This window comes from Salmo trutta, chromosome 40 (genome assembly GCF_901001165.1).
Source record: "Salmo trutta chromosome 40, fSalTru1.1, whole genome shotgun sequence".
Taxonomy (NCBI): Eukaryota; Metazoa; Chordata; class Actinopteri; order Salmoniformes; family Salmonidae; genus Salmo; species Salmo trutta.
Window position 1 is genome coordinate 7,501,490 of NC_042996.1, and position 274,829 is coordinate 7,776,318.

At 43.9% G+C, this 274,829-nt stretch overlaps 11 protein-coding genes, 1 long non-coding RNA gene and 1 pseudogene across 28 annotated transcripts in view; 1 reads left to right on the plus strand and 12 right to left on the minus strand.

Moving 5' to 3' along the window:
- The window catches only part of LOC115180125 (ankyrin repeat and sterile alpha motif domain-containing protein 1B-like), a 112,370-nt gene extending 74,865 nt beyond the window's left edge, over nt 1–37,505 (minus strand). Inside the window, exon 1 of the mRNA XM_029742023.1 lies at nt 36,682–37,505. Coding sequence (XP_029597883.1) covers nt 36,682–36,812 — 131 coding nt within the window. The 5' untranslated portion in view covers nt 36,813–37,505. The remainder of the gene's footprint in view (nt 1–36,681) is intronic.
- A 5,822-nt stretch (nt 37,506–43,327) lies between these two features.
- On the minus strand, nt 43,328–89,002 carry LOC115180395 (UHRF1-binding protein 1-like). Of its 3 annotated transcripts, XM_029742450.1 has the most exons (24): nt 88,315–89,002; nt 79,047–79,209; nt 76,242–76,280; nt 73,383–73,474; nt 72,990–73,179; nt 72,751–72,891; nt 71,499–71,666; nt 65,786–65,972; nt 65,463–65,546; nt 64,541–64,702; nt 63,681–63,790; nt 63,461–63,602; nt 62,537–62,733; nt 61,484–62,236; nt 60,201–60,859; nt 57,959–58,039; nt 57,377–57,531; nt 51,479–51,651; nt 49,439–49,589; nt 49,144–49,200; nt 47,477–47,733; nt 47,305–47,407; nt 44,478–44,632; nt 43,328–43,675 (listed from the first exon to the last, which is right to left on the minus strand). In XM_029742450.1, exons 1-24 carry the CDS (start codon nt 88,356–88,358, stop codon nt 43,547–43,549), a joined length of 4,392 nt encoding a protein of 1,463 aa, XP_029598310.1. In that variant the 5' UTR covers nt 88,359–89,002; the 3' UTR covers nt 43,328–43,546. The 3 variants fall into 3 exon arrangements, with proteins under 3 accessions (XP_029598310.1, XP_029598311.1, XP_029598312.1); XM_029742451.1 differs by lacking the exon at nt 49,144–49,200 and having other exon boundaries at nt 88,315–88,999; XM_029742452.1 differs by lacking the exon at nt 57,959–58,039 and having other exon boundaries at nt 88,315–88,995.
- Nucleotides 89,003–90,915: 1,913 nt separating this feature from the next.
- On the plus strand, nt 90,916–94,619 carry LOC115180396 (cytoskeleton-associated protein 4). The gene is made up of 2 exons (XM_029742453.1): nt 90,916–91,392; nt 93,111–94,619. The coding sequence occupies exons 1-2, from the start codon at nt 91,090–91,092 to the stop codon at nt 94,347–94,349; spliced, it is 1,542 nt and encodes a 513-aa protein (XP_029598313.1). The 5' UTR covers nt 90,916–91,089; the 3' UTR covers nt 94,350–94,619.
- A 6,100-nt stretch (nt 94,620–100,719) lies between these two features.
- LOC115180325 (inhibitor of nuclear factor kappa-B kinase-interacting protein) lies at nt 100,720–105,433 on the minus strand. Of its 2 annotated transcripts, XM_029742333.1 has the most exons (4): nt 104,826–105,433; nt 104,532–104,649; nt 102,222–102,443; nt 100,720–101,847 (listed from the first exon to the last, which is right to left on the minus strand). In XM_029742333.1, the coding sequence occupies exons 1-4, from the start codon at nt 105,044–105,046 to the stop codon at nt 101,227–101,229; spliced, it is 1,182 nt and encodes a 393-aa protein (XP_029598193.1). In that variant the 5' UTR covers nt 105,047–105,433; the 3' UTR covers nt 100,720–101,226. The 2 variants fall into 2 exon arrangements, with proteins under 2 accessions (XP_029598193.1, XP_029598195.1); XM_029742335.1 differs by lacking the exons at nt 100,720–101,847; nt 102,222–102,443 and adding an exon at nt 102,657–104,123 and having other exon boundaries at nt 104,826–105,425.
- A 4,062-nt stretch (nt 105,434–109,495) lies between these two features.
- Nucleotides 109,496–132,500, minus strand: LOC115180570 (ADP-ribosylation factor GTPase-activating protein 3). 2 transcript variants are annotated; one of them, XM_029742750.1, is made up of 16 exons: nt 132,321–132,500; nt 131,322–131,440; nt 131,064–131,136; nt 130,638–130,769; nt 130,384–130,458; nt 130,158–130,275; nt 130,009–130,065; nt 129,813–129,856; nt 129,473–129,627; nt 129,221–129,352; nt 128,294–128,431; nt 122,271–122,435; nt 121,984–122,107; nt 120,119–120,206; nt 112,088–112,212; nt 109,496–111,702 (listed from the first exon to the last, which is right to left on the minus strand). In XM_029742750.1, the coding sequence occupies exons 1-16, from the start codon at nt 132,387–132,389 to the stop codon at nt 111,685–111,687; spliced, it is 1,632 nt and encodes a 543-aa protein (XP_029598610.1). In that variant the 5' UTR covers nt 132,390–132,500; the 3' UTR covers nt 109,496–111,684. The 2 variants fall into 2 exon arrangements, with proteins under 2 accessions (XP_029598610.1, XP_029598609.1); XM_029742749.1 differs by having other exon boundaries at nt 130,378–130,458.
- A 152-nt stretch (nt 132,501–132,652) lies between these two features.
- On the minus strand, nt 132,653–170,913 carry LOC115180571 (protein kinase C and casein kinase substrate in neurons protein 2). 4 transcript variants are annotated; one of them, XM_029742751.1, is made up of 12 exons: nt 170,830–170,913; nt 155,514–155,604; nt 155,174–155,330; nt 154,567–154,802; nt 146,421–146,576; nt 146,021–146,196; nt 145,537–145,657; nt 142,505–142,549; nt 140,749–140,873; nt 137,123–137,284; nt 135,481–135,671; nt 132,653–135,135 (listed from the first exon to the last, which is right to left on the minus strand). In XM_029742751.1, the coding sequence occupies exons 2-12, from the start codon at nt 155,568–155,570 to the stop codon at nt 135,026–135,028; spliced, it is 1,536 nt and encodes a 511-aa protein (XP_029598611.1). In that variant the 5' UTR covers nt 155,571–155,604; nt 170,830–170,913; the 3' UTR covers nt 132,653–135,025. The 4 variants fall into 4 exon arrangements, with proteins under 4 accessions (XP_029598611.1, XP_029598612.1, XP_029598613.1 ...); XM_029742752.1 differs by lacking the exon at nt 142,505–142,549; XM_029742753.1 differs by lacking the exon at nt 137,123–137,284.
- A 296-nt stretch (nt 170,914–171,209) lies between these two features.
- On the minus strand, nt 171,210–182,120 carry LOC115180573 (probable tubulin polyglutamylase TTLL1). 5 transcript variants are annotated; one of them, XM_029742755.1, is made up of 10 exons: nt 181,803–182,119; nt 181,362–181,482; nt 180,708–180,916; nt 180,266–180,446; nt 178,211–178,348; nt 177,006–177,114; nt 176,636–176,779; nt 176,374–176,460; nt 174,582–174,745; nt 171,210–173,041 (listed from the first exon to the last, which is right to left on the minus strand). In XM_029742755.1, exons 1-10 carry the CDS (start codon nt 181,843–181,845, stop codon nt 172,909–172,911), a joined length of 1,329 nt encoding a protein of 442 aa, XP_029598615.1. In that variant the 5' UTR covers nt 181,846–182,119; the 3' UTR covers nt 171,210–172,908. The 5 variants fall into 5 exon arrangements, with proteins under 5 accessions (XP_029598615.1, XP_029598619.1, XP_029598618.1 ...); XM_029742759.1 differs by having other exon boundaries at nt 181,362–181,489; XM_029742758.1 differs by having other exon boundaries at nt 181,362–181,493.
- A 2,951-nt stretch (nt 182,121–185,071) lies between these two features.
- LOC115180574 (malonyl-CoA-acyl carrier protein transacylase, mitochondrial-like) lies at nt 185,072–188,191 on the minus strand. The gene is made up of 5 exons (XM_029742761.1): nt 187,313–188,191; nt 187,003–187,090; nt 186,693–186,910; nt 186,339–186,476; nt 185,072–186,043 (listed from the first exon to the last, which is right to left on the minus strand). The coding sequence occupies exons 1-5, from the start codon at nt 187,805–187,807 to the stop codon at nt 185,771–185,773; spliced, it is 1,212 nt and encodes a 403-aa protein (XP_029598621.1). The 5' UTR covers nt 187,808–188,191; the 3' UTR covers nt 185,072–185,770.
- A 1,241-nt stretch (nt 188,192–189,432) lies between these two features.
- On the minus strand, nt 189,433–190,330 carry LOC115180462 (uncharacterized). The gene is made up of 4 exons (XR_003873080.1): nt 190,206–190,330; nt 190,004–190,122; nt 189,863–189,907; nt 189,433–189,702 (listed from the first exon to the last, which is right to left on the minus strand). It is a non-coding gene; the product is annotated as an uncharacterized LOC115180462 (long non-coding RNA).
- An 8,502-nt stretch (nt 190,331–198,832) lies between these two features.
- On the minus strand, nt 198,833–210,817 carry LOC115180634 (differentially expressed in FDCP 6-like). 5 transcript variants are annotated; one of them, XM_029742880.1, is made up of 12 exons: nt 210,618–210,817; nt 208,622–208,960; nt 208,147–208,335; nt 207,312–207,542; nt 206,992–207,138; nt 202,010–202,118; nt 201,544–201,755; nt 201,307–201,414; nt 200,815–200,981; nt 200,309–200,510; nt 199,899–200,022; nt 198,833–199,796 (listed from the first exon to the last, which is right to left on the minus strand). In XM_029742880.1, exons 1-12 carry the CDS (start codon nt 210,711–210,713, stop codon nt 199,597–199,599), a joined length of 2,124 nt encoding a protein of 707 aa, XP_029598740.1. In that variant the 5' UTR covers nt 210,714–210,817; the 3' UTR covers nt 198,833–199,596. The 5 variants fall into 5 exon arrangements, with proteins under 5 accessions (XP_029598740.1, XP_029598745.1, XP_029598744.1 ...); XM_029742885.1 differs by having other exon boundaries at nt 208,820–208,960; nt 210,618–210,738; XM_029742884.1 differs by having other exon boundaries at nt 208,721–208,960; nt 210,618–210,738.
- A 13,556-nt stretch (nt 210,818–224,373) lies between these two features.
- On the minus strand, nt 224,374–237,626 carry LOC115180126 (ryncolin-4-like; annotated as a pseudogene).
- A 7,527-nt stretch (nt 237,627–245,153) lies between these two features.
- LOC115180635 (angiopoietin-4-like) lies at nt 245,154–247,505 on the minus strand. The gene is made up of 7 exons (XM_029742886.1): nt 247,380–247,505; nt 246,886–246,963; nt 246,765–246,792; nt 246,550–246,641; nt 246,240–246,357; nt 245,827–246,015; nt 245,154–245,588 (listed from the first exon to the last, which is right to left on the minus strand). The coding sequence occupies exons 2-7, from the start codon at nt 246,949–246,951 to the stop codon at nt 245,263–245,265; spliced, it is 819 nt and encodes a 272-aa protein (XP_029598746.1). The 5' UTR covers nt 246,952–246,963; nt 247,380–247,505; the 3' UTR covers nt 245,154–245,262.
- Nucleotides 247,506–264,230, minus strand: LOC115180636 (protein adenylyltransferase SelO-1, mitochondrial-like). Of its 2 annotated transcripts, XR_003873121.1 has the most exons (4): nt 264,011–264,230; nt 255,667–255,848; nt 255,139–255,295; nt 247,506–247,533 (listed from the first exon to the last, which is right to left on the minus strand). XR_003873121.1 is itself a non-coding variant. In XM_029742887.1 (3 exons), exons 1-2 carry the CDS (start codon nt 255,840–255,842, stop codon nt 255,151–255,153), a joined length of 321 nt encoding a protein of 106 aa, XP_029598747.1. In that variant the 5' UTR covers nt 255,843–255,866; the 3' UTR covers nt 247,506–247,533; nt 255,139–255,150. The 2 variants fall into 2 exon arrangements, 1 of the variants encoding a protein (XP_029598747.1); XM_029742887.1 differs by lacking the exon at nt 264,011–264,230 and having other exon boundaries at nt 255,667–255,866.
- Between the last annotated feature and the right edge of the window lie 10,599 nt (nt 264,231–274,829).

The window sequence follows — 274,829 nt, forward strand, 5'->3', positions numbered from 1 at the left end:
CTATTTTCTACATTGTAGAATAATAGTGAAGACATCAACACTATGAAATAACACATATGGAATCATGTACTAACCAAAAAAGTGTTAAACACATTCTTCAAAGTAGCCACCCTTTGCCTTCACAGCTTGTTTGCACACTCTTGGCATTCCCTCAACCAGCTTCATGAGGTAGTCACCTGGAATGGATTTCAACAGGTGTGCCTTGTTAAAAGTTAATTTGTGGAATTTATTTAGTTCTTAATGCGTTTGAGCCAATCAGTTGTGTTGTGACAAGGTAGGGGTGGTATACAGAAGATAGCCCTATTTTGTAAAAGACCAAGTCCATATTGTGGCAAGAACAGTTCAAATAAGCAAAGACAAATGACAGTCCATCATTACTACTAAGACATGAAGGTCAGTCAATCGGGAAAATTTCAAGAACTTTGAAAGTTTCTTCAAGTGCAGTCACAAAAACCATCAAGCGCTATGATGAAACTGGCTCTCATGAGGACCGCCACAGGAAAGGAAGACCCAGAGTTACCTCTGCTGCAGAGGATAAGTTCATTAGAGTTACCAGCCTCAGAAATTGCAGCCCAAATAAATGCTTCACAGAGTTCAAGTAACAGACACATCTCAACATCAACTGTTCAGAGTAGACTGCATGAATCAGGCCTTCATGGTCGAATTGCTGCAAAGAAACCACTACTAAAGGACACCAATAAGAAGAAGAGATTTGCTTGGGCCAAGAAACACGAGCAATGGACATTAGACTGGTGAAAATCTGTCCTTTGGTCTGACGAGGCCAAATTTGAGATTTTTGGTTCCAACCTCAGTGTCTTTGTGAGATGCAGAGTAGGTGAACGGGTGATCTCTGAATGTGTGGTTCCCAATGTGAAGCATGGAGGAGATGTATGGTGTGGGGGTGCTTTGCTGGTGATACTGTCAGTGATTTATGTAGAATTCAAGGCATATATTTTAATTTGTTTAACCCTTTTTGGTTACTACATGATTCCATATGTGTTATTTCACAGTTTTGATGTCTTCATTATTATTATTATTCTACAATGTAAAAAATAAAGAAAAACCCTTGAATGAGTAAGTGTGTCCAAACTATTGACTGGTACTGTATGTGCAGCAGGGGGTGCATGTTTTTGTTCCAGACCAGCACTAACACACCTGATAGATGTAATCGACTGTTCAACAAGCCCTTGGTTAGATAAGTCCGCAGTGTCAGTGCTGGGATGGAGCAAAAAGCCTGCACCACCTGAAGCTCTCAAGGACCAGGAATTAATGCCCTGGTTACAGACAGACAAACCAGACGACCAATAGAGTAAAGATGGATACCTCCCCTGGTTACAGACAGACAAACCAGACGACCAATAGAGTTAAGATGGATACCTCCCCTGGCCAATTGTGTGTATATATATATATATATATATGGGTCAATCTCAGAAACACAGAGCAACAGGCTGTGTTTATATCTAGACTGTCCAGGCACCTCAGTGGGACAGACACATTCCATCGACAACTGCTGTCACTATCTCACACACACACACTGCCTGGCTTACTGGATGTCATTCAATACACCACACACACACACACACACACACACACACACACACACACACACACACACACACACACACACACACACACACACACACACACACACACACACACACACACACACACACACACACACAATGCCTGCCCTGTTGGTCTCTAACGTCTTTTGGCCTTTAACACAGAAGCCATCTTTGACTCCCTCCCTCCCTCCATCTCTCTCCCTCCCTCAATCTCCCTCCCTCAATCTCCCTCTCCCATTCCCTCTTGTTTTCTTTCGCTGGCCTTTCTTTTTGTTAGACTGACTAGTCACAGTGTGTTCTCCCAGACCAGCCTCTTTGGCTTATCTCAGTGGAAAATCTTGACACACACTCACATACATCTACACTGCATCCAGAAATCAGCTTTAAATTAGGGCTCTGAATCAGCCACCAAACATCCCTTGGTCCACACACACAGACACACTACAGAAGTCATATGACTCAGCAGAAACTAGACCTTTGAACTAGACTGAACCTTTGCCCTACCCTAGAGCAGATCCAGAACCACAGACTGATAGCTCAGAGAGGGGACTGATAGCAGATCCAGACTGATAGCTCAGAGAGGGGACTGATAGCAGATCCAGACTGATAGCTCAGAGAGGGGACTGATAGCAGATCCAGACTGATAGCTCAGAGAGGGGACTGATAGCAGATCCAGACTGATAGCTCAGAGAAGGGACTGATAGCAGATCCAGATTGATAGCTCAGAGAGGGGACTGATAGCAGATCCAGACTGATAGCTCTGAGAGGGGACTGATAGCAGATCCAGACTGATAGCTCTGAGAGGGGACTGATAGCAGATCCAGACTGATAGCTCTGAGAGGGGACTGATAGCAGATCCAGACTGATAGCTCTGAGAGGGGACTGATAGCAGATCCAGACTGATAGCTCAGAGAGGGGACTGATAGCAGATCCAGACTGATAGCTCTGAGAGGGGACTGATATCAGATCCAGACTGATAGCCCTGAGAGGGGACTGATAGCAGATCCAGACTGATAGCTCTGAGAGGGGACTGATATCAGATCCAGACTGATAGCTCAGAGAGGGGACTGATAGCAGATCCAGACTGATAGCTCTGAGAGGGGACTGATAGCAGATCCAGACTGATAGCTCTGAGAGGGGACTGATAGCAGATCCAGACTGATAGCTCTGAGAGGGGACTGATAGCAGATCCAGACTGATAGCTCTGAGAGGGGACTGATATCAGATCCAGACTGATAGCTCAGAGAAGGGACTGATATCAGATCCAGACTGATAGCCCTGAGAGGGGACTGATAGCAGATCCAGACTGATAGCTCTGAGAGGGGACTGATATCAGATCCAGACTGATAGCTCAGAGAGGGGACTGATAGCAGATCCAGACTGATAGCTCTGAGAGGGGACTGATATCAGATCCAGACTGATAGCTCTGAGAGGGGACTGATAGCAGATCCAAACTGATAGCTCTGAGAGGGGACTGATAGCAGATCCAGACTGATAGCTCTGAGAGGGGACTGATAGCAGATCCAGACTGATAGCTCAGAGAGGGGACTGATATCAGATCCAGACTGATAGCTCAGAGAGGGGACTGATAGCAGATCCAGACTGATAGCTCTGAGAGGGGACTGATAGCAGATCCAGACTGATAGCTCTGAGAGGGGACTGATAGCAGATCCAGACTGATAGCTCTGAGAGGGGACTGATAGCAGATCCAGACTGATAGCTCTGAGAGGGGACTGATAACTAAACCAGGAGTGGCTACAGTATGTATCAGTTTACATATTACTATAGATCTATGGAAGTATAGTATCTGCTTACATGGCTTACACACTTCCTGCATTTCAGAGTGTGTGTGTGTGTGTGTGTGTGTCCATGCATCTGTCCATGCATCTGTGAAGAAACTGCCTCAAGTATTTCAATCTGGTACCCATGTTCCTGTCCCCTCCTCTACCTGTCCACTTTTCATCTCTCATCCCTCTCTCCTCTTCCATGCTCATTCTGCTGTGAAATTCTGTTCGCTCAACTCGGTGGCAATCAATCGCCCGTCGAGTAGACAAACATTTACCGATCCTGCAATCAGACCAGAGAACACATTTGTAATTTAATTGGGACGGCGGCAGGCAGGCACGGTGTCTGTGATATTTTGCTGCCCTCCCTCATTCTTGTTGACAGGGTTAGCTATTATCACAACCATACAGACACATGTGGAATGGCTAGCAGAGAGAAGGAGTAGAGAGAGGGAGGGGAGACAGAGAGAGAAAGAGAGAGAGGAAAAGAAAGAAAGAAAGTGACTGAGAGGATATTGAAATGTTACCATTGTCCTAAAACACTTGACTGGAACACAATAGCAGGTATGATAAGCCTGTACTACTTTCACCCTTTCTCTACCAGTGTTTATTTATTCCACAATCAGTCTTCCAATGCTTCCAGTGGTACCAAGTAATTAGTAAATGCTAATTAATTCATGGCCATAATTGTTTAATCCGTTCTCCTTAATTGCCTGTTTAAGTCTACAGCGAAGTTAAATATTCCCAGTGTAGAGTTGGAAAATTACAGTTGTAATAAAATAATTTTTCATCTGTTATGACAGTGTGTTAGCTTGCTAATGCTATTACACCAGGTAGACTGACGATTACTCAGAGCTCAACAAATACAGTAGAGGAAGAAAACAACAGAGGCAGTGGGGGTAAAGTGTGTGTGCACACGCATGTACAGTTGAAGTCGGAAGTTTACATACACTTAGGTTGGAGTCATTAAAACTCGTTTTTCAACCACTCCACAAATGTCTAGTTAACAAACTATAGATTTGGCAAGTCGGGTAGGACATCTACTTTGTGCATGACACAAGTCATTTTTCCAACAATTGTTTACAGACAGATTATTTCACTGTATCACAATTTCAGTGGGTCAGAAGTTTACACTAAGTTGACTGTGCCTTTAAACAGCATGGAAAACTCCAGAAAATGATGTCATGGCTTTAGAAGCTTCTGATAGGCTAATTGACATCATTTGAATCAATTTTGAGGTGTACCTGTGGATGTATTTCACGGCCTACCTTCAAACTCAGTGCCTCAATGCTTGACATCATGGGAAAATCAAAAGAAACCAGCCAATTTTTTTTTAGACCTCCACAAGTCTGGTTCATCCTTGGGAGCAATTTCCAAACGCCTGAAGGTACCACGTTCATCTGTACAAACAATAGTACGCACGTATAAACACCATGGGACCACGCAGCCATCATACCGCTCAGGAAGGAGACGCATTCTGTCTTCTAGAGATTAGAGGTCGACCGATTGTGATTTTTTCAATGCCGATACCGATTATTGGAGGGCCAAAAAAAAGCCGGTACCGATTAAATCGGCCGATTTGTATATATTTGTAATAATGACAATTACAACAATACTGAATGAACACTTTTATTTTAACTTAATATAATACATCAATAAAATCAATTTAGTCTCAAATAAATAATGAAACATGTTCAGTTTGGTTTAAATAATGCAAAAACAAAGTGTTGGAGAAGAAAGTTAAAGTGCAATATGTGCCATGTAAAAAAGCTAATGTTGAAGTTCCTTGCTCAGAACATGAGAACATATGAAAGCTGGTGGTTCCTTTTAACATGAGTCTTCAATATTCCCAGGTAATAAGTTTTAGGTTGTAGTTATTATAGGACGATTTCTCTCTATACCATTTGTATTTCATATACTTTTGACTATTGGATGTTCTAATAGGTACTTGACTATTGGATGTTCTAATAGGTATTGACAGCCTAATCTCGGGAGTTGATACGCTTGAAGTCATAAACAGCGCAATGCTTGAAGCATTGCGAAGAGCTGCTGGCAAACTCAGGAAAGTGCTGTTTGAATGAATGCTTACGAGCCTGCTGCTGCCTACCACCGCTCAGTCAGACTGCTCTATCAAATCATAGACTTAATTATAATAGAATATGGTCAAATCCGGAAACTATCATTTCGAAAATAAAATGTTTTCTTTCAGTGAAATACGGAACCGTTCCGTATTTTATCTAACGGGTGGCATCCATAAGTCTAAATATTGCACAACCTTCAATGTTATGTCATAATTACGTAAAATTATGGCAAATTAGTTCGCAACAAGCCAGGCGGCCCAAACTGTTGCATATACCCTGACTCTGCGTGCAATGAACACAAGAGAAGTGACACAATTTCCCTAGTTTAATATTGCCTGCTAACCTGGATTTCTTATAACTAAATATGCAGGTTTAAAAATATATACTTCTGTGTATTGATTTTAAGAAAGGCATTGATGTTTACGGTTAGGTACATTCGTGCAATGATTGTGCTTTTTAGGCAAAAGCACTTTTGTTAAATCATCCCCCGTTTGGCGAAGTTGGCTGTCTTTGTTAGGAAGAAATAGTCTTCACACAGTTCGCAACGAGCCAGGCGGCCCAAACTGCTGCATATACCCTGACTCTGTTGCACAGAACGCAAGAGAAGTGACACAATTTCTATAGTTAAAAGAAATTCATGTTAGCAGGCAATATTAACTAAATATGCAGGTTTAAAAATATATACTTGTGTATTGATTTTAAGAAAGGCGTTGATGTTTATGGTTAGGTACACATTGGTGCAACGACAGTGCTTTTTTCGCGAATGCGCTTGTTAAATCACCCATTTGGCGAAGTAGGCTGTGATTCAATGATAAATTAACAGGCACCGCATCGCTTATATGCAACGCAGGACAAGCTAGATAAACTAGTAATATCATCAGCCATGTGTAGTTAACTAGTGATTATGTTAAGATTGATTGTTTTTTATAAGATAAGTTTAATGCTAGCTAGTACCTTACCTTGGCTCCTTGCTGCACTCGCATAACAGGTAGTCAGCCTGCCACGCAGTCTCCTCGTGGAGTGCAATGTAATCGGCCATGATCGGTGTCCAAAAATGCCGATTTCCGATTGTTATGAAAACTTGAAAATCGGCCCTAATTAAATCGGCCATTCCGATTAATCGGTCGACCTCTACTAGAGATGGTGCGAAAAGTGCAAATCAATCCCACTACAATAGCAAAGCACCTTGTGAAGATGCTGAAGGAAACAGGTACAAAAGTATCTATATCCACAGTAAAACTAGTCCTATATCAACATAACCTGAAAGGCCGCTCAGCAAGGAAGAAGCCACTGCTCCAAAACCACAATAAAAAAGCCATACTACGGTTTGCAACTGCACATGGGGACAAAGATCGTACTTTTTGGAAAATGTCCTCTGGTCTGATGAAACAAAAATAGAACTGTTTGGTCATAATGACCATTGTTATGTTTGGAGGAAAAAGGGGGAGGCTTGCAAGCCGAAAAACACCATCCCAACCGTGAAGTACGGGGGTGGCAGCATCATGATGTGGGTGTGCTTTGCTGCAGGAGGGACTGGTGCACTTCACAAAATAGATGGCATCATGAGGTAGGAAATTTATGTGCATATATTGAAGCAACATCTCAAGACATCAGTCAGGAAATAAAGCTTGGTCGCAAATGGGTCTTCCAAATGGACAATGACCCCAAGCATACTTCCAAAATTGTGGCAAAATGGCTTAAGGACAACAAAGTCAAGGTATTGGAGTGGCATCACAAAGCCCTGACCTCAATCCCATAGGAAACTTGTGGGAAGAACTGAAAAAGTGTGTGCGAGCAAGGACGCCTACAAACCTGACTCAGTTACACCAGCTCTGTCAGGAGGAATGGGCCAGAATTCACCCAACTTATTGTGGGAAGCTTGTGGAAGGCTACCCAAAATGTTTGACCCAAGTTAAACAAATAAAAAGCAATACTACCAAATACTAATTGAGTGTATGTAAACTTCTGACCCACTGGGAATGTGATGAAAGAAATAAAAGCTGAAATAAATAATTCTCTCTACTATTATTCTGACATTTCACATTCTTAAAATAAAGTGGTGATCCTAACTGACCTAAGACAGGGAATTTGTACTAGGATTAAATGTCAGGAATTGTGAAATACTGAGTTCAAATGTATTTGGCTAAGGTGTATGTAAACTTCCGACTTCAACTGTATGCGTGCGTATGAGAGTGCATAAAAATAAAAAAAACTCTACAGTTTCAACTCCACTTTCATCATTTTTTTCCCTTTTAGTCTATTCCCAGCATTGTGGCTCTGACCAGCACCCAGTAGCACCCCTGACTCATAGAATAATGCAATGGTCCTGGGAAACTGGCAGAAGAAAGTTCTCCATTATGGATCGATACAAGACGGGGCTGTTGAGAAGACACTCCCACCTCGCCATCGCCATGGCAGCAGCAGAGCGCAGAGGGGCCCAGAGGGGATTGTGGGTATTCTACTTGTTCTGTAGATCGGCTTACTGTGAGTCAGAGTGGTTTCCCTGAGTCATAAAGACACAGATACTCTCCTGTGCGCGCACACACACACATAAGCTGACATAATATATAGCATAAACAGATATTCACACACACACAGTATACAGCCTGATACAGGAAAAGTGTATCCTATACAAGACCAACCACAGTCACACGATGAACACTCACACCCAGTCTCTATGGCCACACACACACACACACAGCCATACCCTGTGACACAGATAAACTAACACACCCACACAGACTGCATGGTAAAATATGCAAACTCACTGGCCAAGGCAGTACTAGTGACATCACTGACTCTGCATCAGGCAATTAGCTTTCATTAAGAGGTTACGACCTTTGGCTGATGATACTGTACACCTACTGGCTCGCTCTCAGAGATATGCTTCTTAAACACGCAGACAGACAGACAGACAGACAGACAGACAGACAGACAGACAGACAGACAGACAGACAGACAGACAGACAGACAGACAGACAGACAGACAGACAGACAGACAGACAGACAGACAGACAGACAGACAGACAGAGACAGTGCCAGCACTCCAGCACAATGGTTTTTGAGATATTGATGATTCAATAATAATAAAATAGCTTTTAACATTTCAACATTCATTACCTCAAAGTGAGCACCAACACACACACACAACTCAAAGCACTTTGAATTCAACTGATGGTTAAATTACTGGTTGCTTACCGTAAAACAACTCAGCTCTCCGGCCCATGTCCATAATGAATCAGAACTATAGTGCTGACATGTGAATATTCTGCAGGTTGAGTTCTTGGTATTTTTATGATATTTCATGGGAGGGAGAGAGATTGATACTGTGTGTACTGTCCAATCAATAGGACAATACTATTCAAAAGACATAGTTTCAAATGGTTAGTATGACCTATTACACTGATGTGTTTCAGCATCCAGCCTTCCAATGCATATTGTATAATAACCAGCTCTCAGTTTCAAATAGATCTTCCCTCTTCCCATGGCCCTTCTTTATTAGGATGCAGTAAACCATTTTTTAAAGAGACAAAAAACATTTTACACTTAAAATGTTGTTTAGGACGCTGTTACTCACTTTGCTACTGGTAAACCCACCAGGATGCTCTTTTTGTTCCAGCCCGGCACTAAAACACATGACATGGACTAATCTAGGGCAGGTGTGGTTGGTTAGTTGGAGAAAAATAGGTGGACCCCCTGGGAGTCAATCAGGAGTGTATTGAGAAACACTGCTTTAGAGAATCAACTTCTGTTGAAGTGAAAAGTGAGTGTTGCTTAGAATACCGTGTTCCTACACCAATGGGCAGAGACAGAAAGAGGAAGTCTGGGGCCAACCCTCTCCTGCGCCATATTCAGGACCCCGCTGGCAGTGCCAGACGGGGAAGAGGCAGCAGTCGCCCCTGTGTCTCTCTCGCCTGCCACAGGAAGTGACATCGTCAGTAGAGCGTAGGGGTCGGGGCGGCTGCTGCCACCATGCAGAGAGAGTGGCATTCTGACAGGCGGGGTGAGGGAACGTGTCAGCAACCCTGGGGTAAAGGTAGTCCATCATACCAGAGACACATAGAGGGGGGAGAGAGAGAGAGAAAGGGGGGGAGAGAGAAAGAATGGGGGTAGCAGACTGAAACAGTAGAAAAATAGGTGAAGAAAAGTGTGTGTGGTGTGTGTGTGCGCGTGCCTGCCTGCATAAGTATGTGCGTCGGCATATGTACATGTTTGTGCCTGTGTGTGTGTGTGTGTGTTGCAGACTCCCTCTCTTTATCCCTCTCTCTGTAGAACTGCTGTTATGGCCTCTCCTCTCTTCTCCTCCCCTCCCCTCTCCTCTCCTCCCTTCCCCTCTTCTCTTCCACTCACCTCCCTTCCCTCTCCTCCCCTCCCCTCTCCTCCCTTCCCTCTCCTCCCCTCTTCTCTCTGAGGCCTTGTGGCGCTCCATTTACTGACAGATTTATTCCCGCCTCCCAGAGAGAGATTAGGTTTCCTGGGGAAACAGTGCTGTGATTGACAGCTGGACCAAGGCAGGAAGTTGGACACGGTCTGAAAAACAACCCATAACACAGTCCTGGGGATCCAGCTTTTGTTCCAGCCCAGCACTATCACACCTGATTCAGTTTACCAAGGTATTGATGGTTCATAGTGCCGGGCTGAAACAAAACCTGCACAGGAGGGGAGTGCTGAACACGTCGGTACTAGTGGGCGTGTCTGAAAAGATGTTAATATATTAGAATATGGTAATAGCTCCCCCTTGTTCTCTGGTAGTTGGAAAACAAGAAGAACAAACCACTTTACTGTCTTGGACCAGTTTGTGTTAAGAGCTTGGAATGGTTAATGATTTTAGGTTGTGTTGGAAAAGCTGATCCTGGATCAGTATTTGGAGGGTATTTTCTAGTGACCTGGCTACCATTACCTCATCATTGCTGATGATGAGAAATGGGGGGAGATGATTCTAGATGAGAACACGATTATTGATTATTGACAGAACTGAGCACTGTGACTCACACAAACACATGCTCACACAGAGGCACATGGAAAACAAAGTCAGAGCCTCTCTCTCTCTCACACACACACACACACACACACACACACGCGCACGCGAGAAAATGAGGTAATGATTACATTGAAGCCATTTTGTATGCTTCTTAATGCTGTGAGTAAAGGTATATATGATAGTTGATAGACATGGTATAGTATTGATCCTGGTCTCTGAGCCAATTGAAGAGCAGCTCACTAATGGCAGCCCTGGCTAAATCCCTCTCCTGGAGAGAAAAGCATGGACTAAAGAGCACACACACTTACACTTAATAATACAACTCAGAGAAAGACAATGTTATTCTTGGATCTCTATCAAACGTTACTGAGAGATAGCGGAAAATGTAGTGAGACAGACAGACAGACAGACAGACAGACAGACAGACAGACAGACAGACAGACAGACAGACAGACAGACAGACAGACAGACAGACAGACAGACAGAGAAAGAGAGACGTAGAAAGAGAGAAACAGAGAGAGAGAGAGACGGAGAAAGAGAGAAGCAGAGAGATACAGAGAAAGAGAGAGAGAGAGGGAGAGAGAGAGAGAGGGAGAGAGAAAGAGAGAGAGAGAGAGACGGAGAAAGAGAGAAGCAGAGAGATAGAGAGAGAGACAGAGAGAGAGAGAGGGAGAGAGAGGGAGAGAGAGAAAGAGAGAAACAGAGAGAGAGAGAGAGAGAGACAGAGAAAGAGAGAAACAGAGAGAGAGAGACAGAGAGAAAGAGAGAGAGAGAAAGAGAAAGAGAGAAACAGAGAGAGAGAGACAGAGAGACAGAGAAAGAGAGAAAGAGAGAAACAGAGAGAGAGAGAGACGGAGAAAGAGAGAAGCAGAGAGATACAGAGAAAGAGAGAGAGAGAGAGGGAGAGAGAGAGAGAGACGGAGAAAGAGAGAAGCAGAGAGATAGAGAGAGAGACAGAGAGAGAGAGAGGGAGAGAGAGGGAGAGAGAGAAAGAGAGAAAGAGAGAGAGAGAGAGAGAGAGAGACAGAGAAAGAGAAACAGAGAGAGAGAGACAGAGAGACAGAGAAAGAGAGAAAGAGAGAAACAGAGAGAGAGAGAGAAACAGAGACAGAGATGGAGAAAAAGAGCAACACAGAGAGAGAGAGACAGAGATGGCGAGAGAGAATCAGTATAGAGAGCAGCAGGAGAGAGAAAGACAGAGAGTAATGTATTATAATGTAGTTCAGCAGGTCTGTGTGTGAACTGCTGTAGTCTGTAGACTTCCCATGGTTATTTAGAGCTGAGCCAGACACTGGGAGAGGAAGAGGAGGTGAGGAAGAGGTAGGGCTCCCTACAGTTCACAGACTGAATGCTGTATAAATACACACATGCAAAATGTGCGCACAACACACACACACACAGACGCACAACACACACACAGACGCACAACACACACACACACACGCAATGTTAGTATATTATTTCCCCTGCTGGGATAGTGAAATATTGAGGTGGGCGTAGGTACCACCTTGCCTAGCACTTATCTAACCTCTGACCTGAATAACCCCTGACCTGAATAACCCCTGACCTGAATAACCCCTGACCTGAATAACCCCTGACCTGAATAACCCCTGACCTGAATAACCCCTGACCTGAATAACCTCTGACCTGAATAACCTCTGACCTGAATAACCTCTGACCTGAATAACCTCTGACCTGAATAACCCCTGACTTGAATAACCCCTGACCTGAATAACCCCTGACCTGAATAACCCCTGACCTGAATAACCTCTGACCTGAATAACCTCTGACCTGAATAACCCCTGACCTGAATAACCCCTGACCTGAATAACCCCTGACCTGAATAACCCCTGACTTGAATAACCCCTGACTTGAATAACCTCTGACCTGAATAACCTCTGACCTGAATAACCCCTGACCTGAATAACCCCTGACTTGAATAACCCCTGACTTGAATAACCTCTGACCTGAATAACCTCTGACCTGAATAACCTCTGACCGGACACAGACAGACAGCAACACTCCCTTCCTCTCAGGTTGACAGAATGCTCAACACCGTGAAATATCACTGACATTCACGCTACTAAATACACCACATTAGCTTTAATGACTGCCTTCATTGGAGTGTGTTAATGGTCCTGAACGTAGGGACGCGGTAGTAGTGCAGCATGAAGCCAGGGTAGAGCACCAGGGAGCAGTCGGGTCAAGTGACTTTCTCTAAGAACCTTTTACTGACTTCATGAGCCTTTATAACTACCCCTGAGAGAGAGAGGAGAGAGAGAAAACAAATAGATAGTGACTCAGCGACTATAGAGATAAAAGGAGGGAGAAGAGATGGAAAGAGAGACTAGGGAGAAAGGAAGGGAGAATGAGGGTTTAGAGGTAAAGGAGATAATATTGACTGGGCAAGAAGAAGGAGGAGAGGTAAAGAGAGGTGGAAGGAGGAGAGGTAAAGAGGGGTAGAAGGAGGAGAGGTAAAGAGGGGTAGAAGGAGGAGAGGTAAAGAGGGGTGGAAGGAGGAGAGGTAAAGAGAGGTGGAAGGAGGAGAGGTAAAGAGGGGTAGAAGGAGGAGAGGTAAAGAGGGGTGGAAGGAGGAAAGGTAAAGAGGGGTAGAAGGAGGAGAGGTAAAGAGGGGTGGAAGGAGGAGAGGTAAAGAGGGGTGGAAGGAGGAGAGGTAAAGAGGGGTAGAAAGAGGAGAGGTAAAGAGGGGTGGAAGGAGGAGAGGTAAAGAGGGGTAGAAGGAGGAGAGGTAAAGAGGGGTAGAAGGAGGAGAGGTAAAGAGGGGTGGAAGGAGGAGAGGTAAAGAGGGGTAGAAGGAGGAGAGGTAAAGAGGGGTGGAAGGAGGAGAGGTAAAGAGGGGTAGAAGGAGGAGAGGTAAAGAGGGGTGGAAGGAGGAAAGGTAAAGAGGGGTAGAAGGAGGAGAGGTAAAGAGGGGTGGAAGGAGGAGAGGTAAAGAGGGGTGGAAGGAGGAGAGGTAAAGAGAGGTGGAAGGAGGAGAGGTAAAGAGGGGTGGAAGGAGGAGAGGTAAAGAGAGGTGGAAGGAGGAGAGGTAAAGAGAGGTGGAAGGAGGAGAGGTAAAGAGGGGTGGAAGGAGGAGAGGTAAAGAGGTATAAGGAGAAGGGGTGAAGTAGAGGACAGCAAAGAAGAGAGGAAGGAGAGGAGAAGAGAGAGAAAGAGGGAAGACAGTAGAGAAAAGGAGAGAAAGAGGGAGGAGAGGGCAGACAAACACAGAATGTAGAGGGAGATGTAATTAACATTGAGACACACTAATGAAACAGGCAATGAGAAGGGCATCTCACTGGTGCCTCAGAGTCATTGTAAATCACATACACACACTCCAAAAGGGACCTGTCATAAACCATTACAGATATTAGTAGTGACCGCTCACATCCCAATCAGAAACAGTGTTCCTGTCTCTCTCCCTTTCATTTCTCCCCCTCTCCTCCCTCCCTCTGCATTTGAATAGAAAAAAAGTTTATCATTATGGTGGCTTCAGTGGAGTGAAGAATTATACATACTGAAGAGAGAGAGAGCGCACGCGCGTGCGTGCGTGTGAGATAGCATGACCCTGGCTCCAAGCTCTAATGAGGGTCAGTGAGTCTAACAGAGTGAATCCTGACCAACTTCTCTGGCCCCGTTCCAGGGTCACACACACACACACACACACACACACACACACACACACACAGCAAAACAACTTCTGTAACACATACTTCGATATAGTCAATGAGAATTCATTCCCATAGTGACTTTTTGTCACTTCACATAATGTATGAAAAACTCTTCCAAATAATATTGTTAGTATCACTCATCGGTTTGCCAGCTCTCTCTCTTTCTCTCTCACACACACAGTCTGGGTAGGTATTGATGAAACGGTCCCAGTCTGTTCTAACACACATTTCAATATCTCATCTTCTGCAGTTAATCACACTTACTACAGACAGAGAGAGACAGACAGACAGAGAGACAGACAGACAGAGAGACAGACAGACAGACAGACAGACAGACAGACAGACAGACAGACAGACAGACAGAGAGACAGAGAGACAGAGAGACAGACAGACAGACAGACAGACAGACAGACAGACAGACAGACAGAGAGGAGGTCTGGCCCGAGGCCCAGAGTAGAAAATCCATACCCTCCCTGTTATCAGGCTCATAATTGGTTTTCCTCCATCCAGGCCCCTGCCTCCACTATTTCCCTCATCCCTCTCTCCCTCCGTCTCTCTCTCACTCAACCTGAGCAAAGCATTAGCTCCACTGTAGGTAGTACTACACATGAGAGGAATACTGTGGTGACAGACAGACAGACCAGAGAAGAAGGACGGTGCTGGACGGGCAGGCAGACAGGTGGACAGACTGACAGAGACTTCCAGCTGGGTTAGATACTCAACATGCTGTATGACAATGTCTCCTGGACAGAGAACACAGAGAGGGACGGAGAAAAGACAAGTGGGGACAGGGACAGGGATAGGGACGGGGACAGGGAGAGACGGGGATAGGGACAGGGAAGAGAGATCAAAACGCAGCTAGAAGAAAATAGAACATGTTTAGAGAAAGAGAAATGGAGGGAACATGTAAGAGAGAAAAGAGACGGTGAGAGAGGAGAGACCGATCCTCAGGGAGAAAGAGAGAAGGAGAGACCGATCCTCAGGGAGAAAGAGAGATGGAGAGACCGATCCTCAGGGAGAAAGAGAGACCGATCCTCAGGGAGAAAGAGAGAAGGAGAGACCGATCCTCAGGGAGAAAGAGAGGAGAGACCGATCCTCAGGGAGAAAGAGAGACCGATCCTCAGGGAGAAAGAGAGAAGGAGAGACCGATCCTCAGGGAGAAAGAAAGAGAGACCGGTCCTCAGGGAGAAAGAGAGACCGATCCTCAGGGAGAAAGAGAGAAGGAGAGACCGATCCTCAGGGAGAAAGAAAGAGAGAAGGAGAGACCGATCCTCAGAGAGAAAGAAAGAGAGAAGGAGAGACCGATCCTCAGGGAGAAAGAGAGGAGAGACCGATCCTCAGGGAGAAAGAGAGACCGATCCTCAGGGAGAAAGAGAGACCGATCCTCAGGGAGAAAGAAAGAGAGGAGAGACCGATCCTCAGGGAGAAAGAAAGAGAGGAGAGACCGATCCTCAGGGAGAAAGAAAGAGAGACCGATCCTCAGGGAGAAAGAAAGAGAGACCGATCCTCAGGGAGAAAGAAAGAGAGACCGATCCTCAGGGAGAAAGAAAGAGAGACCGATCCTCAGGGAGAAAGAAAGAGACCGATCCTCAGGGAGAAAGAAAGAGAGACCGATCCTCAGGGAGAAAGAAAGAGAGACCGATCCTCAGGGAGAAAGAAAGAGAGACCGATCCTCAGGGAGAAAGAAAGAGAGACCGATCCTCAGGGAGAAAGAGAGGAGAGACCGATCCTCAGGGAGAAAGAGAGACCGATCCTCAGGGAGAAAGAGAGGAGAGACCGATCCTCAGGGAGAAAGAGAGACCGATCCTCAGGGAGAAAGAGAGAAGGAGAGACCGATCCTCAGGGAGAAAGAAAGAGAGACCGGTCCTCAGGGAGAAAGAGAGACCGATCCTCAGGGAGAAAGAGAGAAGGAGAGACCGATCCTCAGGGAGAAAGAAAGAGAGAAGGAGAGACCGATCCTCAGAGAGAAAGAAAGAGAGAAGGAGAGACCGATCCTCAGGGAGAAAGAGAGGAGAGACCGATCCTCAGGGAGAAAGAGAGACCGATCCTCAGGGAGAAAGAGAGACCGATCCTCAGGGAGAAAGAAAGAGAGGAGAGACCGATCCTCAGGGAGAAAGAAAGAGAGGAGAGACCGATCCTCAGGGAGAAAGAAAGAGAGACCGATCCTCAGGGAGAAAGAAAGAGAGACCGATCCTCAGGGAGAAAGAAAGAGAGACCGATCCTCAGGGAGAAAGAAAGAGAGACCGATCCTCAGGGAGAAAGAAAGAGACCGATCCTCAGGGAGAAAGAAAGAGAGACCGATCCTCAGGGAGAAAGAAAGAGAGACCGATCCTCAGGGAGAAAGAAAGAGAGACCGATCCTCAGGGAGAAAGAAAGAGAGACCGATCCTCAGGGAGAAAGAAAGAGAGACCGATCCTCAGGGAGAAAGAAAGAGAGAAGGAGAGACAGATCCTCAGAGAGAAAGAGAACTTCTGTGAGTGTAATGTTTACTGTTCATTTTTATTGTTTATTTCACTTTTGTATATTATCTACCTCACTTGCTTTGGCAATGTTAACATATGTTTCCCATGCCAATAAAGGCCCTTGAATTGAATGGAATCGAGAAGGAGAGAGCGATCCTCAGAGAGAAAGAGATCGAGAAGGAGAGAGCAATCCTCAGAGAGAAAGAGATCGAGAAGGAGAGAGCGATCCTCAGAGAGAAAGAGATCGAGAAGGAGAGAGCGATCCTCAGAGAGAAAGAGATCGAGAAGGAGAGAGCGATCCTCAGAGAGAAAGAGATCGAGAAGGAGAGAGCGATCCTCAGAGAGAAAGAGATCGAGAAGGAGAGAGCGATCCTCAGAGAGAAAGAGATCGAGAGGAGAGAGCGATCCTAGAGAGAAGAGATCGGAAGGAGAGCGATCCTCAGAGAGAAAGAGATCGAGAAGGAGAGAGCGATCCTCAGAGAGAAAGAGATCGAGAAGGAGAGAGCGATCCTCAGAGAGAAAGAGATCGAGAAGGAGAGAGCGATCCTCAGAGAGAAAGAGATCGAGAAGGAGAGAGCGATCCTCAGAGAGAAAGAGATCGAGAAGGGGAGAGCGATCCTCAGAGAGAAAGAGATCGAGAAGGGGAGAGCGATCCTCAGAGAGAAAGAGATCGAGAAGGAGAGAGCGATCCTCAGAGAGAAAGAGATCGAGAAGGAGAGAGCGATCCTCAGAGAGAAAGAGATGGATAAGGAGAGAGCGATCCTCAGAGAGAAAGAGATGGATAAGGAGAGAGCGATCCTCAGAGAGAAAGAGATGGAGAAGGAGAGAGCAATCCTCAGAGAGAAAGAGATGGAGAAGGAGAGAGCAATCCTCAGAGAGAAAGAGATGGAGAAGGAGAGAGCAATCCTCAGAGAGAAAGAGATCGAGGAGAGAGCGATCCTCAGAGAGAAAGAGATCGAGAAGGAGAGAGCGATCCTCAGAGAGAAAGAGATCGAGAAGGAGAGAGCGATCCTCAGAGAGAAAGAGATCGAGAAGGAGAGAGCGATCCTCAGAGAGAAAGAGATCGAGAAGGAGAGAGCGATCCTCAGAGAGAAAGAGATCGAGAAGGAGGAGAGCGATCCTCAAAGAGAAAGAGATCGAGAAGGAGAGAGCGATCCACAGAGAGAAAGAGATCGAGAAGGAGAGAGCGATCCTCAAAGAGAAAGAGATCGAGAAGGAGAGAGCGATCCCAGAGAGGAAAGAGCGATCCTCAGAGAGAAAGAGATCGAGAAGGAGAGAGCGATCCTCAGAGAGAAAGAGATCGAGAAGGAGAGAGCGATCCTCAGAGAAAGAGATCGAGAAGGAGAGAGCGATCCTCAGAGAAGAGATCGAGAAGGAGAGAGCGATCCTCAGAGAAAAGAGATCGAGAAGGAGAGAGCGATCCTCAGAGAGAAAGAGATCGAGAAGGAGAGAGCGATCCTCAGAGAGAAAGAGATCGAGAAGGAGAGAGCGATCCTCAGAGAGAAAGAGATCGAGAAGGAGAGAGCGATCCTCAGAGAGAAAGAGATCGAGAAGGAGAGAGCGATCCTCAGAGAGAAAGAGATCAAGAAGGGGAGAGCGATCCTCAGAGAGAAAGAGATCGAGAAGGAGAGAGCGATCCTCAGAGAGAAAGAGATCGAGAAGGAGAGAGCGATCCTCAGAGAGAAAGAGATCGAGAAGGAGAGAGCGATCCTCAGAGAGAAATAGATCGAGAAGGAGAGAGCGATCCTCAGAGAGAAAGAGATCGAGAAGGAGAGAGCGATCCTCAGAGAGAAAGAGATCGATAAGGAGAGAGCGATCCTCAGAGAGAAAGAGATGGAGAAGGAGAGAGCGATCCTCAGAGAGAAAGAGATCGAGAAGGAGAGAGCGATCCTCAGAGAGAAAGAGATCGAGAAGGAGAGAGCGATCCTCAGAGAGAAAGAGATCGAGAAGGAGAGAGCGATCCTCAGAGAGAAAGAGATCGAGAAGGAGAGAGCGATCCTCAGAGAGAAAGAGATCGAGAAGGAGAGAGCGATCCTCAGAGAGAAAGAGATCGAGAAGGAGAGAGCGATCCTCAGAGAGAAAGAGATCGAGAAGGAGAGAGCGATCCTCAGAGAGAAAGAGATCAAGAAGGGGAGAGCGATCCTCAGAGAGAAAGAGATCGAGAAGGAGAGAGCGATCCTCAGAGAGAAAGAGATCGAGAAGGAGAGAGCGATCCTCAGAGAGAAAGAGATCGAGAAGGAGGAGAGCGATCCTCAGAGAGAAATAGATCGAGAAGGAGAGAGCGATCCTCAGAGAGAAAGAGATCGAGAAGGAGAGAGCGATCCTCAGAGAGAAAGAGATCGATAAGGAGAGAGCGATCCTCAGAGAGAAAGAGATGGAGAAGGAGAGAGCGATCCTCAGAGAGAAAGAGATCGAGAAGGAGAGAGCGATCCTCAGAGAGAAAGAGATGGAGAAGGAGAGAGCAATCCTCAGAGAGAAAGAGATGGAGAAGGAGAGAGCAATCCTCAGAGAGAAAGAGATCGAGGAGAGAGCGATCCTCAGAGAGAAAGAGATCGAGAAGGAGAGAGCGATCCTCAGAGAGAAAGAGATGGAGAAGGAGAGAGCGATCCTCAGAGAGAAAGAGATGGAGAAGGAGAGAGCGATCCTCAGAGAGAAAGAGATGGAGAAGGAGAGAGCGATCCTCAGAGAGAAAGAGATGGAGAAGGAGAGAGCGATCCTCAGAGAGAAAGAGATGGAGAAGGAGAGAGCGATCCTCAGAGAGAAAGAGATGGAGAAGGAGAGAGCGATCCTCAGAGAGAAAGAGATGGAGAAGGAGAGAGCCATCCTCAGAGAGAAAGAGATGGAGAAGGAGAGAGCGATCCTCAGAGAGAAAGAGATGGAGAAGGAGAGAGCGATCCTCAGAGAGAAAGAGATGGAGAAGGAGAGAGCAATCCTCAGAGAGAAAGAGATCGAGGAGAGAGCGATCCTCAGAGAGAAAGAGATCGAGAAGGAGAGAGCGATCCTCAGAGAGAAAGAGATCGAGAAGGAGAGAGCGATCCTCAGAGAGAAAGAGATCGAGAAGGAGAGAGCGATCCTCAGAGAGAAAGAGATCGAGAAGGAGAGAGCGATCCTCAGAGAGAAAGAGATCGAGAAGGAGAGAGCGATCCTCAAAGAGAAAGAGATCGAGAAGGAGAGAGCGATCCACAGAGAGAAAGAGATCGAGAAGGAGAGAGCGATCCTCAGAGAGAAAGAGATCGAGAAGGAGAGAGCGATCCTCAGAGAGAAAGAGATCGAGAAGGAGAGAGCGATCCTCAGAAAGAGATCGAGAAGGAGAGAGCGATCCTCAGAGAGAAAGAGATCGAGAAGGAGAGAGCGATCCTCAGAGAGAAAGAGATCGAGAAGGAGAGAGCGATCCTCAGAGAGAAAGAGATGGAGAAGGAGAGAGCGATCCTCAGAGAGAAAGAGATGGAGAAGGAGAGAGCGATCCTCAGAGAGAAAGAGATCGAGAAGGAGAGAGCGATCCTCAGAGAGAAAGAGATGGAGAAGGAGAGAGCGATCCTCAGAGAGAAAGAGATGGAGAAGGAGAGAGCGATCCTCAGAGAGAAAGAGATCGAGAAGGAGAGAGCGATCCTCAAAGAGAAAGAGATGGAGAAGGAGAGAGCGATCCTCAGAGAGAAATAGGAAGAGGTTGAGTAGACGGTAGTGTTGTAATCTCTCCTTCCTTCAGGGTTGCCAGGTGTGAGATCTTCCCCCTGCCACCGCCTTGGGCAGAGAAACAGTATACCTTCACCTCTGCTACACCTCTAACATCCCTCCTTCTCTCCCTCGGCCTGCTTAGATCCACTACCTCCCACTCCCTACCTCCCTCTCTCCTTCCCTTGCGTTTCCACTCTTTCCCCCTCTCTCTTTTTTTCCACCTCCCCCCTAAGTCAGATGTATTTAAAGTGCATTTCACCTGGGTTTCCATTTCCCTCTTTCTGGATTGTCAACAACCAGAAATTTCACATGGAATATCCAAGCAGGAAAAAGGTTACAATAGCCGATCAGTGATTTTGGATGATTTCCGTAAAGTTTTTTGTTTTTTTTAAAGACAGGCGGCTATTCGGGGTTACATCAATCAGACATAAAACATTTTGCACAAACGCATAAAGTAATAATAAAATAATCCACACAATAACTCATTTCCAATGAGTCCTTTTCCTCCCGAATTCAACCGCTTTTGGTGATCTGAAAAGAAATGACCACTGGACTCACAGAGAACGATATATTCTCTATTTTCACTGCAGTCAGGGAGTGTTGAAAATGTTATATCCGTTTTAAAAAGAACTCATTTGTCATGTTTTCCACCTTGGGTCATACAAGGAAAGGAAAGTTCTGGTCATATTGAGACATACGAGCACTATCCTAACATAGTGGTTTAAACTCCAATGCAGAGTTATGGTGATCGGTAGTGAAGGATTATTTTTGCACATCAGTGTGTGTGTGTGTGTGTGTGTTTCTCATTCTTTATGAATTTCAAAGTGTGTGTGTCAGAGTTTGCGTTTGGGATTTGGAGGACAATCTGTTGCCGTCAGCTCGGCCTGATGGGAAATATGGCCCATTAGGGGCCGTCACTCAGAGTAATTCACTTCCTGGTTTCTCTGCTCGCGCTACGGCTCCCACGGCAACGAGAAATGGGCGAACGGGAAATCAATTACCGTGGGAATTAAGAGTGCATCATAGCACCGGCTGGTTAAACGCTATCCATCACCTCGTGACAGACACACACAAATTCATTCATTTACCAACTCTCCATCACACACACACATTGCAAAGTTGTTTGATGGAATGAAGCTGAATGGCAGCTGAACTCAGTCATAGGAGTAATAGTACTTCAGGACAGGGTTGAGATCAGCTGTCACACACACACACACACACACACTAAGAACTGCTGACCCAATTCCATTGTGTGCATGGAGGCCTGTCTTGAGACTGAAAATGTCATCGGAGCTCCAATCCACCTCTGTCTGCACTGTCACCGCTAAAGCTGTCACGACTGTACACACACACACACACACACACACACACACACACACACACACACAATACATTCAGGCATACTGCAGCTATAAATACATACAGCAGGGATCATCAACTAGATTCAGCCGTTGGACGAGTTTTTCTTGAGTGGATAGCCAGTGGTTCGGAACATAATTACAAATAATTGGTAAGAATGCAAATTGACCACAAGAAGCCCAAACGGATATAATATTTGACTAAAACACAATAATTTTAAACCTTGCTTGCATTTGTGACCCGTTTCAGGAAGCTAGGCACATGTCACACGTCACTACTTCACAGGAGAGGCATTTGAAATCCTTCTTTTTGTGGTGATTTTTTTGGGAAGAAATGCCGTCTGGAACATTCATTCACAACTTTCATTTGTTTTAATAACAAACTTGTATTCCATCTGTAAATATGAATAAAGTTGTTGGTTGAGCCCAGTTGGTTTAGCCCCAGAAAAAGACAGGAGCCTTCCCGCTAGCCGTGATTGGCTGAGATAATGGATGGGCTGGACATGCCGGGAGATGAGTTTGGATTGGTCTGCCATGTAGAATGCTTCTGTCTATAACGTGAGCTGCTCAGTATGTGTTAATAATCGAGAACTACAGAAAATGCGCTCCTTTTCTCAACAACATTGATAACCGGAATTTAGCAGGCGCTATCGACAGATCAGTTGGGCTACTTTCTGCACACGCCACGGTCAGTGTGAACCGGAGTGACTTGACCCGACGCTGGCCAAGCAAGATGGAGGACAAACAAGAGAGTTAAATGGTTCCAGTCTGCTGTGAAGCGTTCATCCGTCTATACAGCTAAGAGTCTAGCTACATTTTCCAATGTTCTACGTTTCTGGCTCGCTAGCTAACGTTACGTGTATGATCTGTGAAGTAATATTATTTCTATCTCAGATAGCCATTTGCATTGATAGTTATAGCATAATGTTATGTAACTCGTTAACATTTAGCTACCTGCAGATTAGCTACCTGCAGATTTAGCTACCTGCAGATTCATGCATGGTAGTAGGAGTTGGGATTATGGTTCATTGTTTAGCTAGCTAGCTACATGTCTAAACAAAATACTCCACTATGCAAGTAACCATTTCACTGTACTGTTTACACCTTCTGTATCCTGTGCATGTGACAAACTTTGATATAGTGCATGTTTACCAGAGACGGTAATGTGAAGAACAACATGACCTGCACCAAAGTCAGATTAGGTGGCCAAATAAAATCCCCCACGGTGCTGCCAGATGGGGAACCATGACATACAGTATAGTCATACATATATTCATATCTATACAGCTGTCCAGCTCAACTAGGAAGGGAGGAGGGAGGGAGGGATAAAGAGAGAGAGAGATCAAGAGAGTGACGGTCATCAACGTTTTCATGCATTTCGTTTTACGAAACCATAAGACCAACCTTATTCAAAACACAAAAGTGGGACCTCCTTGCTAAATATATTCTACCCACCGTCTTGGCACGGTGCGAGTTATCCACCGTCTTGGCACGGTGCGAGTTGTCCACCGTCTTGGCACGGTGCGAGTTGTCCACCGTCTTGGCACGGTGCGAGTTGTCCACCGTCTTGGCACGGTGCGAGTTGTCCACCGTCTTGGCACGGTGCGAGTTATCCACCGTCTTGGCACGGTGCGAGTTATCCACCGTCTTGGCACGGTGCGAGTTATCCACCGTCTTGGCGCGGTGCGAGTTATCCACCGTCTTGGCGCGGTGCGAGTTGTCCACCGTCTTGGCGCGGTGCGAGTTGTCCACCGTCTTGGCGCGGTGCGAGTTGTCCACCGTCTTGGCGCGGTGCGAGTTATCTACCGTCTTGGCGCGGTGCGAGTTATCCACCGTCTTGGCACGGTGCGAGTTATCCACCGTCTTGGCACGGTGCGAGTTATCCACCGTCTTGGCACGGTGCGAGTTATCCACCGTCTTGGCACGGTGCGAGTTATCCACCGTCTTGGCACGGTGCGAGTTGTCCACCGTCTTGGCACGGTGCGAGTTGTCCACCGTCTTGGCACGGTGCGAGTTGTCCACCGTCTTGGCACGGTGCGAGTTGTCCACCGTCTTGGCACGGTGCGAGTTATCCACCGTCTTGGCACGGTGCGAGTTATCCACCGTATTGGCGCGGTGCGAGTTGTCCACCGTCTTGGCACGGTGCGAGTTATCCACCGTCTTTGCACGGTGCGAGTTGTCCACCATCTTGGCACGGTGCGAGTTGTCCACCGTCTTGTTACAGTGCGAGTTATCCACCGTCTTGGCACGGTGCGAGTTATCCACCGTCTTGGCACGGTGCGAGTTATCCACCGTCTTGGCACGGTGCGAGTTGTCCACCGTCTTGGCGCGGTGCGAGTTATACACCGTCTTGGCGCGGTGCGAGTTGTCCACCGTCTTGGCGCGGTGCGAGTTATCCACCGTCTTGGCACGGTGCGAGTTGTCCACCGTCTTGGCGCGGTGCGAGTTATACACCGTCTTGGCACGGTGCGAGTTGTCCACCGTCTTGGCACGGTGCGAGTTATCCACCATCTTGGCACGGTGTAAGTTATCCATCGTCTTGGCACGGTGCGATTTATCCCAGAACAAGTACTAGTATACAAGCCAAAGGAGGCAGGAAGGAATGTGTGTCTGACACTTCCACTGCTATGTACAGGTCAGAACCTCATTAACTACAATGACAGTCTGGCCTCCCATTCATCATCTCCCCTTCCATGGGCTGGGTCCCAATACTCTGGGAACAGCCTTCTTCCCTTGGCCTCTTTCCTTATGTCCTGTGCTGATCTCCTAACAGGAAGTACTTGTCCTTGTTAATTTGGTTTTCCAAACGAGTGTTAAGCGTATATGTAGTCTAATAACCTACAATATGTGCTATGATATGGTTTCTATGGATTTGCGGGAAAGGTGAATGCCATTTTCCATATTGAGACGCAGCCCCAAGTCTACCTTGTGGCTACTGACACAAAACTGATTGAAGAGGGATTTCCAGCGGCACTAATGAATCCAATCTGAAGGTTTTCCTGACCACTGTCATGGACTCAAAGAATTCCCAAAACGCTGCTGTCAACGGAGATGAGTCCGTCAACGTCACCAAAACGCTGCTGTCAACGGAGATGAGTCCGTCAACGTCCCCAAAACGCTGCTGTCAACGGAGATGAGTCCGTCAACGTCCCCAAAACGCTGCTGTCAACGGAGATGAGTCCGTCAACGTCACCACTATAATAAAAAAACACTCCCTCCGTACTGCCCTACCAAGCAAAAAGGCAGTAACTGCTAATTTGGTCGAAAATGAGTTAGTCATTTTTGCTACAGTAAATACATGCCTAATCATGTGGACAAGTATCCTGCCTATATTGTATTGTGTTTTGGAGAAAATGGGGCTCATGTTAGCAGTAACTGCATAAAGTTACTGGTTAACCAAGGTAAATAAAAGCAATTTTTCTCAGTTCCAAGCTATGAGCAGTTACTGCCGTTTTGCTTTTTGGTAGGGCAGCATAGACAAGGAATGAGGTGGTGATGAGGTGTGTGTGTACATGTACCTAAGGAGAGAAAGAAGAGATGGAGGAAAGAAGAGGTAGAACAGGAGGAAGCGACGGAGCCGGAGGAAGAGAGAATGATTGATAGAGTGAGAGAGAGAGACTGGGTCTCTGTCTCTATAGAGGAAGAGAGGGAGGGAGAGAGGATGAGTAAGGAGTGAACGAATGAGTGATGGAGAGAGACTGACAGCAAGACCAAGACGAAGAGCAAGAGAGAAAAGAGAGACAGACATAGAGAAAAAGACAGATCCAAACAGAGATGGACTGAGAAAAAAAACTATCTAGACTTTTGTGTTTCACACACACACACACACACACACACACACACACACACACACACACACACACACACCTTAATCAACTACTGATTATCCCTCCCCCACTCCAGACAGAGCCAGAAGCACACTGACGCCAACACACACAAGAGATTAAAAACAGGGCTATGCATATGCTGTAGACATGCTACAGTGATAATGCTAGCTTCCTTCCTTTAGTCCTTGAACCACTGATCACACACAAATACGCAAACACACTCACAATCAAATCTAATTTAGAATACAACAGGTTTAGACCTTCGTGAAACACTTACTTACAAGCCCCCAACCAACAATGCAGCTTTAAGAAAATACCTAAAAAAAGAGATGAGTAACAAATAATTAAAGAGACGCAATAAATAACAAAGCGAGACTATATACAGGGGGGTACTGGTACAGAGTCAGTGTGTCAGTCAGTATATACAGGGGGGTACTGGTACAGAGTCAGTGTGTCAGTCAGTATATACAGGGGGGTACTGGTACAGAGTCAGTGTGTCAGTCAGTATATACAGGGGGGTACTGGTACAGAGTCAGTGTGTCAGTCAGTATATACAGGGGGGTACTGGTACAGAGTCAGTGTGTCAGTCAGTATATACAGGGGGGTACTGGTACAGAGTCAGTGTGTCAGTCAGTATATACAGGGGGGTACTGGTACAGAGTCAGTGTGTCAGTCAGTATATACAGGGGGGTACTGGTACAGAGTCAGTGTGTCAGTCAGTATATACAGGGGGGTACTGGTACAGAGTCAGTGTGTCAGTCAGTATATACAGGGGGGTACTGGTTCAGAGTCAGTGTGTCAGTCAGTATATACAGGGGGGTACTGGTACAGAGTCAGTGTGCGGGGGCACCGGTGTTGAGGTAATATGTACATGTAGGTAGAGTTATGAAAGGTGACTATGCAAATAGTCTGGGTAGCCATTTGACTAGATGTTCAGGAGTCTTGTGGCTTGGGGGTAGAAGCTGTTCAGAAGCCTCTTGGACCTAGACTTGGTGCTCTGGTACCACTTGCCGTGCAGTAGCAGAGAGAACAGTCTATGACTAGGGTGGCTGAAGTCATTGACAATTTTTAGGGCCTTCCTCTGACACCGCCTGGTATAGAGGTCCTGGATGGCAGGAAGCTTGGCCCCAGTGATGTACTGTGCCATACACACTACCCTCTGTAGTGCCTTGCGGTCGGAGGCAGAGCTTTTGCCATACCAGGTAGTGATGCAACCCATCAGGATGCAGCTGTAATATATTTAAATGAGTGGACTGTGGAATGCTTGTTATCTGTAATGAATGTTTTACAAAGCGTTTTCTTAGCCACACACACACTTGTGATGAAGTGAGCTCTGGAGTGTCCTAACGGTTTGTACTGTTACACAAGGTATATACATTCAACATCTCTCTAATGTTCACAGAACTAAAGGAAACTTAATCAAATCTCAAGAGTTATGTTGAGTGAGGAGTAGGTACGTGAGAGAGAGAGAGAGACCCAGGACAGCAACACAATTAGACCCAACCAAATCATGAGAAAACAAAAAAATATTACTTGACACATTGGAAAGAATTAATAACCAAAAAACAGAGCGAACTAGAATGCTATTTGGCCCTAATCAGAGAGTACACAGTGACAGAATACCTGACCACTGTGACTGACCCAAACTTAAGGAAATCTTTGACTATGTACAGACTCAGTGAGCATAGCCTTGCTATTGAGAAAGGCCGCCGTAGGCAGACCTGGCTCTCAAGAGAAGACAGGCTATGTGCACACTGCCCACAAAATGAGGTAGAAACTGAGCTGCTCTTCCTGAGCTGCACTTCCTGAGCTGCACTTCCTGAGCTGCACTTCCTGAGCTGCACTTCCTGAGCTGCACTTCCTGAGCTGCACTTCCATTTGTATATCTATTGGGGGAAATACCACAGTGTGTCATCACAGCAGCAACATTTGTGACCTGTTGGCACAAAAAAAGGACAACCAGTAAAGAACAAACACAATTGTAAATACAAGCCATATTTATGTTGATTTATTTTCCCTTTTGTACTGTAACTATTTGGACATCGTTACAACACTGTGACATTAGAAATGTCTTTATTCTTTTGGAAGTGTAATGTTTCCTGTTAATGTTTTATTGTTAATTTCACTTTTGTTTATTATCTACTTCACTTGCTTTGGCAATGTTAACATACGTTTCCCATGCCAATAAAGGCCCTTACATTGAATTGAAACTGAATTGAGAGAGAGTGTATGTGTGTGTTCCCACTTACATTCTCCACAGTTAACCCCTAACCCACGTCTACCCCTCCTCCAGACTACTCCTTTACATCTCCCCATCTTCTATCTTTATGGATGGCCTGTTTACACCCCTCCTACACACACACACACACACACACACACACACACACACACACCTGAAGTGGTTTTCCCATATGGTTGGTTTAGTCACACACACGCATCAGAGGTGGTCATCCCAAACTAGGCGGTTTAGGAAACACACACACATATATCTGTGTTGGCCTGCCAAGGCTAGCGGTTCAGTCTAGTGGTCCACTACACCATGAGTGCTGCTGTGGTGAAAAAAAGTGACATTTATTACTGATTCTAAGTGTTATAATAAGACCAATTCTGAGTGTTGTGGTGAGAAACTATTACAGAAAATAAACAGTATTTTGTGTTATTGGTCTGGTCTTCATAGACTGATACATACTGGGAAAATGAGCGAGGCCCAATCACTATCTCTCTATATGTGAAATTGCAGTGTTGAGGGGACTCCGGGATGCTGGCCTTCTAGGCAGAGTTGCAAAGAAAAATCCATATCTCAGACTGGCCAATAATAAGGAAAGATTAAGATGGGCGCAAGAACACAGACACTGGACAGAGGAACTCTGCCGAGAAGGCCAGCATCCCGGAGTCGCCTCTTCACTGTTGACGTTGAGACTAGAGGTCGACCGATTAATCGGAATGGCCGATTTCAAGTTTTCATAACAATCGGAAATCGGTATTTATGGACGGCGATTTAAAAAAAAAATATTTTACACCTTTATTTCACTAGGAAGGTCAGTTAAGAACACATTCTTATTTTCAATGACGGCGTAGGAACGGTGGGTTAACTGCCTTGTTCAGGGTCAGAACGACCGATTTTTACCTTATCAGCTCAGGGATTCAATCCTGCAACCTTACGGTTAACTAGTCCAACGCTCTAACCATCTGCTTTACATTGCACTCCACGAGGAGCCTGCCTGTTACGCGAATGCAGTAAGAAGCCAAGGTAAGTTGCTAGCTAGCATTAAACTTATCTTATAAAAACAATCAATCTTAACATAATCACTAGTTAACTACACATGGTTGATGATATTACTAGTTTATCTAGCCTGTCCTGCGTTGCATATAATCGCTTAGGTACACGTTACTCCAACCATAAACATCAATGCCTTTCTTAAAATCAATACACAAGTATATATTTTTAAAACTGCATATTTAGTTAATATTGCCTGCTAACATGAATTTATTTTAACTAGGGAAAATGTGTCACTTCTCTTGCAACAGAGTCAGGGTATATGCAGCAGTTGGGGCCGCCTGGCTCGTTGCGAACTGTGAAGACTATTTCTTCCTAACAAAGACAGCAGACTTCGCCAAACAGGGGATGATTTAACAAAAGCGCATTTGCGAAAAAAGCACAATCGTTGCACGACTGTACCTAACCATAAACATCAATGCCTTTCTTAAAATCAATACACAGAAGTATACATTTTTAAACCTGCATATTTGGCTAAAAGAAATCCAGGTTAGCAGGCAATATTAACCAGGTGAAATTGTGTCATTTTGCGTTCATTGCACGCAGAGTCAGGGTATTTGCAACAGTTTGGGCCGTCTGGCTCATTGCGAACTAATTTGCCAGAATTTTACATAATTATGACATAACATTGAAGGTTGTGCAATGTAACAGGAATATTTAGACTTATGGATGCCACCCGTTAGATAAAAATACGGGCCGGTTCCGTATTTCACTGAAAGGAAAAACGTTTTGTTTTCGAGATGATAGTTTCCAGATTCGACCATATTAATGACCAAAGGCTCGTATTTCTGTGTGTTATCATAGACTTAATTATGTTAGCGCGCACCCGGCTAGTTAGCCGGGTGCGCGCTAATAGCGTTTCAAACGTCACTCGCTCTGAGACTTGGAGTAGTTGTTCCCCTTGCTCTGCATGGGTAACGCTGCTTCGAGGGTGGCTGTTGTCGATGTGTTCCTGGTTCGAGCCCAGGTAGGAGCGAGGAGAGGGACGGAAGCTATACTGTTACACTGGCAATACTAAAGTGCCTATAAGAACATCCAATAGTCAAAAGTATATGAAATACAAATCGTATAGAGAGAAATAGTCCTATAATAACTACAACCTAAAACTTCTTACCTGGGAATATTGAAGACTCATGTTAAAAGGAACCACCAGCTTTCATATGTTCTCATGTTCTGAGCAAGGAACTTAAACGTTAGCTTTTTTACATGGCACATATTGCACTTTTACTTTCTTCTCCAACACTTTGTTTTTGCATTATTTAAACTAAATTGAACATGTTTCATTATTTATTTGAGGCTAAATAGATTTTATTGATGCATTATATTAAGTTAAAATAAGTGTTCATTCAGTATTATTATAAAGGGATTTTTTTAAATATTAAAATCGGCTGATTAATCGGTACCGGCGGTTTTGGCCCTCCAATAATCGGTATCGGCGTTGAAAAAGCATAATCGGTCGACCTCTAGTTGAGACTGGTGTTTTGCGGGTACTATTTAATGAAGCTGCCATTTGAGGACTTGTGAGGCGTCTGTTTCTCAAAATAGACACTAATGTACTTGTCCTCTTGCTCAGTTGTGCACTGGGGCCTCCCACTCCTCTTTCTATTCTGGTTAGACCCAGCTTACGCTGTTCTGTGAAGGGAGTAGTACACAGCGTTGTACGAGATCTTCAGTTTCTTGGCAATTTCTCGCATGGAATAGCCTTCATTTCTCAGAACAAGAATAGACTGACAAGTTTCAGAAGAAAGGTCTTTGTTTCTGGCCATTTTGAGCCTGTAATCGAACCCACAAATGATGATGCTCCAAATACTCAACTAGTCTAAAGAAGGCCAGTTGTATTGCTTCTTTAAACAGAACAACAGTTGTCAGCTGTGCTAACATAATTGCAAAAGGGTTTTCAAATGATCAGTTAGCCTTTTGTGTGTGTGTATATACACATACATATGTATATACACATATACACATATATATGTGTGTGTGTGTGTGTGTGTGTATATATATATATATATATATATATATATGTGTATGTGTATGTGTTTATTTTTTATTTCACCTTTATTTAACCAGGTAGGCAAGTTGAGAACAAGTTCTCATTTACAATTGCGACCTGGCCAAGATAAAGCAAAGCAGTTCGACACATACAACAACACAGAGTTACACATGGAGTAAAACAAACATACAGTCCAATATACAGTAGAGAAATATGTCTATATACAATGTGAGAAAATGAGGTGAGATAAGGGAGGTAAAGGCAAAAAAAAGGCCATGGTGGCAAAGTAAATACAATATAGCAAGTAAAACACTGGAATGGTAGATTTCTAGTAGAAGAAAGTAGAAATAGAAATAATGGGGTGCAAAGGAGCAAAATAAATAAAATAAATAAATACAGTAGGAAGAGGTAGTTGTTTGGGCTAAATTATAGATGGGCTATGTACAGGTGCAGTGATCTGTGAGCTGCTCTAACAGCTGGTGCTTAAAGCTAGTGAGGGAGATAAGTGTTTCCAGTTTCAGAGATTTTTGTAGTTCGTTCCAGTCATTGGCAGCAGAGAACTGGAAGGAGAGACGGCCAAAAGAGGAATTGGCTTTGGGGTGACCAGAGAGATATACCTGCTGGAGCGCGTGCTACAGGTGGGTGCTGCTATGGTGACCAGTGGGCGGAGATAAGGGGGGACTTTACCTAGCAGGGTCTTGTAGATACACACACATACATACATACATATATACATACACACACACACACACACACACACACACACACACACACATTTATATATACACACACATACATACATATACACACACACCCCATTCTGGGTTAGTGATCTGCTTAAGATTCCAACACAAGCAACAGAACACAGAAAATACACAGACGCGCGCACACACACACACACAGTATCTGTCTCTCCAATCTCTCTGTTTAAATTGGCACAGAGCGACAGAGACAAGCCTCCCTCCCCTGTGTTTCTTTTTTATGTGTTCTGCTGCTTGTGTTGGAGCCTTGAGCAGATCTCTGCTGTGTGTGTGTGTGTGTGTGTGTGTGTGTGTGTGTGTGTGTGTGTGTCCCCTCTGAAAATCACCACCTCTTCTCACATCACTTCAGCACTGTTTGTTTGTGGAACAGGATGACATACTGTACTCTCAGCAACACACTGATCAAAGGGGGTTCTCTCTGTGTCTGTGCAATTGTAGAACCCCTTCAGTGACAGTAGCCACTAGAACAAGGAGTAACGATAGCAAGCACCGACAATAACCAGTACTTGACTCTCCTGTGTAGCTGGAGTGTTCAACATATCTGGCATGTGTTGGCTTTTAAAATGTTCCTTCTTTCACCACACAATCATCCTCATCATTTCCCACATTGTAAAGGACGAGCATTATTGTCATGTGGTAACGCTAGTCATCACTGTAATAACTGATTACATAATAGGCCTACAGTCACAAATCCATCTTCATCATTACTGTGCCTCTACATAAAACCAGGCGCTGATACATGCAGAAGTTAACATAACATAATCAACAACGACCGTGTTCAGCTAGTATACCTGAACTATGACCGTGTACACCTAGTACACCTGAACTATGAACCTGTACAGCTAGTATACCTGAACTATGACCGTGTACACCTAAACTATGAACCTGTACAGCTAGTATACCTGAACTATGACGTGTACACCTAGTACACCTGAACAATGACCGTGTACACTTAGTATACGTGAACTATGACAGTGTACACTTAGTATACGTGAACTATGACCGTGTACAGCTAGTATACGTGAACTATGACCGTGTACAGCTAGTATACGTGAACTATGACAGTGTACACCTAGTACACCTGAACAATGACCGTGTACACTTAGTATACGTGAACTATGACAGTGTACACTTAGTATACGTGAGCTATGACAGTGTACAGCTAGTATACGTGAACTATGACCGTGTACAGCTAGTATACGTGAACTATGACCGTGTACCGCTAGTATACGTGAACTATGACCGTGTACAGCTAGTATACGTGAACTATGACCGTGTACAGCTAGTATACGTGAACTATGACCGTGTACAGCTAGTATACGTGAACTATGACCGTGTACAGCTAGTATACGTGAACTATGACCGTGTACAGCTAGTATACGTGAACTATGACAGTGTACAGCTGGTATGTGTACAGCTAGTATATATCTGAACCATGGCCATGAAATCATCTACTATTGATTTTCCTGTGTGTGTGTGTGTGTGTGTGTGTGTGTGTCCCACTATGTGGTGCTGAGAGGTTCTGGGAAAGGGCCTCACAGCTTTGGAATGTTCTGAATGACTCGAGCCTCAAGATGGGGGAATATGCATCATTGTCTCCCAAAGAAAACTCCACAAACATGACCTACCCTAATAGAACCCTCCACCTTCCGTTTGACACACACACACTTTTATGAGTCAGGGAATAAGCCTGAGGTGGTTTACAAAACCTTGTCCAGATGGACAGTCTATAGACCACCCACTATTTCACAGACTGGACTGCATGGACCATTGCCTTGCCTTGACCCAGTAAAAGCCCAACTTTCAGTGTAAGCCAGTACAACACACACACACGCTACACAACAGTTCCACAGGGACACCATTTTCTGTCACTGCAAGCTTGTGCTAGGAATACATAGCACAGGCCTATCCAAACATTGCATTTGATGCCAGCAGTCTTGTGGGACTGGTACAAAATGAAACTCCCAAAGATTGTGCCACATGGCAGTTGATATGTACATATTGTTGTTTGATTCCTTTTCCTAATTTAACTGTAAGATGTAAAAAAAATAATGTTTTTTATTGTTCCTGGAGGCTGTTGCCATAGTGATGTACAAGCCTACCCTTTAGCTCCATCTCTTTACGCTCAGTTTAAGCACGCGCATGCACAAACACACAGTCCCCATGCTCCCCCTCCCTCTTGCTTCCAATTCTCTCTTCCTTCATAGGCGTACGCCCTTCCCATCTTCAACTGTCTTGTTTCTCCCTCTCTCCCATCAGTGCACCTCAACACGCCTGTAAAAGCAAAGCACTGCTGCACGCCCTGAGGTGATACTCCTCCCGTACGCCCGGTCCTTTGATCTAACTGATCACCTCTCTCAGTCCTCTCTTCTTTACTGATAGAGATAGGAGAGGCCTGGAGGAAAGGGACTATTTTCACAGTCTAAAGTTGTCTTTAGACGAGGCTTAAGGTTCCGTTTTGGCCTGAAAGACAATCCTTTTATGAGGTTACAGCAAAACATACCGCCAGCCATTCAGCAACATATCACAAACACTTGGACTATGTTATGGTCATTTAATAATAGCCTATTTAATTTATCAATGACAGCACACTGGCATAGGTCTACACACCATGAGGCCTTCAACAGGCCCTCAATAGGCACTGAGTGTTTAGGCTACTGCTCAATGCCAAATATTCATGCTGGTTGCTCCGACTAGACGTAACATAGTAGACATATTTCGGGGTACCTCCAAGTCGTATGATACTGTATGTAGGAATTAGAGGTCGACCGATTAATCGGAATGGCCGATTAATTAGGGCCAATTTCAAGTTTTCATAACAATCGGTAATGGGTATTTTATTGAAAACCGAGTTGACGATTTGTTTTTAATACACCTTTATTTAACTAGGCAAGTCAGTTAAGAACAAATTCTTATTTTCAATGACGGCCTAGGAACGGTGGGTTAACTGCCTTGTTCAGGGGCAGAACGACAGATTTTTACCTTGTCAGCTCGGGGATTCGATCCTGCAACCTTTCGGTTACTAGTCCAACGCTCTAACCACCTGCCTTACATTGCACTCCACGAGGAGCCTGCATGGCAGGCTGACTACCTGTTACGCGAGGGCAGCAAGAAGCAAAGGTAAGTTGCTAGCTAGCATTAACCTTATCTTATAAAAAACTATCAATCTTAACATAATCACTAGTTAACTACACATGGTTGATGATATTACTAGTTTATCTAGCTTGTCCTGCGTTCCATATAATCGATGCGGTGCCTGTTAATTTCTCATTGAATCACAGCCTACTTCGACAAACGGGTGATGATTTAACAAGCGCATTTACGAAAAAAGCACTGTCGTTGCACCAATGTACCCAACCATAAACATCAATGCCTTTCTTTAAAATCAATACACAAGTATATATTTTTAAACCTGCATATTTAGTTAATATTGCCTGCTAACATGAATTTCTTATAACTAGGGAAATTGTGTCACTTCTCTTGCGTTCCGTGCAAGCAGTCATATGCAGCAGTTTGGGCTGCCTGGCTCATTGCGAACTGTGTGAAGTCCATTTATTCCTAACAAAGGCCGTAATTAATTTGCCAGAATTGTACATAATTATGACATAACATTGAAGGTTGTACAATGTAACAGCAATATTTAGACTTAGGGATGCCATCCGTTAGATAAAATACGCAACGGTTTCGTATTTCACTGAAAGGAAAAACGTTTTGTTTTCGAAATGATAGTTTCCGGATTCGACCATTTTAATGACCAAAGGCTGGTATTTCTGTGTGTTATTATGTTATAATTAAGTCTATGATTTGATAGAGCAGTCTGTCTGAGCGATGGTAGGCACCAGCAGGCTCGTAAGCATTCATTCAAACAGCACTTTCGTGCGTTTGCCAGCAGCTCTTCGCAATGCTTCAAGCATTGTGCTGTTTATGACTTCAAGCCTATCAACTCCCGAGATTAGGCTGATGTAACCGATGTGAAATGGCTAGCTAGTTAGCGGGGTGCGCGTTAATAGCGTTTCAAACGTCACTCGCTCTGAGACTTGGAGTAGTTGTTCCCCTTGCTCTGCATGGGTAACGCTGCTTCGAGAGTGGCTGTTGTCGATGTGTTCCTGGTTCGAGCCCAGGTAGGAGCGAGGAGAGGGACGGAAGCTATACTGTTACACTGGCAATACTAAAGTGCCTATAAGAACATCCAATAGTCAAAGGTATCTGAAATACAAATGGTATAGAGAGAAATAGTCCTATAATAACTACAACCTAAAACTTCTTACCTGGGAATATTGAAGACTCATGTTAAAAAGGAACCACCAACTTTCATATGTTCTCATGTTCTGAGCAAGGAACTTAAATGTTAGCTTTTTTACATGGCACATATTGCACTTTTACTTTCTTCTCCAACACTTTGTTTTTGCATTATTTAAACCAAATTGAACATGTTTCCTTATTTATTTGAGGCTAAATTGATTTTATTGATGTATTATAAAGTTAACATAAGTGTTCATTCAGTATTGTTGTAATTGTCATTATTACAAATAAATACAAAACAAAAAACAACAAAAAATCTGTATCGTCTTTTTTTTGGTCCTCCAATAATCGGTATTGGTATTGAAAAATCATAATGGTCGACCTCAGGTAACAATGGTCTGGTTACTTAAGACAGAAATGAATGCTATTTGATTTGTAACATATCATACGGATTGGAGAACGTAACATATCCTACTAAATGGAGGGATAGAAAAGAACGTCCCAAACCATACTAATTGCTCTAAGACCAGGTTGAAATGAACAAATATATCTACAAGGTAACATCAACATTTGCAGTTGCAATTGATATGCGTATTAGGCTACAGGTCATTGCTGTCAACACCACCTTCGGACAAAACCATGCATCATTATAATGTTTAGCCAGGGTCAGTGTAAAAGTGCACAACAATTTGACAGCTGTCAAGATTGATGTAGCCAATCTTATGCACAGTTTGTGCGCCAAGTTTATATCTAACGCAAAGCCTCTTCTCGGACACAAAGACTACAACCAGGCTTTAGCAGAGGCTGCCTCGGGCTTTCCTGAATTCTAAATTCACATAAAGTAATTGGTCTCATGACATGTCAGTTTGCGTAAAACTGCTATGCTCCAACTTTGGCGCAACAGCCCATCTTTTTCAACGTAGACCATCAATAGAAGTATGTCAATAGTAGTACCAACTAGGCAATCTTCATATGACATGAACATGTATGTTGATGACTTCGCCTACCTCAGTAGGTTTGGCAGAGGTATGGAGCCCGAGGCTGTCCCCAGGATTCCCCTTTTCCCACTCAGTAATTTCTCCACCAGGACCACATTCCCGGTCCTGGCCGCTTCTAGTAGTTCTTGTTCCTTCCCCATCCGACCGAACTTCTTCTAATCCCGGATTTATAATCCAAAACCGGTATGTAGAAAGAGAATGACGGCGGCGGGGATACCCCTTCACTGTATCGTGTGAAAAAACATCTGTGTGTTCTTTTTACTGCATGTTGCAGTAAGCGTTCCCTCAAATGGGTCGGTTACCGTCCGCGGTGTGCTGCAAGGTTGGCAGGCTCAGTTGCAGAACGAGTCCATTGTCGAACCGAACGCAGGAATGAGGAACCGTAAATAGCGCATTTTGCACGGTACTGCCTGCTGCAGCTGGCTCGACGGAACTACGAACAAGCCGGTTGCCAAACCCAGACCGCCCCTCGCTCTCTTCTATCTCGGTTCGGCTATTTTGTCCTCTTCTCTCTCCGTGTAGCTCAACAAACACGCTGTGTCGTGTCCTCTCGATCGATGTCTGTCTGTTATTGTAGCATCCCAATCGCTTCCAATTTCTTTCTTTCAGTTCTCCACTTTCTTCGAACCGCACTCGCCACGGTGCCTAATGGTATCCTGCCTAATCCAGCGTTGTACAGTATGGGCGTCGATGGCGGGTTACAGCACCAACCGGAGGAAGAGGTTTAAGTTAATTTATTTGCTAATTTAAGAAAGTCACAGGTTATATGAAAAGGCTCCTAAATTTGGATAACAGTCAGCTTTAGGAGGAATATCGATGTGTATATTCCACTATTGAGCGAATAACTGGTGCACATGTCATTATTGTTTTATCAAGATAACCTTCCAAAATACATAAATCAGTGGATGCTGTAAAACAAAAATATATGCTATATAGTGAAAATAATAGCAGCCTTGGTCTATGTCATGTGTTTGTGTGATAAAAACAAACAAGAGACTGATGGTTTTTAATGGTCTGCTCTGTCCATTGACAGGCTTGCACACACCCCCTTTGTCAATCTCTTCATCCCTTGCCAGAAGATTTCTATTTTTTTTTTTTTACCTTTATTTAACCTCTCTTGGGTAGGGGGCAGTATTTTCACATCAGGATGAAAAGCGTGTCCAAAATAAACTGCATGTTACTCAGGCCCAGAAGCTAGGATATGCATATAATTGGTAGATTTGGATAGAAAACACTCGAAAGTTTCTAAAACTGTTAAAATTATGGCTGTGAGTATAACAGAACTGATATGGCAGGTGAAACCCCGAGGACAAACCATCATAAAAAAATGTTTTTCAGCCTACCACTGTTTTCAATGGCTGTCACTTTTATTATAAGGAGAAATCCTCCCAGATTGCAGTTCCTATGGCTTCCACTAGATGTCAACAGTCTTTAGAAAGAGTTTCATGCTGGTTTTTGGAAAAATTAGGCAGAAATTGTAGTTTTTCTAGGTGGCTCCCATTTTGGCTGTATTGTTTCCAAGCGCATGGAAGAGAGTGCGTTCTTTGGTATTTTTCTCCGGTAAAGACAATAACGATTCTCCGTCTTAAATTCGATCGTTTATTTACATATTAGGGTACCTAAGGTTTGATTGTTTGACTTGTTTGGAAAAGTTTATTAGTAATGTTTGGGATTCATTTTGTATGCATTTTGATGGAGGGAAACTGGGTGGATTATTGACTGAAGCGCACCAGCTAAACTGAGTTTTTATGGATATAAAGAAGGACATTATTGAACAAAAGGACCATTTGTGATGTATCTGGGACCTTTTGGAGTGCCAACAGAAGAAGATCATCAGAGGTAAGGCATTTATTATATCGCTATTTCTGACTTTCGTGGCGCACCTGCCTCGTTGAAATGTGTTTTTCATGTGTTTGTATGCGGGGCGCTGTCCTCAGATAATTGCATGGTGTGCTTTTGCCGTAAAGCCTTTTTGAAATCTGACACAGCGGCTGGATTAACAAGAAGTTAAGTTTTACTTTGATGTATTACACTTGTGATTTTATGAAAGTTAAATATTTTTAATTCTGTAGTTTGAATTTCGCCAGATGTTGGCCAGGTGGGATGCTACCATCCCACCTGCCCATAAGAAGTTAACCTTTATTTACCTAGGCAAGTCAGTTAAGAACAAATTCTTATTTACAATGACGGCCTACTCTGGCCAAACCCTCCCCTAAACCGGACATCGCTTGGCCAATTGTGCGCAGCCCTATGGGACTCCCAATCACAGCTGGGTGTGATTCAGCCCGGGATCAAACCAGGGTCTGTAGTGATGCTTCTAGCACTGAGATGCAGTGTCTTAGACCGCCACTCAGTGACCTGCAGATAATACCCAATTATTCACTAGTTCACTATCGGTTAATTAGGAATGTCACTATTTTGGTAACAATGCTGTAAATTAAGGAACACACACAGCTGTGTGATTGTGCCCTGGCTCCTGTCTGCACCTCTGATGTGAGCTCAGTGCATTGCTTCCTGTCATGCTGGGAAGAGAAGAACGTCTTATTGAGAGAGGGAGGGTGATGGAGAAAAACAGAGAGTAGGACGTCATATAGCCTACTAAACGAGAGGGAGGTGAGGAATCTCCTTGCCAGAGAGAGAGAGAAGCAGCTGCAGCCCCATCGAGTGTTGGATAGAGATACTACAATCTGACTGTCGGGGGAGAGCAGTGAAGCTGATGTCATGAGCCAAATCTATTCCATAGCAGAACCACAGACACATACAAGACAGCCCTTGTTTCACTCCATTGTTTAGCTGTCATTTCATTGGTAGATAATGAGAGGAGAAATGTGTGCTTCAAAACAAGTCAAACCTATTAAATGATACATCTATTTTTTCATTTTCTACTCTTCTCCTTTCTGATTTTTAACTGGATTATATGTCAAAACCACAGCAAGGAGCACATTCAGCAAGACGCAACGTTTTGGAACATTCAGATCAAAATATGCTATAAAAAAACGAAGTTTGTCTCTGACACATATGGAGTCACCTTAGCTATTTTCATGGCATTTCTCTCTGCAACATTTGACTATTGAATGTGGCTCTGGGTGACTACAGGAGAACCTACAGTCAATCAAGGACGTTGGCAGCACACACAACAGTGGACAGTAAGGGCTCTGTCTCAATCCATCCATGTCCTCTCCTTGACTACTCGGATCCGAAAGACCTGACCACAATTAACTATAAGCAGTCTAGCACATTAAATATGGCCGACATCACAGAGCCATTATTTTGACCTGCAAACAGTGGTTTCTGTTGCTCCTCGCTCATCAGGGGAAGTCCCCGCTTCATAAGGTGTTTTGGTGCTGTTCACTGCACCTTCTGAAGGGTGCGCCCATCGTGTTGATCTGGCCCGATCTGAGCCAGGTGGCTCGTCCACTGCTCCTCCCACTTAAGCCAGAGCCATTGAGATGCCTTCTCTGGCTCTTTTTCAGTTAATCTTTCCTCAATTCCTTTTCAAAAAACACTGGAGAAGACCTGAGTGGAGGGATCTTGGACCATCCCCTTCAATACGTTTGAGAATGAGGCCAGGCGATACTCTAGAACCCTAAAATTTTAATCTGGACCTCAAAGCCAGTTCCACTGCTTTTTTCTCTAGACCTGGGACACCAGGTGGTGCAATTAACTATCAGGTAGAACAGAAAACCAGCAGCACTCTGGACCACCAGGGTAGGATTTGATTACTCCTGGCCTAGGATGTGAGGAGTCATGAATACGTATTGAGAATGAGCCTTGCCTCCTGTCTATCTATGTGGCAGACCTTTCGCTGTGCTCCCTTTACTCCTCAGTGCAGAATCCTCAGTGCCCTTCACAGCGGTGCCCTCCACTGGTAGACACTTGGTCTTCAATCCCTTGTCAATGTCTGATACTTTCAGCAGCTTTATTTGGTAGGCTTCCTCTATCCACTCCTCCCATGGAAGTGTTTGCTCTGTCCCGTTAGTGGACTGGTGGAAGTTCCCTTGGCCAGGTTTAAACCCCCCACAATTCAGTAGATAGGCAGATGACCTTGGGTGTGCACCATGTTTCATAAGATTTACATTTTGCTCATTTATCTGATACTTTTTTCCCCCAGAGAGACTTAGTGAATTCAACTTAAAAAGGGCAATTCCGCCACTTTTCAACCTCATTTATTATTGCCGTCTACATGTTTGAAAATCACTTTTTAAAATGGATTTATTTATGTCATTGGGCGGAACTTTAAATATATTTTTCTCTACAAAACATAGAAATGCACCATTTTCACATATGTAGACAATGAAAATGAGGTTGGAATTGCTCTTTAAGGTAGATAGGTAAAACAACCACATCAATCATTGTAAGTAAAAGTCCCCTAAATAGAGAAGCTATTAGCATAATCATTGCTAGTAAGAACAGACAAGTGCAAGTGTTAGTGCAAGGAAGAAGAACAGTATGACAACTGAGAAATACATTTTTGATTGGATACCTTTTTATTTTCATCAGTAGCTCAGCAGCTTTGACAGACAAATATTACAAATCCTTTTCTTTTTGTACCAGGCTCTCAGGAGGCAGAGCTCCTGGAAGAGGAGCAAGGCTGAGCAGGTCAAGGGAAGAGCTATTGTAATGAGGGGGCGGGTCCGTTCGGACCAGGAAGTGGATGAGAAAGTTAGAAACTCCAGGGAGGGCAGCCTTTAAAGTACAATCAAGCATTCAAATCCTAACTGCCATTCAAGCCTTGTCAGTGTTGAGCAGGTAAGTGAACCAGCATCGTATCAAGGTAGAGAGAGCTGGGGAGAGGACAGCGCAGCTTGGAAAGACATTCAGCTGGACTGAACTAGGCCTAGGCTGAGCTAGGTCCACAATTTGGATAGTTAAAGACTTTAAAGTAGAAAAATGATCCATTCCCAAACTTCCCTTTTTGAAGGACTAGGGTGGGGTCATTCAAGTGAGCCTGCCAGTGAAAACCAAAGAAAGACCAGTTGCCATCATTGGTGTAAACAGAACTACCTTTACCTTCTTCAGTTTTGGTTTGACAAGAAGGGGGGGAAAAGTCAGGGAGGTTCTCTACTGCACCATTCAACCAATCCAGTACATGTGGAGGAGGAGTTAAGATGGAGCGTTACCTTGTTAATGTCCAAAAGTGGAAGTCGTGTCACAAGCTCTCTTTCCATTTCCCCTTAAAACCGGATAATCCGGTTGTTGGGCTCGGCAGAGGCTAGGCGAGAGTTGTATTCGCAGACCTTTGCAAAAGACGTTGTGCAACGGAAACAATTTACTCTAGGAACTAAACGGAAGCAAACAACGCAAACGGAACCAACGAGGGGGGGGGTGGGTGGGCCTACCCGAATTTGTCCAATTGTTGCAAAACGTTATCCGTTTGGGGTAAATGTTTTTAGTTGCAAAACGTTTTGAACAGAAAATACATTTTGTAAAGGAATCCGAATAATGAATACACCCCAGGCTTTATCCTCATAGGAGAATAGAGATGGTAACTTGCTCTCCATATTAATGTTCTTTCCACTCATTGGATGATCGAGAGATGACAGGATAGTGTTCTTAACTGGATTGGACGATGCTTTCGTACAGGGATCGTATTTACAGTGAATATAGTTCAAAAGTGCTGGACACAACTAGCCATTTACATTCATGTAGAAAAACGGGGGGGGGGGGGGGGGGGGGGAACAGTGCAATGGGACATTATGGGCATTGTAGACATCGACTAGATGGAATGGAAGAAAAGTAAATGAAAATATATAACTGTATATTTTCCTTTTCAATTAAATGAAATGCTCGTTTTAGTTACATGACAAATACATGTTGAAAACACACACTGCACAACCATTCAGAATTCTGTAGAAAACATTGTGTACGCTTTGCCCATCATAATACATTACCATACACACTCCAAGTACAATTGGTTCAGCGCTAGATGAATTTTTTTCATAAGCACCAAATTACATGTTCTGTTTCAGCGCAGTGCAAAATAAGTCTATTTTTAAGACATTCCTCCAAAGATATGACATTCAGTGTCTCACCCCACCCAACCAGGCAAGCCCCTCCCATCAAAGGTCATTACATATAGAATATGCTCCTCAAAAATGTGATGCTTGATAAAGTTGCCCATTTTTGCATTGTTTCTCCTATTTAAGGTAATGAGTCGAGGAGGGCAACTTTTCCCCCATACATAACATTCAAAACTCCCACCACACCTCCCTAGCCCCCCATTCCACTTGAGGGCTGTTTAATTTAGATTTGTCCCCTCCCTCTCCCCTTCTTACGCTCCCATATTTAGGAGGCTGTTCTGGCTTGCAGAGTCAGATTACTGGAGAGACTGAACACTAACTTACTGCATAAAGAGAGAAACTCAAAACAAGCACAACAATCATGTAAAAGTAGCATGTAAAACAAGCATGTGTACTGCAGTCCTAGTCCCAGCCCAGGGATGACACGGCAGCACTGTATCGAGGAGGGGATGAAAGTCTAACACGGTCCACTCTCCAGTTCCTCTACTGGGGGGTAGGGATGAGGGTGGTAGGTAGGCTGAAGTGAAAAAGTAGCCCCCCTCTATGGTTTTCAGGGACTGCGTGTGTGTGTGTGTTAAGGAGTAGACTTCATGGACTGTGTGTGTGTGTGTGTGTGTGTGTGTGTGTGTGTGTGTGTGTGTGTGTGTGTGTGTGTGTGTGTGTGGTCTAGTTCTTAGGTGACCAGCCCTTCATCAGAACAGGATTGAATGACCTGGCTGATGCTTGAATAATACTTGTGTGATGCTAAATCAAGAAGCTCCAGTATCCAGCACCCCCTCTCTCCTCTCTGCTTCCACCCTGTGGTGATATGCAGCACTGCAGATTGGTGGTCACTGGGCCTCTGTTGGACTACCCTAGCTGCTGTTCACTTTGAGACTCTTCATGCGGTGCAACAGGGAGTCCTTCTCCATTTGGGCCTCAGCTAGAGCCATCTTGGCTTTGGAGAGCTCCAGTTTCAAACACTCGTTCTCCTCTATCAGCAGCTAGGGGTAAACAGAAGAGAGGGTGTTGATGGTTAAATTCCTATGAAAGAGTGCAGGGCATAACATTTTATTTTTGGTCCACCAGCCACTCAGATTTTTTACCAGACAAAATATTCCTGCCCCAGCTAAAATGACACAAAAAAAAAGCGCTGTTTGTGATGTATCCAAAACAAATGTATTACTAGAAAAGTGATGTGGTATATTGTTTAATTGAATTTGTGACTTGAGTACACACGTCACAGATGAGACAAACATTTTCACCTGCCCCTTTAAGGGCCGGAGGTTACCATGGTAACACTACTCCAGTCAGAGACTGAGTCTGACTAGTAGAAGCGTTATCTTCGCTTCCCGAGCAGTTGAAACACAAACATAGAAAAACAACCTAGCTTGTGAACAAAACAATGTAAATAGCTGAGAAACACGTCTCACTTCAGACTTTTGATTCAAGTAAATTCAACCAACTTTTATGCCTGTGCGCAGCGCTTCTAAAAATGTATATTTCACTCAGCTCTTCACATGCGCACTGTCCCCAGCGCAAAGTGGAATAGGCTACATAGGATTTGCAGTTCTGACTTTGTGCGATTAATTTACAAGCTATGAAAGAAAATGGTGGAAATATCTTAAACAAATATTGCAGCATTTATTTTTCATGTGATCATACTTGCCTATTTTTATTCACAAATGAGAGTGAAATGCTCGCACTGTGGAGCCCTGACCCCCTGCCAACGTGGCCCTCATTTGGCAGGTGGTGGGTGTTCATTTTAGGCCCTGGACGAGTGGGTGGTGTGTGTGAACTACTCACCTGTTCTTTGTTGGAGGGGGTTGTGCTAGGGCTAGGAGGGCTGGGGGTCTGTGTGGCCTTGGGAGTGCTGCTGACCACACTCTCAGGGACTGGAGACAAACCGCTGTCAATCAATTGGACTTCTTTCTTAGGCCCCGCCTCAGACGCATTTTCCACTGTGACAACAGAGAGGGGGGGAGTCGGTGAAAGGTAGAAATTAATTTGAAAGGCATGTCATTGTATGATGATGAAATGAGACGGTGTTGGGGCGGATGGTGTGGGTGCGTGTGACAGTGTGCATGTGTATGAGTGAATGCGTGAGGCAGTGTGTATGAGTGAATGTGTGAGGCAGTGTGTGTGTGTGTGTGTGTGTGTGTGTGTGTGTGTGTGTGTGTATGTGTGAGGCAGTGTGTGTGTGTGTGTATACAGTTTAAGTCGGAATTTTACATACACTTACCGTAAATTCCCGACTATAAGCCGCAACTTTTTTCCCAGGCTTTGAACCTCGCGGCTTAAACAATGACGCGGCTAATATGGATTTTTCCCGCTTTCAATTTTTTTTTCTTACAAAAAACACATTCTGTGACGTGCTCAGTTTTTTGGCGGCATGAAGCTTTCATTAGACCAATGAAATTGCCGAACGGGTTAAGGTCAAACAACTTTTTGGTTTACTGTTTAGATTAAATCGCGCGCTCTCAAACTTCCCATCATTCTGATTACGGTAGTCATTTTGTCACCCTCATCATGGCAAAGACACGGAGAAATGCATATGATGCAGCTTTCAAGTTGAAGGCAATTGATCTGGCTAGAGCTGCTGCATGGGAGCTTGGTCTTAATGAGCTGCTGCACGGGAGCTTGGTCTTAATAAATAGAGCTGCTGCACGGGAGCTTGGTCTTAATGAGTCGATAAGACGTTGGAAACAGCAGCGTGAGGAATTGACTCAGTGCAAAAAGACAACAAAAGCTTACTGCTAATTTATTATTTTTGTTAGTTACAAGCCGTGTTTCGTTAAAGCCTATTTATTTTTGTTACAAGCCGTGTTTCGTTAAAGCCTATTTATTTTTGTTACAAGCCGTGTTTCGTTAAAGCCTGTGTAAAGTTCATTTGTTTCAATGTACCGGTAGGCACCTGCGGCTTATAGACATGTGCGGCTTATTTATGTTCAAAATAATATATAAATTTTTTAATTCAGTGGGTGCGCTTAATAGTCCGGAAATTACGGTAGGTTGGAGTCATTAAAACTTGTTTTTCAAACACTCCGCAAACTTCTTGTTAACAAACTATAGTTTTGACAAGTCGGTTAGGATATCTACTTTGTGCATGACAAGTCATTTTTCCAACAATTGTTTACAGACAGATTATTTCACTTATAATTCACTGTATCACAATTCCAGTGGGTCAGAAGTTTACATACACTAAGTTGACTCTGCCTTTAAACAGCTTGTAAAATTCCAGAAAATTATGTCATGGCTTTAGAAGCTTCTGATAGGCTAATTGACATCATTTGAGTCAATTGGAGGTGTACCTGTGGATGTATTTCAAGGCCTACCTTCAACCTCAGTGCCTCTTTGGGAAAATCTGAAGAAATCAGCCATGATCTCAGAAAAATAATTGTAGACCTCCACAAGTCTGGTTCATCCTTGGGAGCAATTTCCAAACGCCTGGAGGTACCACGTTCATCTGTACAAACACCATGGGGACCACGCAGCTGTTATACTGCTCAGGAAGGAGACGTGTTCTGTCTCCTAGAGATGAACGTACTTAGGTGCGAAAAGTGCAAATCAATCCCTGAACAACAGCAAAGGACCTTGTGAAGATGCTGGAGGAAACAGGTACAAAAGTATCTATATCCACAGTAAAACGAGTCCTATATCGACATAACCTGAAAGGCCGCTCAGCAAGGAAGAAGCCACTGCTCCAAAACCGCCATAAAAAAGCCAGACTACGGTTTGCAACTGCACATGGGGACAAAGATCATACTTTTTTGAGAAATGTCCTCTGGTCTGATGAAACAAAATTACAACTGTTTGCCATAATGACCATCGTTATGTTTGAAGGAAAAAGGGGGATGCTTGCAAGGTGAAGAACACCATCCGAACCGTGAAGCACGGGGGTGGCAGCATCATGTTGTGGGGTTGCTTTGCTGCAGGAGGGACTGATGCACTTCACAAAATAGATGGCATCATAAAGTAGGAAAATGATGTGGATATATTGAAGCAACATCTCAAGACATCAGTCAGGAAGTTAAAGCTTGGTCGCAAATGGGTCTTCCAAATGGATAATCACCCCAAGCATACTTCCAAAGTTGTGTCAAAATGGCTTAAGGACAATAAAGTCAAGGTATTGGAGTGGCAATCAAAGCCTTGACCTCAATCCTATAGAAAAGTTGTGGGCAGAACTGAAAAGGTGTGTGCAAGCAAGGAGGCCTACAAACCTGACTCGGATACACCCGCTCTGTCAGAAGGAATGGGCCAAAATTCACCCAACTTTTTGTGGGAAGCTTGTGGAAGGCTACCTGAAACATTTGACCCAAGTTAAACAATTTAAAGGCAATGTTACCAAACACTCAATTGGTACATGTAAACTTCTGACCCACTGGGAATGTGATGAAAGAAATACAAGTTGAAAGAAATAATTCTCTACTATTATTCTGACATTTCACATTCTTAAAATAACATGGGGATCCTAACTGACCTTAGACAGGGAATTTTTACTAGGGTTAAATGTCAGGAATTGTGAAAAACTGAGTTTAAATGTATTTGGCTAAGGTGAATGTAAACTTCCGACTTCAACTGTATATGAGTGAATGTGTGAGGCAGTGTGTGTGTGTGTGTGTGTGTGTCTCACCCCCTATAGAGAAGGCTCCATCGTCGGTCCTGTGGATGAGCAGGTTGGAGATGTGCAGGGTGATGGGATTAGGGTCAGACGGGTTGTCACGGGGACCATCATCCTGCAGAGGGGGACAGAGGTTAATGTGTCTGTGGTTAATGTGTCTGTGTGTGTGTGTGTTCATCCCCACCTTCAGGTCGATGTGCGTGTCCCTGACGCTGATCTCCATCGGGAGGACCTGGGGGGCGGAGTCATCCTCCAGGAAGTGAGCCAGGTTCCTTAGCGACGACATGAGGAAGCTGGCCCGGTAGCCGTGGAGACGCAGCTGGAGGAAACCGTTGGTCTCGGCCAGGGGGGAGTGGGCGGCGGCACAGGGCCCGCTCTCCAGCCGAGCCCTGACCTCCGGGAGATGGGTGGTCCCGTCTGAATTGGCCTCCAGACCACCACCTAGCGAGGGAAAGAGGAAGGAGAGAGGGGAGTGGGAGGAGAGAAAATGACAACATCAGTAATCAATCAATTCCCATTAAAAAGAGAAGGCATAGATTGGCTGCAATACAAACAGAATCACTGCAATCACAACTCAAAGAAACGGCTCAGCGATGGCCGCTTGGCAGGCATACAACCAGACATTGCCTTACTGCTGACGCCAGTCTATGAATCCATTTCTAAGGTGTGACTAATTTGGAAAGCAAGGGCCCTTCTGGGGGTGGGGTTACTAATCCCATAAAACTATTAAGGCCAGTAAAGTGCTACAGCAGCTGCACGCACACACACATTTTAATATAACGACAACGCATCGGTCACTGCCTCAGTAAGGAAGGAAGGAGAGATGGAGGGAGGAAATGGCAGACATGAGAGAAGGAAAGAGGTAAAAACAGAAATAGTGAGAAAGTGATAAAGGAGAGCGAGACATACAGAGCAGGGTAGGAAAGAAGAGAGCGCGCGAGAGAGCGGGGTAGTGAAGGAGAGATATGGGGATTACTCTTCTGTGAAATAGGGAGGAGGCGGAGCCAAGTTGAGGGAGATGGGGATTACTCTTCTGTGAAAGAGGGAGGAGGCGGAGTCGAGGGAGATGGGGATTACTCTTCTGTGAAAGAGGAAGGAGGCGGAGCTGAGCGAGCGAGCCTCATCGTACTGGGGGTAAATATGGACCTCACCAACCCCTCTTAAATATTCACACACGTTGGTGACATGCTGGAGACACACATGCACACAACCTGTGGTGCCACAAAAACACATACCGACACTGGGTTTATTGTAGCTGGTAAAGGGAGCAAAACCCCCATTAGTGCTAATGCACCGTCTCACTGCAGCAGTTAGACACACACCCCCCTTGAGACATACACTGCAGTCACACACCCTTGAGACACACATTGCAGTCGCACACCCTTGAGACACACATTGTAGTCACACACATTGCAGTCACATACACTGCAGTCACACTGTGTGTGTGTTTTTACTATCCTTGTGGGAACCAGAAGTCCTCACCAGGATAGTAAAACAAGGAAAATCGGGTGGACATTTTGCCGATCCCCACAAGGAAAAATGATATTTATAGGCTTAGGGGTTAGGTTCAGGGCTACAATTATGGTTAGGTTTAGGGGTTTGTGGTTAGGGAAAATAGGATTTTGAATGGGAATCAATTGTTTGGTCACCACAAGGATAGTAAAACAAATGTGTGTAGCATGCTTGGTGGAGCAAAAATACTAATTACTGTCTGTCATTTCATACCAATGATGAAATCAGAGACACACTAACACAAACAAACAGGTAGTAACACTTGTGTGCAAGCTTGCGTTTGCCTACCCATGCTTAGATTCCACACACACACACACACACACACACACACACACATACCTTCGCTGCCTGGGGCAGGGGGTACAATAGTGCTGCCCTGAGCAGTGGGTACCATACCTGCAAGAGTTATGGAAGGGTAAACCAAGTCAATTGGAAGTGTGTGTGGGGTGTGTGGGAGTGCGTGTGGGGTGGGTGTGTAGCCTTAACCCAGCTATAGATAGTACTCCAAGAGAATGGGGAATAGCAAAACTGCAGTATGACTGCAGTGTGTGTGTGACTGCAATGTGTGGTGTGTGTACTAGCCCACATGTATGCATGTGTACGAGCGTGTACATTTGTGTGTGTGTGTCTTCACCCAGGCTGCGGTTGCTGAGGTATTGTCGGAGGCTGACGTTTCCCAGCTGTGTGGGTCTGACGCAGCCCACCTCCAGAGACACAGCCGTGCTCTCCCCTCGCACTTCCATCCCACCACACACACACCGCACCTTCAGCACCAGCACCGACACCTGGGGGGGGGGGGGAGAGAGAGAGGCATTAAGTTGGATAGGAGTCTGCTAAAATGAATAAAAATGTAAGTTACTTCAATCAATTCAGAAAGTGGGGTAAAATTACAGTTCAGGAAATGAAAAATGTTCATGTGTATGTATGTATGTATGTATGTATGTATGTATGTATGTATGTATGTATGTATGTATGTATGTATGTATGTATGTATGTATGTATGTATGTATGTATGTATCTATCTATCTATCTATCTATCTACACACACACATACACAGTGCTTTTGTAAAGTATTCAGACCCTTTGACTTTTTCCACATTTAGTTACGTTACAGCCTTGTTCTAAAATGTATTAAATAAAACATTTCTTAAATCTACACACAATACCTCATAATGACAAAGAGAAAGGTTTTTAGAAATGTTTGCAAATGTATTAAACATAAAAACCAGAAATACTTTATTTACATAAGTATTCAGACCTTTTGCTATGAGACTCGAAATAGAGCTCAGGTGCATCCTGTTTCAATTGATCATCCTTGAGGTGTTTCTACAACTTGAGTCCACCTGTGGTAAATTCAATTGATTGAACATGATTTGGAAAGGCACACACCTGTCTATATAAGGTCCCACAGTTGACAATGCATGTCAGAGCAAAAACCAAGCCATGAGGTCGAAGGGATTGTCCGTAGAGTTTCGAGACAGAATTCTGTCGAGGCACAGATCTGGGGAAGGCTACCAAAACAGTTCTACAGCATTGACGGTCCCCAAGAAGACAGTGGCCTCCATTCTTAAATGGAAGAAGTTTGGAACAACCAAGACTCTTCCTAGAAATGGCCGCACGGTCAAACTGAGCAATCGGGGGAGAAGGGCCTTGGTCAGGGAGTTCCTCTGTGGATAGGGGAGAACCTTCCAGAAGGACAGCCATCTCTGCAGCACTCCACCAATCAGGCCTTTTTGGTAGAGTGGCCAGACGGAAGCCACTCCTGAGTAAAAGGCACATGACAGCCCGCTTGGAATTGCCAAAAGGCACCTAAAGACTCTCGGACCATAAGAAACAAGATTCTCCGGTCTGATGAAACCAAGATTGAACTCTTTAGCCTGACTGCCAAGCGTCACATCTGGAGGAAACCTGGTGCCATCCCTACGGTGAAGCATGTGTGTGGCAGCATCATGCTGTGGGGATGTTTTTCAGCGGCAGGGACTGGGAGACTTGTCAGGATCAAGGCAAAGATGAACAGAGCAACGTACAAAGAGATCCTTGATGAAAATCTGCTCCAGAGCACTCAGGACCTCAGACTGGAACGAAGGTTCACCTTCCAACAGGACAACGACCTTAAGCACACAGCCAAGAAAACACAGGAGTGGCTTCGGGACAAGTCTCAATGTCCTTGAATGGCCCAGCCAGAGCCCGGACTTGAACCCGATCAAAAATCTATGGACAGACCTAAAAATAGCTGTGTAGTGACACTCCCTGTTCAACCTGACAGAGCTTGAGAGGATTTGCAGAGAAAGTTAGAAACTCCCCAAAGACAGATGTGCCAAACTTGTAGTGTCATACCCAAGAAGACTCGAGGCTGTAATCGCTGCCAAAGGTGCTTCAACAAAGTACTGAGTAAAGGGTCGGAATACTTATGTAAATGTGATATCAGTTTATTTTTAATACATTTGCAAAAAAAAAAAAAAAAAAAACTGTTTTTGCTTTGTCATTATGGGGTATTGTGTGTAGATTGATGACGGAAAAAAACTATTTAATCCATTTTAGAATAAGGCTAATGTAACAAAATGTGGAAAAAGTCAAGGGGTCTGAATACATTGTATAGTGTGCGTGTATGCATGTGTGTACAGCAGGGTGTGTGTTCATGTCAGCATACATTTCCTGTGCATGTGTGTATTACCATGTCTTTGGTGGGTTCGTCGATGCTCTGGGAGGTGGCACTGACAGTATCTGGTGAGCCAGCACAGTCCTGCTCCCCTGTGTCCATGGCCGCTACTGCTGCTGCCTCCTTGGCAATTTCTGTGGCACTCTGCTCCCTCACCACATCCTTAAAGCCTGAGATGGACACGTCGTCTGTGGACACAGAATGAATTAAAATTGGTGGTCTGCTACCAATACATTGATAAATACCAGACACAAACCTAAACTCAGCAAAAAAAGAAACGTCCCTTTTTCAGGACCCTGTCTTTCAAAGATAATTCGTAAAAATCCGAATAACTTCACAGATCTTCATTGTAAAGGGTTTAAACACTGTTTCCCATGCTTGTTTAATGAACCATAAACAATTAATGAACATGCACCTGTGGAACGGTCGTTAAGACACTAACAGCTTAAGGACGGTAGACAATTAAGGTCACAGTTATGAAAACTTAGGACACTAAAGAGGCCTTTCTACTGACTCTGAAAAACACCAAAAGAAAGATGCCCAGGGTTCCTGCTCATCTACGTGAACGTGCCTTTGGCATGCTGCAAGGAGGCAGGAGGACTGCAGATGTGGCCAGGGCAATAAATTGCAATGTCCGTACTGTGAGACGCCTAAGACAGCACTACAGGGAGACAGGACGGACAGCTGATCATCCTCGCAGTTGCAGACCACATGTAACAAACACCTGCACAGTACATCCGAACATCACACCTGCGGGACAGGTACAGGATGGCAACAACAACTGCCCGAGTTACACTAGGAACGTACAATCCCTCCATCAGTGCTCAGACTGTCCGCAATAGGCTGAGAGAGGCTGGACTGAGGGCTTGTAGGCCTGTTGTAAGGCAGGTCCTCACCAGACATCACCGGCAACAACATCGCCTATGGGCACAAACCCACCGTCGCTGGACCAGACAGGACTGGCAAAAAGTGCTCTTCACTGACGAGTCACGGTTTTGTCTCACCAGATGTGATGGTCAGATTCGCGTTTATCGTTGGAGGAATGAGTGTTACACCAAGGCCTGTACTCTGGAGCGGGATCGATTTGGAGGTGGAGGGTCCGTCATGGTCTGGGATGGTGTGTCACAGCATCATCGGACTGAGCTTGTCATTGCAGGCAATCTCAACGCTGTGCGTTACAGGGAAGACATCCTCCTCCCTCATGTGGTACCCTTCCTGCAGGCTCATCCTGACATGACAATGCCACCAGCCATACTGCTCGTTCTGTGCGTGATTTCCTGCAAGACAGGAATGTCAGTGTTCTGCCATGGCCAGCGAAGAGCCCGGACCTCAATACCATTAAGCACATCTGGGAACTGTTGGATCGGAGGGTGAGGGCTAGGGCCATTCCCCCTAGAAATGTCCGGGAAGTTGCAGGTGCCTTGGTGGAAGAGTGGGGTAACATCTTACAGCAAGAACTGGCAAATCTGGTGCAGTCCATGAGGAGGAGATGCACTGCAGTACTTAATGCAGCTGGTGGCCACACCAGATACGGACTGTTACTTTTGATTTTGACCCCCCTTTGTTCAGGGACACATTATTCCATTTCTGTCTGTGGAACTTGTTCAGTTTGTCTCAGTTGTTGAATCTTATGTTCATACAAATATTTACACATGTTAAGTTTGTTGAAAATAAATGCAGTTAACAGTGAGAGGACATTTATTTTTTTGCTGAATTTAGAATTTTTATTCTGGTATAGATCACATCAGCTCACAACTGCCATCTCCTGACAAAGTATGGAATAGAAATAACTCTTCAAAAGCCATTCAATATGTATAGAAACATGGTTTATTCTCAGGACTTTGAAGCACGGGGTGGCAACATCAAGTTGTGGGGTGCTTTGCTGCAAGAGGGACTGGTGCACTTCACAAAATAGATGCCATCATGAGGAAGGGAAATTATGTGGATATATTGAAGCAACATCACAAGATGTTGGGGCAGCAGGGAGCCTAGTGGTTAGAGCATTGGACTCGTAACCAGAAGGTTGCAAGATCGAATCCCCGAGCTGACAAGGTAAAAATCTGTCGTTCTGCCCCTGAACAAGGCAGTTAACCCACTGTTCCTAGGCAGTCATTAAAATAAGAATTTGTTCTTAACTGACTTGCCTTGTTAAATAAAAGGTAAAATAAAAAATAAAAACATCAGTCAGGAAGTTAAAGCTTGGTCGCAAATGGGTCTTCCAAATGGACAAGCATACTTCCAAAGTTGTGGCAAAATGGCTTAAGGACAACAAAGTCCAGGTTTTGGAGTGGCCAGAAAATATGTGGGCAGAACTGAAAAAGCGACTACAAACCTGACTCAGTTACACCAGCTCTGTCAGGAGGAATGGGACAAAACGCACTTATTGTGGGAAGCTTGTAGAAGGCTACCTGAAGCGTTTGACCCAAGTTAAACAATTTAAAGGCAATGCTACCAAATACTAATTGAGTGTATGTAAACTTCTGACCCACTGGGAATGTGATGAAAAAAATAAAACATTCTGGCATTTCACATTCTTAAAATAAAGTGGTGATCCTAACTGACCTAAGACAGGGAATTTGTACTAGGATTAAATGTCAGGAATTGTGAAAAACTGAGCTTAAATGTATTTGGCTAAGGTGCATGTAAACTTCCGACTTCAACTGTACATATGAAGTGGGTAAACATTATTATGTACATACAGTGGGGGAAAAAAGTATTTGATCCCCTGCTGATTTTGTACGTTTGCCCACTTAAAAAGAAATGATCAGTCTATAATTTTAATAGGTTTATTTGAACAGTGAGAGACAGAATAACAACAAAAAAAATCCAGAAAAACACATGTCAAAAATGTTATAAAATGATTTGCATTTTAATGAGGGAAATAAGTATTTGACCCCTCTGCAAAACATGACTTAATACTTGGTGGCAAAACCCTTGTTGGCAATCAGAGGTCAGACGTTTCTTGTAGTTGGCCACCAGGTTTGCACACATCTCAGGAGGGATTTTGTCCCAGTCCTCTTTGCAGATCTTCTCCAAGTCATTAAGGTTTCGAGGCTGATGTTTGGCAACTCGAACCTTCAGCTCCCTCCACAGATTTTCTATGGGATTAAGGTCTGGAGACTGGCTAGGCCACTCCAGGACCTTAATGTGCTTCTTCTTGAGCCACTCCTTTGTTGCCTTGGCCGTGTGTTTTGGCTCATTGTCATGCTGGAATACCCATCCAGGACCCATTTTCAATGCCCTGGCTGAAGAAAGGAGGTTCTCACCCAAGATTTGACGGTACATGGCCCCGTCCATCGTCCCTTTGATGCGGTAAAGTTGTCCTGTCCCCTTAGCAGAAAAACACCCCCAAAGAATAATGTTTCCACCTCCATGTTTGACGGTGGAGATGGTGTTCTTGGGGTCATAGGCAGCATTCCTCCTCCTCCAAACACAGCGAGTTGAGTTGATGTCAAAGAGCTCCATTTTGGTCTCATCTGACCACAACACTTTCAGCAGTTTGCCAATGAACATCTGAATGACTCAGAGGACAACTTCAGACGGGCATGTACATGTATTCTTGAGCAGGGGGACCTTGCGGGCGCTGCAGGATTTCAGTCCTTCACGGCGTAGTGTGTTACCAATTGTTTTCTTGTGACTATGGTCCCAGCTGCCTTGAGATCATTGACAAGATCATCCCGTGTAGTTCTGGGCTGATTCCTCACCGTTCTCATGATCATTGCAACTCCACGAGGTGAGATCTTGCATGGAGCCCCAAGCCGAGAGATACAGTTCTTTTGTGTTTCTTCCATTTGCGAATAATCACACCAAATGTTGTCACCTTCTCACCAAGCTGCTTAGCGATGGTCTTGTAGCCCATTCCAGCCCGGTGTAGGTCTACAATCTTGTCCCTGACATCCTTGGAGAGCTCTTTGGTCTTGGCTATGGTGGAGAGTTTGGAATCTGATTGATTGATTGCTTCTGTGGACAGGTGTCTTTTATACAGGTAACAAGCTGCGGTTAGGAGCACTCCCTTTAAGAGTGTGCTCATAATCTCAGCTCGTTACCTGTATAAAAGACACCTGGGAGCCAGAAATCTTTCTGATTGAGAGGGGGTCAAATACTTATTTCCCTCATTAAAATGCAAATCAATTTATAACATTTCTGACATGCGTTTTTGTGGATATTTTTGTTGTTACTCTGTCTCTCACTGTTCAAATAAACCTACCATTAAAATTATAGACTGATCCTTTCTTTGTCAGTGGACAAACCTACAAAATCAGCAGGGGATCAAATACTTTTCCCCCCCACTGTAGGGCAGCAGTCTCTAAGGTGCAGGGTAGAGTACTGGCTGTTAGCTGGCTAGTGACAATGTCTAAGGTTTAGGCCAGGGTACTGGGCGGAGGCCGGCTAGTGATGACTATTTAATAGTCTGATGGCCTGGATATAGAAGCTGTTTATCAGTCTCTCGGGTCCCAGCTTTGATGCACCTGTACTGTCTCTGTCTTCTAGATGGTAGCGGGGAGAACAGGCCGTGACTTGGGTGGCTGACGTCCTTGATGAGCTTCTTGGCCTTTGAAACACTGGGTGCTGTAGATGCCCCCGATGATGCGTTGGGCTGACCGCACCACCCTCTGGAAAGCCTGGAGGTTGTGGGCGGTGCAACTGCCGTACCATGAGGTAATACAGCCCTTACAGGATGCTCTCAATGGTGCATCTGTAGAAGTTTATGAGGGTCTTACATGCTAACCAAACTTGCTCATCGTCTGTGTGCGTGCGTTGATTTTGTTTCTCCACCAGACGCATTCATGACACAGGTTAAAATACCAAAGCCTACTGTGAACCAACTATATTAATTTGGGGAGAGGTCGAAACAAATGAAACATTCATGGACATTTAGCTAGCTTGCCGTTGCTAGTTAATTTGTCCTGGGAGATAAACTTTGGCTTGTTATTTTACCCGAAATGCACAAGGTCCTTTATTTAGCTGGATCTTTGTAGAATTTTGAGTCATACAAAATCGTGTGTTCTCTACTCCGACAATGAATCCACAGATAACCAACTAGGTTTCCCCTTTTTTCCTTTGATTAGTCTCTCCTTGTTCATCTTTCTTCTTCTGTGTATTTTATATTACGGTTGGCAACCAACTGTAAGGTGCATTACCGCCACCAACTGGCCTGGAGTGTGGACCTCAGTTCATCTTTCAATCACCCACGTGGGTATATGCTCCTAAAAACCAATGAGGAGATAGAAGAGGCTGGACTTGCAGCAAGCCAAGTTATATTACAGTGCCTGGTACGCAGACGCCCGTTGACGCGCGCGAGCAGTGGATGAAATGATTGTAGATTTATTTTGCAACGTGGCTGGTTTGGTCAGCATATTAGGGGCCAAGCTGAATTTCTTCAGCATCCTGAGGTTGAAGAGGCTTTGTTGCGCCATCTTCACCACACTTTTGGTGTGAAGGGACCATTTCAGATTCTCAGTGAGGAACTAGAAGCTTTTGACTCTATCCACTGCGGCCCTGTCGATGTGGATGGGGGCGTTCTCTCGCTGCGGCCTCCTGAAGTCCACAATCAGCTCCTTCGTTTTGACGTTGAGGGAGAGGTTATTTTCCTGGCACTACTCCACCAGGGCTCTCACCTTCTCCTTGTAGGCTGTCTCATTGTTGTTAGTAAATCAGGCCTACCATGGTTGTGTCGTCAGCAAACCTGATGAATGAGTTGGAGACGCGTGTGGAGGCGTGCGTGACCACGCAGTCATGGGTGAACAGGGAGTACAGGAGGCGGCTGAGCACGCACCCGAGGGGCCCCCGTGTTGAGGGTCAGAGTGGTGGAGGTGATGTTGCCTTCCTTCACCACCTGGGGTCAGCCCGTCAGGAAGTCTCAGACCCAGGGCCCTGTGTGTGTGTGTGTGTGTGTGTGTGTGTGGTTCCTACCTCTCTCCAGCAGGCTGTATGTGTCTGTGTCTCCGTCCTCCATCAGGTAGCTGTCTATGGAGAGGTTGTCCAAGGACTGCAGAGACGGAGTCTTCTTCATGTTCTTATAGGACACTGAGAAACTGGACTGGGAACGCTCCCTCATCAGACGCCCACTGGAACACACAAACAAACAAGAGTGAGTGTGAGAGAAGGGTGAGGGGAAAGAAAAACAGGAGTACTGTGGACCTCAAGGCTTGGATTTGAATAGCCCTGCGCCCGGTTTCCCAAAAGCATTTTAAGGCTGAGTTCATCATCAGAACCATTGAACCTTAAGATGCCTTTGGGAAACTGGGCTCAGGTCTAGACCGCTGACCTAGCCAAGGCTATATGCTACTAGTCACCAGATAAAGGCTACACACACTATTCACCGGGTACACACACCAACTTGCAGCTTGTAAACGTATACAGCCCCACAGATACACACCCAACCACAGACAATTCTACATGCACACGTACACACACACACACACACCACAATGTGAACAGATATTTAAAGGAATGCGGACACACACACACAGACAGACCCATAGCGTGTCTTACATGTTGGAAATAGAATATAGGGAGGTGGACCGGGTGTTTGAGGAGCTGAGCCGGTCAGAAACCCCTGACAGACTGCCTTTCCTTTGTAGAGAGAACACACACACACACACACCTCGCATGGGTCAGAGCAGAGGACACACTGAGCTACAGAGTAGAGTAGCAGAGTGAGAAAAACACACACAAAAAGACAGACACACACCTTGTATGGGAGCACATTGGACAAGGCAGAAAAACACACAAATGAACAAACACCTCTTATGGGTGACAACATTGATAGTGACGTATAGGGCAGGTACAGTGCGGTCACTGTAGCTACACAGACATGATGTAGTACTACAGACTGATGTGATGGGACTGACCAAGTAACAGTAAATGATGGTTTACTAAGCTGGGCATGAATAAGTGAGTAACTGTAATGACATCTGCAGGAAGTATTGTTGTGACTGAGTATTGCAGTAATGGGAGTGACTTAATTTAAAGCTTGTCATAAGTCCTCTGAATGAGTGTTTACGGTCTGCCTGCCGATCGGCCTGCATTTCCCACTGCTGATCTGCCACCGGGACATGCACTAAGTTACAGTAAAGATGTTCTTATTGTTTCATTTGATTTGCAGTGAATCAGAGTGAATGTTTTACAGAACTGACCGTCTGAATAGCTGAACAATATGTTATGGAAGTAACGGAATCACGGTTCCTCTGGAGAAATGTGTAGCAGTAAAGGTCGGGGGGTTCCCTCCCCCACTGTTTTGGGGGTTCCCCCCAGAGAATTTTGATGCAGAAGGACTGAGAAGCTCACTTCTGAATACTTTTTTTAAAAAGGCCATTCTATCAAAAATGTATGAAAATGAAATTATGTTGACACCAACCAAAATGTAATTTCTACCTCCAGAAATGAGCCAAATAACATATTGGTAAAATGATTTGTTTAAATTGTAACATAGTGGACCATGCTTATAGCCTATGCATGGTTCATATGATCAGGTATGCTATTAGCAATAAGCATTATCACCTGTATCCCAACTGATGCAGCATAGTGGCTATAAATCAATCGGCTGAAGCATGGGGTAGCCTATCTGCATTTACCCTATTGGGCTAATCATTAGTAGAGTCCTGCGTCGGGTCAGATACGCATGAGTGAGACCATTTTTAAATAATAAAAATCAGCTGGTGGGTGAAATAAAACAAAAAAACGTTTCAACCCGTGGGTCGGCTCGTGGTTCAGAACAATTACATTGCGGGTCGGGAAACATTTTAAAATCAAGTTAATACACTTTCAAAACCCAGGCGCTTGTTGTGAATTCCATTCTGTGAGCGGCGAGGCAGACATAAGGCTACCAGCCAAGCACGCATTGAGAGTGTGTGGAGCCGGGAACTGTCCCTTATTCATGAGGTGCTAAAATGTTCTAATTTGTCCACGTGCAGCGCTTATATTCCCTCTCCCCACCAGAGAATTTGTATTTATTTAACCTTTATTTAACTAGGCAAGTCAGTTAAGAAAAAATTCTTATTTACAATGACGCCTACCCCGGCCAAACCCGGGCCAATTGCGCGCCGTCCTATGGGACTCCCAATCACGGCCGGTTGTGATACAACACATTACAAAGCATATTTTTCCTGGGTAGCCTAGGTTACGTGAAAATGGCTAACGTAGGCCTAACCGGGGAAATTGAAAAGGTTATGATAAAGGAATAGGCTACATCACCGTGGAAATGTGCTGCAAGAGTGAAATCTCCAGTTTGGAAGGACAACACAAAGTGCAAGCAGGTAGGCCCATTTCTAAGTTATTTATTACTAATTTATTATTCATTCAGCGTTCGTTCATTAGACCATACGCAGGCCATATAAAGAGTAAACCGGCGCAGCTGGTAAGTGTGAGCAGCCTATAAATGCAGCCGAATTTAGATTCTGGGAATTCCCTCCCTATGACACTCATAACTTGAACCCGCCTCGAGAGGAATATTTATCTTGCATAGAACACACAACAAGCCGATTATGTAAATAGATAAACTATTATACTGTGGGGTTGTCTGATTTTGTCTGCAGAGGAAAGGTAAATGTGGACTGTTCCAGCATCTTCAAAGTGCACCTCGGTGTACATTTTTTTTTTATGTCCCATATTATTTTGCGGTGGCGCCACAGCTAAATGACTGCAGTGGAAACACTGAACTGAATACCTGGTCATTGACAGTGGCTACAGGTCTAAATAACCAGACTGTATTATGATAATGACGGAAGGGAATTACCTGGACATAGACTCAGGCAATCTGGCCCCAGGGTTCTTCTCGTTCCAGTCTTTGGTGGAGAGGGGGACTGAGAGAGTGGGGTCTGCCCCGGAGGACTCACCCTGCTGGGCTTTACAATCAACTCCGCTCCCCGGCTCCTCTCCCCCAGTCCGGGCCTCCAGGGAAGCCTCTCCCAACTCCTCTGAACTCGATCTCCCTGTCCTCTCGTCAAGAGACGCCTTCAGGTTGGGGGCGGAGGCGGGGATGAGAGGGGCGGGGCCTTGCGTTATCCCACCCTCTACACCACACATAAGCTGGTCCACTGTACAGCTTCCCTTCGCCCCAGCCCCCTCCACGTGGGTTCCTCTATCTCCCCCCTCCCCTCTGTCACTCCCAGTCTCCAAGGTGCATCTACTCTCCGAAGGGGACAATTCCGACCCTAGGGGGGAACCAGGACCCTCGGGCTGGGGGACCGGCTTCAAGAGGAGAGCTACCTCCGCACTTTTGAGCAGGATCCCCACACAGGCACTGAAGGGCTGGTGGTCTGGAGGGGGGTCCGATGTGGTCTTTGCCTTGTCTCGTTTGGAGCCCATCTCCTCCAGGTCCTGTTGCAGGGTGTGCTGCAAGGCTTTGATGCTGCGCTGCAGCCGCATCAGGAACATGTACTGCCTGTGGCTCACCTGGACACACATTATGCTCATAACTACACACACTTCAGTATTCTCAAATAAACAGTGTAACATGTTGGTTCACATTATACGCACACGTCATACATTAATACAAAGTGTACAAAACATTAGGAACACTTCCCTAATATTGAGTTGCACCACCACCCTTTTGCCCTCAGAACAGCCTCAATTCATCGAGGCATGGACTCTACAGGGTATGGAAAGTGTTCCACAGGGATGCTGGCCCATGTTGACACCAATGCTTCCTGCAGTTGTGTCAAGTTGGCTGGATGTCCTTTGGGTGGTGGACCATTCTTGATACACACGGGAAACTGTTGAGTGTGAAAAACCCAGCAGCGTTGCAGTTCTTGACACACAAACCAGTGCACCTGGCACCTACTACCATAACCCGTTCAAAGGCACTTAAATCTTTTGTCTCGCTCATTCACCCTCTGAATGGCACACACACACACGTGGCATCAATAAGGGATCATAGACTGACCAGGTGAAGCTATGTCATGAAAAGAAAATGTTCCTAATGTTTTGTACACTTAGTGTACACACACACACACACACACACACACACACACTACAGTGTACAGACACACACACCAAAAGATATGAATCATCACTCACCTGAGCGCTCAAATGCTTTTGTACGTGCACTAAGATGTGCATGTCTGCCTCCTTACTGGAAGAGGAAGATGGGGGGATGTTGTCCAGGGACAGTGGCTTGTGAAGCCCGTTGCTAGGCTGCAGCGAGGCCTCTGTTGCCGTGGCGTCCGTAACAGTACTATAGTACTCCTTCAAAAGCCTCTTCCTCTGCAGACGTCCCACAGTATCCACAGGCTCGCTCCTGGCCAGGCCTGCAGCTAGGGGCGTTCTCTGCCCTCTCGAAGCCCCGCCCATTAGCCGCTCCTGGTGCTGGGCGTGTCTGACCGGCTGGCACGCCCACAGAGTGAGGGGGAAGGCGTCAACGAAGGGCTGGGGCCGCCCCTTCCCGCCGCGCGTCCCCTCGTAGTCCACCCAGAACTGGGCAAAGTGAACCGCCCACAAGTCTGTGGCAGCTGGCATTTTGAGGGCATCCACGCCCAACGAGGGCGACACCAACCCTTTATACACATTGTGCAACATAGTGTCCTGCTCATGCGCGTGGCGCTGGAAAACGGGGTGGATCACCGGGAAGGAGGTGGAGGAGCGAGGGAAGGAGGAAAAGGAGGTGGAGAAGAACTGTTGTTCTTGGAAGGAGAGGAGGAGGGCTTCCAGGTGGGAGCGGGAGCAGTTAGGGGGGTGGCGGGTGTTGGTGGCCACCATCTCCGAGCATTGGACAGAGACGGAGCGGGGGAGGTCCTGGGGATAGGAGGGGTCCCTGTCCGTGGGCACTACCAACTGTGGTGGGGGAGAGAGGAAGAGAAACACATTATTAGAAAATATACATACAGAGGTCATCAATGTGTACAAGATGACTAACGAGCGTAATTTCCAATCTGTTGAAATGTAAAGACTATGCTCTAACAGAAATGGAGTGTGTTGACCTTTTCAAGGGCTTTTTTCACAGCAATGGTAGTGTTTGCATTTCTCAAATGACTGAATCAAAAAGTGTCCAAGTACTCAATATGAGTGTGTGTGATTTGAACACCGACATAACATCATGACAGTGTGTGTGTGTGTGTCCTTTCTGCCCTCTACCTTGAGCATTAGTCCGTCCACCCTGATGTCGATGTGCTCGTCAGGCTTCTGTTCCTCGTCGTTGAGCTTGTAGAGCTCCATGAACTGTTCCAGGCTCTGCCTCAGGTCCAGCGCAAACAGGTTGCACCACACCAGGCTCCTGGGGTCCAGCACCAGCTGCAGCGCATTCAGCTGCACATACAGGTTGGGGCAAGGGACTGCAGGAGGTGGGGAAGAGAAGATTATATAATAATCAATGCAAGGGACTGCAGGAGGTGGGGAAGAGAAGATTATATAATAATCAATGCAAGGGACTTCAGGAGGTGGGGAAGAGAAGATTACATAATAATCAATGCAAGGGACTGCAGGAGGTGGGGAAGAGAAGATTACATAATAATCAATGCAAGGGACTGCAGGAGGTGGGGAAGAGAAGATTACATAATAATCAATGCAAGGGACTGCAGGAGGTGGGGAAGAGAAGATTATATAATAATCAATGCAAGGGACTTCAGGAGGTGGGGAAGAGAAGATTACATAATAATCAATGCAAGGGACTTCAGGAGGTGGGGAAGAGAAGATTACATAATAATCAATGCAAGGGACTTCAGGAGGTGGGGAAGAGAAGATTACATAATAATCAATGCAAGGGACTTCAGGAGGTGGGGAAGAGAAGATTACATAATAATCAATGCAAGGGACTGCAGGAGGTGGGGAAGAGAAGAGGTTGCAAACTAGAAATGAGTGGAGGGGAAAGAGAAGAGATGCACTAATGCATTCACCTTTCCCTCAGCACTAACACCCGATTCACATAAACATCAAGTCAAGACTTCAAACAGTTCAATCAGGTGTGTTAGCGCTAGGCTGGAATAAAGCATGTACACCCTGTAGGATGAGGGTCCAGGAACCAAAAACTAGGAACTGAATGAGAGTAGGAACCAATCTTACTGGGGTAGTCCTTTCCGTCAGGGAAGTAGTATTCGGTGAACTCAACGTGGATGGCAGGCATCTCAGGAGGGAGGTACAGGGACTTCTTATTACAGGAGATCATGGCCTTAGGGCTGGAGCGACGCTGGTCTGCTGTGGACACCTGATACACACACGGGATGAGGTCAGTACGCAAAGTGGGTGGATCAGATAAGCACGTCAACTGTGTGCGTGTGCTGACCTGGTAGATGCTGAAGTCAGCTATCCTGAGGACAATGGAGCTGGACAGGAGCTGCGTCCTGGGGGTCTGGGGAGAACTGAGGATACTGGTAGAACTAGTACTGATCTTACCTAGAAAGGAGAGGTGAAGAAAGGTGGGAGGGAGAGAAAGGACGGTAGGGAGAATAAGGAAACAGAGGGGGGAGAGAAACGGGGAAAAGAAGAGCCAATCAGACCACCTGCCACACTCTGACGTCGTCTCAAAAGGTGTGCATCACCGCACACCGCGTGCGCACACCATCGGTTAGGGGGGTACCTGGCTCTAGGCATGAGAAGCAGCACTGTGCCCGCCCCCGCGCCCTCGCTCGTACCATGGCTCGTGCCCGCACCCACCCCGGGGGTAGGTCATCTGGCCCCCTAACCACCACTATTCTTCCTCTTCCTGTCTGGTCCTGCCCTACGGGACCATACACACTGTCCCTAACACTGGAGACACTGGAGGGATACCTGGACACTGGAGGGGGGGGGCACAGAACTCAGAGTGACTAGGCAGTGTGATGCTAGGGAAACCAACACTTCACTTAATTCCAACTCTACGGGCTCTTCTAAAAATGACCCACTAGATGACATCAAGTGTATTCTAGTTCAGTTGAATGTCAACTGTCTAACCATGGGCTCTTCATGGGCTGCTGGAACAGATTCTTATAGTTGTTGAATAAAAAGAGAATCAGGACAGATGCTCCAATACACACCTTTATTGGATTACTATGTTTCAATCACATTGAGGTGAGGTGTGTGTGTGCTTGTTTACCGTACTCTGTGTGCGTGACTGTGTGTATGTGTGTGTTTACCATGCTGTGTGTGTGCTGCTCTTCTGTTTACCGTGCTGTGGTGAGGTGTGAGAGTTGGCCGGGCCCTCCCGGTCTCTCTTGGCGGTCTTCAACATCTCCACGTTAGACTTGAACTCCTCCAGTAGACTCCTGGCCCAGCCCTCCCTGGCCTTAGTGGCCTCACTGTACTGCATCCAGTGGAGACAACTCTCACCTGGAGACAGAGAGAGATGAAGGGAGAAGGAGAGAGAGGACAGAAAGCAAGAGACGAGGGAGAAACCTTTGTCTAAGTACCTACTCTTGTCACTATTCGAGATGGTATACTGAGAGAAAGACACGTTTTGTGGTGTTGAGAGATCAGAAAGATCACTATTACTCCCATCAGCTGTGTGGCAGTTGGAGGGAGGTTGGGTAGAGGTTGTGTTTACCTGCTCTGTGGGACAGGTAGTAATGTTGGAGAGAGGTTGGGTAGAGGTTGTTGTGGTGTTTACCTACCTGGTCTGTGGGTGGGGTAGTAATGTTGGAGGGAGGTTGTGGTGGTGTCTACCTGCTCTGTGGGAGGGGTAGTAATGTTGGAGGGAGGTTGTGGTGGTGTCTACCTGCTCTGTGGGAGGGGTAGTAATGTTGGAGGGAGGTTGTGGTGGTGTCTACCTGCTCTGTGGGAGGGGTAGTAATGTTGGAGGGAGGTTGTGGTGGTGTCTACCTGCTCTGTGGGAGGGGTAGTAATGTTGGAGGGAGGTTGTGGTGGTGTTTACCTGCTCTGTGGGAGGGGTAGTAATGTTGGAGGGAGGTTGTGGTGGTGTTTACCTGCTCTGTGGAAGGGGTAGTAATGTTGTAGGGTGGTTGTGTAGAGGATGTGGTGGTGTCTACCTGCTCTGTGGGAAGAGTAGTAATGTTGGAGGGAGGTTGTAGTGGTGTTTACCTGCTCTGTGGGATGGGTAGTAATGTTGTAGGGAGGTTGTGGTGGTGTTTACCTGCTCTGTGGGAGGGGTAGTAGTCCAGGGTAATGTGACTGAAGGAGAGCTGCATGGCCCCACCAGTTATCCTCTTATTGATCACTGGAGAGAGGGTTGGGAGGGAAGGAGGGATGCATGGAGAGAGGGAAGAAGGCAGAGGCAGAAGATAAGGTCCAATGTGCGTCAGAGCCCAACTTGATGTGTAGGTATCAGACAGTCAGTCAAACATCTGTCTGAAGTTTGTGTGTGGTATGTGTGTGTTCTACATGTGTATGTGTGCATTAGCAGGCGTGTCTATGTGCGTGTGTACACGTGTCATACGTCTGTGTGTGTGTGTGTACCTCTGTCCTTGGCGTGTATGTCATCACAGATGTGCAGGTCGAGGTGTGTGATCTGCAGGTGGTGGGAGGTCTCACACACGTCGAAGGCAGCGAACAGATTAGCCATGGTGGCGCTCTGGTCAGCCGCTGTGCCTGACGACACCTGCTGGCTACGCACCTGCTGGGCTGAGGGGGGCGCCGACGACTCCTGGATACAGACCAGAGACCGTATAGAACACAGACACAGATGCAGACACCCGCACAGAGACATATGGAGATGCAGACAGACACAAATAAAATGAAGTGAACATCAATTTTATTAGTGCATCCAATTAGTGTTGCTTGGGATAATGGCGCAGGAGGGGATTTTTACAGGCTCCTAACCAACTGTTCTATTTTGTCTGGGTTTTTCACATTGTTTGTACATAATGTTGCTGCTACCATCTCTTATGACCAAAAAGAGCTTCTGGATATCAGAACAGGGATTACTCACCTCGAAATGGACAAAATACATTTTATTTTATGAGTCAGACACAAAAGATATACTGCTTCTGCGAGACCAGGCCCAAATCCATGTCATTTGCATGTAGAACAGACGGAAATACAGGAGGCGGAGATCAGGGTGCCTTGTTAGAATTTGTTGGCAAGTGGGTAGCCCACCTCTGCCATCCGTTCTATTGGTCCACGTGCAATCACTGGAAAATAAGCTGGATGATCTCCGCTCCAGACTATATCCCAACCAGAAGCCACGGACTACAGGCAACATCTGCACCGAGCTAAAGGCTAGAGCTGCCGCTTTCAAGGAGCGGGAAACTCATCCGGACGCTTATAAAAAATCCGACTACGCCCTCAGACAAACCATCAAAAAGGCAAAGCGTCAATACAGGAATAAGATTGAATCCTATTACACCGGCTCTGACGCTTGTCGGATGTGGCAGGGCTTGCAAACTATTACAGACTACAAAAGGGAAGCACCGCCGAGAGCTTCCCAGTGACGCGAGCCTACCAGACAAGCTAAATACCTTCGATGCTCGCTTCGAAGCAAGCAACACCTAAGCATGCATAAGTGCCAGCTGTTCCGGACAACTGTGTGATCACGCTCTCCGTAGCCGATGTGAGCAAAACCTTTAACATTCACAAGGCCACAGGGCCAGACGGATTACCAGGACATGTACTCTGAGCATGCGCTGACCAACTGGCAAGTGCCTTCACTAACATTTTCAACCTCTCCCTGACCAAGTCTGTAATACCTACATGTTTCAATCAGACCACCATAGTCCCTGTGCCCAAGAAAGCGAAGGTAACCTGCCTAAATGACTACCGCCTTGAAGCACTCACGTCGGTAGCCATGAAGTGCTTTGAAAGGCTGGTCATGGCTCACAACAGACTCCCGGAAACCCTAGACCCACTCCAATTCGCATACCGCCCCAACATCTACACAGATGAATCAATCTCAATCGCACTCCACACTGCCCTTTCCCACCTGGACAAAAGGGACACCTATGTGAAAATGCTGTTCATTGACGGCTCAGCGTTCAACACCCTAGTGCCCACGAAGCTCATCACTAAGCTAAGGACCCTGGGAATAAACACCTCTGGAACCTGGACTTTTTGACGAGCCACCCTCAGATGGTAAGGGTAGACAACACATCTGCCATGCTGATCCTCAACACGGTGGCCCCTCAGGTGTGTGCTTAGTCCCCTCCTGTACTCCTTGTTCACACAGGACTGTGTGGCAAGCACGACTCCAACACCATCATTAAGTTTGCTGATGACAAGAGTGGTAGGTCTGATCACTGACAACGATGAGACAACCTATAGGGAGGAGGTCAAAGACCGGGCAATGTGGTACCAGGACAACAACCTCTCGCTTAATGTGAGCAAGACAAAGGAGATGATCATGGACTACAGGAAAAGGAGGGCCGAACACGCCCCCATTCACATCGATGGGGCTGTAGTGGAGCGGGTCGAGAGCTTCAAGTTCCTTGGTGTCCACATCACCAACAAACTACCATGGTCCAAACAAACCAAGACAGTCGTAAAGAAGGCATGACACCTTTCCCCCTCAGGAGACTGAAAAGATTTGGCATGGGTTCCTACAGCTGCACCCTCGAGAGCATCCTGCCCGGTTGCATCACCGCCTGGTATGGCAACTGCTTGGCATTCGACAGTAAGGCGCTACAGAGGGTAGTGCGTACGGCCCAATACATCACTGGGGCCAAGCTTCCTGCCATATTTATTTTTTTATTTTACCTTTAACCAGATAGGCCAGTTGAGAACAAGTTCTCATTTACAACTGCGACCTGGACAAGATAAAGCAAAGCAGTGCGACAAAGTTACACATGGAATAAACAAACACAGTCAATAACACAATTGAAAAGTCTATATACAGTGTGTGCAAATGAGGTAAGATAAGGGCGGTAAAGCAATGAATAGGCCATAGTGGCAAAATAATTGCAATTTAGCAATTAAATACTGGAGTGATAGATGTGCAGAAAATGAATGTGCAAGTAGAGATACTGGGGTGCAAAGGAGCAAAAAAAGAAAAATAACGGTAGGGGGATGATGTAGTTGGATGGGCTATTTACAGATGGGCTATGTACAGGTGTAGTGATCTGTAAGCTGCTCTGACAGCTGATGCTTAAAGATAGTGAGGGAGATATGAGTCTCCAGCTTCAGTGATTTTTGCAATTCGTTCCAGTCATTGGCAGCAGAGAACTGGAAAGAAAGGCAGCCAAAGTAGGAATTGGCTTTGGAGGTGACCAGTGAAATATACCTGCTGGAGCGCGTGCTACGAGTGGGTGCTACTATGGTGACCAGTGAGCTGAGATAAGGCGGGGTTTTACCTAGCAAAGACTTGTAGATGACCTGGAGCCAGTGGGTTTGGCGACGAATATGAAGCGAGGGCCAACCAACGAGAGCATACAGGTCGCAGTGGTGGGTAGTATATGGGGCTTTTGTGACAAAACTGATGGCACTGTGATAGACTGCATCCAATTTGTTGAGTAGAGTGTTGGAGGCTATTTTGTAAATGACATCGCCGAAGTCGAGGATCAGTTAGGATAGTCAGTTTTATGAGGGTATGTTTGGCAGAATGAGTGAAGGATTCTTTGTTGCAAAATAGGAAGCCGATTAAATTTTGGATTGGAGATGCTTAATGTGAGTCTGGAAGGAGAATTTACAGTCTAACCAGACACCTAGGTATTTGTAGTTGTCCACATATTCTAAGTCAGAAACATCTAGAGTAGTGATGCTGGACGGGCGGGCAGTTGCGGGCAGCGATCGGTTGAAGAGCATGCATTTAGTTTTACTTGCAATGAAGAGCAGTTGGAGGCCACGGAAGGAGAGTTGCATGGCATTGAAGCTCATCTGGAGGTTAGTTAACACAGTGTCCACAGTGTCCAAAGAAGAGCCAGAAGTATACAGAATGGTGTCGTCTGCGTAGAGGTGGCTCAGAGAATCACCAGCAGCAAGAGCGACATCATTGATGTATACAGAGAAAAGAGTCAGCCAGAGAATTGAACCCTGTGGCACCCCCATAGAGACTGCCAGAGGTCCAGACAACAGGCTCTCCGATTTGACACATTGAACTCTATCAGAGAAGTAGTTGGTGAACCTGGCGAGGCAGTCATTTGAGAAACCAAGGCTGTTGAGTCTGCCGATAAGAATGTGGTGATTGACAGAGTCGAAAGCCTTGGCCAGGTCGATGAATACGGCTGCACAGTATTCTCTCTTATCGATGCCAGTTTTTTCATTTAGAACCTTGAGCGTGGCTGAGGTGCACTCATGACCAGCTAGGAAACCAGATTGCATAGCGGAGAAGGTACGGTGGGATTCAAAATGGTCGGTGATCTGTTCGTTAACTTGGCTTTCGAAGACCTTAGAAAGGCAGGGTAGGATAGATATAGGTCTGTAACAGTTTGGGTCGAGTGTCTCCTCCTTTGAAGAGGGGGATGACCGCGGCAGCTTCCCAATCTTTGGGGATCTCAGACGATACGAAAGAGAGTTTGAACAGGCTAGTAATAGGGGTTGCAACAATTGCGGCGGATAATTTTAGAAAGAGAGGGTCCAGATTGTCTAGCCCAGCTGATTTGTAGGGGGTCCAGATTTTGCAGCTCTTTCAGAACAGCAGCTATCTGGATTTGGGTGAAGGAGAAATGGGGGAGTTCTTGGGCGAGTTGCTGTGGGGAGTGCCGGGCAGTTGACCGGGGTAGGGGTAGCCAGGTGGAAAGCATGGCCAGCCGTAGAAAAATGCTTACTGAAATTCTCAATTATCGTGGATTTATCAGTGGTGACAGTGTTTCCTAGCCTCAGTGCAGTGGGCAGCTGGGAAGAGGTGCTCTTATTCTCCATGGACTTTACAGTGTCCCAGAACTTTTTGGAGTTTGTGCTACAGGATGCAAATTTCTGCTTCCTAACTGCCTGTGTATATTGATTCTTAACTTCCCTGAAAAGTTGCATATCGCGGGGGCTATTCGATGCTAATGCAGTACGCCACTCGATGGTGTCAGAGGAAGGCCCCAAAAAATGGTCAAAGACTCCAGTCACCCAAGTCATAGACTGTTCTCTCTGCCACACGCACGGCAAGCGGTACAGGAGCGCCAAGCCTAGGTCCAAGAGGCTCCTTTACAGCTTCTACCGCCAAGCCATAAGACTGCTGAACAATTAATCAAATGGCCACCTGGACTGTTTACATTTAACGACCCCTTTGTTTTTACACTAACTCGACTAACCTGTACCCCCGCACATTGACTCGGTACCGGTATCCCCTGTATATAGCCTCGGTATTGTTATTTTATTGTTACTAAATAAACAAAAGTAAAAATTTTCATAACAATTTCTTACTTACAAGCGCTTAACAAACAGCAACAGTTGGTTAAGCGCTTGTAAGTAAGCATTTCACAATAAGGTCTATACCCATTGTATTTGGAACAAACACAAATTGATAAGATTTTTATGAGCGAAGGAGTGTGCAGTGGTCATTCTCACCAGCAGATGGCATAGCCTGCCACATGTAGGTCAGAATGCTAAAAGCCCAGTTTGAGCCAGTACATGAATAATGGAGCATGAGAGCAGCGAACGAGCGAAGAGCAGCGCAGCGCAGCGAGCGAAGAGCAGCGCAGCGAGCGAGCGAAGAGCAGCGCAGCGAGCGAGCGAAGAGCAGCGAGCGAGCGAAGATCAGCGCTAGCGAAGAGCAGCGCTAGCAAAGAGCGAGCGAAGAGCAGCGCTAGCGAAGAGCGAGCGAAGAGCAGCGAGCGAAGAGCAGCGCTAGCAGCGAGCGAAGAGCAGCGCTAGCAGCGAGCGAAGAGCAGCGCTAGCAGCGAGCGAAGAGCAGCGATAGCAGCGAGCGAAGAGCAGCGATAGGGAGTGAGAGGCTATATGGCAGAGGGACCACACAGAGAGAACCAAACATCCTTTCCTGGAGCACAAGGACTAATTACCAGACCATAACAGAGAGAGCGAGAGAGATGGGGGGAAGAAAGAGGGAAGGAGAGAAAGAGTAGATGCCAAAATCTAAGTGTGGACAGAAGGGTACGTGACAGTGGCAAATCACTTCTCCACTGTAGGTCTGTCTGACAGAGGAGTGACTGAGCACATAGCTAGCTGCTTCAGGTGTTAAGTGTGTGTGTCTGCCCATGTGTGTGTTTCCTAGCCTGTGTGCGCACACATGTATCTACCTGCCTACGTGAGTGAGCGTGTGTCCTTGCCTACGTGCGCCTGCATGCGTGTGTACCTGGTCCTCAGTGGCCATGCTCTTCCTCTGCTGAGCAGACTTGTCCATGGCCTCGCTGAGTGACTTGGCGTACTGGACCATGGCTTTGAGCTGGGAGTCAGTCAGCACCCACAGCAGGTCATCTAGGATCAGGATCAGCTTAGAGGCCACCACGTTACAGTCCTTGGACTGGAGATAAACACATTCTACATAGATTATTACATACAAAAGACACACATTAACACTCATATATCGACCACACATACACAAATACATGCTTTATACATACAGGATACAGACACACACACCACATTTCAGTCCTTCATCTGAAGATACACATATTACTTCCCGTGTTGAACCAAGACAGTGTTATTCAAAAGGTGCATTCATCAATGGGAGATCTAATAAAAGTCATCAGACTGGACTGAAAACACACACTCCATATCCATGACTGACTGACTGACTGACTGACTGACTGACTGACTGACTGACTGACTGACTGACTGACTGAAAACACACACTCCATATCCATGACTGACTGACTGACTGACTGACTGACTGACTGACTGACTGGAGAAAACACACTCCATATCCATGACTGACTGACTGACTGACTGACTGACTGACTGACTGACTGACTGACTGACTGACTGACTGACTGACTGACAAAAACACACACTCCATATCCATGACTGACTGACTGACTGACGAAAACACACACTCCATACCCATGACTGACTGACTGACTGGATAAAGTACATACGCCACACACAGTCATCTGTGGTAGCTCAAAATCATATCTTTGTTTGTTTTCACACACACAGACAAAGGAGTGTGCATTCAACACACACACACACACACTTATCTGTTCAAACACAGTGGCTGCAGGGCTTGCTGGTGTGTGAGATAAATATCTGTTTACCGAAGCTGATTCTGCAGGCTGTTGGCCCACATAGTGTTCTCTATTCTGTGTGTGTGTCGTACCCGTCTAATGAGGGCAACTGATCTTGGACTGGTTGGTGATGAGGCGGATGTGTGTGCGTGTGACTGTTGTATGTGTAGTGTGTGTCCTACCAGTCTCTTCAGAGTGGCACTGATTTTGGGTCAGTGTGTATCAGTGTGTTGTGTGTGCGCTTCCGTGAGTGTGCGTCCTACCGGCCTCTTCAGAGTGACATCTAATCTTGGACTGGTTGGTGATGAGGCGGGTGTGTGTGTGTTTGCACCTAAGTGTGTGTCTGTGTTTCCTTGCCCGCGTGTGTGTGGTGTATTTTACCCGTCTCTTCAGGGTGACTCTGATCTTGGACTGGTTGGTGATGAGGCGGATGGGGGCACTCAGCATCTCGTTCTGGGCACTCTGGATGGCGTCCGCCTCGATGCGGATCATCTGCCAGCTGATCTCCTTAAACGTCAGGATCTGAGGGACGCACAGGTAGCCATGGTTACACACACACACACACAGGGTTACCATGGTTACATACACTTCCATGCCATGTGTGTATGCAGTGCACCCACCTCTCCTCTGTGTGGGTCCTGTATGCGGGTGAAGCGGAGGTCTGACAGGCTCCAGCTAGTGTTGACAGAGCAAACCTGCAGCTGGCTCAACTCAAAGGAGGCGTTGAACGCCTTGGCACTGATCTTCACCACGATGGAGTTGATGGACAGAGAGATGCCCTCCACCACCTTCTCAGCAAAGCCATACTCACTGGGGGAGTGGGGGAAGAGGAGGAGGTAGGCAATTGAAGGCTGGATTTGGATGACCTGAATGCAGGTGTTTTTTAGTAAAGAATCTTTCAGCCCCATCGCACGAGGACAGGCAGGCAGACACCATACACTTACACACACACACACACACAACTACCCTCTGAATGGGGGGGAGAAAGAGAGTGAAAGAGCGCCAGCTCCCACCTTTGCCCCGAGGCCGTTGCTATGGGAGACGGGCCGTTGGGGGGGCGGGGCTCATCACAGGTGCTCATCTCCATTACCACCTTGTCCAGGGTCTGGGAGACAGAGATGCAGACGATTACCACACACACCAGGGCTCGACATTAACGGTTGTCTGCTTGCCCGTGCAAGTAAAAGAAAATTGTCGGACATGAACATAGAATGGACAAGAAAATAAAAAAAGATTGTTTGATTCTGTGATTTTTGCACAATGAGGCTACTCCCATCAGACGTGGATGAGTGTCATCCAGATTAGTGTGTAGCACACTGGCCTCCCAATCTCTGCAGAGCACTTCAGAGGATAATTATTGTAGGCCTTTATTGGCAGGCACGTGCGGTCTTTCAATCACATTCACGAGATGTGTTTCTGAGATCAAAGCGAACATACCCGCGTGTGCACATTTGTTGATATATATTGCTAATTAATGATTTATTTGCCCAGTTAGCTCATTTTTGCCAGCAATGCAAATCCTGTAAAAGTCATGGTGTTTGCATCACCTGCGTGTGCCAGTGGGCCGTTGCCAGAGTTGGAAGAGCGACAGGCATTTGTGCAGCAGGTAAAATAATAACAGTGTAGTTTGTCTGGTTAACTATACTGAACAAAAATATAAAAGGCAACATTCAACAATAAGAAAATGAGTAAATTGAAATAAATTCATTAGGTCCTAATCTATGGATTTCACATGACTAGGCAGGTGCACTGCCATGGGTGGGCATAGCCAATGAGTTTTTCCCCACAAAATGGCCCCCCCAGATGATCCCGCAGGTGAAGAAACCGGATGTGGAGGTGCTGGGCTGGAGTGGTTACACGTGGTCTGAGGTTGTGAGGCCGGTTGGAAGTACTGCCAAATTCTCTAAAACGATGTTGGAGGCAACTTATGGTATGGAAATGAACAGCCAATACCCTGCCAACAGCTCTGGTGTACATTCCTGCAGTCAACAAGCCAATTGCACGCTCCCTCAAAACTTAAGACATCTGTGGCCTTTTATTGTCCCTAGCAAAAGGTGCACCTGTGTAATGAGCATGCTGTTAAATCAGCTTCTTGATATGCAAAGGAGAAATGCTCACTAACAGGGATGTAAAAATGTATACTTCTTTGTTTTCCAGCTCATGAAACATGAAACCAACACTTTACATGTTGTGTTTATATTTTTGTTCAGTGTAGATGGCCAATTCAAAACATATTGTAGTTTGTCTGGTTATCTCGCTAGTTAGCTATTAGCATGTTTTAAATGTCATTGTCATGTTCGATGTCCTAAAATAACTTTCCACCGGCTCTTGTGTATAACCGCAAATGGCCGACACACAGTTGATACAGGTGCATAGTTGATGAAACCAATGCTGCATACTCCAGGTGTAAAACAGTCAAACGCACAAAATTGGCTTGGATTCTCCTCTATTCAATACTGGCCATGTAATTCTGACCATTTTAAATATATATTCATAGAATAGCCTAATTGACAAGTAACTAATCTCCCATCTCCCCTCAATACTGAATATTTTTTCCTTACAAATAGATTAACTAAGATGTTTACTACCTCTCCCATCTCAGCCATTTGATCCCTGGTTTATTGAATGAGGGAATTATTTTATAAAGACATAAAAAGTATTTGGTTGTAATTGTAATGTTGCAGGGTTGGCCAACCATCCTCCAGGAGATTCCAAGAGAGCTACTGGGAGTGCAGGCTTTTGGTCCAGCCCTACTCGAACACACCAGTGTACAAAAATCTGCTGCTCAACAGGACCTTGATAAGCTGACTGGTGTGTTTGAGCAGGGTTGGATCAAAAGCCTGCACACCAACCTCCCGAGTGGCGCAGCGGTCTAAGGCACTGCATCGCAGTGCTAGGTGCGTTACTAGAGACCCGGGTTCAATCCCGGGCTGTATTACAACTGGCCGTGATCGAGAGTCCCATAGGGCGGGGCACAATTGGCCCAGCATCGTCTGGGTTAGGGGAGGGTTTGGCCGGGGGGGGCTTTACTTGGCTCATTGTGCTCTAGCGACTCCTTGTGGCGGGCCGGGTGGAGGGTTGACGGACCCCGTGTTTTATACAGTAGCTCTCCAGATGGAGGGTTGACGGACCCCGTGTTTTATACAGTAGCTCTCCAGATGGAGGGTTGACGGACCCCGTGTTTTATACAGTAGCTCTCCAGATGGAGGGTTGACGGACCCCGTGTTTCATACAGTAGCTCTCCAGATGGAGGGTTGACGGACCCCGTGTTTCATACAGTAGCTCTCCAGATGGAGGGTTGACGGACCACGTGTTTCATACAGTAGCTCTCCAGATGGAGGGTTGACGGACCCCGTGTTTTATACAGTAGCGCTCCAGATGGAGGGTTGACGGACCCCGTGTTTTATACAGTAGCGCTCCAGATGGAGGGTTGACGGACCCCGTGTTTTATACAGTAGCTCTCCAGATGGAGGGTTGACGGACCCCGTGTTTTATACAGTAGCTCTCCAGATGGAGGGTTGACGGACCCCGTGTTTTATACAGTAGCGCTCCAGATGGAGGGTTGACGGACCCCGTGTTTTATACAGTAGCGCTCCAGATGGAGGGTTGACGGACCACGTGTTTTATACAGTAGCTCTCCAGATGGAGGGTTGACGGACCACGTGTTTTATACAGTAGGCTATCAGGGCAGTATTTTACTTTGTGGGGAGTTAAGTGCCTTGCTCAAGGCCACAACGGCAGGAGATGGTGTATAATACATGGGATCAGAGAGCAGCAGCCGTCCATTGTCAATACCAGTGATAAAGTGGCTAAAACTGTGGCTAGTACAGTTGTAACGTGTCAGCAATAGGGGAAAGGAGGGCGGGACTTACCAGAGAGATGGGGTGGGTCTTCAGCTTGGTCCATGGGATCTGTCAATGAAGACAAGGAATTAGAGTCAGCCAGTCAAGCTCAGATAAATGACAGTAAAATTGGTTCAATATCATACACCTGCAATCTATTCGGCCCAACAACATCGGCACAGCCAAAATATGATCATATTTTCTTGTATTTAACCTATATACTAAATACAGTCACATATTCCTTGTATATTTTTCTGAAATGCATACGAATGTGTCTATTCCTGAAATAAATTGAATCGCTGTGAATGTAAATCAGCTGAAATGAGAGAGCCAGGCTGAGAGAATGAATCAAGGAGACAATCTAGAGAAGCAGTCAGAGTACCAGCACATTCCACTCCTCCCCAAACTACACTAATCCCTCTGAGCGGACCCTCTTAATTATGCCCGTGTCAAATCAAATAGCTTTTACGCCAAAGAGTTATCTGCAGATTTGGGCATTTTCATCTTCCCCCACAATGAGTGACTCCCCGTTAAAAGGCTATAAACACTGAAATAAACCTTTGGATATGTGGCGCTAATTGAATTACCACACTAAAACTGTATTCGACTTCTTCAGTCATTGAACTGAAATGGTTAAGCAAAGAGCCTGCTCCTGTAGGTGAGGTTGGAGCAGAGATTTAGACAAGGAAAGGAACAGTTTTTGGGTGCCTGAGTTGTGGGTTTGTGTGTGTCCGCTCCAATGAGGATGGGCATGTGTATTGTAACAAAAGATGGTGTGTGCGACTGTATACGTGTGTGTTGGCATCTAAAAATCAGACAAAGAGTGATCTCTTCTATAGCCAAAGTATTAGAGGAGTTAAACTGCAGCTGGGGGACCCACACACCCTCTTTTTCTCTCTAGATCAGTGGGAGCTATTAGCTATAGGTTCCGCTTGACCCAGGCCCACTGGGGACCTCGCGGCTAAATGGCCCAGGCCCACTGGGGGCCTCGCGGCTAAATGGCCCAGGCCCACTGGGGGCCTCGCGGCTAAATGGCCCAGGCCCACTGGGGGCCTCGCGGCTAAATGGCCCAGGCCCACTGGGGGCCTCGCGGCTAAATGGCCCAGGCCCACTGGGGGCCTCGCGGCTAAATGGCCCAGGCCCACTGGGGGCCTCGCGGCTAAATGGCCCAGGCCCACTGGGGGCCTCGCGGCTAAATGGCCCAGGCCCACTGGGGGCCTCGCGGCTAAATGGCCCAGGCCCACTGGGGGCCTCGCGGCTAAATGGCCCAGGCCCACTGGGGGCCTCGCGGCTAAATGGCCCAGGCCCACTGGGGGCCTCCCGGCTAAATGGCCCAGGCCCACTGGGGGCCTCCCGGCTAAATGGCCCAGGCCCACTATTTCACTGTTCCTTTCGGCTAGATGACCACAACTCTGTGACTCACTGGCAAAACTCCAAGGACTGAAACATGGTGTGTGTGTCTGTATCCTGTATGTATAACGCATGCATGGTCTATATATAATGAGTATTAATGTGTGTCTTTTGTATGTAATAATCTATGTAGAATGTGTTTATCTCCAGTCCAAGGACTGTAACGTGGTGGCCTCTAAGCTGATCCTGATCCTAGATGACCTGCTGTGGGTGCTGACTGACTCCCAGCTCAAAGCCATGGTCCAGTACGCCAAGTCACTCAGCGAGGCCATGGACAAGTCTGCTCAGCAGAGGAAGAGCATGGCCACCGAGGACACAGACACGCATGCAAGCACGCATTACCTCAATGATTGGGCTATTACGACTGCAGCATTGCACCAAGGACAATGCACAGCGAGTGTGACACTTCAATAAACCTAAGTTAGTGACACTCAATGGGCCTCGTCTAGGAAAACAGACAGACAGAATTTAAGACAATTTCAGAAGACAAAACTTTATCCTTTCACAGTTTCAACGCTGGGCGGCTCCCCACTCCTTTTGTTAGAATATATTGCCTGCTATGTAAAAAGGAAGGTCATGAGACAGATAAGATGAAGTCCTGAGACAGCAGAGATAAAATACAAGATAGAGAACCATTAGGGCAAAGAAAACAGAGGGGGTTTCAGAAGAGGAAGGAGGAGAGGCTGTCACTAGGAAATGGCTACAAAAAGACCTCCCACAGTGACACAATGGATAGACATTGGTGTGTGCAACGCCAGGGTTGTGGGTTCGATTCCCACGGGGGCAGTACAATATTTTTTTTTTTTTTTAAATATCTATATATTTTTTTAAATGCATGAAATGTATGCATTCACTACTGTAAGTCGCTCTGGATAAGAACATCTGCTAAATGACTAAAAATGTCAAATGTAAGGTGAGAGGTCAGGAATACTGGGAAAATTGGGTTTCGTACTTGAAAAGGGTCCAATTCAAAGATGTCAATGTAACTAATATGATGAACGTATGACGTGCACTGTAACTGCCAGATCTTTTTTGTTATTTTATTTTACTTTATTTGTACTTTCCTTGTGTTCCTACAATAAAAACAAAGTATAAAAAAAAGAAGAGGAAGAAGGCTGGTAGTAGAGAACTGAGTTTGTTGTTATTCTGCTCCATTCACTATCTCCAGGGACTGTCAGAGGTGCGCATACAGACACACACAGTTCATCTCAGTGCACTTCTATATCCACCGCTATCATTACAATGGAGACAAGGGAGAATGAAAGAGTGGGAGAGTGAGATTGCGGGTGAGCAGGGGGAGAGAGATGAGAGGTAGTAACATTTAAATATGGACTAAGATGGTGGGGTTCATCTGAGGAGAGGGACAAAGGGCGAAAGCACCGCCCAGAGTGCAGGTGTGTGTGCGCACGTCTCCCTCTCTCTTACCCGGATGGCAGCCTTGTTGCAGCCCACTTTGTTGATGGCCAGCCAGGTGGGCAGGTCCAACATGCTCTGCAGTACCTCCTCATCCAGCTCCAGGTTGGTGAGCTGGCCCTCGCCCTTCAGCGTGCTCAGGTTGATCTTGTCTGGGGACAGGTTCTTAGCAAACCTGCAGGGGGAAGAGGAAGGAGAGGAGAAAATTAGTATTGTTCTTATTCATTCAACATCAAGGAAAGAAACCCTTAACATACATCATCATAACTACAAATACAAGACACCCTTGCCTTTGGGAGGGAGACACTAAGTGAAAGTAAGGAGAGAGAATTGCATTTAACCTGTCTTTATTGGCACAATTCATTAGAGTACAGTCCCTCTCTCTCCCTTACCACCAACGAGAAGAGAGAAAAATAAAGGCAGATAGTGAGGACAAGAAAGATAATGGACAAGGAAAGAAAGACAGAAGAGAGAGGGATAGTCTAGAAGAGACAAGGGAGCCAACCAAATCAGCCTGTTAAAAGTGGTGAGCAAACTTTTGGAAAAGATTGTTTGATCAATTAAAGTTATTTTACAGAAAACAAATTAACAACAGACTTTCTGCATGCTTATTGGGAAGGGCACTCAACATGCTCGACACTGACAAATGACTGATGATTGGCTGAAAGAAATTGATATTAAGAAGATAGTGGGAACTGTTTTGTTAGACTTCAGCGCAGCTTTTGATGTCATTGATCATAACCTATTGCTGAAAAAAACATAGGTGTTATGGATTTGCATCATCTGCCTTATTATGGACTGAGCGTTACCCATCTAATAAAACTCAGAGGGTTTTCGTTAATGGAAGCCCATCTCATACAAATTCAGTTCAGTGCGGTATACCGCAGGGCAGCCTACTAGGGCCATTGTTTTCTGTTTTTACAAATGACCTTCCACTGACCTTAAATAAGGCCTGTGTGTCTATTTACGATGACGACTCAACAGTATACACGTCGGCTACAACAGTAAAATAAATAACTGAAACACTGAACATTGATCTCCAGTCAGTTTTAGAATGGGTAACTAGCAATAGGCTGGTGCTCAATATCAAAACTAAAAAGCATAATTTCTGGGAGAAATTACTCTCAACGCTAAACCTTGTTTAAATCCCTTATTGAATAATGTGGCTATTAAGCAAGGTGAGGAGATCAAACTGCTGGGTGTAACCCTAGATAGCAAGCTTTCATGGTCAAAACATATAGACTCAATGGTTGCTAAAATGGGAAGAGGTCTGTCCAGACAGATCCTAGTTTTGTTGCACCTTGACTACTGCCCAGCTGTGTGGTCATGTGTGGCAAAGAAGGACATGGGTAACTTGCAGTTGATTCAGAACAAAGCAGCACGTATTGCACTTAGATGTACATGGAGGGTGAATGTCAGTAACATGCATGTCTGTCTCTCCTGGCTCAAAGTTGAGGGGAGATTAACTGCATCACTATTGGTCTTTGTGTGAGGTGTTGATGTGTTGAAGGTACCGAACTGTCTGTTCCATCAGTTGGTACACAGTTCCAATACTCATCGGTACAACACAAGACATGCAATCTGAGGTCTCTTCACAAACCCCAGGTCCAGAACAGAGGCTGGGAAATGCAGTGTTAAATAGAGACTACATGGAACTCTGCCAACCCAGGTAACTCAAACTAGGATTAAAACCAGATTTTAAAAAACCATAAAAAGAACACCTTACTGCACAAAGGGGACTGTAGAGAGAACCATTTATATCTTGTATTGTAATTTGCACTATGTATTAGACCTAGATATTGTGTATGTACTGATATGTAGGCTAGGTGTGATGTTTTAAATGTATGTATTTCAGTCCTTGACTAATAATGTTCTGTACTAGGTAATGTTTCATGTGGACCCCAGGAAGAGTAGCTGATGCTTTTACAGCGGCTAATGGGGATCCTAATAAATACCAGTACCCAGAGAGATGAGGTAGGCCTGTTATGGAACATTATAGAGTTCTACTGAAAGTCAAATTATAGACTTGGAAAAGAGGGAGACAGTGACATGTCTGCTGCCTCTTAAAACCGTACTCAAGGTTGTGTGTGAACTTTAGGGTCACACTGTCTCAACTGTAAGGGTTTCCCAACTCGTATCTTTCATCAGAGGTAGCACAGCCAATGAGTGTGTGTGTCCTGGGTGCGCATGGGTGGGTTCCATCGCTAGGCCCCGCTCAAAGCTCCAACACACACTGTGCCCATGACCTGGTGCCATAGTCCCTAGACTCCCTACCACAGTATGTGGTTAGTAGTTAGCCAAACACCCACATACCAGGCAAAAGGTCATTGTCCTAATTAATGTTTACATATAAAGAATTCCCAGTAACTCACAGCTGGATTTTATCAATCCACATTACACACAACAACCTGTGTGTGTTTGTACACCACAAGTGTGTGTCCATATACAGCCTGTTTGACTACGTTAACTCTCATTTTATCGATCTACGTTACACCACAACCTAAGCACGACAACACACACACACACACGTTAATGAAGCAGAGACTGCCACGGTTTGACTGCCGTAATCTTGTTAGCTACCTGGTTGGCAGGCAGCTAATCTGACACAGATAGAAGCATGCTCTTAAATAGGACCAGATCAAAAGCTCCCAACTGTGCTGCAACATTCAGCCAACATTTAAATAACATCCTTTAACCAATGTTTTAATAACCGCTAGTCAGATTCACAACACTGATACAACCGATGGCCCGGTAACTTATATAGCAGGATTCATTTGTCCCACATCACAACTCATAGGCCATATTGAAGACAATAAGATGAAGTAACCCTTCCACGCTGACCTGAGGTCAGTTTTCACTCTTCATCCAACTGTCGAGGTTAGGATTGGGGAGGGTAAGCTGATCCCTTATTCATCCAGTCAACACTCTCAGCACAGCGTGAGGAGCAGAGGGGCAGTGTGAACGGGCCACACACACACACACACAGCGAGAGAGCTCTGGTACAGCGAACTCTTATACTTCGGTCCGTTGTGTTGCTGACTGTGGCCATAAGGAAGTAGCAAGATCCGATCAGCTTCTCTGGCCTATCGCACATGCGCCCACACAGAATGACTGGAAACAGCTCATTAAACTTCCCCTGTACCTACCTCATTCCTGATCAAGCTTTTGTTTAGGTAGTTCCCTTATATGGGCTAACCTTATTAGGAGATCTTTTTGAGCTTTTTAAAATGTGGGCTACTTTTCTGCCGACTGGGTTTTAGATGTTCCATGACTAAATTGTGTGCTGATCTTTGTTGGCTGTTTTGTTCAGTCTCAAATGGGACAAAAATGATTAGAAGACAGTAAAAATACCCTAAAACATTGTTAGAATCTGCCCTAGAGTAGAGGTATTAAATACATTATTTTACAACAGAAGTTGAAGGAGACAAACTGGATTGAGGTGGATGATTAGGTGGCTGAGGTATTAGGCGAGGCCAGGTTAAATTAAGCCAAGGCACCAGGGTTAACACCCATACTCCTCATTTATATTAGCATGATTCACCCACTCTTCACCGTCATAGCTGGTGCTGGTGTGTGTCTGTCTGTATTTGAATTACACACACACACACACAACTTTTGGCCATGGTCTCCGCAGGTTTTGTAATTGTGGCCTGTAAGGCTAACCTTCTCCCTGCCTCCATCAGAGCCATAAATATTACATTGCTCCGGGGCCCTGTGTGTGTGCCATTCAGTTGGCCACACGATTTGTCGCTGATGTTTGTATTGTAGTCGGACCCACAGGAGATCCCTCACCTTTGACTGACTCAATCTAAACAAGGGATGACAAGGTCACTTTGGAGCAACCTTCCTCAGGATACACAGACACACATTTGGGTTATTCTTTGAGGGATAAACCAGTCGCCTGGCAGAACTTATTCAATTCAGTAGTCTCTGCAAAGATAGAAAGTGTGTGTGCGCGCATGTGCGTCCATTCTTCAGATTAAATTAGAAAATCAACTTGATTAGATGAACCTATGATCTAACTGCAGATCTGTTTCTGTTCTCACAACTCACTGGAAATAAACCAATGAAACCTGCCCTGGTGCTGGAGAAATGGCCTTTATTTTATTAGGCCTAAGTACAACGCTTGTGTCCAATCTAACAACACGGTCTTCATTGAGTTGGCGTGTGTGCTCCTAACAATGTCTTTATTCTATTAAACATGTGCCCATTATCACAACACTGCCTTCTGTTAGTGTTTTCCTATTTTTTCAGTCTTGTATAGTGGAGCGTCCATTTTGAAAACACTGTCTTAAGTCTTCTAGTTAATGTCCTTATATCATGTGTTCCAATTGGTTTCTTCTTCACTATCAAGTACACTAGCAACCATTTTGGATACACTATTTTCTGAGTTATTGTGTTGAAAATAGACCTCATTTCTTTATTGCAAATGACACCCAAGTCTTTAAGCTAGTAAAGTAGACCTAACTCCACAAAGACTGTGTTAAACGGTTTCCCTTCGAGAAGCAACTCTTTCCATTGGTCACTTTTGTTTCCCGTGTTGCTTTTGACTGAGCCAGCAAATCTGGTTAGCACAAGCAGGTTTGAATGAATAAGAAAATAACTAAATTCCAAAACTTTAGCACCTTTTTCCCAAAACATGTTCCTCACTGTCATTTTTGGAATGTTCTTAGATTGAAACATTAGACTCTTCCGAGCCAGCCCCTTTCCCCTCTGTCTTCTCTCTCCGACCCGGTGGTTAATATTTTGTATTTAGCGGCTGTGTCAGTGTGTGTGTAGGTATCCCTCCATCTATCATCCGCCCATCAGTCCAGTCACATTCCTGCACGCATCGTCAAGCCGTGCCACAGAGACCACTAGTTGAATCAAATGTGTTAGTGCTGGGCTATAACAAAAATGTTCACCAACAGTTAGAGTCCCCTAGGAATGAAATGTTGAGGAGTAACACTGACATAGCCTGCCAGACAGAGGAGAAGGTAAGATGTAGAGAGAAAGAGATGGAGAGATGCATAGAGAAAGACAGACGGGGCTAGAGCTGAGCATGTGACTGAAGCAACGTTGACACCTGATCACAGTGAGCCTCAGTAGAATGAATATTTAACAGCACAGGGCTCCCAGACACACTCAATACTGACTGGACCAGACACACACAGGCCCAACATCGCTATGTGTGTTTCCTTTAAGGTCACATTAGTGTGTGTATGTGTTGTTTATGCGTGCACGTTTAAGAATCTCTGCGTGTGTGTGTGTGTAGCCCCAGACCCTGCTGTTTCTGGCCCTGGTCCATGACGATACCTGAGCCTATTGGTTTAATGGGGAGAGGGACATCTTTATCAACTCACCCTTGGGACCACCTGAGAGCAGCACACTGTTGATGGAAACACCTCACACCACCAGCCACACTCGCATTGTGTGTGTGTGTGTCTGTGTTCCCAAAGGCCAATGTTTTGACATACAACAAGGCCTCGAAGGCAAGAGTCAGCCTTTCTCTCCTGCCTTCAGGAGGTCGTTGCAGATAGAAACACTCCTAGTATTGCGCGGACATGATGTTATCCTATTCTTCATGACAGAGAAGCATGGCTGTTCTACATTATATATTTCTTTCTGAACGTTGATATGTTGCACCTCATTGAGTGGAACCCTGGTGAATATGCCCCAAGCATTGACATCACTATAATGAGCAGTGGGTTTGGCTTCTTCCAAGCAGGTCTGCTTCGAATGCACGACCAATCACGTAACGACCCTAGGAAGTGATAATGACATAATTCCCCCAGTCCTGCTGACGCTAACAGTAATGTGCACACACACAATCCAATGTTGTAGGACACTGAAGCTTTGTTCACATTGGCAGTTTGAAGTGATTCAGATCCAATTTTGTTGAATATCCGATTCAAATCTGTTCTTTTTCCTGCTGTCTGAATAGCCAAAAGCACATGAAATTGGTTATTTCAGGCCACATTTCAAACCATAGGCGGTTTGAAATCAGACACAAATCTGATTCCTGGCCATGCGACTTGTGTCTGAATGGTCAAATCCGGTTTATTTGCCTTCAAGTGGTTTTCAGACTTAGTAGCTATCTAGGAACAAGATATGCCTAATATGTTGACAGTAAAAAGTGGTAGCTAACTAGCTTGTTAATTGATTACAAACAAATTAGAGAATGTACTAGAAAGCCAAACAGCTATTGTTACCTAGCTAGCTCATTGACTGCTGTGGCTAGCCAAAAATGACTCATTTTTCAAGTTGGATCATATCATTTGAGGCTTTAAAAAAAAAGTGTTCTTCCACTATGATTTTAAACATTCAAATCAACTGGGACACGTCCATGGCAGGCATTGTTGTCACTTTAGCTTGATGCATAACTTCTAACTGATAGGAAGCACGAGCACCACCACCAATCAGTCTACACCACTGCACAGACCCGTCTTTACTATGAATACTAGCTGACCCATGTCAGCAAATGTCTTGTCTGAACACACACATCGGATTTGGTCATATTTAACATGCTGTTTGGACAGTCAGTATTCCAAAACGGATTTGAAAAACAAAACTGACTTGAACATTAAGGCCTACAGTGTGAACAAGGATTAAAAGGAAATGACAGTCATAAGCTGTGTATGTAAAACTTGGCTGTGGCCACTGTTTGTGGGACCATGAAGGGCACAGCAACCACTAGCCATCAAAGCCTCTGCCTTGCCGCATAAATACCAAGGGCTCCGCTGGTAATACTGAAAGGGCTTTTGTTCACAATGCATTGCTGGCAGGAAGCAATGCATTAAAAAGTCCAATGCACTTTCACCCTTTCTAAAGGTACAACACTTGTTTAACTGCATTGTGTGTGACTATAACAAAGCTTACTGTTCTATGTCAATCCAAAACAGTTTGCAAGTCATTCATTCTTATCCAGCCGGTAACATGGGAGGTTCAACCTACATCTAAAAGGCTCAAGGTTTTATCTAAGCTTTTATTTTTATAGGCGTTATTATGTGTTGTTTACAGACAGTTTTCTAGGAGCTACAGGTGTAAGGACGTGAATGCTCTTGGATCATTATCAGTCAGTTGTAGGTTGGTTCAACTGAATGTGATGGGCAATTTATGTTATTACGGAGAAGTTCTCCCTTTTGAAAATAACGGGTAAGGATTTCGATTAACTTCCCTCGGGGCACCAACCTGGAACAATAAATAATGCATGTGCCTAGCTGAAAGCTGTCGATAACAATGGGTAGGACAACTGATGACTGTGTTGCAAACATAGGGACTATATTGTGTAGACTCAGTCTCAGGTGTAGTCTTTTCTCTCCATGACCCGTGAAAAATATTTTACACTTCCCTAGCTGATTAAATGGTGTCAATTAACGCTTTATCAAATACTTGTGAGAGGAAAAGGTGGCACAAAACTTTGCCGACTACAACAGCCAAGGCCTCCATCTTCCCTGCTCAGTGTCCATGGTACTGGCAAACAAACAAGGCATGCGTGTATGATGTGTACAGGTGCTTAGTCATCTCTATGCTGTGGAAGGTGCATAATTATCCCAAGCTGCTAATGCAAGCAAGAGCGGACATACATACAGCCCCGGTGCAAGTAAATACAGTAGAGCAGGGGTGTCAAACTCATTCCATGGAGGACCGAGTGTCTGCTGATTTTTGATTAAGACCTAGACAACCAGATGTGGGGAGTTCCTTACTAATCAGTGATCTTAATTAATCAATCAAGTACAAGGGAGGAGCAAAAACCTGCAGACACTCACCCCGCCGTTGAATGAGTTTGGCTAATGTGCAATAGAGCAGAGTTTCCCAATCTTGGTCCCGGGGCCTCTCTGGGTGCACACTTAGTTTTTTGCCCTAGCACTACACTGTTGATTCAAATAATCAACTCATCATCAAGCATTGATTAGTACCGAGTTTGGGAAACCCTGCAGTAGAGAGTAAAGTTGGTGTGTTCCACTCAGAATGGCTCCCGAGTGGCACAACGGTCTAAGGGGTGTCACTAGACACCCTGGTTCAAATCCAGGCTGTATCACAACCGGCGGTGATTAGGAGTCCCATAGGGCTGCGCACAATTGGCCAAGCGTCGTCCAGGTTTGGCTGGTGTAGGCTGTCATTGTAAATAAGAATTTGTTCTTAACTGACTTGTCTAGTTAAATAAAGGTTAAATAAAAACATTTAAATTAAAATGGCCCAAAATGACAACTTTCCCCGATGTGGCAACCTGGTCTCAGAGCATTTCGTATTATTCTGCACGGAAACCCGAGACATTAGTTTATTATGATATGTAACCATACCAAATATAAAGTAAGACAGATGGTTAGGCAAAAACTAAAAAGTGGGGTGGTTGGTTGGTCCGGGTGGGCGTATAGCGTGAACGTCTAGCAACCCAAAAGGTTGTGAGTTTGAATATCATCATGGACAACGTTTGCATTTTACCAACTTTTCAACTACTTACTACGTTTTACCTACCTTGCAACTACTTAGCGTGTTAGCTAACCCTTCACCTAACTAACCACTAGCGTAGTTAAAGTCAGCGAGCTAGCTAATGATAGCCACCTAGCTAGAATGTGTACAATATGATACGTTTTGCAAATTCGTAACATAGTGTTTTGGGAATACGTAACATAATACGAATTGTAATTTAACATACGAAATGGGTGATGGACATCCAAAAAGTAATACATACCAAACGAAACGTAACATATTACGTTACTAAATGAACAGAATAATACGAAATGTTCTGAGACCTGGTTGGATGTAGTACTAGCTGTCAGTGCAGTACGTGGCGTGTTTGTCTATGCCAGAAGCTTATGCTGCTAGATAGCTAACTAGTGTAGTTTACCTGGCTAACTAGGTGGCTAATGACAATCATTGACTGATGTAACCTAGCTAATAGAAAACTTGCTATATCTGGCTAAACAATGATTACCGGGACATAGCTAGCCAGCTAATGTTAACGTACTGGTGGAGCCTAGGCTAGGAAGATTAGTTGCGTTAACAACAATACGCAAGGTTAGCCATAACCAGTAAGCAAACAAACCAGTTAGCTAGCTAACTAAACACGACAGACACCGGTCTGTTTTTGGCAACCAACAACAAGCAAACTTGCTCCTAACTGGCTAGCTAGCTAACTACGCTAACCAAGTTCAGCTGCGCAAGCATAGTGAGTTAGTGGCCTCCCGCGCGCTATGGCACAGCGCTGCTAACGCGCTAGCTTGGTTCCCAAATGAAACCCCTTTGGGAGTTAGTTGTATTTTGTCTCTCCGCCTGGTTCATATCGATTGACACTGACCTGGAGAGGTGTTTGAGGATCTGTTTCTTGATCAGCCCAGCCATGACCGCATAAATGATTTATCCCAGCGATGCAGTTCAAATTCTCAATTCTGAGTCAGGGTGCATTTTTTGTGGTCTTTGTGAGGCTAGCCCAGTTCTTGTTCCCTTCCCACGGAGATTTGACAGGGAAAAACAAACCTCCGAGACACAGCTAGCTTCAGAAGGCAAATAAGCCATTACAACTAGTGCTTAAAGTCCATCTTCACTGCAACAGCACCTGGAAACACGGCCTGTGCTGTCACAACGTCTGATGGGCCTGCGCCGACCAAAGTCAAAGATACAAGACTTGCGGGCGGAGCATGGATGACTCAGGCATTACGTCAGCATTGTCCCATGTATTGTTTTATTTTAGAAGTGTGAAACCGTAATTGGCCGTTTTTACTGTGGCTGAGTACATCCGCACGGGAGATATTTGGGGGGTGGGGCTGCTGCAATTTTTTTCGCCGACGGGGGTACCATCTACCTGTGAGTGCAGTTCCAGTCTCCTCTCGAAAGACTGTCATTCAGGGACCTCTGGTGGACAAAGGCAGGGAGAGGAGTCCAGCTGCAGCTGTCATCTATCAGGCCCATCACCTCTCAGGCCCCTCTCCAATGCCAGGACCATCACTTCCGGGTCTGACACGTTAAGCAGAATATTTTTTTCTGTTTACCACAGAGAGGATAGCGTCCAAACGACTGACAACTCACTTTAGGTCGAAACTAACACACAATGAACGGTACGCAGTGTCCTTCGCCCCCACGTACATCTGCTATCCAACACATCAACAGATTACACACCAATTTTAAGATACAACATTGCACAATGATTATACTACAATGATGGCATAGCCTAAATAAAAAACTCTGATAATTTTATTTCCCTTTTGACCCACATTTTTATTGCATAGACTGTCAGGGGAAATCCATAATATCAAAGTATCAGTTAAACAGAAGCATTAAGATCCCTGCAACAAAGTGTACAAGCTGTAATGATATGCTAACATTCATTCAGCCATTTTGGCAGTATAGTAATATCAGTGAGTACGTTTACATGCATGGCAATAATTATATATTAAACTTATTATAGCAGTAGGCAGATTATGAAATAGTAATGTAAACACCTTACTCTGTTTACTGTATCTTAATCAGCGTAAGATCAAAATAGGAAATAACATATACCGATTAAAACACCCGGTTTTCTGAGCAATCTTTCAAATTGTTAGGACATGTAAACACCTTAATCGACGTTCCAGCAGTGTATTTGATCTGTGCAAGGCTCTCTCTATGGCGTGAATGAAGTGAGTTTGGAACAACTGAATGTATGCGTCTTAGAAGTATTTTTCACATACAAACTTTATATGTCCGAACTAAGAATCAAATACGCTTTAAATAACATGTCTCTGTGATTGCTGATTTTCTGCATGTATCAGAGCTCCATCAGGTAGCCTGATTTCAGATGTGTCCATATACATAGGATTATTAGGGAAATTGTTATTCTTGCAAAGCATGTAAACGTTTTAATTGAACTATTATATGAATATGACTAGCCACAATAGTCGCTTTATTGTGTGCATGTAACCATACTCACTGAGGTGTCCTGGCGTTGGAGGGGAGCCTGAGATATTATGTCCCACCAGTAAGTGGCAGTATACAGAGGGTCCTGAGAGTCTGCAGTTAGACTCTATTGGACAACGGCCAAAGTGCTTGGAGCGTACAAACATCAGATAACTAAATCATCCTGCAACTTTTATCAAACCTTTAAAAACACACGTGAAAACAATTATTTTGTGGCAGATTAATAGAAAACAGAGTGTTTTGTTATCGATTTTGTGTAAAATATGCATTTGTTTTTTTAATTTGCATTGTGGTGCTAGCTAAATGTTATTGAAACTATTCAAATGTCCAACTCTATAGGTTTGCAGTTTGCAATCGGTGACAGCAATCCCATCATGATTTGGAGGGCACATAGCTATATAGCATAGGCTAGTGATTAGGTTACGCTGATTAGGTAATAGTATGCCGATAGCCTAGTGACTTCGGCACAATGGAAGAAATTGAAAATAGGCCTATTTGTTAACATGCATTGTTAATGCTAAAAACATTTTTTTTTTTTTTTTTCACATGAATAGTTGTTCGAAACACTTCCTGATCTAGTCTGGAATAGCAACATGCCTTGGATTGAGAGAACTCTAGGAAAGGATGTCGAGGCATACACGATAACTCTACTCTAGTTGCCACGTATGAAGGGAGGAGCAAATGAGAGGGAAAAAACTATCCAACAACCCCACCTCTTTACTGTTGGTACAGTATTGAAACAAATTACATCAGTTGATTTCTGAGATCATTCTTTTTCTAGACATGTTTAGGCTATCCTATACCAGGATTTTGGCTTATATAAACAGGGTTTGAAAGACATGAAACATCAATGGGCCTAATTCTATTATTCCAAATAAATAGGCCTAGTTTTTTCCTCAACTTTATCAGAACTAGTTACTGTGTTTCTGAAGTCTTGATTCCATAATTCCATCGCCATTGGAGACATAAGACAAGTACAGCCACCAAGTTTGCAGTCAGAACGTCAGGTCCCACAACAAGAGACACGCCCCTTTTCCGCATACCTCAACGCGAACAGAGTTCTACAAAAATCCACATCGCGCTCACTGACACGCTAAATGTACGGCGAAGACAGTACACAGCATCTGTAGAGACCAGCCTCACACTTCCTCGGACCCCCTGGTAGAAAGCCACATCAGACATGACTGCGAGACACAGAAACAAGAACAATTTAAGCGAAAAGACTGCTTCACCCACGCAAGATGACGTGGCGAAGAAAAGTCCGAAACCTAGTAGTAATGGTAGCCCCTCAATCCAGGGGTCGGGGAGTTGGGTCAAAGTTATAGCTGCTTTATGTTATATCGCATTAGTAGCCGCTGCGGGCTTTGCTGCTATTTATCTACAACAAGTGTTGATAGAAGTTCATCAAATCAGCAGCAGAAATGAAGAGACAGTGCGGAAAAATGCAGAGGTTGCGCACAAAGTAGAGAATGTTCTTCAACAGGTAAGCAATGCAATCGATTTAGGACTAGCCATGTAATGACAAGGTCACGAGATAAGGCAGGCTGTTGAAGACCGCACACCAAAACTAGATAGGATGAGCATATAGACTACAGAGAAGAAATGGCTAGAAGAGGGCCACCTCCCCCTCCTCCTAAAGCTTGATGAGCTGGCACAAGAAAAGTACAGATGCAATCTATGCTATTCTTTCCTAGAGAGAGAGTACTGACATTGCAACAAAAACACATCCAGGTTAATGGAAATACTACATCCTTTATAATTAAAAGGGAAGCTATATTTCCATAGAACTGAGGAATGCATTGATATAATGTATGCACATTGCATCCCATAAATGATCTTACATTTTTATCCAGCTAGCTATGTTCCTGCATTAATTAATTCGGTCAATCAGTTATTCCTTCCTTCATTCATTCACTTCTTTTCAAGCCTTCATGTAACTTCAATCAACTTGTCATGCATAAATTGAGATCTGCCAGACCAGTTTGAACTAAACTAGTTTGAACTGGATGCTTACAGTTGTTTTTTAAAGCGGCATATGTAGATCCACAGGCTGAGAAATAGCTGAGTTATGTAATAAAGCAACGTAACCTACTCATAAGTTACTGTAACTAGGTAAATGTGGTAAAGAAACCCCTCAGGGAAAAACATTTGCTAAGAACACACATTCAACAAGTAAATCCTGAAACATGCATTGCAGTCTCCTATATGTAAACTTCCAATGTGAGGCTGTGTCAACTATTGTTGTCTAAAGCTACAGTATGTGATTAACTGTGTCTTCCACTGCAAGCTATAAAGTCTATTTCAATAACTACCAAGCCAAAAAACGATTTTGTCAGGCATATGACTGGTCAGGGATAGGCTCTTCCACCCTCTTCCAACTTTCTTGGAATGTATTGTACCTGTGTTTCCAGTACATCCAGTACACAGGTGTGACTATACAGATGTACAGCTTGAAACCTGTGTTATACAATTTAATAGTAGTAATAGTGTTAGATAATGTGGCTATTATATTATTTATGCATACATACAGTATTTATAGTAGGGATGTGACAGATTGTAAGGATTTGACACATTAATCATTAAAGACTAATCGAATAATCATTAAGGCCCTAATCTGTATTGATGACCAAAGATTGACATACACTGAGTGTACAAAACATTAAGAACACCTTCCTAATATTGAGTTGCACCCCCTTTTTGCCCTCAGAACAGTCTAAATTTGCCTGGACATGGGCTCTGCAAGGTTTCGAAAGTGTTCCACAGGGATGCTGGCCCATGTTGACTCCAATGCTTCCCACAGTTGTGTCAAGTTGACTGGATGTCCTTTGGGTGGTGAACCATTCTTGATACACACAGGAAACTATTGAGTGTGAAAAACCCAGCAGCGTTGCAGTTCCGGACACAAGCCAGTGCGCCTGGCACCTACTACCGTACCCCGTTCAAAGGCACTTAAATCTTTTTTCTTACCCATTCACCCTCTGAATGACACACATCACAATCCATGTCTCAAGGATTAAAAATCATTCTTTAACCTGACTCCTCCCCTTCATCTACACTGATTGAAGTGGATTTAACAAGTGTCATCAACAAGGGATCATAGCTTTCACCTGGATTCACCTGGTCAGTCCCTATGTCATGGAAAGAGCAGGTGTTCTTAATGTTTTGTACACTGTGTATGATTCCCTGTCTGTGGTTGTGTAGGTGGACAACGTGAGGGGCGCTGTAGACGGGTTGGAGTCAGCACTGGGCATCATGCGGGCAGAGCAGGAGGCGGGGAGCCGGGCGGTGAGGAAGGGCGAGGCGGCGACACGGCGGGTGGAGGAGGCTCTTCAGAGGCTCCAGAACGAACTGCTGGTTGACCTGTCAGAAGGCATCAAGGAGGTGAAGGAGGCCAGAGAGCGGGACTTCTCTTCCCTGGAGAAGACGGTGGAGGAGCGCCTGGCTGAGTTGAGTGCCTCCATCGCGGCCAGCGTGACTGAGTTCACCGAGGCCCAGGGTGAGACTCAAAGTCAGTTGGCTGACCTCAAAGCCCGTCTGGACGACATGGAGGACCCGGAGCTGATCAGGCAGGAACTGTCTGCCATTGTCGACACTGTCGCCGGTCTCAGCGCCACTAAGCAGGCCACCAATGAGTCTGCCTATTCGCTGAGGGAGCAGATTGCCGCAGTGGGGGCGGAGCTCCAGACCCGTAACCAGGAAATAGCCTCGATGTCACAGGAAGTGGAGGCGGTGAGGTTGCTGGTGCAGGAGACGGCGGGGAGCCTGCGGCAGCAGGTGTCGGGGGCAGAGGCAGGCATCCAGGCATTGACAGATCAGGACCAGAGCCTGCAGAGCAGCCTGGAGCTGGCCACCGAAGCTCTACACAGTCTGGAGAAGGAACTGCGGGGGGAATCGGCCAGGGCTGAGCAGAGGTCCGACGGTCTGGAGGTCAGACTAAAAGTGGCGGAGGAGGGCGGAGACTCCCTGGCGGCGTCGCTAACAGACCTGACTTCCAAGGTTGAGGCTCTTCTTGCCAAGTACAATTCCCACGAGAGCACACTCGCCGCCCAGAGCACGGCAGCCGAGAAGGCCCGGGCCACTCTACAGGGAGAGCTAGAGGAGCTGAAGGGCAGCCTAGGGGAGCTCCAGTCCAACGTGGTCTCACTGAGTGGCGCTCAGACCAATCTGGCTTCCAGAGACTCTAGCCTGGGGCAGCAGATAGAGGGGCTGGAGCAGAAGCTGGAAGCCCTGGGGGAAGTCTCCAAGTCAACCAGCCACCCCCCACCAGAGCTGGAGAAGCTGAAGAGCACCGTGGATGGCCTGGTGGGGAAAGCTGCCAAGCTGGAGAGCCATGAGAAGGCCATCGAAGCCCTACAGGGGTCACTACAGAAGACCATTAGCTCATTGGAGGCCTTGGCCAAAGCCCCAGCCGAAGAGCAAGAAGGTGTAAGGGGAGCGTAGGAAGAAGAGAAGGAAGAGGGGGGTAGACTGGGTTGGGTCAATGAGAAATGGGAAATGTGGACTGCTGTGAATTTTAATACAACAATGCACTGTAGTTTTTTGTTTGTTTATTTGTATTTTTTCTCATTTGAGTTTTTCATTTAGTCAGATTCTGTTACGGGTGCTTTCACAAACCCAACTTGCAATATAAGCTCTTGTTCAGGAGCGTGTTATGGTTTACTGATTGTGTTTTGTTTCAAAAATTAAATTGGGCCACCACATTTCTGTGTAGACAAGGTTTTGAATTGATTTACATGTATATTATAAAACCTTCATCGTACATTGTATGGGACTAACTCACTCCAACCGTCTCCGTGACAGATGCAAACTAGCCATTTTGCACACCACCACACTTCATCAATCTCACTGGAGGTGAGTATTGAGGTGAAAGGTGAGAGTGGGTCGGCCTGTTTCTAGAAGATCATTGGATAAAGATCATAGAAAATCCTTCATAGGATACAGGCTACAAGGTTAAAGCACTCCCAGTTCATTTAAAGGCTCACTCTAGGCATGTGCTCCAAATGGCTCCCTATCCCCTATATAGTGCACTACTTTTGACCAGGGCCCATATGGCTCTAGTAAAAGTAGTGTACTACAGTGAGCTCCAAAAGTTTTGGGACAGTGACACACTTTTTGTTGTTTTGGCTCTGTACTCCAGCACTTTGGATTTTAAATGATATAATGCCTATGAGGTTAAAGTGCAGACTGTCAACTTTCATTTTTTATTTTCATCCATATTGAGTGAATAGTTTGGAAATTACAGCACTGTTTGTACATCGTACCCTGTTATTGTAATGGTGAGAGGTAGGAATTTTTGGGGAGTAGGATATTTATGCTTTAAATTTCTCACTCATCATTATTCACGATTCATTCAGGACTATCCATAATCATGATAGCATCCATTCATTTTTATTGGGCACAAAATAATCTGACAAACAAATCAAACAGCAAATGCATCCAACAAATTTGTTGTCACATAATTGATCTAGTCCCATAAAATGGGGGGACTATGAACAAAAAGTACTGTAATTTCTAAATGGTCACCCAATATGGATGAAAATATCCTCAAATTAAAGCTGACAGTCTGCACTTTATACCATTTCAAATCCAAAGTGCAGGAGTACAGAGCCAAAACAACAACAACGCCACTGTCCCAATATGAATGGAGCTCACCATATATAGGGAATGGGATGCCATTTGACATATAACCTGGTGCTTCAGACTGAGTATATAAGTGAACTTAATACAGTCTGTGATGCTTCATAAAAAGCTTATTGGAATATTTATTTAGGAAACACTGCTGGGACAGTCAAGTGAGAATTTATTGAAAGTAATTACTTTACCTGAAGAGGGAAGGAGATTGCTTGAGGCTAATCCAATCATTTCCTGATAGGCCACTCATAACCTGATTTGAGTCCTCACATACACACACAACCTTCCATTCAACAGGTGCCATTGCCTCAACATGTACAAGGAAACGCATAATTATGTATAGGGAATACAGAGTACACACAAACGTCAAATTGACAATTTATTAAGCACATCCCTCACACGAAGAACAATATATCCAAGGCTATAAACAAACAAAAAACACAATCTCTGCAGTGTCCCAACTCCACTACAATGGGGTTGTGACAGTTTAAAGGAAGGGCTACAGTAAATACATGTGGTGTGATCTGTACATGTAATTAGCTTTAGTTAAAACGGTGGTATGGTGTCCACACTCTTTACCCAAAGACCAGCAGCAACCTGCGTCCTACTGTCTGCTTGTCATTGAGCAATTCCAGGTATGTGTAGGTTCAACTTTATCTTTAGAGATGACATGCCAATGTGCATGTTCAACAAGTTGTGATTGGCTCTCGGGTTGGAGATTGGCCTTTGGTGATTGGCTGTGAGGTCGTCAGCTTATTGTTCAGCTCCGATACATACTTCCTCCTTCAGACGTACATTTCCTGTAAAACACCTGGAGGCTTACTCAGTGGAGTAGCCCTAGAAATCAATAGATTAGCATGCTTCCCTATCCTACATGATTGTGATGTCTGTTCTACACAACATATTTCTATCGGAACATACAGTAACCTACTGAATAAGCCCAAGGGTTTTTTATCAGAGGAGTGCAACGTCAGCAATGTTGCAGATAAAAATGTTAAACACAGAACAGAAACAACTCTCAGACATGAATCACAGCTCTATGCCACACATTTCTATCTGCATTGCTCTGCAGTCAGCCACATTGAATAAACTCCTGGTGACAGATTGTTTACACCAGCATGTGCACAGGCATAGCTCCATTGCCTTGCAGGCTGCAGCGTTCAGTATTCAATTTTAGGTCCCTATTCCTTTAAACCACAGACTCATTTCGATTTGATTGATGGCAGAGAGATGCAAAAACTAGCAGGACTAGCTAGCCATGTGGAACCCCAGGGCATGTATTCAGCACTGTGAACTATTGAGAACATTGCAGGTAGAATGTATAGCACTGACATCATCATTCCCTATTGTACAGAATCATATTGTAGCATAACATTCCTCCTGAACAGACCCCTTAGCCTGAGCATACCCGTGTGCATATCACACTTGGGTCAAGCAGTGTTGTTACTAGAGGTCGACCGATTAATTAGGGCCGATTTCAAGTTTTCATAATTGGTCATCGGTATTTTTGGACACCGATTTGCCGATGTATTATTTTTTTAAACATTTTATACACCTTTATTTATCTAGGCAAGTCAGTTAAGAACAACATTCTTACTTTCAATGACGGCCTAGGAACGGTGGGTTAACTGCCTTGTTCAGGGGCAGAACGACAGATTTTTACCTTGTCAGCTCGGGGATTTGTTTTTGCCACCTTCCAGTTACTAGTCCAACGCTCTAACCACCTGCCTTACATTGCACTCCACGAGGAGCCTGCGTGGCAGGCTGACTACCTGTTACACGAGGGCAGCAAGAAGCCAAGGTAAGTTGCTAGCTAGCATTAAACTTATCTTAACATAATCACTAGTTAACTACACATGGTTGATGATATTACTAGTTTATCTAGCGTGCCCTGTGTTGCATATAATCGATGCGGTGCCTGTTAATTTCTCATTAAATCACAGCCTACTTCGACAAACGGGTGATGACTTTACAAGCGCATATGCGAAAAAAGCACTGTCGTGGCACCAATATACCTAACCATAAACATCAATGCCTTTCTTTAAAATCAATACACAAGTACAGTGAGGGAAACAAGTATTTGATCCCCTGCTGATTTTGTACGTTTGCCCACTGACAAAGAAATGATCAGTCTATAATTTTAATGGTAGATTTATTTGAACAGTGAGAGACAGAATAACAAAAAAATCCAGAAAAACGCATGTCAAAAATGTTATAAATTGATTTGCATTTTAATGAGGGAAATAAGTATTTGACCCCTCTCAATCAGAAAGATTTCTGGCTCCCAGGTGTCTTTTATACAGGTAACAATCTGAGATAAGGAGCACACTCTTAAAGGGAGTGCTCCTAATCTCAGTTTGTTACCTGTATAAAAGACACCTGTCCACAGAAGCAATCAATCAGATTCCAACTCTCCACCATGGCCAAGACCAAAGAGCGCTCCAAGGATGTCAGGGACAAGATTGTAGACCTACACAAGGCTGGAATGGGCTACAAGACCATCACCAAGCAGCTTGGTGAGAAGGTGACAACAGTTGGTGCGATTATTCGCAAATGGAAGAAACACAAAAGAACTGTCAATCTCCCTCGGCCTGGGGCTCCATGCAAGATCTCACCTCGTGGAGTTGCAGTGATCATGAGAACGGTGAGGAATCAGCCCAGAACTACACGGGAGGATCTTGTCAATGATCTCAAGGCAGCTGGGACCATAGTCACCAAGAAAACAATTGGTAACACACTACGCTGTGAAGGACTGAAATCCTGCAGTGCCCACAAGGTCCCCCTGCTCAAGAAAGTACATATACATGCCCGTCTGAAGTTTGCCAATGAACATCTGAATGATTCAGAGGACAACTGGGTGAAAGTGTTGTGGTCAGATGAGACCAAAATGGAGCTCTTTGGCATCAACTCAACTCGCCGTGTTTGGAGGAGGAGGAATGCTGCCTATGACCCCAAAAACACCATCCCCACCGTCAAACATGGAGGTGGAAACATTATGCTTTGGGGGTGTTTTTCTGCTAAGGGGACAGGACAACTTCACCGCATCAAAGGGACGATGGACGGGGCCATGTAACGTCAAATCTTGGGTGAGAACCTCCTTCCCTCAGCCAGGGCATTGAAAATGGGTCGTAGATGGGTATTCCAGCATGACAATGACCCAAAACACACGGCCAAGGCAACAAAGGAGTGGCTCAAGAAGAAGCACATTAAGGTCCTGAAGTGGCCTAGCCAGTCTCCAGACCTTAATCCCATAGAAAATCTGTGGAGGGAGCTGAAGGTTCGAGTTGCCAAACGTCAGCCTCGAAACCTTAATGACTTGGAGAAGATCTGCAAAGAGGAGTGGGACAAAATCCCTCCTGAGATGTGTGCAAACCTGGTGGCCAACTACAAGAAATGTCTGACCTCTGTGATTGCCAACAAGGGTTTTGCCACCAAGTACTAAGTCATGTTTTGCAGAGGGGTCAAATACTTATTTCCCTCATTAAAATGCAAATCATTTTCTAAAATTTTTGACATGCGTTTTCTGGATTTTTTTGTTGTTATTGTCTCTCACTGTTCAAATAAACCTACCATTAAAATTAGAAACTGATCATTTCTTTGTCAGTGGGCAAACGTACAAAATCAGCAGGGGATCAAATACTTTTTTCCCCTCACTGTATACATTTTTAAACCTGCATATTTAGTTAATATTGCCTGCTAACATGAATTTCTTATAACTAGGAAAATTGTGTCAATTCTCTTACGTTCCGTGCAAGCAGTCAGAGTATATGCAGCAGTTTGGGCCGCCTGGCTCATTCCGAACTGTGTGAAGTCCATTTATTCCTAACAAAGGCCGTAATTAATTATGACATAACATTGAAGGTTGAACAATGTAACAGCAATATTTAGACTTAGGGATGCCATCCGTTAGATAAAATACGGAACGGTTCCGTATTTCACTGAAAGAATAAACGTTTTGTTTTTGAAATTATAGTTTCCATTTTAATGACCAAAGGCTCGTATTTCTGTGTGTTATTATGTTATAATTAAGTCTATGATTTGATAGAGCAATCTGACTGAGCGATGGTAGGCACCAGCAGGCTCGTAAGCATTCATTCAAACAGCACTTTCGTGCGTTTGCCAGCAGCTCTTCGCAATGCTTCAAGCATTGTGCTGTTTATGACTTCAAGCCTATCAACTCCCGAGATTAGGCTGGTGTAACCGATGTGAAATGGCTAGCTAGTTAGCGGGGTGCGCGCTAATAGTGTTTCAAACATCACTCGCTCTGAGACTTGGAGTAGTTGTCCCCCTTGCTCTGCATGGGTAACGCTGCTTCGAGGGTGGCTGTTGTCGATGTGTTCCTGGTTCGAGCCCAGGTATGAGCGAGGAGAGGGACGGAAGCTATACTGTTACACTTGCACTACTGAAGTGCCTATAAGAACATCCAATAGTCAAAGGTATATGAAATACAAATCGTATAGAGAGAAATAGTCCTATAATAACTACAACCTAAAACTTCTTACCTGGGAATATTGAAGACTCATGTTAAAAAGGAACCACCAGCATTCATATGTTCTCATGTTCTGAGCAAGGAACTTAAATGTTAGCTTTTTTACATGGCACATATTGCACTTTTACTTTCTTCTCCAACACTTTGTTTTTGCATTATTTAAACCAAATTGAACATGTTTCATTATTTATTTGAGGCTAAATAGATTTTATTGATGTATTATATTAAGTTAAAATAAGTGTTCATTCAGTATTGTTGTAATTGTCATTATTACAAATAAATAAAAAGAATCGGCCGAGTAATCGGTATCAGCCTTTTTTGGGGTCCGCCAATAATCGGTATCGGCGCTGAAAAAAATCATAATCGGTCGACCTCTAGTTGTTACAACCCCACCACTGGCCAGACTGACAACTGATTAAGGGGAAACTGTTCAAGAGACTGCTCACATTCCAAAACTGTGGACCAGCAAGACCTCTCATTCACCATGATTGATGGAATTTTTCTCAAAAAATAACATGCCAGCCTCCTAGGATGTAGGTTGGCATTTATTGGGATGACTCATGTACTGGAGGCAGCTCTGCAGGGTAGTCACTAGCTGGCGCAGTCATAACATCTGATTTTAAACCTAACCTAAACCACACTGCTAACCTTATCCCTAACCTTAAATTAAGACCAACAAGCACATTTTTGTTTTCATAAATTTTGACTTTGCCACTGGCCCTTCTAGTGGAAATTGCTCAGCTCTGCCTCCAGGACAAGATTCATCGCAATAAATGCCAACCTACACATATGACAGGTTCATTCAAGGATACAATTTGTGGAGCAACATACGTTAGTCAGTATTCTAGACAAAAGGCCCAGTTAGTCTCAACCTAACCCCTAGGACTTACCTCTCAACCCCCTAAAGGTATGTATAGGTATACAGTCAATGGAAATTATACTGGAATGTACATTATAGGGGGAGTAACCTGTTCTTCTGTGGTTTCCATTATATTGCTTACATTAATCAAGATCTCTGGGGGAATCCAGAAGTACCTGTTGTAAGAGCTAGGTGGGGTCAACCATGGGTGTAGAGAGATCAGCAAACTCTGTTTGAGATTTACAAAAATGTGCAAGTTATTGTAAGGGAAGGATTGGTGACAAGCCGAAAGTTTGCCATTTACTCTGTAGATCTATAGCTTATAGAAAAGCACTCCTTCACAGCTCTCCTTCCAGTGTCTGAGGGAGGGCTTGACTCACGTTGACTTTCTGCAGAAGCATCTCTCCTCCCACTACCTGCATCTCAGGCTCAACTATTTGACTCAACTGCTGTGTCACAACTCCTAGGTCCTCCTCCACAGCGCTGAGGTTAGCGAAGGTCTGCCGTAGCTCTGCGATGTCCTCCTCCCTCCTGGTCAGATCCTCAGCCAGACGGCCGATCCTCAGGGTCAGCTCATCCACCTGCGGAGCCAGCGCCCCGAAGTCCCGCTTGATGGCCGCCACCTTGGGCTTGAGGTCGCCGGCAAAGGTCACCGTGCGGACCAATCGGGCACGGCCGCTTTCCAGCTCCCTCAGGCGCTCCGAGATCTGCTGGTCGTTGGCGAACAGCTCAGGTAGGCGGCGTTTGAGCTGCTCCAGGGCTTGGGCGTTGCGCTCCGTGGCGCCCTTGAGGCCCTGGATGCGGTCGATGCTGCCGGCCAGCAGGTCGCCGATACGTTTGACCATGCTGCGTTCGGCCTGGGCAGCCCTCTCCTCCAGCTCCGTTACCTTCTCCAGGAGAGACTCCACCTCCGACTGGAGCCCATCCATCCGACGCACGTCTGTCCGCACCGACGCCACCTAGGAGATGGAGGAAGAGGATGATGATTCATGGGCAAATCTTTACATGTACTGCCTTTCTATTCTAATGCCACGGTTCTGTTCAACAAGTTGCCTCTGGTTTTGAGAGACTTCAACCTTTACGTACTTGGAATATACATTTCTTGGTCTTATTACATGTAACTACATAGTACTGTACTACGTAACTACTTTAAAACATAAAAGTAGTTACAGTTTATTACAATACAGTAATTGTTTCAGGAATCTTATCTGCAGTTCCTGTGTAATTGCCTGAGTTATTACATCTTGGTTACCAAAGTAGTTAGAGCATCTAGATGGCTTAAATCATCTTTAAAAAATAAGAAAGCACAGTAAAGCAGAGGCCGCTGCCAAACCTTAGTGTTGACATCCTTAGTGATGGCAGAGGTGCGTCCCTCGATTTGTCCCACAGCCTCGGTCAGTGCTGCCACTCTGTCCTGGTGCAGGCCGCGTTTCTCCGTTAGGCCGGACGCCCAGTCCTTCAGCTGGCTTACATCCCGCTCCAGGGCCTCCAAGTGGGGCAGGAGACCACCAGGCTGCCTCTCTATATGCTCCAACAGGCTCTGGACACCCTCACACTGCGCCAGGAAACAGGTGGAAAGACAGAGCAGGGCGGCCATTTTAGAAAGGAGCTTTACATAGGAAAAGACTGTGACCAGCTAGATCATGCAGTCATAGACTGGTAGATAGGATGCATTGAACAACATGCAGGGAGACTGTCTGTAAGTTACACAGAAAGCTGATGTTTGGTGCAAATAAATAGAGCACATAAATGGGTAACAACACTAAGATATTTGAGACTGCTTTTAATTTACTAGAGATGCAAGATAGGAGAGAGAAGACATTTTTTTACAATAGATTTAACCAAATTTGAACATTTAAAAGATTCAGATAAACACTGATAATAAGGCACATTTATTTGAAATGCAATACTGCCATAACTGTCAAACTGTTCAAATATAAAATGTGTATAAAAAAAAATGTATACAAACTCAACATTTGAGTACCTGATGATATTGGAGTACTGGTCATAATTGTTCTCCTTTCCGACACTGACAAGGCAACAATAATATCCTTTACAGATTACAGGAGCAGTGTTTGGGTGCAGACGCTACATTCAGTTGCTGACTTTCAGCAGCCAGTGCAGACAACATTGATTGGTGCCGATATGAGATAGTAGTATGTTTGTGAGACAAGAACTTAAAACCTATTGATGAAACGTATCGCTAAACTTTAGTAATAGCAAGATAAAATGCACAAATCACAGAACGTAGCAATGGATTAACTATGTGAGGATTTAACAGCAGTTTTAAAACAAATGGAATGACAGGACCACTCCTTCCCATGGTTTAAAATTGACATCACACACTAAGGTCATCATTATGCACCGGCTGGGGTGGCTCATCCTGCTCTGGGTCCTTGACCTTTCACCCCTCCCTCTCCCCTTCCCTATCCGGCGTCCCAGAATTATCCTGGTTGTCCTGTTGCTCCTCCCCCCTATTGAGCTGTCCCAGCGTCTCCTTGACAACGGCCAACTCATTCCTCATCTTGAGGATGCTGTTGTGGGCCTGGAGGGCGTCCAGAGCCTGCTTGATGTCCAGGATCTCCGTCAGGGCTTTAAGCATGCTGTCCTCCGTCCCAAACACCTGCAGGGTGAGCTCCTCCAGCCTTCGCTCCGCCGTCCCCAGGTCCCCCCCCAGCCTCAGAATGGATCGCACTGCCTCCTCCACAGCCGGGAGGTGAGCCTCGCACTGCTGGGCCCGGGGGATGTGCTCCTCTAGCTGGGCGACTAACTCGGTATCTACTCGGAGCAAGCTCCGGACTTGGTCCTCCAGTTTGTGGAGCTGCTTGGTGTTCCAGTCCAGCTGGTCCTGGGCCCGCTTGGCATCCTCGTCCTCGGTGCGGCCCAGGGCGCGTGTGTTCCGCCGGGTGCTGTCCTCCAGCTCCTCCAGCCTCTCGTCCAGCGCCCGGGCCCTCTGCTCGGCCTTGTTCACCCGGTCCGTGGCGCCGGTGTGCGCCTCACGTGACTCCGTCTTCAGAGAGGCCAGGTCGGAGGTCACCGAGGCCAGGCCCGTCTGCCACGTCTCAGTCACGTTCAGGAAGCGGGCGTTGACTGTCTGGAGATCGCGAGAGGCGGAGTTCTCGTCGTCCTGCATCGCCATGACGACGGCATGGAGCGAGGAGAGGTCACGTTCGAGGCGCGTCGCCAGGGAGAAGGTGGAGAGAGCCCCCTGCAGGTCGTCCTCGGAGGCGGCGAGCTGCAGCCGCAACACAAAACAGGGAGGGCTGTTTCTGGGAGGGCTCTGGGATCCTCAGTATTCTCAGTACAAATCCATGCAATTACATGCGCACATTCAGTCAAAAGATGCGTATAGCAATTCTAAGGAAGACAATGTGATTTGATCACAGAATTCCATTCCACTGGATAGGCTATACAATCCAAGATGCAAGAATAACTGCAGCAATAAAGTACATGAATAATGCAGACATGTCTGCAGGGGCTAAATAATAAGGGGGAGGGGCCTACATTATGTGACAAGCAAGACAATGACAGTACCAATACACACAATAACATAAACACACATAACGTCTCTGCATAATGTTTTTGTGTCTTGTTCTTCACGGGAGAGAGATGGATAGACAGTTCCAATAGAAACAAAACATACCTTCTTGGACACTTTGATGACTTCCTCCTCCATTTCAAGGAGACTTGCAGTCTTCCCAGACAGTAGTTTGTACTTTTCTTCCACGTCGAAGAATCTTGCATTCTGCTGTAATACCACCCTGTAATGTATGGGGGAAATAACGTCATGAATAGGCCAACTCAAACATAAAATTATTAATTTCCTATTGTTTGGCCGAGATGAAAGTAAATAGGAATTATCCATAAGCACACGGGCCTTTATAAGTAAATATTTGTCTTATGCCCTTTGCAAATGAATAGGCTTACTTTTACTTACCATGTAAGCACTATGCAAACTATCAGTGACAGTAGACAAGTTATCGTTTTCACATCCAGGGAGGACGGCGAGGTGCTTTTACGTTCAGGCAAGCTATTTCCTTCGGTAGCTTTTGCTTTTTTTGCTTCATCTTCGGAAGTGTACTTTGACGTTTCAACCGGCTCGTCATTTTGTTTCTGAGCCGCGGTCTTCTTCCTTTGCTTTACTTCATTGCTTGGCATTTTTGTAGCCTGCAACAACGTTTCGGCTTGCAGTTTCCTCTTGCCTACTAGGCCTACTTGAAAAGGAATTGATTCAAAGTAGCGGCTGCGACTGCAAGCGACAATGGCCCACAGCTCTAGAAGTTTCGCAGCAGACTAGCGCAAGAAACTCCATCCAAATTCAAGTTAAATGCATTAGTTCAAATGTGAATATAATTTAGAATATTTAGGTATTTCAGATAATCAAATACACCTTAAATAAAAGTAATTATACTTGCCAATGCATAGAAACAAGTCTACAGTTCCCGTAAATGAATAGACCACTTGAACGCTCCTTGGAATTTGGGGAAAAGAACAAAATGCGTCAGCCAGCCACGTAGACGGCTGACGCCTGAAAACATGACAACGTGCCGCCCGTTATATGACGAGTAGGCCGAGGCCCTCTGATTTCAACGTTCCCCAATAGACCGTTTGAGGAAACATGAAAAACGGTGCGGTATTTCAAGGTTGTAAAGGCTAATTAGTATTAATAAGAATAAATGAGGATGACACAGAAAAATCTCAAATAGAGTAGAACACAGTTATGAGCGCACTTCACTCATGCAAAGGAGAAAAAAAATCTGTGGTGGAAAAAGTACTAAATTTTCATACTTGAGTAAAAGTAAAGATACCTTAATAGAAAATGACAAGTAAAAGTGAAAGTCACCCATTAAAATACTACTTGAGTAAAAGTCTAAAGGTATTTGGTTTTAAATATACGTAAGTATTAAAAGTAAATGTAATTGCTAAAATATGTTAAAAGTAAAAGTATGAATAATTTCTTATTCCTTATCTCAAGCCAACCAGACGGCACAATTCTCTGGTTTTTATTTATTTATGGATAGCCAGGGGCACACTCCAACACTCAGACATCATTTAAAAATAAAGCATTTGTGTTTAGTGAGTCCGTCAGATCAGAGGCAATAGGGATGACCAGGGATGTTCTCTTGATAAGTATGTGAATTGGACCCTTTTCCTGTGCTGCTAAGCATTGAAAATGTAACGAGCACTTTTGGGTGTCAGGGAAAATGTAGGGAGTTAAAAGTACACCGTTTTCTTTAGGAATGTAGTGAAGTAAAAGTTGTCAGAAATTTAAATAGTAAAGTACAGATATTCAAAAAAACGACTTAAGTAGTACTTGAAAATATTTTTACTTAAGTACTTTACATCACTGCAAAAAATACACACAAAACGGGAGGTAGCCTAACATTTAGTTAATTTGGCATTGAGCAAATTACATTTCACCAATTTACATACAGTGTCTTCAGAAAGTATTCACACCCCTTGACTTTTTCCACATTTTGTTGTGTTACAGCCTGAATTTAAAATTGATTAAACTAATATTTTTGTCACTGGCCTACACACAATACCCCATCATGTCAAAGTTGAATTATGTTTTTCGAAATGTTTAAAATTAATAAAAAATGAAACGCTGAATAGTCGAGTCAATAAGTATTCAAAGCCTTTGTTTTGGCAGAGTAAACATTTGCTTAACAAGTCACAAAATAAGTTGCAGTGACTCCCTCTTTGTGCAATAATAGTGTTTAATATGATTTTTTAATGACTACCTCATCTCTGTACCCCACACATACAGTTATCTGTAAGGTCCCTCAGTCGAGCACAGATTCAACCAAAGACCAGGGATGTTTTCCAATGCCTCGCAAAGAAGGGCACCCATTGGTGGATGGGTAAACATTTTTAAAAAGCAGACATTGAATATCCCTTTGAGCATGGTGAAGTTATTAATTACACTTTGGATGGTGTATCAATACACCCTGTCACTACAAAGATCCAGGCGTCCTTCCTAACTCAGTTGACGGAGAGGAAGGAAACTGCTAAGTGATTTCACCATTAGGCCAATGGTGACTTTAAAACAGTTACAGAGATTAATGGCTGTGATAGGAGAAAACTGAGGATGGATCAACAACATTGTAGTTATTCCACAATACTAACCTAATTGACATAGTGAAAAGGAAGCCTGTACAGAATAAAAATATTCCAAAACATGCATCCTGTTTGCAACAAAAGTACTGAAGTAATACTGCTAAAAATGTGGCAAAGTAGCTTTTAGTCCTGAATACAAAGTGTTATGTTTGGGGCAAATCCAATACAACACATTCCTGAGTACCACTCTGTCAAGCATAGTGGTGGCTGCATCATGTTATGGTTATGCTTGTAATCGTTAAGGACTGCTGAGCTTTTGGGGATAAAAAATAAACGGAATGGAGCTAAGCACAGGAAACATCCTAGAGCAAAACCTGGTTGTCAGCTTTCCACCAGACACTGGGAGATGAGATGCTTACCAAGAAGACAGTGAATGTTCCTGAGTGGCCAAGTTACAGTTGTGACTTAAATCTACTTGAAAATCTATGGCAATACCTACAAATGGTTGCCTAGCAATGATCAACAACCAATTTGACAGAGCTTGAAGAATTTTGAAAAGAATAATGGGCAAATGTTGCACAAGATCTAGGTGTGGAAAGCTCTTAGAGACGTACCCAGAAAGACTCACAGCTGTTATTGCTGCTAAAGGTGATTCTAACATGTATTGACTCTCAATGCAAGAGGCGCCACTACAGTCCCTGGTTCAAATCCAGGCTGGATCACATCCGGCTGTGATTGGGAGTCCCATAGGGTGGTGCACAGTTGCCTGGGTTTGGCCAGAGTAGGCCATCATTGTAAATAAGAATTTGTTCTTCACTAACTTGCCAAGTTAACTAAAGGTAAAAAAAAATACAACTTTTTACAAATGTTGGATTTTTTCTTGCACTTTTACAGTACAGATTATTTTGTTTAGATCGTTGCCAAGTAAATCAATTTTTCCAAATGTGGAAAAAGTCAAGGGGTGCAAATACTTTCTGAAGGCACTGTAGTTTTAAAGTGCCCAATATCAAGATTTGATTATCAATAGCGTTTCTATATTTTCCTTACAATAATCCTGAATGGTGCAACAATGGCATAGTCTACCCTTATGCAAGGTAATGTGGGAATTTTACACATAGTTAAGGGCCATGCAGGGGCGTTCTTAATGATTTGGAGGCCCCAGGCAGAGACCAGTCTGACGTCCCCTCCCATGTCTATTTAACACAATCATGTTGAAAGAAGAGCTGTTTGGAGCTGGCTCAATATTGACCAATAATCTTTTTTTGTAATTGTATGGCCTTTTTAACATTCTAGTCATCATTTTCAGAAAACGTTGCAGTTTTAAAGATTATTTTACTGCAATTCTACACATTTTCCAATAGGACGGAGAGAACTATTTGCATTTTTAAAGCTAATTTCATGCAATTTTACAAATTTTGCTATGGGATGGAGAGAAAATGTTGCCGTTTTAAAGCTAATTTCCTGAAATTCTAAACATTTTGCCATGACTTATGCCATGCTCATACGACATCTGGTAAGAGTGACCAACAAAATCAATGGGGGCACCCTGATGGTCAGGGCCCCTGAGCACGTGATCCGTGTGCTCGGTTGGAAATTCGGCCATGATTAGGTTATTAGATTTAGATAGCTGGCTAGAATAACTTACCTAGAAATCCAATTTTTTTTGCTGACATTGAGTGACTCTCAGGCTGCGTTTATGCAGGCAGCCCAATTCTGATATTTTTTCCCCCACTAATTGGTCTTTTGACTAATCACATCAGATCTTTTTCAGCTGAAGTAGTGTAAAAAAAAGATCAGAATTGGGTTGCCTGTGTAAATCCAGACACAGTGACTGACAAAACTGATGATGCACTACCGCATTTTGAAATTGCACCTTGTGTATTCTACTATTCAAACTCATAACAATAAGCTGAGACCCGACCGAGTTACTAAACTCTATATTTTTTGGGGTGGGGGGGGGGGGGGCTCCCTAACGGGTGCAAGGCCCTAAGCGGGCGCTTATGATGCTTATTGGTAGGGTCGGCCCTACAGTAGAACAGATAAAAATGCAACCAAGTTATGTTCATAAGGCTAAGACAATGTCAAATTACTTGCATCAAAAGTGAGTGAAATGCCTCAGAAAGGTATTGGAAAGTTCGGTAAAACATCAGGGAAGATAATCAGGAAATAACTGTGTGTAGAATAAAATATCTGCATTGTTTTCAATTGCGGTTTCGTCACAGTCCCTTCTAACGTGCCCTGCGCAACTTGAGAGCGTTGTAGAGCGAAACAGAAGATAGGTACGCGTTCCTGAGAGTCTTTGCTTTCACGCACGGGTTATAATAATAGCTTATAGCCCCTACTGTTCAAAAGCTAGAGCCAAATTCGCAGGATAAAAACTGAAAACGCTCAGTTTGTCACTACCGCTAAATTGCGCACATCGGAGGTTTCTCACGAGCAGAAAGACAAGGTAACAGAAATGATGTATTATTAAACAGAATTATGACCAGTTTACAAGGCAACTGCCTGAGTTGCCTTATGGTAAGTCTGCCACCGAGGACATGCAAGTGCAGTATATTTTTTATTCTGAAGCAAAGTTTCTTATACACAGCAGCTAACAATGATACACACCTTGATTACACAAATTGAATGGATCTCTAAAGAGCTCATGTCCATAGATGTATTTGTTGGTAAACAAAGACATTCGGAAACGGATGCAAAGCTTCAGGTGCTGTTCTATAGATGTACATTCAAGCAACACATTTTTTTAACTTGCAGGTTCTAATACAAATACACAAAAACTAGATCTTCCCATAATTTACATTTTTAGGGCATGTGCACATGTATCCTAATTCTTTGGATTACAGTAGAAAGAGATTGAACAAAAGCCCTGGTTGGTCACTGAATTACACACTATACAAAATCCAGATTCAAATGGGTAACGTTGCATCTTAAATATATTTAACGTCAGTGTTAAATCTCAACTCAAGAGTTCGAATTAGTAAGGATCAAAATTAGAAAAATATGCATAAAATGGTCAGGGAGTTCGGTAGGTGATACTAGGTAGCCAGAAAGACTTCTAGCCAATCCCCTCAAAATAAAACCACACTATGCATAAACTCCCAAAATATAACCCACATATACCCAGTGTGAAAATATACTCTAAAACACCCTAAATATTCTCTGCAAGGTACACACAGTTCACAGAGGTAATTTACAATGAATCTGCTCAGCAAAGGGTTAGATGTTACCCTTCACTAAACACCTAGCACAACTGTTGTTGAAATGAGTCAGGCCCTAGGGAGGGCAGCCAATGGGTCCTTGATCACAGAGGGCCACGTCCCATTTCTTTTGCATGAGTTCCTTTCCTTGTCTCTTTTCCTTCATAGCCACAGAAGGGTAAAATAATTGGATGTGTTCCTCTCAGAGGAATGTGGTCACAGAAAATAGAATTGGTTATTTGCCTGCGTTTAGACAGGCAGCCCAATTCTGTTTTTCTTTCACACAGATCTTTTTAAAAAGCTGACTTGATTGGTCAAAATACCTATTAGTGAGAAGAAAAAAAGATCAGATTTGTGCTGCCTGTCTAAACTCAGCCTTTGAGAGTACTGGAACATTAAGATACTACTCCCTTCATTCATCTGAACTGATAGCCAATAGTAATATTGAGAATATGTTTGGCTGCTGAGAGGCAGACCAGATCACGCTACACTGTACAGGACCGTATCCTACCAGTGTGTCTATACACACACATATATATTACACAAAGAAATCTCAGTGAGTATTTGGTCCTTCAGTCAAGTGACATAAGTGAGTGACAGACATAAGTACACTTCAAAGACTAAGGGCACTTTCAAACCAATGCAAACAATGCTTCAAAAGCACAGCAGACACATCTTTTTTTCAGAGAGCAGTGTACAGGTGTATAGAAGTGAATGAAACGGCAGATTTACACTGTCCAACAAATGAGATGGACATTTTGTTGCAACCCATCCTGACTAGAGGTTTGTCAACCAATGTTTCTCCCACCTCGAATGTTCTCCACTTCACCATACCTCCAAACACACATTCAGTGAATCGGCACACGCACAATGCGTCGCAGGCATTTTGGTTTGAAGGCACCCTAAAATTTAAGACATGTATCCTACATGGCAACATCTCTCTGCATTTGGCAGGTAATTAAAACAATGCCCATCAGATTAATTAACCAAATTATTTACATACTGCATGTAGAAAAATACATGTTATCACGCTACCAGATGATGTCTTCATTGCAAATAGCTACATAAAAACCAAGGTGCCCAAGATGACATGATTCAATAACAATTGCACAGGGGAAAAGGAACCCAAAACCTAAGTCACCCTCAATTAGAACCATAATGGATGATAACAAAAATGTATTTTGAATTCCATTGATGTAAATATCAAAACCAAAGGCCTGGACAGATTAAATAATAAGCTGCGGAAATAAGTGTTCTTCATACATCTACCTCATAGAGGATGTTGTTTCGACATAACTCCAATGTAGATAATACGTCCTTTATTCAAATAGCTGCTATATACACACACACACACACACATATATAGCTACAGCCTATGTTCTGGCCTACACAATGTCGCTAAATCAGTCTCTGCCCATCTCTCTCCCTCTCCTGCACGGCTGAACTTGTCCATCGCTCGTAAGGATGTTTACCGACTCCAATACCCAGGGGACCTAACAGGTTGTGTGTGTCATAACGCAGGCACACACACTGGACTCACGCACTGTAGTGGTCCTGAAACAAAGAAGATACACAACACGTAAGAACCTACTGCTTACACCGTACCAGTTGTCTGAGTGTTGACGCTGCATAATTAGGTAACCTTTAAATAGTTGCCCTTATACACAATGTACTTTGGTAACTAGTATGTTGTATCTAGCATGTCTTAGACCAAATAGTCACTGATATCGTTGTAACTGTGCACTTCCATAGTAATTAAATCAAGAAAATGGATTTCCAATTGGAATAATGATATAAAAAAGGTCAAGTTCTTATTGTGTTGAAAATGCCTTACGGCGTACAGTCACCACAACACATTCACTTCAGTATGTGGCCCATGTGGGAGTCAGTCTGCTGCTAGCACCAGGCTCCAACCAACAGGGCCATCTGAACCACAAACCTGAAGGGACGTGACTACTCCGCTGGCCATGACGGACAGCCTCCCGGCCGCAGAGCGGACCCCCAGCTTCAGCTGGGACATATCTGGAGCACTGGGCAGCATGTTGGTCAGACGATATGAGCTGGCTACATGGGGACCGGAGAGAGAGAGATGGTTAGTAACATCAGTGGTGGTGGCAGTTGCTTTATAAAGATCCTTCTTCTGATGTTTAAATTGTGGAGATGTACACATGCAGTGCCTGGATTAATAAAGCCTCACTGACTAGGAGTACTGATCTAGGATCAGATCCCCCGTCTAATTCAATATGATCTGAAAGGCAAAACTGATCCTACTCAGATGCTTTGTGAATATGGGCCCTGGTATTCACTTGATTTAGTGATATGAAATGGTTATATTGTATATTTGAAAGTGTGATATGCAGTGCACTCAAAGTATTCTGGCATCTTGACTTTTTCCACTTTGTTACGTTACACCGTTATTCTAAAATGGATTTTAAAAAATCCTCAATCTACAGGTTTTTCGAAATGTTTGCAAATGTATTAAAAATAACAGAAATACCTGATTTAAATAACTATTCAGACTATGGAGACACGAAATTGAGCTCAGGTGCATCCTGTTGTATTCATTGATCATCCTTGAGATCGTTCTTGGAGTCCACCGGAGGTAAATTCTATTGATTTGGAAAGGCACACCTGTCTACAGTCGTGGCCAAAAATATTGGCACCCTTGCACTTTTTTCAAGTAACTGAAGAAATTGAACAAAGTATTTGGTCTCCACAGTTCTTTATTTCACTTAATATTACATAACAATGTAAGAAATGACATTGACAAAATGATTGACTCCCTAGACTTAATATTTGGTAGCACAGCTTTTGGTCAAAATAACTGCCTTGCCCTAACTGCTGTTTTCAGATCTCTCCACAAGTTAATGGGATTTAGATCTGGACTCATTGCTGGACACTTCAGTACAGTCCAGCGTTTAGTCTTGAACCATTCCTGGGTGCTTTTTGAAGTGTGTTTGGGGTCATTGTCCTGCTGGAAGACTCATGATCTTCAACGGACACCCAGCTTACTGACATCGCGCTCCAAAATACCTCAGTATTCACCTGATTTCATGATGCCATGCACATGTTCAAGGCACCCAGTGCCAGAGCAGCAAAGCAACCCCAAAACATCACTGAACCTCCATGTTGGACTGTAGGGAAGGTCTTTTCTTTGAAAGCTTCATTTTGTTTTCTGTAAACATAGAGATGGTGTGCTTTACCAAAAAAATAAAAAAAAATATGGTCTCATCTGTCCACAGGACATTCTCCCAGAAGGATTTTGGCATGTTCAGGTCTTTCGATCAGCAGTGGGGTCCTCCTGGGTCTCCTACCATATAACCCCCTTGCATTGAGTTAGCGAAGGATGGTGCGAGTTGAAACTGTCGTACCTTGTGTCTGAAGGTCAGCTTGAATCTGTGTGGCAGTTGACAAAGGTCCTTCTCCACCATTCAAACAATCTTTTGCTGCAATCTTCCATCAAGATCTCTTGCGGCCACGTCCAGTGAGGTTGGCTACAGTGGCATGGGCCTTAAACTTCTTGATAACATCACGTACGGTGGAAACAGGAACATCAAAGTCTCTGGAAATGGACTTGTAGCCTTGAGATAGCATGGACAACCATCTTGTGTCTGACCTCATAACTCACTGGTTTTCTTTTTGTTCACGCTCATTGCAGTACACACAGTGACACAAAATAGAACAAGCCATTTTCTCTATTCAAACTGGTTGAATACAAGGTTTTTATACTGTAGGCATCTTCAACTCACCGTTGATGAATTCAATTCCAAAGTAAATGAGAATCACCTGCTTGAAATCTAATTATTTCTAACTACTTCTAGAAGGTACCAATAATATTGTCAGGGACATTTTAGGATTTCTTTGTGGAATTAGCTAAGATTTTGTTTTGTTCAACTGCACACCCGAAGACATACATACAGTTGAAGTCGGAAGTTTACATACACTTACATGCTGACCGCGCGCGCGTTGCAAAAATAAATGTATAAATCTGTTATTCAATTATTGCACCCACACTGCTCACGCACGCCAACGAACGAAGTCAGTTCTATTTCTGACACAGATCGCGCTGCAAGTTCTGCCTCTCCCATCTCCTAATTGGTTTATAGAAGCAGGTACCCGCGTGCCATCTCCTCATTGGTTATACCCACGTGGGTGACTGAAAGAGAACAAGGTTAGTGGCGGTAATGCACCTAATTTATGAAAGTCGCCAATCGCAATATAAAGTCAAGAGAAGAAAAAGCCTGGACGGAAGAGAGATGACTAGAAATGATTTGTTTGACCGTTTTGTGTGTGGATTAATTGGCGGATATAAATAACTCAATATTTATATCCCAGGTCAAATTAGCTAGCAACAGAAATCTAGCTAAATAGGACAAATTAGCTAGCAAGTGCAAGCTAACTAGCCATAAATGTTTAATGCTTTTTGACCTGTCCCGAAATTAATACACTGCTCAAAAAAATAAAAAGGGAACACTTAAACAACACAATGTAACTCCAAGTCAATCACACTTCTGTGAAATCAAACTGTCCACTTAGGAAGCAACACTGATTGACAATAAATTTCACATGTTTTTGTGCAAATGGAATAGACAACAGGTGGAAATTATAGGCAATTAGCAAGACACCCCCAATAAAGGAGTGTTTCTGCAGGTGGGGACCACAGACCACTTCTCAGTTCCTATGCTTCCTGCCTGATGTTTCGGTCACTTTTGAATGCTGGCGGTGCTTTCACTCTAGTGGTAGCATGAGACGGAGTCTACAACCCACACAAGTGGCTCAGGTAGTGCAGCTCATCCAGGATGGCACATCAATGCGAGCTGTGGCAAGAAGGTTTGCTGTGTCTGTCAGCGTAGTGTCCAGAGCATGGAGGCGCTACCAGGAGACAGGCCAGTACATCAGGAGACGTGGAGGAGGCCGTAGGAGGGCAACAACCCAGCAGCAGGACCGCTACCTCCGCCTTTGTGCAAGGAGGAGCAGGAGAAGCACTGCCAGAGCCCTGCAAAATGACCTCCAGCAGGCCATAAATGTGCACGTGTCTGCTCAAACGGTCAGAAACAGACTCCATGAGGGTGGTATGAGGGCCCGACGTCCACAGGTGGGGGTTGTGCTTACAGCCCAACACCGTGCAGGACGTTTGGCATTTGCCAGAGAACACCAAGATTGGCAAATTCGCCACCGGCGCCCTGTGCTCTTCACAGATGAAAGCAGGTTCACACTGAGCACATGTGACAGACGTGAGTCTGGAGACGCCGTGGAGAACATTCTGCTGCCTGCAACATCCTCCAGCATGACCGGTTTGGCGGTGGGTCAGTCATGGTGTGGGGTGGCATTTCTTTGGGGGACTGCACAGCCCTCCATGTGCTCGCCAGAGGTAGCCTGACTGCCATTAGGTACCGAGATGAGATCCTCAGACCCCTTGTGAGACCATATGCTGGTGCGGTTGGCCCTGGGTTCCTCCTAATGCAAGACAATGCTAGACCTCATATGGCTGGAGTGTGTCAGCAGTTCCTGCAAGAGGAAGGCATTGATGCTATGGACTGGCCCGCCCGTTCCCCAGACCTGAATCCAGTTGAGCACATCTGGGACATCATGTCTCGCTCCATCCACCAACGCCACGTTGCACCACAGACTGTCCAGGAGTTGGCAGATGCTTTAGTCCAGGTCTGGGAGGAGATCCCTCAGGAGACCATCCGCCACCTCATCAGGAGCATGTCCAGGCGTTGTAGGGAGGTCATACAGGCACGTGGAGGCCACACACACTACTGAGCCTCATTTTGACTTGTTTTAAGGACATTACATCAAAGTTGGATCAGCCTGTAGTGTGGTTTTCCACTTTAATTTTGAGTGTGACTCCAAATCCAGACCTCCATGGGTTGATAAATTGGATTTCCATTGATTATTTTTGTGTGATTTTGTTGTCAGCACATTCAACTATGTAAAGAAAAAAGTATTTAATAAGATTATTTCTTTCATTCAGATCTAGGATGTGTTGTTTAAGTGTTCCCTTTATTTTTTGGAGCAGTATATAATTGGTTCAGAGTTTAAAAAAAATATTTTAACCTGCGTGTCGTGATCGCGTTTGGTGTGGGGGGACAAAATACATTTATGCACGATGGCACACGCGCACAGCCGGTTTGGGTTCCGTGTTAGGCTGGAGTCATTAAAACTCATTTTTCAACCACTGCACAAATTCCTTGTTAAACTATAGTTTTGTCAAGTTGGTTAGGATATCTACTTTGTGCATGACAAGTAATTTTTCCAACAATTTTTTACAGACAGATTATTTCACTTATAACCAATTGTATCTCAATTCCAGTGGGTCAGAAGTTTACATACACTAAGTTGAATGTGCCTTTAAACAGCTTGGAAAATTCCAGAAAATGATGTCATGACTTTATAAGCTTTTGACAGGCTAATTGACATCATTTGAGTCAATTGGAGGTATATCTGTGGATGTATTTCAAGGTCTACCTTCAAACTCAGTGCCTCTTTGCTTGACATCATGGGAAAATCAGCCAAGACCTCAGAAAAATAATTGTAGACCTCCACAAGTCTGGTTCATCCTTGGGAGCAATTTCCAAACACTTGAAGGTACCACGTTCATCTGTACAAACAATAGTACGTCAGTATAAACACCATGGGACCACGCAGCAGTCACATATCTCCGGAAGGAGAAGCGTTCTGTCTCGTAGAGATGAAGGTACTTTGGTGCGAAAAGTGCAAATCAATCACAGAACAGCAGCAAAGGACCTTGTGAAGATGCTGGAGGAAACAGGTACAAAAGTATCTATATCCACAGTTAAACCAGTCCTATATTGACATAACCTGAAAGGCCGCTCAGCAGGGAAGAAGCCACTGCTCCAAAGCTGCCATAAAAAAAGCCAGACTACGGTTTACAACTGCACATAGGGACAAAGATTGTACTTTTTGGAGAAATGTCCTCTGGTCTGATGAAACAGAAATATAACTGTTTGGCCATAATGATCATCATTATGTTTGGAGGAAAAAGGGAGGCTTGCAAGCCGAAGAACACCATCCAACCGTGAAGTACGGGGGTGGCAGCATCATGTTGTGGGGGTGCTTTGCTGCAGGAGGGACTGGTGCACTTCACAAAATTGATGGCATCATGAGGATGGAAAATTATGTGGATATATTGAAGCAACATCTCAGGACATCAGTCAGGAAGTTAAAGCTTGGTCGCAAATGGGTCTTCCAAATGGACAATGACCCCAAGCATACTTCCAAAGTTGTGACAAAAATGGCTTAAGGACAACAAAGTCAAGGTATTGGAGTGGCCATCACAAAGCCCTGACCTCAATCCTATAGAAAATGTGTGGGCAGAACTGAAAAAAGTGTGTGCGAGCAAGGAGGCCTACAAACCTGACTCAGTTACACCAGCTCTGTCAGGAGGATTGGGCCAAAATAAACCCAACTTATTGTGCGAAGCTTGTGGAAGGCTACCCGAAACATTTGACCCAAGTAAAACAATTTAAAGGCAACGCTACCAAATACTAATTGAGTGTATGTAAACTTCTGACCCACTGGGAATGTGATGAAAGAAATAAAAGCTGAAATAAATAATTCACTACTATTATTCTGATATTTCACATTCTTAAAATAAAGTGATCCTAACTGACCTAAGACAGGTATTTTTACTCTGATTAAATGTCATGAATTGTGACAAACTTAGTTTAAATGTATTTGGCTAAGGTGTATGTAAACTTCCGACTTCAACTGTATACACTAACATTCAAAAGTATGGGGTCACTTAGAAATTCCCTTGGTTTTGAAAGAAAAGCAAATGGTGTCCATTAAAATAAAAAAATGATCAGAAATAGTGTAGACATTGTTAATGTTGTAAATGACTATTGTAGCTGGAAACGGCAGATTTTTTAATGGACTCTACATAGTCGTACAGAGGCCCATTATCAGCAACCATCACTCCTGTGTTCCAACGGCACGTTGTGTTAGCTAATCCAAGTTTATTATTTAAAAAAGGCTAATTGATCATTATAAAACCCTTTTGCAATTATGGTAGCACAGCTGGAAACTGTTCTGCTGATTGAAGAAGCAATAAATCTGGCCTTCTTTAGACTAGTTGAGATTCTGGAGCATCAGCATTTGTGGGTTCGATTACAGGCTCAAAATGGCCAGAAACAAAGACCTTTTTCTGAAACTCGTCAGTCTATTCTTGTTCTGAGAAATGAAGGCTATTCCATGCGAGAAATTGCCAAGAAACTGAATATCTCATACAACGCTGTGTACTACTGCCTTCACAGAACAGCGCAAACTGGCTCTAACCAGAATAGAAAGAGTGGAAGGCCCCGGTGTACAACTGAGTAAGAGGACAAGTACATTAAAGTGTCTAGTTTGAGAAACAGACGCCTCACAAGTCATCAACTGGCAGCTTCATTAAAATAGTACCCGCAAAAACACCAGTCTCAATAGTGAAGAGGCGACTCCAGGATGCTGGCCTTCTAGGCAGTTGCAAAGAAAAAAGCCGTCTCTCAGACTGGCCAATAAAAAGAAAAGATTAGGATGGGCAAAGGAACACAGACACTGGACAGAGGAACTCTGCCTAGAAGGCCAGCATCCTGGAGTCGCCTCTTCACTGTTCACGTTGAGACTGGTGTTTTGCAGGTACTATTTAATCAAGCTGCCAATTGAGGACTTGGTTTTTGCTCTGACATGCACTGTCAACTATGGGACCTTACGTGTATATAGATATACGTGTATATAGATATGCGTGTGTATAAGGTCCCACAGTTGACAGTGCATGTCAGAGCAAAAACCAAGTTCTGAGGTCGAAGGAATTGTCTGTAAAGCTCCAAGACAGGATTGTGTTGAGGCACAGATCTGGGAAAGGGTACACAAACATTTCTGCAGCATTGAAGGTCCAAGAACACAGTGGCCTCCATCATTCTTAAAAATTAAAGAATTTTAGAACCTACCAAGACTCTTCCGATGTTCACTCTAACAGAGATAGAGTTCCTCTGTGGCGATGGGAGAACCTTCTAGAAGGACAACCATCTCTGCAGCACGACACCAATCAGGCCTTTATGGTAGAGTGGCCAGATGGAAGCCACTCCTCAGTTAAAAAAAAAATAAAGTACATGACAGCCCGCTTGGAGTTTTACAAAAGGCACCTAAAGGACTTTTACCATGAGAAACAAGATGCTATAGTCTGATGAAAACAAGATTGAACTCTTTAGCCTGAATGCCAATCGTCACGTCTGGAGGAAACCTGGCACCATCCCTACGGTGAAGCATGGTGGTGGCAGCATCATGCTGTGGGGATGTTTTTCAGCAGCAGGGACTGGGAGACTAGTCAGGATGAGGCAAAGATGAACAGCGCAAAGTACAGAGGAAAACCTGCTCCAGACTGCTCAGGACCTCAGACTGGGGTGAAGGTTCACCTTCCAACAGGACAACGACCCTAAGCACACAGCCAAGACAACACAGGAGTGGCTTTGGGACAAGTCTCTGAATGTCCTTGAGTGGCCCAGCCAGAGCCCTGACTTGAACCAAATCTAACATCTCTGGAGACACCTGAAAATAGCTGTGCAATGACGCTCCTCAGCCAACCTGACAGAGCTTGAGAGGATCTGCAGAGAAGAATGGGGAAAAACTTCCCAAATACAGGTCTACCAAGCTTGTTGTGTCATACCCAAGAAGACTTGAGGCTGTAATTGCTGTCAAAGGTGCTTCAACAAAGTACTGAATAAAGGTTCTGAATACTTACGTAAATGTGATTTCCATTTTTAGATTAATACAATTTACAAACATTTCTAAAAACCTGTTTTTGCTTTGTCATTATGGGGTATTGTGCGTAGATTGAGGGAAAAACACTATTGAATCCATTTTAGAATAAGGCTGTAACGTAACAAAATGTGGAAAAAGACAAGGGGTCTGAATACTTTCCCGAATGCTCTGTATGAATTGTTAAGGATACACTTGTTGGCTTCCTTACCCATCTGTTTCTTTGGGTCATCAAACAGGTCAGCTGAGCTGATGGAGTTGCTTCCAGAGAACCTCTCCAGGCGAGTCTTCGCCTCATACTGCATGGAAACAACCACATTAATACTTTATACTTCAAATGACATACTTGATACTAAACAATGAACATACTACACATAGGGGTATTACTATAACAGGGATTTTCAGGTGGATAAAAGAAGGACAGCAGTTGTAGATAATAATCAATCAAAAAGCAATGTTGCAACAGGGAGACACAGCCAGAACGGATAGAGAGAAAATGTCCAACAGCCTTCTCTGAGAAAGACATATGAATTCCACAGCACCAAATTAACTGTAAACACTAGCCTGAGAGGCTTGTAGGATGTCACAGCCTAGCGTAAAACTTTAACCAGAACTGTCAACACTGGCAGACATTTGATACTGGCAGTCATTTAGATCAAAAAAGGTAGGAACATCAGTACTTAGGTACAACATAATTATAGACACAAATAAAAGGAAAATTATTATTCAAATAATTTGTCATTATGAATCCATTTTTTGTATATTCACTATTGGTCAATAGTTTTAGAACACCTACTCATTCAAGGGTTTTTCTTTGTTTCTAGTAATGTTCTACATTGTAGAATAATAGTGAAGACACCAAAACTATGAAAACACATAGAATCATGTAGTAACCAAAAAAAGTGTTAAACAAATCAAAATATACTTTAGATAAGATTCTTCAAAGTAGCCACCCTTTGCCTTGATGACAGCTTAATAACACACGCTTGGCATTCTCTCAACCAGCTTCACCTGGAATGCTTTTCCAACAGTCTTGGAGTTACCACATATGCTGAGCACTTGTTGGCTGCTTTTCCTTCACTCCGCGGTCCAACTCATCCCAAACCATCTCAATTGGTTTGAGGTCGGGTGATTGTGGAGACCAGGTCATCTGATACAGCACTCCATCACTCTCCTTGGTCAAATTGCCCTTATACAGCCTGGAGGTGTGTTGAGTCATTGTCCTGTTGAAAAACAAATGACAGTCCCACCAAGCGCAAATCAGGTGGGATGGCGTATCGCTGCAGAATGCTGTGGTAGCCATGCTGGTTAAGTGTACCTTGAATTCTAAATAAAATCACAGTCCGTGTCACCAGCAAAGCACCCCCACAATATCACACCTCCATGTTTTACGGTGAGAACCACACATGGAGATCATCCGTTCACCTACTTTGCGTCTCACAAAGACACGGAGGTTGGAACCAAAAATCTCAGATTTGGACTCAGACAGATTTCCACTGGTCTAATGTTCATTGCTCGTTTTTCTTGGCCCAAGCAAGTCTCTTCTTATTGGTGTCCTTTAGTAGTGGTTTCTTTGCATCAATTCAACCATGAAGGCCTGAACAGTTGATGTTGAGATGTGTGTTACTTGAACTCTGTGAAGCATTTATTTGGGCTGCAATCTGAGGCTGTTGACTCTTATAAACCTATCCTCTGCAGCAGAGGTAACTGGGTATTCCTTTCCTATGGCGGTCCTCATGACAGCCAGTTTCATCATGACACTTGATGGTTTTTGTTCATTTAAACGCATTCCAGGTAACTACCTCATTAACCTGGTTGAGAGTGCTTGAGAGAAAGCCCAGCATGTGCAAAGCTGTCATCAAGGCAAAGGGTGGCTACCTTGAAGAACCTCAAAATATTTGGATTTTAACACTTCTTTTGGTTACTACATGATTACATGTGTGTTATTTCATAGTGTTAATGTCTTCACTATTATTCTACAATGTAGAAAATTTTAAAAATAAAAACCCTGGAATGAGTAGGGGTCCAAACTTTTGACTGGTACTGTATGTGTGTGTCCCGTGACAGTGTGCCTACCTCAGAGTCATCCTGTTTGCCAAAGTACATGTCAGAGGAGATGGCCTTGACATCCCCAAACTTCTTGCGGGCGTCGCCTGAGTCTGAGACAGGGACTGGGTCTGCTTTCCGCCGGGCTGCAGTCCTGTGTGTGAAAGAGGGAGGGTGCATTCAGTGACAACTGCAGTGAGAAACTTAAAATATAATAAAACATTTTTTTTTAAATGGCTCAGGAGAATTATTACAGCCAAAATAAAAAATACTTTTTCACTATTTTCATCCCTGGAAATCAAACAGTCATATAGTACCTGTCGTCCTGTGAGGAACTCTTGGTGCTCAGGTAGAAGTCTGGCTCTGGCTTCCTGCTCTCTTTCCTCCAGCCAGACTCCCCCGTCTCGCTCCAATTGGAGAAGAACTTGTCAGAGGATTCTGTCGGGTCATCAAACTTGGTCATTGAACTGGTCATCGACATCCTGATGGGTTTCATATGGAAAAGAGAGCTCTTTTTTTTGTATATTTATTGGCATCTTTTTTTTTTTTTTTTTTTTTTACAATTTAACAATCATCAAAATGACAAATAATGCCCCGTTATTCCTTCCACCTACACAAAACACCATGCTACATGGGGGCACATCGTGCAAAACCCTTCCCAACACAGGAACACCCCCCCTCCCGGTATTAGCTTCACTGATTATCAACAAAAAAAGAAATAGAATGACCTTTACATTCCGTGCTCGAAAATAAATTATTCAACACAAAAACGAATACATTAATGAAGAAAGTAGTAATGAGGCAGCTAAGGTGACATCTCTAGAAACTTCTGAAAGTCCCCCCAGACATCAGTAAATTCAAAGGATTTAAGTAAATTGTATGTTATTTTTTCAGATGGAATATAGGAAGATAGTTTTTAACCACATCTGCTTGCTTGACGGAGTGTCACTCTTCCATATAACAGCTGTGCATTTATTGGCTACAATGACTGCCAATTTAATGAATCTGGTTATGCTACAAATATTAACTGGTAGAACAGAATAATCTCCAAGAAGTATAAGGGAAGGATCTAGTGCTACCGTCATATTCGTGACCTGTGATAAGATCTGAATAATGTATTTCCAATAATTGCTTAGTTCAGGGCAGAACAAAAACATATGCATAAGTGTGCATACTCTCAATTTACACATTGGGCAAAATGTTGAATATTTACAATTGATCTTATACAGTCTCTCTGGTGTAAAGTAGACCCTATGTAAAATATTGAATTGCATCAACTTACGCCTTGTGTTAAATGAAAGACGCTGAGCATCTAAAAATAGCTTTCCCCATTTCTCATCCTCAACAATGAGACCAAGGTCATCATGCCACTTCATGCAAAGCTTTCAGAGGTTCATCGTTCCCCAACAGAGCTTCAAGACCAGAGTACATGTAGGAAATGAAACCTTTTACCCCTTTCCTCTCCAGCCACAGTTTATCAGTTATAGGTTTACTCATGGGCTGAATCCTACCTCCCTGCTGAGTGGCAATGTAATGCCTAACCTGTAGGTACTTGAAGAAATGAGTTTGAGGTATCTGAAAATGAGATGCCACATGTTGAAAGGATAGTAGTTCACCTTCTCTATAGAGATTACCAAATGTTTTCATTCCTTTGTTGAACCAAGAAAATGTAATAACATCTCTCAGGGCTTTGGGTAAGACGGGGTTATTATAGAAAGGTGTTTGTTCATATATAGATCCAAGCCCTTTGTTTACAGACTTCAATCCATATATTTAAAGTGTTTTTTAATGAAAGGGTTGTTTATGAGACCTAGCAAAGCTTTAGGTGGGCTAATATAAGGTATGGATCCCAATGTAGCAGGGGTCAGACACTCCAAGAGGGTGAACTTGTATTTTGCCTTAGCCACACAGCCTTTAACTGAGATGCCCAGTAATACAACTGGAAGTCAGGTAGAGTAAGTCCTCCTTCTGAGTATGGTTCACATAAAGTTGTGAGTGTCACTCTGGGGGGGTTTCCCTTTCCACAGAAATGAAGAAACCTTCCTATTAAGTGGTTTGAAAAAAGCTTTGGGAATAGGAAAGGGCAAGGTTTGAAAAAGGTACAAGAATTTTGGTAATATATTTATCTTTACACAATTGACCTGCCCAATAAGAGAAATTGGTAAATCCCGCCATCTATCCAATTCTTCCCCAACCTTTTTGAGAAGGAGTATAGTTCAGTTGATATGTCTTAATAATTTTAGAAGGAATTTGCAATCCAAGATGTCATTTTCTGTGGTTTCCAAGAAAACGGCTGGTCTAAGATTGGGTTCTGCATAGCTGCCCTGTTAAAAGGCATAATTATACTCTTCAATAGGTTTTTTTTTATATCCTGAAAAGGTCCGATATTCTTTCAGGATGTCAACTAATAGTCGGAGTAAAATTTCTGGTTTAGTGAGGTAAAGCAAAATGTCATCGGCATAGAGCGAGACCAGATGTTCACGCCCACCTATACGAACAGCATGGATGGATGGATGAGATCTAAAAGCTTCTGCCAGTGGCTCTATAGCCAAAGAAAAAAGGAGAGGACTAGCGGGACAACCCTGTCTTGTGCCACGTGATAGAAAGCTGAGGAAATGTTTCCATTAGTCAGGATCTAAAGCTACCGGACATTTGCAAAGTAATCTAAATCAGACCAACATACTTAAGTCCAATATTCATCCTCTGTAAACAGGTAGATCCATTCTATCCGGTCAAAAGCTTTTTCCGCATCTAACAAAGCCGCCACTACAGATTCTTGGCCATTCTCTACATAATGCATAATACTAAATAATCTTCTGATATTAATCAGGAGATGAGCGGTTTCTTACAAAGCCTGTTTGGTCCATATCAACCAAGTCTGGAATAACCGTATCCAGTATAAGAGCTATGAGTTTCACAATAATCTTATATGAAGTGTTCAATAGAGATATTGGTCTACAAGGCCCACAAAGCAGAGGATCTTTCCCAGGTTTTAACAAAACTGTGATCAGTGCCTGTTCAAGTGTGTCTGGGAGCTTTTGTCTCTATGGCATAGTTAAACATACTGCAAAGAGGCTCAATTAGTTTGGGTAAAAAGGATCGATAGAATTCAACTGGGAATCCGTCCAACCCTGGTGATTTTCCCCCAGCAGTGTTGAAAATGGATTCCCTAATTTCCTCTGATGTAATCTTTCTCCAAGTGCTCTCTATCCTCATCAGTTAAAGTTTGTTCGAAAACTCATGCACTGTGGCAGGGGCATCCCCTTCAGACTTGTACAATGTTTCATAAAACTCCCTGAAGACTAGATTAATTTCCTCAGGACTGTGAACAACTGTGTTATTGGGTAGCTTAATAGAGCTAATAACTCTACTAGCATCCTCTCGTCTTATCTGCCAAGCAAGCAATTTTCCTGCTTTATCTCCATGTTCGTAATAGTTTAGTTTTCCTAAGAGCATTTTCCGCTTTATGGGTAGTCAGGGTGTTATATTCCAATCGCTTTGAGTCTAATTTTTGTAGAGTTGAGTGTAACATTTGACAACTATGTTCATTTTCCAGGTCTCTGATTTCATTCTCGAATGAATTTACTTGAGCCTTATACATCTAACGAGCACCTGAACTAAAGGATATGATTTGCCCCCTCAGATATGCAAGGAGAGCTTCCCATAAAATTAGGAGTGAGGCAGAGTTGTTATTGGTGCTAAAAAATGTCTATGAGTGTTCAGAAATGTTACAAATGTGGGATTATTTAGTAAGTATGTGCCAAACCTCCTTCTTGAGGGTGGCTGTGCTCTACTGACTGGTACTGAAGCCAGCAGGGCAGAATGATCTGATATACATCTTGGTAAGTACTTTCACCCAGTAGTTAAACCTCCCCTGGATGTAGGAATAACAAATAAGTCAATTCAAGAGTAACTGTTTTGGACCGGGGAGTAAAATGAGTATTCTTTAACCTTTTGGTTGTGAAATCGCCATAAGTCTACAAGTCCAAAGTGTTTAATTTCTGCTTTTAACATTTTAGCTGCCTGTGTGAGGCTGATACTATCAGAGGAAGATCTATTACTGGAAGGGTCCAGTACCAAGTTAAAATCCCTGCCATTATTATCTCTGATGATGGGCACGTTAACTTCAAAAAGATGTCTTGGTAAAATTTAGGATCATGGTTAGGCCCATACACATTCACAATGGTAATGGGCTCAGTGTTAATGAAACCTTAAATGATCACAAACCTAACCCCTTTGTCTTTAATCTGAGATTGTATCTGAAAGGAGCAATGCTTATTAATGAGTATGGCCACCCCTCTTGCCCGAGAGGTGAAAGATGAATAGTACACTTGACCCACCCACTCTCTCTTCAGTTGATCATGCTCAGAATCAGTCAGGTCTGTCTCCTGAAGAAGAGCTATATCAACCTTATGCTGCTTTAGATAATTCAGAATGCGTTTGCGCTTGACTGGGCATTTAGTACCCTAATGTGTCATAAATGTATAATTTAGGTGCCGACATCTTTAAAGAAAGAAATAGAGAAAAGGAAAGAAAAACTTGCGTTGAGTATATACACAACGTGTACAAAATGAAATTATGAAAGTATAAAGTAGTAAACATCTCGTGAGCTAATACCCTGACCCTACCACAAACCCACCCACCAGAGGTTAAACAATCACCATCCTCCTGAGTTTACCCTCCCCCCAAAAAATAAAATAAAAACACACACGCGTAAAGCTATCAGCTAGCGGGCAATTAGGCAGCCAGCCAGTGAGTAGCTTATCCCTGTCTTGGTATCACTAACGCCAGCATACATCTAACAATAAACAAGCCAGCAAACGTAATAGTTGCTAAAATCCCCTGAAGTAATATAAACATAGCTAGGCTTGAAACCCAGTCAAAAGCAACATAACTATTAACCAAACGCGAACTCTGCGTAAAATAAAAGTATACAGCAAAAATGTAACTACCTGGCATATTGTGGATGTATAGTAGCTATACCCTTGTAAACTTAGTGAGCTGGCTAAATAGCACAGCCAAGATTAGCTATGATCCAACTTTACCTCGCCAGTCATTATCACGCTAGCCATCTAGCCAGCCAGTCGATCATATGAGTTATTTAGTTGTTTCCTCGTGTGCTAACAGTTCACTGTATCCAAGTTCAAAAGACAGTTCCTCGGGGTGTAGTATATGTGAACAAGTCAGGAAGTTCTTTCCTTATGTATGTTTCAGCCATCTTCACAGAGTCAAATGTGCGCTCACCATTCTTGGTTTCGATCCAAAGTCGCTGGGTAGCGCAGGCCGTATGCCAAGCCAGCCTGACACAGAAGTCTCTTCAGTGGGGAGAAAGCCATCCTCCTCTTGTGTAGTGTGGGAGAAAGATCCAGAAAGATCATAATTCTGGCATCTCCGTACTTGAGCTCTCCCTTTGCTCGGGCAGCAGAGAGGATGTGTCCTGGTACCGTAGAAATTTAATGACAAATGCCCTGGGTGCAACCTGGCCAGGCAGCCACCTCCGTAGGGTGCGATGGGCCCTCCCGATCTCCAATGGGTACGCGGGAGGGGGTAGATGCAGAATTTTGGGAATCCATTCCTGTAGAAAGGAGATCGCATCTGTTCCCTCCACGGCCTCCAGGAAACCTTGAAGTCTCAAATTCGAGCGCCTTTGGACATTTTTGTAATAATCAAATTTCTCCTCAAGTTTAGAGATGGCGTCTTCCAACTTCTTGTATTTTTGGTCCACTTCCTCGCGGACTTCCAGGATGGCAGCCTGGTGGTCGGCATGGTCTTTCTAACTTTGTCACTCGTCCCTTTGTGACTTTCTGGTCTTCGTGGAGTTTATTGACCAGCACATCAATTTTGCTGAGGCATTCAGAAAGTGTCTCTTGGATTTTTGTTATGCCCTTGTCCATCTCCATTCTGAACCATGCTGGTGCTTCTTCCGAGCTAGCATCCGCCGAGGCCGAAGAAGGGCTGTCAGAGAGGGGCATTTTTCCATGCCTCGTCTGAGGCTTTGACATATTGGGCATATTTTGCTTTGGCGATACAATAGATGTTTTAACTTCCAACTCACTATTAACGAACAGGTAAACTGTTAAAATGCCTTAAAATTGTTCGAAAGTTCGAGGACACTACGCAGACGCGTATTGTTAAAGCTTCGCCATTGCCGGAAGTCAGAGACCTCAATTTTAATGGATTTCGTTCCCAGATCATTTTGTGATGTCTTTCCAACTCCCATTACAAGACAACACAAAGAGATCTGAGACCAGTCTAGCCATGTCAGTGATTACTTCCAAGAAGGAATGACCCATTGCTAAAGTATTGGAAGGTTGCCGGAGTGTGTAGGTAGTGTGGCGACCTGGATGTAAAGGAGCCTTCGTCAGTCTCCTCTTCCTCCTTCTCTGGGTACCTCCGGCTCTTAGTGGGCTGCTTGGACCCCACTGGGCTCTCCTGCTGGATAGTGTGCATGTCTGACAGCACAGAGTGAGACACTCCACTAGAGGGAGATAGAGAGGGGGGAGAGACAAGGGAGTCAAATAATCAAAGTATTTGTTACCACAATATCTCCAATGGTTACAACATGTTTCAGTCCAAACAATAATATAATTATTTTAGATCAGGGTTTCCCAAACTAGGGGTCATGACCAATGTGCACGGGGGGGAGAAAAAATAAAATCGCCTGATTTTAAAATTGGGTCGTGAGAGAAAATGTAAACTTACTTCAGTACCGTTTACATCAGTACCGTTTAAGCTACAAAATATGACCCCATCACTGAAAGATAACTCTCAGGAACACATACTGTTTCCCTTTACTAGCCGTTAGAACCGAGTGGACAAGACCAGACACTAAATCAGACTGGGAGAAAAAGAACAATCAATTATGTTCTTTTCTACACAGAAGACCATACAACATTATTGCCTGATGATCTTCTGAACTTTCCAATACCTTTGATGCATTTCAGTCACTTCAAACCATAGTCGTCAGATTGAAATACTGTCAAAATACTGTCCGACAGATTTCTAATAGACTGTCATAACCCAAATTAAAAAAGTAAACATTGGCCGTTGATTATACATTTTTTTAGATGGTGGGGTCAATAAAATGCTTTAATATCAAAATAGGATCGCACGGCAAAAAGTTAGCAAATCCCTGTTTTAGAAGATGAGTGACTTATCCCCTGCAATGTAAAATACCCCTTTAAACTATTCTACAAAGGACATCTATAAAAAGTGTTAAGAAATAAACTAATCCTTTTATCACCACCATCAATTCAATCCCCCCCACCTCCTGCTGCCAAAGCCCATGCCCAGTCTCTCAGCCTGCTCCTTCTTCTTCTCCCCCATCCCCTTCATCTTCTCTGTATTACTCCTCTGTTGCGCCTCCAGATCCTTATAGGCCAGTCTCATGGAGGCACCACTAGAGGGAGGAAGAGAGAGAGAAAAATGGATAAGCAGAGTGAAAATTAGAGAATAATAGATAATGTGGATGAGAGAGCGAGAGGCCAATAAAGCCCATTTAAATTGGAGAGAGACTCACATGGATTCCTCTGCTGGTTGGGGGCTGTTCTTGGTGGTGGTGGGTGCGGTATCTCTCTCATTGAGTTTGTCTACCGCCTGTGCTTTCTTCTCCAGGTCACAGAAACTCTGTTTGCTCACCTTCTTACCCCCAAGACCACCCTTCTTAGCGCCCAACTGAGACAAAACACAGGACACAGACGTGAATACATGTCTACTAATCTACTGACCCACAAGATCCATGAGCGATGTACACAGTCCATTCACACTAAATCCCCCACCCACACACACACAACCATCACCAAATTCACTCTGATTCATAAGCACAACACACATAGGTACAGCGAAGGAACATTACATACTGTTTTCTTGGCCCCAGCTGGTTTCTTCTTGAGAAGAGAGGACTCTAAGGGAGAAGGAACAGTGGGCATTAGAATACAGTTGATAGAAACTGCTAAGAGCTACTGTTCAAGGCTCAGATATTTCATGTACTCCTAATGGTTATGGTTCTAGTTGAGTATCTTTAGTCTCTAGGGCATAATCTCTTGGTCCTCTTACCTAAGGCTTCTTTAGGAGACATACTTAGCACGTCAACACTGGGACCCTCTGTATTACCTGAAGACAGAAAGAGTTGAGGGCATAGACGACATGGACAAACAGATGCAAGTGTATGTGTTTCTGAAGTGTAAATATTGAAGTAGGTGTACCGTTTTTCTCTCTCTCGGTTTCTTTTGTAGAGGGTTCCTCTACTGGGGTGGGGCTTAGATTCATCTGGGCGGAGCTTGTTATATTAGGCTGGGCGGAGCTACGATCATCAGGGAATGCCTGCCAAAATACGCAAGGTAAGGAGAAGACCATGTAAACAACATGCACACATCCATAATCTTCTACAATTTCAAACAAATAAGTACTAACAGTCACACACACCTGCACATGCATACTGAAGAAATCCTCCTCCTTATTGACGGGAGATGTTGGAGAGAGGGGGGCCTGGCTGTCCAGCCACAACTGCAGGGAAACAAAACAGAGGATTCATTGGCATCTATAAGGACCTAAGTACACAATCATTTAAAAATCAGCCATGTTGATGCGACATGATTATGTTGTTAAAGACAGTATAACAAGTAACCAATGTTGACTAAATCCATTTTTGCCCAGTGGAATGTCTGGATGGATGTGTGTGGCACCTCAGTGCCGAAGCGCCTTGTGGCCTGCGTGGCCGAGGTCTTGATCTTCTCGCGGTAGAGCACAGCGGCTCGGCTGTTGTACTTGGTGTTGGCAGCATTGGACGTGCAGCCTTGCTGGGCAAAGAAGGCATTCTGAGAGACACGGGGGAAAACAATGGTTTGAATTACACATCAACTCTGTAATACAAAAGGTATTGTTAATTGTTAACAGAATATTGCATTATAATATTGCATACATCATAGAGGTATTATACAGGGCCCAATTGTGACATAACATACAGTACCCTATACATTCTAGAAATAATGCCCACTCATGCAGTCAGAAACATAACTACTAGTACCACCCTCTCAGCGCTTAACAACAACACAGCAGGTTGGGACGTGGCTGCCCACCAGTCAGTGCCCAACGTGGACGGCTTTACTCACCGCGCTGGCATTGCCGCCCACCTGCATGCATCGCAGCTGGTACCAGGACCAGTTAGAGTCCAGCTCAGTAGACCTGAAACAAACAATACATAGTTCTGATTCTGAACACTCCATCGGGCCATAATGTGTCAAACTGTGTGTTGTGTGAAGCCAGTGGTCCTGTCCAGAAACAATCCCTAGCCCCTACCCACTAGTGTAGATCTGAAAGAACAGGATGGGGTAGGCAACAATTTTTTTTTTTCATTCATTGTTCCTTACCTGATGAATGACAGGTGCACTCCTAATGACCTGTGTGTTCCTGAGCAGTCTATACAGAGAAACACTCCATAGGTGATACTGGCCCAACTAGGATTCTTAGCCGAACAGTCAAAGCACACCTGTAAGAGAAAAGAAGTTCAGCAACTTTGGAAAACATGGGACTTGACAAGGAGTTCGCTGTCTCCTTCATGCAGTGATAAGTCTATGGGGACACTGATAAGCAAGTTAATATGAGCGCATGCCAAATAGATAGCAAAACACAAAGAAATTAAATGAAGCAACCCAGTAGCGTGGAGGTCTGAAGTACAAAATATTGACCTCATACTGTTTATTCTTTTTTATATTTTCTAGTATAAACTATTTTATTGCCTCTACTTGTCAACACATTAAGAGAACGCCGAAATGTACCAAAAGTTGATCTAAACCAGTTAGTTACAAATGTTGCAATATAGTGGAAAAAATATTTCCTAAACAGCTTTTCGATGCTTGCGGTTGCAACATTGTCGCGTTCAACGTAGCCAGGCCTAAACAGCAGACGGAAACAGCTGGAATCGACAGTTTATGAGCAAAAAGGTACTGTTTATGTCTGTGTGAAGTCTCATCTTTGTGGTGTCCATGAGTCAACATTTACCAGACATCTATAATTTACAAACACACTGACGCTAACGAAGTGGACTGTCCAACCAGTTTCTTAAAGTACCATCTTTGAGCCAACTGTCATCATGCCACATAACAGCTGGCTCGAACGTGACTCTCCAGGATGTCCTATCGTTCCATTTAAACTGCTCATGCTAATTCTTTCTTCAACACGGCAAACACATATTTTGTCAGGAGGATGTGCAATGAGCATACGTGGTTCAAAGCTTTTCCATGTGTGTTTATTACGACGCATCTACCCCTGCCCAGCAAAACTGCGACGTGTCATTTTTTCCTCTCTGAAGCTAGCTAGCTAACATTAGCTACTTACTCGTTAAAGACAGAAAGCTTATCAACTCTCACCTTATTCGTAGAAAGGGAACGTAGTCGTTTGAAAATGGCAGCAATATCTTGCTTGCTAGGCTCTGACATCTTTCCACCTGTTGTTAATTTCACCTGATAGGTAAAGCGCAGCGTTTAGCAAATTTGTTTCCCTGTAATGAAAAATACTTCCGTTCTCGTCAAGGCACCCGTCAGAACGATAACATTTTTTGCCTGTGCTCCGATTGGTCAGCAGTAACACGTGGGCATTATTGTAACATGGTAGTCTGGGTAAAATTACATTTCTTTATATTATGCTTGATACTGTATATTTAATTGAAGAAAAAAAAGAAATGACAACAGTGAAACTTCTCTTTTCGTTCAATTCATTTATAATGTATGCTGTGGGACAACATTGGCAAACTGAGTTGTGCAAGTAAAGCTGCTGCGGTGTTCTGTTGATGGCATGACCTGAAACCAATGATATACATCTCATAACCTGAAACGCACAGCATAACCTCTCACACTGACAGAAAACTAATATCAAACCAAATCGATCTTCCTCTCGATATGCGGTTGTTGGCATAAAATGTAGGGGATATTTCCAGGAGCATCATGCACAAACCCAGTGTTTGCTAAAGAATGCACTCACAACAGTGTAAGAGCCAAATCGTCAACTCCCAATAGAAGAAACCTATACTAGAGATGGGAATCGGGATAGGTCCTAAATAACAGATATAGTTTGCCAATACTGGTAATGCACATGTGGTGGCGTTAAGGGTGTGTGTGTCAATCATTAACTTTTAAAAGAAAATGAGAAATATAATCTCACAGTTATTTGTCAATTACTAATCATAAGTAGGCTCTGGCCCCTCTGGAGATATTAAATTATATTTACAAATGCAACAATACAGCAAATTCGCGAGACATTTGCCATAAAACATAAAATTATTGTACAAACAGATTTGTTTCCGAATCACAGCATTTCATCTGACAGAGAACAAAAGCACTTACGGCATCTCATAAATTAACAGTCTTTGATTTCCAAATAGAAATTTAAAATCACAACTCCCTAATCTATAACTGCTTAATTTGTTCGTAGGTTCCTCGCTATTTACATGCAAACATACTTTTATTAAATCGGACCCTCTAGTTTGTGAAAAACAGTAAAAGCTGTGGTTATTGCTGAATGTGCAACATTGTTTCGCGGGCACAAAAAAGTATATTCTCCCAAAGCTTTGAACTGGACATCCAGTGCAAGCTACAGCTAAAGCTCCTAGCTTCAAGTGAGACACCTTATTGCCCAACATTCAGTGTGGAAAGAAAAACAACAACATCCACACGATGTAAAAATCTACCAACAGAATGTGAAGTCAATTGTGTGAATAGCGGCTGTCACAAATGGCACCCTATGCCCTATATAGTGTACTACGTTTGGCCAGAGCCCTATGTGCCCTGGTGAATGTCCCTGATACTAAAATGACCAGCAAACGTGTACAATCAATAGGTGAGCCGATACAATGAAACAATTAAAGAATATACAATCAATTAAAGTTGAGGGGTAAAGGTTACAGGAAAACTTCTGAGTGCGTCACTTATTGTTAAAATGTGGGCTGGCGCAACATGGTATCAGAGCATTTACAGAATAATATGAACTGCTCTGAGACCAGGCTGGTCGGTGACTGTGGAAGAACTGGATATAATTCATCATATCGGTTTCTCTCATTCATCAACTATTCGCTGAGCAAAACAATCAGATTTAAAATACAAAAAAAAGGCATGACAAAACTTGACAAATCTGAACTATAGGCATCAGATAAGAAAGACAATTGTTCTGAACTGGCACTGCCATGAATTCCAAGCCCTTTTCTCAAAAGATTTGAAAAGTCAAATAAGAAAACGGGGTTATAGGTTCTGATATTACAGACAAATGGCTTTCATGTAGAAAAAAATAAAACCTTGATTACTGTCAAAAGGATGGGGTGAAGGACACTCAAAACAGCGCAAGAAATAACATGCAATTACGAATTCCCCTTATTTCGACATAAGACTTCCAAATCGGATCCTGGACTCCAAATTGGTGTTGCAATAGAATCAGATCTATAGAACTAAAAATATGTATCACCAATTGTCTACGACAAAAATGAATTAAAAGATTCAACTGAGATTAGTTTTAGGTCTCCAATCAGTTTCAAATCAAATCTAAAATGACCTTGTGAATGGGACACATGTATATCCTCTCTCATGTCTGTTCACATCTTTTAAAATCGGTTTATTCTTTCAACGTCTTCATAACTTCAAGCTACAATTGGAAGGTTACATGTTTCAAATAGATTTTTATATATGTTTTCTGTAACAGTAATGACTTTAAGTAACATTTGCTTTTGTAGCTGGCTTTAGACTCTGTACTGGGTGTCCCATCATAAAGGCTGACAATGAGAGCAGGCCGTAGTTGTAGGAAGATTTGTGCTTAACGACATGGGATCCAGGAAGATACAACAGAGAGAGCTACAACAGAGAGAGCTACAACATCATCCTCTTCCATGGGCAAACCCCTTCCTTCTGTCACCCTTTTCACTCACTCACAATCACACACACACACTGCGGCCAGCCTCTACCACGTAGGGTGAGAGGGGCGAATGCGAGGCCTGCCCTGCCCACCCTCCTGCCCCATCTCCTCCACTTTCTTTCTCCTCTTCACCCCATCCTCTCTCTCGTTTTCCTCCTCGTCCCTCGCTCTGTCATTACTAGATGTCGTCTACGTAGTTGGCGGGGTAGAGGCCCACCACGCCGTCTTTCAGGCGCCCTCTGCACCAGCCCTGGTCGTCCTCGTTTCCTATCTTGGTGAACTCCTCGCCTTCAGGACAAAAAGGAAAACAGGGAGGAATGGACAGATGATTATGTGGAAAGATGGTGGTAGATGAGCATGTCTTTCTGTTGAGCAGCTTCAAAAAGGATTTGTGACTCAACCTCACTCACTTTTCTCTGTGTTTTAATTGTCATTGATAACTGATCTGACAGGACATGGCAAGTAAAATAAGACTGGTGGAGACATCCAGTCCTTTCACTTAGCAGTCATACAGGACAGCAGACTAGAGAATAGGGGGAGAGGGCAGGGGTCTCTTCATTTGCATAGTCTTTCGTGTATTCACACACACACACACACACACACACACACACACACACACACACACACACACACCTGCTTTGAAGCTGAGTTCATCCTGCTCCTGTCCTTCGTAGTCGTAGAGGGCACGCACGGCCACAGACACCCCCGAGGACGCCGGCTCCACCTCAAACGGGTTCCCATCGCCGTTGGCGTCCTCAATGGAAAACGGGTTCACCCCAGTCTCCTCATCCGACCACTCTTGCGACTTCTCCACACTGCTGGAGCTGAACAGACAGAGGCAGCAATCAACATAAGGGAAATTTGAAAATGTTACTTGTCAATCATGCCCTGCTCACACACCGATTGGACAATCCAGCATGCCAGGCGAGAGAAGCGGAAACAAAAAGAGTTAATAGGGCCCAGGGGAGGGGGGCATAAAAATAACAACACCAATGTAGAGTACAGCACAACATGTAGAAGGCCCAGCAAATGCATCTCCGAATCCGCCCGGATACATAGACTGAAAGACTATAGGTTTCCCCCTTCCTCTCTCAAATCAGCCAATGGGGGGAAAAAAACATGCCTTTTTAAGAAACCAATGCTGTGAGGTTTTGTTGGCGAATGGATTTGTGAGTTTGCTTTGACACCACTTGGAGTGGACACACAGACAGAGTGCTGAGGTAAGGCAACACAATGACACGAGTACAGTACAAAAGCATGGTTGGAGTTCACCCCATCCACCACTAGAGGGAGGTAGATGTACAGTACTCAGATGAACAAACACCCTTCTTCCCCAGTCTGAAAACCCATGAAACACACACACATCCTCACGCTCTCTGGAAGCCAGGTTACAGTCAGACTCTTGCAGTTGGTACACTCAGACACCTATGGCATCTCATAGTCTCTCTGGCGTAAAGCAGGAACTGACACACACTGTTGACTTTATGAGTGCTAGTTTCTCTGTCCTGCGTTGAGTCAATATCAGACCTAATGTAAAACAGGACCCAATATAGGTTTCCTCACCAAGTTTAAGACAGGCTTTTGTTTAAAAAGTCAAAATTCTATAGAAATGGTATTTTTAAGTTCCAACTTGCAACAGATCTGACTGTAAAGTAAACACAGACAGGAAAAATACACACATACACGCAGAAAGAATGCTCTGCAGGACTTGGCACTGTTAGGAGTGATGACTAATGTAGGTTTGGTGTGATCGCTCACTGAGAGCCCATGCACCGTAACACAGCCTGCCGCTAGCCAGGGAGAGGGAAGGAGAAAGGGGGAAGGGGAGAGGAGGGGAGCGGTAGAAAGAGAGAGAAAAAAAGAAAGGCAGGGTGACAACAGAGAGGGAGAGAGGGAAAAGGGAGGAGAGGAAGGGGACAAGGATAGATGAGGAGAGGAATAAAAGAGAAGTAATGGAAAAGAGAGGAAGAATAACAGGAAAGAGTGAAGGGAAAATACAGATGAGGACAGAAAGGGTGTGCCTCAATAGTGTCTTATTGAAGTGTTTCTCATGAGTGCACATTTTTGTTTTAGCCCAGCACTAGCTCACCTGGTTCCACTACTCAGCTAATCAACAAGCCCTGTGTGCTAGTGCTGGGCTGGAACCAACACGTGCAGCCCTGAGAAACACTTGTGTGACACTAAAATACTAAATTCACCCAAAGACTGAGGGAGAGAAAAAAAAGAAGAGGGAGAGAGGGAAGAAAAGGAGGGAGAGGGTCTCTCTTTCACCAACGTTTTCACTTCCTCCACTTTTTTGACATTGAGCGGACTGCTGTTGTTGTTGTTGTTGACGACGACAGTGGGCTGTTCCTTCACGGTCCCCTGGAGATCCTCGTCGTCGTCGTCCTCGAAGGGGTTTGAACCCACCGTCTCTGTGCTAGTGGGCACAGTCAGGCTGACGACACAGACACGGAGAGAGGCATTTGTGACACACACACGTACACCCCAAAACACATACTCGTACACATACACACCTTGAATCCAGACAGCTTCTTGACATACCAAAAGCCGAATCGAAAACCTTCGGATATGAGGGTTTAAGACATAATGGACACACAACTTGTACACAAGTGACACTTCCAACCATAACCAATCAAATAGACCATAAGAGCAGTGGGAGAAAAAAAACACACGACCAGTCTGAGGAAACTGACGAGGCAAAGCTGGTTACGTATAGTTTTCAGACATCCATCGTGACACTAGGACACAGTCACAAAATAAGCATGGTAAGTTAACAAATAAGAAATGGCCAGTTTTCCATTCACACAACATGTATACACCTTCACCAATTCCTTTTATACAATCTCACTGATGCTTTTACTAGCATTTTATCAGTGTTTTCCCCAGCTGATACGCTCTGGGGTTGAGAAAACGGTCACACTCTTCACCAGGAATTCATTCTGAATTCCAGGACACCTACACCACCCGATGTCACCGGAAGGCCATAAAGATCATCAAGGACAACAACCACCCGAGCCACTGCCTGTTCACCCCGCTACCATCCAGAAGGCGAGGTCAGTACAGGTGCATCAAAGGTGGGACCGAGAGACTGAAAAACAGCTTCTATCTCAAGTCCATCAGATTGTTAAACAGCATCACTAACATTGAGTGGCTGCTGCCAACATACTGACTCAACTCAAGCAACTTTAATAATGGGAAAATTTATGTAATCAATTTATCACTTGCCACTTTATATTATTTATATTAGATAATGTTTACATAACCTACATTATTCATCTCATATGTATATACTGTACGCCATACCATCTACTGCATCTTGCCATCTTGATGTAATGTATCCCTAGCCACTTTAAACAATGCCACTTTATGTTTTCATACCCTACATTACTCATCTCATATGTATATACTGTACTCTATACCATCTACTGCATCTTGCCATCCTGATGTAATGTATCACTAGCCACTTTAAACAATGCTGCTTTATATAATGTTTTCATACCCTACAATACTCATCTCATATGTATATACTGTACTCTATACCATCTATTACATCTTGCCTATGCCGTTCAGCCATCACTCATTTATATATTTTTAAGTAGATATTTGTATTCATTCCTTTACACTTGTGTGTATGAGGTAGTTGTTGTGGAATTGGTAGATTACTTGTTAGATATTACTGCATGGTCGGAACTAGAAGCACAAGCATTTCGCTACACTCGCATTAACACCTGCTAACCATGTGTATGTCACAAATAAATTTGAATTTGACCCATATAATAGCCCATTTCCCTAGACACTTCAGGTAGATCTGAGAGGGTCAGATTGGTTTAAGCAATATGGCAATAGCTCCATTTTGCCCTCTGATTGGCTAGGTCAAAGCATTACCTTGTTAGTGACACCTATCTTCAAAAAATATATATTATCTAGAGAAGTACCTTGGGTTAGAGGCTGGGGGTAGATTTGGAATTCCTCACTAGTCTGTTGTGAGAACGAATGATGAAGTCACCCTAGACATTGATTTACGGTCAGTTTTATATTCCCCCCTAACGGTTAAGATTAGGATTTGGGGAAGGTAAGCTGATCCTAGACCTGTGCTTAGAGACAACTTCAACCAAGAAACCCACTGTAGTGTTGTATGTACACCGTATGTTTACAGTGCAGTTGGACCATGGCACGCATTAGCCATCTGTCCAAACACAATGTCACTGCACTGTGGACACCTTTATTGACAGTCACGGTGCCACGCTCTCTGAGATAACCACATCTCTCTCAGTGGAGTTGAAAACACCAAACAAACACTGAACAGTGGCAACAATGTAACTTTGGTTGGCAGAAGTCAGAAAAAAAACAGACAGGAGATGTTCACACATTCTTAATGATGTAATATTAGGTCTCAGACCAATATCAGACTGCTTTTTGGTATTATCACCAAAAAGCAGTCTGATATTGGTCTGAGACCTAATATTACATCATTAAGAATGTGTGAACATCTCCTGTCTGTTTTTTTTCTGACTTCTGCCAACCAAAGTTACATTGTTGCCACTTTAAAAGTTGTTTATGGGCAACTAACTATTGAGTAGTATGCTATATATATATATATATATATATATATATATATAGCATACTACTCAATAGTTAGTTGCCCATAAACAACTTTTAAAGTGAGCAAATTATAAAATGCCCATATAGCAGTAAACTATCAATTTAAAGGGGATAGCTTGATAGATATACTATCCCTTTAAGCGGGATAGCTAGATAGATAGATGTACTATCTCTTGTAGTGGTTGCATCTCTGATTTTGCTATAGCGCAGAAATGTGGACCAACTCTCAAGGCATGAACATGATAAGGAAGGAGTGAAGTTATATCTCAGTCCAGACAAGAATTTCACTCTTAACCCCTTTTCCTTATATGGCTATTGTTTGTTCAGTCGATTGTTTGTGTTTTCGTGAGCAGTGAAAATGAATTTCCACTGTAAGTACAACTAATCTTGATCGACCCCCCATCACCTTCACCCCTGTAGACACAGATTTAGCCTACTGTACAGTAGAAGTGACAGAGTACGTGTCTCTTATGCTGGTAGGGCGAGGCAGACCCATGTTTGGCAATATGCACATCTGATGGATAACAAAGGGTCAAATGCTTTGCGTGCCTCACATTCCTCTCATTAACTCCCCTCACACTCCTCCAGCGCCCACTAACACAGTCCCCCAGTACCCACCCTACACACACAGTCCCCCAGTACCCACCCTACACACACCTTGGGTCATGTTTGGAATAAATTCACCAGTGTGCAACCTTTACAGTCAGTGGGGCACTTCTGTTTTCTCAGGGCTTGTTACAGGAATGTTTATTGTGACCATGGCAACAACTCAGTGGTGGAAGACGTCATTCCAAAGGCTTTTCTCTGGAATGCTTTACCAGCGTTCCCGATCAGCGGCAGAGAGTCTTGTTGTGGGGGAACAGTAACTATGATGTTTAGATGTGGTGTGTGGAACGTGTGCAGAGAGTCTTGTTGTGGAGGAACAGTAACTATGATGTTTAGATGTGGTGTATGGAACGTGTGCAGAGAGTCTTGTTGTGGAGGAACAGTAACTATGATGTTTAGATGTGGTGTGTGGAACGTGTGCAGAGAGTCTTGTTGTGGAGGAACAGTAACTATGATGTTTAGATGTGGTGTATGGAACGTGTGCAGAGAGTCTTGTTGTGGGGGAACAGTAACTATGATGTTTAGATGTGGAAGTGTTGTGTGGAACGTGTGCAGCAGTGGTAAGAGAGTATCGGAAGCGACATTCTTTCACTGGCCTTCTGACACGTTTATCTACTGCACCTTGAGAAATGTCTTCCCACTTCCTGACAGTGTGTGTGTGTGTGTGTGTGTGTGTGTGTGTGTGGTTACCTGCTGCTGCTCTTGGCTGCCTGCTGCTCTTCCATTTGGCTGATGCCCGTCAGGGTGACTCCATCGGAGGGCTTCTTCTTAGTCTCTCGCCGACTCAGTGTACGGTTCAAATCTATGGACCAGTCCTGACACACACACACACACACACACACACACACACACACGATTAGAGTCACGCACCCTTGGACACAGATGAACATGAGTCACATGCTCAGCTCAACAGACTCAGCATCAATGTTCAAACATTAGTAACTAAAACTGCTTGTCTTAGCAACAATACTACACTAAGGACAAGCATTGAAATAATGCACACACTTACACCCAAGTGCACACTCATTGGAAGTTCCGATGCTCTAACTAGCACAATCACTAGGTAACGTTAGGCAAACGTTTCTCAGGCTGTGACTAAACACTGAAGACCAGGGCTGTGGAGTACTGAAACAGTGTGTGTGTGTGTGTGTGTGTGTGTGTGTGGTTAAGAAAAACACATCCATCACCATAAAGACAGACATAGCACCAAGCGATCACAAACCTCCACCAGAAGCTAAGGAGTGGGCTTGAATCAAAACATCATCCCAACCAACACCAACAGAACCTCATCCCAACATTAGGAGAACCTTGTCCCAATGCAGGCCCACAGAGAGACACACACACACTTTAACATAGAGTCGCAGTATTGGACTATCCACAGAAGGACAGGGGCTGTGTTCAGGAGGGCCCTAGACTTACTACAGCTCTATGGAGGTTACATAGGGGCTGTGTTCAGGAGGGCCCTAGACTTACTACAGCTCTATGGAGGTTACATAGGGGCTGTGTTCAGGAGGGCCCTAGACTTACTACAGCTCTATGGAGGTTACATAGGGGCTGTGTTCAGGAGGGCCCTAGACTTACTACAGCTCTATGGAGGTAACATAGGAGCTGTGTTCAGGAGGGCCCTAGACTTACTACAGCTCTATGGAGGTTACATAGGGGCTGTGTTCAGGAGGGCCCTAGAATTACTACAGCTCTATGGAGGTTACATACGGGCTGTGTTCAGGAGGGCCCTAGACTTACTACAGCTCTATGGAGGTTACATAGGGGCTGTGTTCAGGAGGGCCCTAGACTTACTACAGCTCTATGGAGGTTACATAGGGGCTGTGTTCAGGAGGGCTCTAGACTTACTACAGCTCTAGAGGTTACATTTCACTTATAGTTCTATGTTTTCCCAAGTCACTCCCTGTTCCCACAGATATAACAAGTGGGTTGTTCTCGAAGTTCAAAGGTCAGTCTGAGGGCCTGACTGGTGAACCCTTAGGGTCAAATTATGTCACACGACCTGGCAGGCAACATGTGACCCCCTGCAGGGTTCACAGGAGCTGACACAAGGTCAGAGGTCACCATAGGGTGAAAGGTTAAAGAGAGGAACTCTGAATGAGAGAAAGAGTCTTCTGGAATACAGACATCCAGGAAGACAAACATCCATAGGATGAGACAGGGGGTGGAAGGGAGGGGTAGTCACACACATCCCCACACGGGTCATACACGACAGACGTGGTGACGAGGCCATTCATCAGACAGACGTGTGTGTGTGCGCTCGCACTTCCTTGTGTGTTTTCAGGTGCTCCTCGTAAAGCATTAGGAGGACCAGAATAGGCACATAAACCGAACACACACAGACACACAGAGAGAAAACGCAAACAGAGGAAGGAGAGTGAGGTAAATGACCCTCCCCCCAGGAACCACGGTGATAGAATAGTCCTTCCCAGGCAGAACTCACTACAATGGACCTTCTGGACCTAGAGGAGCGGGACCAGTCCACATTCTGTCAAACGGAGGGGGGGGCAGGGAGGGGTGTGGACAAGACAGGAACATTATTTCCAAGTAAAGAACAGCCATTTAAAGAACAATGCTTTAACATCCAAAAGGAACACATCTAAGCACAGTATCAGTTAGTCTGTGATCATTAAGAGGTGTCTTGTGATAAACGTTGCTCTTCATTTAGTGTTATGTTGATGTGGAGTTTGTGTTATGGTCCTTTTAAACGCTCTTCTTCTAGCACAACGAACATCGATTTCTGAAGAGAGTCTACCTCACTCAAATGCTTGTTTTTAAATCACTGAATGAACCTACGTAAAGTAACTCTGGATAAGAGTGGGTGCAAAATCAATGTTCCTCAATCCATACCAGGGGGCACATATTTGCTCTAGCCCAGCACTAACACACCTGACTCAACACTTCAACTTCCCATTGGCGATAAATTAACAGAGTGTAGCACGGTACAGAGTAATATAGAAAGATAATTGTGTCCCTTCCATATCTTGCTTTTCTATCTTCTGTTTTGTATCATGGTTTGACACCAACAGAATAATTCTCCATGTCCTTATGCTGTGACAGCGCCATCAGTTCCTCTTGGATAGAGCTTGGTTACGATCTGCGCATTGAAGACAAGTCACTATTCAGTACAACCAGACAGACAGGTTTGGTGTCTGTCTGTGTGTGTGTGTCTCCTATCAAATGACAGAAAAATGCTGGGGAGATTGCACACTCTGTCACAATGGGCTTTTGTGTGGTACGGCACGTCACAGTATGTCCTTACGACATCTCTAAGTAAAACTCTACGAATGGCTTGACGAACTCAATGCACTTTAAAACGACTAAAACCAAATTGAAACAATATAGAAAATATAATGGATCAATATTTATCGTTTCTTGACGGGCCAGTTCGCTAATAATCACTGTGCACAGTCAATGGACCTACATTCATACAGTTTCTTGACCTTCCAGCTCGCTAATAACCACTAGACATTCAGGGAGCATAAAAAATATATTGAAAATGGATAGGGGGTAGATGTGGCGGTCACGAAATTTCATCAGCCGGTGATTGTCAAGTAAATAACTAAAATCGGTCTCACGGTAATTGACTGTTAATTAACATAAACGCGTTTAGCATCTCCTGGCTTCCACACACAGCCTCCAAGCCACTGATGCAGACCTTTTGGAACATCTACATTTTAAAAGTCTAATAAACCCCATGTAATATAGCCTACACCATCACAATTAAACCCTTATTTATTTTAGACGGGTCTAAAGAAGCATGATATGAAGAACATTTTTAACAGAATAGCATACTGAGTTGTCCGTATGTTTGGTCCTGATCTGGCTATACTAGTTCATTTAGCAGACAAGATTTGCTTAGAATCCCATGGCATTATTTTATAGTATGAAGAATACAATTGAACAAAGCTGAATAAAATAGAAAGGATATTTTCTCCAAGCGATGAGGGAGTGCGCACATGCGGCTATTCTATGTTGAGCTGTTAACAAAGAAAACAGATATTCCTATATGCTTAATTTAGAGTTATTATTCATGTGACTTTAGTTGTTCTACAAACGTTGGGCTATACGTTTTGACGCAAGACACGACTCTAATGATGATTTGAAAAAAGTCGCTCGAAAGGCATGAGTGCTGCTTTGTTTTTTGCGCAGGCTGTACACACTACATCAGCCACTCATTCACAATTTGACAAGCACTTGATAATGCCTAGAATTTCATGGTGGCATCCCCTTTGTGTGGCCGTAATGCACCCCCAAAAACTTTGTGCCCTTCTCCCGGAGGGCTGCGCGCTCCATCATGTGATCGGTTCTTTCTCAGAGGCTACAAGTGAAGAAAGACATATGGGGGACGCAACAGCGCACATCCTTATCCAATTCCAAGGTGCATATTGAAGATATTGGAACTGTCCACATTTATTTTTCGTCAGCCAACAAGATGAGTAGGCCTGACGAACAGCAAGAGCACCTGCCTATGTCAATCTACTATCCCCCATAGTACACAAGTTTACCTATTCTATTCTGTGTGAGAAATAAATATTCCAAACATAGTCTGGGACAGTTGTGGGATGCGATAGATCCTAAATGAATACAACCACTTTGGTAGGCTACTAATGCCATCAGCAGCATCAGAGCTTGGAGATCCTTATTACCGTGACTAAACGATCACGTGGAACTTGACTGCCTTCATGACTTGTGACCGCTGGTGTGGCGGTAATACGGTCACCGCAACAGATCTAATTGGGGACTATTTTTTGAAAATTCTGACGACATGGAAATAGCATTTTCAGCGCGACCCTTCTGACCTCGAAGAGAAAATGCAGCCCCCGAGGCAAAATGACTTAGACACCCCTAACCTGGAGGGAGAAATGGCAGAGTGGGAAGAGTAGTTCCAATGGAATCTTTCCACAGAGCCATAAATCTTGTTGAGTTATTAATACCAATGTAATAACTTCTCTGCCTCACCATGTACCTCAAACTCAGAACCGTTCACTGACACTGAGCCACTCTCTCTCTCCCATCTCTCATTTCCTCAATACTCTCCCAATACGTGTACCTCAAACTGGGGCCAGTTCATGGGAGCTAAACCCCTCTCTCTCCCATTCCTCCTCCCTCATCTCCCCTCTCCCCGTACCTCAAACCGGGGCCAGTTCATTGGAGCTAAAGCCCTCTCTCTGTCTCTCTCCCATTCCTCCTCCCTCATCTCCCCTCTCCCCGTACCTCAAATCGGGGCCAGTTCATGGGAGCTAAAGCCCTCTCTCTGTCTCTCTCCCATTCCTCCTCCCTCATCTCCCCTCTCCCCGTACCTCAAACCGGGGCCAGTTCATTGGAGCTAAAGCCCTCTCTCTGTCTCTCTCCCATTCCTCCTCCCTCATCTCCCCTCTCCCCGTACCTCAAACCGGGGCCAGTTCATTGGAGCTAAAGCCCTCTCTCTGTCTCTCTCCCATTCCTCTCCCATCCTTCTCACTCATCCCGTACCTCAAACTGGGGCCAGTTCATGGGCATGCCAGGACCGTGGTTGGAGCGGAACCACTTGAGGTCCTCCTCAGCGTCAGCAGCAGAGATAGTGTCCTCCAATGTATGGTAGACTGTCTGGAATCTAGAGAGGGAGAGAAGAGGAAGACAGGAGAGCGAGAGAAAGAAAGAGAGCGAGAGAGTACATCAGCATATCCCTAATGATGGATGGTGAACCATGTCCAATCCCAAATCCCCCCCTCTAGGTAGATCTGGGTTGTAGAGCCTCAAATCCAAATGGACCCTTATCACCTACTCCCTAACCACTCCCGTAGATATAAGAGGATTGAATAGCAGCCAATCAGAAGGAAAATAAAGCTATGAAGGTTAGGATGCAGAGGCTAGGGGTCCATTTGGAATTGATATGGAGAGGTGGAGGGGTCTTAACCGTCATTGGTGGAGGTGTCTTAGCCTACTTGTGATTGGTGGAGAGGCGGAGGGGTCTTACTTGTGATTGGTGGAGAGGTCGAGGTGATGCTTGACTTCCAGCAGAAGTGCTTTGAAGAAGGTGATGCGTTTGTCCTCAAACTGCTGCCATTGTTCAAACACCTGCTCCATGTTCTCCATGTACTGGGGAGTCACCTTGTCCAGCTCCTCCAGAGACTTCTCATAGCGCTCCTTAGTCTGGGACCCAGAGGATCATACAGGGAAGCGCACACACACACACGTAAGGAAACATACACACAGGTAAGCACACACATGGACGGACATACGGAGCTGAAACATTTGCTCCATATTGTCAGGATACTCAAATGGTCACATTCCAGCCATGACACACAACAGACATAAAACACATGTCCACGCAGAGATGTTTTTACACCAGTGTAACCCCCCACCCCCATCCCTACCTTCTCCATCTCCTGCTGGCACTTCTCCACCTTGTCCTGCAGTTTCTTCTGAGCCTCAGGGTTGCTGTTGTTCTCCAGCTTGCTGTTGTTCTCCCGGCTGGTGGCCAGCTTCTCTTCCTTACAGGCCCCGTGGTACGCCTTCTTCATCGTCTCCATCTGCCATATGGCACAGAGAAGGTAAGGTACAGCAGTTAATATCATGCTTATGTAGCCAATTGATAACCAAGTTAGCATCGCGCAGTAGCTAAGAGACTTTTCAATATGATTCCACCCTTACAGTGGTAGACAAGCTTAGGAACAAGACCAGCTCTAGCCTTTTGGGGGCCATAAGCAAGATTTGCCTGGGGGCCCCCCTACCTCGCAGGCAAAACATTTAGTGGCCCACCTCTTGGCGGTGGAGAGAAATGTGCCGTTTTAAAAGAGCCACTGAACACGCCGATTGGCTCGTTTTTCTGTTGCTCATTACAAAAACAAGATTTCAGTCTTGGAGGCATATTTCCTGACCGTTTCTGCAATTGGTTAATGATGTTTGTCCCCCATGAGACACTGTAGACACGGAAGCCTATTTCACTTCCTTAAAATCCCCAGAATTAATCTAAGACAACTCAAGAAATCTGTAATTAATTTAGACGTTTTTGCAGAGGATGTTTAAGTTGCGCAATTTTACATCTAAGGTGTTTGGTTCAGTATTTGTCAAGTAAAAGAAATGTGCGACGTGCTGTCTCATGTAAACAGAGTCGGAGCTGCTGGGCAGGTGTGTCTCACTGTACGCTATTGAATAGAGCGCAATCACCGCAGCTGTTCCCCCCATGTTAGTGACCAAACGGACATCGTCAAATCAAAATCCAACCTTCACTTACCTGTTGTGACGTACGGATCTTCCAATCTTTGTTTTAGATGAGACTATTATCATATTTACACTTTGTAGTACTTACACTTTTTGATACTAGAATAACTGTTTCTGACACATATCGATGCCATATCGAGACCTTTTTCAAAGGGATTCATTGCCATTCTACACATTTTGCCATGGGGCGGGGATAAAACCCCCCCAAAAAGCCTCTGCTTATGTTGCTTATTGGCTGGGCTGACACTGCTAAGGAACAACGCTTTTTCAAAAGAATAAAGGTGAGAGGAATGGTGGCGGAGAGGTCTTTGAAATGCAAGATAATACCTTGATTAAGTCAAGGTAACAAAATTATATGATAATCAAAGTCTAAGCACCCAATTCAGACTCTGGTAAACAAAGAGGTGGAAACTAAAATAGACTTAGGAAAAAGTCTGGCGATTGGCAAAACCTGTCCACCGAACAGCTGGGTTTTGATTCAATCTACATCAAATGGAAAGAGGAAGCCTCTTCCTCCAATTTTAGGGAATGAGAGAAGTGGACAAAGCCATTAGTTTGTGTTGTTTGGGACAGGGCCAGAGTGCCAGCAATGTTCTTCTCCCACTTATCATGGGATCTCTGATAAAGGACACTTAGCCAAAGAACAGAGGGAACAGCCTGTCTGCCATTGGCTCCGATTATATCATAGAACGGAAGCTCTGTCTGTCTGTGTGTGTGTGTGTGTCTGTGTGAGTGAGTGAGTAAGATGGAGCGAGACGGAGTGTGAGATTAAATATGGAACGTGTTCTATCAGTGTTATTGTTTGTGTGCGTATGTGACAAGAATGAAACATGAGAGTGAGTGTGTGTGTGTGTACACATGCAGTAGACAAGGCCATTCACCCTCTTCTTTTAAGACAAGACAGTTAGCCCATTTCCATCTCCTCTCTCTCTATTGGCTCACTGTCTGTCCCTCAAGTACATGAATTACCTCCTTGACTCAACTCACACATACTGCACTAATCTGTCACCGCCCAATGACAACAGGAAGAGGCTTATTGTGACATATCTCTCACACACACACACACACACAAGCCAGGAAGACTCAGATTGTGAAACTGGTACACTACAAACTCTGCGACCAAAAAGGTGGCCTACAGCCCGGTAAACAGCTTACTAAAATGACGACAGAAAAAAAACAGGACTGTTCCAGAACTACCAGAACAGAGGAGAAGTGACGTCAGACATCATTTGAGTGAGTGTGTGAGTGTGTGTGTTGGTTTGTGCAAGTAGGAGTATGTGTGTGTATGTGTATTAGCAGCACAGAAGCTGTAGTTCATCTGCACTACTACTAGCCAAAAGCACAGCAGAGCAGCCCAGTGTATTTCCCACACCATAACAAATCAAGGCGCCGCAGAGAAACGGAATGCCGGTTCGACACGCAATGGCCTTCCCTTTCTCAGCAGCTGCCTGTGTGGCCAGTGTAAAGTTACACGCACCTGCTTCCTATGAATGGCCAACACTAATGAAATAGCAAGTTTATATAGAAAATGAAATGTTAGTCTCAAGAAAATGTGAGATAATGTCTAGATGCTTTTTAAAGTGGAGATCAAGTTTATAAATTGCCTGGCTGGGCTGATGAGACAGTGGATTGCGCAGTCAGATGGAACATAGTAAACAGGCATTCTAACATCATAGATTTAACCGGTGGTAACTTGTGGATTATAAACTGGGTGGTTCGAGCCCTGAATGATGATTGGCTGAAAGCCATGGTATATCAGACCGTATACCACATGTGTGACAAAACATACATTTTTCTTGCTCTAATGACTTTGTTAACCATTTTATAATAGCAATAAGGCTCCTCGGGGGTGTGTGATATATGGCCAATATACCATGGCTAAGGGCTCTTGTCCAGGCTTTGTGTCTAAGAACAGCCTTTAGCTGTGGTATATTGGCCATATACCATACCTCCTCGGGCCTTATTGATTAAATAGACACCGGCTGGAATGTGGTTTAAACGAATCAGAATTCAGGATTAGACCCACCGTTGTATAAATAGCACGAATGGCCTGTTTGTTGTACAGCATAGCAGCTAGTCCAGGAGAGAAGGAGCTGCAAACAGCCAAAGCAGTGAGTCAGTGATATGTGTCCAAGTGAACTGAGGGGTGATGGGAATAATTGTGGTGGCTATTGCAGAAATCAACAGACTGATAAATGCAGGGTAAAGCTGATGTGTATGTATGTGTGTTTCTTTACATCTGAGCTGGTTGGTTCTGTGTTCTTGTGTGGGTGCTAGCTTGTCACTCTGAATCCACATTAACTTTCTTTTATTATTTCACCTTTATTTAACCAGCTAGGCAAGTTGAGAACAAGTTCTCATTTACAACTGCGACCTGGCCAAGATAAAGCACAGCAGTTCGATACATACAACAACACAGTTACACATGGAATAAACAAACATACAGTCAATAATACAGTAGAAAAAAGAAAAATCTATATACAGTGAGTGCAAATGAGGTAAGATAAGTGAGGTATGGCAATAAATAAGCCACGGTGGCGAAGTAATTACAGTATAGCAATTAGACACTGGAATGGTAGATGTGCAGAAGATTAATGTGCAAGTAGAGATACTGGGGTGCAAAGGAGCAAGATAAATAAATAAATAAATACAGTATGGGGATGAGGTAGTTGGATGGGCTACTTACAGATGGGCTATGTACATTTGCAGTGATCTGTGAGCTGCTCTGACAGCTGGTGATTAAAGCTAGTGAGGGAGATATGACTCCAGCATCACTGATTTTTGCAGTTTGTTCCAGTCATTGGCAGCAGAGAACAGGAAGGAAAGGTGGCCAAAGGAGGAATTGGCTGGTGACCAGTGAGATATACCTGCTGGAGCGTGTGCTACGGGTGGGTGCTGCTATGGTGACCAGTGAGCTGAGATAAGGCGGGGCTTTACCTAGCAGAGACTTGTAGATGACCTGGAGCCAGTGGGTTTGGCGACGAGTATGAAGCGATGGCCAGCTTAACAGGTCGCAGTGGTGGGTAATATATGGGGCTTTGGTGACAAAACGGATGGCACTGTGATAAACCGCATCCAATTTGTTGAGTAGAGTGTTGGAGGCTATTTTATAGATGACATCGCCGAAGTCGAGGATCGGTAGGATGGTCAGTTTTACGAGGTTATGTTTGGCAGCATGAGTGAAGGATGCTTTGTTGTGAAATAGGAAGCCGATTCTAGATTTAATTTTGGATTGGAGATGGTTAACCTGTTGGGGCTAGTGGGCAGTATTTTCACGGCCGGATAAAAAACATTACCCGATTTAAACTGGTTACTACTCTTGCCCAGAAATGAGAATATGCATATAGTTAGTAGATTTGGATAGAAAACACTAAAAAGTTTCTAAAACTGTTGGCGTCTGTGAGTATAACAGAACTCATATGGCAGGCAAAAACCTGAGAAAATTCCAGGCAGGAAGTGGCCTGTCTGAATTTGTAGTCCTTCTGTTGCATCTCTATCGAAATTATAGCATCTGTGCTGTTACGTGACACTTTAAGGCTTCCATTGGCTCTCTAAAAAAGCGGAATGACGCGTCTCCTGTCTCTGGGCAAAGTACAGCAGCAGAGTTTGTAAGTGGTCTGCCTGGGGACAGTGAGTCTGGAGATGCGCGTTCACGAGACCTCGCCATTTTTTTCTTTCACTCTTTGAATGAATACAACGTTGTCCGATTGGAATATTATCGCTATTTTACGAGAAAAATAGCATAAAAATTGATTTTAAACAGCGTTTGACATGCTTCTAAGTACGGTAATGGAATATTTTGAATTTTTTTGTCACGAAACGGATAGTGACCTGAACGCACGAACAAAACGGGGCTATTTGGATATAACTACAGATTATTTGGAACCAAAACAACATTTGTTGTTGAAGTAGAAGTCCTGGGAGTGCATTCTGACGAAGAACAGGAAAGGTAATCAAACTTTTCTAATAGTAAATCGAAGTTTGGTGAGGGTCAAACTTGGTGGGTGTCAAAATAGCTAGCCTGTGATGGCGTGCTATCTACTCAGAATATTGCAAAATGTGCTTTTGCCAAAAAGCTATTTTAAAATCTGACACCGCGATTGCATAAAGGAGTTCTGTATCTATAATTCTTTAAATAATTGTTATGTATTTTGTAAACGTTTATCAAGAGTAATTTAGTAAATTCACCGGAAGTTTTCGGTGTGTATGCTAGTTCTGAACATCACATGCTAATGTAAAAAGCTGTTTTTTTTATATAAATATGAACTTGATTGAACAAAACATGCATGTATTGTATAACATAATGTCCTAGGCGTGTCATCTGATGAAGATCATCAAAGGTTAGTGCTGCATTTAGCTGTGATTTTGTTTTTTGTGACATTATATGCTAGCTTGAAAAATGGGTGTCTGATTATTTCTGGCTGGGTACTCTGCTGACAATCTAATGTTTTGCTTTCGCTGTAAAGCCTTTTTGAAATCGGACAGTGTGGTTAGATAAAGGAGAGTCTTGTCTTTAAAATGCTGTAAAATAGTCATATGTTTGAAAAATTGAAGTTTTTGGATTTTTGAGGAATTTGTAATTCGCGCCACGCCTATCATTGGATATTGGAGCAGGTGTTCCGCTAGCGGAATGTCTAGATGTAAGAGGTTAAAGAATGACCAGGCATCCTCTACTGACGGGATGAGGTCAATATCCTTCCAGGATACCCAGGCCAGGTCGATTAGGAAGGCCTGCTCGCTGAAGTGTTTTAGGGAGCGTTTGATAGTGATGAGGGGTGGTCATTTGACCGCAGACCCATTACGGATGCAGGCAATGAGGCACTGATCGCTGAGATCTTGGTTGAAAACAGCAGAGGTGTATTTGGAGGGCAAGTTGGTTAGGATGATATCTATGAGGGTGCCCGTGTTTACGGATTTGGGGTTGTACCTGGTGGGTTCATTGATAATTTGTAAAAGATTGAGGGCATCAAGCTTAGATTGTAGGATGGCCGGGGTGTTAAGCATGTCCCAGTTTAGGTCACCTAGCAGCACGAGCTCAGAAGATAGATGGGGGGGCAATCAGTTCACATATGGTGTCGAGGGCACAGCTGGGTGCAGAGGGTGGTCTATAGCAAGCGTGAAGAGACTTGTTTCTGGAAAGGTGGATTTTTAAAAGTAGAAGCTCGAATTGTTTGGGTACAGACCTGGATAGTAAGACAGAACTCTGCAGGCTATCTCTGCAGTAGATTGCAACACCTCCCCCTTTGGCAGTTCTATCTTGTCGGAAAATGTTATAGTTAGGCATGGAAATTTCAGGGTTTTTGGTGGTCTTCCTGAGCCAGGATTCAGACATGGCTAGGACATCCGGGTTGGCAGAGTGTGCTAGGGCAGTGAATAAAACAAACTTAGGGAGGAGGCTTCTAATGTTAACATGCAGGAAACCAAGGCTTTTACGGTTACAGAAGTCAGCAAATGATAGCGCCTGGGGAATGGGAGTGGAGCTAGGCACTGCAGGGCCTGGATTAACCTCCACATCACCAGAGGAACAGAGGAGGAGTAGGATAACTGGTCGTCTAGTATGTTCAGAACAGAGAGTAAAAGGAGCAGACTTCTGGGCACGGTAGAATAGATTCAAGGCATAATGTACAGACAAAGGTATGGTAGGATGAGGATACAATGAGGGTAAACCTGTGCATAGAGTGACGATGAAAGAGATATTGTCCCTCATTTCATGATGGTCTGTGCGCTTGTGTGTGTGTGTATGTTGTCTGCGCACGTGTGTGTGTGTATATATATATATATATATATATATATATATATATATATATATATAGTCTGCGCGCGCGTGTGTATATATTGTCTGCGTATGTATATATATTATCTGCGCGCGCGCGCGTGTGATATATATATATATATATATATATATATATATATATATGTCTGTGTGCGTGCATATATACAGACACACACACATTGTCTGCGCACGCATGTGTGTGCATTGCCCGCGCGGGTGCGCATTGCCTGCGCGCACAATGCACACCCGCGCGCAGGCAATGCGCACCCACGCGGGCAATACACACACATGCGTGCGCAGACAATGTGTGTGTGTGTGTGTGTGTGTATGTATATATATATATATATATATATACTGCTCAGAAAAAATGCCACCCCACACCATTACTGACCCACCGCCAAACCGGTCATGCTGGAGGATGTTGCAGGCAGCAGAACGTTCTCCACGGCGTCTCCAGACTCTGTCACGTCTGTCACGTGCTCAGTGTGAACCTGCTTTCATCTGTGAAGAGCACAGGGCGCCAGTGGCGAATTTGCCAATCTTGGTGTTCTCTGGCAAATGCCAAACGTCCTGCACGGTGTTGGGCTGTAAGCACAACCCCCACCTGTGGATGTCGGGCCCTCATACCACCCTCATGGAGTCTGTTTCTGACCGTTTGAGCAGACACATGCCCATTTGTGGCCTGCTGGAGGTCATTTTGCAGGGCTCTGGCAGTGCTTCTCCTGCTTCTCCTTGCACAAAGGCGGAGGTAGCGGTCCTGCTGCTGGGTTGTAGCCCTCCTACGGCCTCCTCCACGTCTCCTGAAGTACTGGCCTGTCTCCTGGTAGCGCCTCCATGCTCTGGACACTACGCTGACAGACACAGCAAACCTTCATGCCACAGCTCGCATTGATGTGCCATCCTGGATGAGCTGCACTACCTGAGCCACTTGTGTGGGTTGTAGACTCCGTCTCATGCTACCACTAGAGTGAAAGCACCGCCAGCATTCAAAAGTGACCAAAACATCAGCCAGGAAGCATAGGAACTGAGAAGTGGTCTGTGGTCCCCACCTGCAGAACCACTCCTTTATTGGGGGTGTCTTGCTTATTGCCTATAATTTCCACCTGTTGTCTATTCCATTTGCACAACAGCATGTGAAATTTATTGTCAATCAGTGTTGCTTCCTAAGTGGACAGTTTGATTTCACAGAAGTGTGATTGACTTGGAGTTACATTGTGTTGTTTAAGTGTTCCCTTTATTTTTTTGAGCAGTATATATATATATATATATATATATATATATATATATATATATATATATATATATATATATATATATACACACACACACACACACACACACACACACACACACACACACACACACACACACACACACACACACACACACATACATACATATATATATATATATATATATACACACAAGTATGTATTGCCTGCGCGTGTGTATTGCCTGCGCGCGGGTGCGCGTGTGTATTGCCTGCGCGCGGGTGCGCGTGTGTATTGCCTGTACGACTCTCTAACCTCTTTCAGTTTTTTGGCCCAGGGTTTCTGGGCCTTGCGGAAGCCGTCGTCAGCCTCCTTGGTCTCCTTGAAGCCTCCGATCATCTGTTTGTGGTAGTAGTCCCTCTGCCACACCTTGAGCTTCTCAAAGTCCTCCCCCATCAGTGCCGCCTTCACCTCCATGTGGAGCTCGCTCACCTTCTCCGCCTCTGTGCACAGGGCACCCCACGCCCGCTCCAGGGTCCCGTACTGAGGGCCTGGGGATGCACATGATTAGATAACACACACATGCTTACGGTGGTGGAGAGTGCGGTACTGAGAGTCCAGAGGGGTGATGGGAACAGAGGGGTGAAGTAGTGGAACACACACACACACACACACACACACACACCTGTCTTCAGTGCTTGGACCACTGAAGTGTGTGTGTGTGTTTGCGCCTACCTTTCTCTATAAGCGGTCTCTAGCGTTTGGACCACTGAAGTGTGTGTGTGTGCGCCAATCTTTCTCTATAAGCTGTCTCCAGCGTTTGGACCACTGAAGTGTGTGTGTGTGTGTGTGCGCGCCTACCTTTCTCTATAAGCTGTCTCCAGCGTTTGGACCACTGAAGTGTGTGTGTGTGTGTGCCTACCTTTCTCTATAAGCTGTCTCCAGCGTTTGGACCACTCTGTGAGCTGCTGTGCGTAGGACTTCTCGATGCGCGCCCGCTCATGGAGACAATTCATCAGGTCGTTACACAGGCGACTGCCATCGTCCACCCGCCTCACTGTCCGCTTGTAGTTCCCCACCTGGGGGGGGGGGGGGGGGGGAGAGAGAGAGAGAGATACACTTGGAGTTATGGGGGGGCAGGTAAGAGGGTGTGGGAGTTGTGTGAGTGTACAGCTACGTGCATATCATATAACGACGTATGTTTGTTAATTGTATGTTTTTCAGTGTGTGTGTGTTATACTGTATGTTGTCTACTGTCTCACCTCCCAGAAGCTGCCACTGGAGACGTCGACCATGGAGTCATCATAGGAGCCGGACATGGCTGCTGCCCTCAGTACCCACAGTCCTCAGGGGCTGAAACACACAGTCAACAACACCATAACACACAGCAGACTGGCTGTTCTACAGACTGGCTGCTCTACAGACTGGCTGCAGGGGACAGGACAGCACTGAGTCTTCAAAAAAAGTGCTATTTTTATTGCATTAAAAAAAACTTTTCTACCCTAGCTGGGTCTTCCTCAGGTCCTGTCTGTCTGTCCATTCTTTCCAAGGGCACTGGGATGTGCTGACAGCGTCTGGTGTTCTACCACGTGTAGAGAGCCCTGTGTGGGGCAGACTTAATACTCTGATCCCCTGGCTTCAGCACGGCCTAGTGGGGCTACTAGCCTACGTACCGTATGAACGAACACTCACAAGAGACAGACACACAACTAGCCTACTCCTTTTTCTCTATGAGTAGGAAAATGAAGCCTGTAAATGAAGGGTATGACAGTGAGAGAAAACCGAAGACAGAAAGAGATTTCACAGGCTGACTTTAAATCATTCCGTCACACACACACACTTTAGTTTCACTACAATCATCTGACATGAAGCGGCAGCTGGGAGCAGAGCGTCATTCTGTTGTCGTGTGTTCTCAGTCAACTAGTAAAAGCCCTTTATCATAAAACGCTCCAAAAAACATCCAGGCAACGTAATTATCACGCTGTCACTGTGACAGTCCTGAGAAATGCTGAACTGGGACCACGGCCAGAGATATGATCCCAGAGAGAAAGAATTAACAAGAGGGGCAACAGAGCGAGACAGATAGGAGTGTGTGCAATCTGTAATCCGGTGTGAATCTAAACAGCAGGTGAGTGTCTTCACCCATTTCAAAAACCTTACATCCTGAAAAACAACACAGAGCTCTGTGCAGGGTGGCACAGAGGGCCTAGTGTGTGTGTGACTTATCCGTCGTTTTAGCACACACTGTGGGGAGCTTCCGTTTGTGCTGAGTGACATGGGAGCGGAACTCCACTGACAGAAAGACCTCTGTTCCTCTCCTCCTTCACCCTCCTCCTCTACCCCCCTGTTTGCTTTCTCTCTCCATCCTCCTCTCCTCCTTTACCCCCCTCTGGCTGCTTTCTCTCTAAATCGCTGCTCTATCTTCAGCTTCCAAGAAGGCCCCTGATCCTCTCGCCATCTCTTGATGATTGTGTGTAAGATAGTGTGTGTTTCCTGGCGGTCAGTGACCCATGTCCTCCAAACCACAGCTAGGGCTGGAGGACAGAGAGAGGGTTGTTGTGGCTGGAGGGAGGAGGGGGGACCACAGACAAGAGTGGCTTTCACAACACTTGACCAACACATGCTCTCTGTTGTGCTTTTCTAGTACACACACACACACACACACACACACACACACACACACACACACACAGCTAGATGGGCAACAGACTGCACTGATTTCAGTGCTGCGCATATTCAAGTACTGTCAGGGTAATGATCGTGTGAGGAGTTCCATCGACAGACAGAGGTTGATGATCTCAACAGTTTTTATTGTAGATTTGACCAACATGATTTTGCAATGGAAAGGAAGGAGATGATGTCTGACCTATCTAACATGTCCCACACTGTAACAAACGCTGAACTGCAAATCAGAAGACGTGGAATCTGTATTTAGTGGTGCAGCGGTCTAAGGCACTGCATCTCAGTGCAAGAGGCGTCACCGTAGTCCCTGGTTCGAATCCAGGTTGCATCGCATCCGGCCGTGATTGGGAGTGCCATTGGGCGGCGCACGATTGGCCCAGCGTCGTCCAGGTTTGGCCGGGGCAGGCCGTCATTGTAAATAATATTTTTTTCTTAATTGACTTGCCTAGTTAAAAAAAGGTTAAAAAAAAGGACCAATGAAAAGAAAGCCCCTGGGCCAGACAACATTAGTGGTCACCTACTAAAGGGTTACCATAAGGCCCTGGGCCAGACAACATTAGTGGTCACCTACTAAAGGGTTACCATAAGGCCCTGGGCCAGACAACATTAGTGGTCACCTACTAAAGGGTTACCATAAGGCCCTGGGCCAGACAACATTAGTGGTCACCTACTAAAGGGTTACCATAAGGCCCTGGGCCAGACAACATTAGTGGTCTCCTACTAAAGGGTTACCATAAACCCCTGGGCCAGACAACATTAGTGGTCACCTACTAAAGGGTAACCATAAACCCCTGGGCCAGACAACATTAGTGGTCACCTACTAAAGGGTAACCATAAGGCCCTGGGCCAGACAACATTAGTGGTCACCTACTAAAGGGTTGCCATATCAACTGTCAGGTGTTTTCTGTGAGCTTTTCCCCGCTCTCTGGCAGAACACTCCATCCCAGCAATATGGAAATGGTCCACCATATGCCCAGTAAGTAAAAATAGCAACCTCTCCTGCAACAATGACTACCGCCCTGTAGCTTCAACATCTAGTGATGAAGAGCTTTGAAAGGCTGCTTCTACAAAAGGAGGTATGCTGTTATACAGACCCTCTCCAGTTTGCTTACAAGCGGCACAGGGGTGTTGATGCAGTTCTGTCCCTACTGCACTGTGCACACAACCACCTGGAGAAGCCCAAGACAAACATCAGGATGGTATTTGTGCATTTCTCTAGTGCCTTTGATACAGTCCAGCCTCACTTAATAGTTCAAAAGTTCCAGAACATGAATGTTCCACATTTGATTTTCTGGGTCCTCTCCTTCCTGACAAATAGAGAACGGCTGGTCAGATTCAATGGTCACTGCAGCTCTTCCAGAACCATCTGTACAGGATCACCGCAAGGCTGTGTCATCTGGCCTGTTTTATTCAGCCTGTACACAGAGGACTGTAGGAGGTCAGACCCCGAGATGATGTTCATTAAGTACTCGGATGACACAGTAATTATAGACACAGCAGGTAACTCATATAGTGCTCTCCCATTCAAATCCATCAAACTCCTTAAATCTGAAGTTGGTGTGCACACACACACACACACACACACACACACACACACACAGATTGCATAGAATGCTGCTAATCCTTTATACTGTACCCTACATGTTCGTGTTATGTGTCTTGTATGTACCATTCATTACCACATATGACACACACTCCCAGGAAATAAAGGTTTTTTGAATTGAACACACACACACACACACACACACACACACACACACACACACACACACACACACACCAGAAAAAGGGCCACCAGAGGAATCATAGATCACCCTGTGCTCCCTCTCCCTCCTGCCCTCTCTCAGCTGCTGCTGTCCATCACTCACCAGATCGCTGCCATGACAACCATGGAAAACAGCAGCACAACATTCTACAGCTGAGCTAATCCCGTTTGTAACTTCATAAAAAATAAACAGAGCACCGTTTGTGGACCTGGTGGATCCATTCACACAATGTCTGATCAGTGCCTGTTCAGTGGCTTCTATAAAGCCTATTATTGTATCGATTCGACACCTTTCATGGAGCATACAAATGGAGCAAACCCTTTCGATGAGTAAACAGCCGACATTTCTATACTGCTACTATACCGCAAACTAACCTAACAGAAACTAAGAGCTGGCTAGTGGCTACAACAACAGACTTCCTAACGGAAGAGAACTCTGTATAGGGTGCAAGGTAGCCTAGTGGTTAAGAGTGTTGGGCCAGTAACTGAAAGGTCGCTGGTCTAAATACCAGAGTTGTCCTTGAGCAAGGCACTTAATCCTAATTGCTTCTGTAAGTCGCTCTGGATAAGAGTGTCTGCTAAATGCCGTAACGTAAATGTATAGAGAAGACTGCAAGATGAACCCACAGCCAACTAGTACAAACCAAATAGAATGGACCCCTAAGGAAACTAGTTGGTGACCGCGGTGAACTATGAACAGTTCAGAACAACTAAACGTCTCTCGACTGAGGAGGTTAAGACACAGAGGCCTAATTCAGTCTTTCCCCATTCTCTCCAAAGTCTGCACTTGGTTACTGTTTGTTACCTATTTGCTATATGTTTAACCAAACCCTAAAAGGAGTGTGTCCACGGCCATGGAAGGACGCTAAAGTAATTCCCGCCTAAATAGTAAAGCACCCTTTGCTGGCTCTAACATCCACCCAATCAGTTAACAGCCTGTTCTTAGTAAACTGATGGAGATAATTGTGTTTGAACAAATACAAGGCTATTTTTCAGAGAACAAGTTAACTACTGATTCAGCATGCATGTAGAGAAGGACGCTCAACTTGTACTGCACTGACTCAGATGACTGATTGGCTAAAATAAATGGATAATAAGATGATAGTTGGAGCTGTATTGTTAGATTTCAGTGCAGCCTTTGATGTTATTGATCATAACAAGTTACTATTTTCAATAACAAATTATGGCTTTACATCACCTGCCATCACATGGTTGGAAAGTTACTTATTTAATTGAACTTGGAAGCTTCTCTAAAATCAGTGCGTTGTCCCACAGGGCAGTTGCCTTGGGCCGTTGCAAATCTTTTGTAAAAATGAAGCTAGAACTACTACATATGCAGATGATTCCACACTCTACATGTCAGCACCCAAAGCCAGCGAGCTCACAGACTCTTATAACAAGGAGTTTGTCAGTATCAGAATGGGTGATTAACAATAAACTGGTCTTAAATACATCTAAAACTAAAAGGATTGTATTTGGTTTATAACATTCTCCAAGACCTAAACCTCAACTGGAGTTGTGTATAAAGGGTGTGACAATTGAGCAAGTTGAGGAAGCTGAACTCTAGGAGTAATATTGGATGGTCAGTTATCATGGTCAGATATGTTCATGGCATCCACATCACTAAGGACTTAACATGGTCCACACACACCCCACAGCCATGAAGCGGTCACGACAGCACCTCTTCCACCTCAGGAGGCTGAAAAGATTTGACACGGGCCCTCGGATGTTCTACAGCTGCACCATAGAGAGCATCTTGACTGGCTGCATCCCCCTCAACCGCAAAGCGCTAGAGAGTGGTGTGGACAGCCCAGTAAATCACTGACACAGAGCTCCCTGCCATGCTGGACCTCTATATTAGACAGTGTCAGAGGAAGGCACGAAAAATGGACAAAGAGTTCAGCCACCTAAGCCATAGCCTGTTCACTCTCCTACCGTCCAGCAAACAGTACCAGAGCATCGGTTCTCAGACGGACCAACAGGCTCCGAGACAGCTTCTACCCCCCAAGCCATAAGACTGCTAAATAATTAATGGTTACCCTGACTATCTGCACTGACTCTATGCACACTCACACACACACACACACAGCCCTTTCCACTCACAGCCATTCATCCCTTATTATGGGTTTAAAAATTGGCAGATGTTTTCATAAACACCTACATTGGAACCCAGTGACTGTTACAGTAACATGTCAGAGCTCAGGTTCACAGCGTTATATGGGTTTTTGACTGATAGCCGCTACAAACTTGAGCACTGCTCGCGACAAGAAGACCCCGTCCCTCCTGCTAATTGGGCTACGTTTGCACATTTGTTATTGTCTGAGTGAGGGAAATGCTGTAAAACGAGAGGAGCCGATGTGTTCTGAAAGATGAGACTATAATAAAAACCAGTCCAAATGTGCACTTGACATTTCCATATTTGAAAACTCATGAAATTTACAATGTCAACGTTTATGATCGCTATATTTATACCCTGGGTTGTCCTGAACACAACGAGCCTGTGTTTGATCCACAGTTACAGGACGACATGCGTTATACCCTGGGTTGTCCTGAACACAACGAGCCCGTGTTTGATCCACAGTTACAGGACGACATGCGTTATACCCTGGTAAGTCCTGAACACAACGAGCCCGTGTTTGATCCAGTTACAGGACGACATGCGTTATACCCTGGGTTGTCCTGAACACAACGAGCCTGTGTTTGATCCACAGTTACAGGACGACATGCGTTATACCCTGGTAAGTCCTGAACACAACGAGCCCGTGTTTGATCCACAGTTACAGGACGACATGCGTTATACCCTGGTAAGTCCTGAACACAACGAGCCCGTGTTTGATCCACAGTTACAGGACGACATGCGTTATACCCTGGTAAGTCCTGAACACAACGAGCCCGTGTTTGATCCAGTTACAGGACGACATGCGTTATACCCTGGGTTGTCCTGAACACAACGAGCCTGTGTTTGATCCACAGTTACAGGATGACATGCGTTATACCCTGGGTTGTCCTGAACACAACGAGCGCGTTTGTCGTATTGTGGAAGAAAATTAGGCGTGGAGCACGCACATGAATGCACTCATGACTCCAAAATTACAATCTGTTGTCTTTAGTGCCTTTTGAAAGACTCATATTTTATAAAACTTTGAAAGATAATATTTTACAAAACTTAGCGAACCGTGTTGGCAACAGAAGAAGCTTTCAAATGATGCCAACCTGACCCAGATTGCAATTTATAATGGTATGTTTTTGGATTGTGCAAACGGTAATTGTGTGACGGTTGGGATGCATGGCTGTGTTCCAAACAAACAACTGCAAGATATCTTGCTTTAGTTCCTCAATCGCAAAGCTAGGAGAGTTCAAAAAAAGCACCTTATAGTTGAAGGCTCTTTCAGTAAAAGTGCATTGAAATTACATAGGAACTGTGCATAGCTTGGAGAAGTGCGTGGCAAGTTAGCGACACCAGTTAAACCTATAACTCAACCCTTAAAATCGGTTTTTCGTATCTTGCACCTACTCCAAAATGTCAATGAATATTCTTATGTTACTGAACGTATCCAGAGAATTTTCTGATTTTGTTAACAACAAATGCTGTGAGAAGTAGCATAAAATGTCAAATGCACATAAAATCAACAGTGTAAAGTTTGGATTCAGTCTTGTGTCAGGTGAAATGTTGTGTCCTCAACTTTGGTCTGATAAAGTCCCCATAATCTCCAAAGTGTTCTTTCAAATGCTTCCATGGTCATGTGTATGACTTTAGAGTACTTCTGTTAAAAACATTTCAATTTGTCCCTATCCAAATAGACCAATTTCCACAAGTTTAAGGGGTTAAATTAGATCTTCAGAAAGAGGTGCTGAGAAACAATACAAAATAAATAAATATATATTTTACTAAACTAAATTAATTAAATGGAGTAGAGTTCCCCAACTGGCGGCCCCGTGCGGTGACTAGTCTCCCTGTCCCTGCCGCTGAAAAACATCCCCACAGCATGATGCTGCCACCACAATGCTTCACAGTGGGATAGTATAGGCCAGGTGATGAGCAGTGTCTGGTTCCTCCAGATGTGACGCTTGGCATTCAGGCCAAAGGGTTTCATCAGACCAGAGAATCTTGTTTGTCATGGTCTGAGAGTCCTTTAGGACTAAAAGCCTGATTGGTTGTGTGCTGCAGGGATGGTTGTCCTTCTGGAAGGTTCGCCCATCTCCACAGAGGAACTCCGAAGCTCTGTCTGAGTGACCATCGGGTTGTTGGTCACCTCCCTGACCAAGGTCCTTCTTCCCCGATTGCTCAGTTTGGCCGAGCGGCCAGATCTAGGAAGAGACTTGGTGGTTCCAAACTTCTTCCATTTATGGAGGCCACTATGTTCTTGGGGACCTTCAATGCTGCAGACATTTTTTGGTATCCTTCGCCAGATCTGTGCCTCGACACAATCCTGTCTCGGAGCTCTACGGACAATTCCTTCAACCTCATGGCTTGGTATTTTCTCTGACATGCACTGTCAACTGTGGGACCTTATATTGACAGGTGTGTTCCTTTCCAAATCATATCCAATCAACTTAATTTACCATAGGTGGACTTCAATCAAGCAGTAGAAACATCTCAAGGATGATCAAAGGAAACAGGATGCACCTGAGCTAAATTCTGAGTCTCATAGCAAAGGGTCTGAATACTTATGAATATAAGGTATGTTTTTTTATTTTGAATAAAATTAGCACAAAAAAAAACAAATCTAAACTGTTTTCGCTTTGTCATTATGGAGTATTGTGCGTAAAAAGAATTTAATAAATTTTTTAAAAAGTCTAACGTAACAAAATGTGGAAACGGGGAAGGGGTCTGAATACTTTCCAAATGCAATGTAGTATGAAGTGAGTAAAAATAGTATTTTTGTTGTTGTCTCTTTCTGCCTTGACAATATTACTTTTTATTTTTATGTTAATGTAATAACTTACGTTGTTCTTGTCTATAACTGTTATTTCTGTACTCTGTCATGCATATTTTATGTGGACTCCAGGAATAGTAGCTGCTGCATGTGCAACAGCTAATGGGGATCCTAATAATGTACAAGTTTTCACTCCCCGTTACTTTTACGGACCGAAGGATTGAAATACAATGAATTGGTTCAAGTGTGGGCTAGAGGACATCTTCGCTTTTAAACTTTATTAAGAGCTGTCATTTTATTGTGAGGAACTGCAATTAATATAAAAAAAAAATTATGTTTTGTTTTCTGTTATGAATGACCTCTTACACTCATGGAAATTGGCCAACATGGATTGGGCCGACCATGGAAGCAATTAATTCCTTTGAATCCTTCAGGGGGAGAGAACACACTTCAGGGAGGAGGAGAAATGGAATTAGGCCCCTAGTGTTGTTCCTGGGAGACTGTGCGGAGTCTGAAGTCCACTCAGCTTCTCTAGGCAACTTGGCATACACACACCGGCCACAAAACAGAGGGAGCAAAAACGAGAAAGAGGAACAGAAAGAAGAAGACATCCAGTACACCTTTCAAATCAAGACGTTTTCCCACCAACTTTTTCTTTTTTATATATGAAAGGCATTGCTGGCAAGCCTCTACTTTTATTTCTGCCAACCGACCTAGTCATGATTAAGGTAAAGGTCTGCCTACGGCTTAGTATGAAATGTAGCCGTAATGCTGAGGCAGCATTGGCACGCACTACGCTCCTAAGCTAATGATGGTTGCTAGGCAGCGCCCGTTACTGCTATCCTCCTGCCAGTTCTAAACTTTGAGGCATGTCACTTCACCCATCTCTTCGCATAGCCCACCGCATGCACTGTTTACTTAACCGCAACCGGATGGATCCAGAAAGAATTACTGTGCGAATAAATATCACTGAATGACGAAAATGTTGGAATAAAATAGGCTAGTGCAATTGAAGGCATCAAATTGTTGCTTACTGATACTCCCAAAGTCATCCAATTGTTACAATACATTAGAAGCAATAGCCTATCCGTGTGTGTTCAACTATTTCAGTACCGTTTTACCCTGCTTTGAGACAAGTGTGAGGACTCGTATTGATAAAATCCATCAGCGTGTGATTTTCTTTTCACTGAATCTCCGTTTGGATATTAGTTAGGCTACAATTAGGCTGGTGAAATGCTAAATTGAGGTGAGTGCTGCTCATGATCATCTTGTCTAGGCGGCTCATTTATTATCTCTGTTCACAACATTTTGCCACCATGTTATGTAGTTTAACAATCGGATTGTTTTGCTCTTCATTTTCAGTTGCTTAGTAACCTAGGCAACTCCAGACCTAAAGCCTGTGACTGGCCTTAATCAATCAATGTGATTTTGTATCATTGAATCTCCCTCTGTATGCTATATATGGTTTATTCTCTGGCTGGGAAAATAATTGGAGGTGGTATTGCTCATCTATTTGTTTGCTTATCTCTCACTGATCAGAAACATTTAGCATGCAATAATGTTGCCTCAATCAAGTGTAGGCTTTGTAATGGTGTATATTCAATGGATTTATTCAAATACACGTCCACCCACATCGGCCCATGTCTACTGCCACTCCTAAACTTGCTGGCATTTGCACAGGAGATATAGAAGGTTTATCCCGGCAAGAATGTATTAGGCTCTAAAAAACATTTGTATTTGTATGTATGTATATATATATATATATATATATATTTGTTTTTTTATAGGCAACATACCATAAAGTCTGTAAAGGGTATAGGATTTGTGTGTGTCTCTCTCTGTGTGTATGCTCCTAAGAATAGAATTAGGAGTGGTGGTCTTCAAACACCTGCAAACGAGGCCACAGATAAGACTTCACGCCAAACGGCCAACTGTTCAAGTTTCAATTCTTGATGAAGGAAATAGGGAACTAGGCTTACATGTGATCAAACAGTCATTTCATTTTCAGATATTACTCCGATTATAGTCCAGGTGTACCAAGCATGGTGGAATTCTGCAAATGCCAGCAGCAGAGACATCAAGTTCCAACATTGTCCAATAGCCTCTGATAAACTGAACAAATCTAGGTCTGCGTAGAGCATAGACATACACTGCATACTGTCTACAGTGGGCAATGCATTAGGCTACGTGGGGTATAGGCAGCAATGCATTAGGCTACGTGGGGTATAGGCAGCAATGCATTAGGCTACGTGGGGTATAGGCAGCAATGCATTAGGCTACGTGGGGTATAGGCAGCAATGCATTAGGCTACGTGGGGTATAGGCAGCAATGCATTAGGCTACGTGGGGTATAGGCAGCAATGCATTAGGCTACGTGGGGTATAGGCAGCAATGCATTAGGTTACGTGGGGTATAGGCAGCAATGCATTAGGCTACGTGGGGTATAGGCAGCAATGCATTAGGCTACGTGGGGTATAGGCATAGTATGTTGTGTGTGTGTGTCCTGGTATGTTGAGAAAACAGACACCCACTGGCTCCAGAACTGGACCGGCTGGGGTTATATGAACCAACATCAAGGGACACAGGGCCCCCTCGGATTGGACAGCTGTCAGCTGCACATAGAAATACAGGTTCCCAGAGTCAGTGAGACAGAGATGGGTCACCCAGGGTGTAATTGAATGCACATGACCAGTGAACAGCAGCACTGAGGAGCCTGAGACTGGAGGGGCCTGAGTCATGACACAGTACAGCCCTGCTGCACCCAGAACAAACGCATGACATGAGACTCCACTGACCTTTACCACAGAGATAGAGAGAGACAGTGAGAGAGAGAGACAGTGAGATAGAGAGACAGTGAGATAGAGAGACAGTGAGATAGAGAGACAGTGAGATAGAGAGACAGTGAGATAGAGAGACAGTGAGAGATGGGGGTGATTGAGAGAGAGAATGTGGGAAATAGAGTGAAACTGAATGATAATAAAAAGAGAGAAAGAGAGAACGTGGAAAAAATAAGAAAAGAGAACAAGAGAATAAGATGAGCGAGAGCGAGCGAGAGAGTTAGTAACAAGGTGATGTGGGAGATGACTGGTAGGCTCTTCTAAGTCTAAATAGTGAGGATCCTTAGTAGTGTTGGCTAAATGACATGGGTGGACGGCTAAACATAGCCTACCGTCTATGAGTGAGCTTCAATTCTTTTCTATTCCTGAAGTTGACTACTCTCCACAGATAGCAGTTTGCGGGAGACAGACAGTGCTGGAATGCTCTTAGGCAACTCTGGGCTCAGGGCATTGTACTACTGGTTACAGGTCTGAACTCAGCCACACAATCCTGGCAAACAGACCCTGTCCATCCCACTATTCATAGCTTCAGGTCTGTACTCTTTAGCAGTCCCAGAGAGACAGACAGTGCTCTAATAGAAATCTATAAAACAGACAGGGACAGTGGGGTACACATGTTAGGATGTTGATCTGTTCATAACACCACTGCAGGGCAATATAGCGAAGCTCACAAGCATGTCATGCAGAAGCATGTCTGCTGACAGGCACAAGCATGCCTGTCCTCGAGCAAGGTGTGTGTGTGTAAGATTGTGTGCGAGTTCTCAAACACAGCCCCAGACAGATCTCACAATCATGCCCTTATAAATAAGCACCTCTCACACAATGAGAGTAGTGTGTATTTAGAGACGGGAGTGTGTGTGTTCACCACTCTGTTCTCAGCTCCTGTCCCTGAGTTCACACACATACACACCAGACAGCAACAACACAATACAGGGCATCGTATTAGATAAGAATTTGACATAATCACAAAATCTCCCCTGCCCATTCTGCCATTAAACTCTGATTTCTGATCAGTCCCCCTAGTTTGCGCTAACCTAATCCATTATAAGATGAAAAACAAACACTGATCTAGGGCCAGGACGATACCAGTATTGAGATACTCGTTACTATTGTGGCAAGGAAACAAAACTAATGTTGGAAACAAACATCATTATGTTGTCATCCAGAGTGACATTTATTTATTTCCCAAGTTAAAGAACACGATATGTTACATACACCAAGTTAACAGACCAAAGAGTTTGGTCTGCTTCGTGTTTTCCATGGAAACACTGTCACGATACTGATATCGTCACAGCCCTACACTGATCCAGGGTAGTCTACCTCAACACACAATGGCAACAAGTTACCTTGGAGGGGTGTTGTGTCTGATTAGTCCCCCAGTTACAAAAGGAGACACTTCCTTGTTGTCTGCCAGTGACTCACTGACTATGTGAGCAGGGGAGGCCCCAATCACAGATGTTATACACTGTTTGGCCTGACCAGGAAAATAACACTTCCTCTCTTTTGGGTGTGAAGTTAAAAGAGAAGAACACAGACGCCAGAGCGGGGTCCAGGTCCGAGTAGGAGTGCTGCTGATCTAGGATCAGGTTCCCCTGTCCATGTATGATTTATTAAGAATTCAACTGATCCTTAAATCAGTGCTCCCCAACCAACTCAGTGGCCTTGTGCTAAAAGTGTCCACCCTGAGGCTGGGAGTTTGATCGAAGTTATACCAAAGACTGTAAAATGGGACCCAATGTGTCTATGCTTGGCACTCAGCATTAAGGAGATAGATTGAGGGTAAGGCCCTGCGATAGACTAGAATCCTGTCCAGGGGTGTACCTCTAAATCAAGCTGCCTCACGCTACAGAAACAGGAGATATCTGCCAAGACTTGTGCAAGGCTACCTACGCAAATCAGCACTCCTACTCTGAGACCCTTGATACATATGACCCCAGAACAAGCCTCAGGGCTGTAGTAGATGATATCACAAATGTGGAATGAAGCCAAGACCAGCCATACATTGTACAAGTAGGCCTACATGTATACACTAAACCCCAAATGTACCCTGATTAGAAGCCCCTGGCTGAGTCCCAATTCTCCACCCTCCTCCCAAAGTGAGCACTTGAACATCCTTCATGGATTAAACAGTGGAAACTCCCTCTAGCCAATGCTTTGACCCTTCCAATGCTTTTAAATCCATGACGGGAAGTGTGCTAGTAAGTGCACACTTTTGGAAAAGGGTGGAGAATTGGGACGTAACACAATGTCCTGTTGCTGCCTCTGAGCATTGCATGATCGGTTCTTGAGGAGTATTCAGATGTAGGGTTTTAGTGGATCATTGTGACAATTCAGTATTATCTTTTGCTTTCTTCCAGGTGATAACATGGCTGCCATGGAATTATCTGTCATTTCTCTGAAATGGAAATGGCCAAACTTGTCATCTCTATGGTTCTACTCTCTGGCCTTAGTATAGACACAGGCCTGCATAGGGTGAATGTTAGCTCTGTTTCTTCAGAGCCTTATCATGGCAACAGAATGTAAAGACCAGGGTACAATTTTGTTACTAGGTCATCAACCTATTAGCAAATGTCCTTCTACTGTAGTCCTGAGGTAGTTCTTTCATAAGAAAAATATATCCGTTTCCATTTCCTTCTTTTGTTTCCTAAAATAATCATGTGTTGAGATGTATTTTGCAATGATGGCTGCCATCCCTACCATCTTATGTTAGTTCACAGTGGGACACCATATTTATAAATCCCTATGGGGGTGTTCTGGAGTCGATTGGGTAAACTTCTGACTTGCACACAATCGACTTTAGAGGAGTGAAGTGTTTCCACAGCAACCATAGTTTGTTTTTCGCTGTGTCAGTCAGTCAACATTGTCCTCCCTGGTGATGAAGCTGTGCATTGCTGCTGTTGATCTCACAATGACCAAATGGGGCTTTTAGTGGACCCTCTCTGTATGGCAAACCCCGTCCCCAGTGGGGATCAGTCAAGAACTCAATGTTGAAAGGCTCAAAACTGTGCTCAATGAATGTGTGTAGCCTAGATTCTCTCTACTTGGATAATGAAGTCACTGACACCACCAGCAGTCAACCCTACCCAAAAACCTTGGACCAAGGGGCAGGCTTAAACAATGGCATTTGTTCCACTCTTACAGGCATTTTCCATGTTAAAGTGCCAGCCAAGGGAGACACATAATGGGGGGAAATACTGGATTAAGTGACATCACAGATGCAAGCAGCTTTCTAGTCACTTTCCTGTGGAAGCCCATGTGCTGTGCTGGCATGATGTTAAGGTCCGGTCACCATAGAAACAAAATTAGTCCAATGCCACTCCAACTTCCAGGTGACGAATGATAACGATGATGATGGATGGTACTTTAAATCCTATAGTTTGACAACCCCGTTTTTTAAGCTTTCAAATGATATCAAAACGGGTCAGATATGCAAAATGGGTCCAGTCAACTTTGAGAATCTCCATCTCCTGAATGTTTTGGTCCAAAAAGTCACTTCCATTCCACTTCTCTCAAGGGAAGGTTTTGGGTCATCAGTATTTGGCCAACTGATAAAGTCAAACACCTATTTCTAAAATGTATCTTGTTAAAATCAGATTTTAAACCTAAGCCAAACCACACATTTTGACAGTGCCACTTGGCCATTTAGTGGGAACCAATGATTTATATTAGGTGCAAACCAAGGTTTTGTTAAAATAAAAAAAGTGATTGAATTCATGTCAGTTTTAAAGGGAAAACGAACTAGCTTTTTAGCTACAAACTTTTACCCTGTGACAGAAGATCGTTAGACACATAACATTTGTGGTGATTAGTTGACTCTGAATTTAGACTGCGTGAGATGACAGCTGGGTTATCTTTACTTCGGAAACATGCCCCGCCCTTCTTTCATCAGTCACCAACGCAAGGGCTGTAGTCAGACAGATCTTGAGCGAACTAAAAATATACCCTAACAAATACTCCCGATCCAAGATGTTAGTGCCCTAGTTAGGGAGCTAACTCGTAAGTAAGCAATTAGCTATTATGCTAGTAATAGTTTACTAGGACTAGTTAGCGGGCTATCTTAAACATTGTTAGTTAACGTCAGCTAATTATTTAGTTAACGTTAGTTAGCTACCTAACTAACTAGGTAGCCATCTACCAGGACCCATAACAAGTAATGTTAACTAGTTAGATCTAACGTTAGCTAGCTACCGACCGTACTGCTATGCCAACCATAGTTCGTTAGCTAGCTAACGTTAACTTAGCTGTTTCATACCCCACCTTCCAGCTGGTTGGATAGTAGTGGCTAACGTTAGCTAAAGAGCTTGCTTCTGGTAATGTTACATATAAAAACTTTCGTACAGTTGTTGTAAAGTTTAAAAACCAAAGTTCCAAATTAACAAAATAGGTATTAGACATAGCTGGACATGCTATCACTTTACCTTGAAGAGTTCCGCTCCTCTTGAGAGACGCGAATCAATGAATAAATTATCTGTATTTAGCTGGCTAACCTTTTACCAGTTTTTTTCTTACCAGCAACAGGAGACGCAGCATCAACGCACCCACCATCTCTTCCGGTATGCAAAATAGAAAACCTTCAAAATAATAGTTCTCATTTCAAGAACTGCAAACAAAATGAATATATGGCCACTGATATTGTTTAGCAAAACGGCAGCCCTGCCACTTGTTTTGGTATACAGCTGAGGGATGGGGAAATGTAACCCCTCTCAAATTCAGAGAGTGCTCTGACACAGTCCGTGTTGGTGTGGGAATCTGTCTAATGCACACAGGTGACCCCTAAAAATAGAGATTTACACAAATCCCCCATTGTTTAATTGGATTTATTACATGCAGACATTTGAGGCACCAGGAATTATTAATACATTTAAAAACCAAAAACATTGCATGTTATTAATTCCTATATTCAGTACATGTACATAAAAAAATATAATTGCAGCTACCTGTATGTAACAAAGAATGCGGGTAAAAGGATGACATGAAATGCATAACCAAATAGTGTCAAAAGTACATCAAAATACGTTATTTTAATGTAACAGTATATTTCATTGTGTACTAAAACCATCTGTAAGACAAAGGCAGCAGCACCATATTAGTATATATAAAACATGGTACAATCTTCTATACAAAAAAAGGCTAAATCATTAAAGGCAAAACCTAATGGTGACTGTTAAAGTGATAATTCACCCAAATTACAAAATTACATATTGGTTTCCTTTGGGTGAACTATCCCTTTAACAACTCTGGGGACCACAATGAGGTGTGGTGGGATGTATGGTACTGTATATAACAAATGAATAAAGATACTCTATGGGTTATTACATCATGTTCACTTTCACACAATCAGAATGGTTCAGTCTGTTGTAGCTCAGTAGCCACTTCAGCTTTAGTCTCTTGTATGCCAACCGCTCGAGGTGACCACACACTGTGACCAGCATGGGATTATCTTAAACACACAGGCAGACCAAGGGTGTGCTGGTCAGTGTCTCAAATGGCACCCTATTCCCTATATAGTGCACTACTTTTAACCAGGGCCCATAGGTAATAGGGTGCCCTTTGGGATGCAACCCTGGTTTCGAGGTCACCCCTCCAAGGTCACACCACAGGAAAATATTTGTTGGCATGTCAATGTCATCCACAACACAAAATTAAAGGTACTTCAACGTTTGAAGAGCTGACCTCATCCCTTTATATCCAGATATTTAACTGTAATAGCATTTCTTTATCCCAAAGGTGAACTTATGAGTAACAACTCAAAAGTAAAGTTGTATAACCAAACATTGAACAAGTCTCTCAGTTTTGTAAAAGTAATTCCAATACATTGACTGTCCTATGCATACTGTAGCCTTATACACTTTATAGCCTACTCCAGTGGCTTGAAAAGCAAACGCTTCAAAGCTCACTTTCCAGTCTTACTTTTGTTTGTTGTTAGCATTGTCCATTACACTATGTTTTATACAGTCAACAAATAGCAAATGCTTTTCGGGTCATACATTTCAAAATAAAGAGGTGAAACCTGTCGGTTTTCAGACATGAACAGAATAATTACACACGTCAATGTGTCTTAAACTAGCAAATATTCTGCTTGAAAACATAAAAAACATTCAAGTAAAACATTTCCACAACAATATATGTAAACATTATTCAAACAGGTGCATTGATTGAAATCCTCTAACAGTCATCTGAGAACGTCCCCTTCCCATTGCTATATAAAAGGTTGATAAATACTATTATTTGGTGTATTATACAGAGCTTCTGCTAAACGTGAGTGTGTGTGACCCTTTCTTTACTGACACACACGTGTCCTTGCTTGTGATGCATGGCAGGGTCCTCAGAGCTTACTGGGTCCTCTCCCTCCCTGTCATCCTTCCATTCCTCTGTCTGGGTCGTCCCTTGCCCGCGACCCCCTTTCCCCCATGAATGACACAGGAAGAGCAACGAGAGGTCAGTGAGAGGTCAGTGAAGGGACAGTGAGGCACAGTGAGGCGTTGGACATTACCACCTCACTTCCAGGTGGCGGCAGCTGGGCGAGGCCCGGTGCCCCCCTTCGCCATTCCCTTAGACCCCAGCGACTGGCCTGAGCGACTCCGTAGGTCACGTTCTGCATTCTCGCTCAGCGCCTGCTCCTCGTCGTACCTGAGGAAGGTAGAGATAGAGGGAGGGAGGCAGGGAGAGAGAGAGAGAGAGAGAGAGAGAGAGAGAGGCAGGGACGGAGGGGAAGAGACAGGGAGAGACAGAGGATAGAGAGAAAGAGTACACTCTTAGAAAAAAGGCTTCCAAAAGGGTTCTTCGGCTGCCCCCATAGGAGAACCCTTTTTGATTCCAGGTAGAACCTTTTTTGGTTCCAGGTAGAACTCTTTTGTGTTCCAAGGGTTCTTCAAAGGGTTCTCCTATGTGGATAGCCGAAGAACAGTTTTAGGTCCTAGATATCAAATTTGTTTCTAAGAGTGTATGTGTAAGACAGAGTATTGGTAAGAGCTACAGTGGGGTACGAAATTATTGACACCCTTGATAAAGATGAGCAAAAATAGAGATCTTTGGCCACACACACCAGTGGTGGGTTTGGCGTCGAAATGAGAATGCATGAGCAGAAAAGAACCCAGTACCTACTGTAAAGTTTGGTGGTGTATCTTATGGGGCTATTTTGCTTCCACTGGTCGTGGGGTCCTTGTTAAAGTCAACGGCATCATGAACTTTACCCAGTATCAAGATATTATTAACAAAAACCTGGTTGCCTCTGCCAGGAGGCTGAAACCTGGCCGCAAGTGGATCTTCCAGCAAGACAATAACCCCAAGCACACATCAAAATCCACAAAGAAATGGTTAATTGGCCCCAAAATCAAAAGTAGAAACCTATTGAAAAGCTGTGGTTTGAATTGAAGAGGGCAGTCTATAAGCGCAGACGAAGCATATCAAGGATCTGGAAGGATTCTGTCAGTGGAGGCTGCTGAGGGGAGGACGGCTCATAATAACGCCTGCAACAGAATAAATGGAAACCATGTGTTTGATGGATTTGATACCATTTCACTCATTCTGCTCCAGCCATTACCAAGAGCCCGTTCTCCCCAATTATAGTGCCATCAACCTCCTGTGGATTCTGTATGTAGGAATGGTCTAAGATCCCTTCCAAAGTGTTCTCCAACTGATAAAATAAGTAAGGATGCCAGATATAGGAAGTATAAAGACAATATAGTGATAACATCACAACAAAAATGTAACTCTGAGGTAAAAGGCTGTGTGTTGTCATTCTGATCGGTCAGATAGCTAGCAACAATGACTAGAAGCTGCTATGCAGTGAATCGTAGATGGCTTGTTTCAGTTCATCTGATCCTAAATCAGTTCACGGTTAGAGGTATTTTCTCTAACTGTTAATCCTGGCTTCATGGACCAATAGTTCCAAAACGTCAAACCCTGCCCATTTGGCACTCCAGTATTTGAATTTTTTTTTTACAAATAGTGTTGTTTTTTTACCCTGGGCCACCTTCCGTAGTCAAACGTTGTCAAATGTTGCAGATAGAAATGCCATGATTAGATCCGACTTGATTCCTTATTCTACATGTCAGAGAAGCATAGCATATTTCTATCTGAATATTCCGAAACGCTGCGTCCTGCTGAACACGCCCAGGCCTGTTTTCTCCCTCGAGCGCTGTGATAGGAGGAGAGGGCTGTCACTCACAGGACTTGGTAGTTGCCCAGGGCCTCTCGGGGTGGGCTGCGGTTCCAGCGGCAGTCGGGAATGTCCCCGTTGGGTGTGACGATGTTGAGAGTGTCATTGATCAGATTGTACTTCAGGATCCGGTCGTTGGCTGTGCTGGAGGTGAGCGACGGAGAAGCGTTGACCTGGAGGACAGACACGGAATAGACACACACACACACACACACACACACAGGTCAGGATAAGCATTAGTCATTATGTACACACGGGCCAGCATGGAAAGTTCGGTCCTGAGTATGAGTAGAGTACAAAGTACTGGAGACTAGTAACAGGCAGGAATGGCCTCACTATTTCACTGTTTTCATTTCCTATCGGTCGCCATAGGAACTGGGAGCTGCTTATCAGGCAGGAAATGTACCACACGGACAATGTAATAGCAGCAGCGGTGGGTGTGGGTTGTAAATATACTGGCACACACACACACACACCCACATGGACAACTAAGAGAAAGAAAAAGAGAGACCAATCCCGGAAAGACACACACACACACACACACACACACACACACACACACACACACACACACACAGGTCAGGATAAGCATTAGTCATTATGTACACACGGGCCAGCATGGAAAGTTCGGTCCTGAGTATGAGTAGAGTACAAAGTACTGGAGACTAGTAACAGGCAGGAATGGCCTCACTATTTCACTGTTTTCATTTCCTATCGGTCGCCATAGGAACTGGGAGCTGCTTATCAGGCAGGAAATGTACCACACGGACAATGTAATAGCAGCAGCGGTGGGTGTGGGTTGTAAATATACTGGCACACACACACACACACCCACATGGACAACTAAGAGAAAGAAAAAGAGAGACCAATCCCGGAAAGACACACACACACACACACACACACACACACACACACACACACAACGCTTGGTTGGAATCGCTCCCTTGTTTCCCAGCCCTTGCAGACTGAGAGACTGCTGCAGGTTAGTTCCCCAGCTGTTCTTCTACAATAAACATTAATGAGGGCTTGGCATTGGCATGCAGGCTATTCTGCCCCGGGTGGCTGTATCAGAGGATCTCACAGTGGATCAGCACTCCTACACACAGGGACGCTTTGTGAATACGGGACCAGGGAAACTTAAACGATCTACCAAAATAGATCTGGTTTTATTCCTGTTCAAGTCAAAAGTTTCATTCCTCTAGTACCCTCCGAGAATGTTTGACTTCATGTACTCAGCCAGACATTCACAGTGAGAAACCAATAGAAAGAAAACAACTCAGTATGCAAACAATGGCAGATAGAGAAGATTGAAGGAGTTTACAAAGTCATAACAACAGACAATTGTTTCATTGTGCCATTCCTAAATCCTAAAAACATACATAACTGCTGGTGAACCGGAGTACTGTTTGTTTTCTGTACATTGCCTTGAGCAGGTTTTAGTCAAACACCTCAGACTCACCTCAGACACAAACACACACCTCAGACACAAACACACACCTCAGACACAAACACACACCTCAGACACAAACACACACACACACACATACAAACACACACAGAGAGAGAGAAAAGTCAACCCTAAGGACATTAAACTTGCTAGACAGAGAAAGGAACGCAGCACTGGTTTCACTTCACAAACAACGCAGAACAAAGAAAACATTTTGACATGAGGTCATCTTAGTAGGAACTAGACTTAGTGAGTAAAACTAAAGCATGTTCACAATAAGAGAGACTTTTTTTACTTCAAGTAATTTTTGCCAATGTCATGTAATTACAGTGTGTGTGTGGGTGGGCGCCTCACCTCAATAAGCCATGGCTTCAGCTTGTCATCGATGATGATGTCATATCCATAACACTCAAAGCAATGTTTATCATTGTTCATGACGGGCTGTGGAGAGAGAGGGAGAGGGAGAGGAAGAGAGAGTGGGAGTGTTCAGAGGAGAAAAGGAAGTTAGTGCGTTGAGTGTGTGGAACAGGAGTGAAAAAGGGAAGAGCAGTTGCAACACAGCAGGGATAAAATGGGGAACACGTTTTTGTTTCAGTATGTGTGTGTGACCACTCACAGCGACAGCCTTTAGGGACTGCACCATAATCCAGTGGATCTGGTCAAACAGCCGGCTGGTCACCTCCTTCCCCCTGGTGCTCTCCAGGTACAGACGCAGGTTACTGACCGTCCACTTCCCACCGTGGACATGGTTATAGTCATCCTGCAACGTGTATAGATGTATTGTACACACGTAGAAATATATACACATAGAAACTCATATATTTATTTAGGCCCATTTAGTGTGTTGTATATATGTTATCTGTCTTGACAACACACGCGCACACACACACACACACACACACACACACACACACACACACACACACACACACACACACACACACACACACACACACACACACACACACACACACGCACACACTTACCCCATGTCTCTGAATGGCCACATTGGTCAGGTGCACAAACATGTTGTCCAGTTCACTAGTGCTGGGGGTGTACTTCACTGTGCAAAACCGGCAGAAACCCAGTTTATACCTGGAAGCAACACAAAGGTCCAAATGGACCAAATTGTAAAATACTGATCTGATCAAATGCTGAAGTTATAATTTATCCTAGTGGCAATATCCTTTATTAATGTTTCACAGAATTTGGAAGACTCATTTGCGACCAAGCTTTAATTTCCTGACTGATGTCTTGAGATGTTGCTTCAATATATCCACATACTTTTCCTTCCTCCTGATGCCATCTATTTTGTGAAGTGCACCAGTCCCTCCTGCAGCAAAGCACCCCCACACATGATGCTGCCACCCCTGTGCTTCACGGTTGGGATGGTGTTCTTCGGCTTGCAATCCTCCCCTTTTTCCTCCAAACATAACGATGGTCATTATGGCCAATCAGTTCTATTTTTGTTTCATCAGACCAGAGGACATTTCTCCATGTGCAGTTGCAAACCGTAGTCTGGCTTTTTCATGGTGGTTTTGGAGCAGTAGCTTCTTCCTTGCTGAGCGGCCTTTCAGGTTATGTCGATATAGGACCTGTTTTACGGTGGATATAGATACTTTTGTACCTGTTTCCTCCAGCATCTTCACAAGGTCCTTTGCTGTTGTTCTGGGATTGATTTGCACTTGTCACACCTAAGTACGTTCATCTCTAGGAGACAGAACGCGTCTCCTTCCTGAGCGGTATGACGGCTGCGTGGTCCCATGGTGTTTATACTTGCGTACTATTGTTTGTACAGATGAACGTGGTACCTTCAGGCGTTTTTAAATTGCTCCCAAGGATGAACCAGACTTGTGGAGGTCTACAATTTTTTTTCTGAGGGTTTGGCTGGTTTCTTTTGATTTTCCCATGATGTCAAGCAAAGAGGCACAGAGCTAGAAGGTAGGCCTTGAAATACATCCACAGGTACACCTTTTTCATAATTACAGAATTATGAAAAAGTATATGCATACTGCACTGTTTATAATGATGTATTTGCATTACATGTAACAGACTGTCTATGTTTCTGTTAGTATAGGGACAATTAAGTTATTATCTATCTATTACCTATCACCTATCCAGTCATTTCAGAGCCGTAGGACTTGAGGGAAATGAAACCGGACTGTAGGCTTTAGGTTAATCATAAACCTACATGTAACACTTGAGAGGTCGATAGGTGGTAACCAACACATAGAGACGCAGGTCAAACTTCTTGCCTCCGATCAGCAGTGGGTTGTCGATGTACAGAGAGATGACATAGGCCTCCTTGCCACTTGAGGCCGCTACAAACCTAGCAAAAACAAAGGAAACAGAGCATCAGTCATTTATCTATGGACAACTCATCTACGGACAATGGTGTTGAGAACAGCAGATTCAAGAGTAGTGGGGTAATACTACCTGTATGACATAAGACTGTGAACAATGCAAATGCAAGCAAACACTCACCTTTGGCAGCCACACACAGGACATGTTTATCAGTAGTTAGTAGAGGGGTGTGTGTGTGTGTGTGTGTGTGTGTGTGTGTGTGTGTGTACAGTTGAAGTCGGAAGTTTACATACACTTAGGTTGGAGTCATTAAAACTTGTTTTTCAACCACTCCACAAATTTATTGTTAACAAACTATAGCTTTGGCAAGTCGGTTAGGACATCTACTTTGTGCATGACAAGTAATTTTTCCAACAATTGTTTACAGACAGATTATTTCACTTATAATTCACTGTATCACAATTCCAGTGGGTCAGAAGTTTACATACACTAAGTTGACTGTAACTTTAAAAGGCTTGGAAAATTCCAGAAAATTATGTCATGGCTTTAGAAGCTTCTGATAGGCAAATTGACATCATTTGAGACAGTTGGAGGTGTACCTGTGGATGTATTTCAAGGCCTACCTTCAAACTCAGTGCCTCTTTGCTTGACATCATGGGAAAATCAAAAGAAATCAGGCAAGACCTCAGAAAAAAAGATTGTAGACCTCTATAAGTCTGGTTCATCCTTGGGAGCAATTTAAAAACGCCTGAAGGTACCACGTTCATCTGTACAAACAATAGTACGCAAGTATAAACACCATGGGACCACGCAGCCGTCATACCACTCAGGAAGGAGACGCGTTCTGTCTCCTAGAGATGAACGTACTTAGGTGCGAAAAGTGCAAATCAATCCCAGAACAACAGCAAAGGACCTTGTGAAGATGCTGGAGGAAACAGGTACAAAAGTATCTATATCCACAGTAAAACAAGTCCTATATCGACATAACCTGAAAGGCCGCTCAGAAAGGAAGAAGCTACTGCTCCAAAATCACCATAAAAAATCCAGACTACGGTTTGCAACTGCACATGGAGAAATGTCCTCTGGTCTGATGAAACAAAAATAGAACTGTTTGGCCATAATGACCATCGTTATGTTTGGAGGAAAAAGGGGAGGCTTGCAAGCCGAGGAACACCATCCCAACTGTGAAGCACGGGGGTGGCAGCATCATGTTGTGGGGGTGATTTGCTGCAGGAGGGACTAGTGCACTTCACAAAATAGATGGCATCATGAGGAAGTAAAAGTATGTGGATATATTGAAGCAACATCTCAAGACATCAGTCAGGAAGTTAAAGCTTGGTCACAAATGAGTCTTCCAAATGGACAATGACCCCAAGCATACTTCCAAAGTTGTGGCAAAATGGCTTAAGGACAACAAAATCAAGGTATTGGAGTGGCCAGCACAAAGCCCTGACCTCAATCCCATAGAAAATTTGTGGGCAGAACTGAAAAAGTGTCTGCGAGCAGAGAGGCCTACAAACCTGACTCAGTTACACCAGCTCTGTCAGGAGGAATGGGCCAAAATTCACCCAACTTATTGTGGGAAGCTTGTGGAAGGCTACCTGAAACATTTGACCCAAGTTAAACAATTTAAAGGCAATGCTACCAAATACTATTTGAGTGTATGTAAACTTCTGACCCACTGGGAATGTGATGAAAGAAATAAAAGCTGAAATAAATAATTCTCTCTACTATTATTCTGACATTTCACATTCTTAAAATAAAGTGGTGATCCTAACTGACCTAAGACAGGGAATTTTTACAAGGATTAAATGTCAGGAGTTTTGAAAAACGGAGTTTAAATGTATTTGGCTAAGGTGTATGTTAACTTCCGACTTCAACTGTATGTATGTGTGGGTGTGGTTGTGGGTGTGTGTGTGTGTGCGTGCGTGTGAGCACTCACGTGGAGGTACGGCTGTCTCGGGACCACTTCTTGATCTGGGAAAGTTTGTTGATGAGGAAAATGCCCTTTCCCTGAGCCTTCCCACACGGCTTCATTATCCACGTGCTGGAAGGACTCTTACGGAACTCCTCCACAAACAGATTATAATCCGCTGGAAGCATGAACGTCACCGGCACAAAGTCTGGGACACAACCAGACAGGGAGTGAGGGAGTATAAAAACGCAGAGAAATATGAAAGGACAGTATTGATGACATTGTTTAACAGCACAAGATAATGAGTGAGTTTAGCTTTTATAGCCCAAGACCCCGAAAAAAGGGAAACTTCTAGTCAGAGCCCTTTGTAGCAGGTGCAACTGAAATTGAAATGTATCTTACATCCACATGTATTTACGTATACTGTAAGTAAGCAGTGTGTGTGAACGGGAAAGCTCATAACTGCCACCTAAATAAAGGTATTTCCCGTTTTCGTCTTTCTCGGCCAGAGGGCTTCCCTCCTTCTCCATATCTTTGCGGTAGCGTTTGATGTTCTTGATCATCAGGTCCTTCCTGGTCAGCTCGTAGTGGTTGGGGAAGTGGTTGACCATCTGCTCGTCCGAGAGACGGTAACCCGTGTCCACACTGAACACGTTCCGGATGGTCTGGACGCTCATCCTACAGGGAGGCATAGACGGATCATAAACGGGGTTTCCCCAAGGCTGATGGAGATTCGCGGGGGGTAGTCAGTCAGGGATGGGATTTTTGTGATTAATCAGGAATTTCAGTTTTTCTGAATGACATTATCTGTCATTTACAGTTACACATCATTGCAATTTGTCGAATTTACCCCTGAACCAATATCTTTATGTATTTTTTACTGTTTTTTATGTTGTCCTGGGCTGTGTTCAATAGGCACAAATAAAAGAAAACATTTAAAAAGGAAGATGAGTGTTTTTATTGGACAAAACCAAGTAGTAATGCCTGTTTCAAAGCATTCTTCTCTCCTGTTTTGTGCCCACTGAACACGACCCTGATCTCTGTATGTGCTACACTGGCATTCATAAGCACCCACTGTGTATTGTCACTCAGAGAAAGCTCCATAGCTCCAATGACAGCCTACCAGTAGAAGTTCCAGTCCTCGCTCTCTGTGACCTGAGTCCATCCTCTCTTCTCAAAGTTGTTGATGAGTACGGATTTCTCAATGTCGGTCACCCATTTCACCTTATTAGCCATAGTTCCTCCTAGAGTCTCTCTCTCACACACACACACACACACGCACACACACGGAAACACACACCAATGCAAGCACAAACACACATGCACAGATGAGCTTAGCACGTGTAATAAACATAGGTATAACTAACGTTAATAGTCTATTGTTTTGCCCATGATGAGCCACTGCTGTTAGCGATCTCGCAAAAACACTGAATTCATGTGCTATATTCACAACTATCTTTAGGTAGCATTTTGGTGTAATAAAGCATTGGACACAATCGTGTTATGTCAGCTAGCTAGGTATCTATGTATCCTTCCACACCAAATAACAGTTTTAGCTAGCTACCTGGAAATCGATATTCTAATCTTCTTGTCAGACAACTGGTCATCAGTCCCAGCTAGCTGGATCCACCCTGCCTGAGACACCTGCAAAGGAGAATGATTTTCATCTAATCGTGATGTCTGGTTCAATCGCCTTCAAGGGGAATTTAATGCAAATTATAAAGGAGAAATCCTCAATTTATTGACTTCGCCCATGTACTCTGCTAAAAGGGTGGATGCTAGTTATCTCTTATGTTGATTTATCGATCCATCCCAGTCAGCTGGAAGATGAATACCGTGCTCTTCCGGGTGAATAACCTAGCAACCGACGACGCGTCGAACTGTCAAACATTCCCGCTCGTTCCACCACCGGGTGGCGCTAAATGCACATGGTCCAATTTTTTTGCATGCAGGGACATTTTGCGCCACATGTTGCCCTCTAGTGGTTGTTGAGAGAAACACTCCTCAAGGATCTTCCTGGTGTAACTGCCATAGGCGTGGCTGTTGAAATGATAATTGTGGCAGTTACCTGAAAACAACAAGATTAAAGGACGCTGCTGTAAGTAGGAACATTTTAAACAACTGTGAAATGTTCAAAACATTTTTATATTCAGGATATTGTTCTATACTGGCCATATTATTTGCGTTACAGGGCGGCGTCTACTTTAATCTACAAAATAGGTAAGTTTTACATTTTTGTTTTTCTACAATGCACCTGTTCCTTTGTTGTCAGACAAGGAACATTGTGTAGACAGATATTGACTGCAGTACTGCTCTTCCATAGATGTGAAACTCGATTACAAAATCTGAATAATGATAGGATCATTATCATTGTTTAAATATTTTACATTGAAATAGGGCAAATTATACTGTCTTTCTTGCTTGTGTGATCTTCAAATCGACCTTAGGTTTGTTTGGTGAAGAGGATGACATCACCTTGTTTTGACAAACCCCTATCAAACGTTACTATCCACAAATAATATTTTTCCCCAATTGTTATGATTTGAGCATGCTGTAGAGCTAAGGAATATATGATGTTATTAGCAATAATACTGTTATTAATGTAATAGTTAAATAATTCATAGTATCTTTATTACATTTTACATTATTGTATTTTTATTTGCCAATTATTTTAAAGCAAGACTAATGACAAATCCATCCTTTCATTGGATTGGTTTGAGACATCACATTTGTAAAGACATTATGTAATATTACAAAATCGAATGTATATTTTAAGATGACAAAACAAGGGAGCAATTGTTTTGCGACGGTATCCGTTTGGTTGATTTGAGTAATGGAAATCCACCATTTGCATTGCGACTAACTCTCCAACAGCACGTGAGCAGAGGGAAAGAACAGCTTAGGGACAGGTGAGCAGAGCCAGGGGTCTGTTCAACACTAAACTCTCTTGTTTCACATCTTGATTCCGAGTAAACTGACTTGACATGCACGAATGTAGGTCACACACACACGTTTGTTTATTTATGTATCGCACGTGCGGTACACACTGTATCTTGAAACCTCATTGAGCCCATCCTGTGCTGTGAATCCTGAAGATGACATATTTTCAGGATGAGGAAAGTTTGTGTGCACTGACCTGAATAATCTCCCCGGCAACACACTTCTGGTCACATGACTCAATATTTACACAGGTAGATAATTATGGGCGTTAAGGTTATTATGACCATGGTCGCACACACAGCTAGGTGCAATAACCTGTTAACACACACAAAAAAACTGTTGTCCTGACATGGCTTCCACATAATTTAGGAGTGCAACACACTGAAACTCATGACATGCGTGTGGCAAACTCTTTTCTTTATCAGAAAACAAAATGGTGGAGCACAGAAGAGAGCGATGCCGTGCCCTTTCCCTCAGGGCTGGACCTAGTGAGGTGGACAACGTCACCCTGTCTGATGTGAATCTCAGGTAGAGGCTACGTCACTCCAGTCCTGACCTCTTGATCAGTTTACACAGACGATACGAGATAAGAAGTTGTTACATTTTACTCAAACTCTGTCATAAATCAAATCAAATTGTATTGGTCACATACACATATTTAGCTGATGTTATCTCATATAATGATGTCATAACAGACATTCAAAGGCGGTATTTGAACCCTCATTTCTTCCTCCATTGAAGTAGTCACTAATCTGACATTATGGGTGAAAGCAAAATGGTTGAAAGTGGACACTTTGTTGCTACCCAATCATTGATTACCTCAAGGAATAAAGAACGCATTTCTAATGTTTCGTGAACATCATTTCTGTCCGTTCCTCCTTTAGGATCCATGCCAGGGCTGCCCGGACTACAGGTCGTCAGCTGGCAGAGATTGGTGACAGACTGGACCGTGAATGGGCAGAGAGACTCCCTAATCAGTGGCCTGTGCTACAAACTCTCCATGTGACAAGGCCTCCCCACACCCTAACTAGAAGCATCTACAGGTGAGAGGGCTCAAATACCAGGATGTATTGTGCCAAACAACTAGTAAATCAGTGCTTATTTTGCACATAAGAAATATTTAACATGCAATAAATGAAAATAATATGGTTAACAAAGATTTCATGTAACTCATTATCAGGGGGATACAAGGACAGCTTTGGGGAGTGAAGAGTTTGCCCGGCGTGGCCAAAGCCTGGTTGGCCTCCGCTGTCCACAGGCAGGCTACACAGAGAGCAGAGGCTTGGGTAAGAGCCACCAGCACATTACGTATACCTACAGTATCTACTTCCCTCACATCTCCTCATGTGCATTGGGGGTAGGGGATAAGTCTCTTCCTACTACTCATGTGTTGTCCCTTGCCCCTACACAGGTTTCCAGTATTCAACCTGCCAACTGCCCTGGTTGGGCCAAAGCAACACTTGCCACTGTGGCACTGGTGGCCACGGCAACCATTTGCACTGCATTGTGGAAGGAGTAGAAAGGCTAACCGCTGCACTGAGGGGGCCTTGGCTGGACTTCTGGCTACAATGTTTTATGTTGGACAATTTCCTAATTGAGTGCGATTTTTAAACACTTTTTACTATAGACTTTAAGAAAAAAAGAAATACCTTGTGTGTTATTGAATTGATTGTGCTGGATCACAGTTTTTATAGTCTTATCAACTAATGCATGTTTTAAAGACTGTTGCTGGTCTGCAGTCTTTTCTATGAAGATTGAGCCTGTTACTGGTTAGACATTTAATTGCCACAACTATCTTATGTAGCTTATTACACCATTAAATGGATGCTGGAAAATGATTTTTTTAATGACTTGAGAAAAAATTAAACTTGAGAAAAACCAAACTGACTTGACTCTCATAAATACCAGGTATTTATTAATTGGTGCAAGGTCACTTGAATGAGTTCATATGGACAGAGTCATTTCTGTCACATTGAAGGAAGTATACTGTAGGTAATGCATGTGTGTCAATGTCTTTAGTACTGTTTTACTCATTTTGGGTGATTGTCAATGGGTGTATACTGTACAGTATGTAGTCTGTACTGTATTGATACGAGTCTCTTCACAAATCCATGAGTCCTGTCTTACTCCTCAGACCATAATCATCTCAGTCATCGTGGGTGGTGATATGAGTCTCCACAAATCCATGAGTCCTGTCTTACTCCTCAGACCATAATCATCTCAGTCATCGTGGGTGGTGATACGAGTCTCTTCACAAATCCATGAGTCCTGTCTTACTCCTCAGACCATAATCATCTCAGTCATCGTGGGTGGTGATATGAGTCTCCACAAATCCATGAGTCCTGTCTTACTCCTCAGACCATAATCATCTCAGTCATCGTGGGTGGTGATATGAGTCTCCACAAATCCATGAGTCCTGTCTTACTCCTCAGACCATAATCATCTCAGTCATCGTGGGTGGTGATATGAGTCTCCACAAATCCATGAGTCCTGTCTTACTCCTCAGACCATAATCATCTCAGTCATCGTGGGTGGTGATATGAGTCTCCACAAATCCATGAGTCCTGTCTTACTCCTCAGACCATAATCATCTCAGTCATCGTGGGTGGTGACGTCCACGTGTGTGTAGCTCTTGTAGGCCTTCATGTTGCACTTCTGCAGCGTGGCCCCCAGCTGCTTCCCGGGGCCCACCTCGTAGGTGTGGGGGAAGCTCTGACCCTGGGTCCTCTCGAACACCTCGTGGAGGGTCTGCTCCCACTTCACTGGTGACACCAGCTGCTTGGCCAGCTGCCTGCGCATGTGGCCCTCATGCATGTAGCGCTTGGCGTCCACGTTGGAGTACACGTTGATCTCGGGCCGACGTAGCTAAGTTGGGATGGGTAGAGAGACGGCTTTGGTAAAGGATTTTTCCACTCATTTAAATTTATTTTGGCATTTATGGAGGGAAACTGTAAATGTTTTTAACCAGACTTATACAATTGACAATCTGTCTGTGGCCCATGTTAGGAATCAAATCTTGTAAACTCCACCATACTTCAACCAACACGACGAGATATTCTATACTTGACGTATGCTGTATATTGTAACGTCCTGGCTGCACAGTACATTGACCAACTGGAAATTGAAAATATATTATTGACTGATTGATGAAGTTCCGTACCTCCACCTGTCTGAGGATGTCTCTCAGGGGCTCGGTGGCAGACTCCATCAGCGCCGTGTGGAAGGCCCCACTCACCGGGAGCGGGCGCGCACGCAGGAAGTGAAGTTTCCTCGAGTTCTGTTGTAGGAAGTCCAGTGCCTGAGGGAGGGAGGACAGGAGGAAGTGTGGCTCATTCCCAACGTCAATTCCACCCCTAGCCCCTTCCCCTAACCCATTTAGGTATATCTGAGAAGTAGGCCTAAAGCCTGCTTTGACTCTGATCTCAAATAAATGTGAGGTACGTAAAGCCAGGATGTTGTGGCCCAAGAGAGTGACCCAACTTCAAAGAATAATGGCTCCCCATCCATCCACTACCTCTTTGTGGCCGGCGATGACTCTCCCGTCGGGGAAAAGGTAGTTGGCCACGCTGCAGACGGGATCCTTGATGCCCAGGCTAAGGCAGTGCTCCCTGGCCTGCAAACAGGCATGTTTGTACTTAGCCTGGGGCCGTCCCATTACCGACAGCATGCCGCTAGGGATCAGCTCTGACGCTTTCTGCATGGCCTCTGCTCGCACCTTCACCACATACAGGGCTGTAGGATGAGAGACAAAACTATGGCGACTTAGAATTGTTTACCGTCCGTTCATAATTAAGTATAGCACAGCATTGACTATTGAGGCTCACCTTCTGCAAAATCCATGGCACCAGAAAACACCAGGGCTGCAAACTCTCCCACACTAAATCCTGCAGCAGCCACACAATTCTCAATGGCCTTGAGATGGATGAGGTCGCATATGATGACAAGATGTTTGTAGAGAAATACAATAATATTATTGGTATAAAACATCAGGTGTGTCTTAGGCTGTATAGTTAAACATATATTTAATGTATACTTTGCCATTAAATGCACACTTGTAACTATTTAAATAACATGCAACTCACACAGCATCGGCGCATAAGCGGCTACAGACATGGCAACTACTATGTGGCTTACCGCTGGATTTTCGTGGTTCAGCCTCTCCACAGCTGCCAGTGATGTGACAAACACTGCGGGCTGACAGTGGACTGTCTTCATCAATTCCCCCTCTGGTCCATCTAGGCACAGAGACAGCAAGTCGTAGCCCAGTATCTTCTGCGAGACGCCAAACATGTCCTTGACGTTTCTGTATTTCAGAAGCCCGCGACCCATACCCACGAACTGACTCCCCTGCCCGGGGAAGAGCAGCACAGAACACTCGCTCGGTTTCTTTTTGAGTCTCCGTTGCTCTTCCTCCGTGGGCTCATTCTCCAGGAGTTGGTCTTTGGTCTCGGGTGATGCTTGTGTCCCGTTCTGTGAGCCATGCTGATGGGGGTTGTTTGACACTTTCCTGCACAAGAAGGGAAATGACCTCAGCTGCGTTATTGAGGGTATCCTCATCATGTTGAGGAGAGTAGCGCCTCTCATGTTGACTGATAAACCTTTTCGCAGGACGACGACATTAATGTTCATAGTATTGCCACATGCAATCTCTAAATTTGGTGTCCCCCGAAGTGGTTCGTAGGTTATATAAATTTCAAGGAACTCATATTATATACTCCGTGAGACTATCATTTGGCGCCGGGCGCAGCCATATTGTTTGGCAGAGAAAAGTCGCGTTCAATAGACGTAGGACGACGATCAGATTGCAGATTCACAAGAAATCACACAAAAACATCACAAGACGTCAAAAATACTCATATAGAAATAGCAATCTTTAGTTAGAAATATTGCAAGTGATTGTTTGAATATTTTCTCCGTTGCTTTGTAGACCTATTTACCTACACAAACAAATATGTTCAACTTCTGTAGACTATCGAAAAAACCGAGGTAAAGACAGTTACAGGTTGGATATTCGCCTGTAGTTTTCCTTACGTCCACCAACAGCAGTTAGGGACCGTCAACATAGTGACAAATCAAGTTTTTCACATTTCAATAGCTATTTAACCATTACTCCTAAAACTTTCAAAACTGGTTCTAGCTAACCCGATGGCATAGACACACATTGCACACATTTATTTTTTTGTCAATTTACATCTCGCACTATTTTAAATTATTTATTTACATTTTTGAATTTCAATAGCTCATTGGTCATATGACCTACTGGACTCAGACAAGGTTCAGAATGTCCACTGACTACTCTTCTATATTGCACACCCTTTAGTTTGTCCATTTTCATCTCATAAGATTTTACATTAATTTTTCATAATTTCAAATTTCAATAGCTCCTTGGTCATGTGACTTAGTGACTTCAAACAAGGTTCAGAATGTCCACTGACTAACCTTCTATATTGCACACCCTTTAGTTTGTCCATTTTCATCTCACAAGATTTTACATGAATTTTTCAAAATTTATAATTTCAATAGCTCCTTGGTCCTGTGACCTAGTGACTTCAAACAAGGTTGAGAATGTCTACTCAGTGGGCCTACACATTGCACACCCTTTAGTTTGTCCATTTTCATCTCACATGATTTTACATTAATTTTTAAAAATGTAAAATTTCAATGGCTCCTTGGTCATGTGACCTAGTGACTTCAAACATGGTGCAGAATGTACCCTTCTATATTGCACGCTCTTGTTTGTGTACTGTAAAATCACGCGGTGTAATGTACATTTTTCATAGTTTTAAATTTCAATAGCTCCTTGGTCATGTCAATTACACACCTAAGAAGCATGCAGTGGGTAAACACCCATATTGCATAACCTCTAGTTATGTGTCTTCTATATTGTTGTATATTAATATTAGTTTGACAATTAGGGGGTTAAGTCCAGTGTTGTGTTTACCCTTTTCTTTAATATTTATCTATAATAATTGGTAGTTCTAAGTACTTATTTTCCCTGTTTTTTGTTTTGCCACAGTATTTCACAACGGTACACAATAGGAAAGAGACAGATAATATCTCCTTTCGTCGTTAATATCAACCATAAAGGAAAAGGGCAAAGTACGAGAGTCATGCTATTACTTGTCCAAAGCAGGGATGTAGAGTGAGCTAGTGAGGTAGGCTGCAGTGGGTTTGCTGGTCAATACATATACTGAACATGTAACCACAGTAATGGTGGCCAGTAAATCAATGAATAAAAATGGAATATTGACAAATTAAACAGAAATTGTAGACCTTTAATCTTTTCCAACATGTCAACAGACACTTAACTTGAAATAAGTTTGAAACATTTCACAGTGTTAACTTTCTCTTTATCCCTGATTGATGTACATTTCAGAGCCTCTTCAGTGTGGATGGGGTATAGCATACATTTTTGAACAACAAAGACTGCACTTCCAGTTTGTGTTATTTACTCTGTTGAACTCTTTTGTCTTCATTCCTAGTTATAGCACATGGAACCACCATTGGCATGCAAAACATTAAATCTAAAACAAAACAAAGCGTAACACGTTAGAAATAATATCAAATATCAATACAGTATGACGAATTAGCCATCCATTGTGTTATATAATAAATTGTCTTACATGCCATCACTGTTGTCAAAAGATTATAAAGATTATAAACATGTTAAATAAAGTTACTAACCCAGTCAGTCTTTGGGCCACATCCAGGTTTTTTATCAGTGGAACTCTGAAATCATAGGCATGAACTGAACATATGGTTGTCCGACACAACTACATAAAAATAAAGAATTTACATTTACTTGAATTAAATGTCATTACATACCAGACATTTTTAGTATGTCCTCAGCCATTTCTTTTCTCAGTTGCTCCATGTGTTTTTGAAGGTTCCATATCAATTTGGGAGGGGATGTTGGGGAAGTTCTGTGCAACTTCCTTTGCCATCTACACGAAAAAGAAAATAGAGTTTTTGACCTAATTGTCACATAACAGCTAACCATTCATTATTGAAAATATAACTATCAAACCTGCATTACAAAGACCCCACAGCTGAAGGTGTCCTGCTGCATGGTGTGAGTTATTTCCCCTCCTTTCCACTTTACGTCCACCCAGTCGTCTTTTCCATGGCAGGATCTTCTCATTTTGAAAAATTCTCTTTTTTATGTAAACACAATGGAATTCTGATTAGTTATAGGCAAATGAATACACAAGCCAAATTTGTATGCTGTTTTCCTTAGCACTATAATCTAGTAGTAATTTAGTAGTAGAGGTAATTTCCTTTATACCCCATTCTACACACAGCCTAAATTATAGGCACATTTACAAGACAATAGTAAAAGTAGCATGTAGGATACAACCCGGTCACAGAGTGAATAAATGTAGAGCGTTTGTAGACTTTAAGAAAAAAATATTAAGTGAAGTTTCATCAGTACGTGCTTAAAGGAGGTCATATCACAAAGATCACAGATGACAGTGCCCACCAAATCTATGACAATAGAGAATGAATTGTAAGCACCAAAGTGTGTTCGTCAAAATAATATCTGAAAATCTCATTGTTGAACATAATACTTCTATTTGCAAAAGCAATTTATGATATATGCAGTTGAGGAATATTCCATGTGCCAACACTACATGTAGGATGGACATAAGACATTCCCACATACAGAATATTTAACTGTATTTTATTTTTTATTTTACCTTTATTCAACCAACTAAGCCAGTTGAGAACAAGTTCTCATTTACAACTGCGATCTGGCCAAGATAAAGCAAAGCAATGTGACACAAACAACAACACAGTGTTACACATGGAATAAACAAACATACAGTCAATAACACAATAGAAAAAGTCTATATACAGTGTTTGCAAATGAGGTAAGATAAGAGAGGTAAGGAAATAAATAGGCCATAGCGGCGAAATAATTACAATTTAGCAATTAAACACTAGAGTGATAGATGTGCAGAAGATGAATGTGCAAGTATAGATACTGGGGTGCAAAGGAGCAATATATATATATATATATATATATATATATATATATATATATATATATATATATATAAATAAAATAAATAACAATATGGGGATGAGGTAGTTGGATGGGTTATTTACAGATGGGCTATGTACAGGTGCAATGATCTGTAAGCTGCTCTGATAGCTGATGCTTAAAGATAGTGAGGGAGATATGAATCTCCAGCTTCAGTAATTTTTGCAATACGTTCCAGTCATTGGCAGCAGAGAACTGGAAGGAAAGGCGGCCAAAGGAGGAATTGGCTTTGGGGGTGACCAGTGAAATACAGTGAGGGAAAAAAGTATTTGATCCCCTGCTGATTTTGTACGTTTGCCCACTGACAAGGAAATGATCAGTCTATAATTTTAATGGTAGGTTTATTTGAACAGTTAGAGACAGAATAACAACAACAAAATCCAGAAAAACGCATGTCAAAAATGTTATAAAATGATTTGCATTTTAATGAGGGAAATAAGTGTTTGACCCCTCTGCAAAACATGACTTAGTACTTGGTGGCAAAACCCGTGTTGGCAATCACAGAGGTCAGACGTTTCTTGTAGTTGGCCACCAGGTTTGCACACATCTCAGGAGGGATTTTGTCCCACTCCTCTTTCCAGATCTTCTCCAAGTCATTAAGGTTTCGAGGCTGACGTTTGGCAACTCGAACCTTCAGCTCCCTCCACAGATTTTCTATGGGATTAAGGTCTGGAGACTGGCTAGGCCACTCCAGGACCTTAATGTGCTTCTTCTTGAGCCACTCCTTTGTTGTCTTGGCCATGTGTTTTGGGTCATTGTCATGCTGGAATACCCATCCACGACCCATTTTCAATGCCCTGGCTGAGGGAAGGAGGTTCTCACCCAAGATTTGATGGTACATGGCCCCGTCCATCGTCCCTTTTTATGCGGTGAAGTTGTCCTGTCCCCTTAGCAGAAAAACACCCCCAAAGCATAATGTTTCCACCTCCATGTTTAACGGTGGGGATGGTGTTACATTTACATTTTAGTCATTTAGCAGACACTCTTATCCAGAGCGACTTACAGTAGTGAATGCATAATTTTCATTTCATGCATTTTTTTTTGGTACTGGCGCCCCGTGGGAATCGAACCCACAGCCCTGGCGTTGCACACACCATGCTCTACCAACTGAGCCACAGTGGGGTCATAGGCAGCATTCCTCCTCCTCCAAACAAGGCGAGTTGAGTTGATGCCAAAGAGCTCCATTTTGGTCTCATCTGACCACAACACTTTCATCCAGTTGTCCTCTGAATCATTCAGATGTTCATTGGCAAACTTCAGACGGGCATGTATATGTGCTTTCTTGAGCAGGGGGACCTTGCGGGCGCTGCAGGATTTCAGTCCTTCACGGCGTAGTGTGTTACCAATTGTTTTCTTGGTGACTATGGTCCCAGCTGCCTTGAGATCATTGACAAGATCCTCCCGTGTAGTTCTGGGCTGATTCCTCACCGTTCTCATGATCATTGCAACTCCACGAAGTGAGATCTTGCATGGAGCCCCAGGCCGAGGGAGATTGACAGTTCTTTTGTGTTTCTTCCATTTCCGAATAATCGCACCAACTGTTGTCACCTTCTCACCAAGCTGCTTGGCGATGGTCTTGTAGCCCATTCCAGCCTTGTGTAGGTCTACAATCTTGTCCCTGACATCCTTGGAGAGCTCTTTGGTCTTGGCCATGGTGGAGAGTTTGGAATCTGATTGATTGAATGATTGCTTCTGTGGACAGGTGTCTTTTATACAGGTAACAAGCTGAGATTAGGAGCACTCCCTTTAAGAGTGTGCTCCCAATCTCAGCTCGTTACCTGTATAAAAGACACCTGGGAGCCAGAAATCTTTCTGATTGAGAGGGGATCAAATACTTATTTCCCTCATTAAAATGCAAATCAATTTATAACATTTTTTTGACATATGTTTTTCTGGATTTTTTTGTTGTTAATTCTGTCTTTCACTGTTCAAATAAACCTACCATTAAAATTATAGACTGTCCCCAGTCCACCTGGTCGTGCTGCTGCTCCAGTTTCAACTGTTCTGCCCTCAGCTATGGAACCCTGACCTGTTCACCGGACGTGCTTGTTGCACCCTCGACAACTACTATGATTATTATTATTTGACCATGCTGGTCATTTATGAACATTTTAACATCTTGACCATGTTCTGTTATAATATCCACCCAGCAGAGCCAGAAGAGGACTGGCCACCCCTCATAGCCTGGTTCCTCTCTAGGTTTCTTCCTAGGTTTTTGCCTTTCTAGGGAGTTTTTCCTAGGGAGTTTTTCATAGCCACCGTGCTTCTTTCACATGCATTGCTTGCTGTTTGGGGTTTTAGGCTGGGTTTCTGTACAGCACCGGGTTTCTGTACAGCACATATCATAAATTTGATTTGATTTGATTTGATTTCTTTGTCAATGGGCAAGCGTACAAAATCAGCAGGGGATCAAATACTTTTTTCCCTCACTGTATACCTGCTGGAGCGCGTGCTACGGGTGGGTGCTGCTATGGTGACCTAAGCTGAGATAAGGCGGGGCTTTACCTAGCAAGGACTTATAGATGACCTGGAGCCAGTGGGTTTGGCGACGAATATGAAGTGAGGGCCAGCCAACAAGAGCATACAGGTCGCAGTGGTGGTTAGTATATGGGGCTTTGGTGACAAAACGGATGGCACTGTGATAGACTGCTTCCAATTTGCTGAGTAGAGTGTTGGAGGCTATTTTGTAAATGACATCACCGAAGTCAAGGATCGGTAGGATAGTCAGTTTTACGAGGGTATGTTTGGCAGCATGAGTGAAGGATGCTTTGTTGCGAAATAGGAAGCCGATTCTAGATTTCATTTTGGATAGGAGATGCTTAATATGAGTGGAAGGAGAGTTTACAGTCTAACCAGACACCTAGGTATTTGTAGTTGTCCACATATTCTAAGTCAGAACCGTCCAGAGTAGTGATGCTAGTCGGGCAGGCAGGTGCGGGCAGTGATTGGTTGAAGAGCATGCTTTTAGTTTTACTTGCATTTAAGAGCAGTTGGAGGCCACGGAAGGAGAGTTGTATGGTTAGTTAACAGTGTCCAAAGAAGGGCCAGAAGTATACAGAATGGTGTCATCTGCGTAGAGGTGGATCAGAGAATCACCCGCCGCAAGAACGACATCAATTGATGTATACAGAGAAAAGAGTCGACCCAAGAATTGAACCCTGTGGCACCCCAATAGAGACTGCCAGAGGTCCGGACAACAGGCTCTCCAATTTGACGCACTGAACTCTATCTGAGAAGTAGTTGGTGAACCAGGCGAGGCAGTCATTTGAGAAACCAAGGCTGTTGAGTCTGCCGATAAGTTCCTAATTTCCCTGAAAAGTTGCATATCGCGGGGGCTATTCTATGCTAATGCAGTACGCCACAGGATGTTTTTGTGCTGGTCAAGGGCAGTCAGGTCTGGAGAGAACCAAGGGCTATATCTGTTCCTGGTTCTACATTTTTTGAATGGGGTATGTTTATTTAAGATGGTGAGGAAAGCACTTTTAAAGAATAACCAGGCATCCTCTACTGACGGAATGAGGTCAATATCTTTCCAGGATACCCGGCCAGGTCGATTAGAAAGGCCTGCACGCTGAAGTGTTTTAGGGAGCGTTTGACTGTGATGAGGGGTGGTCGTTTGACTGCGGACCCATTACGGACGCAGGCAATGAGGCAGTGATCGCTGAGATCCTGGTTGAAGACAGCAGAGGTGTATTTAGAGGACAGGTTGGTCAGGATGATATCGATGAGGGTGCCCAAGTTTACGGATTTGGGGTTGTACCTGGTAGGTTCCATGATAATTTGGGTGAGATTGAGGGCATCTAGCTTAGATTGTACGACGGCCGGGGTGTTAAGCATATCCCAGTTTAGGTCACCTAACAGTACAAACTCTGAAGATAAATGGGGGGCAATTAATTCACATATGGTGTCCAGGGCGCAGTTGGGGGCTGAGGGGGGTCTGTAACAAGCGGCAACAGTGAGAGACTTATTTCTGGAAAGGTGGATTTTTAAAAGTAGAAGCTCGAACTGTTGCAACTCCACCCCCTTTGGCAGTTCTTTCTTGGGGGAAGATGTGTACACAAACATAGAGGCATTTTTCAGCTATGATTTTACCACTCAGAATCCAGAATGGATATGACAATGTGGCCAGCACCCTTACAACAATCTACTTTTTGATCTTCTTGACTTCCTATCTGCTAAACTGCTACTATGTGTCAAGAAAAGAGCCCCAATAAGGGGTTAGTGTACTCCAGTAAAAAAGGGCTGGTTTAGATTAAAAGCTATTGCCCTGTGTCCCTGTTCATAGGGGCATGAGAGACTCGTCACTGGTAGAATTGAGTTGGCACTTTATTGGCCCACAGACCCACAGAGTTGAGGTTACTCATGGACAGTAATTAGTATTTTTTTGTTTGTTGCATTGATGCATTGTGTCTTCTAACTGTCCAGGAATAGGATCCAAAGTGTTAGGAAATATTTGTTTCCATAAATACAAAGGAGGATGTCTCTCCTCATACCTCTGGCACTTTAGTAAGACTGCCAGACTGTGGACCAGAGCCAATCAGGAGAGAATACATACAGGTCAATGGTGCCAATTGAAAGTCAAGGGGTGTGTCTGTGCCTTTTGGATTACTCTCTCTTTACAGAGAACACCTGTGGTTCAAGTCAAGAGCTACCCTTCCCCTTTTAGTCTGCTCTGCGCATGTCTGAAAGTGACAGAACCAGCAGCCAAGAGAGTTTTTCACAGTATGTCATAAAACAGTATTACACTTATGAATGTATATAAAATGCTAATGTGTATTAGATCCAGTACAATGGAATAACTAAGACCTGAATTTGAATGCAGCGTGTTCCGATTCCTCCTTCTCTTTCTGTCCAGCAGGGTCAACCAAAAACACTTGGTCTGATGGTTCATGCAGATACTGTGGGGAAGCAATAGAGAAATGTATTGATCCCTTAAATTATTTTACTATTAAATGACCCATATCATAACCCTCATACCTCTTCACAAAAATGTACCTAAATCAATTTTGGAAAAATGATTTTACTCACAAAAGACGTAGGAATGTATTTTTCCAGTTAGAAATAGTAGGCCATACATCAAATAACTATTTTCATCAGAAAAACGAACCCTCAAATGCACTATTTTGTAAGTTGTCTGCAGGTGGCTTGTTGTGAACGCACTCAAATATCAAGTCATTATCAGATTATGGAAACTACGTTCTAATACTCAACATAGAAGGATTTGTCTTAATGCACAGTATATGAAAGTGACGCTATGAAATGATTCTTTCACCTTATCAAGCTCACTCTGACTGACAAATCACTGCCTATTAATGTGATTAAAAAGAGCATATGAAACATTGTTTTCATGAGGCCTACCTGTGCGCCTTCCTTTAAGCACCTCTGTTTGAACACCTCTCCTGTCCTTGATCCATACCACATACAGCCATTTGCGGATCTTTTCAGTGTCCATGTGAAAGATAGTTATTGCGAGGCTGGAACATTTGTTAACTTCCCAAACATTTTTTAACACCCATGTCAAATGAAGGACTGCAAAGCTTACAGATTTAAGTCTAATAGCATGATATGAAAGTAGTGTCATGACGTTGCCCTCTTTGAGTACAGGGAGGACAGTTGACCCCCTCTCCCTTTCACCATCCCCCAACCTACCTTCTAGAGGAGAATCTCTTACCACATTGCCCAGTTGAGACACAGAGGGGTTTCATAGAGGGACAAAGGAAATTCTTCCAACTCACAGAATTGGGGAACCGAATGACATTTATGTTCTGGAGAAGGTATAAAAGATTGGTGAAGAATCCAGCTACGAACTGGTCCGCTTGGTACAATTTTGTGATACTCAGAAGTGACAATATAGCCATATTACCATAATACTGTTTATATAATAGCCTCAGCTATGGGACTTGCATCTAAATGGTTGTATAAAATGTATTAATAAGGATAAAGCTATTTGTAATACATTGAGATGCTATGTACTGATGTTAATGTGATAGAATGTATTTATGTTCAAAGATTAAATCAGTCATCGGCACGCCCCCAGGGACACAGACAGGACCAGGCGTCATGTGACAAGCCTGTTCTATGTTCAAGTATAAAACCCCACCCTGATTTACTTTCTTGAGACCAGCTTACCTCAGAAGAGAGAGCCAAGGTTTGACCACCCAATTCCTCTACTGAAAGTTACCTATACCACGTGGTTAAACTTTTAGACTATCGAGACCGACAGAATAAGAACAAGTCTTTGATATTAATTATTAGTCTGCAGCTAAGTAAATTATATCATTGAACGCGAAGACCAACGAAACATCCATTCTATAACGACATTAATGAATGTCGCTTTGAAAGATCCATACTAACCGAGAGAGAGAGAACGGGACAAAAACTCTCCAACAGGACAAAACCTCTCCAACAAGGATCCCGACGACACACTGAGTGTAAATATATATTGATTGCAATTGTACCCGAATGAGTGAGCGTTCATGTACAAAGGATTAGCATATCAATTGTTAATATTAATGAACTCTGTGTGCCTCCTCAGCTGCCCTTTATGACCCTTTGTTTAACAGGCCGCCATGCCTGTTTAGCCCACTAGGGCACATTACTCTACCAATTCTTTGTGACGATAATTACTGTTTGTATGCTTTCTGTGAATTACTTAGTTTAGTAAATAAATGATTTTAAGACAATTGATGTATGGATGACTTTAGTAAAGGCTGGATTCGTGCAGATACAACAATTTACGACGTTTGGAATGAGACTGGACGCTAGGTAAAATACACCATTTAAACCAGAAGATAATCGGCCTATACTATAATATAATATATAATGTTATAATATAGGAAAGTTATATTAGGAAAATTATAACTTTGTAATCTGAATATTTTCCTTGGTGCCCCGATCTCCTAGTTAATTACAATTAAATGATTAATCAGTTTAATCGCGTAATAATAATAACAGGGAGTTAATTGATAAACATGTCTTCAGTTTAATGGTGCCCCAAAGACACGACAGTAGACAAACAGAGTGTGCGATATGAAGGTATAGTCAGTGGACATTCTGAACCTTGTTTGAAGTCCCTAGGTCACATGACCAAGGAGCTATTGAAATTATAAATTTTGAAAAATTCATGTAAAATCTTGTGAGATGAAAATGGACAAACTTAAGGGTGTGCAATATAGAAGGGTAGTCACATAATGACACTTATTTGGAGTCTGTGGCTCACGTGGTTTGAAAGCTATTGAGGTTTGAAAGCGCGAATATCCAACTTGAGACTTGAGTCTTTACCTCGGTATCGAAAAAACATCAACCACTCGATATTCTGTATGATGTGTGATACTATATGTGACATATGTACATGAGTAAGACATGTATTTAGATATATTTATTTGAAATATTAGTACATATATATTAGGCATCGGTATATGTGAGCCACAGACGTATTTTTCAAAAGGATTTAAGACATTATTTCAAAGAGATTGAATTTCAAGAATAAAAAAATAAAAAAATCTGCCTTTCTCTCATAATTAAACTTAATCATTGTGCTGAATATTAGGCCTATTTCAAAAGGGGACATATTTGCGTGTTCCGATTTATCCTGACATGACACTTTTCCCTTTCCTGACAAAAAATGGCATACGTGGGTTTATTAGACTGCCTTGTATCAAATGGAGACGAGAGCAATCACGTTGTTCACACACTACATACCAGTATGCGCACTTCTTTTGTACAGAAATTCAAACCTGTCATTTATTCTTGGTATTCTATCATTTACAATGACTGTTGTCCCCTAGCAAGATGGAAATCTGAACAGTCAGTTGGTTGATGCGGTGTTTCTCAATTCTTGAAGTAGTGTATATGCTACTGGGTCCACCTTCCAAGAATCATAGTCCTCATCAGTGGTCATGTTCATACGGAACGGAAGATTTTTTTGTGAAGGAAGAAACTAGAATTAGCATTCTTATTGCACAGGTAGTATCTCCTCGGTCAATACATTTTTTACAGATCCTACTCATCTCCTAGTCAGCACTACCATTGGTAGAGGTCGAGTTCCTCCCCGACTACATTCCAGATCTTACAAAGCCTGGATTGGTATTTAACAGATCAGCTAAGCACCTCATATGATGTAGAAATCTGATGCCCGACTGCACAGTCGATGACGTGGCACGCAACCATTGATTGATGCAATGCAACACCTGCGCATCTAGTCGGGCAGGAACTCGGCCAGACTGTTGACATGTAAAACAACTGGGAATGTTCGACATTGCAGCCGACAGTGCAGACGACTGCCGAATGACTGTTCTGCAAAGATCCTTGCATCATAAATAACTACAATATTATTTGTAGATCAGTCAGTGAGTCACAATTTACCCATGACACATCACGATTCCCCAGGCTCTGAAAGGGTGATAGCTTCCACCTGTTCCTGTAGCCCTTTCTCTTCTATAGCCGATTGGCTCTCAAGTATTTGCTGAGTTTCTTGATTGGCTCTTGGTTGGAGTTTAGCGATAAACTCACTGCTGGCTAACGCCCCCTCCTGTTTCGGGCAGGTGATTTTCGCTGGCAACGATGATAACTTGTCTGTAGCAAAAGATATGGCATACCATATTTAGTATATTTTATTGACTGTCCATCAAATATGATTTCTTATTGTAGTATTTTTGTATTGCAACACACACACACAGAGAGAGAGAGAAATACATGGCAGAGCATTACCCCCAGGAGCGACGGGTTTCATTAGGCGGTTGAGCTGAACGTTCCAGTGTCGGACATGGATGCTGGCTTTACGAAGCTTCTCCTGAACTTCCTACAGACCCAGAGAGAAGGAAACAAGGACATGAGAACATACTGCTAGTTACAAAGTTGATGTCAGTTGCACTTTGTTTTACCATCTATCATTTACTAGCTGTTATTGACTTATAGGTGCCCTATGCAACAATTCCACCTGCAAATAATTCTATAAAACTTTTCAATGTGGAAATTATGGCTGCCTAAAGTCCACTGTAGCTAGATTCCCACCTAAAAAGATCCTGAACAATAGCCTTATCCTGCTCTCCCCTCTTCTCCTCCACCTCTTATCTCCTCGCTCTCACCTCCAGGTGCTGGTGACTCCTCTCTCGGGTCTCTCGGAGGCTCTGGAGCTCCTGGGAGGCATAGTGGAGGGCAGAGGGGGCCGGCCGCTTTTCCTTAGCTCCGTTTGGGGCCTCCTCCGTGGGGCTGAAGTGGCGGGATGCCTCCTGCTGCTCCTGGAGGAGCAGACACTGCCTGCTCTTCTCCTCCTCTGCCTGCAGTGCCCTGGGAGAGGAGAGGAAGGAGGACAATGGTAGAGACAGTAGAAAGGGAGACAATGATAGATAGGAGAGAGGATGAGGGATATAAGGACACAGAAGACCATTCTACTGCAATAGACAGGGACGTTTGGTGATCTGATCTGTGTCTTTAGTCTTGCAGCCATGTGTGTGTGTGTGTGTGTGCACGCGCGCGCGTGCGTGCGTGCGTGTGATTGCATGTGTGTGCCTGATTGCATGTGTGTGCCTGACTCTCTCCTCCATGTGGGCCTGTATCTCCGTGTTGAGATAAGTTTGCGTAGGCGTGTTACCCTTCTAGCTCCAGCCTGACTCTCTCTTCCTCCATGTGGGCCTGTATCTCTGTGTTGAGAGCAGCCTCCAGTTTCTGCTGGGTCAGCTCCAGCTCCTGGATCCTCTTTCTCTGCTGCTCGGCCTCCTTCTCCTTCTCTGCCATCTCAGCCTGCATGCTCTCCCGCAACTAGGGAACACACGCAGGCAGGCAATCAGGCACGTATACATTTACAACGAATGCACACACACACACACAGCTAGAAAGGTAACACGCCTACGCAAACTTATCTCAACACGGAGATACAGGCCCACATGGAGGAGAGAGTCAGGCACACACACACACACACACACACACACACACACACACACACACACACACACACACACACACACACACACACACACACACACACACACACACACACACACACACACACACACACACACATCATTTATCTGGGGAACCTACACAGGTGCACTAATTAACCTCATTCTTCAGTATATGATCTCACCTTCTCTGCCTCCTCTAGCTGTCTCTCCAACTCTCTCTGGACCTCCTTCTGTTGCTCCCTCTCTTTCTCCTCCTCCTCCCTGCGCCGTGCCTCCACCTCTCGCTGGTGCTGTGGGACACAAATACATCCTACATGTCATGTTAGGTACTATATACTATGCATGCATTACCCCCTCTTTCCCCCCACTCATCATTTCTATCTCTCCTCTTTAATGCCTCACCTCTCCCTCCTGCTCACCTGAATAATACTCTCTATCTCCTGTCCTTGCCGTTCCTTTTCCCTCTCCAGATCTTGAATGGTAAGCTCTTCTGATTGGCTGCCGCGGCTGCTGCTGCCGCTCAGGCTGCGTTCCTGTTGACTCTGCTCGCGCTGGACCCGCCTCTTCAGCTTTAGTTCCTGGTGCAGGGAGGACTTGCGTTCACCCTGGAGACGGACGGCAGTCTGCAAGGCTGGGGAGAAAGAGGACACACACACACAACACACACACACACACACACACACACACACACACACACACACACACACACACACAGGAGAATCAGAAAAAAGTGATGTTCCTTCCCTAATGCTTTTCAACTGAGGGGTCTCCCACGTGCCCACCAAATGTTTTAACCATTAGGTCAACAGGATATCCTCTTGGTCCAAGGATGACAATCAGGCTTGTGTCTCAGGCAGGGCGTTACACTTGTTCACATCCCCTCACCTTGGGTCCATTCCACCCTCTGTCTCTGGTCGGCGGCACTCATCTCATAGGTCTTGCTGGTGGTCTTCACACAAAAGAGACAACGCTTCCCATCCCTGTCTGGAATAGCCTAAGACAAAGAGAGGACAACTGGTGGTTGACTACCAGGGTGACATTGACTTATCAACACCCCAAGTTCCGCTCAGGTAATCCCAACCTTAAATGATCAGCATTAGCATCAGGCTCGCAACAGGTAACCCTCATTGACTCTTGTTGTAATCCACATCCTAGTTCAAAATATAGGCCCAATGGTACAGTTCTAGACAAGCTTGTATCTATACCAATTCAAGCTAGCCCTATGGTATTTTCAAATAAGGGGTTACCAACTGAGCATAGTGTGCTGATATTAGAGTCTGATATGAAATCCTGCAGCTGTGGCGTTGGACTGATTCATGTAAATGCCAGAAGTTTGATCTTGAACTCTGACCTCTCAAACCAATGTGGACATTCTGGTAATATCTGACACCACAAAAATGGAAGAGGGAAAGAGTAAGGAACTTGTCTGTCGGCCCTGCATTAATGACCAAAAGTGGTTAAAGAAAATTCTGATAAATAAAAAAGTATACCAGTTTCATTTAAGGACCAAAAATGGACAGCTGTGCCATATAGATTGCCAAATAGTTGGGAAGTGATTTTCGATATATACCAATTCCATGGCACATGGTTTATGAACTGATACACAAAACAACGCCGGATTCAAAACTTAAAATTATTCCATTTAAATTATTATACAAAATTCTTGCAACCAATTACATTTTATATATATATATATATATATATATATATATATATATATATATATATATATATATATATATGGGATAAAACCATCCCAGCGCTGCAGATTTTGCAGCGAAAAGACAGAATCATTAGATCATTTGTTTTGGTACTGCCCATATGTGGCTTGTTTTTGGTCACTGGTTCAGGAATGGCTAAATAATTGCAACATTTACCTGGAGCGAACTCTGCAAATAGCACTGCTGGGTGATTTGAAAAGTCATAGACAATCAATAATATAATAACACTTTTAGCAAAAAAAATGCTAGATCAGGCATCTTGCAGTTGGTTCAATAACTATCTAATGGACAGGACACAACTTGTACTGACGGTATCAAATCTAGCTTCCTCAATATTATGAAAGGTTTACCGCAGGGGTCGATTTTTGGCCCTGTTCTCTTCACTATTTGTATAAATAATATTGGTCTCTGTTAAAACCTGTAACATTCATCTCAATGCGGATGATACAGTTATTTACTCCTGTTCCCCCTCTTAACAGCAGGCCATTCATAACCTTCAGCATGGTTTTGACTCCATTCAAAATTGCTTACTGATCTTAAACTAGTGCTAAATGCTAATAAAACCAAGTTTGTTGTTCTCCAGGTCTCGTAATATTAACTTTGAGGACCTACATATTTGCACATTGAAGGGAGTGTTTGGATTGATGATAAGCTGCCTTTTAAAACACACATTGAAAAACTGACAAGAAAGTTGAGAATTAAGATTTGATTTCTATAAAAGAAACCATCCGGCCTCACTTTGGAAAATAGAAGGAAGATTGTTCAAGCAACGCTTCTCCCAGTACTTGATTATGGTGATGTAATCTACAGTCGTGGCCAAAAGTTGAGAATGACACAAATATTAATTTTCACAAAGTCTGCTGCCTCAGTTTGCATGATGGCAATTTGCATATACTCCAGAATGTTATGAAGAGTGATCAGATTAATTGCAATTAATTGCAAAGTCCCTCTTTGCCATGCAAATTAACTGAATCCCCCCAAAAACCTTTCCACTGCATTTCCCTGCCACAAAAGGACCAGCTGACATCATGTCAGTGATTCTCTCGTTAACACAGGTGTGAGTGTTGACAAGGACAAGGCTGGAGATCACTCTGTCATGCTGATTGAGTTCGAATAAGAGTCTGGAAGCTTCAAAAGGAGGGTGGTGCTTGGAATCATTGTTCTTCCTTTGTCAATCATGGTTACCTGCAAGGAAACATGTGCCGTCATCATTGCTTTTCACGAAAAGGGCAAAGCAAGGATATTGCTGCCAGTAAGATTGCACCTAAATCAACCATTTATCGGATCATCAAGAACTTCAAGGAGAGCGGTTCAATTGTTGTAAAGAAGGCTTCAGGGTGCCCAAGAAAGTCCAGCAAGTGCCAGGACCGTCTCCTAAAGTTGATTCAGCTGCGGGATCGGGGCACCACCAGTACAGAGCTTGCTCAGGAATGGCAGCAGGCAGGTGTGTGTGCATCTGCACGCACAGTGAGGCGAAGACTTTTGGAGGATGGCCTGGTGTCAAGAAGGGCAGCAAAGAAGGCACTTCTCTCCAGGAAAAACATCAGGGACAGACTGATATTCTGGAAAAGGTACAGAGATTGGACTGCTGAGGACTGGGGTAAAGTAATTTTCTCTGATGAATCCCCTTTCCGATTGTTTGGGGCATCCGGAAAAAAGCTTGTACTACCATCAGTCCTACCATCCAGTCCTGTGTCATGCCAATAGTAAAGCATCCTGAGACCATTCATGTGTGGGGTTGCTTCTCAGCCAATGGAGTGGGCTCACTCACAATTTTGCCTAACACAGCCATGAATAAAGAATGGTACCAACACATCCTCTGAGAGCAACTTCTCCCAACCATCCAGGAGCAGTTTGGTGACAAATAATGCCTTTTCCAGCATGATGGAGCACCTTGCCATAAGGCAAAAGTGATAACTAAGTGTCTCGTGGTAAAACAACGATATTTTGGGTCCATGGCCAGGAAACTCCCCAGACCTTAATCCTATTGAGAACTTGTGGTCAATCCTCAAGAGGCGGGTGGACAAACAAAAACCCACAAATTCTGACAAACTCCAAGCATTCATTATGGAAGAATGGGCTGCCATCAGTCAGGATGTGGCCCAGAAGTTAATTGACAGCATGCCAGGGCGGATTTCAGAGGTCTTGAAAAAGAAGGGTCAACACTGCAAATATTGACTCTTTGCATCAACTTCATGTAATTGTCAATAAAAGCCTTTGACACTTATGAAATGCTTGTAATTATACTTCAATATTCCATAGTAACATCTGACAAAAATATCTAAAGACACTGAAGCAGCAAACGTTGTGGAAATTAATATTTGGGTCATTTTCAAAACTATTGGCCACGACTGTACATGCATGTGGCAGCCTCTGCTTTAAAAGCTTTCAGCGCTTTGTTTTATCACTGGGGGCAATGTTCCGTACACATCACTGCATTTTGTATAGTTCTGTTGGCTGGGAGTCTCTAACTACCAGAAGGGTCCAGCACTGGCTACTTTTTGTACATAAAGCGGTTCTTCAGAGACTCCCCCCACTACATCAGCTCACGTATTAACTGAAGATCCAGCCATATTCAGACTCGCTCTCTGGACTGACTGCTTCTGGAGGTCCAGCTCATGGAATAGCCTTCAGGTCACCTTGAAATTAGACTTACTGCTCTCCATTGGACAGCTTAGATGGAGTTTAAGGGAGGTGATGTGAGAGTTATGTCTGTTTTGATTAATCCTGTTTTATTTATTGTATTGATATTATGTATTGTATGTTTATGTTCACAGGGATCCCTTGCAAATTAGACCCTGGTCTCAATGGTGACCCACCCTGTAGAAATAAAAGTTGAATAAAAAATACAAAACATGACCAAAAGTATGTGGACACCTGCTCATCGAACATCTCATTGCAAAATCACGGGCATTAATATGGATTTGGTCCCCCCTTTGCTGCTATAACAGCCTTCTCTCTTCTAGGAAGGCTTTCCACTAGATGTTGGAACATTGCTGCAGGGACTTGCTTCCATTCAGCCAGAAGAGCAGGTCAGGCACCGATGTTGGGTGATTAGGCCTGGCTCGCAGTCGGCATTCCAATTCATCACAAAGGTGTTCGATGGGCTTGAGGTCAGGGCTTTGTGCAGGCCAGTCAAGTTATTCTACATCGATTTTGACAAACCATTTCTGTATGGACCTAGCTTTGTGCACAGCGGCATTGTCATGCTGAAACATGAAAAGGGCCTTCCCCAAACTCTTGCCACAAAGTTCGAAGCACAGAATCGTCTAGAATGCCATTGTATGCTGTAGCGTTAAGATTTCCTTTCACTGGAACTAAGGGGCCTAGCCCGAACCGTGAAAAACAGCCCCAGACCATTATTCCCCCTCCACCTAACTTTACAGTTGGCACTATGCATTTGGGTAGGTAGCATTCTCCTGGCATCTGCCAAACTGTCAGACTGCCAGATGGTGAAGTATAATTAATCCCTCCAGAGAACGCGTTTCCACTGCTCCAGAGTCCAGTGGCGGCGAGTTTTACACCACTCCAGCCGACCCTTGGCATTGCGCGTGGTGATCTTAGGCTTGTGTGTGGCTGCCCGGCCATGGAAACCCATTTCATGAAGCTCCAGCAAACAGTTATTGTGCTGATGTTGCTTCCAGAGGCAGTTTAGAACTCGGTAGTGAGTGTTGCAACTGAGGACAGCCGATTTTTTGTACCTGGCGGTCCCGTTCTGTGAACTTGTGTGGCCTACCACTTTGCGGCTGAGCTGTTCTTGCTCCTAGACGTTTCCACTTCACAATAACAGCACTTACAGTTGACCGGGGCAGCTCTAGCAGGGCAAAAATTTGACAAACTGACTTGTGCCAAGTTGAATGTCACTGAGCACTTCAGTAAGGCCATTCCACTGCCAATGTTTGTCTATGGCGATTGCATGGCTGTGTGCTCGATTTTATACACCGGTCAGCAACGGGTGTGGCTGAAATAGCCAAATCCACTAATTTGAAGGGGTGTCCACATACTTTTGTATATATATTGTACTTCTCAGTCTCAGGTACACAGTAGCGATTCACTCAGCCATTAGCAAAAACATTAAATTATCCTAGCCAAGATTTTTTCTACCGGTTTTGTGGATTGAAAGATGAACCAGAATAACAAGATTACCTCCACAACACAATTCTGGTCCAATAGAATCTCTCCCTTCTTGTCTTTCAGGTCCTCTCTGGCGTAGTAGGCCATGAAGGATGGCCTGAGTACAAACCAACGCTCCATCCAGTTCCTGCGCACATGTCCCTTTTTCCACATGTAACCCTGCGAGAGAGAGAGACAGACAGAGAGAGAGAGAGGGAGAGAGAGAAATCGATCATTGTCCCTGTAATGTGAATTTAATTCAGCGCAAACACACATATACACACACACACATAAAAACAGCCCACACACACAGCCCCACCAGGGGCCACATCCATACAGTCCCACCAACTCACCCTCTTGAGGACGTTGTGGTACATCTCCAAGAAGACCTGGTCCAGAGCCAGACTGAAGGCACCTGCATTGCTGACCCTCAGCAGCCTTCCGGCGCCCATGTGATCCAGGAACACCCACACCGACATGCCCTCCTCCTGGACAGAGGCATCCTGGGATAGCAGGTCCTCCAGGGGCTTGCCGTCCCACTCCTGGTTCATCGCAGTGGAGATTTTCTTCAGCAGGTACTCCACCTACGTGTGTGTGTGCGTTACAAGTCAGAAAATATCTTTATCCTTCAATGGCTCAATTTGCTGGGACCCATATTCAGAAAGTGATCTAGTAAAGGGATAATGCTTTGGTCAGCAAGTTGCAACACATCTTCATAAAGCCTGCAGATGTTATCAACAGGAAACCAAATCTCCCACCTATTGGTTTATTCTACTCTGACTTCCTGCTTAGGGGGAGGAGAACAGGAAGTAGACCTAGAGTAGAGATATTTTAGCAAATGCACAGGAGGATGGTGGCACCATAAGGGGCTAATCGATAAACATACAGTTTGTATACTGCAAGCGTCAAAGCACACTGTGTAGTCAAAATGGCCACTGGACTGCATAACTACGACTATTTTCTTACTGTTTATATACACAATACTGTATGGGTGTCTATTAACCCTCTATTTCTCCCTCCCTCTTCAGCTCTCCTCCGTTCCCACTTCTCTCTCTTTTTCAGATGAACTATTTCCTCTCTACCTGTACATCTCTTTTTCTCTCTGAAAGATACTCTCTGGCTTTATATTTAAATGTGCCAGTGGAGGTCAGTCTCTCCCTGGCCCCCTCATCCCTCCAACCCCCTCACCTCCTGTGGAATCATGATGAGTGGGTAGTGGTCCTCCGACAGCAGGTTGAAGAGACAGAAAAGTTTGAAGCAGTCTCTCAGGGAGCACAGCAGCCCCCCCTGGCCGCTGGTAGGTCTGTAGTTTTTCTTCATGGTCATCATCCAGCACAGGTCATCAAACGTCTCCTTGTCGTATGAACCCTCTTTGACCTGGGTGCAGCACACCAGGGGTTCATTAGTACTGGTAAAGAGTTTGATGTTAAACGGATAGTTCACCCAAATGACTAAATTACATATTGATTTCAATACCCTGTGAGCAGTCCATGGACAAGGTAAGACAGCAATGCATGCTTCGGTTTTGCTCACAGGTTAAGGAAACCAATATGTAATTTTGGGTGAACTAAGATCAAGATCAAGTGCAATTCATCTCCTGAATGGACTGGAATTCACTCATCTCAATGTGAAAATCCTCAATTGAGTATGATGGGATGGTTACCTTGGCCAGTATGTATTTGTTGAGGTAGTTTACCTTGGCCAGTATGTATTTGTTGAGGTAGTTTACCTTGGCCAGTATGTATTTGTTGAGGTAGTTTACCTTGGCCAGTATGTATTTGTTGAGGTAGTTTACCTTGGCCAGTATGTATTTGTTGAGGTAGTTTACCTTGGCCAGTATGTATTTGTTGAGGTAGTTTACCTTGGCCAGTATGTATTTGTTGAGGTAGGGCATGTAGCCATGGTTTGACACCGGTCCATTGTCATCGTCTTGGAAGTGTTCCTCCAGTGCCACAGGGTCGTGAGGGATGTTCAACACCGTGTACAGGTTGTGGGAGAGAACCTGCGACATGCGCGCACACACACAAAAATGAAGAAAATGCCTGTGTCAAAGGGAGATTCTCGATTGGTTCGCTCAACTCCTCTGTCCTCAGTTTTCCTCTCCTAGGCCTCCTTTTGAAAAAGCTCAACGGTAACCGAGGAGAAGAAATGCGGAAACAATAAGTTTGAATTAAATTAGACTCTCTTCATTCGCTCGTCATCATGTAAATGACATTTCCTGGGGTGGAATCCCAAATTAAATGTTTAAAGTATTAAAAAGACATGTAGCTAGTTGTGCTAGACATTTTATAGATAAAATAATATGTAGCATACAGTTTTTAAATGTGCATACTTATCTCCTCCAAGAAAACAACAGCTGATTTAAAGGGGGTGTGGCGGATTTCAAAACTCTTCTGCGAAGGATACTCGCGCTTCCTCGGCGGGAGGACGTTATCGAGGACGCGAGGACACTCCTCCGTTTGAAACTAATTGACACTATCTTGACCACTCTACAACTTAGCGGTTTCCGGGTCACCAAGGAGAGAGGACGGAGGATTCGAGGAGAGGATGGTCTTTTGGCCAAATGATAATCTCCCAAAAATGACCCTTTAAATATATTATGTTACTGTCAATATTACATCTACTATTCCTATATTTATATACAGTATGTAAGTGGTTACTGAAATAGTTCACAACTTCGAATCATCTCAAATCATATGAAAAAACAGAGGTCAATGATAAAAACCAAAGCAAGCAATGTAAACAACATTGCAGGCCTCTGTTGACTGACTGACGGACACACACACACACACACACACACACACACACACACACACACACACACACACACACACACACACACACACACACACACACACACACACACACACACACACACACACACAACACAGAGCCCCCTCAGTGTGAGCATGTCTGGACACCTTCCTGCTATTTCCTGGGATTCTCACCAAAGGGAGAACACAACTTGTTTGAACTCGACAGGCCAGAGACTGAGTGAAGGGGAAGATGACTGGGGAAGATGTCTGAACACACAGCACCATCTGTTTCTGTTGTACAGTAAACTCTGATGTGTTGTCATGTGTACAGGTTGACTGCAGTAAAGGGAGAGGGCCAGTCCTGGACTTTAAAACGAGGGCATAGGTGACTCGACTGACTTTAATGCTCCCATTTCTGTGTGTTTGCTGCCGCTGTTGTGATTACTCACTGAAAGAGGGTTTCATGGATACACACTCCTGAGGGTGTATCCATGTATTAAATTCACCAATGTATCCAAATTGTGTGAGTGAGAATGTTTTCATGTGCATGTTTCTAATACTGAGCAGTATTCCTGCATGATCCATGCAAATTACTATTTTTACTGGTGGACTGTTAACTTTATAAATGGCATACATCCCTAGATTCAAGCTGAATAATGTATTATAGCCTAATATAACAACTTGTAAGAGGCTAACAATGTATTTTTTAAGGCTATCTTGATCTGATCTTCAAACCTCAAAACGTTTGTTTATAAGGTTATCTAAACAAACGATTATGTGGATATTATTATGTGAATTGTAGACTATGAGTAACAAGCTGGCGCCAGAGGCACAGAAGCAATTCAACACCCATTTCCTGATTATAAAGCTCAGCACTTGGAAATATTACACTTCAAATCTAACCTTCAGCTGGGACTTCGATACTTTGCCGCATTTCTCCATGTCCAGCGATGTGAACGCGTACCAGATGGATTTGAGCAGTTCGGATTGCAGTTCCATTGTGGAGACAGACGTCTTTGCGTCTACATTCCGAAGCGTGCGGAGTTGCGCACAGCAGTGATGAGTATTGCAAACTGAAGTGGAAGCACTTAACGAGAAGGCGACCAGGACACGTTAAGAAAAGGGGTGGAGAAGAGAGGAACAATTATGTAACGAAAGTAAAATACTATATGCATATAATATTATATTTATAATCAAAATAAATACTTAATAAAAATGTATAAACCACAATATAATATCAATATTTCACTTTTCATGTTTGGATTCATATAGGGTACTAATAGCCTACCTTATAAACCTATAATTATGTTTTAGGTCAATCAAAGTTAAAACTTCGAATGACTTTGGAAAACTCTGGCATCCTTGTAAATTATTGACCTCTCTCTTTCAAGTGGGTGGTGGTAAATTAACCCCAGCTCTTGGTTGATGTCACTGATATACCTACGCGATATGTGTCTTTCTTTTCCCCAACGCAGCTAAGACAAAACCATGCTCCGTTATTCAGAGAGGCGTTCTACTACGCTCCCAGCGCAGAGACAGTGCCCTTCCAAGGTAAGGCTGGAAAGTGTAATTTAACAATTGCCTGGCTACCGTAATGCAGACCTATTATTATCATATTTGGTAACATTTGCCCATGTATTTCAATGAGTTGTAAAAATGTCTCAGAGAACTCTGCTGAATTCCCTCAATTGAAGGTCCGCTAAATTAACCTAGGCTACTTAACGTTACTAGTTCGGTCTATTATCAGGTCAAATCATATGCTTATTATTCATCATTTCTCAAATATGTATTAGCAAATCATTCAGCCGAATAAGCAATGATACAGCCATTGAATCTGTCTTTGAGCGTTAAGGACGTTAATGGCTAGTTTGGTCGACCACATTATGTTATTATATTTTTCAATCTTGAAATACAAGGGCAAATGTTATTAATCAGTGACTGAAATTTCGCACTTCGTGATATTCATTTCCGGACTTGGAGAGCGCTCAAGGCTTTGTAGAATGCCCCGTTAATCAGAATAACGGGGTATGGTTTTGGCTTAACTGCGTTGGGAAAAAGAAAGATGCAGTCGGCGTTATCACCCACCATGCTTACATCCCCCAGCAGCCACTCTGGGTTTGAGTCACACTCTCACACATCCACAAACTCACAAGTTGTTTCCTTAAAAGTAAGCGAGTGACTTTGTAGACAGGTCCACTCTACCCCTTGCCAGTCCAAATAAAATATTAAAATATTGATAGTTTATTTGACCGAGACGCACGCGGACAGAAAGACGCATCGATCTCAGTTAAAGCATCCGCGCGAGCAAAACAGCGCCCCGCTGTCTCAGTATGAGTAGACCATGTATCTGATGCTGTCTGGACCAAAAGAGTATGGCATGTCATATTTCTGTCCAGACAGCATCAGAAACATGGTCTACACATAGAGGGGCGCTGTTTTGCTCGCTCGGATGCTCTCTCCACAAACATAGTTACAGCAGAGAGGAAGAGGCGAAGCGAAAGGGCTCACTCTCGCCAAAATCTGTCCAGAGTAAGACAATGCGATTTTATGGGCTTAATATGCAGACATAAGCTAATCGCCTGCCTACCCCCCTTTGGGACAAAGACTACCATTGTTAGGGTGGAGACAGGAGCGTCTCTTCATTAAATACAGATCTCTGGTTTCAGCCTCTTGCGAATTGGAAAGGAAGGTTAGCGGGTGCACAGTCTCTGTTAGGATGCTGGATTCCCCTAAAGTAAATTGATGTTTCGCCAAAATTATATAATTACTCCTGTCTAAATAAAATCATTCAAAAGAATTCACCAGAGAGGATGAGGATCATTAGCTTTCTATTTTTTTAAATAGCTGTGGACAGGGTCGGAGCCAGAGGGGTGTCCGGGGTGAATTAAATTTTGGGGTGGCACCCGGGGTCGCCAAACAGATGTCAGGGGTGTCCACCCCAAAATGTCATTCGCTTCTGGCAGTTTGATGCTAATTGACATCTCATTTCACCTCTTGTTGAAAGAAGCATTTATTTTGATGTTCGGCGGCTCCACGAGCTCTTTTCGCGATTGGCGAAAGCATCATATTTGAAGTAAGTTTTAAGGTTTAGCATCGGGTTTAGGTTTCTTGAACAACTTTTACAAAAGTTGAGTCGCTGTGTGAGTTAATGTTAGACCTTTGGCTCCATTAAAACCTGTTGAGGACAGACGTTCCGCTAGTGGAACCCTGTTCCGCCAGCGGGACCCCTCGCCAACAGCCAATGGAATAGCAGGGCGCGAAATACAAAACAACAAAAATCTCATAATTCAAATTTCTCAAACAATCAACTATTTTACACCATTTTAAAGATAAACTTCTCGTTAATCCAACCACATTGTCCGATTTCAAAAAGGCTTTACGGCGAAAGCATAACATTAGATTATGTTAGGACATCACCTTGACAAGAAAAACCACAGCCATTTTCCAAGTATCACAAAAACCAGAAATACAGCTAAAATTACTCACTAACCTTTGACGATCTTCATCAGATGACACTCCCAGGACTCAATGTTACACAATACATGTATGTTTTGTTCGATAAAGTTCATATTTATATCCATAAACCCCATTTTACATTGGCGCTTGATTTTCAGAAAATGTATTGCCTCGAAAGCTTCCGGTGAATGAGCACATCAATTTACAAAAATACTCATCATAAACGTTGATAAAATTTACAACAGTTATTGAAAGAATTATAGATACACTTCTCCTTAATGCAACCGCTGTTGTCAGATTTCAAAATAGCTTTACAGCGAAAGCACATTGTTCAATATTCTGAGTACAGAGCTCAGCCATCAAAGCAAGCTATACAGTTACCCGCCAAGTTCTGGAGTCAACAAAACTCAGAAATAATATTATAAATCTTACCTTTGCTGATCTTCGTCGGAATGCACTCCCAGGACTCCCACTTCCACAAGAAATGTTTGTTTTGTTTGATAAACTCCATATTTATGTCCAAATACCTCCTTTTGTTTGCGCGTTCAGATCACTATTCCAAAGGCATAATGCGCGAGCGCAAAACCAGAGACGAAAAGTCAGAAACCTCCATTACCGTTCGTAGAAACATGTCAAACGATGTTTACAATCAATCCTTAGGGTCTTTTTATCATAAATATTCGATAATATTCCAACCGGACAATAGCATATTCATTACAGAGGAAAAATAAGGAACGGCGCGCCTGTGTGACTGCGCAGTAAACAACTACTTGGTCTCAGGCTAGTCCACTGGTTGAATGGGCTCTTATTCTCTCCCCAGTAACAGTAGAAGCATGAAACAAGCTTCTAAAGACTGTTGACATCTAGTGGAAGCCTTAGGAAGTGCAAAATGACCCCACAGACCCTGTAGTTTGGATAGGCAATCACTTGAAAGACTACAAACCTCAGATTTCCCACTTCCTGGTTGGATTTTTCTCAGGTTTGTGCCTGCCATATGAGTTCTGTTATACTCACAGACATCATTCAAACAGTTTTAGAAACTTCAGAGTGTTTTCTATCCAAATCTACTAATAATGTGCAAATATTTGACTCTGTGCTCGAGTAGCAGGCAGTTTACTCTGGGCACGCTTTTCATCCGAATGTGAAAATACTGCCCCCTATCCCAAACAGGTCAGACAGTTAATCAGATAAGAGAGATCGGTTCCCAATTTAGCCTAACATTATGTTTACATCTGTGCTAGTAATACACACATATACAGTGCAGTGTCGTAAGTTACAGTATATCAATGTTTAGCTGATGTGGGGTAACTAGTAGGCTACAGCTGTCAGTGTTCAGCAAGTTAACATTCAGCAATTTCAAATCCACTAACTCAGTTAGATTTTCGTACTTGAACTCAAAACGAACAATTGTTATTATCAATCTGTTAACGTTACTCAAATAGGAGAGAGAAAAGTGGTCGGGACAGACAGTCTACTCTCCTTGACTTTGTTGTGTTTCTAGAACCTTCTAGAACCTTCTAGAACCTTATCCATGAGCTATTTCGACTTTGTAAGATTTCTGTTGTTACTCCAGTCAGCAGTGCTTCTTGCGAGAGAAGCTTCTCAGCTTTAAAACTGATTAAAACCCACCTTAGGACAACAATGGTTGATAACAGGTTAAGTCACCTCAGAATTCTCTGTGTTGAGTCTAGGAGGGCACGCTCCCTCAACATGGATGAGTTTGTGAAATATTTTGCCAGTTCTCACCAGAACCGCAGAATTATGCTGTTTTAAATCTACCTAGGAAAATTTGGCATTTAGGTGGTCCTTCTGGTCATGATTAAAACCTGCACTGTGTACTAGCTAGTACACTGACATTCTAAAATGATCAATCCAAAGGGTATCATGTCACACAGATTTAATTTGGTCTTGATTAGGCCAATTCCAAAATGTTTCTTTGCTATTAGTTAACATAATATAAACTCAGCAAAAAAAGAAACGTCTTCTCACTGTCAACTGCGTTTATTTTCAGCAAACTTAACGTTTGTAAATATTGGTATGAACATAACAAGATTCAACAACTGAGACATAAACTGAACAAGTTCCACAGACGTGACTAACAGAAATTTAATAATGTGTCACTGAACAAAGGAGGGGGGGGGGGTCAAAATCAAAAGTAGCAGTCAGTGTCTGGTGTGGCCACCAGCTGCATTAAGTACTGCAGTGCATCTCCTCCTCATGGACTGCACCAGATTTGCCAGTTCTTGCTGTGAGATATTACACCACTCTTCCACCAAGGCACCTGCAAGTTCCCGGACATTTCTGGGGGGAATGGCCCTAGCCCTCACCCTCCGATCCAACAGGTCCCAGACGTGCTTAATGGAATTGAGATCCGGGCTCTTCGCTGGCCATGGCAGAACACTGACATTCTTGTCTTGCAGGAAATCACGCACAGAATGAGCAGTATGGCTGGTGGCATTGTCATGCTGGAGGGTCATGTCAGGATGAGCCTGCAGGAAGGGTACCACATGAGGGAGAAGGATGTCTTCCCTGTAACACACAGTGTTGAGACTGCCTGCATAGACAACAAGCTCAGTCCGATGATGCTGTGACACGCCGCCCCAGACAATGACGGACCCTCCACCTCCAAATCGATCCCTCTCCAGAGTACAGGCCTCGGTGTAACGCTCATTCCTTCGACGATAACACCCATAACAAAATTATGCGTGCACACGTAGGAGTTCCCATGAAACAAACGTACCCGCTTATGGAAATCAACGGCCATTCAACTGATTTGTCTGTAGAGGAGTTTTTCTCAATAGTCGGAAGAAGTTTACTCCTATTAGGAATGTCTCTCCTTATCAGCTTTCCTTCATCTGACTGGAATGATTTTAAAGAACTAAACAGGTGTAAGCAAACCCTGGACCCCGGTCATGGCTAGGAGGGATCCTGCTTTTGACAAATTAACTTCAGATTTGACTTTTTATGCAGCAATTTATGCAGCAACGTAGCAGGTTATGATAATCAAGCTAAGGTTAGGAAAAGGGTTAGAGTTTAGCTAAAATGCAAAACAGAACTACTTTTGACATTAATTTGACAAAAGATGGATAAATTCTAGCCATGGTCCCCCCACATATTGGGTACATCTCAATAGTCTATAGTGGCTTCTTCTTCACAAAGGGGATCTGTCTTCTCTCTTGCACTCTTCACTGATCTGAAACACAGTACAGGTGAAAGAAATGGGTACATTTCAACAGTCTACAGTAGCTTCCTCTCTCCTCGTTTTCTAGCCCTCATCTACTCTTAGACAAGATAACAGGATTGTATTGTAGGGGTCAGTTGGGTCAGAGCATGGTGCTTGGACCAAACATTTTAATGTAAAAAAATAATGTATTCACTAGGTGTATTCATTCAATTTGTCCAATAAGAAACGCTTGTTTTTCTTTTCGGTTGCAAAACGTTTTGATACGGTGTGCACTAATGAATATGACCCAGGTGAAAGCAATGCTAGATGCCCACTAAGAATTTGCTTTCACCTGGTAACTACATTTTCCACTAGAGGGTGATATACAGCTAACTTCGAAAATAAAGGAAACACCCAGATAAAGTGTTTTAGTAGGGCGTTGGGCCACCACAGGCTGCCAGAGCACCTTCAATGCACCTTGGCATAGATTCTACAAGTGTATGGAACTATTGGAGGGATGCGACACCATTCTTCCACAAGATATTCCATAATTTGGTGTTTTGTTCATGGTGGTGGAAAACGCTGTTTCAGGTGGCGCTCCAGAATCTCCCATAAATGTTTAATTGGGTTGACATCTGGTGACCGACAAACCCCTTTATATCTTTTCACATTTTGTTATGTTACAGCTTTATTCTAAAATGGATTAAATAAAAAAATATTGTCAGCAATCTACACACAATACCCATTAATGACGAAGTGAAAACAGTTTTTTAGAAATGTTAGCAAATTTATTAAAAATAAAAACAGAAATACCTTAATTACATAAGTATTCAGACCCTTTGCTATGAGACTCAAAATTGAGTTAAGGTGCATCCTGTTTCCATTGATCATCCTTGAGATGTTTCTACAACTTGATTGGAGTCCACCTGTGGTAAATTCAATTGATTGGACATGAATTGGAAAGGCACACACCTGACTATATAAGGTCCTGAACCTGCCAAATCTAAGCAATCGGGGGAGAAGGGCCTTGGTCAGGGAGGTGACTCAGAACCCGATGGTTACTCTGACAGAGCTCTAGAGTTTCTCTGTGGAGATGGGAGAACCTTCCAGAAGGGCAACCATCTCTGGAGTACTCTACTAATCAGGCCTTTATGGTTGAGTGCCCAGACGGATGCCACTCCTCAGTAAAAGGCACATGACAGTCTGCTTGGAGTTTGCCAAAAGGCACCTAAAGACTCTCAGACCATGAAAACAAGATTCTGTGTTCTGATGAAACCAAGATTCAACTCTTTGGCCTGAATGCCAAGTGTCACGTCTGGAGGAAACCTGGCACCATCCCTACGGTGGTGGCAGCATCATGCTGTGGAGGTGTTTTTCAGCGGCAGGGACTGGGAGAGGGTTGAGGCAAAGTCAGGGTTGAGGCAAAGATGAGCAAACTACAGAGATCCTTGATGAAAACCTTCTCCAGAGTGCTCAGTATCTCAGACTGGGACAAAGGTTCACCTTCCAACAGGACATCGACCCTAAGCACACAGCGAAGACAATGCAAGAGTTGCTTTGGGGCAAGTCTCTGAATGTTCTTGAGTGAGCCAGCCAGAGCCCGGACTTGAACCCGATCGAACATCTCTGGAGAGACCTAAAAATAGCTCCTCATCCAACCTGACAGAGCTTGAGAGGATCTGCAGAGAAGAATGGGAGAAACTCCCAAAATACAGGTGTGCCAAGCTTGTAGTGTCATACCCAAGAAGACTCGAGGCTGTAATTGCTGCCAAAGGTGCTTCAACAAAGTACTGAGAAAGGGTCTGAATACTTATGTAAATGTGATATTTTTATATTTTTATTTTTAATAAATTAGCAAAAAATTATAACTTGTTTTTGCTTTGTCATTATGAGGTATTGTGTGTACATTGATGAGGAAAAAACTATTTAATACATTTTAGAATTAAGCTATAACCTAACAAAATGTGGAAAAAGTCAAAGGGTCTGAATACTTTCCAAAGGCACTGTATAGCATAAAGAGATATAGAGTACAAAGGCCAGAGTAAAAGTATGCCAGACTTATTGCTAACCTCCTGCTAGTGCCATCCTCCTCTAGCTACTGTCTTAAAGATCAACTAAACACTCAACCTCCATGGACGTACTGCGCCAGTCGGTGCCTACTGGGAATAATACACACACATCTTTATCAATGTCTCTGTGTGATGAGCATATTTCAATATGTTCATTAATAATTCAAATGTATTCTTTGTCCATCTTCCTATAAGTGGGTGTAAAAACAAACAAGAATGTGGTCGAGCAACATAACTAGGTATGGGCTTTGCGGGTGGTGGGTGTGTTTTGTGCTGATCAGCAGCATATAAGAAAGGGACGATTGAGCTCTTATAAACACACACTCTCACTGTAGACAGCCACCTCTTCATACCTGTCTGCCTCTATAGGGGGGGGGGGGGGCAAATGGAGCGTTGGAGGTTGAGCTTACAGGGTAAGTGTGGTATTATATATTTTAAATACTCTTATATTGTTTTAGAATGGACTTTAGAATGCAGCTTGAAATATTTTTCCATTTTATATTAATTTCGCAATGTACTGTATATGCATATTTGTAAATGCAGTTCATGGAATGCACCTTGAAATGTTGTTCCATTGTTAATGTTTTTTGGCTGACTTTCAAGGGGAAGTTCAGGATTTTATATCTTAGTGTTAGGTGGTTCCTCACCCTGAAAGTAGTCTATGGGCCAAGAGAAACTATAATCCTTTGTTTGGTTTTCGTTAAATAGTAACTACAAGCAACTAATTTTAGCCACCACTAGCTAAAAATCAGTGGGAGTGATAGGGTTAAAAGTGCAATTAAAAAAATCTAATTGACAAATTAACTGAAATCAACTCATTATTTGGTTTAAGTTTACTTGGAGTGATTTAGCCATGTAGCCCTTTCCTGCAGTCAATGACCAAAAGCGCCCTCTTTGGCCTCATGGGTGGAATGTTATTCATATTTTTCATAATTTAATAATTAATAAAGATTATTTCCAAATACCCAATGAAAAAAACGGTGTTTGTAACAGTTCTGCTATATTTCAGTCTTCTGTGATGTATATGAAGTGTAATATTGAGATGCAAACTCAAAATGGAATACATTTCACCTCTATATCTGACATGGTACAGGTGTCTTCTTTTTAACCCATAACCATCTGTGTGAGCTGTATACTTTTGTTTCAAAGTAGATTTGTTTGACTACCAATAATCACTTTGTGTGACCCTGATTTAGCCAACTGCAGTAAAAGGTTAAAAAATGAATTCGGTTGCTCCTTTCACTACCGTTGATTTTTAGCTAGAGATAGCTAAAGTTAGAAAAAGTTTGTACAGCCTATTTTTGTTTCGATTTGAGTTACTTCAATTACAGATAAAGCAAACCATGAAACCCCATTGTTGGTTTGGGAAAAAAATTGGGTGCATTGACACATTTTTGCTTATTCAACCATCTAACAAGAAGCTTGTAATGCAGCTATGGTGCAGCTATGCAAATCACTATTTTTGCAGGTAATGTCATCAATAGGACAAGATACCACAACAATGAAAGCTCAATTTGATTATCTTTCCTTGTGAGTTACATTTACTGCACTCTCCAATGTGTTATAAGGAATTGAATGTCCAGTTATAAGCTGTACAGTTACGTATGCCATGCCTGTTTATAGTTTATCTGTCTTTATGACCTAGGAAATATGGAGTTGTATCAGAATGTTTAGAAATTCACATGACTTACTCATTGTTTCTACCAAATTCCCCTGGTTTGTTGTTCATGATGCTAAACTGACTTGGCCTTCTTCCTCACTCACAGCCAGCATGTTTCAGTTCATGCTGTTCACTACTCTTCTGCTGGGTAAATTAAGTCTAAGAATTTGGAGAGAGATTCACTGAAGACCCGCAATAACACACGATTATATTAACAGTATTGCACTTTTCATGTAGCCTACTTTTGGCCAGCTAAAAGCGTATAACCACCGTTCAAGCAACATTATGGACTAAATGTTCACACCCTGTTGCTGCAGAATTATTTTGCTGTGACAATATGGGTGAAATTAATATCCTACATCTGTATGGTGATTTGTGAATGTTTGGTGGTCTTATGGTTTGAATTGCTCTGTGGATGCTCTTCCCACAGATTTATCCTCAGTGTCCAACACAGCTGTTCTAGTACGGGATGGATCCTCTGTGACTCTGCTCTGCAAAAACTCTGACATGGGTAATGCCTGCTGGAGCAGAAAATGTAGCAATGAGTTTCGGTGCGTTGAACCAATAGTGGAGGTATCCGGACCTGACACAATTTTTGGCCCGACACACCCTGACAAATACCGTCTCAGAGGAGACCTGAGCATTGGAGAGGTAGACCTCGCCCTTTCAAATGTGAAGCCAGCAGACGACGGGACCTACTGCTGCACGACCAGTGCTTCACCAAATTCAATGACCTACCGTCTGAAAATAGTTAATGGCAAGAGGTTTTAAGTCAATGTCCTTAAATTCTGGTCCAGGGAAAGTACTGCCTTTCTAAGTATGTGTTTGCCTTTATTGTTGCTTGTGTCACTGACAGTTGTCAGAAACAGTATATTTACTATCAACTCACTGCGATACTAGACGTTTGTCCAACAGCCACAAATGTCCGATTTTGGAATGTCGAATCATCACTAGAATTGAGTTGCCTGGTCAAAATAATGACAATAGCTCATCACATTGATGACTTCAATGACGCAATAACCCCGATTTGGTTTAGTTTAGGCAAGAACTCGACTTGGTCAGGGTCAGGGCTATTGTTAATTAAGGGAGAAGTTACACGACCATTAGACCTGATCACACCTGCTCAGCAGCCCTCTGGTGGACGAACTGTCATACTGCCTCCCGACGTATAACTACCTTGGTCAGACGTCCAATAGCGCAGTCTGAGGCTTGCGACCTGGCTGACTTGCCTGAACTGTTTTCACACAGGTTGTGTGAGGGAGCTCCTGAAAGATGTTTGTTTCATTTATAATGACATTAAGAACTTTGCAAGCCCAAATGCAAACCAATGTCAACAGAGCTGCACCCAACTTGATGCCTGTCACTATTTCACAACCTCAACAGCGAATTTACCACGTGACAGAGTTAGCAATTACACAAACTTTCATATGCAATAGATATCAACATAAGTCTAACTGAATGTTGATCTTCTCACAAAGTCGACAGGAGTGCTATCTGAAGGGCTCAGCTGGTGGCAGGGCAATGAATGTCATACACTTAGAAGACTACACCCCTAAAGACTGCGAGGAAAAAGGTAAGCACCCCCACCTATTTCTATCTGAAGATCATTATAAAGACACATTCCGCAGCTTTTCCTTCTCTTTTGGACTACAATCATGGGTCGTATTCACTAGAACCAGAAGGAAGCAAACGGGCCAAAACAGAGCTGTCTGAATTTGTCCAACACGCTATGCAAGTGATGCGTTGTTTTCGAGGAAGTAGCCTTGTCGTTTGTTTTGAATGGTCTTCAGGGCTAAAACTTTATAAAAGCCATCTGGCCATCCACCAACACAAATATAATTATATATACAGTACCACTCAAACGTTTGGACACACCTACTCATTCAGGGTTTTTTCTTTATTTGCACTGTTTTCTACATTGTAGAATAATAATGAAGACATGAAAACTATAACATAACACATGTGGAATTATGTAGTAACCAAAAAAGTGTTAAACAAATCTAAATATATTTTATATGTTAGATTCTTCAAAGTAGCCACCCTTTGCCTTGATGACAGCTTTGCACAATCTTGGCATTCTCTCAACTAGTTTCATGAGGTAGTCACCTGGAATGCATTTCAATTAACAGGGGTGCCTTGTTAAAAGTACATTTGTGGAATTTCTATCCTTCTTAATGCGTTTGAGCCAATCAGTTGTGTTGTGACAATGTAGGGGTTGTCAGAAGGTATACAGAAGGTATCCCTATTTGGTAAAAGTCCAAGTCTGTTTTATGGCAAGAACAGCTCAAATAAGCAAAGAGAAACGATGATATAATCGTCAATCCTATTGAAAAGATTAGGGGACATGATACGGAATGAAAGCATAAGAGGCAGTAACTTTCAAAGGGTATAAGAAACGTTTGTTTTCGTTTTCTGTTGCGAAACCTTTTGCTACGGTGTGCACAAATGAATACGAGCCTGATGTCAAGATGTTTCTCTTTACAGGAAAGAAAACTGTAAGCATGGTGAAGATGTTTCTGAAAGTACCTCCAGGAGTTAACCTTAATGACCCTCTGGTGAAAGAGCAAATTCTCACACAGGTGGGAGAAGAGGTTTCAGGGAGGAACTTTGGATCTTTGCTATAGATTTGCTATGGCTCTTTGACAGTGTTGTACTGTAGCCTAATCAATGAAGTGAAAGAATACCTCTCAGACATGTGACTACACCTATACAAATGAGTAAATGGCCATCAGATCATTTTCTGTGGATCACATCTTTATACAGCGTTTGTCGTCCATGTTGTTTTTAGATAGAGGCAGAGATCACCAAGAGAGATGGAGGTGCATCTGTGCGATGGAAGGAGCAGCCGGGTGGCAAAGTCTTCCTGAAGAAAGAGAAAGAGGAGATAAAGAAGGAAGGTAAGTCAAAAGACATGACCACTTGAGAATGTTCGAAGTCCGTTAGTCCATGTAGTCCTTATTCGGAGTTAATACCTCAATATAATACTTCATAATAAAAATAGCAACACATGTTACAATACCTTGTGTGTGTGCATGCGTGTGTGTGTGTGTGCGAGTGTGTGCACGTGCACAATTATCTCTTCAGGACACTGTGTAAAGAAATCACAGGTATGCTGAGTGAGACTCTTACAGGTGACAAAGTGGGCTGCATTTATTTGAAAAAGAAAATAAATTGTTGATGAAGACTAATTTCTTCTAATTGTTCTGCTTTATCTGAAATGTCACATCATGTTCAAAGAGTTGGCACAAAAGGGTATGTTGATTTGTTAATCATAATCTGTTCATCAAAGTTGAAGCCTTCATTCTTTTTATGCTTTATTTTACCATGATCAGTCACATTGAGATCTCTTTTTTAAGTGAGCCCTGGGATTAATGTAGCAATGTGTAACAAAGCTAAATATCCCTATTCAATCAAAGCTATAACCCAGGCTTCTATGGTAGGATAACAACACACCTATTTACTGTATGATGGGAAACAATGAATGATTTAATATGCAATAAGTACAACTTTTTATTTCACTTTAAACACAGAGCTTTGAATGTGTGAATTCAATCATGTTTACAGGGCAAAATAATGGTGTCTGAACTTGGGCTAAGTATGTATGGGCTAAGTGTGGGCTAAACAAATGATAATTATATTTGAAAACACATGCAATATCAACATTCTAGACTATAAGTTATGTCAAACTATTTAAACTGTTCACATTAGATATGCAGAATTGTCGCAGTGCAACAAATAACATTTCCACATGGTATTTTCTCTTCACTGAAAACATGGTGGCTCTGACCATGTTGGACTTATAGACCTTAACTGGTCAAGTGTTTTTATTTTATTTTAGTAAGTTAAAGACAATAGTTTCAGTATAGTTTTGTTTGTCAAACCTTGCCTTGTTAATTGTTTTATTTCAGTTTACAAAATAGTTTTTTTATGATTCGTTTTTTGTATTAGTTTGCTGTAATAATCTTCTCCCACACAGACTTGATCATCATGCGGCTGGCTCGGGTTGAGTACGTGTCACGATTGTCGTCGAAGGAGGACCAAGGCGCAGCGGGATTGTGGACACTCATGTTTATTACTGATAAAAACATGTAAAGTATCCACTTGAGAAAAAACAAAACAACAAACAATACTCACAATGTGCCGTGTGGCAGGCTAACCCAAACAAAGCAGTGCTCACAACAATTCCCCACACCCCAAAGACAAACACACACACCTATATAGGACTTCCAATCAAAGGCAACTATACACACCTGCCTTCAATTGGAAGTCCCAATCATCCACCCAACATTTAACAAACACAAACCCCCTGCCACATCCTGACCTAGACAAAGCAATACGCCCTCTGCTGGTCAGGATGTGACAGTACGGGACTGGTCCTTTCCAGGTCGCCCAGTGGAGGCCAGAGTTCCAGCCGATGTGTTCGCCGGCAGGGTGCCAGTCACCGTTCAAGCTGGCAGAACCACAGCGGCTGTACCACCACCCTCCTCCATCCAAGAAGCTGCACTTGTCCACGGCGATGTCGCCAAATAAGATGCAGGGTGAGCAGCCGTCATTGTCGGTTGTGCTGAAGCCAAAGCCATTCTGGTCAATGCTGGCGTATTTCCCAAGAATGGCATCACCTACGGAGAGACTGGGAGTGATGAAGAGAGAATACTTCAGTTCTAATTCACTCTTGATTGTATTGACTTCCAAAGGATACACCCTTTAAGGATATCAACCCAGCATACATATCATATGACATATATGTGATGTGTAGAAGTCCCATTGCTGCCACCAAATGTGAAATAACTATAACACTGAAGTAAATAATATGACCACTGTCGTCTTGTGCTGTAGGCTCCAACGTTCAGCTTATAGGCCCCCCTCTCCGTGCCCAGACGGAAGTCACTGTACTCAGGGCAGTGCCCCCTTCAAAGTCCCACAGGTTGACCCGCATAGTCGAACTCCGCCCCCTGCCCCCCTTTGTTAGAGCAAACACCTTACTCAGACCCAGCCAGTGGTCCTCTAGGAAACAATAGCAAAGAGAACTGAATTGAGAAGTGAAAGATGTACTTAACATAAATGCACTGCAGTATGGGGAACCCTCTATGATAGGTTGACTTAGAAGTAAACATGAGCATTATAAACAAATGCATTTCAATGTTTGTAACATTGGCTCAGTAAATTACACAGTTCTCAGTATCAGTTGCTGGTGGAATGTGAGGTGCTCAGAGGGACCGTTCCTTACTCTGTAGATTCCCAAAGCCTTGTTTGTACTTGGCCCACTTCCCATTGAAAAGAACCTCTGCCCCGGAGCGCCTCTGAAAGACTGTCCAGCCTCAGTCCGCCAGCATTTCACAAAACACCTGTATACAATATCAATGTACTTTTAAATCAACAATGTTTTTGACAAGTTGTTTTGTTGTGAACAAAAACGGTCCAAGAATGGAACCCTGTTGAACTCCGTTAACCCTAGCAAGCTTGGCAACACCTTTAACATTCTATAGCTAAGCTTTACCGCCCCTGTGTGGTTGTGTAACCAAATGACAACAGTAGATATTAGTAATGCACCGATATTATATTTTTGGCAGATACCGATATCCAATATTTTCCTTGCCAAAAAAAACCCGATACCGATAACCAATACAACACTTTAGCGGCCTTTTAATCATTCTATTACAGTTAAATAGTTAACACACACACACACACATGGATGCAGCGGTCTAAGGCACTGCTTCTCAGTGCAAGAGTGTCACTACAGTCCCTGGTTCGAATCCAGGCTGTATCACGTCCGGCCGTGATTGGGAGTCCCATAGGGCGGCGTACAATTGACCCGGCGTCGTCCGGATTTGGCCGGGGTATGCCGTTATTGTAAATAAAATAAAATTCTTCCCTGACTTGCCTAGTTAAATAAAGGTTACACACACACACACACACACACACACACACACACACACACTGACCAAAAAGTTATTTTGTTGGCATTTACGTATGTCCCCATTACCAGAAAAACATAATCAAAACCTATTTCTTTCACTTCATTGCTGTGCTCTTCGTGGTTCATTTGTTCAGTCGTTTCATTCTCAACAGCCAGGAATATATCCAGCACAGTCCGATGAGCTACGAATAAAATAAAGTTTGTGTTTATGTGTTTATCTCTCAAATGTCTTTAGATGTATCCTATTCACCCCAAATACAATTGCAAAGTGTTTCAAATGGCATTATTTATGTGTCAGGGTTGGCTGGATTACTTGAAAAATGTAATCAATTACAGATTACAGATTACATGACAATAAAAGTAATTAGTAACGTAATCCATTGGATTACACAAAATAAGTAACGTACTTTTGGTAGTCTGATAACTTTTGGACACTCCTCAGTTTATGCTGTAGACCAATCAGTTCCCTCTCTAACACTGCTCTGTGGATGCTCTTCCCACAGTTGTATCCTCAGTGTCCAACACAGATGTTCTTGTACTAGATGGATCCTTTGTGACTTTGCTCTGCAAAAACTCTGACATGAGTAATGCTTGCTGGAGAAGAAAAATGTAATTGGTTTCGATGCACTGAACATATAGTTGACGTATCAAGAGCCAAACATGTTTGTGTCCTGACACACCCTGACAAACTGTGGAACAATATTAAACCTTGTAATGTGTATATATACACTGCTCAAAAAATTAAGGGAACACTAAAATAACACATCGTAGATCTGAATGAATGAAATAATCTTATTAAATACTTTTTTCTTTACATAGTTGAATGTGCTGACAACAAAATCACACAAAAAATAATCAATGGAAATATAATTTATCAACCCATGGAGGTCTGGATTTGGAGTCACACTCAAAATTAAAGTGGAAAACCACACTACAGGCTGATACAACTTTGATGTAATGTTCTTAAAACAAGTCAAAATGAGGCTCAGTAGTGTGTGTAGCCTCCACGCGCCTGTATGACCTCCCTACAATGCCTGGGCATGCTCCTGATGAGGTGGCAGATGGTCTCCTGAGGGATCTCCTCCCAGACCTGGACTAAAGCATCCGCCAACTCCTGGACAGTCTGTGGTGCAACGTGGCGTTGGTGGATGGAGCGAGACATGATGTCCCAGATGTGCTCAATTGGATTCAGGTCTGGGGAACGGGCGGGCCAGTCCATAGCATCAATGCCTTCCTCTTGCAGGAACTGCTGACACACTCCAGCCACATGAGGTCTAGCATTGTCTTGCATTAGGAGGAACCCAGGGCCAACCGCACCAGCATATGGTCTCACAAGGGGTCTGAGGATCTCATCTCGGTACCTAATGGCAGTCAGGCTACCTCTGGCGAGCACATGGAGGGCTGTGCGGCCCCCCAAAGAAATGCCACCCCACACCATGACTGACCCACCGCCAATCCGGTCATGCTGGAGGATGTTGCAGGCAGCAGAACGTTCTCCACGGCGTCTCCAGACTCTGTCACGTCTGTCACATGTGCTCAGTGTGAACCTGCTTTCATCTGTGAAAGTGGCGAATTTGCAAATCTTGGTGTTCTCTGGCAAATGCCAAACGTCCTGCACGGTGTTGGGCTGTAAGCACAACCCCCACCTGTGGACGTCGGGCCTTCATACCACCCTCATGGAGTCTGTTTCTGACCGTTTGAGCAGACACATGCACATTTGTGGCCTGCTGGAGGTCATTTTGCAGGGCTCTGGCAGTGCTCCTCCTGCTCCTCCTTGCACAAAGGCGGAGGTAGCGGTCCTGCTGCTGGGTTGTTGCCCTCCTACGGCCTCCTCCACGTCTCCTGATGTACTGGCCTGTCTCCTGGTAGCGCCTCCATGCTCTGGACACTACGCTGACAGACAGAGCAAACCTTCTTGCCACAGCTCGCATTGATGTGCCATCCTGGAAGAACTGCACTACCTGAGCCACTTGTGTGGGTTGTAGACTCCGTCTCATGCTACCACTAGAGTGAAAGCACCGCCAGCATTCAAAAGTGACCAAAACATCAGCCAGGAAGCATAGGAACTGAGAAGTGGTCTGTGGTCACCACCTGCAGAACCACTCCTTTATTGGGGGTGTCTTGCTAATTGCCTATAATTTCCACCTGTTGTCTATTCCATTTGCACAACAGCATGTGAAATCTATTGTCAATCAGTGTTGCTTCCTAAGTGGACAGTTTGATTTCACAGAAGTGTGATTGACTTGGAGTTACATTGTGTTGTTTAAGTGTTCCCTTTATTGTTTTGAGCAGTGTATATCTTGATAATCTGTAGACCAGGACCCTATAAATGTAGTGAGGTCTTATAGCCCTTCCCCTTCTATGAATACAATATAAGCATAATCAATTATGTGACCCCAAGTTGACCCCTTCATCTCCTAGTCCCTGCCGCTGAAAAACATCCCTACGCTTCATCGTAGGGATGGTGACAGGTTTCCTCCAGATGTAATGTTTGGGATTCAGGCCAAAGTGTTCAATCTTGGTTTCATCAGACCAGAGAATCTTGTTTCTCATGGTCTGAGATTCCTTTAGGTGCCTTTTGGCAATCTCCAAGCGGGCTGTCATGTGCCTTTTACTGAGGAGTGGCTTCCGTCTGGCCACTCTACCATAAAGGTCTGATTGGTGCAGTGCTGCAGAGATGGTTGTCCTTCTGGAAGGTTCTCTCATCTCCACAGAGGAACTCTAGAGCTCTGTCAGAGTGACCATCGGGTTCTTGGTCACCTCCCTTACCAAAGCCCTTCTCACACGATTTCTCAGTTTGGCCGGGCGGCCAGCTCTAGGAAGAGTCTTGGTGGTTCCAAACTTCTTCCATTTAATAATGATGGAAGCCACTGTGTTCTTGGGGACCTTAAATGCTGCAGAAATGTTTTGGTTCTCTTCCACAGATCTGTGCCTCAGCACAATCCTGTGTCGGGGTACTACGGCACAATTCCTTCGACCTCATGGCTTGGTTTTGGCTCTGACTTGCACTGTCAACTGTGGACCTTATCTAGACAGGTGTGTGCCTTTCCAAATCATGTCCCATCAATTGAATTGACCACAGGTGGACTCCAATCAAGTTGTAGAAACATCTCAAGGATGATTAATGGAAACATGATGCACCTGAGCTCAATTTCGAGTCTCATAGCAAAGGGTCTGATTTCTTATGTAAGGTATTTCAGTCTTCAAAAAAACTGTTTCCACTTTGTAATTATGGGTTATTGTGTGTAGATTGATGAGGAAAACATTTAATTTAATACATTTTAGAATAAGGCTGTAACATAACAAAATGTGGAAAAAGGGAAGTGGCCTGAATACTTTCCGAAAGCACTGTATGTGTTTCTGTGTTTGCCTCTGTTGTTGCTTGTGTCACTGACAGTTGTCACAAACAGTATGTTTACTATCAACTCACTGCGACACTAGACGTTTGTCCAACGATCACAAATGTCGGATTTTGGAACGTTGAATTATAACATGAATTTACTAGCCTCGTCAAAATAATGACAATTTCACAATAACCCAGGTGAAGTTTATCCAAAGATTATACTTGGTTAAAGAACGACTGAACACGACGATTGTCTTCCACTGTAGACGTGGAAGCCTATTTCACTTCCTCAAAATCCCCAGAATTAATCTAAGACAACTCAATAACTATGTCATTAATTTTTGCATTTTACATCTATTATATCTAAGGTGTTTAATGCAGTATTCTCAAGTAAAAAAATGTGCAATGTGTTGTCTTATGTAAACAAAGTCGTAGCTGATGGGCAGGTCTGTCTCACTGTCTATGCTATTGGGTAAAGAGCAATCCCTGCAGCTGTACACCATGTTATTGGGCAAATTTAATTTTTTTAAACAAAACTCAATGTTCATTTACCCAACTCCGTTTTAGATGAGACTGACTTGACCAAAATTAGTCGTAAATTTTGAGACTAGAATAACTGTTTATGACTCATATCAGAGCCATAAACAGAGTCCGTTTTCAAAGGGATTTGTGGCTTTTTAAAGGCAGTCACTCTTTAAGGTCAGGGTTAGGGCTAATGTTAAGGGAGAAGATACAAGACAGTTAGACCTGATCACGTTAGACCTGATTCTGCGCATGAGTTTAGCCAACTAACATAGCCATGATATTGCCTAAATGTGTAATCAGGGATTTAAATTCGCTGTGAAAGCGACGGTAGCTTATGCTTTACTTCCGTATCCTTTCCCATACTGTTTTGAATGGGCTTCAAAATGATGTAATCAAATCAATAAAAAACACTGTCATTTAAGATATTGTAGCGAACAGCAGGGCAGGGATGTGAACCAGGGATTGACACTAAGCGTTGCCCTATTGTCTGCGGGAAGTGTACTGAGCAGTCGTACTGGTTGAGCCTACTCTGAGGTTGCCCCATTGGGCAGGTGATTTAAAAAAACTGCCAAACTGCAATTAATTCCAGCCTAAAGCTGATCTTTCTTGTTCCTCCCCATTTTTTTGTCGAGAAAGTTTAAACCTGCTCTGCAAACATTTTTTACCGACAACAACCATAATACAAATAATTCCACAACTGATCTTTCTGGTTCCTCTCCTATGTGTAGGTGAAAGGCTTGCAATACTGTATATAACATTTCTGCATGTAAATAGCTCATTTATATTTTCGGTCAAGTGATCATAATCTTTGGGCAACCAAAAAATATTCCTGACTTGCCCTACGCATCACGCCAATAGGGTTAACCCACATGTTGGGAATTGTAGCGTGGCTCATATAGCGATGATTGCTACAATATACACTGAGTGCACATACAATTAGGAACACATGCTCTTTCCATGACATAGACCGACCACGTGAATCCAGGTGAAAGCTACAGCATGATCCCTTATTGATGTCACCAGTTAAATCCACTTCAATCAGTGTAGATGAAGGGGAGGAGACAGGTTAAAGAAGGAATTTTAAGCCTTGAGACAATTGAGACATGGATTGTGTAGGTGTGCCATTCAGAGGGTGAATGTTTAAGACAAAATATTTAAGTGCCTTTGAACGGAATATGGTAGTAGGTGCCAGGCGCACCGGTTTGCGTCATGAACTACAACATAACAGTTTCCCGTGTGTATCAACAATGGTCCACCACCCAAAGGACATCCAGCCAACTTGACACAGCTGTGGGAAGCATTGTAGTCAAGATTGGCCAGCATCCCTGTGGAACGCTTTCAACACTGCAGCGTCCATGCCCGATGAATGGAGGCTGTTCTGACGGCAAAAGGGGGTGCAACTCAATATTAGGAAGGTGTTTCTAATGTTTTGTACACAGTGTATATACAATTATATTCTGCTAAACGGCATATATATGCTTTTTTCAATCACTTTGGCACGTTTTTCAAATGTACAGTGAGGGAAAAAAGTATTTGATCCCCTGCTGATTTTGTACGTTTGCCCACTGACAAAGAAATGATCAGTCTTTATTCTGTCTCTCACTGTTCAAATAAACCTATCATTAAAATTATAGACTGATCATTTCTTTGTCAGTGGGCAAACGTACAAAATCAGCAGGGGATCAAATACTTTTTTCCCTCACTGTAAGTGCTATATTTGCAAAACTGTTAGTACAAAAGTCAATACTGATATCTCATTTAATGCCCCCTGTTTTATGTTCAGAATCTTTGATTGAGCTCTCTTTGGTGTTGAACACATCTTCCACCACAGAGTCATTAATGCTAAATCTTTTTTTTGTGTGAAATAACATAGTTTCGTCACAAGATGCAGACCTCCTTATTGTTCCTAGAATTTCTAAGCAAACAGCTGGAGGCAGGGCTTTCTAATATAGAGCTCCTCTTTTATGGAATGGTCTACTGATCCATGTGTGAGATGCAGACTCTGTCTCAACCTTTAAGGCCTTACTGAACACTCATCTTTTCAGTAAATCCTATTATTGAGCATAGTCTGGCCGAGAGGTGCAAAGGTGAACGGCAATAAGGCACTGGAGTGATGAACCAGCCTTGCTGTCTCTGCCTGGCTGGCTCTCCACTGGGATTCTCTGCCTCTGACCCTATTACGGGGGATAACTCACTGGCTTGCTCGCAATCTCTCATGCCATCCCTTGGAAGGCGCATCACGTCATTCCAGATTTTTTTCCAGCGATACTCGACATGATGGATTGAGTCACTGACGTAATCTTCCTGTCCGTCTTTGCACCTCCTCTGCTCGTATGGTGGGGGAGGTATTTTGTGAGCTATACTTGGCCATGTCTCAGGGTAGTAAGTTAGTGGTCTGTTGATATCCCTTGTTGGGGCTGTGTTTTGGCCAAGTGGGTGGGATTATATCCTACCTGATTGGCGCTGTGCAGGGTTAACTTTGGACAGGGCCACAGTGTCTCTGACTCCCTCTGTCTCAGTCTCCAGTATCTATGCTATCCTATGTGGTGGTGGGCTAGGGTCAGTCTATCCTGTCTGCTGTACTTTGTGATCTTAGGTATAACTCCTGTCTGTCCCTGTCCCCAGTCCACCTGGTAGAGCTGCTGATCCAGTTCTAGTGTTTCTACCTGCGGCTATGGAACCCTGACCTGTTTTACCAGAGGTGCTACCTTGTCCCGGACGTGCTGTTTCAACCCTGTCTCGCTCTCTCTCTTGCTCTCGGACCTGCTGTCTGAACCTCTGAATGCTTGGCTATGAAAAGCCAACTGACATTTACTCCTGAGTTGTTGATCTGTTGCACCCTCTATAACCACTCCCCTTTGAGTCGTGCCTAAGAACAGCCCTTAGCTGTGGTATATTGACCAATATTATAACGATACAGGGCAAGAATCAGATGCAGACACCGGAGGCAGATGGTTCGAGTCTCTGATATTTATTGAAAAACAAGGGGCAGCAGATAAGAGGCAGGTCGAGGACAGGCAGGAGTTCATAAACAAGATCAGAGTCCAGAAGGTACTGGGCGGCAGGCAGGCTTGAGGTCAGGGCAGGCTGAATTGTCAGGCAAGCGGGTATAGTGTCAGGGCAGGCAAAGGGTCAGAACTGGGAGGACTAGGAAAAACAGGAGCAGGGAAAACCATGCTGGTTGACTTGACATGACAAGACAAACTGGCAACAGACAGACAGAGACACCGGTATAAATACACAGGGAATACAGGAACAAATGGGAGACACCTGGTGGGGTGTGGAGACAAGCACAAGACAGGTGAAACAGATCAGGGTGTGACAAATATACCCCACTGCCTTGGACCTTATTGCCTAAATATACAATTCCAGTGATACAATTAGTAGAGTAGTTTTTAGAACTGTTAATGCTAACCACAGACCACGAGATATATATATACAAATTCATTGTTTGATACAATATTTTACCATATTTGATCAAATCAAATTGTATTTGTCACATGCGCTGAATACAACCTTACAGTGAAATGCTTACTTACAAGCCCTTAACCAACAATGCAGTTTTAAGAAAATACCTAAAAAAAGTAAGAAATAAAAGTAAGAAATAATTAATTAGTTTCTTAGGCAAGTTGCAAGAATCCCATTGTCTATTCTAGGGATTCTATATGTTATTTCTATATGTACATTTTCATCTTAATCTTCTCACAAAGTCGACAGAAGTGCTATCTGATGGACTCAACTGATGGCAGGGCAGAGATTTTGATACACTTAGAAGACAGTTTCAGAGCAAATTCTGGCCCAGGTGAGAGAAGAGCTTTCAGGAGTGTCCCAATCCTCACAAATAGATGTACTGTCCTCAGGTACATGAAAGGTAATAGAAGTCTGATGGACACATATCCAGCCATTTTACCTTTAGTAGCAGTAGTGATGTAACAGAGGCTAAAGAAAGGAGGATATGCACAACCATAAGGACACTGCCAATGCAGAAATTAAAGACACAAATCAACCTTCTTATTAAGCCATAATTAAAATCCAATACCTTTGTAATATCAACAGGAATATTAGTTTCAGGGAGGAACTTTGCATCTTTGCTATAGATTTGCTATGGCTCTTTGACAGTGTTGTACTGTAGCCTAATCAATGAAGTGAAAGAATACCTCTCAGACATATGACTACACTTGAGTAAATTAGTAAATGGCCATCAGATCACTGAGGATCAGCGTGGCGGATGTGTTGTTACCTACCCTTACCACCTGGGGGTGGCCTGTCAGGAAGTCCAGGATCCAGTTGCAGAGGGAGGTGTTAAGTCCCAGGGTCCTTAGTTTAGTGATGAGCTTTGAGGGCACTGTGGTGTTGAACGCTGACCTTCTCACATAGGTGTTCCTTTTGTCCAGTTGGGAACGGGCGGTGTTGAGTGCAATAGAGATTGCATCATCTGTGGATCTGTTGGGTCAGTATGCAAATTCGGGTGGGTCTAGGGTTTCTGGGATAATGGTGTTGATGTGAGCCATGACCAGCCATTCTAAGCACTTCATGGCTACATACCTGAGTGCTACGGGTCGGTAGTCATTTAGGCAGGTTACCTTAGTGTTCTTGGGCACAGGGACTATGGTGGTCTGCTTGGAAAATGTTGGTATTACAGACTCAGTCAGGGACAGGTTGAAAATGTCGGTGAAGACACTTGCCAGTTGATCAGCGCATGCTCGGAGTACACGTTCTGGTAATCCGTCTGGCCCTGCGGCTTTGTGAATGTGGACCTGTTTCAAGGTCTTACCATAATCCTTATCATAATAACAATAGCAATATTGTTATTATTGGTCTACACTGACATGTTCTGGCCTGGTTTAGATCTTATCTGTCGGAAAGATATCAGTTTGTCTCTGTGAATGGTTTGTCCTCTGACAAATCAACTGTAAATTTCGGTGTTCCTCAAGGTTCCGTTTTAGGACCACTATTATTTTCACTATATATTTTACCTCTTGGGGATGTCATTCGAAAACATATGTTAAATTTCACTGCTATGCGGATGACACACAGCTGTACATTTCAATGAAACATGGTGAAGCTCCAAAATTGCCCTCACTAGAAGCCTGTGTTTCAGACATAAGGAAGTGGATGGCTGCAAATGTTCTACTTTTAAACTCGGACAAAACAGAGATGCTTGTTCTAGGTCCCAAAAAACAAAGAGATCTTCTGTTAAATCTGAGAATTAATCTTGATGGTTGTACAGTCGTCTCAAATGAAACTGTGAAGGATCTCGTCGTTACTCTGGACCCTGATCTCTCTTTTGAAGAACATATCAAGACTGTTTCAAGGGCAGCTTTTTTCCATCTATGTAACATTGCAAAAATCAGAAACTTTCTGTCCACAAACGATGCAGAAAAATGAATCCATGCTTTTGTTACTTCTAGGTTGGACTACTGCAATGCTCTACTTTCCGGCTACCCGGATAAAGCACTAAATAAACTTCAGTTAGTGCTAAATACGGCTGCTTGAATCCTGACTAGAACCCAAAAAATGTGATCATATTACTCCAGTGTTAGCCTCCCTACACTGGCTTCCTGTTAAGGCAAGGGCTGATTTCAAGGTCTTACTGCTAACCTACAAAGCATTGCTCCTACCTATCTTTGCGATTTGGTCCTGCCGTACATACCTACACGTACGCTACGGTCACAAGACGCAGGCCTCCTAATTGTCCCTAGAATTTCTTAGCAAACAGCTGGAGGCAGGGCTTTCTCCTATAGACCTCCATTTTTATCGAAAAGTCTGCCTACCCATGTGAGAGATGCAGACTCGGTCTCAACCTTTAAGTCTTTACTGAAGACTCATCTCTTCAGTGGGTCCTATGATTGAGTGTAGTCTGGCCCAGGAGTGTGAAGGTGAACGGAAAGGCTCTGGAGCAACGAACCGCCCTTGCTGTCTCTGCCTGGCCGGTTCCCCTCTCTCCACTGGGATTCTCTGCCTCTAACCCTATTACAGGGGCTGAGTCACTGGCTTATTGGTGTTTTTCCATGCCGTCCCTAGGAGGGGTGCGTCACTTGAGTGGGTTGAGTCACTGACGTGGTCTTCCTGTCTGGGTTGGCGCCCCCCCTTGGGTTGTGCCATGGCGGAGATCTTTGTGGGCTATACTCGGCCTTGTCTCAGGACGGTAAGTTGGTGGTTGAAGATATCCCTCTAGTGGTGTGGGGGCTGTGCTCTGGCAAAGTGGGTGGGGTTATATCCTTCCTGTTTGGCCCTGTCCGGGGGTATCGTCGGATGGGGCCACAGTGTCTCCTGACCCCTCCTGTCTCAGCCTCCAGTATTTATGCTGCAGTAGTTTATGTGACGGGGGCTAGGGTCAGTCTGTTATATCTGGAGTATTTCTCCTGTCTTATCCGGTGTCCTTTGTGAATTTAAGTATGCTCTCTCTAATTCTCTCTTTCTCTCTTTCTCTCTCTCGGAGGACCTGAGCCCTAGGACCATGCCTCAGTACTACCTGACATGATGACTCCTTGCTGTCCCCAGTCCACCTGGCCGTGCTGCTGCTCCATTTTCAACTGTTCTGCCTGCGGCTATGGAACCCTGACCTGTTCACCGGACGTGCTACCTGTCCCAGACCTGCTGTTTTCAACTCTCTAGAGACAGCAGGAGCGGTAGAGATACTCTCAATGATCGGCTATGAAAAGCCAACTGACATTTACTCTTGAGGTGCTGACTTGTTACACCCTCGACAACTGTGAATATTATTATTTGACCATGCTGGTCATTTATGAACATTTGAACATCTTGGCCATGTGCTGTTATAATCTCCACCCGGCACAGCCAGAAGAGGACTGGCCACCCCTCATAGCCTGGTTCCTCTCTAGGTTTCTTCCTAGGTTTTGGCCTTTCTAGGGAGTTTTTCCTAGTCACCGTGCTTCTACACCTGCATTGCTTGCTGTTTGGGGTTTTAGGCTGATTTTCTGTACAGCACTTTGAGATATCAGCTGATGTAAGAAGGGCTATATAAATAAACCACTTGAGAATGTTCGAAGTCCGTTAGTCCATTTAGTCCTTATTCTGGGTTAATACCTCAATATAATACTTCATAATAAAAATAGCAACACATGTTACAATACCTCTTTGTGTGTGTGTGTGCATGCGTGTGTGTGTGTGTGCACGTGCATAATTATCTCTTCAGGACACTGTATAAAGAAATCACAGGAATGCTTAGTTAGACTCCTACAGGTGACAAACTGTGCTGCAACATTGGAAACAGCACTCAACTGATTGACAGTGGCTAATTTCTTGCAATTGTTCTGCTTTATCTGAAATGTTACATGATGTTCAAATAGTTGTGGTTGGTGCAACAGGGTACATTGCCTTGTTAACCATCATTTCTCAAATGTATATCCTTAATTATTTTGTCTACCCTTTATTTAACCAGGATCAGTTTCATTTGTTTTTTCAAGTGAGCCCAGTGCTTATTGTAGCAACACGTGACAAAGCTAAGGATCAGTATTGTCACGCCCTGACCTGAGAGAGAGGGTTTGTTTCTCTATGTGGTTAGGTCAGGGTGTGGGGTGGGCATTCTATGTGTTGTATTTCTTTGTGTTATTATTATTATTTGGGGGCACACGGGTAGTTTGGCTGGGCCAGGGGTGAGCCCTGAGCCAACTCCCCGTGCTTATTGTGGTGAGCATGTGCCTGCCTCTCGCACTCTCTCTCCGGTACACCTCCATAATCCAGTACGTCCAGTGCCTGCTCCTCGCGCTCTCCCTCCAGTGCGCCTCCAGAATCCAGGAAGTCCTGTGCCTGCATCCCACACTCTCCCTCCAGTTCGCCTCAATAGCCCAGTAAGGCCTCCAGCGACACTCCCCAGTCCGGAGCCTCCAGCGACGCTCCTCAGCCCGGAGCCTCCAGCGATGCTCCTCAGGCCGGAGCCTCCAGCGATGCTCCTCAGCCCGGAGCCTCCAGCGACGCTCCTCAGCCCGGAGCCTCCAGTGAAGCTCCCATGTCCGGAGCCTCCAGCAACACTCCCCAGTCCGGAGCCTCCAGCAACGCTCCCCAGTCCAGAGCCTCCAGCGACGCTCCTCAGCCCGGAGCCTCCAGTGATGCTCCTCAGCCCGGAGCCTCCAGCGACGCTCCTCAGCCCGGAGCCTCCAGTGAAGCTCCCCTGTCCGGAGCCTCCAGCAACACTCCCCAGTCCGGAGCCTCCAGCAACGCTCCCCAGTCCAGAGCCTTCAGCGGCGGTCCGCAGCCTGGAGCCTTCAGCGGCGGTCCGCAGCCCGGAGCCTTCAGCGGCGGTCCGGAGCCTTCAGCGGCGGTCCGCAGCCCGGAGCCTCCAGCAACGCTCCTCAGCCCGGAGCCTCCAGTGAAGCTCCCCAGTCCGGAGCCTCCAGCGACACTCCCCAGTCCGGAGCCTCCAGCAACGCTCCCCAGTCCGCAGCCTCCAGCAACGCTCCCCAGTCCGGAGCCTTCAGCGGCGGTCCGCAGCCCGGAGCCTTCAGCGGCGGTCCGCAGCCCGGAGTCTTCAGCGATGGCCTGCAGCCCGGAGTCTTCAGCGCCCCCGGCGCTGATCCACGGTCGGGTTCCTCCGGCGACACAGAAGCGGGGGATCAGCGGGCGGTGTAGGGGCTACGCCCCGAACCAGAGCTGCCGCCTAGTATAGATGCCCACCCGGACCCTCCCTTATAGGTTCAGGTTTGCGGCCGGGAGTCCACACCTTTGGGGGGGGGGGGGGGGGACTGTCACGCCCTGACCTGAGAGAGAGGGTTTGTTTCTCTATGTGGTTAGGTCAGGGTGTGGGGTGGGCATTCTATGTGTTGTATTTCTTTTTGTTGGGCCGAGTATGGCTCCTAACCAGAGGCAGCTGTCTATCGTTGTCTCTGATTAGGAACCATACTTAGGCAGCCTGTTTTTTCTTTGGGTGTTGTGGGTAGTTGTTTTCTGTTTTGTTCCTTGTAACCAGACGGAACTGTTGACGGTCGTTTTTGTTGTTTTGATTTTATTGTTTTCATTAAAGTAAAATATGAGCACTTTACACGCCGCGACTTGGTCCCTTTTGTACGACCCTCGTTACACGTATTCAATCAAAGCTAGAAAACAGGCTTCTAGGGTAGGATAAAAACAAATCCATTAACTGTGGACTGGAATCCCCCAGTGGTTTACTGAGAGGTGTTTCCGGTCACAACTTGCAGACTTGTTTACGCTGCTGTGCGTTTTTGTTGCCGTTTTTACTTTGCTACCTGACGGTTTTTACTTTTTAATTACCGTATATTTTTACTTTTTCCCTCACTCAACTTTTTTTTTCATTCAACTTTCCTACCCCGGAGGTTTTATCTGGACATGGTTCGTCAGGACTTCAAACAGCCGAAGCTAAGTAACATTAACATGATGCCTTCTAATTGCAGTCGTTGTACTCATAATATACAGGAGAACGATCGCCTTACGGCAAGGATAGCTGTGCTGCAAGCCCAGCTTCAGACGCAATCGTTAGGCAAGGGTCATTTCAGTGTAGGAAAGGATGAAACAGCGTCTGTGCCACCAGCAAGTACAGATAGTAACGTTAGTATAAACCCCCTCGCACGGTCCCCGCAGCCGGACAACTTTCTCATGGCGTCTGGAGGGAAACGCTGTAGGAATGCTCAACCGGTGTTGCTTATTCAGCCGACAGAAACTTTCAACCGGTTCTCCCCGTTAAGCGAGTCGGAGTCGGAGGCCGAGACTTCTCTGGTCTCTGCTCCTCCCGTTGTGGGGTCTGAGACGCCGACGGCTCCCACCATTAGCTCTGACAAATTGAAAACCCTAGTCATTGGCGACTCCATTACCCGCAGTATTAGACTTAAAACTAATCATCCAGCGATCATACACTGTTTACCAGGGGGCAGGGCTACCGACGTTAAGGCTAATCTAAAGACGGTGCTGGCTAAAGCTAAAACTGGCGAGTGTAGAGAGTATAGAGATATTGTTATCCACGTCGGCACCAACGATGTTAGGATGAAACAGTCAGAGGTCACCAAGCGCAACATAGCTTCAGCATGTAAATCAGCTAGAAAGATGTGTCGGCATCGATTAATTGTCTCTGGCCCCCTCCCAGTTAGGGGGAGTGATGAGCTCTACAGCAGAGTCTCACAACTCAATCGCTGGATGAAAACTGTTTTCTGCCCCTCCCAAAAGATAGAATTTGTAGATAACTGGCCCTCTTTCTGGGATTCACCCACAAACAGGACCAAGCCTGGCCTGCTGAGGAGTGACGGACTCCATCCTAGCTGGAGGGGTGCTCTCATCTTATCTACGAACATAGACAGGGCTCTAACTCCTCTAGCTCCACAATGAAATAGGGTGCAGGCCAGGCAACAGGCTGTTAGCCAGCCTGCCAGCTTAGTGGAGTCTGCCACTAGCACAGTTAGCGTAGTCAGCTCAGCTTTCCCCATTGAGACCGTGTCTGTGCCTCGATCTAGGTTGGGCAAAATTAAAAATGGCGGTGTTCGCTTCAGTAATCTTACTAGTATAAAGACCTCCTCCATTCCTGCCATTATTGAAAGAGATTGTGATACTTCACATCTCAAAATTGGGTTACTTAATGTTAGATCCCTCACTTCCAAGGCAGTTATAGTCAATGAACTAATCACTGATCATAATCTTGATGTGATTGGCCTGACTGAAACATGGCTTAAGCCTGATGAATTTACTGTGTTAAATGAGGCCTCACCCCCTGGTTACACTAGTGACCATACCCCCCGTGCATCCGGCAAAGGCGGAGGTGTTGCTAACATTTACGATAGCAAATTTCAATTTACAAAAAAAAAAACAATGACGTTTTCGTCTTTTGAGCTTCTAGTCATGAAATCTATGCAGCCTACTCAATCACTTTTTATAGCTACTGTTTACAGGCCTCCTGGGCCATATGCAGTGTTCCTTACTGAGTTCCCTGAATTCCTATCGGATCTTGTAGTCATAGCAGATAATATTCTAATTTTTGGTGACTTTAACATTCACATGGAAAAGTCCACAGACCCACTCCAAAAGGCTTTCGGAGCCATCATCGACTCAGTGGGTTTTGTCCAACATGTCTCTGGACCTACTCACTGCCACAGTCATACTCTGGACCTAGTTTTGTCCCATGGAATAAATGTTGTGGATCTTAATGTTTTTCCTCATAATCCTGGATTATCGGACCACCATTTTATTGCGTTTACAATTGCAACAAATAATCTGCTCAGACCCCAACCAAGGAAGATTAAAAGTCGTGCTATAAATTCTCAGACAACCCAAAGATTCCTTGATGCCCTTCCAGACTCCCTCTGCCTACCCAAGGACGTCAGAGGACAAGAATCAGTTAACCACCTAACCGAGGAACTCAATTTAACCTTGCGCAATACCCTAGATGCAGTTGCACCCCTAAAAATTAAAAACATCTGTCATAAGAAACTAGCTCCCTGGTATACAGAAAATACACGAGCTCTGAAGCAAGCTTCCAGAAAATTGGAACGGAAATGGCGCCACACTAAACTGGAAGTCTTCCGACTAGCTTGGAAAGACAGTACCGTGCAGTATCGAAGAGCCCTCACTGCTGCACGATCATCCTATTTTTCCAACTTAATTGAGGAAAATAAGAACAATCCGAAATTTCTTTTTGACACTGTCGCAAAGCTAACTAAAAAGCAGCATTCGCAAATGGAGGATGGCTTTCACTTCAGCAGTAATAAATTTATGAACTTCTTTGAGGAAAAGATCAAGATCATTAGAAAGCAAATTACGGACTCCTCTTTAAATCTGGGTATTCCTCCAGGGCTCCATTGTCCTGAGTCTGCACAACTCTGCCAGGACCTAGGATCAAGGGAGATACTAAAGTGTTTTAGTACTATATCTCTTGACATAATGATGAAAATAATCATGGCCTCCAAACCCTCAAGCTGCATACTGGACCCTATTCCAACTAAACTACTGAAAGAGCTGCTTCCTGTGCTTGGCCCTCCTATGTTGAACATAATAAACGGCTCTCTATCCACCGGATGTGTACCAAGCTCACTAAAAGTGGCAGTAATAAAGCCTCTCTTGAAAAAGCCGAATCTTGACCCAGAAATTATAAAAAACTATCGGCCTATATCGAATCTTCCATTCCTCTCAAAAATTTTAGAAAAAGTTGTTGCGCAGCAACTCACTGCCTTCCTGAAGACAAACAATGTATACGAAACGCTTCAGTCTGGTTTTAGACCCCATCATAGCACTGAGACTGCACTTGTGAAGGTGGTAAATGACCTTTTAATGACGTCAGACCGAGGCTCTGCATCTGTCCTCATGCTCCTAGATCTTAGTGCCGCTTTTGATACCATCGATCACCACATTCTTTTGGAGAGATTGGAAACCCAAATTGGTCTACATGGACAAGTTCTGGCCTGGTTTAGATCTTATCTGTCGGAAAGATATCAGTTTGTCTCTGTGAATGGTTCGTCCTCTGACAAATCAATTGTAAATTTCGGTGTTCCTCAAGGTTCCGTTCTAGGACCACTATTGTTTTCACTATATATTTTACCTCTTGGGGATGTCATTCGAAAACATAATGTTAAATTTCACTGCTATGCGGACGACACACAGCTGTACATTTCAATGAAACATGGTGAAGCCCCAAAATTGCCCTCGCTAGAAGCCTGTGTTTCAGACATAAGGAAGTGGATGGCTGCAAATTTTCTACTTTTAAACTCGGACAAAACAGAGATGCTTGTCCTAGGTCCCAAGAAACAAAGAGATCTTCTGTTGAATCTGACAATTAATCTGGATGGTTGTACAGTCGTCTCAAATAAAACTGTGAAGGACCTCGGCGTTACTCTGGACCCTGATCTCTCTTTTGAAGAACATATCAAGACTGCTTCAAGGACAGCTTTTTTCCATCTACGTAACATTGCAAAAATCAGAAACTTTCTGTCCAAAAATGACGCAGAAAAATTAATCCATGCTTTTGTTACTTCTAGGCTCGACTACTGCAATGTTCTACTTTCCGGCTACCCGGATAAAGCACTAAACAAACTTCAGTTAGTGCTAAATACGGCTGCTAGAATCCTGACTAGAACCAAAAAATTTTATCATATTACTCCAGTGCTAGCCTCCCTACACTGGCTTCCTGTTAAGGCAAGGGCTGATTTCAAGGTTTTACTGCTAACCTACAAAGCATTACATGGGCTTGCTCCTACCTATCTTTCCGATTTGGTCCTGCCGTACATACCTACACGTACGCTACGGTCACAAGACGCAGGCCTCCTAATTGTCCCTAGAATTTCTAAGCAAACGGCTGGAGGTAGGGCTTTCTCCTATAGAGCTCCATTTTTATGGAATGGTCTGCCTACCCATGTGAGAGATGCAGACTCAGTCTCAACCTTTAAGTCTTTACTGAAGACTTATCTCTTCAGTAGGTCCTATGATTAAGTATAGTCTGGCCCAGGAGTGTGAAGGTGAACGGAAAGGCTGGAGCAACGAACCGCCCTTGCTGTCTCTGCCTTGTCGGTTCCCCTCTTCCCACTGGGATTCTCTGCCTCTAACCCTTTTACAGGGGCTGAGTCACTGACTTACTGGTGTTCTTCCATGCCGTCCATGGGAGGGGTGCGTCACTTGAGTAGGTTGAGCCACTGACGTGGTCTTCCTGTCTGGGTTGGCGCCCCCCCCCTTGGGTTGTGCCGTGGCGGAGATCTTTGTGGGCTATACTCGGCCTTGTCTTCGGACGGTAAGTTGGTGGTTGTAGATATCCCTCTAGTGGTGTGGGGGCTGTGCTTTGGCAGAGTGGGTGGGGTTATATCCTGCCTGTTTGGCCCTGTCCGGGGGTATCATCGGATGGGGCCACAGTGTCTTCTGATCCCTCCTGTCTCAGCCTCCAGTATTTATGCTGCAGTAGTTTATGTGTCGGGGGGCTAGGGTCAGTCTGTTACATCTGGAGTATTCTCTTGTCTTATCCGGTGTCCTGTGTGAATGTAAATATGCTCTCTCTAATTCTCTCTTTCTCTCTTTCTTTCTTTCTCTCGGAGGACCTGAGCCCTAGGACCATGCCTCAGGACTACCTGGCATGATGACTCCTTGCTGTCCCCAGTCCACCTGGCCATGCTGCTGCTCCAGTTTCAACTGTTCTGCCTGCGGCTACGGAACCCTGACCTGTTCACCGGACGTGCTTGTTGCACCCTCGACAATTACTATGATTATTATTATTTGACCATGCTGGTCATTTACGAACATTTTAACATCTTGACCATGTTCTGTTATAATATCCACCCGGCACAGCCAGAAGAGGACTGGCCACCCCTCATAGCCTGGTTCCTCTCTAGGTTTCTTCCTAGGTTTTTGGCCTTTCTCAGGAGTTTTTCCTAGGGAGTTTTTCCCAGCCACCGTGCTTCTTTCACATGCATTGCTTGCTGTTTGGGGTTTTAGGCTGGGTTTCTGTACAGCACTTTGAGATTTCAGCAGATGTACGAAGGGCTATATAAATAAATTTGATTTGATTTGATTTGATTTGATTTGATTTAGATTTTTGATTTGAATGAGAAACCATGCGTGATTTAATATTCAATAAGTACAACTATTATTTCATCATAAACACAGACCATTGAAAGCATGTATCCTAGCATGTTAACAGTTATGGGCTAAGTGTGTGCTAACAAATTCATGCGATATCAACATTCAGATTATAAATTATGTCAAATTCTGTGATGAAACTGTTCACAAGTTAGATACAGTGGGGGAAAATGTATTTGATCCCCTGCTGATTTTGTATGTTTGCCCACTGATAAAGAAAGGATCAGTCTATAATTTGAATGGTAGGTTTATTTGAACAGTGAGAGACAGAATAACAACAAAAATATCCAGAAAAATGCATGTCAAAAATTTTATAAATTGATTTGCATTTTAATGCCAGGTGCTTCTCAGACCGGTGGTCATAAAGGAAATGAGACATTGGCCTAGGTTTTAGTTTTGTGTTTTATATTCATTTTTATTTCTATAAATTTTTAAATGTTTATTTGAAATTCAGTTTAGTTTCAGTTAGTTTTCAGACCTGATTTAGTAGTTTTTATTTAGTATGAGTTTTATAAAAACATTGCTATTGCGTTTTTATAATGTTTATTTTCAGTTGAAGGTTTAGTGTTAGGGACTTACATTTGTGGATTTTTCCCTGTTAGCTAGTGATAGTGTTGCACAAGCTAGGCCTATCTGAAACATCGCAATCTCCTGGCAGAATTTACTGCCAGATTCAGAAACTTTAAAATCCCATTAGAAAAAGGCTTGAAAATCCCATTAGAGTTTTGCTCAAAAGTATAAATACAACTGAACACAATTCATGATGGTTTTTTATTTTATTTGGTTTTGGAGTCAAAGATAATAGTTTCAGCATAGTTTTAGTTTTTCAAATGGGCTTGTTCAATATTTTATTTCAGTTTACAAAATCGTTTTTTCATGATTAGTTTAAGTTTCAGTTTTAGTTTGCTATAATAATCTTCTCCCACACAGTCTTGATCATCATGCGGCTGGCTCGAGTTGAGTATGGGACTGGTCCTTTCCAGGTCGCCCAGTGGAGGCCAGAGTTCCAGCCGATGTGTTCGCCGGCAGGGTGCCAGTCACCGTTCAAGCTGGCAGAACCGCAGCGGCTGTACCACCACCCTCCTCCATCCAAGAAGCTGCACTTGTCCACGGCGATGTCGCCAAATAAGATGCAGGGTGAGCAGCCGTCATTGTCCTTGTCGGTTGTGCTGAAGCCAAAGCCGTTCTGGTCAATGCTGGCGTATTTCCCACGGATGGCATCACCTACGGAGAGACGGGGAGGGAGGAAGAGAGAGTACATCAGTTCTACTTCAAATTCACTCTTAATTGTATTGACTTCAAAAAGCATACGCCATATTAGAATATCAACAAAGCATACATATCATATGATATAAATGACAGGCGGAGAGGTCCCATTGCTGCCACCAAATGTGAAATAATTGTAATACTGAAGTAAATAATATGACCCCTGTCACCTTGTGCTGTTGGAATGAACTGTTACCTGCGTTGCCCTTGTAGGCTCCAACGTTCAGCTTGTAGCTCTCCTTCTCAGTGCCCAGACGGAAGTTGCTGTACTCAGCGAAGGCAGTGCCCCCTTCAAAGTCCCACAGGTCGACCCGCATAGTCGAACTCCGCCCCCTGCCCCCCTTGGTTAGAACAAACACCTTACTCAGACCCAGCCAGTGGTCCTCTAGGAAACAACAGCAAAGAGAACTGAATTGAGAAGTGAAAAACATTCTTAAAGTAAATGCACTGCATTATGGGGAACCCTCTATGATAATTTGACTAAGAAGTAAACATGAGCGTTATAGACAAAAATGTATTTCAATTTGTCTAACATTGGCTCAGCAAACTACACAGTTCTCAGTATCCATTGCTGGTGGAATATGTGGTGTTAGAGGGACCCTTCCTTACTCTGTAAATGCCCAAAGCCTTGTTCGTATTCAGCCCACGTCTTATTGAAAAGAACCTCTGCCCCAGTGCGCATTTGAAAGACTGTCCAGCCTCCGTCCGCCAGCATCTCACAATACACCTGTATACAATGTAAATATACTTTTGAATCAACAAATTGTTTTGTTGGAACCCTGTGGAATTCCAGTAATTCTGGCAAGCCTGGCGACACCTTCAACATTCTATAGCTAAGCTTTACTTCGCCTGTGTGGCTGTGTAACCAAATGACAACTGTAGATATAGTACCTGGCCTATATATTTAATGTTTCCATACCTTAAAAGGGGATGTGACTCCTGCAGGCTGAATGACATACACTCCACTGGTGGCTCGAGGGGAGAGAGTTTTGATCTGTGTGCAATCTGTCCCTGAAATGAGCAAAACACATGCACATACACAATAACATATTGAAAAGGGCAGGGGTCAGGTTAAGAATGGTTGTCTCTTGTGTTTACAATGTAAGTTAAACAAATAAAAAAACGAACACTTACCTTGAACAACTGAAGGTGTTTTCTGGCCCTGTACAAACCAGCAGATAAGTAATGGTTACTCCCAGGTTTAAAGGAATAACATGTTTCTCTGTTTTTCAGTGCTAACTGACTGTATATTTACCTGAGTCTGGTCAGTGAGGCAGATGAGACAGACCACCAGTCCACAAAAAATGATCCAATTCCACATTTTGTCAAGTTTCTGAGAGAGAGATAAAGCGATTAACATTTGTTAGCTTTTTTCTTTTTATGGGTGGCATTGATATCACATACAGCAATTTTTTACATTTTTAATCCCACCAAAATAATTTTCTCTTTTAAACTGAAAAGGAAATGTCTAACTTATCTAAAATCTTAGCAAACTAGTGGCAAATATCACAACATTATCACAGAGAACATGAAATGTCACCATTCCCTCTCCATTCACAACACAGTGGTCACCATACATGTAACGTTGAAATTCAGTTTGACCAAATAAGGGAAAATGTAACAGTTATAGTATATGCTTTTTGTTATGCTGCCATCATTAGACATTTCACACAGGATAAATATTATGTAAGTTATTATAATCACAATTTTGAAACATGCGTGCGTGTGATTCGTGAAGAGAAAACCTACCTTGTCCCGTGTATTCCTTTACGGTCTATGGTCTACTCCCAGTCAGTTTAAAGGTTATTCAGAGAGGGTTTCCTGTAAGCCTATTTATTTAGGCCAAGGGGGTGGATCTGTAGGTAACCATCCGTACCGCCCTCGTTCCGCCCCTCTTGATCTCCTGGAAAGATCTGTATCATGTATTGCGCATATGTTTCTTTACCTTACTTTACACACAAATTGTTGTGGTCACCCTCCCTTCACATTTCTCACTGTCATTCGTGAATTATACGTTTTCAAGTTTAACCAGTGAAATGTCCATGCAGCATCTGCATGCCATCCTTTTGATCTCAATCAGATTCATGGGAATACGCATTTAGATCTTTTTAGTTATGTACAGCGTGCAAATTTAGAGAAGATGGTGTTAAGAAACTGTAGAATACTAGTGTTTTGTTTCAATCAAAGCACATCTTCTTCCTAGTGGCACGTGTTGTTGAGTTGTTGTTGTACGAGACAAAAATTTGACCATTCATACAATCATCCTAAAATGTACATATTATTTTTTTTTGTCTTACAGTAACATTATACTATGCCTTATTTGGTTATGTTATGTAATATACTATCATTATGTGATCTTGCAGACACTGATTCAGTATGATAGATAGATAGTTAATGTTGTTGCAAAAAACACTCCACCATCATGTGCTTGTGCTAATGTTATTGTGGGCTCTGTGAGCCCTGTTGCTATGCTACTTACAGCCCCCCCGCCCCCCACAGAAAACACTCTTAACAATCCAATATTGGAGTGTAGAGGAAATTACAAACCGCCAGGAATACATCCAGCACAGTCCAATGAGCAAGGAATAAAATAAAGTTTGTGTTTATGTGTTTATCTCTCAAATGTCTTTAATGTATCCTATTCACCCCAAATACAATTGCAAAGTGTTTCAAATGGTATTATTTATGTATCAGGGTTGGGTGGATTTCTTGAAATTTTTTATCAGTTACTGATTACAGATTACATGAAATGAAAAGTAATTAGTAACATAATCCATTGGATTACGCAAAATGAGTAACGTTCTTTTGGTAATCTGATTACTTTTGGACACCTCAGTTTATGGTCTAGACCGATCAGTTCCCTCTCTAACACTGCTCTGTGGATGCTCTTCCCTCAGATTTATCCTCAGTGCCCAACACCGATGTTCTAGAATGGGATGGATCCTCTGTGACTCTGCTCTGCAAAAACTATGACATGAGTAATGCTTGCTGGAGCAGAAATATGTCATTGGTTTCGATGCATTGAACCCAGAGTGGAGATATCAGGACCCAAAACATGTTTTGTCCTGACACACCCTGCCAAACACAGGCTCAGAGGTGACCAGATGGGTAACCCTACGAAGCAGGTTTGAGGTGTTAGCGAGGTAACTCTGCAACTCGGAATAACTGGTCTTACAAAAGTGGCTCACCTTTTAGCCAGGTCAATTTCTATTGCAACATATCCTTCAGAACTAGCCTGCTCTGGGGCAGGCCAACTCACGGCTAACTCCTCTTAAATATATCACATTACACATTTAGTATTGAAAGAATGCAATTTAAACTTCACGCACAGTAACACTTTTGTATGACTTAATACAATGATTTTATAGCTAAGAGAAAGGTGCTTGTGGTTGTGCAGTGATAAGCTCACCAAAGTCGACCATTAACAATAAGTAATACAATAAAGATACTATTTCATACCATAGCTTGCAGAATTTGCAAGATAACTTTTTCTTTAATTTTGATTTCAGTACAAATTAAAATGTGGCACTGACTTGCCCATGGATTTATGTTTTAACATTGTCTCAATGAAGAGTTTGGTGTGTGACCAGCCATGTGCGACATGCAAGCGGAGTTACAAGCCTGCTAGAGGTCGTAGTACAGATTAAGCCTGACCTGGAACATGAAGCTAACTGAAGCTGGTTAGCTTCAGAAAACCCTGGGTAGATGTACAGTATCTTGCTTCATAGAATACAATTCTGAGCGCTGGAGAGGTAGACCTCACCTACTGCTGCATGACCAGAGCTTCTCCAGACCAGCTGACTTACCATCTAAAGATAGTTAATGGCAAGTCGTTTTAAGTCAACGTCCTTCAATTGTGGTCCAGGGAAAGTACTCCCTTTCTAAGTATGTGTTTGCCTCCATTGTTGCTTGTGTCACTGACAGTTGTCACAAAAAGTATTTCATATCAACTCACTGCGATACTAGACGTTTCTCCAACAGTCGCAAATGTCGGATTTTGGAACGTTGAATTATTTGCTTTGTCAAAATAATGACATTAGCTTATCAAAATGATGATTCAATTTCACAATAACCCAGTTTAGCCAACGCTTCAACTTGGTTAAAGTGCGATTGGCACATGTTTTTCTGTTGCTCATTAGAAAAACAAAATTTCAGTCTTGGAGGTGTGTTTCCTGACTGATTCTGCATTTGGTTAATGATTTTTGTCCACCATGAGACACTGTAGCTATTTCACTTCTATTTCACTTCACACTATTTCACTTCCTCAAAATCCCCAGAATGAATCTAAGATAACTCAATAATCTTTAATTATTTTTTGCATTATAACTAAGGTGTTTGGGACAGTTTTTCTCAAGTAAAAAAATTTGCAATGTGTTGTCTTATGTAAACAGAGTCGTAGATGCTGGGCAGTTCTGTCTCACTGTCTATGCTATTGGGTAGAGAGCAATCACCACAGCTGTTCACCCCATGTTAGTGGGCAAATTGACATTTTAAAATTGAAACCCAACGTTAATTTACCTGTTATGACGCCCTGATGTTCCAAACTCCGACTTGACCAAAATTAGAAGTCAATTTTGACACTAGAATAACTGTTTCTGACTCATATTGATGCCACATAGGCCGCTTTTGAAGGGATTTGTTGCTTTTTAAAGGGAGTCACTCTTTAAGGTTAGGGTTTGGTTAAGGGAGAAGTGCATGCGTGTAGCCAGCTAACGTCGCCATGATATCGCATTCATGTGTAATCAGGGAATTTATATTCGCTGTGAAAGTGACAGCTGCTTATGCTTTACTTCAGTATCCTTTCCCATGCTGTTTTGAATAGGCTTTAAGATTAGGCCTCCCTGTGGCTCAGTTGGTAGAGCATGGTGTTTGCAACGCCAGGGTTGTGGGTTTGATTCCCACAGGGCCAGTATGGAGAAGAAAAAAAAAATTATGAATTGAGATGTATGCATTCACTACTGTAAGTTGCTCTGGATAAGAGTGTCTACTAAAATGTAAAAATGTAAATGATTATATAATCAAATTCATTAAAAACACTGTCATTTAAGATATTGTATTGAACAGCAGGGCAGGGATGTGAACCAGGGATTGACATTAAGCGTTGCCCTATTGTCTACGGGAAGTGTACTGAGCAGTCGTACTGGTTGAGCCTACTCTGAGGTTGCCCCATTGGGCAGGTGATTTAAAAAAACAACCAAACTGCAAATAATTCCAGCCTAAAGCTGATCTTTCTCGTTCCTCCCCATTTTTTAGTCGAGCAAGTTAACCTGCTCTGCAAACATTTTTTACTGACAACTAAAATACAAATAATTCCACAACTGATCTTTCTGGTTCCTCTCCTATGTGTAGGTGAAAGGCTTTCAATACTGTATATACCATTTCTGCATGTAAATAGCTCATTTATATTTTCGGGCAAGTGATCATAATCTTCGAGCAACCAAAAAAGATTCCTGACTTGTCTGACAGGCCAACTGCCTTTCAAACCTTCACATCAATCTCTGCAAACACCTTACGCATCACGCCAATCAACCCACATGGTGGGAATTATAACGTGGCTCATATAGCGAGGATTGCTACAATATACACTGAGTATCAAAACATTAGGAACACATGCTTTTTCCTTGACCAAGACCGACCACGTGAATCCAGTTGAAAGCTATGATGCCTTTTTGATGGCACCTGTTAAATCCACTTCAATCAGTGTAGATGAAGGGAAGGAGACAGGTTAAATAAGGATTTTTAAGCCTTGAGACATGGATTGTGCACAGTATGTGTGCCATTCAGAGGGTGAATGTGTAACACAAAATATTTAAGGGCCTTTGAACGTGGTATGGTAGTACGTGCGAGGCGCACTAGTTTCAGTGTGTCAGGATCTGTAACACTGCTGGGTTTTTCACACTCAACAGTTTCCCGTGTGTATCAACAATGGTCCACCACTCAAAGGACATCCAGTCAACTTGACACAACTGTGAGAAGCATTGGAGTCAACATGGGCCAGAATCCCTGTGGAACGCTTTCGACACTTTGTAGAGTCCATGCCCTGACGAATGGAGGCATGTTCTGAGGGCAAAAGGGGGTGCAACTCAATATTAGGAAGGTGTTCTCAATATTTTGTACACTCAGTATATATAGGTTTTTATCAATCACTTTGGCACGTTTTTCAAATATAAGAGGTATATTTACAAAACTTGAATTTCACTTTTAATGCCCGTGTTTTATGTTCAAAATCTTTGATGAGCACTCTTTGGTGTTGAACACATCTTCCACCACAGAGTCATTAACACAAAATAATTGTTTTTGTTTGTGTGAAATACCATAGTTTAGTCACAAGATGCAGACCTCCTTATTGTTCCTAGAATTTCTAAGCAAACAGCTGGAGTCAGGCTTTCTCCTATAGAGCTCCTCTTTTATGGAATGGTCTGCCGATCTATGTGAGAGACGCAGACTCTGTCTCAAACTTTAAGGCTTTACTGAAGACTTAAAGGTTACTGAAAACTTACTGAATACTTATCTCTTCAGGTAGTCCTATTATTGAGCATAGTCTGGCCGAGAGGTGCAAAGGTGAACGGCAATAAGGCACTGGAGTGATGAACCAGCCTTGCTGTCTCTGCCTGGCTGGCTCCCCACTGGGATTCTCTGCCTCTGACCCTATTACGGGGGATAACTCACTGGCTCCTCTGCTCGTATGGTGGGGGAGATATTTTGTGAGCTATACTTGGCCATGTCGCAGGGTAGTAAGTTAGTGGTCTGTTGATATCCCTTGTGGGGTCTGTGCTTTGGATAAATGGGTGGGATTATATCCTGCCTGATTGGCACTGTCCAGGGGTAACTTTGGACGGGGCCACAGTGTCCCCCAACCCACTCTGTCTCAGTCTCCAGTATCTATGCTACCCTATGTGGCGGTGGGCTCGGGTCAGTCTGTCCTATCTGCTGTACTGTGTGATCTTAGGCATACTCCCTCATATTCTCCTCTCTCTCTCTTTATGTCCCCCCTCCCCATCCCAGAGAACCTGAGCCCCAGGACCATGCCTCAGGACTACCTGGCCTGATGACTCCTGTCTGTCCCTGTCCCCAGTCCACCTAGTAGTGCTGCCAATCTAGTTCTAGTGTCTCTACCTTCAGCTATGGAACCCTGACCTGTTTTACCAGATGTGTTACCTTGTCCCGGACCTGCTGTTGCAACCCTCTCTCTCTCTCACTCTCCCTTTCTCTCTTGGACCTGCTGTCTGGACCTCTGAATGCTCGGCTATGAAAAGCCAACTGACATTTACTCCTGTGGTGTTGAACTGTTGCACCCTCTAACCATTCCGCTTTGCGTTGTGCCTAAGAGCAGCCCTTAGCTGTGGTATATTGACCATTATAAACTGGGTGGTTCAAGCCCTGAATTCTGATTGGTATATTAGACCGTATACCAAGGGTATGACAAAACATTTATTTTTAGTGCTCTAATTACGTTGGTAACCAGTTTTTAATACCAATAAGGCACCTCACGGGTCAGAGGAGTGGAGACACTGGCTGGAGGGTGCCAAGGAACCTTTCGTCATGCTCACCGACCATTGGAACCTGGAGTACTTACGGACAGCGAGGAGACTGAATCTACGCCAAGCCAGGTGGGCACTTTTCTTCACCAGGTTCGACTTCACGCTGACCTATCGCCCAGGTTCCAAGAACATCAAGGACGATGCCCTGTCCTGTATCTACGATTCTGGAGAGGGTCCTGTCCAGAGTGCACCTATAATCCCATCTTCCCGAGTCGTAGGCCCAGTGGCCTGGGACACAGAGAGGGAGCCCACAACTCTGAACTGTCCTCCTGAGCGCATCTATGTTCCCACAGGGATAAGGGATCGACTGCTGACCTAGGCACACACAGCTGTTGTCGCTGGACATCCAGGTATTTCTCACACTATCCACTCCATCGCTGAGAAGTGCTGGTGGCCCACCTTGGCGCAGGATGTAACTCGTTATGTCAACTCCTGTTCCATGTGCCCAAACCAAGTCCCCCTGGATGGACTAGCAGGGAAGCTCCTGCCGCTTCCCATGCCTCAGCGACCCTAGTCTAATCTATCTATTGACTTTGTAACCGATCTCCCCTCTGACTGTTTCAGCACCATTCTGGTGGTAGTGGATAGATTTTCTAAGTCATGTTGTTTAATCCCCCTTCCTGGTCTCCCCACTGCTCTCCAGGTCACTGAGGCACTCTTCCAGCAGGTCTTCCGGCATTATGGCCTTCCAGAGGACATTGTCTCCGACTGTGGCCCCCAATTCACATCACGAGTATGGAGGGCCTTCATGGAGAAGCTCAGGGTCACGGTCAGCCTCACTTTCTGGGTACCGGCCTCAGTCCAAAAGATATCTGCAGCATAAACTAAGGAGGCAGATGCTGACTAACCAAAGAAGCAATCCAAAAGTAATCAGATTTGTCATGTCCTGACCAGTAATAGGGGTTATTTGTTATTGTAGTGTGGTCAGGACGTGGCAGGGGGTATTTGTTTTATGTGGTTCGGGCTGGTGGTGTTAGTGGTAGGGTGTTTGATTTATTATTCTGGGTTTTGGGCACTGTTCTATGTTAATGTATTTCAATGTTCAGTCTAATCATTTGTATTTCTATGTTTAGTTAATTGGGGTTGGACTCTCAATTGGAGGCAGGTGTTTTCTCGTTGCCTCTGATTGAGGGTCCTATAAATAGGTATGTGTTTGTTAGTATTTTGTGGGAGATTGTTCTTGTTTAGCTGTGTGTGTGTGTGTGTGTGTGTGTGTGTGTGTGTGTGTGTGTGTGTGTGTGTGTGTGTGCGTGCGTGCGTGCGTGCGTGCGTGCGTGCGTGCGCGCACGCCTGACAAGACTGTCAATTTCGTTTGTGTTTTTGTATACGTGTTTATCTTGTGTTTTCCTTCTTCACCAAATAAAAAGAAGATGAGTGTACATTTTCCCGCTGCGTCTTGGTCTCAACCCTACGACACCCGTGACAGATTACGTTACTCATTTCAAGTAATCCAATGGATTACATTACTAATGATTTATTGTTATGTAATTTGTAATCAGTTACTGATTACATTTTTCAATTAATCAGTCCAACCATGGATATACAGTACAGTGAGCTCCAAAAGTGTTGGGACAGTGACACGTGTTGTTGTTTTGGCTCTGTACTCCAGCACTATGGATTTGGCTATGGGATTAAAGTGCAGACTGTCAGCTTTAATTTGAGGGTATTTTCATCCATATTGGGTGACCATTTAGAAATTTCAGCACTTTTTGTACATAGTCCCTCTATTTTAGTGGGCCAAAAGTATTGGAACAAATTCACTTAAGTGTATTAAAGTAGTCAAAAGTTTAATATTTGGTCCCATATTCCGAGCACGGAATATTCCTAGCAATGTGTCACTGTCCCAATACATTTGGAGCTCACTGTATACTGTAATATCACTACAAACAGAAAGTGCAACAAAAAAATATTCACCATGTGTTGATAGCTACAGTGTATAAAGTAGATACAACATGTCAATTCAATACCTCTGAGAAGTCTCAATTTTCGGCAGACTGTATTGCATTCTGGGCAATGTAGTTGCGGAGCACCACGGGTGGGTTGGTGCTGTCCATCACACGGATCCTCTCTTCCTCTATTGTACACACCTCCCTCGCTCCATCACACTCCTTCACCAACCACTTCCTGGGTCATCGAACACACAGGGGGGATGATGTAAACCATGATTACAGCGTGAAACAGAAGAGGCTGGTGAGGGGAGGACAGCTCATAATAATTAATAGAATGGAGAGAATGGAATTGTATTAAACACAGAGAAAACAGGTGTTTGAAGTGTTTAAGATCATTCCATTTATTCTGTTCCAGCCATTACTATGAGCCCGTCCTCCCAATTTAAAATGCCACCAGCCACCACTGGCGTGCAACAATACCAAGAAAGTATGGATCAATTCATATATGCTTTGGTTTTAGGAAGCATGCTAATTCTTTCATCAATAACCAAGTAAGTGGCTTTGATTGAATAGGATCCTTGATCCGGCATCTCCAAACTAACCAACCTGTACTGACTGATCCAGAGCAGCCAATTCTCTCTCTGCTTTGCCTTCAGCTCGTCCTGATTGGTGCTTAGCAGCTCCTTCAGCCTGCCCATCTTCTCCAGCTGATGGGCCACCTCTGGTCGGTCTGCCACCAGGCCAAACATAGCTGGGTTGGTCTGGGCCATAGAGAGGACCATATCCAGCTGATTGTGTGCATAGAGGGAGTCAAGAGATAGGTAAAAACTGAGACTAAGGGGCTAGATTGAAAACATTAGCTAGGAGAATGGGCAATATAGTGCTAGTTAGCTAATTACTTGGGGATAACAATATGAATATGAATACATACACTGAGGTGCTATATCTGACATACTTACATTAGCATGTGTAGCTAATATTGCTAGCGACCTACTTAACCAGACAGATAATAAAAAATGTATAGCAACCTTCAACAAGTCCTTCTGCACTAAAACAGCTTTAACTTACAGATTCTCCTTGTATGATTTTTATCCAAATCGCTGATTGCACATCAAGGGAAGAAAATGAAGGATGATATTAGGAACCACAACATCTTGCAAACGTGATTAGGAACATCCCAACAAGCAAACATTTCTTATAACATTTGTTAGGTAAACCTACTGTATAGCCCAGCCATTTGGGGTTAACCTACTGTATAGCCCAGTCATTTGGGGTTAACCTACTGTATAGCCCAGTCATTTGTTAGGTTAACCTACTGTATAGCCCAGTCATTTGGGGTTAACCTACTGTATAGCCCAGTCATTTGTTAGGTTAACCTACTGTATAGCCCAGTCATTTGGGGTTAACCTACTGTATAGCCCAGTCATTTGGGGTTAACCTACTGTATAGCCCAGTCATTTGGGGTTAACCTACTGTATAGCCCAGTCATTTCGGGTTAACCTACTGTATAGCCCAGTCATTTGGGGTTAACCTACTGTATAGCTCAGTCATTTGGGGTTAACCTACTGTATAGCCCAGTCATTTGTTAGGTTAACCTACTGTATAGCCCAGTCATTTGGGGTTAACCTACTGTATAGCCCAGTCATTTGGGGTTAACCTACTGTATAGCCCAGTCATTTGTTAGGTTAACCTACTGTATAGCCCAGTCATTTGGGGTTTGCCTACTGTATAGCCCAGTCATTTGTTAGGTTAACCTACTGTATAGCCCAGTCATTTGGGGTTAACCTACTGTATAGCCCAGTCATTTGGGGTTAACCTACTGTATAGCCCAGTCATTTGGGGTTAACCTACTGTATAGCCCAGTCATTTGGGGTTAACCTACTGTATAGCCCAGTCATTTGGGGTTAACCTACTGTTTAGCCCAGTCATTTGTTAGGTTAACCTACTGCATAGCCCAGTCATTTGGGGTTAACCTACTGTATAGCCCAGTCATTTGGGGTTAACCTACTGTATAGCCCAGTCATTTGTTAGGTTAACCTACTGTATAGCCCAGTCATTTGGGGTTAACCTACTGTATAGCCCAGTCATTTGGGGTTAACCTACTGTATAGCCCAGTCATTTGTTTGGTTAACCTACTGTATAGCCCAGTCATTTGGGGTTTGCCTACTGTATAGCCCAGTCATTTGTTAGGTTAACCTACTGTATAGCCCAGTCATTTGTTAGGTTAACCTACTGTATAGCCCAGTCATTTGGGGTTTGCCTACTGTGACGCCCAGTCATATGGGGTTTGCCTACTGCATAACCCAGTCATTGGGGGTTTGCCTACTGTATAGCCCAGTCATTTGGGATTAACCTACTGTATAGCCCAGTCATTTGGGGTTAACCTACTGTATAGCCCAGTCATTTGTTAGGTTAACCTACTGTATAGCCCAGTCATTTGTTAGGTTAACCTACTGTATAGCCCAGTCATTGGGGGTTTGCCTACTGTATAGCCCAGTCATTTGGGGTTAACCTACTGTATAGCCCAGTCATTTGTTAGGTTAACCTACTGTATAGCCCAGTCATTTGGGGTTTGCCTACTGCATAACCCAGTCATTGGGGGTTTGCCTACTGTATAGCCCAGTCATTTGGGGTTAACCTACTGTATAGCCCAGTCATTTGTTAGGTTAACCTACTGTATAGCCCAGTCATTTGTTAGGTTAACCTACTGTATAGCCCAGTCATTTGGGGTTAACCTACTGTATAGCCCAGTCATTTGGGGTTTGCCTACTGTATAGCCCAGTCATTTGTTAGGTTAACCTACTGTATAGCCCAGTCATTTGTTAGGTTAAACTACTGTATAGCCCAGTCATTTGTTAGGTTAACCTACTGTATAGCCCAGTCATTTGTTAGGTTAAACTACTGTATAGCCCAGTCATTTGTTAGGTTAACCTACTGTATAGCCCAGTCATTTGGGGTTTGCCTACTGTATAGCCCAGTCATTTGGGTTATCCTACTGTATAGCCAAGTCATTTGGGAGAATGGGCAATATAATGCTAGTTAGCTAATTACTTGGGGATAACAATATGATTATGAATACATACACTGAGGTGCTATATCTGACATACTTACATTAGCATGTGTAGCTAATATTGCTAGCGACCTACTTAACCAGACAGATAATAAAAAATGTATAGCAACCTTCAACAAGTCCTTCTGCAGTAAAACAGCTTTAACTTACAGATTCTCCTTGTATGATTTTTATCCAAATCGCTGATTGCACATCAAGGGAACAAAATGAAGGATGATATTAGGAACCACAACATCTTGCAAACGTGATTAGGAACATCCCAACAAGCAAATATTTCTTCCAACATTTGTTAGGTAAACCTACTGTATAGCCCAGCCATTTGCGGTTTGCCTGCTGTATAGCCCAGTCATTTGTTAGGTTAACCTACTGTATAGCCCAGTCATTTGGGGTTAACCTACTGTATAGCCCAGTCATTTCGGGTTAACCTACTGTATAGCCCAGTCATTTGTTAGGTTAACCTACTGTATAGCCCAGTCATTTGTTAGGTTAACCTACTGTATAGCCCAGTCATTTGGGGTTAACCTACTGTATAGCCCAGTCATTTGTTAGGTTAACCTACTGTATAGCCCAGTCATTTGGGGTTAACCTACTGTATAGCCCAGCCATTTGGGGTTAACCTACTGTATAGCCCAGTCATTTGTTAGGTTAACCTACTGTATAGCCCAGTCATTTGGGGTTAATCTACTGTATAGCCCAGTCATTTGTTAGGTTAACCTACTGTATAGCCCAGTCATTTGTTAGGTTAACCTACTGTATAGCCCAGTCATTTGGGGTGAGTCTACTGTATAGCCCAGTCATTTGTTAGGTTAACCTACTGTATAGCCCAGTCATTTGGGGTTAACCTACTGTATAGCCCAGTCATTTGTTAGGTTAACCTACTGTATAGCCCAGTCATTTGTTAGGTTAACCTACTGTATAGCCCAGTCATTTGGGGTTAACCTACTGTATAGCCCAGTCATTTGGGGTTAACCTACTGTATAGCCCAGTCATTTGTTAGGTTAACCTACTGTATAGGCCAGTCATTTGTTAGGTTAACCTACTGTATAGCCCAGTCATTTGGGTTATCCTACTGTATAGCCCAGTCATTTTGGGTTAATCTACTGTATAGCCCAGTCATTTGGGGTTAACCTACTGTATAGCCCAGTCATTTGGGGTTAACCTACTGTATAGCCCAGTCATTTGTTATGTTAACCTACTGTATAGCCCAGTCATTTGGGGTTAACCTACTCTATAGCCCAGTCATTTGGGGTTAACCTACTGTATAGCCCAGTCATTTGTTAGGTTAACCTACTGTATAGCCCAGTCATTTGGGGTTTGCCTACTGTGACGCCCAGTCATATGGGGTTTGCCTACTGCATAACCCAGTCATTGGGGGTTTGCCTACTGTATAGCCCAGTCATTTGGGGTTAACCTACTGTATAGCCCAGTCATTTGTTAGGTTAACCTACTGTATAGCCCAGTCATTTGTTAGGTTAACCTACTGTATAGCCCAGTCATTTGGGGTTAATCTACTGTATAGCCCAGTCATTTGGGGTTAACCTACTGTATAGCCCAGTCATTTGGGGTTAACCTACTGTATAGCCCAGTCATTTGTTATGTTAACCTACTGTATAGCCCAGTCATTTGGGGTTAACCTACTCTATAGCCCAGTCATTTGGGGTTAACCTACTGTATAGCCCAGTCATTTGTTAGGTTAACCTACTGTATAGCCCAGTCATTTGGGGTTTGCCTACTGTGACGCCCAGTCATATGGGGTTTGCCTACTGTATAGCCCAGTCATTTGGGGTTAACCTACTGTATAGCCCAGTCATTTGGGGTTTACCTACTGTATAGCCCAGTCATTTGTTAGGTTAACCTACTGTATAGCCCAGTCATTTGGGGTGAACCTACTGTATAGCCCAGTCATATGGGGTTTTCCTACTGTATAGCCCAGTCATTTGGGGTTAACCTACTGTATAGCCCAGTCATTTGGGGTTTGCCTACTGTATAGCCCAGTCATTTGGGTTAATCTACTGTATAGCCCTGTCATTTGGGGTTAACCTACTGTATAGCCCAGTCATTTGTTAGGTTAAGCTACTGTATAGCCCAGTCATTTGGGGTTAACCTACTGTATAGCCCAGTCATTTGGGGTTTTCCTACTGTATAGCCCAGTCATTTGGGGTTAACCTACTGTATAGCCCAGTCATTTGGGGTTTGCCTACTGTATAGCCCAGTCATTTGGGTTAATCTACTGTATAGCCCTGTCATTTGGGGTTAACCTACTGTATAGCCCAGTCATTTGTTAGGTTAAGCTACTGTATAGCCCAGTCATTTGGGGTTCACCTACTGTATAGCCCAGTCATTTGTTAGGTTAACCTACTGTATAGCCCAGTCATTTGGGGTTTGCCTACTGTGACGCCCAGTCATATGGGGTTTGCCTACTGCATAACCCAGTCATTGGGGGTTTGCCTACTGTATAGCCCAGTCATTTGGGGTTAACCTACTGTATAGCCCAGTCATTTGGGGTTTGCCTACTGTATAACCCAGTCATTTGTTAGGTTAACCTACTGTATAGCCTAGTCATTTGGGTGAACCTACTGTATAGCCCAGTCATTTGTTAGGTTAACCTACTGTATAGCCCAGTCATTTGGGGTAAACCTACTGTATAGCCCAGTCATATGGGGTTTTCCTACTGTATAGCCCAGTCATTTGGGGTAACCTACTGTATAGCCCAGTCATTTGGGGTTTGCCTACTGTATAGCCCAGTCATTTGGGTTATACTACTGTATAGCCCGGTCATTTGGGGTTAACCTACTGTATAGCCCAGTCATTTGTTAGGTTAACCTACTGTATAGCCCAGTCATTTGGGGTTAACCTACTGTATAGCCCAGTCATTTGTTAGGTTAACCTACTGTATAGCCCAGTCATTTGTGGTTCGCCTACTGTATAGCCCAGTCATTGGGGGTTTGCCTGCTGTATAGCCCAGTCATTTGGGGTTAACCTACTGTATAGCCCAGTCATTTGTTAGGTTAACCTACTGCATAGCCCAGTCATTTGTTAGGTTAACCTACTGCATAGCCCAGTCATTTGTTAGGTTAACCTACTGCATAGCCCAGTCATTTGTTAGGTTAACCTACTGTATAGCCCAGTCATTTGGGGTTTGCTTACTGCATAACCCAGTCATTGGGGGTTTGCCTACTGTATAGCCCAGTCATTGGGGTTAACCTACTGTATAGCCCAGTCATTTGTTAGGTTAACCTACTGTATAGGCCAGTCATTTGTTAGGTTAACCTACTGTATAGCCCAGTCATTTGGGTTATCCTACTGTATAGCCCAGTCATTTTGGGTTAATCTACTGAATAGCCCAGTCATTTGGGGTTAACCTACTGTATAGCCCAGTCATTTGGGGTTAACCTACTGTATAGCCCAGTCATTTGTTATGTTAACCTACTGTATAGCCCAGTCATTTGGGGTTAACCTACTCTATAGCCCAGTCATTTGGGGTTTGCCTACTGTATAGCCCAGTCATTTGGGTTATACTACTGTATAGCCCGGTCATTTGGGGTTAACCTACTGTATAGCCCAGTCATTTGTTAGGTTAACCTACTGTATAGCCCAGTCATTTGGGGTTAACCTACTGTATAGCCCAGTCATTTGTTAGGTTAACCTACTGTATAGCCCAGTCATTTGTGGTTCGCCTACTGTATAGCCCAGTCATTGGGGGTTTGCCTGCTGTATAGCCTAGTCATTTGGGGTTAACCTACTGTATAGCCCAGTCATTTGTTAGGTTAACCTACTGCATAGCCCAGTCATTTGTTAGGTTAACCTACTGCATAGCCCAGTCATTTGTTAGGTTAACCTACTGCATAGCCCAGTCATTTGTTAGGTTAACCTACTGTATAGCCCAGTCATTTGTTAGGTTAAGCTACTGTATAGCCCAGTCATTTGGGGTTAACCTACTGTATAGCCCAGTCATTTGTTAGGTTAACCTACTGTATAGCCCAGTCATTTGGGGTTTGCCTACTGTGACGCCCAGTCATATGGGGTTTGCCTACTGCATAACCCAGTCATTGGGGGTTTGCCTACTGTATAGCCCAGTCATTTGGGGTTAACCTACTGTATAGCCCAGTCATTTGGGGTTTGCCTACTGTATAACCCAGTCATTTGTTAGGTTAACCTACTGTATAGCCCAGTCATTTGGGTGAACCTACTGTATAGCCCAGTCATTTGTTAGGTTAACCTACTGTATAGCCCAGTCATTTGGGGTAAACCTACTGTATAGCCCAGTCATATGGGGTTTTCCTACTGTATAGCCCAGTCATTTGGGGTTAACCTACTGTATAGCCCAGTCATTTGGGGTTTGCCTACTGTATAGCCCAGTCATTTGGGTTATCCTACTCTATAGCCCAGTCATTTGGGGTTAACCTACTGTATAGCCCAGTCATTTGTTAGGTTAACCTACTGTATAGCCCAGTCATTTGGGGTTAACCTACTGTATAGCCCAGTCATTTGTTAGGTTAACCTACTGTATAGCCCAGTCATTTGTGGTTCGCCTACTGTATAGCCCAGTCATTGGGGGTTTGCCTGCTGTATAGCCCAGTCATTTGGGGTTAACCTACTGTATAGCCCAGTCATTTGTTAGGTTAACCTACTGCATAGCCCAGTCACTTGTTAGGTTAACCTACTGCATAGCCCAGTCATTTGTTAGTCTAACCTACTGCATAGCCCAGTCATTTGTTAGGTTAACCTACTATATAGCCCAGTCATTTGGGGTTTGCTTACTGCATAACCCAGTCATTGGGGGTTTGCCTACTGTATAGCCCAGTCATTGGGGTTAACCTACTGTATAGCCCAGTCATTTTTTAGGTTAACCTACTGTATAGCCCAGTCATTTGGGGTTAACTGAGGACACAAGGGGGCGCCACAGAGCAGGTCTACAAATGAATGTAATTTTGTCACTGTGTGTACTTTAAGGTGAAATGTATTCACCCTGTATAGTTTATGTACAGTGCTAGAGAATCTTTTTTGAATATTAGCAATGTCCATCTGGTACCGTTGTTCATATTGATAATAAGTAACAATCTCATATTTATCATGAGTAGAAATACAAAGGGTAGTACAGTTGTCGTATAGTGTTACAGGCACCTCACGTTGAATCGGACGTTTCAGTGTAGGCCACACCTCTTTGAAAAATGCTGTGTTCCTCTCTTTGCGGTTGCCATGGCTTCGTTGGATGTCAAGGTAAAAGGTGTCGATGACTTAGTCCACTAGCTGAGCCCGAATGTCGTGGCGGCCTGGACTGGGACCGTCGGCCTGAAAACTCATCCCGAGACTGAAAGATCTCAAAGGACCCGAACCTGCACAAGCAAGTCAGCATTCAGTACCAAAAGCAGAGTTCATGGCCAGTCAGCTAGTCAGCCAGTCAGTCAGCTAGTCCTTCAGTCAGTCAGCCAGCCATCCAGTCAGTCAGCTAGTCAGGTAGTCAGCCGGTCAGCCAGTTCAGCCAGTCAGCCAGCCAGTCAGTCAGCCAGTCAGTCAGCTAGTCAGGTAGTCAGCCAGTCAGCCAGCCAGTCCAGCCAGTCAGCCAGTCAGTCAGCCGGTCAGCTACATCCCGATGCTGTTAAATTAATGATTTTCCTTGTTTTCTTTCACCTATGACCCTGGTACCCACATACAGTAAGAAAGCTATCACAGTAATATTATATGGCCTAATCATCATATTCAATGGCTTCCTCTCTCTACCACTGAGAACTTGACAAGGGAGAGAAATATTGTATAAATCCATCCATTCCATTCACCTTCCTACTGTGGTCATCATGAAGGAAAGGAGACAAGGAAAGGAGGCCATTGATACATATATTGTAATTGAGAGGAAGAGGGGAACCACCAATAACCGTTCACCTAATGAAGGAGGGGCGATGCGCAGGTCCACCGAACACCTCTCCGAGCGGCGCCGGCCATTGTTGAGGGGGTCTCTGTTGACATAGAGTTCCGATGCCACCAGAGAGGCGGCACGGGTGGTGGGGATGCCCAGAGCGACCATGGCCTCGCTGCACAGGAACTCCCGGATGCTGGAACGAAGGAAAGTTTTTTCAGCGCGACGTTGTTGAAAGGTAGGCGCTTGAGAGATGAGGATGCAGAGCCCTCCGAGTCCATGCCGACAGTGACCACTGTAGTGGTCAACAGAGGTTGGGTCGGCCAGTTAGTCATGCCCGGCACAAAACAAGTGCTCTATAATCCACTCATAGATTTAGCCTATGGCAACACTCACACTGACTGGATCATGGTGCAAAACATTGAGTGAGTTTACTAGTGCACTATTCAAAACCAGCCTACATAGAAAGTCTTTAAAGTCTCAATTTGACACACTTGAAGGTTGTCATTATGGTCATGTGACATCCCTCTAGTCTATTTGCCTTGGTTAAACCAGATTGGGAATGTTATTTGCCCGATGGAGTGGGCTACAATGCTCAAAGAAAGTATTGTTCTACAGAGGGCTTTCAAAGTGTGTGTGTGTGTGTGTGTGTGTGTGTGTGTGTGTGTGTGTGTGTGTGTGTGTGTGTGTGTGTGTGTGTGTGTGTGTGTGTGTGTGTGTGTAAGTAAGGTATGCCTGGCTATGTGTGTGTGTAGCTCAGTGTGTGTTGCGTTGTGTATGTTTGTGTAGCTATGTGTGTGGGTGTGTAGCTATGTGTGCGTGGTTTGTAATGTAACCTTTTTAATTGCCAATAATATAGACCAGGGCACATTATTGCTTCCTTGTGCAGGAGATCTTATCACCCTTGTCTTGGGTTGAAATGAGATGTCATACAGGTACCCATAATTCAACCCTGTGACTGTGTCTGGCCAGAGAGGCCCAGGCAGAATCGACCATTCCCTAGGCAGAAGATTTAACACCACTTCCAGCACGGATCCTGGTCATAAAATAAACCCAGCTAGCATCCAAGGCTTTTAAAATGCAGATGGAAGTGCTGTGCCTGCCAATCTGTGAAGCTGGAAATAAAATTGGCAGTTTATATCTTTAAAGAGGAAGAACTGAGGGAAGGACTCCCTAGATTCGTTTTTGGGCAAAATGGTGGGATATGACTATGGAATTTTAATCATAAAGACTTAGTTTGAAAAATACAGTATAGGCATTTGGCACAACTGGCCACTATCATGCATATTCCCATAGCTTAAATGTGTACAACAGCAAGTCATATACTGTATGCCGTCACAAAATACATGAAGGATATACACTACAGATGGTTTATAAAGAGTTGCAGAAACATCAACACACAATCTGTTTTCAAAGATTCACTCACTAGATAATTTTGTCTTTGGAGTGTAGTTCATTACGGTAAGGAACTCACCCTCGTACTTTCCTTTGAGTATTTGAGTGAAATTTACTTTCCGGTGAATGTATTTTTATATACACGAGTTGTGTTTATCAGATTATGGCCACATCAACATGAGTAGTACAGTTGTGTCATGTGTTTGTGTCAAGGACAACCGACTGTGAAGTACACCCATTCTCTGTCACGTGGTATGGCACAGATCTTTTGTTCATCAGTCATGAGGTAATGTCTGTGTGTCGGGTTCACCATCACCGATACGCATTAGAATAGATGTTACACATTATAAACTGGGTGGTTTGAGTCCTGAATGCTAATTGGCTGACAGCCATGGTATATCAGACCGTATACCACAGGTATGACAAAACATGTATTTTTACTGCTCTAATTACGTTGGTAACCAGTTTGTAATAGCAATAAGGCACCTCATGGGTTTTGTGATATATGGCCAATATACCTCCGTGTTGCGTTGTGCATTAAGAACAGCCCTTAGCCTTGGTATATTGGCCATATACCACACCCCCTCGGGCATTATTGCTTAATTATAATACCTGGAACACAACACACACACAATTACAAGAGAAAGAGAATCAAAATGCACAGTGAGTATTGGAGGGTGAGGTGATTGTGAGATCACATTAGGGAGTGTATTGATCCATTGGGCTGTACACAAGACAAATTAGGAGGCGGGTGTTGAAACAACCTATAATGGGAATAGATGTCTATTACAAATGATTAGGGGAAACAAGACATTTTGAAGACAGTTCCCCCGCCTACAAAATCCCTTTTCAATTCCTGGTTGTATAGATGGTTATTTTTTGTATGATAGACTTCCATAGGTCTGAGTTACTTGACCGTGAAATGATCCTCTCGTTGATTTATTTCAATGCCATTGATTATAATTAGCAATCATATTTAATATAAAATCAATGTCAATTGCCGTTTTTATTGCAGTTCGATGAACAACAATGCACCTTGTGAGGAATTGCGATAGTTGTACAAAAGGAATCACTGAGTTAATGATGATTTTTCAGGCTGTCCTGTACTGCTTCATGCTTATGTGACAGCCCAACCAATGCACTATATCCGTGTCATGCCAATGCTTTGGGACCACTACAGAATTGGTGTGTAGTTGAATTTATGTATGCGCTAAATATAACAAAGTCTTATTGTCACAGTAACTTAGCAAACCGAGACCAGAAAAGGATGATACATTCCCATCATAATACTCCAAATGGAGGTAAATGATCACATGTATCTGGTCTTTTCAAAAGAGTAACCTGACTATTTATGTTGGGAGTGTATGGCCCATGAGTATGTATCTAAAAATATAACTGCACAAACACTTAATAAAAATGTTTACGTTGAACTAGACCTAGGGTGTGTCTGCTGTAGCAATTTGGACATTAGACATCTTCCATAATGGTCAACTGACTGTCAAATATTGATATACAAGACAAATATCACCAAACTGAAAATGGTATAGTCAGTACACTCTTAGAAAAAAAGTCATACCTAAAAGGGTTCTTCGGCTGTCCCTATAGGAGAACACTTGGAAGAACCCTTTTTGGTTCCATGTAGAACCCCGTTCCACAGAGAGTTCTACATGGAACCCAAAAGGGTTCTGCCTTGAACCAAAAAGGATGTTACTATGGGGACAGCCGAAGAACCCTTTTGGAACCCCTTTTTCTAAGAGTGTATGGTCAAGTCTGATCATAACAATCATACGGTTCAAATATAACAGTAAATGTTACATTTCTCTGACGGATTATTTACAAGAAACAACCAAATTAGTTGGTATGACTTGCCAAAATAGCACAGAATAAAATAACACTTTGTTTCACTACACATCTTCGCACATGTAAATGTTCAGTCTTCACATTTCTTAAAGGGGCATGTTCATAAGCAGCAAGCAGTATATTTACAGTCATGTCAATGGTCGCTCTTCACAATTGTCCGTGTATATACAGTAAATATCTCAGGATTGTTGGTCGGAGAAACAGATGGTGAGTGGATATGAAAAGGAGCAGCTAACCTCGTTGTTGGGTTAAAGTAGTGACACTACACTGTCAGAGACAGAGTAAAATTATATTTCCTATATATTCCTCTTCAACACACAATCCGAAATTTGAAATTAGAGGCATTGTACAGTCCAAATGGTAATACTTTCCGATGGGTGGATCCCTAGTCAAGGTCCAGGGTTGCCCACTCTCTTTATTAGTGTGCGACTGGTCGGTGGGGTCTTGGTTGCAGGCGGTTAGCTAGTAGACAGGCCAGGGCGATGCCGCCTATCTGGGTGAAGGCTAGCCCCAGCACGGTGGCAGCAATGTGGAAGACGTTGTCATTGACGAAACTGAACACCTTCCTGAAACATCCGTGGGGATGTATCCCAGCAGCCGCCACCCCTTCGCTACCCACTGCTGGCAGGGGTCGGTTCCTGCAGCCCTTGCGTTGGACGCAGCAGCTCTCAGGTAGAGACACAGAGGAGCCGTTGCACATGGGCGAGAATGCTGCGTCCTGATTGGCCCAGTCAGAGGTCAGCCAATCGCGCCAGCCCTCGGCCCCGCAGCACTCTAGCCCCCGCTGCAGGCTATCCAGAGCATTGGAGCGGCCCTCGTCTTCGCCATAGCCCGCCACTGCCTGCTGCAGTCCACTACGGAACCCTAGGGCGATGTCCTCGCGGTAAAACAGGCCTGAGAGGCCGGCGGCTAGCCCTGCCATAAGTGCCGCCAACTGTATGAAGCCGTATGCCCGCAGCACGAAGGGTAGGTTGGCGGCCACTCCCAGACAGCCCAGGAAGCCCCAGGCCGTGACGGTGGCCCCAGTAGCCAGAAGGATGAGTGGGGCGTTGGGGTAGCGGTTGGCTGACAGCAGCATGTAGTCAGCCAGCGATACCTGGGCCCACACGCCCAGGGTGAAGATGGCCAGACCGGACGCCCAAAAGAGGCAGCTGAAGGCCAGCAGGGCCAGGCGCAGCAGGGGCATGACGCCCACTGGCCGGCAGCAGGGCAGGGGTCCACCCACGCGGGGAGCTGGGGGCGCCATGGAGGCCTCGGAGCATAGGGATATTGAGAGATGCTGTTGCAGCTTCTCCTGGTGCTCCTGGTGTTGCTTCTCCTGGAAGGGCGAGAGCATGTACCCGGGGAGTGCCGAGTGCCGCCGAAGCCCAGTAGAAGGGTTGAGGAGGCTCAGCCTCCTGGGAGAGGAGAGCCTCCGCGCCGCTAGCTGCTCACGTTCCCAGTCCACCGCTCGCCTGGGGCTCAGCCGAGCGGGCAAGGAGTCGTAGGGCAGTGCACAGCTCATGATGCCGGTTCAGGCTTTATCTACCTCCCTTTCTTGCTCTCTCTCTTCCTCTCTTTCTCTCTCTCTTTCTCTTTTTCTCTCTCCTCCCGTTCTCCCTTGTTTCTCCCTACGAGGCAACCCTCCCCCAGTTATTTACTACTGGCTGTTAACCCACCTTCCCCACACACCCCCCTCCGTACCCCCACTTCACCGTAAATCTTGTTGACGGAGACGTTGTGTCGTGGTGTTATCTGCATCCGCAGCCCCCCTCTTTCTGTCTTATTTATCTGTTTATTTCGGGGATTCCTTCCACCTGCGTGGTCACCAGAGCTCCATGTCACTATGGTGAGTGCCGCATCCTCTCGCTCTATGGTCAGGGGCAGAGGTGTTAATGATGGCTAGGACTCAGAAACCACCCAGGCACCCCCTCTCTCGGTGTGGAGGAATCACTTGTCAGGATTTTAGTACCTACTCTGGTTGATTTGTAGCATCAACGAGCCGGCAAGAAAGTCCACTATTCTGGTATGTCCTGTATTTTGTGAATATCATCCCAATAAAGACACATGCACTCGCATGTATGATATTCTGCTGAGATAAGGCAAGTGGTTGACAGCCATTTTATGAACCAATATCAGTCCAGGACCTGTATGGACTACTGTACTTTATGGCACTTGGAATGGGATTGGATGGCAATAGAAACTAACGCAACTGGAAATGTACTAGATGTGTGCTCTGAATCTGATAAACTGAATTAGATAACGAAACACAACTGGTTACACGTCCTAAATTAGGCTATATAATTGCTTTGTTGACTATAGCCCGACTAATCCCATAATATCCTGCAAAATCCATGCAAATTAGAAGTCCCGTGTAGCTCAGTTGGTAGACAATGGTGCTTGCAACGCCATGGTTGTGTGTTTGATTCCAGTATAAAAATAAACAAAAGTTTAAAATGTATGAATTCACATTCATACATTTTGTAAGTCACTCTGGGTAAGAGTGTCTGCTGAATGACAAATGTTCCAGCAGAAATGTTGCTACAAATGATATGGCGTCGAAGGAGAGGCATGTCCCCTAGCCTTCCCATAGACATTAGCGATCGTTAGCTTTTAAATGTAAATTGAGCCGATTGTTGTAATTCTTCCAAACTGTCTTCATGCAATGGAGGCTGCTGAAGGGAGGATGGCTCATGATAATGGCTGGAATGGAGTTAATGGAATGGTATCAAAAACATGATAACATTCCATTAACTCCATTCCAGCCATTATTATGAGCCGTTCTCCCCTCAGCATCCTCCACTGTCATTATGAGACCAAAATAAACTTAACAATGTATTTGGTTAGCTAGCATGCTATAGTTTCAGTTAGTTTGTCATGCTAGCTTCCATTTTTGGTAACATCTGAGTAATTTACAAAGAGATTACAACAACAGTCCCTTTTGGACCCCCTCTACACTTGCGATACGCTTCAGCCATTTTGTGAACAATGTTTTAATTGGAATTAGACCGGAGTTGATTTTGATAGCCAATGGGAAACCAAATAGAGCTAAAGAGTTTGTAAAGGGTAATGGGTTTAATGGCCTGATTGCCATTAACAACATGGAACCATTAGCCAAGGTGAAGGTCTCAGTTTGATGTCATAGCACCACCACTATATCATGGTATATCCTCCATCTTGGGCTTCCTGGACAGATTCATATACTTTCCCCTCTGATAGTTTGCTGCAAATGGCACTGACCCCAAAGTTTTATACATATTTTCCAGAAATAGCATTGGTTTACAGTGTTTAGTCGTGGAAGAGATTAAACAGGCTACTGTATCTGCGCCAAATAGATTCTGAATGCTAAATATAGTCTCCCAGTTCATGGACCGAAGATATCTCCTTCTCTCAGGTGCTGTTAAATGGTAACCCGTTGTCCCCGGCTGGAATGAGTGCATCCCTCTCAAACATTGGTCATCTCCATCCTCCATCTGCAACACACACACACACACACACACACACACACACACACACACACACACACACACACACACACACACACACACACACACACACACACACACACACACACACACACACACAACAATCAGCCTTCATTAAAGCCCCTTCCGCTAATTAAACACATTTGCGCAATGAAGTCGTCGCTTGAAAAAAACAACCATTCATCAAGGGGGAGGGGCAGGGGAGAGGGGCATACCTTGGAAGGCCATTTAACTAGCGTGTTCCACTAGTGAGGTGGGGGCGAGGTAGGCTCTGTGCGAACCAAGCCAGGAATATTTTCCATACGTATGGTAACGTCCATGCCATGGGATTCCTCCTATTCCATCGTCTTGACACCTCACACAATGTGCCAGTTAGTGTTTGTCACGTTTAACTTATGTCTGAATAGACAGCCCGGGCTTCTGATAAATATGGTTGAAAAAGGGACAAAAAAATAGGACAAAGGTCACAGAAAACCACAGTAGAGGGCAGCATATGCAAAGGAATCAAAATTCCAGCAGAAATATTCACCTCTTGTTAACCTAGGGAAAAGAGTTTAGATCGATAAACTTTGATTCCTGGCTATTTTTGCAATGCTGAGTATCATTTCTATAATAATCACCACAATGTGACTGAAATTGGTTGACGGTATAATCATCCACTGAGTCATCTCCACCCCTTGTCTCCACATCTGGCCCAGTCCAAGGTATTTCAGGCAGTGAAACTGTTCAACTGCTAAACTGGTAGCTGTGGGAGTGAAACTGAGATTTACATAGACAGGGCTGGGTGGTTCTGCTTGTTCCATAATAGAGCAGCACTGTTACCAGATGTTTACTCTGTCCCCAGGGGTTTGCTAAATACAGGTGTGGTCACATTGGTGAGTGTCCAAGATATTGATGAAATGTTCAATAGCATTCTTAATTTGAGCCAGTTTACTACAGAAGGAAAATAATCCAACAGTAACAGGAAATGTGAATTATAATGGGGATGATAATTAATTTACATTTTTGTAGGGGATGATGCGTTTTTCATCAAGGAAAATCAAGTCTGAAATTTCAAGGTGGAAATTACAAATGTCAGAAACTATTTTAAACCTTAAATACACTAAATGTTTTACATTTCCTGCATTGCAGGACAGTTCTCCTGCAATAGGGTGATCAAATGAAGGTCCTACAGTTGATGTCTGAAGTTTACATACACCTTAGCCAAATACATTTAAACTAAGTTTTCACAATTCCTGACATTTAATCCTTGTAAAAATTCCCTGTCTTAGGTCAGTTAAGATCACCACTTTATTTTAAGAATGTGGAATGTCAGAATAATAGTAGAGAGAATGATATATTTCAGCTTTTATTTCTTACATCATATTCCCAGTGGGTTAGAACTTTACATACACTCAAAGAGTATTTGGTAGCATTGCCTTTAAATTGTTTAACTTGGGTCAAACGTTTCGGGCAGCCTTCCACAAGCTTCCCACAATAAGTTGGGTGAATTTTGGCCCATTTATTCTGACAGAGCAGGTGTAACTGAGTCAGGTTTGCAGGCCTCATTGCTCGCACACGCTTTTTCAGTTCTGCCCACACATTTTCTATGAGATTGAGGTCAGGGCTTTGTGATGACCACTCCAATACCTTGACTTTGTTGTTCTTAAGCCATTTTGCCACAACTTTGGAAGTATGCTTGGGGTCATTGTCCACTTGGAAGACCCATTTGTGACCAAGCTTTAACTTCCTGACTGATGTCTTGAGATGTTGCTTCAATATATCCACATAAGTTTCCTTCCTTATGATGCCATCTATTTTGTGAAGTGCACCAGTCCCTCCTGCAGCAAAGCAACCCCACAACATGAAGCTGCCACCACCGTCCTTCACGTTTGGGATGTTGTTCTTCGGCTTGCAAGCCTCCCCTTTTTCCTCCAAACATAATGATGGTCGTTATGGCCAAACAGTTATATTTTTGTTTCATCAGACCAGAGGACATTTCTCCAAAAAGTATGATCTTTGTCCCCATGTGCAGTTGCAAACCGTAGTCTGGCTTTTTTATGGCGGTTTTGGAGCAGTGAATTCTTCCTTGCTGAGTGGCCTTTCGTGTTATGTCGATATAGGACTTGTTTTACTGTGGATATAGATACTTTTATACCTGTTCCTCCAGCATCTTCACAAGATCCTTTGCTGTTGTTCTGGGATTGATTTGCACTTTTCGCGCCAAGTACATTCATCTCTTGGAGACAGAACGCGTCTCCTTCCTGAGCGGTATGACGGCTGCGTGGTCCCATGGTGTTTATACTTGTGTACTATTGTTTGTACAGATGAACGTGGTACCTTCAGGTGTTTGGAAATTGCTCCCAAGGATGAACCAGACTTGTGGAGGTCTACAATTGTTTTTCTGAGGTCTTGGCTGATTTCTTTTGATTTTCCCATGATGTCAAGCAAAGAGGCAGTGAGTTTGAAGGTAGACCTTGAAATACATCCACAGGTATATCTCCAATTGACTCAAGTGATGTAAATTAGCCTATCAGAAGCTTCTAAAGCCATGACATCATTTTCTGGAATTTTCCAAGCTGTTTAAATGTACAGTCAACTTAGTGTATGTAAACTTCTGACCCACTGGAATTGTGATACAGTGAATTATAAGTGAAATAATCTGTCTGTAAACAATTGTTGGAAAAATTACTTGTGTCATGCACAAAGTAGATGTCCTAACCGACTTGCCAAAACTATAGTTTGTTAACAAGAAATTTGTGGAGTGGTTGAAAAACAAGTTTTAATGACTCCAACCTAAGTGTATGTAAACTTCCGACTCTAACTGTACATCTGTAGATTACAGCCTTTATAAATCTATAAATCAAGCAGGTAAAAAACTGTTCCAAGAAAGATAAATAAGGAGTACCATCTACTACTACTAGTACCATCTACCATCTACAGTCCCCAGATGTTCACCCTGTCACCAGGGGGTTGGAGGTAGAGAAGACTCTATCTTAAAGATGTGATACTTGTAATATTATGTGGACAAATGTATTGCATTTAAGCAAAATACAAGAACGATCACATTGGTGAGAGTCCGACATCTCAATCAAATGTTCAATAGCATTAGACTTAGTCTATAAATCAAGCATGTTAAAAACTACTCCAAGAAAGATAAATAAGGAGTACCATCTGAATGCCAAACGTTACGTCTGGAGGAAAGCTGGCACCATCCCTACGGTGAAGCATGGTTGTGGCAGTATCATGCTGAGGGGATGTTTTTCAGCGGCAGGGATTGCGAGACTAGTCAGGATCGAGGGAAAGATGAACAGAGCAAAGTACAGAGAGATCCTTGATGAAATCCTGCTCCAAAGTGCTCAGAACCTCAGACTGGGGCGAAGTTTCCCCTTCCAGCAGGACAACAAACCTAAGCACACAGAGAAGACAACACAGGAGTGGCTTCGGGACAAGTCTCTGAATGTCCTTGAGTGGCCAGCCAGAGCCCGGACTTGATTCCAATCAAACATCTCTGGAGAGACCTGAAAATAGTTGTGCAGCGACGCTCCCCATCCAACCTGACAGAGCTTGAGAGGATCTGCAGAGAAGAATGGGAGATACTCCCCAAATACAGCTCTGCCAAGCTTGTAGCATCATTGCAGACAGCGTGGTGAAGAAGGCGGAACAGCGCCTCTTCAACCTCAGGAGGCTGAAGAAATTTGGCTTGTAACCAAAAACACTCAACTTTTTACTTTTTAATGGCGTCAGACCGAGGCTCTGCATCTGTCCTCGTGGTTTGTCCTCTGACAAATCAACTGTACATTTCTGTGTTCCTCAAGGTTCCGTTTTAGGACCACTATTGTTTTCACTATATATTTTACCTCTTGGGGATGTCATTCGAAAACATAGTGTTAAATTTCACTGCTATGCGGATGACACACAGCTGTACATTTCAATGAAACATGGTGAAGCCCCAAAATTGCACTCGCTAGAAGCCTGTGTTTCAGACATAAGGAAGTGGATGGCTGCAAATGTTCTACTTTTAAACTCGGACAAAACAGAGATGCTTGTTCTAGGTCCCAAGAAACAAAGAGATCTTCTGTTGAATCTGACAATTAATCTTGATGGTTGTACAGTCGTCTCAAATAAAACTGTGAAGGACCTCGGC

Bases quoted from the DNA above. Each gene is read 5' to 3' on its own strand.
- LOC115180396 (XM_029742453.1), top strand. From the start codon at position 91,090: ATGACTGCGAGACACAGAAACAAGAACAATTTAAGCGAAAAGACTGCT. The intron at 91,393-93,110 runs GTAAGCAATGCA...GTGGTTGTGTAG, and splicing joins TAGAGAATGTTCTTCAACAG to GTGGACAACGTGAGGGGCGC.
- LOC115180635 (XM_029742886.1), bottom strand. From the start codon at position 246,951: ATGTGGAATTGGATCATTTTTTGTGGACTGGTGGTCTGTCTCATCTGC. The intron at 246,016-246,239 runs GTAAGGAAGGGT...GTTGTTTCCTAG, and splicing joins AGGCTTTGGGCATTTACAGA to AGGACCACTGGCTGGGTCTG. The intron at 245,589-245,826 runs GTAACAGTTCAT...GTCTCTCCGTAG, and splicing joins AGCCTACAAGGGCAACGCAG to GTGATGCCATCCGTGGGAAA.
- LOC115180636 (XM_029742887.1), bottom strand. From the start codon at position 255,842: ATGGTCCTCTCTATGGCCCAGACCAACCCAGCTATGTTTGGCCTGGTG. The intron at 255,296-255,666 runs GTTGGTTAGTTT...TCGATGACCCAG, and splicing joins CTCTGGATCAGTCAGTACAG to GAAGTGGTTGGTGAAGGAGT.
- LOC115180325 (XM_029742333.1), bottom strand. From the start codon at position 105,046: ATGCCAAGCAATGAAGTAAAGCAAAGGAAGAAGACCGCGGCTCAGAAA. The intron at 104,650-104,825 runs GTAAGTAAAAGT...CATACATTACAG, and splicing joins GTTTGCATAGTGCTTACATG to GGTGGTATTACAGCAGAATG. The intron at 102,444-104,531 runs GTATGTTTTGTT...TTCCTGGCGCAG, and splicing joins TCATCAAAGTGTCCAAGAAG to TGTGAGGGTGTCCAGAGCCT.
- LOC115180395 (XM_029742450.1), bottom strand. From the start codon at position 88,358: ATGGCTGGGCTGATCAAGAAACAGATCCTCAAACACCTCTCCAG. The intron at 76,281-79,046 runs GTAAGAGAGAGG...CTTCATTGACAG, and splicing joins GCAACAAGGCTGCCATCCGG to ATCCCATGGACCAAGCTGAA. The intron at 63,603-63,680 runs GTCAGCACACGC...TGTGTGTATCAG, and splicing joins CTGACTTCAGCATCTACCAG to GTGTCCACAGCAGACCAGCG.
- LOC115180573 (XM_029742755.1), bottom strand. From the start codon at position 181,845: ATGACCAGTTGTCTGACAAGAAGATTAGAATATCGATTTCCAG. The intron at 180,447-180,707 runs GTGGCAGTTATG...GTTGTGTCCCAG, and splicing joins CGGGAAATACCTTTATTTAG to ACTTTGTGCCGGTGACGTTC. The intron at 174,746-176,373 runs GTGAGGCGCCCA...TCTGTCCTCCAG, and splicing joins TGAAGCCATGGCTTATTGAG to GTCAACGCTTCTCCGTCGCT.
- LOC115180570 (XM_029742749.1), bottom strand. From the start codon at position 132,389: ATGTCAGAGCCTAGCAAGCAAGATATTGCTGCCATTTTCAAACGACTA. The intron at 130,459-130,637 runs GTGCCACACACA...GTTTCCCTGCAG, and splicing joins CAAGGCGCTTCGGCACTGAG to TTGTGGCTGGACAGCCAGGC. The intron at 122,436-128,293 runs GTCGCCACACTA...GAAACCCATCAG, and splicing joins GAAGGCTCCTTTACATCCAG to GATGTCGATGACCAGTTCAA.
- LOC115180571 (XM_029742751.1), bottom strand. From the start codon at position 155,570: ATGTCCGGCTCCTATGATGACTCCATGGTCGACGTCTCCAGTGGCAGC. The intron at 140,874-142,504 runs GTGAGTTCTGCC...TGTGTGTGTCAG, and splicing joins GGTCCAGAAGGTCCATTGTA to GACTGGTCCATAGATTTGAA. The intron at 135,672-137,122 runs GTTGGTGAAAGA...CTGTCTGTTCAG, and splicing joins AAAGTGGAGGAAGTGAAAAC to CTCCAGCAGTGTGGAGAAGT.
- LOC115180634 (XM_029742880.1), bottom strand. From the start codon at position 210,713: ATGGAACTGCAATCCGAACTGCTCAAATCCATCTGGTACGCGTTCACA. The intron at 208,336-208,621 runs GTAACCATCCCA...TGCTGCACCCAG, and splicing joins ACAAATACATACTGGCCAAG to GTCAAAGAGGGTTCATACGA. The intron at 200,982-201,306 runs GTGAGATCATAT...TGTGTTCCCTAG, and splicing joins AGCTAGAGGAGGCAGAGAAG to TTGCGGGAGAGCATGCAGGC.
- LOC115180574 (XM_029742761.1), bottom strand. From the start codon at position 187,807: ATGAACATTAATGTCGTCGTCCTGCGAAAAGGTTTATCAGTCAACATG. The intron at 186,911-187,002 runs GTGAGCCTCAAT...CTCATCCTACAG, and splicing joins TGCCATGGATTTTGCAGAAG to CCCTGTATGTGGTGAAGGTG. The intron at 186,477-186,692 runs GTAGTGGATGGA...TCCCTCCCTCAG, and splicing joins TCATCGCCGGCCACAAAGAG to GCACTGGACTTCCTACAACA.